This window comes from Podarcis tiliguerta (assembly GCF_965153285.1).
Source record: "Podarcis tiliguerta genome assembly, chromosome: 13".
NCBI classification, from domain to species: Eukaryota; Metazoa; Chordata; class Lepidosauria; order Squamata; family Lacertidae; genus Podarcis; species Podarcis tiliguerta.
The window spans coordinates 41,209,998-41,498,355 of record NC_139546.1 but is presented as its reverse complement, the minus strand read 5'-3'; the positions used below and the strand labels follow the sequence as shown (position 1 = coordinate 41,498,355).

General features: G+C 43.1%; 16 protein-coding genes across 29 annotated transcripts in view; 1 reads left to right on the top strand and 15 right to left on the bottom strand.

The window, feature by feature from the left end:
- Positions 1-29,791, bottom strand: part of SLC12A6 (solute carrier family 12 member 6) — a 46,104-nt gene extending 16,313 nt beyond the window's left edge. For 2 of the 9 annotated variants that reach the window (XM_083410070.1, XM_083410071.1), the window contains exons 1-2: positions 29,455-29,781; positions 27,458-28,637 (exon numbers count right to left, since the gene is read on the bottom strand). In XM_083410070.1, the coding sequence (XP_083266196.1) occupies positions 27,458-27,704 (247 nt within the window). In that variant the 5' untranslated portion in view covers positions 27,705-28,637; positions 29,455-29,781. Of the gene's footprint in view, positions 1-635; positions 681-8,694; positions 8,893-27,457; positions 28,638-29,454 lie in introns of those variants that run through there. The other 7 variants (XM_083410073.1, XM_083410074.1, XM_083410068.1 and 4 more) reach the window with 6 other exon arrangements.
- A 6,192-nt stretch (positions 29,792-35,983) lies between these two features.
- Positions 35,984-37,757, bottom strand: NOP10 (NOP10 ribonucleoprotein). Its single transcript, XM_083410904.1, has 2 exons — positions 37,597-37,757; positions 35,984-36,397 (listed from the first exon to the last, which is right to left on the bottom strand). Exons 1-2 carry the CDS (start codon positions 37,648-37,650, stop codon positions 36,257-36,259), a joined length of 195 nt encoding a protein of 64 aa, XP_083267030.1. The 5' UTR covers positions 37,651-37,757; the 3' UTR covers positions 35,984-36,256.
- Positions 36,296-50,958, top strand: NUTM1 (NUT midline carcinoma family member 1). Of its 6 annotated transcripts, XM_083410061.1 has the most exons (8): positions 36,296-36,430; positions 38,747-38,875; positions 40,751-40,945; positions 43,735-43,863; positions 43,967-44,106; positions 45,375-45,664; positions 47,386-47,502; positions 48,363-50,958. In XM_083410061.1, exons 3-8 carry the CDS (start codon positions 40,875-40,877, stop codon positions 50,691-50,693), a joined length of 3,078 nt encoding a protein of 1,025 aa, XP_083266187.1. In that variant the 5' UTR covers positions 36,296-36,430; positions 38,747-38,875; positions 40,751-40,874; the 3' UTR covers positions 50,694-50,958. The 6 variants fall into 6 exon arrangements, with proteins under 6 accessions (XP_083266187.1, XP_083266191.1, XP_083266188.1 ...); XM_083410065.1 differs by lacking the exons at positions 36,296-36,430; positions 38,747-38,875 and adding an exon at positions 39,807-40,123; XM_083410062.1 differs by lacking the exons at positions 36,296-36,430; positions 38,747-38,875 and adding an exon at positions 39,809-39,945.
- A 1,349-nt stretch (positions 50,959-52,307) lies between these two features.
- Positions 52,308-84,164, bottom strand: LPCAT4 (lysophosphatidylcholine acyltransferase 4). The gene is made up of 14 exons (XM_083410345.1): positions 83,709-84,164; positions 63,791-63,933; positions 63,455-63,675; positions 62,687-62,799; positions 62,528-62,588; positions 61,208-61,266; positions 60,716-60,750; positions 60,166-60,220; positions 59,418-59,500; positions 58,068-58,193; positions 56,100-56,241; positions 54,905-55,003; positions 53,858-54,014; positions 52,308-52,933 (listed from the first exon to the last, which is right to left on the bottom strand). Exons 1-14 carry the CDS (start codon positions 84,147-84,149, stop codon positions 52,776-52,778), a joined length of 1,893 nt encoding a protein of 630 aa, XP_083266471.1. The 5' UTR covers positions 84,150-84,164; the 3' UTR covers positions 52,308-52,775.
- An 18,816-nt stretch (positions 84,165-102,980) lies between these two features.
- Positions 102,981-112,654, bottom strand: LOC310663019 (olfactory receptor 4N2-like). The gene is made up of 3 exons (XM_083410535.1): positions 111,949-112,654; positions 108,207-108,368; positions 102,981-103,536 (listed from the first exon to the last, which is right to left on the bottom strand). Exons 1-3 carry the CDS (start codon positions 112,618-112,620, stop codon positions 103,096-103,098), a joined length of 1,275 nt encoding a protein of 424 aa, XP_083266661.1. The 5' UTR covers positions 112,621-112,654; the 3' UTR covers positions 102,981-103,095.
- A 7,640-nt stretch (positions 112,655-120,294) lies between these two features.
- Positions 120,295-121,296, bottom strand: LOC310662249 (olfactory receptor 4N5-like; the record flags this gene model as incomplete). Its single annotated transcript, XM_083409022.1, has 1 exon — positions 120,295-121,296. Exon 1 carries the CDS (start codon positions 121,237-121,239, stop codon positions 120,295-120,297), a length of 945 nt encoding a protein of 314 aa, XP_083265148.1. The 5' UTR covers positions 121,240-121,296.
- Positions 121,297-130,479: 9,183 nt separating this feature from the next.
- On the bottom strand, positions 130,480-131,992 carry LOC310663082 (olfactory receptor 4K3-like). The gene has a single exon (XM_083410699.1). The coding sequence runs from the start codon at positions 131,504-131,506 to the stop codon at positions 130,547-130,549; it is 960 nt and encodes a 319-aa protein (XP_083266825.1). The 5' UTR covers positions 131,507-131,992; the 3' UTR covers positions 130,480-130,546.
- Positions 131,993-138,879: 6,887 nt separating this feature from the next.
- LOC310662466 (olfactory receptor 4K14-like) lies at positions 138,880-139,744 on the bottom strand. The gene has a single exon (XM_083409399.1). The coding sequence runs from the start codon at positions 139,668-139,670 to the stop codon at positions 138,897-138,899; it is 774 nt and encodes a 257-aa protein (XP_083265525.1). The 5' UTR covers positions 139,671-139,744; the 3' UTR covers positions 138,880-138,896.
- Positions 139,745-145,456: 5,712 nt separating this feature from the next.
- LOC310662248 (olfactory receptor 4K14-like) lies at positions 145,457-146,413 on the bottom strand (the record flags this gene model as incomplete). The annotated part of the gene is made up of 1 exon (XM_083409021.1): positions 145,457-146,413. One exon carries the CDS (start codon positions 146,411-146,413, stop codon positions 145,457-145,459), a length of 957 nt encoding a protein of 318 aa, XP_083265147.1.
- Positions 146,414-151,733: 5,320 nt separating this feature from the next.
- On the bottom strand, positions 151,734-171,883 carry LOC310662247 (vomeronasal type-2 receptor 26-like; the record flags this gene model as incomplete). Its single annotated transcript, XM_083409020.1, has 9 exons — positions 151,734-152,635; positions 153,846-153,972; positions 155,461-155,688; positions 156,721-157,581; positions 157,932-158,223; positions 158,874-158,986; positions 169,303-169,551; positions 170,793-171,084; positions 171,666-171,883. The coding sequence occupies 9 exons, from the start codon at positions 171,881-171,883 to the stop codon at positions 151,734-151,736; spliced, it is 3,282 nt and encodes a 1,093-aa protein (XP_083265146.1).
- A 4,173-nt stretch (positions 171,884-176,056) lies between these two features.
- Positions 176,057-194,339, bottom strand: LOC310662246 (vomeronasal type-2 receptor 26-like; the record flags this gene model as incomplete). The annotated part of the gene is made up of 10 exons (XM_083409019.1): positions 176,057-176,955; positions 177,912-178,038; positions 180,023-180,250; positions 181,251-182,051; positions 182,695-182,986; positions 183,665-183,768; positions 191,022-191,162; positions 192,137-192,385; positions 193,366-193,657; positions 194,122-194,339. 10 exons carry the CDS (start codon positions 194,337-194,339, stop codon positions 176,057-176,059), a joined length of 3,351 nt encoding a protein of 1,116 aa, XP_083265145.1.
- A 3,885-nt stretch (positions 194,340-198,224) lies between these two features.
- LOC310662245 (vomeronasal type-2 receptor 26-like) lies at positions 198,225-216,015 on the bottom strand (the record flags this gene model as incomplete). The annotated part of the gene is made up of 7 exons (XM_083409018.1): positions 198,225-199,126; positions 200,571-200,697; positions 202,421-202,648; positions 203,566-203,814; positions 213,850-214,461; positions 214,832-215,009; positions 215,798-216,015. 7 exons carry the CDS (start codon positions 216,013-216,015, stop codon positions 198,225-198,227), a joined length of 2,514 nt encoding a protein of 837 aa, XP_083265144.1.
- A 4,105-nt stretch (positions 216,016-220,120) lies between these two features.
- LOC310662244 (vomeronasal type-2 receptor 26-like) lies at positions 220,121-221,020 on the bottom strand (the record flags this gene model as incomplete). Its single annotated transcript, XM_083409017.1, has 1 exon — positions 220,121-221,020. One exon carries the CDS (start codon positions 221,018-221,020, stop codon positions 220,121-220,123), a length of 900 nt encoding a protein of 299 aa, XP_083265143.1.
- A 20,813-nt stretch (positions 221,021-241,833) lies between these two features.
- LOC310662243 (vomeronasal type-2 receptor 26-like) lies at positions 241,834-248,901 on the bottom strand (the record flags this gene model as incomplete). The annotated part of the gene is made up of 7 exons (XM_083409016.1): positions 241,834-242,738; positions 243,970-244,096; positions 244,664-244,891; positions 246,567-247,367; positions 247,807-248,051; positions 248,459-248,565; positions 248,684-248,901. The coding sequence occupies 7 exons, from the start codon at positions 248,899-248,901 to the stop codon at positions 241,834-241,836; spliced, it is 2,631 nt and encodes an 876-aa protein (XP_083265142.1).
- A 3,355-nt stretch (positions 248,902-252,256) lies between these two features.
- Positions 252,257-269,777, bottom strand: LOC310662242 (vomeronasal type-2 receptor 26-like; the record flags this gene model as incomplete). The annotated part of the gene is made up of 10 exons (XM_083409015.1): positions 252,257-253,155; positions 254,623-254,749; positions 256,571-256,798; positions 257,790-258,590; positions 259,201-259,397; positions 260,723-260,842; positions 261,145-261,271; positions 267,303-268,103; positions 268,713-269,004; positions 269,560-269,777. The coding sequence occupies 10 exons, from the start codon at positions 269,775-269,777 to the stop codon at positions 252,257-252,259; spliced, it is 3,810 nt and encodes a 1,269-aa protein (XP_083265141.1).
- A 1,868-nt stretch (positions 269,778-271,645) lies between these two features.
- LOC310662241 (vomeronasal type-2 receptor 26-like) lies at positions 271,646-280,437 on the bottom strand (the record flags this gene model as incomplete). Its single annotated transcript, XM_083409014.1, has 5 exons — positions 280,148-280,437; positions 277,774-278,634; positions 275,118-275,345; positions 273,549-273,675; positions 271,646-272,547 (listed from the first exon to the last, which is right to left on the bottom strand). Exons 1-5 carry the CDS (start codon positions 280,289-280,291, stop codon positions 271,646-271,648), a joined length of 2,262 nt encoding a protein of 753 aa, XP_083265140.1. The 5' UTR covers positions 280,292-280,437.
- Positions 280,438-288,358: the final 7,921 nt, after the last annotated feature.

The window sequence follows — 288,358 nt, the reverse complement described above, 5'->3', positions numbered from 1 at the left end:
ACAGCCTACAAAAATTACCAGCAAGTCTGTACTTGCTAGCAATTTATGGCTTTTAAACAATAACTTCTGTGAAGTGCCCTATTCATCTGGATAATACTTGCCACAGGCAACCAGTAGAGTGGCTATCTACAGGTCTGCCCTAGAGCACACACACAGGGACATTTGTGCCTTCGACATAAGATGGTTACACACATATACAGTGGTGCCTCGCAAGACAAAATTAATTCGTTCTGCGAGTTTTTTCATCTTGTGATTTTTTTCGTCTTGCAAAGCACCACTGTGCATTGACGGTTTCCCATAGGAATGCATTGACGGTTTTTAAAAAAAGGCGCAAGACGTTTTCGTCTTGCGAAGCAAGCCCATAGGGAAATTCGTCTTGCGCAGCAACTCAAAAAACGAAAAACTCTTTCATCCTGCGAGTTTTTCGTCTTGCGAGGCATTCATCTTGCGAGGTACCACTGTACCATTTTCTTTATTAGTCATTCTTTCTCACACATGCATTCACACAGAGAACTTATTTTTCACCTGTCCCCTAGCAATGGGGCACATACACCTTTGTCTAACAATGGGCAACACTGGTAGACACAGGAGACATATATACTGCACACACACACAAGAGTCCTGTAATACTGTACCTAAGAGCTGATACTGTTCCCCTGTGACGGAAGTTTGACTCACATCTGAAAAATCAAACAGAAAACGGGAAAGAAAATGAATAGCAACATAAAGGGAGAATGAGGGAATAAAGTGATGGGCTAAAATTTCTCTCTCCCACTTCCCTAAGATTCAAAAATGGCTTTCTTCCCCCGCAATCACAATCAGCAACAAAAATGGTAAGGAGTAAAAAAATAATAGTCTTAAGCTGTGATTTCAAAACAAGAATAGCTGCAACGGGGTGGGGGGAGAAAATGCAGAATATTCATAAGCCTTTCAAGTAGCATAGAAAAGTATCTCCTTTCCCTCCCACACACCATTGAAAACACTCTGTAACTCAAAGGGGAGAGGAGGGTTTTTTCCCCACCGGGCTTTTTTCAGGCTTTATGGTAATGGACAACTGGGGAAAGGGAGTAATTTTTTGTGTTGAGAAGGGAAGCCAGCAAAATCAACAGGACAGAATCATATCAATATCTCCCCCTACCCTCTACCACTATTAAGATTATGTTGATTCAGTCTCTGTGAATGAGCTTTGTATCATGTGCATAGTGGTTGTCACTTGTGGTCACTAGCTAGCATCCCCTCCCCTCCCCAGGACAGAGTGGTTTTCTATAGCTTATGACTTGGCTGGCCTGCTGGAGTGATCAGATTGTAGGGGTGGGGAGTAGTGTGGCCGGAACTCTGGGGTCCTTCAATGTTGTGAAAATGGTGGTGGGAAAGATCAACAGCACTCTTATTACAGTTTAGACATGCAAGATGGGTGTTGACTTCTCCCCAATATCTTCTCCACCTCTGAATTTGATTACTGTTGACTGGGCTATGGGGGAATCTCTACCCACCCTCTTTTTTATTCAGATAAACATCATTCTATGTATGTTTGTCCTTACCTGACACAATAATTAATGCAGGAGACTAATTCCCCACTTTTGGTTTTATTTTCCAAAGTCTTCCCTTAAATTAAATAAACAAATAAAATAAAATAATAAATAAAATAAATTCCCTTTAGGGAATGCCACACTGTCTCCCTTCTTTATTGATCTGCCTGACTCTGTGACAAATTGAGACTCAAATTCTCTAGAGAGGTTTCTTGTAATAAAAATGCAAACACCCCAGACCCAGAAGGCAAAGATTTGGTAATATAAAGGTGTAGTGGTGTCAAACCCATTTAACAATGAATTTTTGAGGGGGGGAAATCACAACAACCTGATTTGCTTGAACCATTTCATTTTCCTACCTTAAAAACAGATTGTGATAACCAAGGGAAGGAGACTAGAGACAGCACAGTGCATTTTAGGGTAGGCATAGGGTTTCCATCTCCAAAAAGTATATGAAAAATCGGGAAGGGGTTAAACTTGACTTGAATCCTAAAGGAAGACCCAGCAATTCAATTTAGGGGATAGTTGCAGTGCTTTTGCATCAATCCATTCACGCCTTCTGTGTACTTGCAAACAGCAGCACAAAACCATTCATAAAGTAATTTGAAGGGACTCCCAACCTGCTCTCCCAAGGAGGACACAGGCCCACTCACTTTTGTAATTTTTAATGTTTCAATAAGTTTTGTTAATACAAGTGTGCTGCTGCAGCTTATATTGTTTATTATCTTGATATTTTATATTGCTTACTGTTTATGCATGTTTACACCTTATGCCTTGTGGGTGGGCCTGGTATTGGCAAAAAGGTGCAAAAATAATAACAAGGGAAGGTATGGTAGAAGCAACTATGTCAGGGAACTGCCATCAGTGCCAGAGGGAGAGAGCAAAATCCAGAGGGATTCCGGAGAGCGTCCCGGGATTGGGAGAGGCAGCCCATCTTCTGGGGAAGAGAATCAGCGTAGCACCAGTGGAGAAGGGGGGCAGATGGGGGAAGCGGCGAGGCGGTCCCATAACTCCTTGCCGGGGACCATCGGGGAGAGTAGAGGTCCTCCGCTGCCTACGCCCTCCTTGTGCAGAAGGCTTTCGCACAGAGAGAGTAGGAGAAGCATAGGCGTCAAAGAGCTTCTTTGCTGGAAGAAGTTTAAGAAACGCCCACTGACGGATTCTGCCAGCGATTGAGACAGCCACGGGTGAGTGGCTGTCCGGACAGAAAAGGTTCACTCAGGCAATCCAGCCAGGTGTTTGCACCGGCTTACGCACGAGCAACCCCTAGAACCATTACAAACTATTTATTTTTAAAAGAGGAGAAAGGGGTGGGGAGGCAGTTACATGTTTTCTTCAAAATGTAAAGACATGCACAAGGTCCACATGAATAGAGCTCCAAATGGTGCCTTTGTCTGGGGCAACATCATGCAGTGAGGAACAGGGGGGGTGCAAGGCCATGGGTCTAGCTGGAGGCCAGCAAATTCAGTGAAGTGCAACACACCTATCAAGGCCTGCAAAGTGAACATGTGGGAGATGCCAGAGTAGACAGCAGATCATTCAGAACAGACAGATGGAAGCAAAGTCTGTTGATGAGGGATCAAACACAAATGATGTGTTTCTGTTCAACAACCTATCTTTGCTCTTGTCAACCACCCCAGTCTTGGCAATTTCCCCAGTCCTGTTGGCACCATTCAACTTCCAGCAGCAAAAGCATCCTTTGTTTGTTGAGTCTGCACTCAGTGCCCTACACAGAAGGCATTGTTTCTGTTCATTGTCTGGATAAAGGGATTCAAACTGCCTGGGATAAATAGAGATTATATGGAGAATCCTGGGATTTGGACATTTCCGACCAGGAAGGATGTGTGTACATAGTCTAGGTCTGACTAGAAGTGCACTTCTGTTTTTTTCCACCTTGATAGCAGCACAATAATGAGCAAATCCTTTTGAGACTGTGGTGTTTTGGAGGGTCAGAAAAAGGGTTTGAGCTTAGGATTGTCATGCTGAGGCCATGCGATTGCATTACTCAGCCTGGGAGGTCTAATGTTAAGAGGCTTGTTTCTGCCCTTCATATTCCATTCCAAGGTTAACCTTAGCCCCTAAAATAGCTATCCATAGTAGTTTTTAACTTCCAGGTTTCAAAAAGCCCTGCCCTTCAATTCTGACTCATTTTACCAAGAGGTGAAAGACACCATTACAATGCTTTAAGGTGTGCCACAAAAAGGGAGTTTCTCAAAGCAAGCTTTTGTGTGGAATGACAACCTTAATCTGTGAAAAAGGCAAAAATTATGGATCCAAGGGCTGATAGTTATTCAGAACCACTACATCCATAATAAAAAAGTGATTTGAAGAGTACACATTTTCTCCCTCTTTGTGCACGTGGTGAAAGGAGGTCTTTATGATTCTTATTTTATTTAGAGGGACAGAACAATGTTATTTGCCCAAGGTCAAAGAGGTGCTCTCTCTGCCAGCTCAACATCAGTTTGACATAGAACACATTTTCAAAATCTCAGTGAAAAGGCAAAGGACATGGGCTCCCACAAATATAATAATTGTCAAGTTTGTGCATGTTCAAGATAGAGACGGGCTCTTGTGCAAATTCTGCCAAAAATCAATAGAAGCCCCAGTGAAGAGAGAACAGAAGAATATATCTTTCTTTCTGGACTTTTCCAAGGATGTGATTTAAGTGCGCTCTAAATTTGTTAACACAAATGGCCTTCCTAGAACAAAGAATGTGAAATACTACATTCAGTTCCCGGCAAAGTTTTGTATTTCATATTCAGGTCAAACTCACAAAGCTTTGAATTACTCCCTTAACTAACTAATAAGAGGATACACTGTTGAAGATATTGTTTTGCTAGTATGGGCATTCTGCCAGTAGATTGGGGTATAATCAGTCAGCAGTGAAAATCAGCAAGAGAACATTCTATATCAGGTATAGGCAAACTCGGCCCTCCAGATGTTTTGAGACTACAATTCCCATCATCCCTGACCACTGGTCCTGTTAGCTAAGGATGATGGGAGTTGTAGTCCCAAAACACCTGGAGGGCCGAATTTGCCTATGCCTGTTCTGTATCACCTGTTTATTGACTAGTGAAGCAGCAAAAGTCACCACCGCTTTTGAATAAAATATTAACAAGTCAGAGTCAAGCTGATAGCAAAGGAGGAGGAGCAAACTGAGCTCAGCCCACTCCAGAAGTCATTCTTTTTCTTTTTCCATTTGGATAATTTTTTCTGTTTTTATTTTCAAAACTAGTTAAATTGGATAATCTGTTTTTTGTTTTCGTTATGTAACACTAATGTGGTAGGGGATTTTTCTCTGTCTCTCCTTATTTTTGTTCTGTTTTTTTGTCTTCACTTTTTTATTCTTTCTTTTTTCCCTCTCCTTTCAACAACAATAATAATGAAATTGCTTGGTTATGGCTATTATTATGTATACAAAGCCACATTATATAGAGAGATGTGTGTGAGGTATTTGAGGTGTATGAATAGCAGGCCAAGTAGGAGGCCAAGCACCGCATTTTTCGCTCTATAAGACGCACCAGACCATAAGACGCACCTAGTTTTTGGAGGAAAACAAGAAAAAAAATATTCTGAATCCCAGAAGCCCGAACAGCAAGAGGGATCACTGCGCAGCGAAAGCAGTGATCCCTCTTGCTGTTCTGGCTTCTGGGATAGCTGCGCAGCCTGCATTCGCTCTGTAAGATGCACACACATTTCCCCTTACTTTTTAGGAAGGAAAAAGTGAATCTTATACAGCAAAAAATATGGTAGGCAGTGAAAACAGCACACCTAGGATGACTCTCTTGTGTCCGTTTAGCAGTTGCTACAACCTACTATGAGCTCTTGGAAGAAGCTGGAATATAAAGAAAAGTCTCTTCCCCAATGTGAAGGACTGCCCACCTGCACTTCCCTCCCTCCTGTGGGAATGCAGGATCAGGTCCTTGGTCAGCAGAGATTGCTGGTGGAGAACGGTTGGGAACTAAGCCAGATAGGGAACAGATGGGAAAGGTGCAGCTGTTGGCACGATGGTTCAGAGTTCCTACTAGCTGCAAAGGAAAGGTGGGGGCAGATAGGGCCTGACTGGAGTTTCAATTTGACCAGAAGCCCAGAAGGAAGAAGGGGCTGGGAAGGAACTCAAGGCGCTGGCAGGCTAGAGGGTGAAGGCATCAGATTATGCCCCGCTGATTCTTCAACAAGGAACTGCTAAAGGGCATTCACTGGGGGAACAGTGTGTGATGTAACACCCTGTCTCCAATAAAAAAAACAGTAAACTGAACAATCCCATGGTTGTAGCTATTTGTGCGTATGTAGAGAGGGACTGAGCACACAGACACCATGCCTTTTGATGAGTGAGGCAGCATCAGAAAGATGAATAGGGTGGGCACCAAGAGTTTATTTAACCTGGGTTGCCAGATCACAGTCAGCTCTCTCAGACAACCTAAATCAAATCATCTGGGCCATTGTGCAGCACAAGAACCTTACCCACTGTCAGTACCAAGGGCAAAAACACAAAAGCACATGCCATTTCCAGGCCTCTCAAACGCAGCAGCTGGTTTTGCAGACAGCAAAATGCACAGCCTTTAATTACCATGGTCATTGACAAAATTTGAATGATATTTTCATGAATAGGGCTGGTATCCAACTACAGTGGTACCTCGGGTTACATACACTTCAGGTTACAGACGCTTCAGGTTACGGACTCTGCTAACCCAGAAATAGTACCTCGGGTTAAGAACTTTGCTTCAGGATGGGAACAGAAATCGCACGGCTGCAGCGTGGCAGCAGCAGGAGGCCCCATTAGCTAAAGTGGTGCATCAGGTTAAGAACAGTTTCAAGTTAAGAACGGATCTCCGGAACCAATTAAGTACTTAACCTGAGGTACCACTGTATGTAGCTGGCAGATCAGTAGCACTGGTACCACCTCTCGTTCACATGTCACTTTCCAATTGCAACTGTGTATAATTTAAGTACAATACATTTGATCACACAGAGGAAATATGAACACACAAAGTAGGTTGCTGCCTATTGCCAATCCTGTAACTAAGAAATTCCTAACTGACAAATCTACTTGCCACTTTATTCCTTCCTAAGTAAGAAAAATGCCCAGGAGTCTATGTTCTTAATTTTCCATCTTCTGCAGCCTGGAGTCCTGCTTCATTCTAGGTTCAAATCCCTACTTTATTAGTATAAGAATCAATGGGTGGCATTAAGCAAGCCGTTTGTCCAAGTTTGTAAAATAATTATTATTTATTGAATTTATATACCGCCCTATACCCGCAGGTCTCAGGGTAATTCACAGGATAAAATCAGAATATAAAACCACAAAGTACATAATCAAAATAAAAACAAGAACAACCCAATAACCCCCAATAAATGGGAATAATATTGAGCTACCTTTTTGGGTGATAGGGAGAAAGAAGGATGAGACAGACCACTTTACAGACCAATGTTAACCATTTCTAGACCAACAGCAATATTATGTGATGAATAAATGCTTGTTGTATTATGAACATCATCACATCCACTTTGTGTAAGATTCCTTTCATTCTTTTATTCATCCATTTTATATACCACCTTTTCTCCCAAGGATCGCAAAGTGGTGAACATGGTTCTTTCCTTCCCATTTTATCCTCACAAAAAAACATGTGAGGAAGGTTAGGCTGAGAGACAGCCCAAGGTAAGCTTCATGGATGAGTGGAGATCGAACCTTAAGTCTCCAGGTCATTGTCCAACAGTTAGAAGTAAAAACCACAGCCAAAACCAGTGAAACTTTTACAAAGTGGTTTTAATCCACATAAAGTGGTTTTAATCCACAGAACAAATAAGAGACAAAGTTGTGAGAAAAAACTTGAGTTTAACACATCAAAGGTCTTGCTGGTGCTGAGAGAAGGATAACACTTTGAAGATAAACTATTCAGCCCAATTCCCATCCAGCCAAAACAAGGCCTTACTAATAATGGGATGGAGAAGATAATGGAAAAGAACAGATATACAACCATTCTTAAGATGGGACCAATAAGCCCTTTCTTTATTTCTCAAGACTCAAAGCAACAACAAAACATGTGGATCCTTATGTATCTAGAACAGTACCTTCTGCAGAGGGAGCTATCAGCAGGCTTGGCAGAACTCCAAGGTTTGCAGAAATAAATAAATAAAATGGGAATGGGGGGACACACCCAAAATGGCTTAACAATGACATGCTCAGTTGTCATAGAGTGCTAGCTGACTCTTGGAGGGGCAAGGATGGAAAACCACCAGTCAACAAGGGTAATAGAGCAGAGTATCTTGGCTGGAACTCTAAAGAGAAGCACTCCACAATGCAAATGTGTTGTTGCAATTCCTACTCATACAGTTAAACAGGAATCACAAGAAAATTGATACTGGAAAGCAGAAAGACAGTGCAGCATAGAAAAGAGTGTAAAGACAGCAAGGTGCCTGGCAAACTACTCTAAGAGAAAATGTTACACAGGTATCACCTGTTTGGAACGGATATTTGGCCACCAGCTACATGCAACATTTGTGAATGCTAGAATGAATGCAATCCTAAAGAGATAAAGAAGGTGATATCCTGAAACTTTGCTCAGAAGGTGAGATGCAGAGCTGCTTTAAGCGTTTATTATGGTACTAGAAAATGTTGTTGCTCAATTCAACGTTGCTCTGACGTCTAGATGATATTCCTAAGATTGCTTGGGAATCAGAACCTATAGTTTTCCGTTGTTCTAGACAGCTTTCCTATCCGAGAACTGAAAATAGCACCTAGGCGTCCTGGCTTTGTTACTGCTGCGTGGATCCCCATTTCCTTCCGAAAGTGGGACAGAGAGCTCAGACCTGGCGCCAAACCTCAACAGCCTCCTCTAACCATTTGATTATATTTCTGTTCCACATCAGTAATCAGCCCCCTGGCATTTAGTTATTATTTGACTAAAGGTCAAACCAGAGAATTCTAACAAAGAGTCTACCATTGGATAGAAGGTCAGGTGGGAGGAATGTGAATTAAAGCAACAGAGACAAAATTAGAGGAGTCACAAAGGCTGCCTACTAGCAGACAAGAAATGGAGAGTCTAGTAACATGGACTAAACATTACTTCTCCGTATCAAAGTTTCCCAAGTAAAAAGTTGGGGGGGGGGAGGAGAGAGAAGAGGGAGAAATCTCAACGAAAGAGATCCAAGCTAACTTGCTTACCTGACCCGGCAGTTTCATTAGGTTTCCAGATCTGCCCTGTGCTGGCTCTTTTCTGCATGCCTTCCTGCACTTCCCCCTCATCATCATCTTCTACCTTTGTCACGGTGAACTGAGGCATGTTCAATGCAAAACTTTCTTCCCAGGCCAGAAACGGAAGAACTGAAAGCGTTGGTAGATCAGGTGACAGGCAACCCCCGAGGAATGGGAGGGATAGGGTGTGTGCTGGTTTGTGTGCGTGTTAGAAAGACACACCTCCACCAGTATGTGAGTGGATGCATCCTGGTGTACGCATGCCAGAAAGCATATTTACCACATCGGTGCTAAGAGGATTATACCCTCCTCTACTGCTGCCTTCAGTTCAGTGAGACAGGAGACAGACAGATCCAGAGCATTGATTTGCAGCTACCTTTAAGCTAGGGCAATGAAGTAGCAGCCACACAGAAACATTTCCATTGTGGGCTGGGGAGGAAATACAACATGCCTGCAGGCGTGAGAGCTAGTTGGCAACTCTACAAACACCACACACAGGGTACTAGGTAAGGATGAAGCTGGGAGGAGCTGTAAAGGTCATGTAACAGAGGGCCAGGAACCAGCATGTACTTGAAGAATCCAACTATGAGTAAATATCAATTATAAAGCAAAGAATAGGAGTGACTGAGGTGTAGCCATACTAGTGGTGCCTGTGGGACAAGAAATGTACTCTACAAAACAAATTTAAGCACTTCAGCAAAGCAAGCCTACTCCCTACCAGAAGACTAATCTGGGCAAAATGCCTTCCCCCAAAGCCATAATGTGACTCACAGTGCATATGCCTGCATGACAATGGCAATTGAATGCAGAGGGGTCCCTAGCTGCTTTTAAATATTCCCAGAAGCATTGAGCAATTAGTACGGGGAGAAAATCCTCCCAGGTTATAGAAGAATTGTGGGCAGTAGAGAATCGGAGCTGGTGTTGTGATGTTCCTGGAACAGCATTTAGGTGGTTGAACCAAGAAATAAATATCTGGGAGTTATAAATCCTGAGTCTGTAACTGAAGAATCTGTAACCTGAAGCATCTGTACCCCGAGGTACCACTGTATTTCAAGATACAAGTTTTCAGCAATTTTTTAAAAAATATATTCTTCTTTTCTGACTCCACACAACCACCTAGCAGCCATATCTGTGATTCACAACCTGCTCTGTATAACTGATGTACATTTTAAGTCAACTGGGCAGAGACTGCAATACTTGTATATCTTTATATGGCCTTTAGCACTCTAAATCAGGAGTAGGCAACCTAAGGCTCGTGGATCCAGCCCAATCGCCTTCTCAATCCAGCCCACGGACGGTCCGGGAATCAGCATGTTTTTACATGAGCAGAATGTGTCCTTTTATTAAAAATGCATCTCTGGGTTATTTATAGGGCATTGGAATTAGTTCATATTTTTTTTCAAAATATAGTCCGGCCCACCACATGGTCTGAGGCACGGTAGACCGGCCCAAGGCTGAAAAAGTTTGTTGACCCCTGCTCTAAATACTCATTTAGTAAAAGTAGCCACACTCTAGTGGGCTAAAATAATTCAGGCAGGCAGCCAATCTAGAAAAGTCCAGTTGTTCCAGTTCTACTTTCAGAAATCCCGCCCAAGCTATTTATACCTTCAAGATGCTGAGATTAGGACCAATGCCATAATCAGCTTAAAAGACAGCTAAACTGGGAATGTGAGGCCAGTACTGCAAACACCCAACCCAGCACAAGCACTACACTTGGCAGGATCAGTGAGACTGGAAACATCTCCATCACTCATGGCTTTCAGAATGGATTTAGAGAGAAATATTTCAAATTGAAAGATGCCACCCAGTGAGTGGGGGTCAGAGTGGGGAGCAGAGCACTGTCTTTGCCAGATGTCATTGGTCAGAAGCGTGGCGTGGTCACTTCCTTTGAGGTGATAGGGGTGAACACAATGAACCAGGTTTATTTATTAATATTTCAAAAAAAAAACCTCAAAAAGGAAGAAAGAAACTCAAAGCAACATACTACAGCATATATATACACACCATGAAATCAAATTAATTAAATGAATTAAGACAACCATCAGAAAACACCAACATAGTGGCAACCCAAAATTTCCAAAAGCAACAAAAAGCAACTCGTAACTCCCAACCCTCAAAAAATAATTAAAAAAAAGAAACCCCAAAGTGAAGGCACAGAGAAAGTAGCTTTTTAGCTGAGGTCCTTCAAAAACACTCAGGTTTGAGCCAATGCCTAAAACCATAAAGTGTCAGGATTTGGCAAATCTCAACTGTGAGGGCTTTCCACAAGGTGGGTGTCACTAGCAATGTGTGCCCTACTTTTTGTTGCCATCTGCCAGGCCTTGGGGAGTTGAGGAATATAGAGAAGGGCCTCGGATTATTAAAGGAGCATGCAGGGAGGAACACATGGAGGGTGGTGGTCCTAAAGACTGAGTTAAGGACTGCAATGATGAGCTTCATAATTCATTCCAGTAACCAGTATGTTAGAATGCAATTATTCAGGGCAAAACCCTTGCTACAAATTACTCTTAAAATCTAGCTTTTGCTGTAAGAAATGTAGTCTGTATCTGAAAAGGGAAGCTCTGTTTCTGCCTCAAGAGGCAAAGGAGCCTCTATTATGGAATTCAAGCTCTAGTACAGAAGTGACAGTTGCAACAATGATTTTTGAACTTGAAATCCATAAGGAAGGCTCCATCTTTGCCTCTTGAAGCTGAAACCCAGCTTCCTTTCTCAGGTACAGGCTACAGTTTCCTGCTAATTCTACTGATTGCTGTCTCCTCCTCTGTAAATCTTTGCCATCCTGTCATCCCCCTATCACTTGTAAACTCCTTCTGGAAGTGTTAAGCCAGGAGATAATCAGCTAAAATGTTAATGAAAACTCCTCCTTCCTTCTTCCCTCAACTAGCCAAGATGTTTCAATGGCTTGAGGCAAAATATATGCTACTTGGCAGTGAGTCCTGGAAGATCTGCTTCCTTGTCTTGCAGGACTTTTCCCACCTGGCTTGGGTGGTTGGGGCCCTGACTGACTCCAGCTACAAAGCTGAGGCTGCAAAACAGTCTTCAGGGCTGGAGTATTGTTTAGGGTGTTTTAATGGTGCTGCTGTTATTGATATCATTTTTTGTATCTTTATCTTAGATCTTATGGTTTAGGTGGGAATTGTTTAATTTGGTTGTGTACTTTTTCATATTTTATTTATTGTTTATGCCTACTTTTGTTACATCAATAATTATGTGGTGTGTTTTTTCATGTTGCAAGCCACCTTGTACATGGTTCTAATAATGGAAAGGCGGCATACAAATAAAATGATGCATGTATGTATGTACTGTATGTACTTTCAACTAGTCAGCCAGCCAGCCAGCAGGCAGAAGATGTATTTTAGAAACCAATTCTCAAAAATTTGGCTGGCAGTATTTTTTAAAAAAACTTTGAATTCTATCATATGCAGCCATCAGGAAGACAGGATTTTATCCTGGCCTCCCATGTCCTAACCTGACAGTCTAAGAACACTATACCACACTGGCTCTCATGTGCTCACAGTCCATTTCATGTCTTTTCATTGGACTTCTCACCAGTGCCAAAGACTATTTCTCTACCCTTGCCTCAGCCGATTACTTTTTCTCTCTCCACTATTCCTATAAAGTCAAAAAGCTCACATTGCAAGCTGCTTTAACACCTTCAGAAGCCAACTCTTTGCCAGACCTTTTCCCTGTTCACTTGATAAATGAACTTTGTTCATTTATCAATATCACCAAATTGGATTATTTCCTTCCCCCCTTCCTTCCTTCATTCACACACACGTGCACACCTGTAGTTTTTTGTAGGGTGTCGTGCTCTTAAAGCAGCTTTTAGAATCATTACTCTTTATTGTTTTCTGCATATTCTCGTTTCAGAGAAAATTCTGGCTGGCTTTCTATCCATTTTCCTAAAAAAATTCCCTTCATTCCAGCTATGGTATGTATTTCTATGCAATGTTTTATTTATGCTAAATCTTTGAAACTAGCCTATTGTTGGTGGGTTGCTTATGAAAGCATGTGCCAATACTTTTTAATAGGTATCCTAATTCTCATAGAATCATAGAGTTGGAAGAGACCACAAGGGCCATCGAGTCCAACCCCCTGCCAAGCAGGAAACACCATCAGAGCACTCCTGACATATGGCTGTCAAGCCTCTGCTTAAAGACCTCCAAAGAAGGAGACTCCACCACACTCCTCGGCAGCAAATTCCACTGTCGAACAGCTCTTACTGTCAGGAAGTTCTTCCTAATGTTTAGGTGGAATCTTCTTTCTTGTAGTTTGGATCCATTGCTCCGTGTCCGCTTCTCTGGAGCAGCAGAAAACTACCTTTCTCCCTCCTCTATGTGACATCCTTTTATATATTTGAACATGGCTATCATATCACCCCTTAACCTCCTCTTCTCCAGGCTAAACATGCCCAGCTCCCTTAGCCATTCTTCATAAGGCATCGTTTCCAGGCCTTTGACCATTTTGGTTGCCCTCCTCTGGACATGTTCCAGTTTGTCAGTGTCCTTCTTGAACTGTGGTGCCCAGAACTGGACACAGTACTCCAGGTGAGGTCTGACCAGAGCAGAATACAGTGGCACTATTACCTCCCTTGATCTAGATGCTATACTCCTATTGATGCAGCCCAGAATTGCATTGGCTTTTTTAGCTGCCGCGTCACACTGTTGGCTCATGTCAAGTTTGTCGGCTCATGTCAACCAAGACTCCTAGATCCTTTTCACATGTACTGCTCTCAAGCCAGGTGTCACCCATCTTGTATTTGTGCCTCTCATTTTTTTTGCCCAAGTGCAATACTTTACATTTCTCCCTGTTAAAGTTCATCTTGTTTGTTTTGGCCCAGTTCTCTAATCTGTCAAGGTCATTTTGAAGTGTGATCCTGTCCTCTGGGATGTTAGCCACTCCTCCCAGTTTGCTGTCATCTGCAAATTTGATCAGGATGCCCTTGAGTCCATCATCCAAGTCGTTGATAAAGATGTTGAATAAGGCCGGGCCCAAGACAGAACCCTGTGGCACCCCACTAGTCACTCTTCTCTAGGATGAAGAGGAACCATTGATGAGCACCCTTTGGGTTTGGTCAGTCAGCCAGTTACAAATCCACTGAGTGGTAGCATAGTCAAGACCGCATTTTACCAGCTTCTTTACAAGAATATCATGGGGCACCTTGTCAAATGCCTTGCTGAAATCAAGGTAGGCTACATCCACTGCGTTCCCTTCATCTACCCGGCTTGTAATTCTGTCAAAAAATGAGATCAGGTTAGTCTGACATGACTTATTTTTCAGAAATCCATGCTGACTATTGGTGATCACAGCATTCCTTTCTAGGTGCTCACAGACTGTTTGCTTAATGATCTGCTCCAGAATCTTCCCTGGTATTGATGTCAGACTGACTGGGCGGTAATTATTTGGGTCCTCTCTTTTCCCCTTTTTGAAAATAGGGACAACATTTGCCCTCCTCCAGTCTGCCGGGACTTCGCCTGTTCTCCAGGAATTCTCAAAGATGACTGCCAGTGGTTCTGAGATCACATCTGCCAGTTCTTTTAATACTCTTCGATGCAGTTCATCTGGCCCTGGAGACTTGAATACATCTAAACTAGCCAAGTATTCTTGTACTATCTCCTTAGTTATTCTGGGCTGTGTTTCCTCTGCTGAATCATTTGCTCCAAATTCTTCAGGTCAGGCATTGTTTTCTTTATCGGAGAAGACTGAGGCAAAGAAGGCATTGAGGAGTTCAGCCCTTTCTGTGTCCCCTGTTTGCATTTCACCATCTTCACCTCTGAGTGACCCCACTGTTTCTTTGTTCTTCCTTTTGCTACAAACATACCCATAAAAGCCTTTTTTGTTGCTTTTAACCTCTCTAGCAAGCCTGAGTTCATTCTGTGCTTTAGCTTTTCTGACTTTGTGTCTACACGTGCTGGCTATTTGTTTGAATTCCTCTTTGGTGGTTTCCCGTCCTTTTCCATTTTTTGTACACATCCTTTTTTAATCCTAACTCAGTTAAAAGTTCTTTAGATAGCCACCCTGGCTTCTTTAGGCACCTTCCATGTTTCCGTCTCATTGGTATTGACTGAAGTTGTGCTTTTACTATCTCCCTCTTAACAAACTCCCAGCCATCATGAACTCCCTTTTCTTTTAGTATTACTGTCCATGGGATCTCACCCAGCACTTCCCTAAGTTTTATGAAGTCGGCTTTCTTAATGTCAAGAAATTGAGTCCTAGTATGCTTGGCTGCTCCTTTCCGCTGTATAGTAAACTTCAGAAGAGCATGATCACTCGCGCCTAATGATCCTTCCACTTCTACCCAACTAACCAGGTCATCAACACTGGTTAGGACCAGATCTAAAATAGTTTTTCCTCTTGTTGCTTCTCCCACTTTCTGGACAATCTAAAACGGCTGTTCCTCTAAAATGGCCAGATCTAAAATGGCTGTTCCTCTTGTTGCTTCTCCCACTTTCTCTTTTTAATATAATAAATTATTTGAATTTTATCTTTGTTGTCCTTTACTGCATTAACCCTCGGAAGCCAAATTCCAGAGCACAGCTAGGTTCAACGTCAAAAGGTCAGAAAACTAAGCGTTAAGGTTGCATGTGAGAACCGTAGACTTGCATGTACACTGCACGCTTCAAAACATCCTTGTCACATGCCAGACAGAATCTAGAATGCCTGCAAATAAGAATCCCCTCTGACGCTATGATGGTTACAATATCAGTGCCATGCATCTTCGACAGGTTTGAGTCCCACACATCCCCTCTTCTTATAAAAAGTAAGCACTTGTTGAAGATCAAAACAGAGCTCATCAGAACTGGAGGAAAATTTCATCCTCAGAAAGCATAAAGGAGTCAGAAGTCCAGCTTGGAGACTAGAGCCCAAAATATATCTCCAAAAGAATGTTCTTTATTCAGAACTCATAAAGTTCCTGTGATCCTTTGGCAAGTTATTCTAACCAACCATTTGCAAATCGCTACATATACCCTCTGATTATAATCTGGCTGTATCTTCTTTTGCTATTTCAGTGCTGGCTGTTCCAGTTATTCCTCCATTGATCTTTACTCCAGCTCTATAAGCATGTGGGTCCAAGCTAATGCCCTGAAGTGGAACGAAAGGAGACTGAGGTCAGCATGTCACATGCTGAGGGGAGCTATACTATACAGGTCTGAGTAAGTTCTGCCACTGTATGGAGTTCAATGACCCTCTTAACTCTCAGGTCTCAAGGAAGCAAGGGCCAGATCCTGCTCTTTATTAATTACAAATTAAATACAGAGTCACCATCATGTTTTATGTCATTACCTCCAATTGCTCAAGAACCATGAGTTCAGCAAAAATTAAAACAGTGAGCTTCAAAAATAACAAAATGTTCTGATGTGCTGTTCTGTTTTAAAACTCCTAATTATGGTTCTTGTTTACTGTTTTGTAAACATTTGTCTTTATTGCTGCATCTGTTGAAATTGAAGTCCCCTGTGGCACAAATATATTTCCACTGTGCAGCAGGAATGCTGGTCTGCAAGTTTCTCTCCCGTTGCCTTCTGTATTTATATCTGTGTAACCATAAATAGTGTAAACCTTTGAGAAGAGACTCTGAAATGTTTGCTCACAATTAGTTATTTTACAACCACTTCTCACTTCTGGTTATTATGTTTAATGTGTCTCGTTTAATGTTCTTGTAACATCAAAACTGTATCGGCAAATACTGAATGCACTGTCATAAATTAATAGCCTATATGTTGGTAATACAACAGGAACCTATTTATGGTGCAGGTGTTCATTCATGTTGGCAGTCCCAAGCACTGATCCCTAGTATTGCTCTACTGAACTTTGGATAGCTCTTTGTATGGTTTGTTGTTATTTTATTAACTTTATTTTGTAAACTGACTTGTTTTTACAATGAAAGGTAACTTATTTTAAATAAAATGCTTAAAATCTGGTCATGATGGTACTTTCCCACTTGCTAAGAACACTAACCTACCTGGCAATAACTACCGGTAAGTCTTGATGATAAAAAACTTGTTTAAAACATCTGTCCCAGATCTTTTTTCCCCATATCAAAAATATTTTCTTACAATCCTACACGTTTGCCTACCCAGAAGGAAGCCCCATTGAGTTCAGTGAGACTTACTCCCAGGTAAGTGTGTATAGGACAGTACCTTTAAAGAAGTAGATGTGCCAAGTTGTTCCACAACCTAGCATTGTCATCATTTTACTCCCACTAATGACCTGGCACAGTTAATATAGCAGATGGAAATATTCACATGTGCCAGCTCTCTTTCCTTAACATTTTGCTGCAATTTACTTGTTTTTACTCTAGATTTGTTGTTTTATATGGAAAAAAAATACTATATTCAGTATAATGGATTAAATAACATCTCTCTGTGCTACTTTTATTAACCTATTTAGAAAAGAAGAAATTTAAGAAAGATGTTCATTTTTTGCTATAGAAATACTTGGTATTTTTAAAATTGGACCATCTTCAGTCCAATTCTACACATTTCACTCAGTGGAAATTATTCTCAAGTATGTATAGAGGACTGTAGCCACAATCAGTTTTTTGCCTCAGTTTAGCAGAATATCAAACTATTTTTATCTTCTCTTGCATATCTTTCTTAATTACTATTTTCTTCATTTTCTTTTCTTCACCTGTGTATAGACTCAACAGCTCTGACACATCCCATCTCCTGACAACATTTAAAGTCCTGAAATGTAGCCATTAATTTTTCATTGATAATTTAGATATTGTATGTCATACACTCACCAGTGCGTAGAGCTATTTTCTATTATTTTCATTTATTAGATATGAATATAGCAGAACTTTAAAACCGGCATCTTCAAAAGGCTAAATACCAGCGATGAAAAAGGGTATTATTCTCTTAAGTTGAAAAGTTTTTGATAGTTGTTCATTTACCTCTATTCCTGTCAAATGTGCACTGTACAACAGACCTATCCAAACATGTTACCATTATAAAAATAGTTTATCAATTTGCAACATTTTATCAATACCTACTTTCTCCTTTGTCACAATTCTCCTTCGTTTCCCTGCTATTGGCACTCATATACATAAATACTGTATGAATGCCTCCCAAGTTACTTATCCACACACACAAAATTACTAAGCTTGTCTAAATCTCTCAGAGTCTACAATTGTTAGGATTAATTTTATTATTAAACCACAACCAGAGTTCTCCATTTGGTTTGGACTGCTACTGTTGATGAAAAATGTTGGAAAGCTAGAAAGGCTAGATTAATATGAGGAAAGACTAGAGCAGTGATTCCCAACTAGGGGCCATATGGCCTTCTGGGGACTCCTGGGATATACTAAGGGGGCCCCAGGTGAAACGTGTGTAAATGGGGGGCAAGAGGCTAGGAGGCCACAGAGGGAAGTGAGAAGTGAAGGGGGGAAATCCTGATTGGCTGGCTACCTGCTTGGCCAGTCACAAGTGGGTAAGGGGCTAGCCCACCAGGGCCTAGCACCCCTTTTTGCCATGTACATTTTCTTTGAGCAGTCCTGGTTTGTTTCCAGCGGGAGAGGGTGATCGCTGAGGCTCCCATTTTGATCAGTAGAGCCCATGATCCAGAACCCCCACGTCAGGCAACTGCGGTAGTGGGGTAGCAATGGGTAGGGCTGGACAAGCCAGAGCTGCTTCCTGCTGCCGCTAGTGCTGGGCCTGTTGGGCATTCTACCCCAGCACCTAGTGGATCAAGCACCTTTGGATGTTGCTGAGGGGCACAGGGCCCATCGGCATCGTTGGCCTGGCTCTGCAAGGCACAGGGGGAAATCCACCCCAGCGCCTAGCCAAACGGGGTCGTTTGGTGCTGCTGACTTGCATCTAGTAAATAATGAAGTGTCTAGTTAGAAGATAGCTGCATTGGGTTCAGTGGGTCTTACTCCCAGGTATGGATATGTGGGGCTATAGTGTTTTATCTAGGCAGCCTAGGCTCCTCCAGATGACAATATCTTTTTGCACCAGGTCAGTGAGGACCACTTGCTTTTAAAAATTCTCCCATATATACAGAACTCCCTGTGTGCCTTTTGGACTGTATCTGTACGTTTCCCCCTCTGTGTCAAGTAACTGGGGTCAAATAAGTGGTTTACTTTTTATAACATATGGAAAATGGATCTCCTTTGGGAGGTTCTGGGCTCTCCTTCCTTGGAGGTTTCTAAGCAGAGGTTGGATGGCCATCTGTCATGGATGCTTTAGCTGAGTTTCCTACATTGAAGGGGGTTGCACTAGAAAAATGACCCTTGGGGTCCCTTCCAGCTCCATGATTTTATGTTTTTCTGCTTCAACAATATTTCATTATGTTCCTAGAATTTTATGTAATTGTATTTTGTATAAATTATAAAATCATAAATAAAGCACGTTCTGTTTACAAACAAAACATTTAAATAGCTACCTTTCTACCAGTTGGACGTGGGGGGCAGGTTATGGGCATAGGCAGGATTTTTGTTGGGGGCAGAATCTCAGATTTGTATTGATTTGTACTTATTGGGGGTACAGGAAAGAAACAAGGTCGGAAGAGTGCCATGGTCAGACAAAGGTTGGGAAACACTGGACTAGAGCCTTTCTATAAGTTTTGGCCACAGAAGAGATTAAGCAGGATGAAACGCTAAAAAGAATAGATGCCCATTACAATTTCCTGAGTGTCTACTGAAGTCAGTCTTGTCTTTTGTCATTTTGCCTATTTACAGGAACACTCAAACATCAACATGTTAACAAAATGGACACATTCAAGAGTACCTGCTGTGTGCTGGGCAGTGAAATCAGTCTGTGACACAAACAAGGGGGGGGGAATTCACTCACTCTACTGAACCATGACACTTGCATGACTGCTTCTCCATATACATTTGCAACATTTCCACTTGATCCACATCAGCCAATGTATAGCCCTGCCACTAAAACTGCTGTACCAATCACAAGCTATCATGTTATTTGTTTCATTTGTAACAATTAGCTCAGAGTGTTGTTTATCAGAAGAACCCTGTAAATTAGGTTAGGCTAACAGTTACTTCCAAAGGATGTCAAGCGTCAGATTCACAGCCACTACATTGTTCATGTATTGTTTTGCATCCCCAGCCCATGCTATCCTAGAACTGCAGGTACATTTGTGATTCTAGTTAAGATAGTAGAATTTTAGGCATAGGGTCATTCTTCTGCTTGTAGAAAGCATTTGGATTTATAGCTGCCCATTTATTAATGATGAAACAACACTACTATTGTTCAGAATATTAAAAAGCTCTTTGTATTATCTATTTAGTTCTCCAAGAGTCTTTACAGAAAGCATCAGACTACTACAAAGGGCCCTGTATTTACTGCTGATTGCAACAGGTGAGCTTTTTGTTCTTACTAACCCACGGGAATCCTAATGGCTCAACAAACTAGCTTCCTAAAGTAAATGCACAGATGTCCACCAAATGTTTAAGTGTCCAGTTTCAGTTTTGTCCTTCCAACTTCCCACTCTGACTAAATCTGGCTAAATCCAGGAGCACAAAGACCAAAGGCAAAGCCAGGACAGAACGTACCAGTAATCTTGGTTCTTGGAGAAGTCCAGAGTAACTCATTTACTAATGACCTCCCTGAGCCTAAGTGCATCAGCTGCAGCACATCAGTTACATTAGAGCAGAGACATCAAATGTAAAGCCCTTTAGGTCTCCAAATGCATTCCAACCAATTCAGTAATTTGGGGGACCAAAAAACCACAAATGGAGCTGGTATACTTACAAGGAAATCCAATTAATTGATTTCAGCTTGCTATTCTGAGGCAAGCAAAACAGAAAGGCAAGATAGTAAGAAAAGGAGAAAGCTCAGGCATGGGGGGGGGAGGGGGTCAAATGTAGCCCTCTAGGTCTCCTTATCTGACTCTGAGCACTTTCCTCAGGCCATGCCTCCTCCCCAAACCACACCCCTCACAAGTTGTGCTTTGAGCACTCCTCAGGTGCTTTCGCCTAGCTGCAATGAACCCTTGAACTTGATAATGTATCTTGCTTGCCTGGATGGAGAGATGTGTGCATGTGTTTAGGTGTGGAAACTTCTGAATTTTGTGTGGCTGGAATGTGACCTACTATACAAAAGTCAACAATTGGTCTGCCTGCGTTTTATCCCTGTCTCCACCCACTACTACCTCTGGCCATATACACCATTGGTATGTGCCCCCCCCCCTAAAAAGGTTCTCCATGAGGGAATGTGGCACTTGGAATAAAAAGGATTTCCTGCCCCTAAGGTAGTATATTTTGACAGTGGATACCCTTCAAAGCATTAAGCCTATACTACAGTTCAAAGGCAGTATTATGAAATTTAAAAAGATTCAGCTGTGAAGATGAAAATAAGGGTCTACACAGCAGATTGTATGAGAAAAGGCTAAAAGGTACAGCTTAGGGAAGCAAAGTCTGTGTGTTGAGGAGGGGAGAAGGTATGCTGAATTCTCAAAACAAATATTTAATAAGTTCTCAGGGAAGGGATTCATTTTTCATTCAAAACATGTTGGGAAAAGACAAAAAGCCATAAAATATTCAAAGACAGATTTAAGTCTAATATTAAGAACAATTTCTTAACTATACCTGGATCCAAACACATGATACGCACATGCCAAAAAAGGTGAGGCACTGATCTTACTACTAGAGAGACAACCCTTAACTGAGCAGGTTCAAGTATAAAGAAAAGCAACCCTCCAAATTACACGTGTTTTCCCACCCACGCAATCCTCCCAGGAGCATCATCACTTCTTTGTATCCTATAGTTAGGAATCTTCAGCTGAGTGTGAGCTTTGTCCCTGCATACTCATCTTCTAGCTTCAAGAACAAGGATTTTGTAGATCCTTCTGCCTTAGGTATATAGGACATCCACATACAGTCTATTGGACTTGTTTCAATTCCATAATTTTGCAACTAGTTCTTTTGTGAAAATCTAGATGACATCTAATGATAGACAATGTATGGGAAAGTGAAATTATGCTGCAACTTGCATACATTTACTCAACAGCACCATATTCATATTTCACAAAAGGAATCCATTCATCTAAGAAGTGTAAGATAGGTAAGAGAGAGAATAAAACAAACATAAACTTCTAAGGACATATTCTCCAAGTTACTACAGGCTGATGGGCTAACCTTTCATGTGCTTTGAATACTTCTTTATCCACAGCGCACAGGGATGTGGCATTCCCCTCACAAGAGGCAGCACCAAAGGGGCATGTGAACTCTCTGATCTAATGGTAGGGATTGGGGGCTAAAGTGCACATCTAAGAAACAACAGCTTTCTCCACTCTGGGGTTCTGCTGAGCATATGAAATGAAACAGGCGTAGGCAGCAGCAGCCAAAGAGCTTCTTGTTACAGGATCAAAGTGGGGGAGAAAACAAAAATGGGGGAGGAAAGCAGATTGTTATCTGGCATAAACAAAGAACAGAAGAAGTACGGACACCAGATGCTATTGTCTGGGAAATCTGTGTGGACATGATTAGGTCATAGACAAAATGGCATTTAACATGTGAGCTAGGCAAATAAGCAGAATTCCAGCTTTCAGATTTAATAAAGAAAGTTAGCAGTTATCTGTTTGCACCTATCTGCCATGGAGACATATTACTGGAAATGGCACTCTCCATTCTTTCCCAAGATGTCCACTAAGATAAAATTAGTACTGCCTCTCTAGAAGCACAACGGGGTCCTCGGGGTATTCCAATATGACTTCCCTGAACACAAGCCATCTTGTGCAGAGAAAATGGGGAGTATTATGGACCGGAATACAAAAAATAGTGAGCAATGGTAGGCTAAGGTGTTTGCTCATGACAGAAAAATGCCCATAGAAATATCCAGTGCTGTACCTAAGTGCAAATTAAGAACAAAAGTAAACAAAGCAACCTTTACATACAAATTTAGAAACCTGCATCTGGAAACCTGGGGGTCTTTGTGTCCTGAAAACCAAGCTTTGCAATGTCTGTGTGTGCATGTGCACAGCTTCCCTACTTGAGTACATATGCTTATATAAGTTATTATATGTTAACCAAATTCTGCATATGTAAATGAGTCCCAAGAGTATATTTTGTGTGTGTGTGTGGAGCTGACAAATGTAAATTAAGATGTACTGGGGCGGGGGGGGGGGGGTAATACTCACCCAAGACTAAAGAATTTGTTTTCCCACCTACATAGAATATGACTTTCTTTTACACACATCCTTGACTTGAGGAGCCATCACCCTCATTGCCAGCCTCTACAAATCACAAATATTCTCACAACAAGGACACAGCAGCAGAGAGCAGTTTCCCATTTGAAAACGACAGCCGGTATCTCTGAGGAGATAAACCAGCCTAGGCGGCAGGGACATGGAGTCCCTGAAGCACTGGCTGGCTGGCTATACAACTAGATAGTCTGATACATGTGCATGTGGAGTTTGGGGGAGAGAAGGCTTTCTGGCTTCATTTACAACTTCAGAAGGGTTGGGTCTCCAATGATAGGGCATTTAACTAGAAGAGAAAAATGACAAAACAGCAGGCACTCTGTCCATTAGGGAAAAAATGCAAAGAGCAAAACATGTTTTTTGCAGGATGACCTACATTTACAGCGTGGGTCTGCATATAATGTCAACATGATCTGAAAGGAAGAGGGGGTAGGAGTATAAATGACTGCTGTAAACTGATGCCTAGGAAATCAAGTGTTTGGGTGGGGGAGGAAATAGTGATTGGCTGATGTAGTACCGGCAAATGATTCCTTAAACCTGAAGGGTTAGACTTTCTGAGACATTGACAATATGCAGGGGAGAAAATGTGGACATTAATGTTCAGCTAAGGTAGAAGCAAAAGCTGGTCCACCAACTTTCACTTGTTAACATGCCTCAAAACTGTTTACAGCCCTAACCTAAATGAATTTACCTGTGGAAAAAAATCCCAAAGATATTGCAATTATTCCAGGGCTGCAATAAACTGGAAAAGGTGCCCTCAGCGTTCTGACTGCAATAGAAGGTGAGGTACATGTTTTCTAATAAATAAACAAAACCTTAAATGCTACCTTGTCCAATGCTTCAAATATAAGTCAGGACCATTTACAGGTCATGTCAATGCCCCTGCAACCTATGACACAATGTTTTAACCCAATAAAGGAAGAAGAACAACGAGCAAAAGAGTATAAGAGCATCAGGCAACTGAAATGAGCAAGTAATGGGATTAAAATTCATTTAATTGTCCTTAAAACACACCTGCAGAAGCTGTGAGCCACCAAGCTGAACACAGCCCACCAGTTATGCATTGAGGGGGGTCATTAATCTCCTGTTTCTACTGCTAGGATTTCAGAAAGTGGGGAAGGAGATGCTGAGCATATGGCAGGCCACAATACACATCTAGTGAGCTGCATCCATCTTTGTTGGGTCACAAGCTGTGCAGGCCGAGCTTAGAGTCACAGCCTAAAACACCATCAGCTATGGAAGACCTACTAAAGCATCCACATGAACCTGCATACATGCACGTAGGTCCACAAACTAAGCTTCCAGACTAACAGTAATGCCCTAAAACCGAAGGAGAGGTGAAGCGAAAGCCCACATACTATTTTGATATTATGATGTAAGCCAACCCTTAGATTTGATGGGAATGAGCCCAATTGTTTCCAGAGGTTATTTTAGATCAATTGCTTTTTTGCAGGTAAGATGTAAAAAAGCAAACTACAAAACAAAGAATGATGCATAGAGATGAGGCATGGTATAGTGGCAGAAAAGGAGCGAAATTGGCATGCATATACAAAGAACAAATTACAGGTTGTATTAATTACAAGGGTTGCCCTGAAGTGCAAGTTTTTTCTTTCACAAGCATGGTGGAGCCATCAATCAGCCTAGGATAATGGTTCTCAATTACCCGAGGACCCCATTTTTCAAAACTCAAGCCATGGGCACCCTACTTTTGACAATGTTATCTATATGGTAGCAATCGACCCCTGGTTGGGTTATGTGGAGCACTGGCCTAGGACCATCTGGAGAGGCCTTAACCCACAGTGGTGGGCAAAGGGTAAAAGTAATTTATCTTCCCATATCAGGGCCCCAATCTGCTTGCATCTCCAATGGCTATTTGAGAAAGAAAAATCCTGCATTTAAGGTAAACTACATGACTAATGCAATGTATAATTTAGCCCTAACTGCTAAGAAACAGAAACTAAAACCTGAAAGCAGTGATGCTCCCCTTGGGGGGAATATTAGTTCTAATAATAGGCAAGGGTGTGACTAACCAAGTCAGGATGCTACTGTGGAGCCCAAAGTAAAAGTCCCATGGTTGAGACACTAATTCCCATATTTCCCTTCCCCTCAGAGACACATGATAAGATTAGGAACTGAAGGGATTCCAAGCCACATGACAGACTAGAATCCTCCTGAGCCTAGAAGTCATCAGCTCAAGAAGAGCCAATCTCACACCTATCTACAATGATTCTGGTAAAATATACTGTAGTTCATGAAATCTTTTGTTGTTGTTTAGTCGTGTCCAACTCTTCGTGACCCAATGGACTGGAGCACGGCAGGCACTCCTGTTTTCCACTGCCTCCCACAGTTTGGTCAAACTCATGTTGGTAGCTTCGAGAACACTGTCCAACCATCTCGTCCTGTTACAGTAAATCTGTTGTCTTTAAGGGGCCATAATAACACCCTTCATTGTTTTATATCTCTGTCTGTCCACTTTGTGTTAAAGGCACAAGAGCACAATCAGTAAAACAAAAACAAAGACGCCACCAGATATTAAATATTCTTTAGTATTGACTCCTGTGAGTTAATTTTATAACCATTGATCTTATTACCATGCGTCAGCAGAGTCACAGATTCCCTTGGTTTTTGCCTACAGAAGCCAGATGCAAGGTAGAGTGCGGGCTTTTTGCATATAAGACATGTACTGCATTCATTTCTGTAGAAAAGAAGGAAACAGCACAGAGGGTATTTGAATGGGAATTTGTTTTTGTTCTTTGAATAACAAGTACGGCACATCTATGGAAGAAGTGTGACTATGGTGTGGAAGGATAGCTATGGGAAATAGTTCTCCCTAAGAAAGTAATCCTACACACAATAAGCTGGTGTAAAGTTAAGGCAGGATAAATTATGTGTTAATTAGTGTTTGATTACATCACCCTTTTGTCAGCTTAATTTATGCTGGGTAGCCAGGTCATGTAACTGAGCTGAACAGGTTTAAGTTCCAGTCTAAGTGCCCCCTTACCTTCTAGTCCTACCCCAGAATGCCTCGGTTTTTTTAAGGCTTTTGCTGGCTTAAGATCCACTGGGCCTGGCTCGGCTGAACTGGGCCCTGGCTGAGCTGGGATGGGAGATATGCCGGTGTACGTTTGGCTAAGCCAAGGATGGGGAGCAATGTCAGCATAGCCCAGCTGTCCTGGGAACCTCCTGACTCCAACTAGAGATCCCCTGGATCCTAAATCCGCTCATTCCAGTAGATCTTGATATGATTGCTTCCTTAATCAAGAACATAGGTGCAACAAACTAGGACATTTAGCTGGGTAGCTAAATATGGATAAATAGAGAGGAATCAAATTTACAGAAGCTTTCCTACCAAACTGCCCCGAGGTCATTCTTGCTAATCACAGCTGAGCAAGCAAATTGATATTTACAGGTCTCCCTCCACCTATGGTATATTTTACTATATGTATATCATTTTCAAAAACTTTCCCATCCCAATTTACATCAACTGCAAACAACTTTATTATTTCACAATCCAGTGAAGCATTTCTTCATTCTCATCTTCAGTTTTTTGGGGGTTGAGGCCAAGATCATGCTACTGTCTCACAACCAACACAATCCAGAATAAGGTAGGGGTGTGTGTGTGTGTGTGTGTGTGTGTGGTGTGTAAATTAATAGAGTGTCCTATCAATGCCCTTTTATGTGCACGTATCTCAAAAACTAAAAAAAAAAAAAGTTTCTCTGAAATATCTGTCACAAGATTAGTAAATCTTACGGATCAGAATCTGGCTGACTCTATAAAGACTGTTGATAGTTCAATGTTGCTATTCATAAACTCCACAGTAGAAGATGTGACTAAGTCAGTGGTGATAGAGCAAAGACCAGTCTGACCTCAGACATATTCTGTCGTTTTAAAATGCATGAGACAAGGAAATCAACAAGATTAGGGGAACTGAAATTCTCCAGAGTCATTTCCCACGAGTCTTGCTCAGCAATTCCTGGCACAAAAAAACAACAACAACAAAACTGAAGAACAGATAATCTGAAAAGCTGGACAAATCAGAAGCACAGATACCCTCAGAAAGAAACTATGCCTGGGGGGGGGGGAATTACTTTGCATGTTCCCCATTTTAGAAAATAGGAAGCCAAGAGCTGTTCCCAGCAAGAGTGATGAGGAAATTTTGGTAGCGAACTATTCTGTCTGCAATACAGCCAGGCCCTTGACATAAAAGAAGGGGCCACATCAAGGTTATGTATTTTGGAGAGGTGAATAAAAAAAATCCACTCATGTCTGAAAACATCATCTGCTAGAAAGCAGTTGATTCAAAACGCATGCATGAATTGACAGACCCACAGGAATCCCCCTCCACCTTCAATCCCACCTTGCATAACCCAAATCACAGAAGATAGCCTTTTATATCTGCAGCACAGCCAAGATTTGAGCAGTCCTTTCTGGAACTTCTATGCTGTAAACTCTATTTAAGCTTTGTGCACCTCCATCAAGTCCCCAAGGCGGTAATAGGTAGCATTCTCTATTAACAAGGTTGTCTCTACCATTCAGATGTCCCCTCTCCCACCCAATATGCCAAAAACAACCTACCTTCAGCCGCATCTGTGCGGGGATTGGTAGTCTTGTCAGTGGCTGGCTCAGCTGCTTCAGTGGCCAGTGAACTGGTTGCTCTAGAGAAGTCACTGGCACCCTCGCTGCGGGTTGTTTCAGGGACACTTTCTCTGGAGCTGAAGCGGACGCGGGAGCTGGAGCGGGAGCTGAGGTCTGGGCTGGTATCTGACAGGCCTGGGATATCATCTATTTTAGTGGGAGTGACCATGAACCGGACAGAAGCCATCTTGATAGCAGGAATGGAAGGGGGGAAATAATTACTTCCTTGGTGACTTTAATCAAGAGTTGCCTGGAGTGCTAAGCAGGAAGAGGAAGAAGACCACTCAAAAGAGCATACACCAACAGGGTTACCAAGTGCTCTCTCAAGAGAAAGATTCATGTCTCACATTTATTCACAAATGGTCAGACACAACTTTGTATCTAGATATCAATGATTATCAGATGTATTTTCCACAAACAGAGCTGAAGACTTAGTGAAGATGCTACCTAAGATTTTGTCAAGACAACAATTTTCATGAGTGATTAGTCTGAAGATTCCCATTTATCAGGCAAGTAAGGCAGTTTCCTGTTCAGAGGGAGCCTATGGATCTAAAGGAACGGTGACTGTAATTTTGTCTACCAAAGGGTCGCACTGCAAAACTCCTGGCATTAACGTGAGTTGTAACAGACCGTCTCACAGATCCCGGTTAAGTTTTGTTTATGAGGCAAATATCTTTTGGCACAGCAAAATGCATAGAGGTAATTTCTTCCCGCCTGGGAAAATCTCAGTGCAAAGATCTGCAAAGCACACAAAAAGGCTAGAGGGTTCCTTGTGAAAGTTCAATAATAATCCACTTGTTTTCCAGTGTGACATGCAAGGAAAGAGGGTTTTCTTCATTCCTAATATCCCTTAGAATTCCGGCTTGGAAACAATTATTAAAGAACCTTCATATCTCAGTCCAAGGAGAAGAAATGTCCCAGTGCAAGAACTTTGAAAACAAAAACAAACAGAAAGTGCTGTTATGATGTTGTCCCTTGTAAAAGTAATGCACAATTACTTCACAGGCTTCTGGTGGCTTTTCAAAGGTCCTGGTATGAGAAGATAACCCCTGGATGGGGCCTAGTACAAGGGTTTGCAGCTCCCCAACAGCGTGAAAAAGATTATGTTTCTTAGGTGGTCCTGGAGAAACAGAGTGAATATAGATATAAGTCTAGTGTCTTACACAAAATTGAAACTGCAGGGATGAGTCATTTCCACACAGGGACCCCGTGGTGTGTATTGCACCAATCCCCCAAAGTTCCCACACTTGGGCACACACATGCTATCCCATAAGGGCTCAGGTTCAAGACAGCGAGAGCAAGACAGTTCCCGGAGACCCAAGTTTGGAAGCATGCATGTGCCACCCATTGTAACTCCATAGGCAAGAGGAAATGTCAATTTGGCAGGGCCCTCAAGAGCGCAAAGGGGTGCGCATCTCCTGACGGGGGGGAAGCGGGGGATGCTCTGCGAACCAACCGAAGATGCAAGCGCATCAGAGAAGGCACCCAAGGACTGCAAGCAAGAGGGTGGTGCAAGGCTGAGCAATGCCAAGGGCAGAGAGGCAAACTGTGCGAGTGGCAGCATGCAAAGACCTCTCCAGCTTGCGCCAGGTGTGCAGGGCAAGGGTAGGTGGGGCGAGGAAGCTCTCCCTCACCCTAGCAAGCAAGCCTGCCCCACATAAATTATTAGCCCCCCACCCCCAAAAAAGCTGAAGTGTGAGAGCCACTGTGAGAAGGTACAATAACTCTTGGAAAAGATGGGGAGGGAAAGGAGGTGCAGAAGAGGTGTGCGCTCCACACCTGCCCCGGTCACTGTGCAGAAATTGGGGAGGGGGTTGATGTTTAAACTGCGCGTGCGCAGCCCTGTCTCTTTCGCCACCGCCACCACTAGCCCCTGGGTCGATGGGAGCCCCCCGAGAAAGTAAGAAGCGGCAGTTAAGTGACCGTTAATTGTTTACCTCAGGCGCGCGCTCCGCTGCTGCTGCTGCTGCTCTCGGAACGTTCCGAAGGGTCCCTCGCGCGCGTGCGTGCGTGCGCTGCCACCTCGGCCGCCGCTGTTATGATCGCCGCTGCGGTGGCGCCGGCGGCAGCTTGCAGGCAGCTCTAGCTCCTGCCCGCGCGCGCAGCTCCACTGCCGCTATCTCAGATGCCGGCTCGGAGGAGGAGGCGGGCAGCGGGCGGGCGGGGGCGGGGAGGTGGGGTTGGCGAAGCGCGTAACTCTCCTCGCTTGTCCTCATCCTCCCCCGTGCCCCTCCTCCTCGTCCGTGCAGTTGATTCCCCGCGCGTGCGCAGGAGCGAGCAGCGGCTGCTGTTGCTGGGCTTTCATCTTTTCCTCAGAAGAACCGGGGGCGGGAGGGAGGCGGGGAGAGAAATAATAAAAATTATGATAAAAATAAATAAATATGTTTTTGTATGGCTGGCCCTGCGCAGTGTGGCTTCAGGGCAAGACTGCGCCTTTATACACACACACACACACACACAAACCCCAACACTATATATATATATATATATATATATATATATATATATACAGTATATATATACAGTGGTACCTAGGGTTACAGACGCTTCAGGTTACAGACTCCACTAACCCAGAAATAGTACCTCGGGTTAAGAACTTTGCTTCAGCATGAGAACAGACATTGTGCAGCAGAGGCGGGGCGGCAGCAGGAGGCCCCATTAGTTAAAGTGGTGCTTCAGGTTAAGAACAGTTTCAGGTTAAGAACGGACCTCCAGAACGAATTCAGTTCTTAACCTGAGGTACCACTGTATCTCCACATGTGAAATATAAGGCTTTTGGCACCTTTAGAGGCAAGTGGCGTATTTTATTTGTGCCATAAGCTTTCATGGACTGCTGCAGTTGTGTGAATTGAGGAAGTGGGCTGCACACCACAAAAGCTTTATGCTGTAAAATATTCTTTTTTGCTATCTGTTGTTAAGATGCCGCAAGGCACTTTCCAGTTTTCATTTAATTAATATTTATTGCACCTTCTTTTTCCTCTGCCAAGGATCTCCAGGCGGTGTACCTGGTTCTTCCCTCCCACCTCATGTAATCCCAAACAACCCTGAGAGGATAGATTGCTACTGCAAATACAGTTGATGGTTGGCTTGTTTTTTGCTTAGTACAGCTACCCACGCTAGAAAATGTAAAATATGAGCGCCAGTACCCATAAAACTGATAATCTGCATTGTCCTATTGCCTTGTCCGAAGTTTAACCATATCCAGTTGTTGACCTGTATAGGATTTCCTTGCGATATTGAAAGTATAAGTGGGGAGAGGGAGGGCAGTATTTCATAGGAGGGATATGAGAAGCTGGCAGGGGAGAAAATTAAGCATGGCCACCAACCTGGATGGCTTTAAAAGTGGTTTAGCCATCAAGGTTAGCTAGCAGTTAGGGATATGTTCTGCTTTCATTGCCAGAGGCAGTTTCCCTCTGAATGCCAGTTGATGGGAAAATAATAAAATATTAAAATAAATAATAATAATAATAAAATAATGGTGTGGTGTGCTTATATGTGCTCCACCAACACACACATGGGGACCAGGAACCCCTGCATGAAATGGTATTGGATATCAAAGTAAAAAGTTATTCTGAGCAGAATGACCACAACTTGTATAAAAAATGTATCTGGATTAGACACAGAGCAGGGCTTTTATTTCAGTGAATTAGCTCAAGCCCTGAAACCTCTTAAATAACAAACTGACTTTTTGAGTTATTTATTATGCTTATTTATACTACCTTTTCTCCAAGGAGCACAAAGCAGCACAGTTCTCCCCTCCATTTTATCCTCACAACTACTCTGTGAGCTGGGTTAAGCTGAGAGTGGTCCAAACTTCCTTTGTGGGCATTAAGACTGGCTGGGGATTTGAGCCTGGGTCCTGCCCAGTGGAGTCCTATGCTCCCCGAACCACTGCACCACATTGGCTCGGAGTATAACCCTAACTGGGTGTTAGGGGAAACACGGAGAGGGATTCTGCGTTTTGGACATGGTCACATGAGCCTAAGGAATATTCCTGACTACGGTGGTTCCCACCCTGCAGCAAAGTCAGTCATGTGCATTCTGCTTCTTGCACATCCCAAGCTCACGCTATGCATGCTTGAGGTCACAAAATTATTTCCATTTACACACCCTTGCCAGCAAAATGGCTGAATCAGCCTGAACAGCGCAAGAGAACTGTAAGGCTGGGGGCTGATCTGGAAATTGTTAACTCGCTATGCACAGCCTCCATTCAGCCCTTCTGCTTTTTGAGAACAAACAACAGAAGGCTTTCCATTTACAGCTTTTTGATTGGTTTCCCCTACTTCTGCTGTGGTTTCAGTGGCAGGATGTGAGCGAGCAAGAGGCATTTAAAAGAGCTGCCCTTGGGCCCTGACCAGCTGTAAACATCTCGGCTTTGAGACGGGAAATGGAGTGAGGCAACACAATGGCAGAGCATAAAATTCATAATGAGGGAGAAATCTTAATATTCCCCCTCTGAATTCCTGCTTATATGTTTGCTAACTAGGAGCAGAAAATGCATCTCAGCAGGAACATGTGGCTAACTGTCTCACCAAAGCACAGGGCCTAAGCCTAGGTGGTTTTCTTCCTGAGGCTTCGTAGCAAATGGTGTTGCCAATGTTAAAATGCATAAGAAAATCCCATAAGTACCCCTTCCCTTCCCACAAAAAAAATGCAGTAATAATAAACAATTTTCTGCCCTTTCACGATACCCCAAATTGGCAGCTGCCAGGACTTGCCCTACCAAAGCACCTTTGGTGTTCAACTATTTGGCAGCTTGTATAGGTCACTCCATTTTCTTAGGACAAAACCATCAAACCCTGACCAAAAGGGCTAGCATGGCTGAAAGGACGGTGATGAGAAAGGGACACTGTGTATTTGTATGTAAACCAGGAGTGGTTAATCTGTGCCCATATAGAGGATGGTAGACTGCAACTCCAGTCATTCCTGACTATTAGCTATGCTGGCTGGAGGTGAAGGAAAATGAGCCTAACATTTGGAGGACCACAGATTCCCCCAAGCTATGTCCAAGACACATAGCAAACAACGAGGGAGAGGAGCTCATCAAAATTACTCATAGAATATTTTTTCCAGCATCCCACTCTCAGGCAACATTACTTATTATTAAATTTACATCCCACCCTTCCTTCCAAAAGGAGCCCAGGGCAGCAAACATATCAGTCCAATGAAAACATCTAAAAATCATAGAGTTGGAAGGGAAGCCAAGAAATGCAGTGCAGGAAACCTCACCCAGGCTATATGGGTTGAATCACCAACCCATATAGCTGCATACTGGAAGAAGTCTACAGACTGCCACCAAGCTTATGCTGACAATTAATAAAATATCATTCGGCAAGGGTTAGTTGATATTTTTTTAAATTGTATGGTTTTATGTAAAGGATTGTTGTAAACTAGCCTGATCTTTTAGATGAACAGTATATGTAAATATTTTTATAAATCAATCTACTTAAAAGGCTTCTTCAAAGAGGAACCATAGAATCAGAGAGTTGGAAGGGGCCACAAGGATCATCTAGTCCTACTCCCTACAATGCAGGAATCTTTCACACAACACGGGTCTCGAACCTACAATCCTGCGATTAAGAAGTCTCATGCTCTACCAATTGAGCTATTCCTCAGGTACTCTTCTGTAATGCCAAATCGACAATAAGATGATGCCAGTTTAATATTTAACAGGAGGCAATTCCAAGGAGTAGGTTCCTCCATTAAAGGCCCTATTCCTACATGATATTGAATGAACCCCTGGATGCTATCTGCAGGAAGCTGTCTCCTGCAGAGTGCAGCGATCAGTTGGGTATGTAAGGTATAAGAATATTGTAAAGAGAAAAAAGGCTCCTTTTTTCATGTGGTGGTCCTGGAGGATTGCAAAAGCCTTATGGAAACGATCCATAATGAATGGGGGGGGGGGGATGTTGAAAATAATCTGTTAAAAAACCAGCAGCTTTTCTTCTCAGTATTCTTGAAGAGGTGCCAAAAGACCAGAAAAAAATCTATTTATGTATGCAACCATGACTGCCCAATGATATATGCCCAAAATTGGAAAGAGAAACTGGCCCCCCAAAAAGATGACTGGCAATTAAAATGGATGGAATACGCAAAGATGGCGAAACTTACTGGAAGATTGAGAGATATAGATGATACTTTTTGTAACAGAATGGGGGGGGGGATTTATTGAATATATGGATTTTTTTGTAAACAATTAAAAACATTAGCTGGATTAATATAAACACGAGCAGTAAGAAATTTAAAGGAATTATAAAGGATAAATTTGTAAAAAGGATATTTAGATATGCAGTAAGAAAATGACAGAAAAATAAAAATCCGCAGAAGGGGAGGAAGGGAAGTTGCAGAAATTTTTATGACACCTTGGTCTGAAGCTGTTTGGGCTTTGGATACCAGCACCATGAATTTAGCCTGGTTGCTAATAAGCAGCCAATTCTTGTTTAATTTACATCATTAGACTTCAGCTGGTGAATAAACACCCACTACTGTATCGTTGCCAGACTGAAGGTTGGTTACAGCAGCAGCCATAGAAATAGGTGGTAAAAAAATAAGAAATGGGTCCCAAAATGCATGATTGGATTAAAGGTGAGCGTGGGTCTGGAAAAGTTGCAGCCTGCTGTCTTAGGAACTAACCCAGTCATCACAATCACTATAGGCAAGCAGTTCTGAGACCTCCTGATTAAAATGATGCCATCTGAGACATCCTTGACCAGATGCTCTGACCCTAACAATTCCCTTTCTGCAAATGTTCCTTTCCTAAGACTTTTTTGTTCAGCAAGAATTCCTATCCTCCGATTAGAAGGCGGTGTCTAATGGTACACAGGGAGCTAGGAGACTGAATCTCCTTGCTGGATTCCCCACTGTGACTGATAAATGAAACACAATAGCTTACAGCCAGCCTGTAACCCAATGTTGCCTAGCAGCTATGTAAGTGACCTGCCAGGTGATTCATAACCTATTTGCAATCCCAGGCAGACAGCAAACTGGGCCTAGGCCCTTGACAAGACATAGGTTGTGGAGCGCTATTAGGCCCAGTTATGTTGCCAGCCATGCAAACCACTCAGTAAAGAGGCTAGTATTGTCAATCTGTAGGAATTGATGTTGTCTTTCTTTGTCAGGCAAATAAGCTTGTATTTGATCTTTCAAATTTGAGCTATCGCTCTCCTCTACAGAACACCAATGCTAATCAGTACTGGTTACATACTGCCTCCCAGAGGGAAGTGGAGAGCAACAACTTGCTTAAAAGCACGACCAAAAGAAAAGGAGACTAAGGAACAGAAGGCGTGAGAGAACACACACACAAAAACCCAGCCATCTTGTTCTGGGGTTGCGTGCTTCATTTCTTCTGACTTTATCTGTGGAGGCAAAAAAGTCTGTCATGCACACATCTAGTACATCCATCACCAACCTAACACCCTGAGGGTATTTTGGACTGCAACTCCCATCAGCCTCAGGTAGCACATTGGAGCTGCAGGCCCAAAACATCTGGATGGTGCCAGGTTGGCAAATATTGCCCTAATACAGGCATGTCCAAAGTCTGTTTTGGGGGCCTAATCTGATTTAATCCGGCCTCTGAGGCAGTATATGTCCTGGGGGAAAATCCTTTTAAAAAGCCCAGCAACTCCAATCCTAGAAAGCTCGAAAACTGTGGGGTAGTAAAATTGTAAAAAAAAACAACTTCAATCCTAAAAAAAGAGCTCAACAACTTTGGTCGGCCCACACAGGTTCACTTCATCATGTTCACTTCATCTGGCCCTCTTTGAAAAAAGTTTGGGCACCCCTGCTCTAATATCCTACACTGAACATCTGTGATGGATCTGAATTGTTTGTGAGGCAGTATCAGTTTGCTCCTTCTCCAAGCAAACTCAGCTAGTGAGTGCTGCCAGGATTGTAATCAAAACAATGTTAATGAGAAACAAGACAGAGCTATTGGCATGGTTCAAAGAACCCAGATGTCTGCAGAAGCACATTTTGTTTTAAACAAACTAAGGGGGGGGGGGGAAGATTCTCCAAACGAGTCCAATGAGTACAGTGGTACCTTGGGTTACAGATGCTTCAGGTTACAGACTCCGCTAACCCAGAAATAGTACCTCGGGTTAAGAACTTTGCTTCAGGATGAGAACAGAAATCGCGCGCTGGCGGTTTCAGGTTAAGAACAGACCTCCAGAACGAATTAAGTTCTTAACCTGAGGTACCACTGTACTGGCTATAGAAAGGAGATTGGAAAAGGGAAGAGAAAGAGGAGTGGAATGAGAGACCTTGAATATGAGCACTCCTCTTCGGACACTTGGAGCACTAGTTTCCCCACTTCTGATATATACAAGTGCTCCTTCCCTTTACAGATTAGAAGCCCTCTCTGCTTTGTGATCCACTACACAAAATGACCCCCCCCCCCATATCAGATGCTTTGCTAGAACCAAATCATTCCAGGTTTCCTACTCAGACAACACTACCAGCATTCTTACGTTAAAGGAATAAAATGAAATATTTCATTTGCTTTATTTCCAGAATCAAGGGGGCAAGCAGGTGCAACTGAAGGAATTCAAGCTCATTTGAAGATTGCAGGAGTTTCCTCGCACATCATTAGTGGCTCTCTAGAAGTCCGAGTGATAAAGTGGAATGAAGAAATGCAGATCTGGTGCTTTTGTTTTCTGTGTCGACATCTTCGAGGCTGCTTTGGAGCTGGAAGCTTGTCTCATCTCCATGGGCTGCAGAGGTCCCTACCAGATGACAAGCAGTTTACACAACGAGCCGAGGCTGCTGGGTCATCAAGACTCCAAAGCGTTTCTTGATGGTGATCCTGTGTCGGGAATATTTGTCATCTGGAGAAAAGCGAGCAGGATGGGCTGAACACGTTGGCTGGCCAGTGGGATCCGCCTTCTGCAAAGCAGGGAAGAGAAGGCACAGCAATTTGTGAGCATACAAGTCTTGGTTTTAAATGTGTGTGTGTGTGTGTGTATATATATATATATATATGTGTGTGTGTGTGTGTGTGTGTATGTACAGTGGTACCTCGGGTTACATACGCTTCAGGTTACACACTCTGCTAACCCTGAAATAATGCTTCAGGTTAAGAACTTTGCTTCAGGATAAGAACAGAAATCGGGCTCCAGCGGTGCGGCAGCAGCAGGAGGCCCCATTAGCTAAAGTGGTGCTTCAGGTTAAGAACAGTTTCAGGTTAAGTATGGACCTCCGGAACGAATTAAGTACTTAACCTGAGGTACCACTGTATATGTATGTGTGTGAACATTGTCAGTTGACATTAAGAAGAACAACAACAATATCCCACCAATCTTGGCTTAAATGTGTATGTTAATATTGGCAGTCTATATGTGAGCAACTACAATCCTAGAAAAACCAAACCAGCCCTAAAAGCTACACATTCCATCTTAAAATCACTTTTATTTTCTTCATATCCAACCTTTCTTCCAAGGTACTGAAAAGGACATACATGCTTCTCTTCCCAATCTGAGCCTTGCAACACTCCTAGAGTGCCTTTCATGAAATCAAAACAAGGCATTCCTACCCACGTGCTTATATTCTAAGAAACAAACAAGTTAATAAAAATACAATTTTTCATGATCGCGAGAACTCCCCCATGTCTCTTTTCTTAAGATTTCAACAGACCACTTAGACCTGTACTGTACAATCTTTTTCCTCCTACACTCCTCCCCAATCCATTCACGAGACCAAAACCAAGTATTTAATTAACTTAAGGGGGGGGGGGATATACACAAACGAAAGCCATGCAATTACCACAATGTTAAATTATGATCTGGGTATCAAAGTAGCATGCAGATTTTGCACAGATAATTCCACATTTAAACAAATGACGATCTTTAAAAGAAACAATAGGGAAAGAAGATTAATTGCAACCAGATATGGGCTAACGCTAGGGCAACCCAGCCATATAGGTGGGGTATAAATAATCAAATTATTAGTGCATTAGTATTAGATGGAGCATAACAAGAATTGATATGCATAGCATCTGGATTTGGGGGGCATCAGGAAGAAGAAAGAGACTAATAATTTGGGGGGGGGGGCGGAGAGACAAAACGCCATTAAAGTAAAATCCTTACCTTGAGAGTGTAGACCCTATTTCCTTGTTCATCGAGGTAGTACTGCAGAAACATTGCTGCGGGTTATGAAAGCGTTAGTACTATACCTGCAGACGGATTAAAAGAGCTTCTTCCTCCCGATATACACGCGCGTCCATACAACCCACGTGCGCATTAGCCCCACCCACTTCCTCTCCAGCAGGATGCCTTAATCTGCCAATGAAGGAGCTCGTAAAGAAACCGGGCATTCTGGGAGTTGTAGTCTTTCGGCTTCAGAATTCCCGATTCTCATACAGTACAGTACTCCGCTCCAGGAGTCATTGTTGGTTAAATGCATTGTGGGAATTGTAGTCTATCTGCTCTAGCCACACACACTAGACTCAAATCTAGAATTACCGGTATATTGTACAGTTGGAAGGGACTCCCGGGGTCATCTAGTCCAACCCCCAGCAATGCAGGAATCTCAGTGGAAGCAACCATGGCAGATGGCCATCTAACCTCTGTTTAAAAACCTCCAAGGAAGGAGAGCCCACATCCTCTCGAGGAAGACCGCTGCACTGTGAAACAACTCATACTGTCATAAAGTTTTCTCCTAAGGTTGAGTTGGAGGTTCCTTCCTTGTCATTTGAATCCATTGGTTCCAGTCCTACCCTCCAGAGCAGGAGAAAACAAGCTTGCTCCATCTTCCATGTGCCAGCCCTTTAGATATTTGAAGATAGGTATCCTTTCTCCACTCAGTCTCCTCTTTTCCAGGCTAAACGTACCCAGAGTTCCCTATTGAAAGTCTGCATCTTTCTCTACTGAAAGCACCTCTACAAATAATGTGTTGACCTGTACCTCTGCAAAAGGGGGTGGGCAGGTGGGTACACGTGCCTGGTGGATAGGGGTGGGGCAGGTACCCAGAGGGCCCTGCCAGAGGCCTGCCGGACTTACCACTGTCATGCCAAAAAAGCTCTGTGTCTCCCAGCTGACTGGGGACTCCTGCCCAGGGCCTCAGACAAGCTCTGCATGGACTTCTTCAGGCTCAGGGCCACATTACTTTGTGGGCAGCCTTCCAGGAGGCATATGCCATCAGTGGTCAGGGCACGAGTCAAAAGTGCAGAATAGTAAATGTAAGGTTTGCAAATTTAAAGTAGCTTTATTTTTGTACCCTGTTCTATCCTCCCTCCAGGTATCGTCAGAGTTCAAGGACACATACCTGCCAGGTGAAAAAACAAAGAGGGTGTTAAGCGAGGACAGGTGTGGCCTACTGAGACAAGGAGCGCCTTGGGAGCATTCATCCTGATCGGTTTGCAAGGAGGTTAGATCACGTTGCTTCAAGCAATTGCTGTTCCCAACCTTTCCTCTGCATTTCCCTGTCATGACAAACAAACACCTCGAAGGGCCCAAAGGCAAGCTGAGTAGCCTGATTCTAAGTGGTCAAGAGGCAGGCACAGGATCCCAGCAGGAGAGGGCAAAGGAGGAGTTTCTGAAGTGCTGGGATCTTAGGGCCCATGTTGGGCAACAGATTCTTGCATTACAGGGGGTTGGACTAGATGACCCTTGTGGTCACTTTCAACTCTACGTTTCTTTGATTCAAACCAGATGTTAAGCATGGGGTATAAGCGGGAGCCCATGGATGGCCAAACAAAGTTTTACATGCAGAGGAGAGGACAAGAGATAGGCCTAGTTGTGGGAATGGCTGTATGTCACTGGGGTTCTAATAAGCCTCAGAGCCAAGCCATATAGAATAGTTAAACCAAAGAATTAAGAGGGAAGATAAAACAGGAGGCGATAATTTAAGAAGGCCTATCAAGCTCTCATTTGGGGATTTCGAGCCTGGTGGCATCTGTTTGCTGGTGATACCTGCCGGGGCTTCTCTTTTACATCTTAGTCAGGTGTGGCTGTGCCAGGTGTGGCTGTGCAATTCTTGCATCGTTGCCTGGATGCAGTTCAGGGTAAATAACCTGAAACTGAATCCCAGCAAAATGGAAGTCCTATGGGCAGGTAGTTCACATGTCTGGGAATGGGAAAGATCTTCCAGAACTGGACAAGGTTGCACTCCTTCAAAAGGAGAAGGTGTAGTCTGGCAGTACTCTTTCATCCATCTTTATTGCTGGAGGCACAAGAGGTCACAGTGTCTAGGAGGGCCTCCAGGCCTAGATAAGGATAGCCTAGACAAGGAAAGCCTTGTCATTGTGACTCATGTGTTGGTAATGTCAAGGCTGGACTGTGGTAACATGCTCTGTGTAAGGCTGCCCTGAAGGCTAATTCAGAAGTGCAGGATGCAGCATCTAGGTTGAAGAATGGGGCATCCTATAACACCGACTTTACTCCAGTCTTAAAGCAGCTGCACTGGCCAATAATAATATGCTGCTGAGCAGGTTTAAGGTTTAGCATTGACTTAAGAAAATCCTCCCAAATGTTGGACCAGGCTGTTTGTCCACATTAGCCTACCCGATCACGAAGCTCATTAGGGGAGGGCCTCCTGGTTGTGCCGTAAACTGCAGAGATTTTTACTGAGGAAACTACGAAGACAGCCTTTTCAGTTGTGACACCCTCTCTATGGGTCAATTCAAAGGGTTTGCTCTGGTTTGCAGAATAAAGCAGAAAACACACACACACACACACACACTGCCCAGGTGAAACTTCTGTCAAATCATCAGACCCCAGAGAGAATTCTTCTGGTCTCTTCCAACTCCCCAGTTCTATGATTCTCAGATTCTCAGTACCTTCTCAAAACTTTTCTTTCCCAAAGTTCCACAGGGGAAGCCATGGCAGTTAAACAGTTTCAAACTGGTCAAGATTTGTTGCTTGTTGCCCTCAAGTGGCATAACCCTGTGCTTGCATCTGCTGCCCGATGTCAGAGCAGACACAAAACAAGTCAACAGGCACCTCACAAACAACTACTGTATTGCTATTTTAATTTGGGCTGGATTTGGGCAGGTAGCACCTCTTGCATCATTTCTGGGGACGTGGGTTGGGAGAGGTGTGTATCTTTGGTGTGGACCAATGCTGGTCAGATTCCCCCTGTCACTTCTTCATTTTCAAATGTCTATAGACAGAGGTAGGATGAGCAATTGATAATCAGGAAAAATCATGCCCAATCTTTGCAGCAACAGCAACAACAACAACAACATTTTTATTTATAATAATAGGCTGGGTTGGAGAAGTCACCTGTTTGTTATCTCTGCAGATCCTGCTGTTGTTAAAGACCCAGGAGCGGGAGCCAATAGAAAGGTTGACAGCCCACGTTGGAGGTAATGCTGAGATCGAGTGGAACACCTGCTCCTTGTGGAATCCATTAACAGCCCTTGCACATGAGGATACTCAGGAAACAGTATGAAGATGAAATCAGACGTAGCATGCAGAATAGAGATCAGGCCTGCAGGTTAGAACTTTAACTTCCTCCCCCTTATTGGAACCCCCAAGGTGTCTAGGTTCTGGAATTGTTATCCTTCAACCTTCGCACCTAGAGTTGAGTCAACAATGATGGATCTTCTTGGAAACCAAATGGCATCATTGTGAACTTCCCAGAAGGACCTGTATCCAATTCGTTTCCGTCAACGATCCCACAACAGGACTTTACGGAGCAAACACAGACAGGGCCCCAGTTCCTTTGAACAGCTCTCTTTGATCCATATTCCTTCTCCCATAGGGCCATGGCCTCTCAGGCCCACACCCCGGGCCCTGCCCCACCTTCCTGCCCACCCAGTGCCCCCTCACTGCTCCTGCCCGCCTTCCCTGGGACGGCTCTCCTCGTGACCTCAGCCGATGCCCCGGGGAGCAAGCTGATCATCAAGTTAAAAAGAGAAGGCCCCATGATGGGGGGCGCCGAGGAAATACCCCGGACCCAGACTTTCTTTCTGACAGGGATGCCACTGGGCTGGGCCACCCAGCGTCGGGATGGGCCAGCAGGCCCCGGTATCCGCACAGTGTTGCTGGCGAAAGCTGGCGAGGAGCCAGGTGGTAGGAAACAGAGAGTGCCAGAGGCCATGCCATCTGCCCGAGCGCCCCCTCCTAGTGATGCCTCCTTTGCCTGTACCTCCAAGGGGGTTTATGAGAATTATCGGCGCTGGCAACGCTACAAGGCCTTGGCCAGGCGCCATTTCCCTGCCACGCCTGATGCCGAAGCTCTCGCCTGTTTTTTCATGTGAGGGTCTTGGTGGCAAGGATCATTTGGTTTGGGAGACAAGGGTGACCTAGAGTGGGGATAGTAAGCAGATAACAAACTGTGAGGATTGGCAGGGGGACTGGTCAGCCTTGGGTTGCTATTGATTGTGACAGCAAAAGCATTGGTACTGAGATGTGGGATCCCACTGTTTTCTAAAGGCACTGAATCCAACAAACACAGAATGGTTGAAGTTAGAGGGAAGGCCTTGAGTCATGAGCAAAATGAGTTTGGTGGCAGAACTCTCCATGCAAAATAAGGATTTGGGAGTTCTGAATGTTTCACTTTATGAACCCTGAAGCCCTGGTTGAAAACTGAACACTAATCCTAACTTTGCCAACCCAAGACCTCATGGCAATTCCCATTTTATACCCTGGGGAAATTGTTGAAGTGCGGTATCAACTCACACAGCCATCATCTTAAGGGCTAGTCTTTCCTGTTTATCAGCAGAATCAAGAAGGAACCCCCCACCTGACCACACTGCACTTGAATATGCAATTGAAAAACACATTTCAATTAGAGTAGTCATGCATTCCAGGACCTGCAACCTGAAGTGGTACAATTAAAACCAGGGAGTGGGGTGAGGTAGCTTTAGCACTTAATTCTGCTCATTTCATAAGCTGAAAAGTATTGACAAATTGCAATCAGAGGTTGCTATAACTGCTCAAAGTTCTTCCGTTGCAGAAAGGGTGCTTTCCAAAGTATTCAAACCCATGTACCAGTGTAACAACAACAACAACACTCCTTGGCACCTATTTGAAGGTTGTCTCCTTGTCTTCTTTTAACCACTAGGCTATACTGCCTATAAGGGATGCAGGTGGCACTGTGGGTTAAACCACAGAGCCTAGCACTTGCTGATCAGAAGGTCGGTGGTTCGAATCCCAGCGACAGGGTGAACTCCCGTTGCTCGGTCCCTGCTCCTGCCAGCCTAGCAGTTCGAAAGCACGTTAAAGTGCAAGTAGATAAATAGGTACCGCTCCGGCGGGAAGGTAAACGGTGTTTCCGTGCGCTGCTCTGGTTCACCAGAAGCGGCTTAGTCATGCTGGCCACATGACCCACAAGCTGTATGCCGGCTCCCTCAGCCAATAAAGCGAGATGAGCGCTGCAACCCCAGAGTCAGCCACGACTGGACCTAATGGTCAGGGGTCCCTTTACCTTTTTTATACTGCCTATACTGTCAAGTGAGGTTAAGGAGCTAAATTGGGGTTAGAAAAGGCTCCATAAATGTCATGATGGTCAAAGTTGTGGGTGGTTGTGGGGGTGAATGGCTATGACCTACACCCAAATGTGTAAGCACATTTAAAGCACATGGCTTCTCCCAAAGGAACTAGGGAACTGTAGCTTGTTAAGGGTGTGGGGAATTGTAGTACTGTGAGGGTTAAGCTACAGTTACCAGGATTCTTTGGAGAAAGTCATTGCTTGTTGGGAAGCAAAAGATATGGTAAATAAAAAGAAGAATTCCCTGGATGCCTAGATCCAAGTTTGGAGAAATTTAAAACCACATAAGTGTGGAAATATAGGTTGCTTTAAAATATCCCCTTCTAAGTTGCTTCCAACATCCCCCTCTATCATAGAAAGAGACCACGTGTATGGTAAGTTTTAAAAAGTTTACTTATTCAAAGGTCAGATTCATGTGCTTTCCCATACAGCAGTAAGAAAACACAGGCTGTCAAACTTAGTTTCCAAAGTGGTGAATGATTCTAATTTATTTGCATAGAAACACAAAGATGGCTTGCTTGAGCCATGCGATCTGAGCTTGATAACCCTTCCCCAAGGTGAGGGGGGGTGTGACCTACCTAAGCTTGACAGCACATCTTACTCTATGGTCTTAACCCCTTCATGAATTAGACTTAAGCATGCTGGTTATATGAGGACAGTTATGCCACAGCCATATGTGTTAAATGTGCTTTAGATTTTTGGTGTGGGTGTGACCATAGAGGCAAGGATTGCTGTTCACATTTTAGAAGCTTTGCTCTCACTGATGTGACATCATCGTCCTGCCCCTGCAGCCCCGTCCTCCGCTCACTGGCACGCCTGCGTCCCGACATGACCCTGGAAGATGGGGTTCCCCGTGCCGTGCAAGAATGGGAGCACAGCAGCAACTTTGAGCGCATGATCTTCTATGAAATGGCAGAAAAGTAAGAGTTCCCTACCCACATATGGGCTTACGGGCGGCTGGCGGGTGAAGAGGTTCCCTTCATTTTGACTTCGCCCTCCCTCCTCTGCCCTTCCCTTTCTCAGGTTCATGGAGTTCGAAGCAGAAGAGGAACAACAGATCCAGAAGATGAAGCTCTTGGCCAGTTGCTCTCAGTTCCAGGCCCCAGCTCCCAAACCCAACAAGCCACCTCCATCCCCTGCCCCTGAGTCTGGGCAGCAGCAAGGTAGTGTCTTCCTCCCACAATCCTCTGCATTTTGAGCAAAACCCTTACCCATCTAGACCAACTATTGACCAACAGGGGTGGCTCCTAGGAACTAGTAGGGCAGAAGGCAGAGAATTCAATGGTAGGTGGAGGCAGAACCAAAGACGGCAGAGCCAACCAATTCTAGTGTCTTCCTCCCCACTTCCTCCTCCCTACAAGGGGCAACTCTGGGGCTAAGGAGAAGGAAGATGGCAGCTTGGGCCACCCGCTAGATTGATTGTAAGTCAGAAGGCAGGCAGGTGAGGGCTGGCTGAAGGCAGACAGAGGTTGGTGGGGCAGTGCCCTGTTTTGACCTAATGGATCAGCATCCAAGGCCAATAGGAAGAGGACCTGATGGGGAACTGGAATGCAAATGGCTAATGAGCTCCTTTTCTTTCCTCCCAATAATAATAATAAATTTAATTAGTTATAGCCCGCCCATCTGGCTGAGTTTCCCCAGCCACTCTATATTGCTTCCCTGTCTGGCAAGTTTTCACCCCAGGCATCCGGTACGCCTTTGATCATAAAACCCCACATGGAATTGACTTCCTGGTTCATTTTACACACCATCTCCATGTGCTAATTCTTCCCTATGCCCAGGAGACTGTGTGGTGCTTATTTTAAAATCGCAACTCTGAGCCATATTCTGCTGCAAGAAAACCTGACTTTATGCAGATTTCAATACATTTTATTTGCATACATATATATATGCAGATTTAAATACATTTAACTCTGTTTGCTGTGCAATTGATTCCGGTTCCCTTAGTTATGGGATGGAGCTATGCAGCAGCCCTGAGCTCACTTAAATCCTTGCTTATGCTCCTCTCCCCATGAGCCTTGTCTTCTGAGACACCGTCTGGCGTATTTTTGAGCACTTCCTCTTAGCAAGAAGATACCGAGAGCAGGGGTCACCAACCATTTTAGGCCTGTAAGGATATGCTGGGGGGTACCATCCCCTCTCACTATTCCAGGCCTAGGCAGAGATCAGCTGCTGCAGGCCCTCTTGGCAGAGTGCTAGCTGTTCTCCCAGTTGCCAACCCAAAGGCAAAAAAGGGTGGGTGGGGAAAGCAGGGCCTGATGGCAGCCCACCTCCTCCCAAAAGCAGAGTAAACCTGTACCCATCAGGAATGGCTACACTCCTTTTGAACTACTGTGATAGGTCAGCAATGAGTGGCACACGCCATTCAAGTTCACCTAGCCCAGTGTACTCATGTAGGATTGACTTCACGATCTCCATGCTTCCCCCAAAGTCTACATCCCCAAGAAGTCAGCTTCCAAGAGCCGCCAGCCTCGGCGTCGCCAGCGGCGTCCGCCCAGCACTTCCACCCCAGGAGCGCCCAGGGAGATCCCTGCCGAGGCGGTGCACCAGTATGCTGAGATCATGGAAGGCCTGGACACGAGTTGGGAGGAGGAAGAGGACGAGAAGAAAGAACAAGGGGTGTGCAGCAACCCCCAAGAGCAGGAAGAGGGGGCCTTCCCAGATCCTGCCCTGCTGCAGTATATCGATCAGTTATGTGATGATGAAGAATTTGTATGTAAGGTAAACAGCAGTGGCGTTTGCTTCATGGGAACGGAGCAAATGTAAATCTTGCAACTCTTCTCTCAGCCCCTCTCCAGGCTGTTGGTTTTTTTGCATGTATACTCTGCAACAAGTCACTAATACAATAATAGTGCATTAATGGCAGGTTGATACAGGACCGCCCACACATCATTCTGATTTATTAGTTGTTCTGCAATCCTTCCCCAGTGTTACTGCATTACTGCTGTCTAGAGGGGCACCACTTGCACTGTAGCGGAACGAAAGGACAACAAACAAACCGGAATATTTGTAGAATGAAAAAGTTACAGGATTTCAGGAGGGCCATGCATTGATAAAGGAGTATGTCCACCCAGAAACCCTTTAAAGTACAAACAACATTGATAGCGGAATCATGTGTGATGGCCTTGATACCATCATGGGCACACATTATCATGAATGCACCATAAGAAAGGACGCCTGGAGGGGGCCATAATACGATCATCATCATCAGGGTAAATCCTACTAGATGATAAAAAGGTGGCAGCCAAACACACAACAAACACATGGTTAGCATCCAGCACCAACTTTGACTTTTGTGTCTTGTAGCTATAACAGCACAAGCCCAGCTTTAATGCACTACTGAGTGTTGCTAAGCAATTATCCAATGGAGCTGTGTATTTTACTCCTCCCTTTATTACTAATCTCTATCATAAACAGATATTTATAGTCCTCCTCCAGCCTGCTGCCCTCTAGAGATTCTTGGACTGCAGCTTCTATCATCTCCAACCATTGGCCATGCTGTCGGAGGCTGATGGACGTTGGAGTCCTACACATCTAGAGGGCACCATGCTAGGGAAGGCAAGTCTCAATCCACACCTGTGCCTTGGACCACAGCATTCCATATGCTGAGTTTGTCTTTCTTATCCATTCATCAATCCACTTCCTTTCCCTGCTTCATGTCTCCACCACCTGAACCTGACCTTAGCTCCATTAACCCTTCCCCTCTTAGAATTCAGCGGTCTCTACCCACCATTTTGGTCTTACCCATCCATGGCAACGTTGGAAACTCCTCTGCTGACAAAGCCTCACTTCCCCAAAGCCTGCATCTTACCCCTCTCTCTGCTGAGTGATGGCAAAAGCCCATGGGGTCCCGGGCACACATACAGGGTCTGTGTCCCTGTGGAGAATAGAAGACACAGTGGAGGCTGTTGTGCCTAAAGAAATATGATTTATTCACCTATTTACACTTCCAGTCTGTGTGGAGGGAGTTCATATCTTACTGCATACACATTTCCATAGGCAGCAGCGCAAGGAACCTTCAGGGAACCTCTCTCCAAGATCGATCTCAGCCCCTTTCTCCCCTTTTTCTTCCTATAAAACCCTTTTTCCCCCCTCCAGAGTTACCCTGGCAGCTTCCCCAATCCCTCTGTTCACACCTGGAGGGAAGAGGTTTATGGCCCTTTAGCCATATCTCATCTCACAAGATTGGTTTGCATAAGCCAGCCCAGGAATTCCCTGCAGTTTATTTTTTAATCCATTTCTCAATGAATCAAAATCCTAGCATTTCTTCATTCCTAGGTTTTAGGGGGATCTCTCCCCTAACCCAGATCTTTAACAGTATTTTTAAACAAATGAGTTATTACATTATCTCTTGGGTGAGGATTGGGCATGCAGACTTTTGCTCCTTTTCAGCCAGGCTCAATACTACAAGCCATGACGCTTCCCCTTCCTCTCCCCAACAGGTTGAAGCTGTCATTCATCCACAGTTTATGGCTGACTTGCTGTCTCCAGAGAAAAGCCAGGATCCTCTAGATCTGATGGAGGAATTGGCGGAGGAGCTAAACTTAACACCCAACCAGGTAACGCATGGAATTAGAATGGGGTGGGAATCGGGACACGTGGGGAGTTTCAAGGCTGCAGCTTGGGCCTGCTCATGTGGCCAGTTCGGACCACGGCAGCCGTGGTTATGTCAGCTTCGCCACTGTGCCTTCTAGCCACAGCAGCCTGTGGTTTGGAAGTCTTGCACAGAGAGGTGTGTGAAGCATGTGGAAAAGACAAAGAAGCCTCGTTTCCTGTTTCCATTTGAAAGCCGCTGTTTGGTCAGAACGGCCATGGTGCAAATTGGAGGACTATCTCCTCCCCTTCACCACTGTCAAGACTGTCCCAACCATTTCGTGTTGGTTACTACCCATACAACTGGAAACTGACCATAACACTGAATGGGGACATAGCATATTTTCCATCCATGGAATCCTATTTTTGCCACATCAGTGCCCATAAAGTGACATTGGCAGTGGCCTTTGAAAGGCCAGACCAGAACTCATTCCCTCCAAAATAGGCACATCCTATCTCATGATGATGATGATGGTACTGTGCTCATCTGACTGGCCCAGCCACTTTGGGTGGCTTTCAACATATTTAAAACATAATTAAATATTTAAAAACTTCCCTATAAAGGGAATATGTCTTCTAATGGCCTTCAATGAAAATAGGGACATCGTAAGGAAAAGTGGGACCTTCTGGGGTCAAATCAGAAACCAGGATGGCTTCTGTAAATCCGGGACTGTCCCTGGAAAATAGGGACACTTGGAGGGTCCAAACCTGCACATGGCTGTGGAGGCACAAAATTATCCCACTACGGGGCTGAGCTGAGAGGCAGTGCTGGCAAGACTTTCCCCATAGCTACTCTGAATTGATCCTTTTTCCTTTCTGTCTACAGCTGACAGAGAAGAGACTCCTGGCGCTGTCGGAAGAAGAAAGGGAGCCCTCTGTCTACCCTACATCCCATTCTGACTCCACCCCCTCGCAGTCTGAGGAAGAGGACGAGGTCAGTGGTAATGGAAAAGGAGAAGATGCATCATGCCATGCCCTGAAGAGGCCTTTGACCAGCAAAGTCATTAGAAGCAACCAGCCAGAATTGCCTATGCCAGCCACCAGTTCCCCACTGGCACATCATTCGCAGCAACGAGGCTTTCCACCAAAAGCGGAGAGTTCTTCTCACAAATGTGGCATCCAGGACTCTCAGGAAGCAAACCTACTACTCTCCCTGAAGAGCACAGTTGAAGAGGAAACCCAGAACTCACTGGGACGAGGCCAGGTTCAAAGTCATGGAAGCTCTTCTCATAGCCAGTGGGCCACACTGGAAGCTACTCCTGGTATAACAGGAAACGCCAACATTACTGGGAACTTAACATCCAAAGGGGACAACAAAGCCAAGCAAGGTATTGCAAGGCCCCATGCCTTAGAACATTCAAAGCAAGATGGCGGCCAAGAAGGAAAGGTCAAGCAGCATGCTACAGGGCAAGGCAGCCTTGCTGTCAAAGGACAGTTCCATAATGGGATGGAGCTGGTTTGGAATAATCTAGAACCACCCCACAACAAATGTGAAAAACAAGATGGTATCCAACGAGGGGAGGTCAAATGTCTAAAGAAGGCTCATGCTATCTGGAAAATACAGGAAGATGATCCAAAAGGGACCGACCATGATCGTCAAGGCCTAAACAAAATGTTATTAGAAGATCGCATAGCAGCAGAAAGGACTTTGAATGGGCATGGGGGACAAAATGTTGACTCTGCAGAAAAGGCCAGAGGTCAACTCCAAGTTCAAAGTAATAGGGGGCCGAAGGAAATCTCCAGTAGAAGAGAACTTGACTGTCAAGGTAATGAGATGACATCTCACCCAGATAACCAGATAAAACAGGAACTCCTGCAGGCTGAACGTGAAAAGCAAAATGGCTGTCAAGGAGAAGTAGCCAAAGATCAACTCCAGTCCCAAGGCATTTATAGAGGGGCAAAACCTACCTCTAATGTAACTGTAACTCAGTTTGGAGGCATCAAGCCATGTGGAAAAAGCTCAGCAGTGCAAGACAGTCTAGCATTGAGCCCCTCTGGACATGGGAATCATCTCAATGGCCAAGAAGCACAGGTCAAATCTCAGAAGAAGCCAGAGGCTAACTGGAAGCAAATGGCAACGACATCAGTAAAGGACAATGGCTTGGTCAAAAGTGTACAGTTGCCTGCAGATAATATATCATTAGAGAAACAACCAATTTCCAGTAGACAAGATGGCCAACAGTCCATTGACTCACCTGTGTTGGAAACAGATGGAGGAACTAAAAAGTCACATGTTGAACCCAGCCAGGGAAACAGACAGAAGTTGACTTTATCCAATTCTAGTCGGATAGGGTTGCTTGAAGAGCAGCCCACAGGCACAGATTCTGAGCATGTGCCATATTTCACCCTCTCAGTACTGGAGCCTCAATCTCCAAGTATCCAGAAGTGCGCTGAGATATTCCAGAAGTCTCAGTGGCCACTCACAGATCAGTGCAAAGTCACGCCTTGGGTGGAAAACCTTCCAGATGACAAGCAGAACCCAGAGTCCACGCCAAACCCTTCAAGCTACGTTGCCACAGTGGAAGCTGATGGAGGCAGTTGCAGTCCAGCTGGAGCTCACACTCCTGTGGCTGCCAGTTCTGGGAAAGGGGGAGCAGCGTTTCCACTACCACAAGGTGGAGGAAGCAGTGGAGGCAGCCATGGAAATGATGAGCCCAGTCAGAGATCTGAGTCTAGCGATCTGCTCCCTTCTAAAGCCCACAGGGGGCTCATCAGTTCAGAGAGTAACGCAAAGAACCCGAGTAAGGGGGAAGGGGGAGATTTGCTTGAGAGAGTCGCCGTGGCAAAAGACCTGCTTCCAGAACTCCCCGGAAGAAGCGTGGAAGACATCCTTAAATATGGCGCTAAAGAAGACGACGAAGAGGAGGATGAGGAGCTATCTAGCTTCTCCTCCTTGCTTGCCTCTAAGCTCAGCCTCTCCCCTCACAGTGCCCTTGCACCTCTCGCAAGGGAACAAGGGGACACCCTGTCCTCCTCACCCACGGATGCTGGGAAGCAAGGTGCTAAGACAAGGCATTCCACGAGGGCGCAGGTGCCCCAGAATTCCACCACCCCACCAAACAGGAGCCCAGAAGCCAACACAGCCACCCAGCACAGTCACAAGAGAAAGAACAATGGCTCAGGTACACGGAGGAGCAAGCGCCTTCGCAACCAGTAGCAGTGCTCCTTTCTTTCAATGGAGGCTAACTCTAGCAAACCCTGGGAAAGTCTCTTAAAGTCCCCATTTTGGCAGCTGCCACCAGTGCTGAGATTTCAGAGCCCCGCCATTACTCACAATAGTACGGGTAACAGGGAAAAAGACCGCCGAAATACCTTGACCGAGTCACGATCTGCCTAGATACGCTTCCCATGGGACTTGACAGAGACCCCCTCCCTGCATTTGTTCCAATTTCTTAGCAAATTAAAAGAGATATTGAATCCAACTTGCTTGGCTGCAAGCCTGGCTCTGAAAGCTCCACCTTAGAGACTGCTAGCTTGCCTAATATTGAACTCATGTTATCCTGTGCCGATCTGTTTTGGAATTGAAAAAGAAGGGAGTGCTTGTTTCTGCATACCTGTGGAAACATATACATTTGATTTAAAAATAAAATTAAATAGGGTTTGTGTGTGTAATAAAACAGAAGAGCAACCCCAGCCTGAGACAAGCCTGCACTCAGTGGTTTCCAAGCCTATAAAATTTTGAAATGGTCACTTTGGTTAAAAACAACAGGGATAGGGATTTGCCTTCTTCAGCTGATAGCATCCTGGAGGCGAGCATTAAGGTTGAGAAGAGAGGAGACATGAGCTTTTAAAAATCCCCCTATTTGAGCTACACAGGCAGGCTTCAGGAAGCAAAGGGAAGAAAACATGATACTTCTGCCCTTTCTCACTGTCCTGAACCTCCTGGCTATATGACAGGTTCAGGGCTGGCAGCCAGTCCCAAATCTAACCCCCTTCCCTGTCTCTGAATAATGCTACAATGCTCCAGTTTCAGGCTGGACAGAGCCCTGGATAGAATCACTCTTGTTAAGAGGCTGGCGACACAGCACAACCTTTTGCTCTCATCTTACAGCCGAGTTGAATGCAACCTTGGCACGTAATGTGCATATCTTACTTGAGTTCAATGGAGGCTGGTGGCCACTGAGGCTGGTAGGGCAGAAGGTAAGGAGACCCACAGGAGGTGGAACCAAACCCATTGACAGGGCAGAGCCGTCTAATTCTAATCTTGTCCCCATCCTCCCTATTGATTTCTACAGAGGCAATACCGAGATTACAGCAGTAGCAGGGAGCGGGGTGAGATGCCACTGCTTACTAATGCTGCTTACTGGGAAGTAAAGGAGGGCAGAAGGTTGGGGAGGTTGACGTGGTGCAAACGTGCCAGCAGGAGCCCAAGATTGGTTCTGCCAGCGTGTCTGCGCAGCGCTGTGGTTGCTAGTGCTGCTGTGCTGCCCTTCCTCCTCCTAGCATGCAGTAGCGATGCGACCAACCAGAGATCAGGTGAGCAGTGATGGTGTCCCATTATGCCAGCCACTGGACAATGGTTGAGGCAGTGATTGGCAGTGCCTCCCCCTGGATTGGTTGTAAGTAAGAAGGTAGGCAGGTGGGGGATGGCTGAAAGCAGAGAGAGAGAGTTCTGGGTCGGTGTTCCACTTGCCCACATGGAGCAACTTCCAATGTTTGAACTAAAAACTTTAAAACCTTCGACTAAAAACCTTGAAACTCAAGGTCTTCTGCAGCCACAGCCCAAACTCCTTCCCCCAGTCTTAGCAAACAAACAAAATCAGGAACCACCTTTGTTTTAAAACTTAATACATATATCTTTTTTTTATTATAGAGATATAGATATTTATTTTATATATAAAATAGCACTTTTTATATTTTACAAAACAGAAAATAAAACGAAAAGCAACAGTATCTCACCCTTCCGTCCTTCCCTTCCCGTTGACAAACGAACAAAACAGAATATCAACAACGTAAGATAAAATGATATAATTAAAACATAACAAAAATAAAACTTTTAAAATAAACGGAGAGAAGCCCCAATCCCCAAAGAACTTGCGGCTGTGATTCCCCGGTTACGGTTGCCCTGAGATGGGGGTGTCTCCGCCCCCCTTTGCCTAACCACCGTGGCGGCAGAGAGCGAGCAAGCGAGCAGGAGGGGCGGGGTTTGCGTGGCCAAGGATGTGGCATGGCTGTGTGTGTTTGTGTCTGTGTGTGTGTTTCGTTGTATACACATGGCTAAAGAGTTTTCAGGGGGTTTTCAGTCTGCCTTGCTCTTGGGAGGGGAGGCAGGAACGCCATTAGCATAGGTGGGCGGGAGGCCAGGCTTGGACAGAGTGCACGCCACGGGGGGGCGCAGGTACGTGCTGAAGAGGCGGGCGTAGTCAGGGTGGCGGAGAGAGAAGTCTTGGAACTCATCTGGGTAAGAGAGAAAAAGGAAAGCAGGGTGAATATTTTACTTCATTGATTAGCTTTATGTACCACCCTTCATCTAAAGATCTCGGGGCAGTTCACAACATAAAAAAACCACAAGATAAAAAGCACAAATAAGGAATATCAGTGTAAAAGTGGTCTATGGGTAGCCCTAGGAGAATCCCCTGGCCTCAGAAGTTGCGTCAGTATGGACCAGGCGCTGACACCCTTTTGGGACCCATGGGTCCATTTGCAAACCTAAGAAACTCTTGTGGGCTCGCCTGACAAACATTGCAGCTATTCTGCCAGCTACAGCAGAATGCATCTTTCACAACAAATTTCAGCAGGGAGGGAGGAGATGACTCTGTGGGTGCCAGCGACAGACGCCATGTTGGACACCCCGGGGTTGACACTTCTTCCTGCAACTTTTATCCACCTCCTGACTTTTTGCCCCTTACCATAGCTGTCCCCAAACCTCTTCCATAATCATTCCCATAACCCTCAATCTCAACATTTCCAGAGGGGCTTCCTCGTCATTTTCCCTAGCTGAGCTGACCAAAATCAACACATCACACTTCTCATTTCATTTCTACCCAATCGGCAACCTCTTTCCTTCCTGAATGTATATTTAATGCATATGGCTTCCCCCAAAGACTCCTGGCAACTGTTGTTCACCCACTCAGAGAGCTGCAATTCCAAGCACCCTTAACAAACAAACCACAGTTCCCAGAATTCTTTAGGGGAAGCCATATGCTTAAAATATACGGTGTGGATGAGACCCTGGTCTGTACCCACTTCCTAGAAGTCTTCAAAACCCAACGCCCTTCTTCCTCAAAACTTGGTGTTAACGAGCCCTTCATGTACTTGACATACGAGACCCGTCACACCTCCCCTGTACCTTCCATGCCCCGCTTTTATGAGGGATCTCACCGAGGGTCAGTCCATCTTGGCTGTGGTCCCCACAAAGTCGACTATAGAGTTCGGCCCCATCTGCACCTGGTGTGCCCAGCAGGAGGCGCAAAATGGCGCAGAATCCATCTTGGCAAAGCCGACTGTTCTCTGCCTCACCGTCTGTCTCCGTGAAGAGCTGGCGTTGTAGAAAGGGGTGTGTGTGTCAGGAACAGAGATATGAACTCTGAATGCAACATTGCATATAATGCTCTCTTTCCCGCCACAGCAGAGACTCCTCCCCTTTAAACCTTTGGTTTGGTCCACTTTGCCCCAATCCCCGCCCCTTTCGTTCTATAGCCCACCCAGACCGACGCAGAGACACGCAGCCATGTCTTCCATCGCTCGGATTAAAGGTAAAGGTACCCCTAACCATTAGGTCCAGTTGTGGATGACTGGGGTTGCGGCGCTCATCTCGCTCTATAGGCCGAGGGAGCCGGAGTTTATCCGCAGACAGCTTCCGGGTCATGTGACCAGCATGACTAAGCTGCTTCTGGTGAAACCGGAGCAGCACACAGAAATGCCATTTACCTTCCCGCTGGAGTGGTACCTATTTATCTACTTGCACTTGACGTGCTTTTGAACTGCTAGGTTGGCAGAAGCTGGGACTGAACAGGAGCTCACCCTGTCATGGGGATTTGAACCGCGGACCTTCTGATCCGCAAGACCACAGCAGCACGCAGCCATGTCTTCCATTGCTTGGATTAACCCCTTTCTAAACTCACAATCCCCCTTGTGCTTCACGTGGACAGAAGTCCTGTAGGGACCACCCTAGAACTCCCCTCCCTGGATGCTTCTCCCCAACCAAGATGCTGAGATGCATTTCCCCCCACCACTAGGAGAAAAATGGCTGGGGGAGTGGAATGCAGGGGGGAAGCAGCAAGCCAGAAGGGCTAGGCATCACCCCATACCCTCTAGCCAGCGCTGTCCAACTCATTGTTTAGATGTTTAGCAGAGAATTGGGTTTCTCTGTCTCCATTGAATCACTAGCTTGACTTTCTCTCCATCAAACTCAACCACCGCGGTTACCTTAAAAGCACGAAACGTCAGTTCCTGTGGGTTGTGCTCTCCTTCCAATGCCTCCAGGGCCAGGGCCACTTCCCGGGAGTCCATGTTGCCATCGGCATCCTGGGAAGAGATGCAAGGAGAGAACTGATTGTGTTGCACACCGAACCAGATGTTCTCCTGGCTCAATTTTAACCTCAAAAAGTAGTGACGCATTGGGCAGGGGGCTGGATTACCTTAAAATCACCTTTTTTGGGAAGCTGTTCACAGCCATAGCTCACCCATGTTTCACTGTTATTTCCCCCATTCTGTTTCCCATCAGATTTTGGCTATGTGCAGGCAAAACGGAGGGCAAGTTAGGCCTACATAGCTAAGACAATGGCGGCTTTTCCCATGCAGATCACAATGGCCAATCTTAGCCAATCGGGGAGCACATTAACAGTGATTTAGAATTTTTGCAGCCATTTTCACAAAGCATCTCCCCTTGTTTCAGGATATTCATTGAATACCACATCTTTCCATGTCCTTTCTATTTTGGAAAGGCAGTGTGGTGCGGTGATTAGAGCGTCGGACTAGGACTAGGACCTGGGAGGCCAGGGTTCAAATCCCCACTTGGGCATGAAGCTGACGCTGGGGCAGTCATGGCCTCTCAGCCTAACCTACCTCACAGGGCTGTTGTAGGGATTGGATAAGGAGGCGGAGAGCCACTTTGATCTCCATGGAGAAATAGTGTTGGGGGGGCGGGGCGGAAATGCAATGAATAAAATGCATCATTATTATTTATTAAATTTCGATGCTGCCCTTCATCCAAAGATCACAGGCTGGTTTACAATATTAAAAAAAAACGGAAAAAAGACCATAGTAACAAACAAAAAACAATAACCCCAGCACGTTTACAGCGGTACCTCGGGTTACATACGCTTCAGGTTATATACGCTTCAGGTTACAGACTCTGCTAACCCAGAAATAGTATCTCGGGTTAAGAACTTTGCTTCAGGATAAGAACAGAAATCGTGAGGGAGGCCCCATTAGCTAAAGTGGTACCTCAGGTTAAGAATGGAACTCCAGAACGAATTAAGTTCTTAACCAGAGGTACCACTGTACTTGCTACATTTGCATACTGCCGTTCTGCCAAAACCCTCAAGGATGTTTTGCGTTTAAAATACTGGCTTACGATTGCACAAGCCGCTTCTGTGCTTTCCCTCCTGCTCCCACTTACCTGTTGGAAATAGGTGCAGAGCCCTTCAACATCCTCAGGGCAGGCCAGCCCCAGCCAATGAGCCAGCTCCTTCGGCCCTAGCTGCCCTGATGCACCAGCAGGCAAGGAATCCAGCTGGCTCTTGACTCCCCCTGTTGGGCACCTGCAGGAAGGGGGGGAACCAATAAGGAAAGCAAGGTTTTCACATTTACCGTAACAAGTACAGTCACACCTCATGTTACATGAGGCCCGGACTTAGTCAACATCTTTATCAACGACTTGGATGATGGACTCAAGGGCATCCTGATCAAATTTGCAGATGACACCAAACTGGGAGGGGTGGCTAACACCCCCGAGGACAGGATCACACTTCAAAACGACCTTGACAGATTAGAGAACTGGGCCAAAACAAACAAGATGAATTTTAACATGTAAAGTATTGCACTTGGGCAAAAAAAATGAGAGGCACAAATACAAGATGGGTGACACCTGGCTTGAGAGCAGTACATGTGAAAAGGATCTAGGAGTCTTGGTTGACCACAAACTTGACATGAGCCAACAGTGTGACGCGGCAGCTAAAAAAGCCAATGCAATTCTGGGCTGCATCAATAGGAGTATAGCATCTAGATCAAGGGAAGTAATAGTGCCACTGTATTCTGCTCTGGTCAGACCTCACCTGGAGTACCGTGTCCAGTTCTGGGCACAACAGTTCAAGAAGGACACTGACAAACTGGAACGTGTCCAGAGGAGGGCAACCAAAATGGTCAAAGGCCTGGAAACGATGCCTTATGAGGAACGGCTAAGGGAGCTGGGCATGTTTAGCCTGGAGAAGAGGAGGTTAAGGGGTGATATGATAGCCATGTTCAAATATATAAAAGGATGTCACATAGAGGAGGGAGAAAGGTTGTTTTCTGCTGCTCCAGAGAAGCGGACACAGAGCAATGGATCCAAACTACAAGAAAGAAGATTCCACCTCAACATTAGGAAGAACTTCCTGACAGTAAGAGCTGTTCGACAGTGGAATTTGCTGCCAAGGAGTGTGGTGGAGTCTCCTTCTTTGGAGGTCTTTAAGCAGAGGCTTGACAACCATATGTCAGGAGTGCTCTGATGGTGTTTCCTGCTTGGCAGGGTATGGACTCGATGGCCCTTGTGGTCTCTTCCAACTCTATGATTCTATGATTCTATACATTTGCTTCAGGTTGAGTGTTTTCAGGTTGCCATAGGGTTACTTCCGGGTTTTGCCGCTTGTGCATGCGCAGATGCTCAAAATGACGTCACGCGCATGTGCAGAAGTGGCAAATCGCGACCCGCGCAGGCGCAGATTGCATTCCTTTCAGGTTGCAAACGGGCCTCTGGAACGGATCCCGTTTGCAACCAGAGGTACCACTGTACCCTTCTTTTGGATTTCCCCACATGCTTCACTCTGCCATGGATGATGAGGGGGCATGTCTGCCCGTCGCGAGAGGAGACTGAAGGGAAACGTAGCTGCCATCAGAAAATGGCAACGTGGCATCCTGGGCACCACCGCTGCTTCGACCATCATGCTGTGGCTGGCCCTGATGTGGGACCCTCTCATGCACTCTTGAACTAGTGGCTTTCTCCTGCCAGTGACGCACGCCCCTTGCTCTGCGGCAGAACATCTGCTTTGCACATAGAAGGTTCTGGGTTCAATTCCCAGCATCTGCAGACAGGGCTGGGAGAGACTGGGGAGCTCTGCCAGTCAGTGTGAACAACACTGAGGTAGATGGACCAAGAGTCTGATATGAGGCATCTTCCTTTGCTTCCTGTGTGTTCCCAGCACCCCCCCCCCCCGTTCCTTTTTTTTTTTTTAGAGAGAACAGACTCATCTAGACCAGTGTTGTTTGGCTCACAGTGGCTTCCCGGGATCTCAAGCCAAGATCTCTCTCAGCCCCTACTTCCTGATCCTTCTAACTAGGGATGCTTGGAGTTGAACCTGCAACCTTCCTGCACACAAATGCGGCCTCTCACCTGGCCTTCCGAAGCGCTTTGCCCAACTCCCAGATGCGTGGTTCCAGGGCCACTCTCAAGCGCCCCACGACGGTGACTGGAAGGTTGCCCACAAACTCGCAATCTGTAGCTGGGATTCCCAGGGCTCTGGCCAAACAAAAGGGAGAAGGGGCAAGAAGCAAAGGAGAAGAGAGGGGGGGAAAGGTCTAAGTAGCAAATTGAGGCCTCGCCTGATAAGAGGAGGGGTTTCCCATCAGCTTGCGTCGAGGGCCAATGCTGCAGTCACACTTCCTGCCCACAAACATCCTGATCGTCTCCCCCAGACATTAACCACCAGGGACTTGAACCAGCTGCCTAGGGGTGATGGGGTTTTTCCTGCTAGCAGAAAAGCCTCTCTCTTTCTCTTTATTTTACTTGCTACTTCTTCTTGTTCTGACTACAGCTACCACATTCCCCATTTCCCTCAGGTTTAAATGCTCACAGTCCCTGCGGCTGCTTCTGAAACCTTTCAGGCAGCAGAAATTTTCACACTGTGAAAAAGTGGAATGGAGGACTTTTGATCGTGTTTGTGCAACCTGTGGGGCTGTAGTGGGGGGGGGGAGTACCCTTGATTTGGGGCCTGGGTCCAGCTTTTTCGCCTCATCTCTTCCACACAGCCACTGCCTCTCCTCCCCATTTCTGGGCCTCTTTGGTCGTATCTGTGCCATACACAGAAAGCACATCGCTTCCCCTCAAAGATTCCTGGCAACTGTAATTCCAAAGATTTCTGGGAACTGTTAAGGGTGCTGTGAATTGTTGAAGGGTCACTGTCAGGGAACTGCCATCAGTGCCGGAGGGAGAGAGCAAAATCCAGAGGGATTCCGGAGAGCGTCCCGGGATTGGGAGAGGCAGCCCATCTTCTGGGGAAGAGAATCAGCGTAGCACCAGTGGAGAAGGGGGGCAGATGGGGGAAGCGGCAAGGCGGTCCCATGACTCCTTGCCGGAGACCAGCGGGGAGAGTAGAGGTCCTCCGCTGCCTACGCCCTCCTTGCGCAGAAGGCTTTCGCGCAGAGAGAGTAGGAGAAGACTAGGCGTCAAAGAGCTTCTTTGCTGGAAGAAGTTTAAGAAACGCCCACTGACGGATTCTGCCAGCGATTGAGACAGCCATGGGTGAGTGGCTGTCCGGACAGAAAAGGTTCACTCAGGCAATCCAGCCAGGTGTTTGCACCGGCTTACGCACGAGCAACCCCTAGAACCATTACAGTCACCTTCACTTCCCAGAATTCTTTGAGGGGGAAGCAAGGACTTTAACCAGAATTCCGCCCCATGCCCAGCCTACCAAAGTCCCTCACTCCCCCAAACTACTAAGACCCGTTCCCTCTCCATACTTACTTGGCCATCACTTTCTGCACATTGTTAGCGTACAGTGTGGGGTTCACAGCCTCCTCAGCGCTGGGCTGATAAACTGGGAGGAACTGAAAATGACAGGAAGAATTATGAGTGCGATCAGGGAGAGATGGCTTGCTGTGGGTCTGATATGCGATTAAGAGTTGTGATGGTCCACGAAACCTTCTAGGAAGGAAAAAAACCACAGCTTTCCCCCTACTTTCTTTCCCCACTCTGCTAGGACTTCCCACCCCCATTTTCCAGTAGGAGAGAAATTTCAGGGAGCCTTTACTTAGGAGTGAGCTCCACTAAAAAGTGGGCCTTGTCTCTGAGTAAACATCCTTACAATTGCTCTGTACGTTGCATGCCATCCCCGCTGCTAAATAGTAGTAAAATGAGTTCACCTTTGGCAAATGAGTATTGCATCTATTTCAATTCCCCTCAAAAGTTCCACCCTGTTTTCCCTAGAAAAAAACAGCAGCAAAACATTTCTCCCTCTCTATGGCTTCAAATTTCCCAGAAATTCCCATAATTGCGTATGATAAAAGAGTTATACCATGCTAGTGGTGGGGATGAGGGGTGTTGAAAAACTACTCCCTTCAAAAAGTGGAGTGGGTAGCTAACTGAATCTGAATTTATGGATTTTGACTCTGAATCCTAAAGAGTTTGGGCAATCTGGGACTTAGGAAGCATGGCACAGTAGGGGGCACTGTGTTGCAAAAAAAAAGAGAAGGGAAAAGAGACATTTCCTTACCTCTACTTCCACTGTTGTGCAGGGCTGAGATGCTGTTAACCAGATGACTTTTAACCTGAAAGGACAAAAGTGGAAGGTGACCCTTGGCTACAAACCAAGCCCCCACTGGCCTGCAGAACAAGCATACTCCACCCCACACATCAGTGCACACAATGTTCCAGTATTTTAATATTTTTCTGGAAGCTGCCCAGAGTGGCTGGGGAAGCCCAGCCAGATGGGTGGGGTATACCATATTTTTCGCTCTATAAGATGCACAAGACCACAAGACGCACCTAGTTTTTGGAGGAGAAAAACAAGAAAAAAAAAAATTCTGAATCTCAGAAGCCAGAACAACAAGAGGGATCGCTGCACAGTGAAAACAGCAATCCCTCTTGCTGTTCTGGCTTCTGGGATAGCTGCACAGCCTGCATTCACTCCATAAGACGCACACACATTTCCCCTTACTTTTTAGGAGGGAAAAAGTGAGTCTTATAGAGCAAAAAATACGGTAAATAACAAATTATTATTATATTATTATTCCAGATTTGATGCCCCCATGTCAATTACTCACACTCCAGGTCCTCTCCATGCCCATGTCGTCGAATCCTATAAAGAAAAGAAGCACTTTTAAAATAATATTTAGGAAGGTTTGTCATGGCATCGAATTCAGGTGCACAGCTGTACGCATGTGCAGAGGAACTGAAATACAATCTCTTCAGCTGCCTCACCATCAGTACCTTTAGGAACATCAGAAATGGAACGATGCAAAGCCAAAACATGGGGTCTATATAACTTAGCACCAACTGATAGTGGTTCTCCAAGGTTTCAGACGGGGAATATTTCCTAGCCCTACCTGAAGATGTCAGTGATGGAAGCTGTTTGATGTTTGATCATCTTGTTAATATTCTGTTGGGAGCCACCCAGAGTGGCTGGGGAAACCCAGCCAGATGGGCAGAGTATGTATGTATACATATATACATACATACATACATACATACTATCATTATTCCTCAAGTCAATCAGATGTTCTACCCGCCCTTTCCTAATGTTCTTATAGACTCACCAGAGAGTTTGGGTATCGAATGAGGACTGGCTGGATGGGGACACCAGATATGAAGGCACCTGAGGATGAAGAACACACACCCTCAAGACTTGCTCTTGTGTCCTTCGTTTCATTCTTTTCATGTCACTTTTAATCTGTGTACCGCCTTTCTGTATTGCTATACACAAGGCGGTTTTGCAAGCTGAAGAAACAGCAAAATAGATAGCAAAGGCCACACACCTAATAGCAATCTGACCCAATGCTGGAAAAATATCTATAATAAAAACAACTTAAAAATAAACAACTTAAAATAAAGCAATATTAAATAATCCATTGGAATATAATAGTAAAGAGAAAACTTAAATGTCTACAAATTAAATTATTATTTACACTTAACACGTAAATGTCTGCAAATTAAATTATTATTTACACTTACACAGTTTACATTTAAGATTACAGTCGTACCTTGGATTTCAAATGCCTTGGCTCCCGAACAAATTGGCTCCCAAACAATTGAAACCCAGAAGTGAGTGTTCCAGTTTTCAAACGATTTTCGGAAGCTGAACATCTGGCGCAGATTCCACAGCTTTTGATTGGCTGCAGGATCTTCCTGCAGCCTTTTCAGAAGCTGCGCTTTGGTTTCCAAACGTTTTGGAAGACGAACTTCCAAGGTACGACTGTACAATAAAGAATTGCTAAACTGCCAAGAAAACTCCATGGACAAAAACCATGAGCTTGACGAAACTGTGGGAGGCAGTGGAAGACAGGAGTGCTCTGGTCCATGGGGTCACGAAGAGTCGGACACGACTAAACAACTAAACAACAACAAACAACAGTGGTACCTCGGGTTACATACGCTTCAGGTTACAGACTCCGCTAACCCAGAAATAGTACCTTGGGTTAAGAACTTTGCTTCAGGATGAGAACAGAAATCGTGCTCCGGCGATGTGGCAGCAGCAGAAGGCCCCATTAGCTAAAGTGGTGCTTCAGGTTAAGAACAGTTTCAGGTTAAGAACGGACCTCTGGAATGAATTAAGTACTTAACCCGAGGTACCACTGTATAATCAATGAAAATAACAGCAAGTCATCCTATGGTTGGCTGAAGGTAAACCCAGGCTGTGCCCCCATTTTTGCTGGATTGTCTGCCCAGTGTGAATGAGAGGAGCATAGCTGTCAACGTTTCCCTTTTAAAAAGGGAAATTCCCTTATTCTGAATAGGATTCCTCGCAAGAAAAGGGAAAAGTTGACAGCTATGGAGAGTAGAGTTCCTACCTCAGCTAAAATGCCCTGCACCCACTTCTGTTCACAGGCTCATCCGCTCAACTCCCCACAGCCTCTTACCTGGTTTAAATTTCAGTAAGGCTTTCTTGTTTGAGCAGGTTCCCTCTGGGAAAAAAAGTACCTGCAAACAAGAGAAGGGGAAATAAAGTGGATTATCTTACTCAGGGACCCAAACTGGTAACTCAGGAATGCAAACTGCAGCTCCTGTAAAAACCTTACTTGCGGCCATTTCCCCTGGGAAGTTGCCCGTTTCTTCACTTCCTCCACTACCTTCTTGCGAGAAGCCGGATCATGACGCGAGACCAGGATGGCCTGGTTAAACCTCAGCAGGGCTGGTGGGGGTGGAAGAGAAAGAGAAACGGGATTCAGAAGAGCAGGGTGGACTTAGGGGCATCCCTGGGTCATCGCCAGACACCTCAATCCTGGTAATGGGCCTAAGGAAGCTTTCTCTAAATCTGAAATCGCTGTGGCGATCTGAATGAGTGCTTCATATGAAGAGCCCAGCTGGATCAGACCAAAGGCCCGTCTAGCAGAGCTGCCCAGCTTCCCCAGAAGTCTTGTTTTATTTTAATCAACTTATTTAAGATCTCTGGTCCACCTTTAGCCACTAGGTCCCAGGGGAGGTCATGGTGACACAGTCATATATTTATTCTTTAAAAGCAAAACAATATATTAAAATTACACACACAATAAAACAAACTTGTTCCAACCTGAACAGTATAGATTCAACAAAAGAAGCACATCCCAGTACAGTGGTACCTTGGTTCCTGAACGAATGTCCAATGCGGCGTCCGATTGAGTGCAGGAAGCTCCTGCAGCCAATCAGAAGCCGCGTCTTGATTTCTGAACGGACTCCCAGAACATATTAAGTTTGACAACCAAGGTACCACTGTAAATACTTTACTGTCGAAGTAATCTTCAAGTTAGAAGGCTGCCCCATTCCCTTCCCTCCCCACGGCCCTGGTCTGTTGTGCTGGAGTCACTCACCTCCAATGACGGGCACGTGGAGATTCTCGGTGCGAGAGACCACCTTAGGGAGGTCGCAGGGCAGCAGGATGATGGGGTCAAAGAAGGTTGAGTGAGGGGCGGCCACCAGGATGGGAGCTTCCAGGCGCGAAGCCCTTTGACCCCGGACCCGTATCCTCATGAAGCCCAGCAAGAAGAACATCAGGCGGCTCAGGAAGTAGACAGAACCGTGAGAAACTGTGCTGAAAAGGGGGGAGAAATGGGGAGGCGGGAAACAAAAGGAAGGGGCATTAGGAGAGCCAAGCACAGCAGGGTCCAAAGGGCCAGGCAACCCACGGAGCGGGGCCCACTACTTACTTTCTCCAACCGGAGAAGGGCTCCTGGAGGGTCTCCTCCGGCAATCCCACCACCTGCAGCAGCGCAAAGGGCCAGATGAGGAACAGGACCACGAAGGCCAGAGCGACACGGATTGGGGCCAGCACAGCTCCTAGCACATAGAACTGCAAAGAGACAAAGTCAGAGGGAGGCACGTCATAAGAAGGCAGCCCAGGTCAAGTCCCTTGTGCCGGGCTGTTTTTAGGAGAATGTAAGAAAATCGTAAGACTGTAGGGAGCACCAAGAGGTCCTAAAGACCAGTCTTAGGTCAACCTCTCTCCCTGCATGAGGAACCCGCCGCAGGGATAGCCATCACCTTAAGTCTGGGGCATAGATAGGGTGGGCGTGGGGGTGTAATATTAATATGCTTATTAAAATCTCCAGATCTAAAATTGTAAAAATTGAATAATTATGGTGGGGGGGCTTTGCTCTGTTGCTTGTTGATTACATACATAAAAAGGATGATAATACACAACATTGTGAAATACACTTGAAAAAGTAAACAAAACAAAAAAAGGAATTAGAAACTGCAAAACCCTCTGGGATGCAGAGGGTGCTAAAAGCAAACTCAAAAAGACTTCTGAATTTATTTTACTCAAGAATTTCAATGCCACATTTTGAAACAAGGCATTTCCCCAAATGGGCTCTCAGTTATTATTATTATTTTTATTTAGAATCATTTCCACACCGCTTAATATTTTAAAAATCTGTTTAAATACAACATAAAACAAGACAATTGTATAGTAACACTGAGATACCAAAAAGGAAAAAGGAAAGCAGCATTATAACAACAGGAATTCAATAACAACAGGGTCAAATCTTGTGGGTCCAGGGAAAGCCTGGGCAAAAAGATACAGTGGTACCTCTAGTTGCGGACTTAATCCATTTTGGGGTGCCGTTTGCACCCCGAAAAGTCTGCAACTAGAGTGCCTCTTTTGTGCATGTGCATGGCACGATCGAGCGCTTTTGCGCATGTGCAAAGCGCGCAGATCACTTCTGCGCATGCATGAAGTACACAGATCGCTTTTGCGCATGCATGTGTGGCGAACCTGGAAGTAAACACTTCTGGGTTTGCGGCATTCATAAGCTGAAAGTCCGTAACAAGAGCAGAACGCAACTAGAGGTACCACTGTACATCTTTACAAGACGGCTGAAGTAGGGTAACTGGTGGATGCTGTTTAGCCTGGAAAAAGCTGAACCATGAGCCCAGGATCAGTTGACATTCAAAGCCAAACCATGGCTTAGATCAGTGCAGTGGAGGGAGAAACAAATTGGCTGCAATCTCCTCTCCAGGAACCTGCTAGCTCACACTAAACTATGGTTCGGCTTTGCATTACACACAACTTGGGTCTTACAAGTGGCTGACCAAGCTAGCTGATACCAGAAGAGCTCACAGCCAAGGGGCAGGCAGGCAGGTTCAAACCGGTGCCAGTGTTGGTGGGCAGCTGCCGGGGCACTTGGCTCCTAGCAGCCACCCAAGGGTGCTGGGTGCTGCCGCTAGCCCAGCTCAGGCATCTGACCTCTCATTAACAAAACCATCCTTGTTTCACTTTGCGAGCCCTCTGCGCTCAACGTGCCATAGGAAATTATTTCTAATAATATCTCATGCTCCGACTTGCAGGCAGGCTGTGCGGTTGGCATCGAGTTAGGCTAATCACGTGTACTCTGCAGGGACCACCAGCCCCGATTTGCACGGATTACAGCCCCGGCAAAACGGTGGCATCTGCCAGGGCACATGTTAGATTTATTCAGTGTCCTGATGGTGAGCCATACTGCCAGCCCGGCTTTTTTCATCTGTCCCTTTGGAACCCGGTAATGACTGGATTTCAATCCTTCCTCCTCTTTGGCCTGATTCCGTGCTTGCTGACAAAAGGACAATCCGCAGAGCCTCATGAAAACTGTCTGTCTGAGCGAGCGATTCCACATTTTGCAAATAGAGAAGATGAATTCTGAAATCCGGTCTTAGTTATTCAATTTAAGAAGAGTTTCCAGGATATTTGCTTAGCATAAAAATGTATTCTGCATCTGCTTTCTCAACCTGCCCTCCCGCTACCAGTTTGTGAGATACGTGCTCAGCCACACACTCCGAAGTGTTTCTCTGAAGTCTTAAGGTCTGGAGACTTACTTCTGTTTAACAAAATAGCAACAAAACGTGAAGCAGAGATTCTCAAGATGTTGAATTTGCTATGCACAACAACAAATTCCACACTTCCGGGGCACAATCATGGAACTAATGATTTGTGTGTTGGTGGTGTGTGTGTGTGTGAGAGAGAGAGAGAGAGAGAGAGAGAGAGAGAGAGAGAGAGAGGGTCTGTAGAGTCCCTAGTGATTGTTGTAATGCTATAAAATAACACTGCAAAACTGGGTTCAGAATTTCTGCAATAACTCCAGACTTCAGTGCAGGGTGGAATGTTTAGCTAATTAATTGGCTAGATGAAAACTCCATGAAAACCCTTTCAATTAACTCTGATAAAAGCATTCTTGATTAAAAGGGCAGCACATTTTTATATAATTGTTTCTAATAAAAGAACTTTAAAAATCTGTAGGTGGCAGGCTCCATCACTGAAAAGGCAACCCCCCGCCCCTGAAAACACCCTATTTCACATAAGATGGCATGCATCTTCTAAGATAGCTCCCACTGTGACAAATACGTATATCCTTTATTAACAAAGCGGGGAGAAACAAAATGCTTATTCCATTAATATGTTTATGTAAACAAACTTAACTGATTTAGCATGCAGTCCTATATGTGTTTACTTTGAAGTATATTTGATTGTGCCTTATAGGTCTTAAATCCTGTGATCCTCTGCAAACTTACTAGGAAGTGAACCCCCATGTGGAGCTTACTTTTGAGGAGGAAACATAGGCTCACTCTAGAATTTACTGGTAAAGCAACCATCCCATGCACATTTATTTGAACCCAATAGGACTTGGTGCTTTTAAAGTAGATGTATTCTGCAACATGTCATTGACACAACAGTATAACCTACAACTATCCTGGGCAAACCAAAACATACTGTTTTTTCACGCGACAGCACGGCGGCCAATTTAGGAGCTGTGCTCTCGCGCAATTTCGGGATGCAATCTCACCCCCCAGAAGTGATTTTCCAGGACTGCAATCTTGTGCAGCACCCCAAACTGTGTGTTTTGGGGCACTGTGCCCAGAAAAAGTGCTTTTATCAAGGCCTCAATGTCACACAAGAGTGCTGCCCCGGAAGATAGCATCCCGGTTTTTCTGTGTGCCGCGTTGGACGATATGCAATAGTAGTGAATTAGGGGTGGATTTATACAGTGTTCCCTGTTGTTTCTTGTTCTGCAATCCTTCCTCAACCTCAATGCACTATTGCTGCCTAGAGGATCACTCCTGCGGTGCTATTGCGCATTTAAAGCGGCACCAAAAAATAAACTGGAGCACTTGTGGTATGAAAAGTTACAGGGATTCAGCAGGGAGTTATGGGGACATGCATTGACTAGAAGCAAAGCGTCACGTCCTCCCTGAAACCTCTGCAGGACCAAATGCTATTGAAAGCAGGGTCACGTCTAGCCACTCTGATACTATCATGAGCACAAATAATCATGAATGCAGAACGGAAAGAATGTCTGGAGGGAGCTCTTGCTTCTGGAATGCATTGCTGACAACCATAATAATAATAAATAAAATATACATATACAGTGGTACCTCAGGTTACATATGCTTCAGGTTACATACGCTTCAGGTTACATACGCTTCAGGTTACAGACTCCGCTAACCCAGAAATAGTGCTTCAGGTTAAGAACTTTGCTTCAGGGTGAGAACAAAAATTGTGTTCCAGCGGCGCGGCGGCAGCAGGAGGCCCCATTAGCTAAACTGGTGCTTCAGGTTAAGAACAGTTTCAGGTTACAAATTAAGTACTTAACCTGAGGTACCACTGTAGTTTTAGCTCATGGGTCGGCAAACTAAGGCCTGGGGGCCAGATCCAGCCCAATTGCCTTCTCAATCCGGCCTGCGGACGGTCTGGGAATCAGCATGTTTTTACATGAGTAGAATGTGTTTTTATTTAAAATGCATCCCTAGGTTATTTGTGGGTCATAGGAATTCATTCATTTTTTTCCCCAAAATATAGTCCGGCCCCCCACAAGGTCTGAGGGACAGTGGACAGGCCCCCTGCTGAAAAAGTTTGCTGATCCTTGTTTTAGTTCCATGCACTTATACAGAGACACTCTTTGTTTTCATGGCAGTTGTCCCTTGTTCCCTGCAAACATGTGGCTGGAAGGCGGAACAATCAACCAGGAAAGGAGCATTGTATTTTTCTGCATTGCACTTAAGATGGGTATGTCATTATCTTAGGCAACCTGTGCTTTCCAGGGATCCAAGACAAGACATATACTTACAAGGCAAAGCCAAAGTAGCATCCAGATTCCCTGCCCCACAGAGACTAAATTAGCTTGCTTTTCTCCATACAAACCCCACTCAATACAGACACAGAGCATGAACTGAGTGACCAGGCACGCAAGACAGTTTTGGTGGAAATGCACCCAAGCCCCACAACAGCCAAATGGTATAAAGTTTGTGAAGAATGGAACGGAAAGGAAGAGGGCGAAAGGAAGAGGCTGGGTGTTGCTTAAAAACAAGAACCTTTCCGTTCGAGTCTGTCTCTCCTGATAGGTCTACTGACAAAGACACCATTGCAAACTGCACGAAGGGTGTCGCGTCGAGCTATGGCCCTGAGGCTGCAATTCTCCGCACCACTAACCTGAGGGTAAGCATGCCCTGAACGCAGAGGGATCCAGCCCTCGCTCAGCACGTGCAGCAGAGCAGGATGATACAATGGACTGCAGCACTGAAACTGCAGCTGACAGGTCACATTTTTTTTATGCTTCCCTGCGCTGCTCACAGACTCCCCTATAAGCAGAAAACCCACACAGGACAGAGCTAGTGTTTTTCTCTCTTCAGCTTGCAGGGAATTGTTGCTGGGGGAGGGGAGGATGTTTAAACTCAGTTCTCCACCTGAAAGCCAAAGTGGTACATTGTTGTTTAGTCGTGTCCGACTCTTCGTGACCCCATGGACCAGAGCACACCAGGCGCTTCTGTCTTCCACTGCCTCCTGGTACAGTTCACTCTATAACCTTGAGACTTTGCCACAGAGCTTTCCAAACTTTTCGTGTTGGTGACACACTTTTTAGACACGCATCATTTCGCAATACATTTCGGGTAAAGTACTTAATTCGTTCCGGAGGTCCGTTCTTAACCTGAAACTGTTCTTAACCTGAAGCACCACTTTAGCTAATGGGGCCTCCCGCTGCTGCCACACCGCCAGCATGCGATTTCTGTTCTTATCCTGAAGCAAAGTTCTTAACCTGAAGCACTATTTCTGGGTTACCGGAGTCTGTAACCTGAAGCGTATGTAACCTGAAGTGTTTGTAACCTGAGGTACCACTGTACAGTGGTACCTTGGATTACAGACGCTTCAGGTTACAGACTCCACTAACCCAGAAATAGTGCCTCGGGTTAAGAACTTTGCTTCATGATGAGAACAGAAATCGTGCAGCAGCGGCAGCGGGAGGAGTTGGGAGTTATGGTTATGGAGTTGGGAGTACATAACTCTTTGAGTGGGGGGAGCAAGTTGGCAAGGACTACTTTATTCAATTCTCTTTTAAAAAATCAACCAGTTGCAAAGATTACAGTAACCTCTTTATAAGATAAACATAAAGGACCCCGGACGGCTAAGTGCAGTCAAAGGCGACTATGGGTTTGAGGTGCTCATCTTGCTTTCAGGCCGAAGGAGCTGGCGTTTATCCACAGACAGCTTTTTGGGTCATGTGGCCAGCATGCTTCTGGCACAACGGGACACCGTGATGGAAACCAGAGCGCACGGAAACGCCGTTTACCTTCCCGCCACAGCGGTACCTATTTATCTACTTGCACTGGCGTTCTTTTGAACTGCTAGGTTGACAGAATCTGAGACAGAGCAATGGGAGCTCACTCTGTCAAGGGGATTCGAACGGCCAACCTTCTGATTGGCAAGCCCAAGAGGCTCTGTGGTTTAGACCACAGCGCCACCCGTGTCCCTTTTAACCTCCTTATAACGGGACCTTGGGAAGGGTTTGGAACGGAACACAAAATAGCTTCCCTGTGGAGTCTATATTGTTTTAGAATTGCCTTTTCCTTTCCCTATGACGATAATCAGCGAGAGGGTGGAGAAACCCCAAAATTAAAATAAATAAATAAAGGAGCAGCCTTAAATTGTGAGTCTGCAAATTAAAATGAGCCATCCATTAACTAGCATAGGCTGGCCAGCCCACTATTAAAAGAATCAGGCTAATATTGTGTGATCACACCGGCGGCTGTTCTCACAAACCAGCCGCAGGAGGAAACAACCCTACCCCGTGTCCCAGTGGCCGTTGCTCTGGAATTCCTGGCTTGCAGAGAAGCTGGTCCCACTCTGGACTCCCCTCTCGGGCCTCTCTGGACATAAATACCCCCCAAAGAACTTGCGCTGCACTGACCGCTAGTAACCTTTCCCCTGGGAAGTGCCTGCGTTGTTTACGGGAAGGAGGGAAGGAGCCTGCAAGGGCTGAAGGATGGGAAGGGGAAATGAGGGGAAGCTTCAAGGGGGCAACGGGAAGGCATGCGGGAGAAGCAGGCATGGAATGGTACCAGGGCTGCAGGACAGTGGCCAGATCTGCAGCAATAAATCTGGCAGGAGACAGGTGTGTTTGTGTGTAAGAGGAGGCGCTCGGTAAAATCTACAGCGTGTGTTCAATGGAAGAGCAATCTTCAGAAAGGAGCAGGTGGCAAATAAGCATTCAGCAAGGCAGAAGCAGCACGGGTGGAGGATAAATAAAGACATGCTTTTCCAAATGTCAGACAACACGCAGAAATCGTTATTTAATAAAAGGAGAGGAACCCTTAACAGCCCCCCTCCTAAGGGTTTTACTTTGAGAGTATGAAAAAGAAAGGAATTGCCGTTCTCAGTGGAGCCGTGCTTCTGTATGCGTCCTGAGTGAGGCCCCCTGAATGGGTAGAGATGAGCCCAGGGCAGTGACTCATACAGGGTTGCAGCAGCCAGACTCTTCCATGAATGGGCTTTTCTGGGGCCACTGCTACATTGGGTTTGACCAAGTGACCTAGTCACACCTAGTGCAAATGCAGACAAAAATAAAAGGAATAAATCGTTAAGAGATACAGTGGGCAGCCTCCTTTGTGGAAGAGGTCACAAGGGTGTTAAATTATAATCCCTGACTGCTTTTGACTAAAGGGGGTGTATTGTTTTGTTGTTTTTGTTTTAACTATTTACTTGTGTTTTAACTTTGTATTTTTACCCTGTGAACCACCCTGAGATCTTGTGGTGAAGGGCAGTATTTAAATCTAATAAATTATTATTATTATTATTATTATTATTATTATTATTATTATTATTTCAATGGTCCTAATCTAAGAATGGCTAAGACTGGACCCAAGCCCGAGTTATACAATACAAACTGTCCACAAGAGCTCAATCTCTAAATCAGGACAGGAGTGAGGAACTTTTTTCATCCTGAGGGCCACATATCAGTGGTGGGTGGAGCCAAGGGCCAAAGGGGCATGACCAGGGGTACGTAGCGCAATGGATGTGACTCTTAGCCTGTGTACCAGGGATGAGAAACGTGGCACCCTACAGACATTGTTGGACTACATCTCCTAGCATCCCAGACCCTTGGCTATGCTGGCTAGAGGCTGATGGGAGTCCAGCAACCTCGAGAGCAGGATTTCCCAAACTTGGGTCTTGCTGGACCACAACTCCTATCATCCCTAAGTATAGCAGGGCCAGTAGTCAGGGATGATGGGAGCTGTAGTCCAGAAAAACAGCTGGAGACTCAAGTTTAGGAAATACTGATCTAAAGGCTCACAGGTTCTCTATCTTCGCTTTGTGCAACGGATGACATTCCAGGCAAACAAATGTCTTTCCTCTCTCTTCTAAACAGACCCGTCCCTATCCTCCCATCCAGAAAAGCAAGAAGAGTTACTTAAAGTTCAAGGACACATTTCAGTCAGGCCAAAGCACTTGGGGAGGATATGGAGGAGGACCAGTGGGGGGGGGGCATGGTCTGGGAGCATCCTGAGCGCCTGATAAATAGCATTCAGTCTCTGAGCCTGAGAACCCCCACCCTAAATGCTTGCTATGGAACCCCTGAACACTGCAAAGGATTCTAAAGCAGTGGTCTCCAAACTTGCCCCCTCACACCCCATCTAAAAATTGTGGAGTGTCTACGCAGACCATTATTTCTTTTTTCTTTTTGCCTGTTGTAGCAAATCATAACGTGCTGTGCTAGATGCTGTATGATTTCCAATTGTGTTTTTTATTGTCTTTTATAGATCACATTTTATTGAATTCCACAGAATTCGGATTTCAATGCAACAAAATAAATAAAAGAAGCAATCAAAAATCAGTATGTATATTAAATGCAATGGGTGCGCTCTCTCTCCTGCCTTCAGCCACGAACCCACAGACACTTCTCAGACCACCTGAAGAAAGCTTGCGGAACACGGTTTGGAAGCGCCTGTTCCAATGTGCCCCACTCTTTCATAGTCCCATATATGGAAAGAAAAGCATCAGGAATGACCTTGCTTTGAGCTGGATTTCTAAACCGGAGGTCTCCAAACAGCCTGAAAACGTTGACAAGCACAGCTTCTCTCCGGTGGTAAATAAGGTCTCATTTCATGCCTTCCGGCAATGCACAGATCCCAAAGAAGGGTGTTTTTTTTAAAGGCAGCAGTAAACTGTGAATGTGGGTAGGGACAATGACTCAGGGATCTCATTTCTGTTTGGATTGCAGGGAGGTCAAGAAGGGGAGAGAGAATAGGATGTGAGTCAAGCAGGTTTAAGCTACTACATTCCTTTGTTTTGAAGTGGTTTTCTTCCCGCTCCACCCCACATGTGCAAGGCAGGAATGGGAAACAAGAAGAGAACTGGGCATTTTTTCTCTCCTTCATAATGCTAGAATGAGCATTCAGCATTGCCTTCCATGGCAGGCCTGCTGAACTTCCAGCATCTACTGAAAACTTTTTGAGAAATCCCACTCATTCATTCAACTTATTAGTTGCTTGTAACCCGAAGGCAACTATGAAGATAAAGCAAAAAAAGAAAAAAGACATACAGTACATAATATCTTTGGGGGGAAAGGGGGGAGTCATATAACACATTAATGTTTCATATAACATAAAATCAATTTAGGACGCAGGTGGCACTGTGGGTTAAACCACTGAGCCTTGGGCTTGCCGATCAAAAGGTTGCCGGTTCGAATCCCTGTGATGGGGTGAGCTCCTGTTGCTCGGTCCCAGCTCCTGCCAACCTAGCAGTTTGAAAGCACGTCAAAGTGCAAGTAGATAAATAGGTACCACTCCAGTGGGAAGGTAAACGGTGTTTCCGTGCGCTGTTCTAGTTTTGCCAGAAGCAGCTTAGTCATGCTGGCCACATGACCTGGAAAAACTGTCTACTGACAAATGCCGGCTACCTCAGCCTTTAAAGCGAGATGAGCGCCACAACCCCAAAGTCGTTCATGCCTGGTCTTAATTGTCAGGGGTCCCTTTATCTTTTAACATCAATTTAAAATGAAAACTCTATACTCAAATAATAAACAAAGCAATAATCACACCCATCAATTAAGAAATAAACAAAAGCAAACGGAACCTCAACACACAACCCCCCAGTCCAGTGGGCATGCTAAACCAAATTCTGATTTTATAGATTTGACAGGTTTTTATTTGCATTGTATGGCACTCCCTGTATGCTGCTAAGAGATGGCTGTGTTTAAGCCGTATATAAATTGTCTAAATAAACCAACCAATCAGGAACCATCCAATGAAACTCACTAGCAGGAGCTTTGAGACATATTTCCTAACACATCACAGAGTTCATAGATGGAACTCACTGCCACAAGATGAGAGAAGCAAGCAATGGCAAAACCTCCCTCAAACCTTAGCAAGAGTCCAGGCAGCTAGGTAGTAAACAGGTAGGAGCAGTTGCATTTCAGTCCATGGGCCAAGGGCAGATGCGTAGTCAAAGCCACGCATGCACCAAGATCGAAGGTAATGTTCTAATACCAGAGACTATGAGTCCCTTTGGACTGTTACTATTTTGTGGGAGGGATTCAAGCACAAACCGAAAATTTAGGTCAATGTAATGAAAGTGGGTTAAAGGGCCCTGTCACCTTAGCGCAACAAATTCACTTTTTGAAAAAATGAACCAGACTCTGTGGTGTTTGGAAAGAGAACACGAAATTCATGGAAAAGTGTGGGGTCCATGAATGACGAAAGGGAAAAGTGCCCCACAAGGACAACCCAGAACCAGTGTTCACTGTTGTATAACCGCCCCGCAAACTAATCAGTAAAGACGGAATATAATCTAACCTTCACATCAACTTTGTGTGAGCAAACCGGGAGGAATGCTCACCTGGGCAAGCTGTAAACATGCATTCACAGCCCAATCCTATGCACGTCTGCTGAGATGCAAGACCGATGGGACTTATTCCAGGTAAGTGAAAATAAGAATCACAACCTAAACCCCAGTTCCCCATTTTGGACATAAGAGGAAACTGTAGTTTAAGGCAAGGAGGATCAGAATGCTGCCACAGAGAAGGTGCTCAACAATGGCTTAGCAAACCATGAAATGCATGTCGAAATCAGGCCACTGGGCCAAAGGGTGCGATAAAGAGTCATGGGGGGAAATGGCTTGGGTCCTAAGAGACATTAAGTGAAATAAGTTTCCCCTCCCTTCTAGCTCAATATAGGGCTGGGCCCTCCTGAACAATGCAGGAGGGGTATGGAATGGGGATTGCTGCTCGGGGAGAAATCGTTCCAAAATCAGGCTTGGGTGGTAAAATAAGTTAAGGACGTTCAAGAAAGGAAAATTTCCCGCCTCCTCGGATCCTTCCCCGCCACATAGATCCTGATCCCCATCCCACCCAATTCATTTTTTAAAAATATTTTTAAAATTAGTTTGACATAAAAGTTGTGCACAACAAACATAACTATTTCAAAAAAAAAATTAAAGGGTTCTTTTGAACCGTCAGATCTCTTTCCTTTCCTCCATGGGTTCCATTTCTAAATTTTATTCCTGCATCTTTTACTTTAATCTACCGTAGATTCCGGTGTATTAGGCGACTGGGCATATAAGACGACCCCCAACTGGGGGGAAGAACTTCCTGACAGTAAGAGCTGTTCGACAGTGGCATTTGCTGCCAAGGAGTGTGGTGGAGTCTCCTTCTTTGGAGGTCTTTAAGCAGAGGCTTGACAACCATATGTCAGGAGTGCTCTGATGGTGTTTCCTGCTTGGCAGGGGGTTGGACTCGATGGCCCTTGTGGTCTCTTCCAACTCTATGATTCTATGATTCTAACTTTTGCTGTTCAATTTTAGAGTTTTAGAGTTATAGAGTTTGAGTGTCGCCAGGGGCAGAACCCACACCCCTCCGCTGCCTCTGCCATCGCAGCAGCAGCAGCCCGAGGTGAGGCGTTTGGCGGGCGGGCGAGTGAGCGCTGCGCTCGGAAGGACTTTCCACGTCGCCTTCTGTGGGGAGGGAGGAGGAGCGATGGCAGAAGGGGCGCCTCTGCTCACCGGCTCCCTCTCCTCCTTCCCAACACGTATACCTGGCGTATAAGACAACCCCCGAGTTTTGGGGTGATTTTCCAGGGATAAAAAATCGTCTTGTACACCAGAACATACGGTATCTATTATATGATCATAGTATCCAAAATTCGTGTTACTTAAAAGTGTCATGTGTTCCTGTCAATGATTTCAGCTGTTTACAGTGGTCTCTCAAACAAATTAAAAAGTTAGTCCAGCCTTTTAAGAATACTTGGTCTTCCTGGTTTCTGATCTTTCCCCCCACCCCACTCAATTCAGGAGCTCCCCAGACCCTCCAGAATGGCTTTTCAGGGCTGCAGGAATAATAGACTTAGAATTGCAGAGTTGGAAGGGACCCCAAGGATCAGCTAGTCATCTAGTCCCGCAGTGCAGGGATCTCAGCTAAAGGATCCATGACAAATGGCCATACAACCCCTGCTTAAAAGCCTCCAGGGAAGGGGAGTCCACAACCTCCCGAGGGAGACAGTTCCACTGTCGAACAGCTCTTACTGTCAGAAAGAAGGTGTACAGTAAAAGAAATATTCCTCCCTGGACTTCCTTAACTAACCATCCACACCATTTAAGGCGCATTTATAGCACATCAACAGTCAGTGGCGTAGCGTGGGGGGTGCAGTGGGGGCCGGCCGCACCGGGCACAACATCTGGGGGGGGGTGCGCGCTGGCACTCGCAGCTCTCTGCCCCTACCTGGCTCACTCACTCTCTCTCACTGCAGTGCTGGCTGTGCGAATCCGATCCGAGCCGCCGGGTCGCCACCCACTGTGGAGGCGGGTGCAGTGCGGTGCGGAGAGAGAGCGAGGGACTATCTGGGGGAGGGACAGTGCAGCAGGGGGGGCGCAAATTACTTGCCTTGCCCCGGGTTAGGGGGCGCAAATTACTTGCCTTGCCCCGGGTGCTGACAACCCACGCTACGCCACTGTCAACAGTCACAGCTTCTTTCAAGCAATCCTGGGAACTATAGTTTGCACCCACAAAGCACGGTGCCACTAACAAACTACTGTTCCCAGAGTTCATTGGTGGGAAGCCATGTGCTTTAAATACACAGTGTGGGTGTGAGACACTCTCCAGGCTTGAGATCAAGCACTCTAAATATGGCAGGAACTGATCACATAGGGCTTTGTTATCATGGACTTGATACTGGGGACTCACAAATCACTGCACCTTCCGGCACTGGGAGATATTTCCTGCCCGGGCAGAACTTGCATGCTCCCTAACCCTTCAACCAGAATCCTGCAATTTGCTCAGTTCTCAAATTGTGAATATTTACTCTCTGTAAGCAAACAAGGACGTTTCCTTTATGTCTTCTGAACGCATAAAACAAGCAGCTCTCCCCTTGATTCGGGGCCCTTTGTCTCAAAACAGACAAAAGCTTCAGGGAGTTGTTTCTTTTTATGGTTTAGCTACTCTGGATTTCGGTTTGCATAGCAGGAGCGTGACTCAATATGGGAGAAATGAAAGAGGAAGTCTGCTCTCTGTCAGTGCACCTTCTCCTTGCAATTTCACCTGCATATTTACTGTAACTGTCAACGGGCTTTAGGGATTAGATTAACCAATCAATATGGCATATTTTTAAAAATAAAAATAAGAATATATATATGGATTACTGTTGGAAAACTTGATTTAAACCGGCTTCTCCCTCATTTAGTGATTTGAATCATAATCTAAATCGCCGATTTAATTCAGTCCCCGCCCTGCTACCCTTCAGTGCTGAACAGCATCCACAGGAAGGCCTGACAGACTGAGGATTTAGAACGAAGCAGGACCTTCCAGGTCACACAATAAATGGCTCCCAGGCAGATCGGCATCCCAGCAGCTGTTCATTTTGGAAATTAAATCAAAACTCCCAGGATGAAGCAGGCGAGAAGTGAAGGCCAGAAGGAGAGAGACTGGCTGGATCAGGCCCGATGATCCAGTGCAGCGCCCTCTTCCAACAGTGGGGTGGATCCACATCTCATCATATTTAGTGTCAACCTGCTGAAATTAAATGAAGCTTTCTTTCAATCACTTGTGTATCTAGCTCAGTACTGTCTACACTGGCTGGTAGCAGCTGCCCAGGATTTTAGAAAGGGCTCTCCCCCACCCAGGGATGCCACAGACCAAATCTGGGAACATAGAAATACAAAACAGATTCTCCGCCACTGAGCCACGGTCCTCGTTACGCCATGGTACTGCACCTATAGTTGGCAAAGGCAGCTGATTTCAATGGGTCTACTCTGAACACAACTAAATCTGGATCCAACCCAGTGACTCCCAGTTCGGACATGGAATGCAATGGTTCCCTTCCTGTTTTTTTGTCTCCCCTGGAATAGGTATTCGGAGGTAGACTGCTTTCGGACACAAAGTCTCCATTTAGTCATCCTGGCTAGCAGCTTTTGGTTGACCAACCCTCCTCAACAAATTTGCATCCTCCCCTTTTGAGACGGATCCAGAACAGCAAGGAGTTCCACAAAAACAATTCAGGTGTTGTGCAAGGTGTCTGTCCCAATTCTGCTGCCCATTATCTTTATTGGGTGACTCTTAGTTCTAGTATTTTGAAAGGGGAAGGGAAAAACCATAGGACCATGCGACCTGCATGAATCTGCTGTCTGCTGCTAGCTGCTGATGGGCAGTGCCCAGGCTTCTCCTGCTCTCACTTCCTTAAGGATCTTTAATCCAGACTTGGACCAGATTGCTCTTCATGCTGAAGCCACTTGCAAAGAGAGCAGCCTCCCCAGAACCTGTTGCCCTCCAGGTATTGATCGACTGCAGCTCCTACCATCCCTGCTCACTGGCCACTTTAGCTGGGGCTGATGGGAGCTGGGAACCCCACAACATCCGGAAGCTGCTAGCTGGGGAAGGCTGAGCTAGAGGAAGGCCCTCTGAAAACCAGGCCACTCTATCTCTCTTAGAAATCTTCACATTGCCACTTCCCTTCACCTGAGTCATTTTTTTCTAATGCAAAAGCCCCAATGCTTTACCCTTTCTGTATGGAATGATGTGCTCGCTCTCCGTCTCTCTCTCTTTCTGTCCATCTCTCTCTCCCCCCAGCTTTGATAATTTCTGTCCCCCTGTTCCAGCAGTGTTCCAAATGTGGCTGGCCTGTATAAACGCATTACAATACCGCCTGTTTTATTTTCAGATCTTTCTCTAATAATCCCCAAGCAGGGAATTTGCCCTTTTCACTGTTGCGTTCATTGCCTGATCTCCATGACCTCAAGATCACTTTCCTAGAGAGTTGCTCAGACCCCACCAATGTGCAATTATGAAGTTGGGACGGTGGTTTCCTGCCCCATAGGCACTAATGGGGGTCTGATCTGGTTGAGATTAGCCATGAAAGACAGTGTGCATTCCTTATGCACCTGCCATTTCAGTTATACAGTGGTACCTCAGGTTACATACGCTTCAGGTTACATACGCTTCAGGTTACACTCCACTAACCCAGAAATAGTGCTTCAGGTTAAGAACTTTGCTTCAGGATGAGAACTGAAATCGTGCTCCGGCGGCACAGCTAAAGTGGTGCTTCAGGTTAAGAACAGTTTCAGGTTAAGAACAGACCTCCAGAACGAATTAAGTACTTAACTTGAGGTACCACTGTATTTTCATTGCGGGGGGAGGAGAGAGAATTTTGGACTCTATATTCCATCAAATTCCACCTCAAAAATTCCACTTTTTCCATTAAGCTTTTCTCACAACCTCCTAATCCTCATACCCGATTGTAATTTAAGCCAAATAACTGGGAACTGAAATAATGGCACATTGTCCCTCCATTTCCTGTCCCTTCTGCTGTTTTCTGTCTGCCGCACCTCAGACCAGTCTTCCCCAACTTGCCCCCACTCAAAATGTTTGGGACTACAATTCCCATCAGACTCTGAACAGCATGTCTAATGGTCAAGGTTGGTGGGTGTTGCAGTCCAAAAACAGTAGTTTTCAGCATTTTTCACAATGAGAGCCAGTGTGGTGTAGTGGTTAAGAGTGGTAGACTCGTAATCTGGGGAACCGGGTTCGCATCTCCGCTCCTCCACATGCAGCTGCTGGGTAACCTTGGGCTAGTCACACTTTGAAGTCTCTCAGCCCCACTCACCTCACAGAGTGTTTGTTGTTGGGGAGGAAGGGAAAGGAGAATGTTAGCCGCTTTGAGACTCCTTCGGGTAGTGATAAAGTGGGATATCAAATCCAAACTCTCTCTCTCTCTCTCTCTCTCTCTCTAGCCAAAGATCCTGAATTAACCCAAACATGCATTTGGGAACCAAATTCTCCTTTTTTGATGCTCACCTTAGACCAGGCCTTGAGTTGACCCCAGTAGTGGGTCCCAACCAGTGTTAGAAATTCAAATATATAATCTAGGTGCCAAATGGCTCCTTAAACCAGGATTACGGTCGCCAACATGGATTGCCTGGTTGCCATTTTTGTGCCAGACGGCTCAAAGGTTGTATTTTTCAATACGACTTTTTGGTTCCTGAAATTCATTCTGATGGTGCATATAAAATATAACGGATAGACTTCTACAGGATGCGTTGCTAGTGTGCGGAAACAGCCAAGACCCAAGGATCCCCAGGCATGCACCTCTAGATGGTGGAGACGTCAGAAGACATCCTGGCACCTGGACCATCCCTCACTTGGTCTCAAGTGGCTGATAGCCAAGGTGCAAAATGCACCTGTCGAATTTCGAACGCTGGTCCCAACACGACAGCTGAAGACCAATGGTCCAAAACATCTGGCTAGAGATGGCTGTTCTGCATTGCTGGCCTTAGGGCAGGGATCTGCCTTCCTACCTCTTTGCAAACTTTGTAAACACATAGAAGAGAGGTGCATTAGAATGACGCAGGAAACATGATTACACTGAGTCAAGGCATTGGTCCATCAAACTCCACTCAGCCTACACTGACTGGCAGTGGCTCTTTGGTTTCAGACTGGGAGTCCCCCTCCCCACCCCCATCTAACCTGAAGATGCCAAAGGCTGACCCTGTTGCCTTCTGCATGTAACCATATTCTCTGCCACTGGGCTACCAGCTCTTCCTACAGCAGGGGTAGGCAAACTAACGCCTGGGGGGCTGGATCCGGCCCAATCGCCTTCTCAATCCAGCCCGCGGATGGTCCAGGAATCAGCGTGCTTTTACATGAGTAGAATGTGTGTTTTTATTTCAAATGCACCTTTGGGTTATTTGTGGGGCCTGCTTGCTGTTTTTACATGAGTAGAATGTGTGCTTTTATTTAAAATGTATCTCTGGGTTATTTGTGGGGCATAGGAATTCGTTCTCTCCCTCCCCCCTTCAAAATATAGTCCGTCCCCCCACAAGGTCTGAGGCACAGTGGACTGGCCCCCTGCTGAAAAAGTTTGCTGACCCCTGTCCTGCAGCAAGGCTCTCTTTTCCTTCTGCACCCCCAGCCCTTAAACTGGGTGGGGGAACCTCGTTTCAACGTGAAGGACCAATGCCACTGGGTGGGCAGGCAGGGGCAGAAGCAAAAGTGAGTGGGGACGACAAGTGTAAATATTACTGCCCTTCCTTAGGCAGATTTCTACAAACATACACTTCTCGAAGCTACCAGCATGAGTTTGACCAAACTGTGGGAGGCAGTGGAAGTGCCTGCCATGCTCTGGTCCATGGGGTCACAAAGAGTCGGACACGACTAAACGACTAAATAACAGCAAACCCTTCTCTTATCTCCCATCCAGACAACCAAGTGGCCTTAACAGAGATCAATGACTTGTTCTGCCCTGACATAGACCCTCAGGGTGTGAAGCTGGGGCCACAGATCTCTCAAGGGCCACATCCGACTCCCAGGGGCCTCAGATTCCCCTCCCCTGCCTTAAGCTGGGATAGCTCCGTCAGTAGAGCATGAGGCTTTTAACCTCATGGCCGTGGGTTTGATCCCCATGCCGGGTAGAAGATTCCTGCATTGCAGGGGGTTGGACTAAATATCTCCTGGGGGGCCCTTCCAACTACAGTTCTAAGCTACAGCGAAATAAATGCAAGTGTGTGTGTTTGTTTATGTATGTTTGATGGTTTATATATAGATATGTGTGTGTGTGTTTATACATATAATTTGGGAATCGTGTCTCTGCACTCTCAGCGCTATGGGAACTGAAAAATTCAGTTTAAATCTGTCCAGCTGACAAGCACAAATGGGAATATTTAGCACCAGGCGGCAGGCGGGTAGTGGGGGGAGGAGAGGAGGAGGAGGAGGACTCAGCAATAGAATAATAAGAGTTATTGCAGGGCAGGATGGCAGGTGGAGCTTGCATACTGGGGAGTGGGCATACGACCCACCCACCGTGGGGAGGGGAGAAGGGGCAGGGGGGTTTCATGCCAAGGCTAAGAAGAATGAAGGCCAGCAAGGCTGGATGTGAGGAAGAGGGGCACCTGCCCTCGCCCTCCAAACAGTCCCTGTTGTTGCCAAGGAGAGTCTTAACAACTGCGAGAGCTAATACAGAGTCACGGAAGCAGAACTAGGAAGACAGCAAACGGCAAGGGCTGCTTGTGGTGGGGGTGGAAGAAGAGATCAGTTGCTGCTGCCTTCGCTCTGTGGTATTGCTTTTTTTGGGCCACACTGCCGGTGTAATCCAACCACCGGGCTTCTCTCTCTCTCTCTCTGTCTCTCTCCCCCCCCCCCGCGCGCTATGGGGGTGCACCAAGATCCAAGCCCGGTGCAGCAACCCCTGGAAAGACGCACAGCACTCCTGCTTCAATAGGCCTCTCAGTCATTCTCCACTGCCTCCCTTTTTTCTCCTCCGCACCCCCCTTCAACAATGCCGCATGGCTAAAGCAAAAAAAGGGGGAAGCAGCAGAGAGTCATCACTTTGACTTTAATTCTCCCCCATCTCCTTTCTCCAAAAGCCAAGAGGGAACCCCCCCCCAAAAAAAGTGACCCTCATAAGGAGGCATCATGCACTTGCTCTATATAGAAATCCTCTATTCTACCACTTTTTGTCCCCAGTGGTTTGGGGGAGGATCTTTTCTGCATGTGTAAAACTTGCCCTGCTTGTTTGGGGAGGGGGGCAGACCCTACAGCAACCTTGTCGCTCGCTAAGGACTGCATAATCACCCACAATGCACTGCAGCGGCCCCCACAAAGCCCTTGCCCTTTCCTGACCCTATAAAGCACTCCCGAATCTGCCGCTGCCTCTCTGAAACAAACGGCGCCTGTCCAACAGCTTAGAGGCTCTGCAGAGATCCTGCTGGAGAGGAATCCCTAGGATCTTCTGGACCCCCTTGGCACTTCTTCTGGACCTATTCCAGTCCCATAAACCCGATATGGCCCTCTTATACGGGACCCCCCTTCCATGCTGTCTCGCCCTGCTAAAACTCCAGTCCCTCGAGGAATCCCATCCATCATCATGACAGGCCTACAGTAGCCCCCTTTAAAAACACACACACACAAACACTCCGGCAATCTATGGGTCCCAGCGTCACACACAGCTCAAAGTAAACTCGTGCTGGAACCCCCAAAACTGCAAAAATCTGGGAGGCAAACCTTGCACACACACACGCCGACACATCCACCCACCCAGAAATGCCTTGTCCTCTGCACAAAAACCCTTTTATACAACTGGTCATCACCTTTAAAGCCCTATAGTACCCCCCCTCATCATGCCCCCCCCTCCCCGCTCCACTAAGGGCATCCCAACTCCAGAAGACCTATATAAGGCAACCCGCAGCTTGGCAAAACTCTCTTTCATTTCTAAGGGCACACCATAGCAACAGAATCAGCCCCCCCCCAAAAGATAAGTCAAGCTCCATAAAATAAAATGCTACCTGGGGATGGGGGAGGGAAGACTCCCTGCGAGACCCATCAAGAAATCGCACCAGCCCCCATATGCGCTGCAGTTCCTACAGGACAGCCCACGGAGGCACGAACAGATCGCCCGCAGTCTTAAACAACAACCCTGCCAAGACCACTGAAACTCCACCAAAACGCCCCCTCCAGGGGTCTCCTCAGATGGCCCACGGGCCCCCCCTCCAAGCGCCCTTCACTTCCAGGAGACCCACAGCCGAGCAAGGCCACTTCAGAAAAAAGCCCCACATCTTCGACCCACGGAGCGCTGCCCCCACCCGTAGGGGAAAACACAGCAACCCCGTCCCCCTACAGGGGACCGTTCTTTCCTAGACGACGCCACCCCCGGCACCCCACATTTCCAGAGACAACCGACCGATCACCGCGGCCCCATATATTCCGCCCCCCCCCCCGACGTCCAGCAACATCTCCCCGCTGTTCCCTTCCCCCGGGCGCGCCCTTGCGCTCCGCCCGCCCCGTCGGAAAAACGCGCGTTGGGTGCGGGGAGCCTCCCTCGCTCGTCGCCGCCGCCGCCGCCGCAGCTCACCTTGACTTTCTGCAGGCGGGTCAACTGCAGCTCGTGGACGAAGGGGTTGGGGGCGGCGGCGGCGGCGGCAGCCTCTTCCTCCTCCGGGGCTGCCCGGCTCGAGGCCCCCTCCTCCATGGCCGTACCCCCCTTCCAGGCTGCCCTTCTTCCAGCCTGGGAGCTGTCCCCGCGGCCGGAGCCCGGGGCCCTGGGCAGGGAGGAAAGGATGGGGGGAAAGGATGGAGGGATGGATGGATGGGACAGGCGGGCGGCTGGACGGACGCCCTGGCACCGGACCACGGCAGGAGGGAGCCAGGATGCGAGGCGAGCGGGAAGGCGGGGCCACGGCGCGGTCGTCACGGCGACACCGCCGCTGGGGGACGGACTTTCGCTTTGGAGGGGCCGGATGGAGAAGGGAGGGAGAGAGGGAGAGAGGGAGAGAGAGGGCCCAAGCTCCAGCATCTCTCCATCTCTCCATCATCAGACCCTCCCTCCCTCTTTCTCTCTCTCTCGCACCTGCATCTTCCCACCAGCAAGAAAAGATGGGTTTTAAGCAAGGGAGAAGCACCCGTCGATTGGCTCCTTCTCAGAGGCGTCTGAGCAGTGCAGCGGTGCTCACTTGTATAACATATTGGGGGGCGGCAAGGTAAGCCCCACCCCGCATAATCGACCACAAGACGCAGCACACGCACACTATTTGAATGGCAGTGCCCATCAACTTTGGGGCGGCCCCCTCAAATGTTTTATTGGGGAGGAGGGAGGCGAAGGGACTTCGTCCCCTAAGAGTTGGGCTCCTACGGAGCAGTGTGTCCCTGTAATCCCCACCCCCGCAACGATAAACCTCAGATTCCCCCCCCACACACACACAGAGAAGACTAAAGTTGTAGCATTTGCAGAACCTCAAAAACTGAGGCAGAATGCACACGCGCTATTATGTATCTAGATCAAACTGATTTTATGTAACAAACCAATACAGATCCCCAGCCCTCAAATAGACCCATAATATGTACAGCCAGTGCCGGGTTTACGTATAAGCTAAATAAGCTATAGCTTAGGGCCCCACTCTCTTTGGGGCCCCCAAAAAATTTAAAGGAAAAAGAAAACTTTGATAAAATACATATCTTGCTATGTGCAAATGGCTTTCGATACCTATTCGGTCTTAAATTACCATACAGCATATATTCAACACACAAAAAACAACAGTGACAATTTGTGGTTGACAAAGGACAGCTGGGCATATATAAAGGACCCCATTACCTTCATAGCTTAGGGCCTCATCAAACCTAAATCCGGCCCTTTGTACAGCCACTATTTTTCCTCAATTTGTGTGTATGTGAGAAAGTAGCCTGCTTCCCCTCACTTTAATGTCTTGCATTGCCCCCCCCCCACGGAAAAATCATGCAGACCCCCCTGCACCTCCTCTCTCTGCCCCCCCTCTTTTCGTTGCACGACTATTTCCCTCCTACTTTCTTCTTTCTGCTTTGGGAGGTGTAATCCTTTGTATATATTTGGGAGAGATCATGTTTCGGAAGGCTGCTCAGTGCCCATTGCGAGTTCTGTGTCACCGAAGCTCATTACTATGCCTCTTACAAGTAATGAGGCCGGTTTTTTAATTGCAGCTGTCTGCTGATCTTTGCCACAGCCTTGCAAGGTAGGAACGAGCAGAGGCGCTTGTTGCTTTCGCCAGGAAGGGCGGGGAAACGAGGTTAACGTTGTTATGCACAGAGCAGCATCAACATGTATAATAGGGTTCTTCAGTCTATAAAAGACGCAAACAGCCTGCAGGCCTCAATTACCGTACATAAGGGCATAGGAGTGGACTGCTGGATTGGGTCAATGGCTCTTCTAGCTGGGGCTGTTGGGAACTGGAATCTGGCAATGACTTTAGGGCTATAGGTTCCCCCGCCCCTATGTTATATCATTATTTGCAGAGAGTGAGAGAACAGGTCCCTGCCCGCAAGGGGCTTACAATCTAGGCAGTGACACAAGGGAGATAGCAAAATAACAGGAGGGCAATGGGTGAGAATGGGGGTGCTTCTGAACTGACTGTGTATGTGTTAATATTACAAACACACCATTTAAATATTGCAATTGTTTGCTGGCATCAGATGTTTCCTTTTTTAATTTCCTTTTTAAAAAATTTACTGGTCCCGCCCCCCCAAAGGGTAATGTGGGTGGGGGGTTGTAGTTTTGTTGCTATGTTGTCATATGGACTCTGGAGGCGGGGAAAGCACCTTGTGTGTGACTGCAACACCCACCCCACACTAAGCACCTGTGAGGAAGCAAACTCTGTGACTGACTGGCGGTTGTCCCAAAAGCTTTACGGGTGCTGAACAATAGTTCCTCCACCTTCCCAAAAATTTCACTGATAGCCCCAATTATAAACCCTATTTTACAGGTGAGGTATCTCAGTCTGAGGCAGTTTGATGAGATTCAATGTTGGGTGTTTAATAATAATAATAATAATAATAGTAGTAGTAGTAGTAGTAGTAGTAGTAGTAGTAGTAATATATTATTATTTATACCCCAGCCACTCTGGGCGGCTTCCAACAAAATATTAAAATACTATAGTCTGTTAAACATTAAAAGCTTCCCAAACAGGGCTGCCTTCAGATGTCCTCTAAAAGTCTGGTACAGTAGTTGTTTTTCTCTTTGACATCTGATGGGAGGGTGTTCCACAGGGCGGGTGTCACTACCAAGAAGGCCCTCTGCCTGGTTCCCTGTAACTTGTCTTCTCTCAGTGAGGGAACTGCCAGAAGGCCTTCGGCACTGGACCTCAGTGTCCAGGCAGAGTGATGGGGGTTGAGATGCTCCTTCAGGTATACTGGGCCGATACTGTTTAAAATTACATAAAGTAGATTTTGTGTGTGTCTTGAACAAATCTGGGTTTTATTCCGAGCAGCTGTTTTAGGACTTGGTCTTGAGTGTAATGAAGGTGCTTGCTTGCCTTTCCTGCCGAAATAGCAAGTAGCAATCAAGTAAACAATAACACAATTAAAATATCTGGGAACAATCCCACTACTTACGGAAGTAGACTGTATTCTATGCAGATTTTAGATAATATTAAAATATTCTGGAACCAGTCATTACTGGAACCAGTCATCCTGCACTTTTACATAGTGCCAGCAAGTGGCAACTTGCATTACAAGCTGCACCTGTTGGACTTGAGTCCTATACACAGCTAAGAAATTTGATGAAACCCTGATCTCTTTTGCCTTGAGGTGCTGTATGGGCAGCGGGAAGGTAAATGGTGTTCAGCACATGCTCATGCAAATCATCACTCATGTGCCTTGGTTGAATGTCCCAGCGTTCAAACAGGTTTCTTGGAAAAGACCTAATGATCTTTGCTCCTGAATTACATCCTGCTTTTCGTTCACACCCTTCGTCCAACCTAAAAGTCTGGTGGTTTGTTCCTCATTCCACCTGCTTCTCTCCTTCCTGCATGTCTGATGATCTGAACCTTTAATAGTTGTGCAGAAGAGGGAAGATTCAACAGGTGTAGCTTGGCATGCAAATTAAACCTGAAATTCCTTCTTCTACACAGGCCATCCCCTTTGTCACTGTTAAGAAAGAGATAAAGAGATAAAAGTGTAATATGAAAACTTCAGTAAGTTAAAAGTGATGTTGTGTAATTGTTCTATTACTATTCGTTGCTGTTGTTTAGTCGTGTCCAAGTCTTCGTGACCCCATGGACCAGAGCACGCCAGGCACTCCTGTCTTCCACTGCCTCCCGCAGTTTGGTCAAACTCATGCTGGTAGCTTCGAGAACACTGTCCAACCATCTCGTCCTCTGTCGTCCCCTTCTCCTTGTGCCCTCCATCTTTCCCAGCATCAGGGTCTTTTCCAGGGAGTCTTCTCTTCTCATGAGGTGGCCAAAGTATTGGAGCCTCAGCTTCACGATCTGTCCATATTGTTAAAATTGATTAATTGTAATGAATGGATTTTGCAATTACTGTGGTTTTTCCCTTTGTTATTGCTGAATTCTAAATAAAGTGTATATATATATATAAAAAGACAAAGGTGCAGTGTGTGCTTGTGTGTGCACGGATGCTCAGGAGAACTTCTCACACCTCCTTCCTTTCCCAGCTGCTGCACAACAACCCTGTAGTGTAGGCAGTTGAGTCTTCTCTCCTGTAGTTGCTGCTACTACCCACTTCTTATTTTTCACCCACAGCTAAGGTCGCCATATTTCAAAAAGTGAAAATCCTGTAACAAAAGATTTTGCAAAATCTCCCCCCCCATGGAAGTTTTAAACCAAATTGCCAAAAATAAATACTTCCGATATAGGCTGCTATACACCCAGGGTTTCCGGGACATTTCCCCCCTGCTTTTCTAAAATTCTGCCCAGGTGCCATTTTTGCCAGACGAATCCCAGCCATATCCAGGAAATTATGGACATATGGCAGCCCTACTCACAGCCCCAGAAGCACAGGGGGCAAAATGGAGATGTATGATTAATTAATGGCTAAATCCTAAGATGCTGGACCTGTGATCCTCATGCCTATAGCCAATCCTTTGCAGTCTACACAGAGTGTAATGCCAGGCTCTCCAGCCCTCTCCTTCTCCCTGAGAAGGGGGCAAATTCTTGGCTTAACTAACCCTGGTGGCCTGGGGAAGGTGAAGGATCTGAAGCTGGTTTTCAATACCAGTACAGTCCTACTTAGGTTCTCAAATGCCTTGTGACTCGAACGTTTTGGCTCCCGAATGCTGCATACTGGAAGTGAGTGTTCCGGTTTGTGAACGTTTTTTGGAAGCCGAACACCTGACATGGCTTCCGGTTGAGTTCAGGAAGCTCCTGTAGCCAATCGGAAGCCGTGCCTTGATTTTCGAACGTTTTCGGAAGTCAAACCGACTTCTGGAACGGATTCCTTCTGAAAACCAAGGTACGACTGTACTTAGCCCGGGGGATGACTTGTCTAGCAGCTTAAATGAAATGTCTCTGAGCATGCACAAAGTGAATTTCGGCCAGTATTAAGTCCCCACAGCCTTCTTTACTCACCCAGGGATTAGATTTTCAGGGTAAAGGGGTGTGATTTCCCAAAATGACCCCAAATATTCTCCATCTCTCTCCTTTTGAAAATGTGGCTACTAGTCACAATGGCCAGCCTGTTGCTGAATACCAGTCACCAGGAATCACAGGTGAGGAGAGTGCTGCTGTGCTCAGGTCCCGCTTCCCATAGGCATCTAGTTGGCCACTGTGAGAACATGATGCTGGACTAGATGGGGCTTGGGCCTGATCCAGCAGGCCTCACATGCAGACTCTGCTGCATATGTAGATCACATCTTCCATATGACAACCTGAGAAATATATTGTCTCAGGCACGAGGCCATAAGGCACCATAATAATGCATTGCTCCTGCAGATCTGAGAGCATAGTACAATCAATGAAACAGTAAAAAGGGGCTGCTGAGGGAACGGTCTGAGGGGATGTGATGCTGCTGATGCGTTAACACTTAGAGGATCCACAGGCTGGTAAGTACCAGAGGCTGATGGGAAACCACTTTGAGGTTCCGGGAGGAAGCACTAATAAATAAGTCTTTAAAAAGCAAAGCAAAACAGCCAGGAACAAGGGCCAAAGGAAAATGCAATGCAGTTCAGCCTAAGCCAGAGGTTTTCAACCTTTTTGAGTCCATGGCTCTGTTGACCAACTACATGATTTCTGTGGTTCCCCTGTGGGGAAGCTTGCATTGAGCCTCAGGAGCCCAGTTATGTCACCCCTTGCCAGCAGAACCGGCAGCCCCTCACCCCTTTCCCAACATTTCTTTGATGAAAATAGGGATGTCCCATTCCATGATGATAATTTTGCTATTTATACCCCACACATCTTATTGGGTTGCCCCAGCAGTGGCGTAGCGTGGGTTGTCAGCACCCGGGACAAGGCAAGTAATTTGCGCCCCCTAACCCGGGGCAAGGCAAGTAATTTGTGCCCCCCCCCGCTGCACTGTCCCTCCCCCAGATAGTCCCTCGTTCTCTCTCCGCACCGCACTGCATGCCTGGCACCCTCCCCTCCACAGTGGGCGGCGACCTGGTGGCTCGGATCAGATTCGCACAGCCAGCACTGCAGTGAGAGAGAGTGAGTGAGCCAGGTAGGGGCAGAGAGCTGCGAGTGCGAGCGCCCCCCCCCAGATGTTGCGCCCGGTGCGCCCGGCCCCCCCTGCACCACCCACGCTACGCCACTGTGCCCCAGCCACTCTGGGCATCTTCCAACATATCTAAAAAAACAGTAAACATAAAACATAAAATCCCCTTCCCTATACAATGGTACCTTGGGTTACAGACGCTTCAGGTTACAGACTCCGCTAACCCAGAAATAGTACCTCGGGTTAAGAACTTTGCTTCAGGATGAGAACAGAAATCGCGCGGCAGTAGCAGCGGGAGGCCCCATTAGCTAAAGTGGTACCTCAGGTTAAGAACAGTTTCAGGTTAAGAACGGAGCTCCAGAATGAATTAAGTTCTTAACCCAAGGTACCACTGTACATGATTGCCTTCAGATGGCTCGGGGTTTGGATAACTCCCTACCTTCCAACATTTCTCCAATGAAAATACGGACATCCTAAGGAAAAGTGGGACATTCCGGGATCAAATCAGAAACCTGAACAGCTTCTTTAAATCAGGGATGTCCCTAGAAAATAGGGACACTTGGAGGGTCTGCAACACCCTCCCTTGTTACTGTTACTTCTTCTGTCATAGCGAGCTCAGGTGGTGAGCGACGACTGAAATACATGGCACCAAACCACGGTTCACACAGTAACTGTTGCTCCCTCTGTCATAGCAAACTCAGGTGGCGAGTGCCGATCGAATTGGAGTGTTCTCTGGAATGAGAGATTGATTGCTGAGGAATTGTAACTCTGTGAGGGGAATAGAGGACTTCCTAACAACTCTCAGCACCCTCAGCAAAGTATAGCTCCCAGGATTCTTTGGGGGAAGAAGCCACGGCCGATTAAAGTGGGTTGATGCTGCTTTAAATGTGCAGTGCAGATGGGGCCTAAGGTCCCATTTGTCTTTCATATCACCTGCTACCAGATTATGGGGTGTTCAGGTCTCAGACACTTGAGATCGAACCCTGGAATTTAATTATTTCATAAAATTTATACACTGCAAAAACAAACAAACCTCAAAACAGTAAAAATCAAGAAAAACGTACTACCCTATTTTAAAACGTACAAAAATTAAAATACAAAAGAAAGGATTAAAATTGCCCCAGCTTCCTAAGCATCTGTGTAGGCTTGTTTAAACAGGAATGCTTTTAGCAGGTGCTGAAATGACTTAGGCAGAGGATTAGAGGGGAAGTTCATCAGGCCTGCAGGTGCCACCAAACTGGGGTGGAATAATAGTAGTAGTAGTAATGATAATGATCATCATCATCATCATCATAGGAAAATGACTGTAGGTCAGTGACAGAGCCCATGCTTTGCCAGGTTCTTTACCTGGACTGTTTCCAGGTAGGGCTGAGAAATAGTACTTCCTGCCTGAAACCCTGGAGATCAGTCATTATGCATCCAGCATACTCATACTCAGAACAGGCCCATTAAAATAAATGGACATGAATAACTCAGGCTCATTAATTGTCATGTAAACACCCCTGTTAGATATGCTCCTGGGTTTCCATGACAGAAATAGGATTTGCGATGACCCAGACAGCGTGAGGAGCATAGCTGTCAACTTTTCCCTTTTCTTGCGAGGAATCCTATTCGGAATAAGGGAATTTCCCTTTAAAAAAGGGAAATGTTGACAGCTAAGACGAGGAGCTGGGACAAGCGTAAAACACACAAACACCCCCCCCCCCGAATTTCAGCAGAGATAAATATGAATTTCTGCATTTAGGCAGGAAGACCTGGAGGCACAGAGTACAGGACTGGTGAAATCTGACTTGGCAGCCTTGCACGTGAACAGGACCTGAGGAGTTTTAGCCGGCCACAAGCTCAAGCAACGTGACTCAGCTGTGTGATGCATTTGCAAAAAAAGAGAGGCCAGTGCAGTTCTAGGATGCATCAGCGGAAGTATTGGGCCCACAAGAAGTAATGGGGCTGACCAATCCTGCTTTGGTCAGACCTCTCACTGCGTCAAGATGTGGGCACCGTCATTTAAAGAGGATGTTAGCAAACTGGAACGTGTTCAGAAATGGCAAAGGAACTTAAGTGTTAAATTGTGAGTTGGGTATGTTCAGTCGGATGAAGAGATGAATTAGTGCAGCGTTGTTCAACTCTGGGTCCCCAGATGCCGTTGAACCACAAATCCCATCACCCCAAACAGCTTTGCCCAATGGTCATGGAGAATGGGAGTTGTTGTAGTCCAACAACATTTATGACTAGAGGTTGGGGAAACACTGATTTAGAAACAATTTGATAACCGCCTTCAAATAGTTGAAGGGCTGCCAGATATATGATGGAGGAAAAGTGTTTTCTGTGGCTCTGCAGAAGCATAATAATAATAATAATAATAATAATAATAATAATAATAATATTTATATGCCACCCATCTGACAGGGTTTTCCCAGCCACTCTGGGCAGCAGGAGGTGGTACCAACTTGAATAAAATACTGTGGGGGCCCAAGGTAAGCCCCACCCCACATAAATGATCACATGACACAGTGCACACACACCATTTGAATCAACTTTTGGGGGCCTGGCCCCCTCAACTATTTTATTTGGGGGTCAAAGCCCCCACAGCCCCTAGGAGTTGGCTCCTATGCTGGGCAGCTTCCAACAATTATGATGCCACAGTTAAATATCAAACATTAAAAATGTCCCGATACAGGGCTGCCTTCCAGTGTCTTCTAAAAGTCAGATAGTTGTTTATTTCCTTGACATCTGATGGGAGGGCGTTCCACAGGGCGGGTGCCACTACCGAGAAGGCCTTTTGCCTGGTTTCCCTGTAACCTCACAATGAGGGAACCACCAGAAGGCCCCTGGAGCTGGATCTCAGTGTCTGGGCTGGACAATGGGGGTGGAGTTCAAATTTCAATAAGGGAGGTTTCAATTAAACCTAAGAAAGAGCTTCCAGAAGATTCCTAGAGGAAGCAGCCGTACTCCGAGTCAGACCAGCTTGGTATTGTCAACACCACCCACACCAAACTTTGAAAGCACATTGAGTGCACTTTTAAAGCACATAGACCCCCCCACCACCTAAATACTCCTGGGAATTATAGTATGTTAAAGGTGCTGGGAACTGTAGCTCCAGCAGTAATCCCTAGGACTCTTTTTGTGGGGGGAGTGATGTGCTTTCAATGTATAGTATGGATGCTGTCCAATAATGAGACAGCAGCTACAGATCATGGAGGCTGGAGCAGCAGATGTCCTGCATTGGGGGGTGGGCTGGACTAGAGGACCTTTGAGGTTGCGTCCCGTGCTATGATCCTGTGAAAGCATCTCTTCTTCTTCTTCTTTCTTTGGCGATCACTCGTAGCCGAGTAAGATTGTCTTCCATAAACACGGTTTTAACAATGAGTCCGTAAGTGACTGTGGAGGCCAATTCTGGATCCACACGTCCTTCCACAGTGGGGACATCAGTTTCCCGGTGGGAGTTGATCATAGTGTGGATTTGCCAAGCGTGCCTTCCTCTTAGCACGTTTCTCAAGTTCACCTGTCTTCCCAAGTGATGTGTAAAAATTTTCGGAGACACCGCTGAGGGAATCTTTCGAGGAGCTGGAGATGGCGTTTATAAGTGGTCCATGTTTCACAAGCATACAATAAGGTTGATAGTACAATAGTCTTGTAAACAAGCATTTTGGTTTCCCTGTGAATGTCCCAGTCCTCAAACATGCTGCACTTCAATCAGGAGAAAGCTGCACTCGCAGAGCTCAGGTGATGCTGGATTTCAACATCAGTGACGGCCCTTGTGGAAAGATAACTGCCCAGGTAGGAGAAGTGATCAACATTTTCCAACGTTACACCACTGAGTTGGATTTGTGGTGCTTCAGAGGGGTTATTTTGTACTTGTTGGTGCAGCACTTTGGTTTTTTGGATGTTGAGCGATAGGCCAAGCTACTAGTGTGATATCGTGACTTTGCAAAGCTTTTAACTGCGTATGCCACAGTGCCCATGATACCTCGCCGGAATGGTCTTCCACAGCCTTCGTCATCTTGGTGGCTGCCAAATGTTGAGGCTGGATTCCCCCCAGAAACATAATAAAAAAACTGTGCTGTGTGGTAAATGGCAGAGAAGCCAGGAATCCCTGCCTGCCTCATTCCTCACTGAAGCCACATTCCTTGCCTAGTCACAGGGTTCAGTATCATAAATAAAAGCTCCTTCCCTCAACTCAGCTTCTACAATACTCTGTCCCCAGAGGCTCGAGGGACATAAGCGTGTCCTATTTCTTTTTTTTAAGAGCAATGTACGGCACGTGCAACACACCACCCCACAGACATAAATTGCCGGTAATTTAAAAACTAGTGTCCAACTAATCGCCTCGATCTGTCAGATGTCTTCCCTCAAACAGGAAAAGCAGCTTTCTAAACGAATGCTGTACAGAGAACCTCAAAACGTAAGGGGGAAATTCTGACAACGTGGAGCACTTAGCATAAAAGCAAGGGCTCTCTGTGTATGCTCAGAGGGTCTGTTTGTTATTGGGGTTCTTGACAGGTTCCAAGCCTACGTTTTGGGCTTGGAAACAAGCACCAAGGGAGGAGGAATGGCAGGGCAGGAAAATGACTCCACAGTTGGACTTTGGCTCCTACTGACCAGCCCGACCAGTTTTTCCTGCTGGGTGATATCCAGGACTAAGGTGGCAGTCATCCATATCTTCAACCCTTCACGTCAGCTGGTTTATCCCAGTAAGATTCACTGTGGTGGATAAATAGATTGCCAGTGGGGAAACTGAGGTAATTGGCTTGAATTGCGCAACCTGAATCGCACTTGAATATGGCGACAGTCTGGAAGCACCTTTGGACTCAGGCTGACATCTTCCCCTCAGCTATAGTCCTAGGCTGGTTACTCGCCCCACACCCAAACCTACCTCTCAGGGTTGTTGTGAAGACGGAATGCGAATGGAGGAAACCCTAATCTCTTTGGAGGAAGGTCTGGATAAAATAAAGTAAGCAAATACAGTGGGTCCGTACTTAACCTGAAACTGTTCTTAACCTGAAGCACCACTTTAGCTAATGGGGCCTCCTGCTGCTGCCGCGCCGATGGAGCACGATTTCTGTTCTCATCCTGAAGCAAAGTTCTTAACCTGAAACACTATTTCTGGGTTAGCGGAGTCTGTAACCTGAAGTGTATGTAACCTGAAGCGTATGTAACCTGAGGTACCACTGTAGATAAGGATGGGGGTGGGCACTGGTGTCTGGGTTCCCTCATACTAAACAAAAACGAAAACACTTGGATGGATAAGGATTCTTTAGTTGTGATTCCTGCACTGCAGCGGGTTGGGCTAGATGACCTCTGGGGAACCCCTTCCAATTATATGATTTCATGACTTGTGAATTAACAAACTACAGTTCCCAGCATTCTTAGCTGGGGTGTGTGCGCTTTAACTGCATAGTGTGCTATGCAGCCTCTCTCTCTGGAAGGCGTCTGAGAGTGTAACCAGCCACAAGAGAAGATGTCAGCAGTGTCATATTTATTCCTGGCTCTGGGCCTCAGAAGAATCCCGGGCCTGGCTGGGAGAAATCCAGTCTCCTGGTTTTCCTCTCCACCTGTCCTTCTTTGACCCCCACCGGATCTATCTTTGGCTTTGCTGGGTTCTCTGATAAACAGAGTGCTGGGGCTCGGGACTGCTTGCAGCCCAGGGCTGAGGTGAGCACGATCACCCCAGAGGCTTGGGTTACAGCCGAGGGAATCACCTTGGGTGCCCTCGGGCAGAGGCTGTAGTCAGGGAAACCTGGAAGAATACCTGTTCTGTGCATTTGGCACGAATCTATCTATGTCTTTCAAGGCCCAGGCAGTTCTGACAGCCACCCAGAAATGTTTTGGGTGCTTTGAGTTGTGGAAGTTGCCCCATAGACGTGAGTGGCAGACAGCCCCACCAACCTCAGCCACCAGCCCCTGTTGGCCCGCCTTCTTCCTTACAACCAATCAGGAGGTGGCTCTGCCCGCCATTGGTATGGGCTGCATCTACATACTTCTGGTCTCCCTACCAGTCCTAACAGGCACCACCAACCACAAGTGGCTTTGAGGAAAGGGTGTGGTCTTCCAATTATTATTAACCATTATAACAAAGTTGTCCCTCCATGCTCAGAAGCAGTGTACCGCAGAATGTTAGTTGCTGAGGACACATGAGTTTTCTGAAGACACCTGCCTGGGGACTACTGGAAATAGCATGGAAGACTTGAGGGGCCTCTGGACTGAGCCAGCAAACTGAGTCTTGTTCCACAAATTTATGGTTTCACCAGGAATGAAATTGCCAGGGGTTGGAGTAGATGACCATTTGGGTCCTTTCCAATGCTACAATTCTATGATTTTACACAGTGCTTTTTTCTGGGGGGTACACAGAGGTACACATACCCCTAAACATTTTGTGAATCTTTGTACTTTTGTCCATTTACAGTATTTATTTTCCCCAATATGAACTATAAATGGTGATTTTCTTGAGTCAAAATGAGAGTACCATATATGTGTGTGTGTATGTGTGTGTATATATATATATATATGTGTGTGTGTGTGTGTGTGTGTGTATGTATATATATATCTGCCTCACCCACATACATATATGTAAAATATATGTATATGTAAAATCAGTGCTTATACACACACACACACACACACACACACGTATGTATGTGTGTGTGTGTGTGTGTGTGTGTATATATATATATATATATTAAAGCACTGATTTTACATATATTTATGTGGGTGAGGCAGATGATGCATTTCAATGCAGCAATAATGCAATAATGCAGATCTTTCTAATATCTTCAGCAATTGCACTCACGTCTGTCCCCATATACTCCTGCTGTTTAGGAGTTCTAGAATCATAGCATCATAGAATTGTAGAGCTGGAAGGACCCCGAGGGTCATCTAGTCCAACCACCTGCAATGCAGGAATCTTAACTGAAGCGTCCATGACAAATGGCCATCCAACCTCTGCTTAAAAACCTCCAAGGAAGGAGAGTCCACAACCTCCTGAGGGAGTCTGCTCCACTGTCAAACAGCTCTTACTGTCAGAAAGTTCTTCTTGATGTTGAGTCGGAATCACCTTTCTTGGAACTTGAAGCCATTGGCTCAGGTCCTACCCATTGGAGGAGGAGGAAAAAAGCTTGCTCTATCTTCCAGGTGACAGCCTTGCAGATATTTGTCATTGGCATGCAACTCTTGAAAATCTTAGGCGGCTTGCGAAAATGATTTTTTTTCTCCCAGGAGAGGTGAACTCTTGCTGGGAACACCAGAATTCAATACAGGGGCTCATAATGCCAGTCAGTTTTGGAGAGGTGTTGTAATGATGGCTTAGAATGAAGTGCAGCACATCTCAAGCACACCAAAGCTTCTGTTGTCTCTTCCAACAGCCTATTTTCACAAAATTGCATTACAGTGCTACCTCGGGTTAAGAATTTAATTCGTTCTGGAGGTCCATTTTTAACTTGAAACTGTTCTTAACCTGAGGTACCACTTTAGCTAATGGGGCCTCCCACTGCTTCTGCACGATTTCTGTTCTCATCCTGAAGCAAAGTTCTTAACCCGCGGTACTATTTCTGGGTTAGCGGAGTCTGTAACCTGAAGCGTCTGTAACCCGAGGTACCACTGTATATATGTTGGGAAATGGTTTGCCCATTTTGTCTCAAGATATTGTCACTAAACTTGGCACAAGAGTCCCTCAGGTTCCACCATTTTGAAACAGGGTGTCAGACTGAAACAATACTCTGCCTGTTTTCTGGCCTAGGTCCAGCTGCCTCTTGAGATCTTGCCGCCAACTTTGGCATGACAGTCCTTCGGTTGGAGTTCTCCATCGGCGTTTGGACACTGCGTGTTATTTTGATTTAAGATGTCAGGGGGAAAATACATAACTTTGGCGTGACTTTGCCCCCTTTTTGGCCACTTCTCGAGATATCATTGACATCGGTTCCCAACATTGGGATGGGGGTCTTCATTGATGTTTGGAAGACAGGCGACATTTTGAATCAAGATGGCAGACCAAAATGTGACTCTGGTGTGATGTCGCCCAGTTTTTGGTTATGCACAAATTACACTATCCATTAAAAAAAAATATCCATGATAATTGGGCAGTGCCAGGCACTCCTCACTAACTTACATATAGATAAATCACAATGTTAGTGTCTGAATAAAATAAACATGCATGTAAATGCATAAATGGGGAGGGGTAGCTCATAAGCCTAGCCAAGGGGGGGCAGTTGCCCCCCATGAAGTAGAACAATAGAAATACAGTAGTACCTCGGGTTACATACGCTTCAGGTTATATACGCTTCAGGTTACAGACTCTGCTAACCCAGAAATAGTACCTCGGGTTAAGAACTTTGCTTCAGGATGAGAAGAGAAACCGTGCTCCGGTGGCGTGGCAGCTGCAGGAGGCCCATTAGCTAAAGTGGTGCTTCAGGTTAAGAACAGTTTCAGGTTAAGTACGGACCTCCGGAACGAATTAAGTACTTAACCCGAGGTACCACTGTACTTAACTAACTGACCAATCATTTCGGTTATGCCACCCTAACAAAAGTCCGGCCCCTCTCCAACAAAAATCCTGGCTACTCCTATGGTGGAGCTGTGTGTGTGTGTTTGTGAACCAGGAAAGTTTTCTGAACATTCAGCATGCAATGTTAATGTCCAAAAGTCTGGGTTTTGCTGCCCTCTGGTGTCCATAATATGCCATTGCTGCTTACATCTCTCCCCCCTCTTCCTTCGCTACTGTTGCTGTTGTTACCATAATGGTTGCTAATGTATCTTTTTATACCAACTGTGAATCGATCCCTGCACCTTTGAAATATTGCAGGGATCAAGAGCAATTTGTGTCGAGACTGTTTTGAATCTTTTCTGCTGGCTTCCGTTTTGCTTCAAAGCAGAAATTTGGCAATGTCAAATTCGATAAATTCCTGTTTCACAACCTCCTTATCCCAAGCAACAGCACCACCTCTCCATTTCTTTTCTTTTTCTTTTCCTGCTAAGGTTTCTGCTCAGAAATCGACAGAACATGAGTCCCAGTAGAGCAAGTGGACTTGAAGAAAGTTTCTGTCTGTCTTTATTTAATAGTCCTTAGGACTGGATTGTTAAAAAAATATATGTTGATTTTTCACAAAAAAACTTTACAGATTTCAGTATGGACCATAAATTGCTTTATCCATTGACTTCCTGTCCCCCCTTCCATGGTTTCCATATTTACCCTTAAATGCTGTATATTTCACATGTAATATGCAATACATCAATGTTAACCTATTGATCTTTACAATTAACTCTGTTAATATTCCAAGTCCTACTCATGTTTTCATCTCGTTATAGTAAAAAGTCTCAATTACAAGTCTTTAGTCCTCAAGGAACTTTTCAACATTTTGGTCTCTAATCTTTGCTGTTAATCCTGCCAGTTCTGCATACTCCATTGTTTTCAAAAGCCAATCTTCCTTTGTTGGAACCTCTTCTTCTTTCCAACATTTTGAACCAGAGGTGAGGAACTTGAGGCATGAGTATTGAATATGGCCCTCCAGCCCCCTCCATCCGGCCCTCAGAACTCTCCCCAGGCCAAACGCCTCACTGCTCTCCCCAACTTTGCACCCTGAATGTTTCTCCCTAGCTGTTATGTGTCCTTGGACTCCCAAAAATGCTTTTTGCCTGATTGGAAGGAAGATTGGGACGGCTGCTTGCTCCATTAAGGTCAGGCAAATCTATCAATTTCAGTTTCTCATTTTTCCATCGTAGGTTCATTTCTTCTCATTTCCACATCAGTTTGCCAAGGTTTTTTGTTTTTTTTTAAACATCTCCTCATGAAAATGTACCAAGCATCTAGGTGGAAATTTCCCCCTGAAAATACCGATTTTTAAATTCAATTTTCTCAAACATATATACACTTTCTTCATGATCTAATGCATTTTGGTATGCTATTTTCACCCACACAGGCATCTTTAAGCACACCCTAATGCATGGGTAGGCAAACTAAGGGTCCGGATCTAGCCCAATTGCCTTCTAAATCTGGCCCATGGATGGTCCGGGAATCAGAATGTGCATGTAGAATGAATGCGTCCTTTTATTTAAAATGTATCTCTGGGTTATTTGTGGGGCATAGGAATTCGTTCATTTCCCCCCTTCCAAAATATAGTCCGTCCCCCCACAAGGTCTGAGGGACAGTGGACCAGCCCCCTGCTGAAAAAAGTTTGCTGACCTCTGCCCTAATATATACATTTCTGAGCTCATCAGAAGTGTCCTGCAAAATTGGGAGAAGTGGGTGCCTTTCTTTCCTTTCAAATGTTTCGCTTTGCGTATCGCTTTGGCAACTGTGGATTAGATAGGCCTGCTTTTAAATGCTAACTGAACCTCAGGCCTCTCCCATTCCTAGTCCCCATTGTCAGCTGCTCTCTAGCTGGTAATTTGCCCCTGCCCCTGACTGCAGGGCTCTGGCCTTTATACCTGAGCTCCAGCCCCTACCTGCAGCATGATGCTTGTTATTCCTCCAAAAAGATGCTGGCAGCAACAAAGGGGAAATACTAGGGACTGGCAGTTATGTCCTGCCCTCTTTCCCAAACTCCCTGGTGCTATGGGAGCTCCTCCTGTCTGCTATCTCCCTACTCCACTCCCTGGGATGTGTTTTGCATCATGTCATTGATGCAATAATATTGCACAAGTGATAGAAGCCTGTCCTTCCACAACAATTCTGCTTTATTAGTTGTTCTGTGATGCTTCTACAGTGTAACCACTGGAGGGCACTGTTGTTCTACAGCACAATGGAACTGGGACAAGAACACCCCTTCCCAATATTATATTTGTTTCATAAAATCCACAGATGGCTTGATTGTACATAAAACCCCTCAAAGCGGTTTAGAAAGAGAATAAAACAATAGAAATATCAGTAAAAGCAACCCTTTAAAGCTTTCAAAAGACAAAATCAGCAGTAAATGAAAAATGGATTAAAACATACTACATGTCTGGGTAAAGGTAAAGGGGCCCCTGACCATTAGGTCCAGTCGTGGCCGACTCTGGGGTTGCTGCGCTCATCTCGCTTTCCTGGCCGAGGGAGCCGGCGTACAGCTTCCGGTTCATGTGGCCAGCATGACTAAGCCACTTCTGGCGAACCAGAGCAGCGCACGGAAACGCTGTTTACCTTCCCACCAGAGTGGTACCTATTTATCTATTTGTACTTTGACGTGCTTTCGAACTGCTAGGTTGGCAGGAGCAAGGACCGAGCAACGGGAGCTCACCCCGTCACGGGGATTCGAACCGCCGACCTTCCGATCATCAAGTCCTAGGCTATGTGGTTTAACCCACAGCGCCACCCGCATCCCTACATGTCTGGGTAGGCTTGTGCAAACAACAGTGTTTTTAACAAGGGCTGAACAGAGTACAGTGAAGGCACCTGCTTGATGTCAACAGGCAGGGAGTTCTACAGTGTAGGTGGTGCCACACTGAAAGATTGATTTCTTACGAATGCAGAACGGGTATTAAGGGGTACCTGTAGAAGTGCCAGTTCTGCAGATCAGTGTGTGTGTGGGGGAAATCCTCATGAAAATTCACCAGCATTTTGGTGCTAATTTCTCCTAATAAACGCACTTCCGTATGTAGTTTTGACTAAAGAACACATTTTTTGCAAGCAAAGTTTCCTAACATAATGAATTTTTGTGTGTCGTTTTCACTAGTGTATTCATCAGCAGGCATTCTTTACCTCAGTGTATGCATTTTTGAAAACCTTGGTCTGTCAGAGAACTGCATTGCGAAAGTTCAGAGAAGTGTGAATTTCGAAGGATGGCTGTGTTTCGGTTACCATATTGCTTCTGAAGGTGTAAATCTGGTAGATTCACTTTTATTTATATTTTTCATAAAGTTTTATTTGGTTTTACAAGTTCATTCACACAAATAAAATTCTTGCAAATTTTAAAATTAGAACAAGATTCTTCCGAATCTTAGGACTTCTCTCCTCCTCTCCGTGGGTTCTTCAAATACCTTTGCCAAGTGCATATGATAAACTCATCCAAATTACAGTCCTCCATTATATCCGAAGTCTTTGTGACATTGCAAGAGTTATTTAAAGCCTGTCAAATAGTTCCAGTGTTTACAGTTTTCTTTTAGATACAGTTTATATTTGTCCCATTCTCTACTGCAGTTTTGATCTTCCCAATTTCTGATTTTCCCAGTCAGTCTTGCCCTCTTTGCATAGTCTAGTATTTTCATCTGCCAGTCCGCTTTCGTAGGTATCACTTTTCCAACTCTGGGCAAGCAGCATCCTTGCAGCTGTACATAAACAGTCTTTTCAATTCCTTCGGTCTCTCTGCACCTACAATTCCTAACAAAACGGCTTCTGGGGTTTTTTTTAACAAAAGTTATTCTAAACATTTTTAAAAGTTCATTATATATCATTTCCCAGAATTCCTTTATTGTTTTACAATTCCACCACATATGATAGAAGGTGCCCTGGAAGGTTCACTTTTAAATTTATACCCCGCCCCGACCTGGCCACAGTGATCCATGCGACGGTCATCTCCAGGCTTGATTACTGTAATTCGCTCTACGCAGGGCTGCCCTTGAAGCTGTCCCAGAAACTCCAGCGGGTACAGAATGCTGCAGCGAGGCTCCTCACGGGGTCTCTGCCATGGGAGCATATTCACCCAGTGCTTTTCAAGCTGCACTGGCAATGTCACCCAGTGCTTTTCAAGCTGCACTGGCTCCCGGTGGAGTACAGGGTCAGATTTAAGGTGCTGCTTTTGACCTTTAAAGCCCTTCACGGCCTAGGACCCTCGTACCTACGGGATCGCCTCTCCTGGTATGCCCCACGGAGAGCCTCAAGGTCCATAAATAACAACACTCTAGTGGTCCCAGGCCCTAAGGAAGTTAGATTGGCTTCAACCAGAGCCAGGGCCTTTTCAACTCTGGCTCCAGCCTGGTGGAACGCTCTGTCTCATGAGACCAGGGCCCTGCAGGATCTGATTTCTTTCCGCAGGGCCTGTAAGACAGAGTTGTTCCGCCTGGCCTTTGGCTTGGAGCCAATTTGATTCCCTCCCTCCCTCTCTTTCTTTTTCTTTTCCTTCTCCTCCTACGATGAGGCTACATTTTAATATTTTAATGTTCCATTATTTTAATGTTGTATTTTATTTTTGTTTTTAAGTTGTAATCATTCATCTTGTTTTTATTATTGCTTGTAAGCCGCTCTGAGCCCGGCCTTGGCTGGGGAGGGCGGGGTATAAATAAAAAATTATTATTATTATTATTATTATAAATGTGAACTGAATTGAGTTCCTTCCCCATCCCTACATGCACATGACTGGCCCTGACAATGCAGTGAAAAACAGAGAGTTAATACAGGCGACGGATCATGCTCTGCTCCTGCGGTGTCACTTCCCACCCCAGACCTTGGTTTTGGTGACCATCTTCCATATGGCAACCTTGATTTCGTTGTTCCTCAGGGTGTAGATCATGGGGTTCATTAAGGGGAAGACCACAGTGTGGAAGATGGCGACCAACTTGTCGAGAGCGAAGGCCTGGAAGGGGCGGCAGTACATGTAGATTGCGGGAGCGAACATGATGAAGACGATGATGATGTGGGTGACGCAGGTGGAGGCTGTCTTGCCCTTCCCTTTGGTGGAGCTGGACCTCACCTTGGACAGAAGGGCCCCATAGGAGATGAGGAGGAGAATGAAACAGATCAAAGTGGCCAAGCCGCTGTTGAAGAACATGACAAACTCCAGGTTGTAAGTGTCGGTGCAGGCCAGCTTGATGATCTGGTTGATGTCGCAGAAGAAGTTGTCCAGCTTGTTTGGGCCGCAGAAGGGGAGCTGGATGATGGGAATGAACTGGATCAGGGAATGCATTAAGCCAAGGAGCCACACGGTTGCAACCAGTCCCCAGCAGACAGCTTTGCTCACCACGTTGCCATAACGCAAAGGGTGGCAGATGGCCACGTACCGGTCAAAGGCCATGCCAATGAGGAGGAGGAATTCAGCTGCCCCCAGCCAGTGGAGGAAGAAGATCTGGGACATGCAGCCCCAATATGAGATGGCTTTCCGCTGCGAGTACAGGTCAGACAACATCTTGGGCGGGGTGACTGAGCAGTAGCAGAGGTCTAGGAAGGCCAGGTTGCCCAGGAAGAAGAACATGGGGGAGCTGAGGCGGGGGTTGCTCAAGATGGTCACGATGATGAGGATGTTCACAGGCAAGATGAGGGTGTCAAAGAAGAGGAAGAGGACAAAGAGAAAGAGCTGGACCTCTCTTCTCTGAGAGAGACCCAGCAGCACAAACTCCTTCACCGTCGTGGTGCGGTTGCCCCGCTCCATCCTCTTGGGGTTGCCTCCAGCAACAAACACTCACACACATCCTCACACTGGAAGGACTGCAAGCTCTACACGAATCGGAAAACACCAACATGAAACAGCTTCTAAAACCTGGATCCGCTAGAGAGGACAAGGTGCAGACTTGAGGGATTTACTGTATTTTTTGCTCCATAAGACGCACATTTTTCCTCTTAAAAACTAAGGGGAAATGTCTGTGCATCTTATGGAGTGAATGTGTGGTCCCTGGGGCTGGGGGGGGGGACCCGGACTTCCCTCGCCAGCCCCACAAGCTCCTTAGCAGCTCTGGGGTAGCCCGCGAAGCCTCCGCAGGGCAAAGGGGAGCCTTCATCCCGCTGCCCTGCGGAGGCTTCACGCGGCTCTCCCTGTCTTTTGCGGGAGGTGAGGGACAGAGCGCACGGCTCTGTCCCTTCCCCCACCTCCCTCAAAAGACAGGGATAGCCGTGCTCCCTTTAAAGAGCATGTGGCTCTTGCGGGAGGTGGGGGAAGTGACAGAGCAAGGCTCTCTCACTCCCCCCACTTCCCGCAAAAGTCCCCAAGAGCTGCACTCCCTTTCAAGAGCCGCGCGGAGCGTGTGTGTGGCTCTTGGGTGCTTCTCCCTCCTTGGGGAAAAGCCTGCAAGCGCCGTGCACACGCTCCACACGGCTCTTGAAAGGGAGCGCTGAGCAGAGCCTGGGATGCATACAGGCTCTGCTCAGCGCTCCCTTTAAATAATACTTTTTTTCTTGAATTCCCCCTCTGAAAACTAGGCGTGCCTTATGGTCAGGTGCACCTTATGGAGCGAAAAATACGGTACTTTGAATTTAACTAAAACAGGGGTGGAAAGCCTCAGGTTTGGGACCTGAATGTGGCCCCAAGGCCTCACTATCTGGCCCTTGGAATTCTCTGCTGGCCGACTGGTCTTGAAACAGTAGACCAGCCTCCCCCAAACTGGTGGTCTCCAGAAGTTCTTGGACAACAGCTTCCATTTCCCCTCACAGTTGGCCACACTGACTGGGAATAATGGGAGTTAGAGTCCAGTGACACATTGAGCAGTTATGGCTGGTCCATCAGGCTGAATGGGGCATTGACCTACCAACCTTAGTCTGCTTTCAGCCAACCCTCACCTGCTTTCTTTCTTACTTACAACCAACTAAGTAGATGGACTTGACTGTCAGCTTCTTCCTCTTCAGTTTCAGGACCCATCATTTAAAGCAGTATTATACCACTTAAGTATATATTTAAAGCAACATCAAACCACTTTAAACAGCCATGACTCCCCCATCCCAATATCCTGAGAACTGTGGTTTGTTAAAGGAGCTGAGAATTTATCCCCTTTCCCTTCACACAGCTACAGTACAATTTCAGAGTGGTTTAACAATCAATCCCTCTTCCCAGACACCTAGCGCTTCTCCTCCTTTCAGCTAAGAACAAGCGTATAGCCTGCCAGGTTTGTTTGACCACAGACAACAGTGGGACAAAAAAAGAGTCATAGATTTGTTAATGGAATCTATTGTAAGATTGGAGGGCTTGGCAGGAGAGGTTCAACGGGCTCGATGGACTGCTTAAAGTTGGTCAAACATAGGATCATAGAACTGTAGAGTTGGAAGAGACACCAAGGGCATAGCTTTCAACGTTTCCCTTTTTTAAAGGGAAATTCCCTTATTCCGAATAGGATTCCTTGCAAGAAAAGGGAAAAGTTGACAGCTATGCACCAAGGGTCATCCTGGCAGTACAGGAATCTTGTCCACAGTTGCTACTGAAGCATGTTGGTCAGGCATATCCATTTGTGATGTAAACTGCAGGCAATGTATTAATGTGGGAACTAAATCGTTAAGCAATTGTATCTCAATGCAGTATGATTTTTTTTGGGGGGGGGGAGTGTTCTGAAAAGAACAAGCAGAGAAAGGAGAAGACACTGTGCCCAGCTCAAGATGGAGGTGGATATGTGTTTGCGAATGAAACGAGCAGAACAAAGTTCATTTGTATGAGAAAGAAAGGCATAGAGAGCTGAGCTTGGGTTCTGAAAGCATCTCAGGGGCTTGGCTGTCGCTTTAGAGATCTGATGTGGGAGCCGTGTGAAAAGTACTTAGGTTCTATGGGCAACTTGTACATCTGCAAATATTTACCAAATGCCCACAAACCTGCACTAACCTCCTTCCAAAGGGAAACAAACCCAGGTTAAGTGCAGCACCCTGAGAACATTTCGCCACCCAGAGATATAGGGGTGAGTGTAACAATATGCTTTCCATGCAGAAAGTCCCCGAATTCAATCCCCAGCATATTTAAGGAATGTAAAGTAGTAAGTGGTGTGAAGGACCTCTTGTTGGAAGCCAAGAGTCACTGCCTACCAGAACAGACATTACTAGGCCAGATGGATAAATGCTCTCACTATAAGACAGCTTCATTTATTCCTATTCGAATGAGCTCCAACTACTGAGCTACAGCATGCGCAGTAGAGCATTGCAGGAGCAAAGTGCTGACAACCTCCATTTGCAAGAGTTGCAATTGAAATAACAGAATCATAGAATTGGAAGAGACCCCAAGGATCATCCAATCTGATCCCCTGCCATGCAGGAATATGCAGCTGTCCCACACAGGGATCGAACTAGCAACCTTGGCATTATCAGCAGTTTGCTCAAACCAACGGAGCTGTCTGGGCATATAGCGCAACCTTCCTATGTCTGATGTACCTCCTAGCAAAGAGAGGAGATTGTTTTGCCCTCTGTTCATTGTGTGATGGATGAACATAAGATGAGTCCTGCTGGATCAGGGAAGGGGTACATCTAGCCCAGCATCCTGTTCTCATAGTGATGCCTAAGGGAAGACCTGAGCACAGCAACACACACACCCCTTCTGTGGTTTCCAGCAACTGGTATTCAGTCTCCAACAGTGGAAATAGAACACAGCCATCAGGGTTAGGAGTCACTGATAGCCTTATCCTCCCATAGATGTATGTATGTATGTATGTATGTATGTATAGAGGGACGCGGGTGGCGCTGTGGGTTAAAGCCTCAGTGCCTAGGGCTTGCCGATCGAAAGGTCGGCGGTTTGAACCCCCGTGGCGGGGTGCGCTCCCGTCGTTCGGTCCCAGCGCCTGCCAACCTAGCAGTTCGAAAGCACCTTCGGGTGCAAGTAGATAAATAGGGACCGCTTACCAGCGGGAAGGTAAACAGCGTTCCGTGTGTTGCGCTGGCTCGCCAGATGCAGCTTGTCACGCTGGCCACGTGACCCGGAAGTGTCTGCGGACAGCGCTGGCCCCTGGCCTCTTAAGTGAGATGGGCGCACAACCCTAGAGTCTGGCAAGACTGGCCCGAACGGGCAGGGGTACCTTTACCTTTTATAGATAGATAGATAGATAGATAGATAGATGATAGATAAATAGCTTATGACCTTCTCATGGGCATCTGGGAAAAGAAAAGAAGCCAGGGCTTTTGCATCTTTAACAGTTGCCTAGGTGAGGGAATTTTAGCAGGTATAGCTGGAATGAGAAGCTGGAATTCTCATTACCGACGAAAGAATGGCAAATTAAATTAATGGACTATGCAGAATTAGACAAATTAACAGGAAGGATTTGAAACCTGGGGGACAAGAGATTCTTAGAAGACTGGAGTAAATATTTGAACTATTTGAAAAGCAATTGTAATGAGCAGATTACGCTAGTAGGACTACAAGAAGTTCTGTAAGAAGGATTATATGAAATATTGCAAGGAAGACTATGAAGATAATTATTAGTTAATGGCAATTAAAAGTAATAGAGAAATTAAGAAATGCGGAAAATCTTCAAAGGTTGTTGACGGAAGTCTAAAATATTGTATAAGATAAGAAATTATGTTAAAGGACTGTTGGAAATGATATGTTAAAAAATTAATAAAAGTGTGTGTGTGTGTGTGTGTGTGTGTATATACACGAAGCTGAAATTCTCTGTTCTATGACCTATTAGAGGAGCAGGGGCCCCATCCTGAATTTTCACTCAGTTTCCTGAACCAGACCTAGACTTGCTTTCCACAAGGCTGCTGTGTCATAGTCTTGGCCCTCTCAAAATACCTTAAAGCTCAAACAAGGTTCAAATAAGACACAGGTAGACACTGGAGGCATGGTTGGTTAGCAGAATAGGATGTGAAGAGAGAGAGAATCAATGGAGGAAAGGCAGAAGAGGAGCGTCAGGAATGACTTACCATGCAGGATCTTGGTGCGACAAGAGATGCCCTTAGTTGGCCACAGGTCTTCACACCTCCCAAAACTAAATCAGCTCCTGCCCCATGAGAATCCCTTGAATGGGAGAACGGATCTGCTCCATGTTTAGACCTGGAAGGAAGCCCAACTTGGAGTTCAGGGAGCTTGTTAAAAAGAAAAAGAAAAAAGATTGTGGCTGGTTTTGCAAGTGATGGCAGCATCCCCCAGGATGGGAAGGTGGGAGATGAATCAAGAATGAATCCAGATTGGAATGAGACTTCAGTTCCACAGTAGTGTACAATGTTATAGGATTGGAGGGTCAGTCTGGGTGACATTTGTGGTTCCCTTTCAGTCTTATAATCATGTAGCTGTGAGGTTTAGAAGCTAGTGAAAGGACACATTGAATTAGGGCACGTGTTACAGCATTAATGATCATGCCAATCTGCCTGGTTGCTAAGCAATAGCTCCACCCATCTCACTCTTGTACAAAAGTTGAATTCATATTTATTCCTTTGCCCACTTTTGCTTCTGGCTCTGCCCACCACTAGTGTGTGGCCCCCAGAAGGTTGCACAGAAGCTAATGTGGCCCTCAGCCTGAGAAAGATTGTCCACCTAGCCTTATGCTTTGGCAAACCCACTTCTTCAAACTCCATCACTATTTACTTTCTTTCATTTCATACCCCAAAATCTGTGTTTGCCCATCAGCTTCCACATGGCTTGTTTGATCTCCATGTTCCTCAGTGTGTAGATCATGGGATTCATTAGGGGGAAGACTACAGTGTGGAAAATGGCCACCACCTTGTCGAAGGGATAGTCCTGGAAGGGACAGCAGTAGAGGTAGATGATGAACATGATGAAGATGAAGATGATGCGGTGATGCAGATGTAGGCAGCTTTGCTCTTCTCTTGGTCAGATCCTATCCTCACCTTGACCAGAGGGCTCCATAGGAGATGAGGAGAAGGATAAAAGTTGGCCAGACCACTGTTGAAGAACATGATGAACTCCAGGATGTGGGAACCTGTGCAGGCCAACCTGACAATCTGGTTAATGTCACAGAAGAAGTTGTCTAGCTCATTGGGGCCACAAAGGGGGAGTGGCATGATAAGGATAATTTGGATGACGGAGTGCACAAATACTAGACACCATGATGCTAGGGCCAAAATGCAGTAGACTGCTCTGGTGACTAGACTGGTGTAGTGCAGCAGGTGACAACAGGCCACATAGCAGCCAATGGCCAGGGCAATGATAAGGAAGAACTCGGACCCACCAAGAAAATGGAGGAAGAAGATCTGGGCCATGAAATCCTTGTAGGAGATCGTCTTGTGGTAGGAGAAGAAATCAGCAAGCATCCTGTGTAAAACTCTGGAGAGCCACAGCCAATCAGTGTGGAAAATATTGAACTAGATCAGGCACCCCCAAACTCAGTCCTCCAGATGTTTTGGGACTACAACTCCCATCATCCCTAGCTAATAGGACCAGTGGTCAGGGATGATGGGAATTGTTGTCCCACAATATCTGGAGGGCCGAGTTTGGGGATGCCTGAACTAGATGAACCAATGACTCAGTAGAACCTCATTGATAAAACAGTAAACTGAGGGTTGTCACTCCTTTTAGGACCCATGGGCACATCTGGAGTTCTGGTCAACTGGTATAATTTACATTACTTTCACAGTTATATGTTGCACTGCTGCATGGTCTGCCAGCCACTTGGAACTGTGCGTAGCCAGAAGTCCCTGTGCACTAAATATTTATTACATGAAGTAATCAATGTCTGTATTCTGATTTCTTTTTAAAAGCTCATTCTGCTTTGAAGGCTTTGGAGTGGGCAACAACACTTAAAACTGAGCTGAACAAGACAGAAAAAAATTTAAAGCATTATTTTTAATGTCAAAATACTGTAATATGAACCTCAAATTTTAATTTACACCATACTAGGATAGCTCAGCTGGTTAGAGCGTGGCACCAGTAATGTCAAGGTTGCAGGTTCGACCCCCATGTGGGACAGCTGTGTATTCCTGCATCGCAGGGGGTTGGACTAGATGATCCTCAGGGTCCCTTCCAACTCCATGACTGTGCTTTAAATGCTAGCTATGAAGGACCAACCTGACCAAGAAAGGCTTTGGGTGTTTCAAAAACAAAATGATCTTGCTCGAACATTTGGTGAGTTTCCAGTGGCAGAGAGTTTCCTGGTTTTGGAGAGGTCACTGGAACACCATTGTGTGGACATGGGGTAGTAGCCAACATTAAACATACTCAGAGTAAACCTATTGAATATAAATGGCATATCTAACTTTGGGTCCATTAATTCCAATGGGTCCACTCTGATAATGAAGTCATAGGAAGCTACTCTATAGTTGTGTGTTTGAATGAGAGTGAAGATCCTAGATGACCTGTTTATTGAGTATTTGTCCTGATTGGCTATCACAACGTTTATGTGGAAGTCAGACCATGTCTGACCTTTATGAAGCTTCTCCTTTGATTTGTTTGTGGGGAGGTTATGAAGGCAATGAGCATCCATCCTGAATTCATTCTGATGTTTGTGCCTTTCCATTTATCATTCATTTATCACACTTTTCAGTGCGTTTCCCTAAATGCAAAAACCTGTTGTCCCCCTCCCCCCAGTGGTGGATTTGTTGCATTAAAGGTAAAGGTACCCCTGCCCGTACGGGCCAGTTGTGTCCGACTCTAGGGTTGTGCACCCATCTCACTTAAGAGGCCGGGGGCCAGCGCTGTCCGAAGACACTTCCGGGTCACGTGGCCAGCGTGACGAAGCTGCTCTGGCGAGCCAGCACCAGCACAGCACACGGAAATGCCGTTTACCTTCCCGCCAGTAAGCGGTCCCTATTTATCTACTTGCACTTAAGGGTGCTTTCGAACTGCTAGGTGGGCAGGAGCTGGGACCGAAAGACGGGAGCTCACCCCGCCGCGGGGATTCGAACCGCTGAACATACGTTCGGCAAGCCCTAGGCACTGAGGTTTTACCCACAGTGCCACCCACATCTCCCTTTGTTGCATTAGATCCCACCATTAAACCAATCCACTTTAATGGAGAAAATCCAAATTCCTGACTTGAATTCCCTCCCACCAAACACTGACAGTCTGAAGGTGACCTCAGCCCCTGGTTTCTCAGTTCAAGAGCCTCCAGTACAAGAGCAAATGATAGCAAAGACACTCAACTGATGCTCTGTCAGTGACATCAGGTCTCAGCAGCTATGTTCTCATCCTAAGCTTCTCAATATCAGTTGCTGGATTTGGGGGCTGAAGAAGAGCAGATGGAAGGTGCTGCTCTCTTGACCAAACAGAGGTAAAAGCCTAATCTCTTAGAGCAGAGATGGAAAGCTTTCAGCCTTCCAGATGCTGTCATACTAACATCCCATCAGCCATGACAATTGGACATGCTGTTGAGGTTAATGGGAAGTGGAGTCCAACAACATCTGGAGTGTCACAGGTTTCTGATACCTGTCCTAGAATTTATATGAGTCCTGGTCAAACCAGAGGGCCATTTCTGCTTAACAGTCTCCTTATGGCATGCTTAATCTCCTTGTTCCTCAGCGTGTAGATGATGGGGTTCATCAAGGGGAAGACCATAGTGTGGAAAACAGCCACCACCTTGTCAAAAGAAAACTCCTGGAAAGGGTGACCGTAGATGTAAACGGCGGGACCAAACATGACAATGACAATGATGATGTGGGTGATGCATGTGGAAGTAGCTTTGTTCTTCCCTTCGACAGAACCCATTCTCACCTTGAACAGCAGGATCACATAGGAGATGAGGAGGAGGATGAAACCAATGAAGGTGGAGACACCACTGTTGACAAACATGAAGAACTCCAGGGCATAGGTGTCTGCGCAAGCCAACTTGACGACCTGAGTGATGTCACAGAAGAAGTTGTCCAGTTCATTGGGGCCACAGAAAGGGAGTGGGACAATGAGGAGAACTTGGATGATGGAGTGGACAAAACCTAAGCACCAGGATCCTACCACCATGGCACTGCAGACTGGCCTGCTTACTATGGTGGCATAATGCAATGGGTGGCAAATGGCCACATAGCGGTCAATGGCCATGGCAATGAGAAGGAAGACCTCTGACCCTCCCAGCAAGTGGAGGAAGAAGATCTGGGCCATGCAAGCCTTGTAGGAGATGGCCTTGCGGCTGGAGAAGAAATCGGCAAGCATCTTGGGAGGGGTGACAGAGCAGTAGCAGATGTCCAGAAATGCCAGGTTGGCCAAGAAGAAGTACATGGGGGACCCCAATCGGGTGTCGCTGCGGATGGTCATGATGATGAGGATGTTTCCTGGCAGGATCAAACAGTAGAAGAGAAAGAAGAGGAAGAACAGGAAGAGCTGGGCCCCTCGTGCCTGGGAGAGACCCAGCAGAACGAACTCTTTCACCATGGAATGATTCCCTTGCAGCATCTTTCCAGAAGCCTATAACGTTAGGGCATAGAGACAGCGGACAGAGAAAATACTTTCTTCCTTCTTTCCTGACACTAGAACTTGTGGAACTCCAAGTTACAAAGCAATGGGGGCGAGGAGGCAATTTGCTGTGGAGAAGGGATGGGTGGGAGCTTTGCCCCTCATAACTTGTTGCTTACATTCCTACTTCCCTTCTTCACAACAATTTCCTGCCAAAGCAGGGTTCCGGAGTCATATCTGCAGCATTGTGGGGAAAGATTGGGCATGGCAGAATGGTAGGGTGGGCATGGGGCAATCAGGTTGCAGCTTTTCTCTGCAAAACACCCCTCATGCTAACAGAATCTGCTCAGGGAACGATCGGTTCTATTAATTATGAAATGACAGCCTGAGCATCCCTCTGTATGCACCACATTCTGTGCTAAACAAGTCATTTACAAAGCCAGTGCTGATCTTATGACATGTAAGAACATAAGAAGAGCTCTGCTACATGAGGCCAATGGAACATCTGGTCCAACAGCATCTTGTTTGCACAGGGGCCAGCCAGATGTAGCAACTCTCCCTACTTCTGATCCCCATCAACTTGTAGTTGGAGGCATCTGACCATCATGGCTTGTAGCCACTGCTAGCCTTATCCTCCATGAATTAAGCTATTTGTCATCTAAAGCTGTCCAAGTTGGGGACCACCGCTTTATCTTGTGGGAGCAAATGTTAGGCTATGAGCCGTGTAAAGAAGCAGTTTGCATTGTCCATCCAATATCTCCCAATGTTTCACTTCCTTGGATGGTCCTGGGTTCTAAAACTGGGAGAATTGGGAAGGGAACAAAGTAAAAGCTTTTCATAAAGAACAGATTTTAAACAGGCATGCTTCTTGGTTCAAGACACTGAAGAAATTTGATCCATTTTGCGTTTAAAGGTGAACCTCCCTAATCAGCATTCTCCAAAACAACATGAGATCTGAAATATAGCCACTTTGTGAAATTTGCACTTTTCCAAATTTTGCAGTGCTGCTCGCCAGCCAAGCGATGTGTACAAAAATGCACATGCTAGGTTAAACTGTGTAGAAAATGCATCTTTTAGGGCCTATCCATTCCTCTGCATTTTCCCAGGCACAGTCCATGCTTTAAAGCTCTGCGTTCAGGCACTCTTTTCTTTTGCTCCGAAGATTTCCCTGTGAAAATCCCTTCTTTAACGCTGAATTGGAGCAAATGGCAATCTACAGAAAATCTGAATTGCATTTGTTGCACTTCAGCTTTAAAGAGTGGGTTTTCATAGGGAAAGTTCTGTGGTGAAAAAAGGAGTGCCCAGATGTGGAGCTTTAAAGTGTGGACCTGGAAAGTGCAGGGCAAAAGGTAAGAGTGAATAAGCCCTTAGTGAAAACTATGTACAGCTGTGGTTCCCAGTTGTGGTTCCAGGGACCCCTGGGGGGTCTGTGGCCTCATCCCTTGTCTCCCCTCAGCTAAATACAGTGGTACCTCAGTTGTCAAACATAATCTGTTCCGGAAGACCGTTTGACTTCTGAAACGTTCGACAAGCGAGGGCGGTCGACAATTCCCATTGAGAAAATTGAGAAAAATGCCCTGGAAGCTGTTCGGCTTCTGAGGAGCATTCGAAAACAGAAGCATTTACCTCCTGGTTGTCAGCATTTGAAAGCTGAATCGTCCGGCTTCTGAAGCATTTGGCAACCGAGGTACCACCGTATTTGGCATTTTTGCATGGTAACAGCCCAAATTTTATGGTATGTTGTAGCACTGTGCGATTTTTCAATATATTGGCCGGTTTTGAATGAGACTGCCATAACGGTTTTGATCCAGCAACATGCAGCAATATTTAGCTCCTCAAGCGAGGGAGACCAGGGCAGCTGATTGCGAGGTGCTGCCTTCCCCTCACACTGACCCAGAAGAAGACAGCTGATTGCCCTCACTTCAAGGCACCGTGGCACTCCCTTCCCCTGGCACAGAGGTGGAGCAGCTTTTCTCAGCCAGCAGGAAAGCAGCAGCAGCCACAGTGGGCATGAATCTATGCTGGCTGCCCCACTGATGGCAGCTTGAAACACCCTCCATCCCAAACCATGTGATGGAGTTGACTCTGCTTCCTCTTCTCCCTCCCTCCATCCAGTCTCTGCGGCTGCTCCTTCTCTCACCCCCACACCTGATCTCCAATTTCTGACATTGTGATATATCGGAATATTGCGATGTTTAGCTGCTGATATATCACAATGTTGGAAACCAGATATCGCTCAGCTCTAGTCTGTTTTTTTGGTATACCCAAGATCCTTTGCTTATTCGGGGCTGCCCCACATTTTGTTCAAAAAATTGCTTTACAGAGGTAACTACCATAGATTTATCAAAAATTTCAAAAGTAGGGGGTCCGTGGCTTGGCTTTTGAAAAACAGGGGGTCCTCAGTAATTAACTAATGGTGAACCACTGATGTACAGAAATGCACTCTAATAGGGGAAATTGCTTTGCAAATATCTGTATATGAGGCAATGTTTCATAGCAACAGGTGCATATTAGGAGAAAGTCACATTAAAATGCTGAAGAATTTCCCAGATTGAAGCAAATGAATAAATCACAGACCTATGTAGAAAAGTGGAGAACACAGCTCAAGTTTAGAAAAATGAGAAATGGAAAGACACGGAAACTGATAGAGTCATCCATCGATATTCTGGTGGACTTTGGCAGGAATCGTTAAAAGAACAACAACAGCCACAAAATATGAAGAGGGAATGTGGGTAGGTTGGAAGACAGACTTCCTCACTTACCATTCAGTGCCTTGATGGGAAAAGAGAGACCTCAGTCAGTGACAGCTCTCCATACTTGAGAAACCCCTATATGGGAGAATAGACCTTCTCAATGGCTAGCCCTGGAGGGAAGCCCAGATCAGAACTCAGGGACCTTGTTAAAAGAAACAAGCAAACAAATTTGTGGCTGTCTTTGCAAGAGATGGCAGCACCCCCTTGGGAAGGGAGATAGGAAAATAAATCAAGATTACAATTAGGTTTTTCTCTTCCCATGGTATGACGTTTCGCTCACCTCCTTGAGTCAGCTCTTATGGGAATAGTCATACAAGGCTGTCGAAGCTGCTCATGAATGAGGTGCTATCTGAACACTAGTTTTGACCACCCCTGTGTCCTGAATTAAGTGTTCCTATGGAAATAGCCAAAAATCTCAAAGTTAGTACCAATTAGGCCCCCCTTGACCATCTTTGTTATTGTGTGTTCATAGTGATTTGTGCCCATGATGCAATTGGGTCGATCATACATGACTCTGCTTTCAATGCTATCAGTGCTTGCAAACATTTTGGGGCTAACATACTGCTTTGTTTCTGTAGAGTATTCCTTTCTTGTATTACTAGAGTGTGGCCTTCCTGTGTTCCTTTCCTGTGTTGCCTTCCTGTTGAATTCTTAGAGATCCTGCGTAGGTGGTACTTCTGTACATCGCCTTCCAAACAACCCTGGCACGGATAGCTCCGAGTCTCTAAGTGATGTCATGACCTTCCTATCTAACTATATACATCCCCTGTTTATCACCGCAGACTAGAAGAATGTTAAGTGCACTCTATGTAATCTCTGAGTACCACCCTATCAATCATAGATTACTATGTTCCTGTACTCTCTCTATCTAGTGATGTGTAATGTCTTCATGTAACCCTCGTATGTGTATGTAATATTGTAATACTTATACGCACCCCACGTGTAACCAATCAGCACCAAGCACATATGCAGCAATTAGGGTAATATACAATAAAAGGGACTCTCCGAGACTGGGTCGAGGAGATGCCTCCCACATGAACACCCACAACCCGTCTGTTGTTTGTTTCAACCCAAAGGTTTCCATTCAGTGCATATCCTGAAACTGCCATGCTGAAATCCTGTAACTTCTTGCACCACAAATGTTCTGCACATGAATAAATAGCTTAGAATGACAGAACTGTAGAGTTGGAAGGAATCCTGAGGATCATCTTGTCCAATATGCAGCTGGCCTGTACAGGGATTAAACCTGCAATCTTGGCATTATCAGTATCACACTCTAACCAACTCAGCTTTTTCCTCAGCTTAAAATTATAGTGGTCCCCCTCAGGGCTGTCTTAAGCATATGCGGCGCAGGGATGCAAAGATCCACCTGGTGCCTCCCCCAGTTGCTCAGTCCCAGGCACGCAGGAGGGCGGAGCCGGCCAGCCGCCTCAGCGTCTTGCTGGCTGGTCCCCCCTGAACTGGCGGTGCAGAGCCACCCACAGCAGAAGAGCCCACCACGGCGCTCCGACCAATAGGCGGGCTCTTCCCTGGACTCAACTCTCGGGCCCCGCACTCTCAGCCTGGAGCCCCTAAGAGCCCGGCACCTGGGTGCCCTGGACCCCTAGCACCTATGGGTAAGACGGCCCTGTCCCCCCCTCCCTTGCTGCACTATAGCCCCTCTGAACAGCAGTAATGTGGTAGCAATGGAGAAGCATCACAGAGCAGCTAGTGAAGCAGAATAAGTCAACCAATGCATTGTTATAGTGTCAAGAATATGTTGCAGAATGCACCTGCAATAAAACACCAATCTAGAAGGTCCCCTAGCATTTGTGATAGCAACTGGGTTGAATCAGTCAATCAGCTGATAGTCACACTAGGATTTTCATCTGAATTTTGTTAAGGAGGTTTAAAGAAAAAGCTTTGGGCTCAGTGAAGCAGCATTTGTTTATTTTATTTGCTTAGCAAGAATTATACACCACTTCATCGAAAATTTAAAAAAATCACAAATTCCTATGTAGCTTACATACAATGATATAAAATATTCCTTAAAAACAGCAATAGAAATGGATTTCAAAAAGCAGTAGGCCTGGTAAAATTATCAAAACATATATGGTGTTGTAATTAATAATTGCAACAGTTTGGAGATGATCCGTCTGGCTTTCTGAGAGACTGTTCAAATCAGTACAAATCATTGCAAACTGATTTGAGGCAACCTGATCTTCTCTCTAGTGATTTGTAATTTGCTTCAACTAGATCCAGACAGAGCACAAATCACCCCAAATTGGCCAAATCAGGATTTGGCTGAATCTGGTGCACTGCCCTAGTGGTGTGTGTGTGTGTGTGTGTGTGCATGCATGCCGTGGAATTGTGTGGGCAAATGAAATACAGATTGTGTATTTGAAACAAAGACTGTTACAAACTTAAATGTATGTGAAATCATGAAGAGTGACCACCCACAAAGTAGTATTGATACCAACCCCCAAATCCTGGCATTGGTAGCTAATTAATACCTATAGTGGGAGATTTCAATACATATATAACTACACCCATTATCTCGATTCAGGCCGTTGAACTAATGGACACCTGCCCCACCCAATGCATATCATATAAACAAGGCAACATAACTGTTCATGCATCTGATAGACTCTAGTCTGCAAAGGTTTATGCTATCATGATTAGAGAATAGAGAACCAAGAAAAGAGAGAATATAGAATCATAGAATCATAGAGTTGGAAGAGACCACAAGGGCCATCGAGTCCAACCCCCTGCCAAGCAGGAAACACCATCAGAGCACTCCTGACATATGGTTGTCAAGCCTCTGCTTAAAGACCTCCAAAGAAGGAGACTCCACCACACTCCTTGGCAGCAAATTCCACTGTCGAACAGCTCTTACTGTCAGGAAGTTCTTCCTAATGTTTAGGTGGAATCTTCTTTCTTGTAGTTTGGATCCATTGCTCCGTGTCCGCTTCTCTGGAGCAGCAGAAAACAACCTTTCTCCCTACAAATCCCTACATACAAATCCCTGAACTAGATATTATAGCCAATGACACAGACCTTTGATTTCTTCATCATTTTCTTCTTATTAGGTGTTCCCTATTGTTCAGCTCAGTTCAGCAGAAAACAACCTTTCTCCCTCCTCTATGTGACATCCTTTTATATATTTGAACATGGCTGTCATATCACCCCTTAACCTCCTCTTCTCCAGGCTATATATAGAGAACATAGAGACTATAACCACTTTGAGAATGAACAAATTAAAATACAGAGAACAGGGATAGACATATACTAATATCAAACTTAGGTGCTGAGCTATGTTGGCTTAATACTTTTCCTAATAAAGGTGGAGAGTAGAGCTAGCAGCAGTATCAGTCCCTGCTGCTTTTTCCTTGAATTTCCAGGGAAACGGGCTCAGGAAAACACTCTCCCTTCCCCTAATACTTTGGTGGCTGGCTACCTTCCAAAAAGGCTTTGTCGGAAATGTGCGCTTGAGATCCCAGATCCCCTCTGCCTTGCTTTTTCCTCATTAACTGTATGTGACTGAAGGTCATTTCTCCCTCCTTCATCACCCTGGTCAGCACACACAAAAGCAGACTGGGAAAAATAAATAAATACTACCACCCCATTAGAAGAAACCTCAGTTTCCAGCACTGACAAATGTTTGCCTGCTTGTCAGCACCTGTCATGGTGCCAAGCACAGAATGAAGTGACCATACACAGTGCATTTTATCTTCTGCAGAGGGAACCCAAAACCCTTCCCCAAACCTCTGGCCGACACACATAGATCATACTGAAAAAGTGGGAGACGTTTCATCAATTCCCTCCCCACCTGCACCCCAACCCCCATCTTTGGTTGCCACTAGATGTTTGGTAAGGATTAACCCTGTTCATCTCAGTTATGTGGGACTGATAAAACCTAAAGCATAAGGATTGCACAGGACTATTTTGTAAGGAAAAGAGGATGAAGAATAAGTGTGAATCTTTCCTTTGCAAAGCGGTCTGTGCTGTAGGGATGGGGGAGAAATTCAATTTGCATTGGATTTGAATGCAAAGCTAGCCTAATCCATGTTTTCCAAAATAATATGCAAACCAAAACACAGCTCAGTTTTGAAATTCACACTTTTTGAGGACTGTTCTTCAAAATAGCTGCCCCTATGCTTAAGGATTTATAAGGCAAAAGCCACACAATAATGAGCTACTGGTGTGAATGTTCCCTTATTAAGCCAGTGTGCTGTACTGGTTAGAGTATCAGACCAGGACCTGGCAGACTAGGGTTCAAATCCCCAATCAGCCATGAAGCACACAGCCTCTCAGCCTAACCTACCTCTCAGGGTCGTTGTGAGGATAACACAAGGAAGGGGAGAGCCACATGTGCAACACTGAGCTCCTTGGAGGAGAGGTAAGATACAAATTCAATTAAAAAATAAATAAACCACCACCACCAGTCATGGTGCTATTTCAAGTCTTTGATGTCCACAGTTCAAGTATCTCCAATTTAAGGATAGGACTTTGTAAGCAGCAGTAGCTGGTGCTCACTGGAACTGGTAGGACAGAAGGCAGGGAGGCTAAGGGTAAGTTGACTCAGAGGCAATGATTGGCTGAGGCAGAGCCAACTAATTCTAGTTTTTCTCCCATCCTCATCCTTGTTGTGATCTACAAGGGCAGCACTGAGACTAAGGAGGATGTAGCTTCTAGGAAGGGTCAGTCCCTGTAGGCAAGTGAGCAAGTGGGGGCTGGCTGACAGCAGACTGAGGTTGGCCTCCACTGTTGATAAGTCTTCTCCCTGAGAACCTGTCATGGCTATGCTGGGGCTGTTGGTGGCCAAGCTGAATCCCAAATGAGTTTGTGATGCTCAAGTCAGTTGCTTGAGTCGGGGAACAGAACCATTGCTCTGTGCACCTGGCAAGAGCACAAGGCCAGGCTCCCAGAATCCTCCTGGAATTTATACTGAACCTGGCCAATCCACAGGCCAACGTTTGCCCAACAACCTCCACATGGCATGCTTGATTTCCTTGTTCCTCAGTGTGTAGATCATGGGGTTCAGCAAGGGAAAGACCGTGCTGTGGAAAATAGCAACCAGCTTGTCCAGAGGGGAGTCCTGGAATGGGCGGCAGTACATGAAGATGGCAGGGCCAAACATGACAACCACGATGATGATGTGGGTGATGCAGGTGGATGCAGCTTTGCTCTTCCCTTCAGTGGAGCCCATCCTCACCTTGAAGAGCAGGACCACGTAGGAGATGATGAGGAGGGTGAAACTGATGAGAGCTGAAAGGCCACTGTTGATGAACATAAAGAACTCCAAATCATAGGTGTTGGTGCAAGCCAATTTGACAATCTGGGTGATGTCGCAGAAGAAATTGTCCAGCTTGTTGGGGCCACAGAAGGGGAGTGGGATGATGAGAGCTACCTGGATGATGGAGTGAACAAACCCTAAGCACCAGAATACCACTACCATGGCCCCACAGATCGGAATGCTCACCAGGCTGGCATAATGCAAAGGGTGGCAAATGGCCACATAGCGGTCAATGGCCATGCCGAGGAGGAGGAAGACCTCGGTTCCCCCCAGCCAGTGGAGAAAGAAGAGCTGGGCCATGCAGCCCCTGTAGGAGATTGTATTGCTGTTGTAGAAGAAGTCAGAGAGCATCTTGGGAGGGGTGACGGAACAGTAGCAGATATCCAGGAATGCCAGGTTGGCCAAGAAGAAATACATGGGTGAGCTCAGTCGTGGGTCACTCTGGATAGTCACAATGATAAGGATATTTCCAGGCAGGATCAGAGAGTAGAATAGAAGGAAGAGGAAGAAGAGGAAGAGCTGTGCCTCTCGTGCCTGTGAGAGTCCCAGCAGCACAAACTCTGTCACCATGGACTGGTTCCCATGTTCCATACTGCAGCTTCCACCTGCTGCAACCAAGAGTTGGGATGGGGGAATACAAGGAGTAAATATGAGCAACATCAGAGTGAATCTTGCCATTTTTAAAAGGCACTCATTATCCACTTTCTTGGTTTTTTAAAAACAAAAAACAGGGGAAAGGTCAGTGGCACTCCAGTACATTTCCGAACACAATTTGAAGTGCTTGTGGTGACCTTTAGAGCCCTAAATGGTCTTGGCCCTGTATACCTGAAGGAGTGTCTCCCCCCCCCTTTGTTCAGCCCGGACACTGAGGTCCACTTCCAAGGGCTTTCTGGTGGTTCCCTCACTGAGAGAAGTAAAGTTACAGGGAACCAGGCAGAGGGCCTTCTTGGCAGTGGCACCCTCCAACAGATGACAAGGAGATAAAGCACTACACAACTTTCTGAAGACATTGGAAGGCAGCCCTGTATAGGAAAGTTTTTAATGTTTGATGCTTTGCTGTGTTTTTATTATGTTGGAAGCTGCCCAGAGTGGCAGCTTAAGTTTTTCGAAACACTATGACTTTCGGCCAACCATTTCTCTGGTTGGTGGTTCAGAATGGTCAGCTGATTATCTCTGTGGGAAATATACCAAAATGCATTATATTGGGGGAAATTCCTTAAAAAATGTGTATGTTTTTCAAAACTACATGCAAAAAATGTGTTTATTAGGAGAAATTTGCACTGAAAAGCTGACAAATTTTCATGAGGATTTTTTTTTTATGTGTGAAATGCTGTGGAAATATGGAGAACAGAATTTGTAATTGGAAAAATGAGAAACCAAAATTAACAGATTCCTCCATATCTACGGATGAAATACTAAGCAGTTTGGTTGAAGAGGGGGGAAATGTATAGTGTGTGAGGTTTCTTTTTTCTTTAGCAGTGTTGAAGAAACAGGGATAAAGACAGAGAAAGGGAGTGTGGGTTAGGAGTTTAGGAATAGCTTGCTAAAGTGTGGTGCGAATTTAGTGATGGGCTGCCCTAGCCGCTATCTGAATGCCTGATGCAGTCTGAGCTGCCCTCATGGTTCTGTGCACTTGTATGCACTGTGTTCTGCTTGTCTCTTTGTATGTAAAACATGAGAAGGTTACTATATGAGTGGACTGTTAGTATTTTAAGGGATGGATTCAAGTGCATACTGGAAGTTTAGGTCTGTGCAGTTGAAGTGGAATAAAGGGCTCTGTTGCCCTTGTACAACAAATCCATTTCGAACAACAGACTTTTTGCAATTTGGAAAGTGAAATGGAAACGCATGAAAAGTGTGGGATGAACAAATAATTAAGGCAGGACACCCCACAAGCAAATCAGAATGAATACTCAATCAAGACCGGATGTAGTCTAACCTCTGCATAAGCTTTGTACAAACCAATCAGGGTGAATGTTCAATAAACTGAATTTCAGACAAGCAAGTCTTTTTTTGGAATTGATTCCTTATTTATTTTATACATTTCTAAGACTTTGAATATACATCACGCATATTCCAAAACAAAACTAAACAAGACCCCTCTTTTCTCAGGACTTCCCAGTCCACCCCCCATGGCATTCTAATCAAACTTTATTTTGCTGCATATCCTTTTCTTCCATCCTATTTTATTCTATAGGTAAAGGTAAAGGGACCCCTGGCAGTTAAGTCCAGTCACAAACGACTCTGGGGTTGTGGTGCTCATCTCGCTTTACAGACCAAGGGAGCAGGCGTTTGTCTGCTTTCGCAGGCAGTTTTTCTGAGTTATGTGGCCAGCATGACTAAGCCACTTCTGGCAAAACCAGAGCAGCGCATGGAAATGCCATTTACCTTCCCGCTGGGTGGTACCTATTTATCTAATTGCATTTTGACATGCTTTCGAACTGCTAGGTTGGCAGGAGCTGGGACTGAACAATGGGAGCTCACCCTGTCACGGGGTTCGAACTGCCAACCTTCCGATTGGCAAGTCCAAGCGGTACAGTGGTTTAAACCACAGCACCACCCGTGTCCCATTTTATCCTATAAATAGCCTTCATTGTTGGTCACTGCCGCTCTTACTGTTATTCCTACTCGTAAGTTAATTTAAATATTATATCTTTTAAATATTCTCCCAAGTATTTCCACTCATCCTTTATCAGAGTTTCATCTTTATTTCTTATTTTCACTGTCATGTATGCTAGCTCTGCGTATTCTATCAAATTATTTTGCCATTGTTCTTTGGTCGGGATGTCAAGCAAATCTTTTGATAGAGATGCACTAAAACTCCTCAGCTGTCAGCCTTTAAGGAAGCAAGGAGGCTGTATCAAAGCATTAATTTACACTAAACCATTAGGTCAAAGCAGTTTTTTGTGCTATTCATTTCTAGAATAGATCATATTCTTTCTGCCTTGCCTTCTTCTTCCATGTTTAAGATGTGTCCACCTTTTACACCATTGCAGCAGGAAACCAGGATCTTCACAGCAAACATGATACTTACTAGAGTTGAGTAGAGGAATACTCCCATCCTCCCTCCCCATTGTTATTGCTTAGGTCTGTTTTGCACACTCCAAACAAATGACACTTCCAAAATGTCAGCATTTTGACAAACACAAAACAGAACTTTAAGTTTGCACAACTAAAGTTGACTTAAGGGCTCTGTCATCCTAGCGCAACAAATCCAGTTTAAAAAAAGAATTGGACAGAGGAGGGCAACCAATATGGTCAAAGGCCTGGAAACGATGCCTTATGAGGAACGGCTAAGGGAGCTGGGCATGTTTAGCCTGGAGAAGAGGAGGTTAAGGGGTGATATGATAGCCATGTTCAAATATATAAAAGGATGTCACATAGAGGAGGGAGAAAGGTTGTTTTCTGCTGCTCCAGAGAAGCGGACACGGAGCAATGGATCCAAACTACAAGAAAGAAGATTCCACCTAAACATTAGGAAGAACTTCCTGACAGTAAGAGCTGTTCGACAGTGGAATTTGCTGCCAAGGAGTGTGGTGGAGTCTCCTTCTTTGGAGGTCTTTAAGCAGAGGCTTGACAACCATATGTCAGGAGTGCTCTGAGGGTGTTTCCTGCTTGGCAGGGGGTTGTACTCGATGGCCCTTGTGGTCTCTTCCAACTCTATGATTCTATGATTCTATGATTCTATGATTCTATGTTTGCAGTTTGGAAAGTGGTGTGGAATTGCATTCAAAAGTATGGGGTGAACAAATGGTTAATATGAAGATGCATGAAAGCCCCACAATAAAATTAAGGCAAATGAAGTTAGATTGCTTGTGGTTATATAACTGCCCCACAACAAATCAGAAAAAATGCTCAATCTAACTTCTGCATAAGCTTTGTGCAAGCAAATCAAGATGAATGAGGAATCTGGAGGAGCCCAAATACTCAAGAGATTGGAGCAAACACACAGTTGGGAACAGGTTTGACAGCAAACACATACAGTTGGGAACAGGTTTGGTGTTCTGGAATAATGGGTGTTGTTCACAGACAAAGGGATTTCTGAGATTAAAAATATTACCAAAGCCAAGAACTAGCCAAGAACACTTACCTGGTTCCCATTGATAAAGGGAGAATGGGAGGCATTAGGAAAAGTAGAAAGGAAGTGGAGAACGAAGGTTTCTTGAAAGCAACGTAGCATCCACATTCTTCGGTGGGATAGGGAAGGTATCCCCCCCCCGCCCCGTTCTCAGGTCTGTATCACTGCTCACATCTTTATCTTCTCTGAGCCCAGGAGGTATGTTGCTCACTGAAGGAAGAACAGGACTTGTTCTCATGATGGCCCTGGAGGTGAGCCCAGCTCTATACCTTGGGGACCTTGTTAAAAACTAGAAATCAGCTTGAGAAATTGCATCTGCGCCTCCTATGCCCTTCTTTTATCCCAAGGGAGGGAAAAACTGAGCAGGGAAACAAATGAGGCCAAGGGCAGTGCTGGATTTTGGGCGGTGTAGGTAGTCCCCCTGCACAGGGTGGTGAGCCAAGAGGGTGCATTACAAAAACAACAACTTCTGTTTTTGTCAGCCTATTGGGTAGATCCACAAAAAAGCAACTCTACCGAAAGGAATTATTATTGTGAAAATAAGAAATATTTAGAGGGGGCGCCAAATTTTGTCATTGCTCAGGGCACCATTGTCAGGAGCACATGCAGGAGCCAGGCCCTGTGACCAGTAGGACTTTGCAGGACTGGGGCCTTCCTAAGTTTGTTCTGAAGAGGCAAGGAGTGGCCGCACAGGTGAGGCCAATTGGTATCTCACAGCACCTGGTGGCAAGAGCTGGGAAGGGATATAAGGTCAGCATTTCCCTTTGGCTCTTTGCCACAGCAACACGTTTCCTGCCTTGCTGCGTTTTGCTCCTTGACTCCTTGCTTCTTGATCCTTGGACCCCTGACTTTGTGACTCCTTGCTTTCTGATCCACGGACTCTTAGCTTCCTGGCTTCTGGACTCCCGTTCCTGCTCCCACCCTGCCATCTTGCCCCCGGCCCTGACTTCTCCAGCTGGGACTTAGATCGCCCGTGAACCAGACTGTGACAACCATCGTATCAAAGTCCATTCCTGCCAAGGGCTTCCAAATTTACCAGTGTGACTTTGCTCTAAGTTAGGAAACTCTTAGATTAGGCTATAGGCGAGCTGACTTCTGTCTTGTTTGGTCTGCTGTTCTTTCATTTGCTTGTTGTTGTTGTTTAGTCGTTTAGTCGTGTCCGACTCTTCGTGACCCCATGGACCAGAGCACGCCAGGCCCTCCTGTCTTCCACTGCCTCCCGCAGTTTGGTCAAACTCATGCTGGTAGCTTCGAAGACACTATCCAACCATCTCATCCTCTGTCGTCCCCTTCTCCTTGTGCCCTCCATCTTTCCCAACATCAGGGTCTTTTCCAGGGAGTCTTCTCTTCTCATGAGGTGGCCAAAGTATTGGAGCCTCAGCTTCACGATCTGTCCTTCCAGTGAGCACTCAGGGCTGATTTCCTTCAGAATGGAGAGGTTTGATCTTCTTGCAGTCCATGGGACTCTCAAGAGTCTCCTCCAGCACCATAATTCAAAAGCATCAATTCTTCAGTGATCAGCCTTCTTCATGGTCCAGCTCTCACTTCCATACATCACTACTGGGAAAACCATAGCTTTTACTATACGGACCTTTGTTGGCAAGGTGATGTCTCTATTTTTTAAGATGCTGTCTAGGTTGGTCATTGCTTTCCTCCCAAGAAGCAGGTGTCTCTTAATTTCGTGGCTGCTGTCACTTGCTTAGGAGCTGACAATAACAGGCAGTTGGCATTCTGTGGCTGATGGCATGTTCAGTCCTCATTGGGTTATCCCCCCCCCTTTAAAGAACAAAAGGAGTAAGTGCCCGCTGAATGAGCCCAAAGCTTCCTGCTCTCACAGTGGCCAACCAGATGCCTGTGATTATTGCACCGGACCTGGGTGCAATAGCCTTCTTCCAACTTGCTGTTTCCATTAACTGGTCAGAGGCATGCTTCCTCCATCTGTGGAGGTAGAACATACTAGTTAGGGTTAGTAGCCACTGATAGCCTTAACCTCCATGAATTTGTATAATCCTCTTTTAAAGTCATCCAGGTTGATAACCATCTTGTGGGAGTGAATTTGATGGCCTATCCACAAGAAATCACCATAGCTATTTTATTCAAAGCATCATGCTCACAAACTTAGCACAAATGTCACATTAATGATCCATCCTACAAGGCAGTTGCAGAAACAACTAAGATAACGTTTGTGAGCTTCATGCAAAGGAATGTCCAAAAATAAATGAGACTAAATGGCCACTAGGAGGCATTGATGCTTCGTAAATGGCCAGATTGGAATACACCAAAGCCGGTCTGAAGGCTTTGAATATGCTGCTGTTTTTTCAAGATTTCACTTCCATTTAGGTAGGCTAGAGCAGGGGTCAGCAACCTTTTTCAGCCACGGGCCAGTCCACTGTCCCTCAGACCATGTGGTGGGCCAGAGGATACTTTGGGGGGGGGGAAATGAATGAATTTCTATGCCCCACAAATAACCCAGAGACACATTTTAAATAAAAGCACACATTCTACTCATGTAAAAACGCGCTGATTCCCAGACCGTCTGTGGGCCAGATTGAGAAGGCGATTGGGCCAGATCTGGCCCACGGGCCTCAGGTTGCCTACCCCTGGGTTAGTCGCTGTGAAGGAGTGAAAGTTTTGACTGGCTGTTAAGTGCTGTGCCGGGCATTAAACACAGATGTGTGGAAGGTGACCTAAGGCCGGCACAGGGAACCTGTAGCTCTCCAGATTCTGTTGGACTTCAATCCTCATCAGTCCCAGGCAGCATGTCCAATGGTCAAAGATGATGGGAGTTGTGGTCTAGCTATATTTGGAGGGTCACAGGTTCCTTGCTCTTGCCTGAAGGGGAGCAATTCTTAAAGGGCATTTCCTTTCAAATAGTGAGTGGAGAATATTTTGACAAAGGAGAAAACAAGAGAGGGTTTATTATGGAAGGGTGCTGGTATTTGTTACATAATAATAATAATCATAATAATCATAATCATCATCATCATCATCATAATTTATTATTTATACCCCGCCCATCTGGCTGGGTTTCCCCAGCCACTCTGGGCGGCTTCCAACTGAATATTAAAAACAGTACAGCATCAGACATTAAAAACTTCCCTAAAGAGGGCTGCCTTCAGTTGTCTTTTAAAAGTAAAATAGTTGTTTATTGCCTTGACATCTGGTGGGAGGGCGTTCCACAGGGCAGGCGCTACTACCGAGAAGGCCCTCTGTCTGGTTCCCTGTAACCTCACTTCTCGCAATGAGGGAACTGCCAGAAGGCCCTGGTGCTGGATCTCAGTGTCTGGGCTGAACGATGGGGGTGGAGATGCTCCTTCAGGTATACAGGACCAAGGCTGTTCAGGGCTTTAAAGGTCAGCACCAACACTTCGAATTGTGCTCGGAAATGTTCTGCCCACTCTCTGGAAACCAGTTGGATCCATTAGGTGGTGGGGGCAGACCATCTGAATTGGTCCCACCTCCCTGCAGAGGGGAAGGGACGCGGAGAAGTCCAGTTGCACAAGGAAGCGATCTGACCATGGCACTTCTTTTGTTTCGCTTTTAGTTAATGTCAGATCACCAACATCCGTAGAGGTAAACACCAAGTCTAAGGCATGTCCGCGGCTATGAGTTGGGCCAAACTTATTCAGGGACAGCCCCATGGAGGCCATGCTTTCCACGAAGTCCCGAGCGGCCCCTTGTAAGGTTGTGTCGGCACGGATGCTAAAATCCCTCAGGACAACCAAGCTAGGTGTCTCCAGGAGCATATCCGCCACGACCTGAAGCAGCTCAGGCAGGGACTCCTTGGTGCAGCGGGGAGGTCGGTACACCAAAAGGAATCCTGTACTGCCCCTATTGCCCAACTTCCAGAACATGCACTCAGAGAACTGGGTCTTCCCAATAGGACACCTGGTGCAGACTAATGACTTCCTAAAAATCACTGCAACGCCCCCTCCCCGCCCACATGACCTGGGTTGCTGGGTTGCTGTGCGTAAGAGAAACCTGGTGGGCAAGCAGTGGCAAGGACAGGCCCATCTGCTTCATCCGACCAGGCCTCTGTCACATATGCCAGGTCAAATCCTCCATCCACAATCAGGTCGTGGATGGCAGTGGTTTTATTCATCATTGACCTGGCATTGCACAGCAACACTTTCAGGTCATGTGGGTTTCCCTTGCTGATTCCAGTATCCTTCCGGTCAGGACCAGACCTGGAGGCAGGGATAGTCCTCAAATAACGACTAAACCTGCCTCCTCAGTAATGACATGGTCTGGTCTTAGCGTAACTCCTCCTCCTGCCCATGATCACTGAGATTGGGTGTCCCAATACATTCCCTCCGTGAAACCTGCCCCAGCCAATCTATCGGCTGAGGCCCACTCCCAGGCAGCTCTGACCCGTCCCCTTAAAAGGCAAAATACAAACTATAAAATAACTTAACAGAATAATAAAAATAGGAGCAAAGCAAGAAACAATAGTGCTAAAATTAAACTACTCCCCACCCTTAAAGCATTAAAAATGCTTTAAAAATAAAGAAAAACCTAATGGACCAATCAAAACCTTCTGGCCCTTTGTTTTGTTACACCCCTCCTATTTTTTTGGTAAACAATAAAATAAAAAATATTTCAAAAAAAGAGAGATTGTACTGCCACACATTCCTTATTTCATTTTAAGAATCTATGATAAAAAGTTCCCTGTCTTCACAAAGAATAGGCTCTCTGTGTCCAGGTAGAATTTTCTTTTAAAAATATACTCCTACAGACACAAAAGAAAATACTGGTGAATTTTCCCTTGGGAATGCTGTCAAAGTGCATGTTCACCCATGAAAACAGAGTTTGTGTACAGCTAGGGCTGTCTGCTAAAAAGATTGTGGGCTTTCTGTTGTGACAGCATGTTATATCTTCTAGGAGTAAAGCAACAGCACTTGCAATAAGTAACCTGAACCACTGAAATGCCCAAGGAATAAACCAATGGTTTCTATAAAATTTCAAACCACTTTTGTTGTTTGGGCAGAAAGGTAGTGTATAAATGCAATGCAATGCAATGCAGTCAAGGAATAATATATTTATTAAAACTGCCTATTTCAAAACAGCTGATGTGCTTGGCAGACTGAAAGACTGAGATGGCCTAAATATAAAAAGACATTGTCCTGAAGGCCATATTCATCCTTTGCCAACTGACCAGGGGCTATGGTCACTTCAGTATGGAGCCAGTATGGTGTAGTGGTTAAGTCTTGTTATCTGGGGAACCGGGTTTGCGTCTCCGCTCCTCCACATGCAGCTGCTGGGTGACCTTGGGCCAGTGACACTTCTTTGAAGTCTCTCAGCCCCACTCACCTCACAGAGTGTTTGTTGTGGGGGAGGAAGGAAAAGGAGAATGTTAGCCGCTTTGAGACTCCTTAAAGGGAGTGAAAGGCGGGATATCAAATCCAAACTCCTCCTCCCCTTCTTCTTCTTCTTCTTCTTCTTCTTCTTCAACTCTCTCCCTCTCCACAGCCATGCAGCTTCCCTGCCGATGGTCAAACTGATAAGCAAGGAGGGGGTGATTTGTATCACCGTTAGGGCACAGGGCTGTTCAGAGAGGTTGACGGAAGTAAATGCTAATTTTATAAGTCCATGTGTATTTTTCACTTGTGGTAGTAAGTTCGCTTGTTCAGCAGTGTGCTGTGTAAAGAAGTGCTTCCTTTTCAGCCCCATTGGATGAGCCCTGGTTCTGGAATTAGGAGAGAAGGATGAAAACTTATCCCTGTCCACTTTACCCAACCTTGTGTGCATAAATAACTGTAAATAAAATAAAAGTTTGCTGCTTTTTTGTGTCAGCCGTCACAGGGGGCCTCTGCAAGCTGCCTAACGGCAGGCCTGGCCTTGAGTGGAAACCTGCCCAGAAAGCCTTGACAAAAGACTTCCCAATGCAGCCTTCATCTCTTTGTTCTTCAAAGCATAGATAGCTGGGTTCAGCAAGGGGGTGATGGAAGTGTAGAAGACAGAGAGTACCTTATCAATCATGAACAGGGTGTACGGACGCAAGTAAATAAACATAATAGGTCCAAAGTACATGGTGACCACGATGAGGTGAGAGGTGCATGTGGAGGCAGCCTTGGTGGTCCCTTCAGAGGGACCCCGGGAGCAGACTGTGTAGAGAATGAATCCATACGAGAGAAGCAGGCCAATGAAACACACCAGTGACAAAATGCCACTGTTGGTGACCATCATGACCTCCAGGGGGTAGGTGTCAGTGCAGGCCAACTTGATGACCAAGGGGAGGTCACAATAGAAGCTGTCCACCTGATTGGGTCCACAAAAAGGCACATTAATGATGAAAGCCAATTGCACAGTAGCATGGAGGAGTCCACCAGCCCAGGAGGCAAGGAGAAGTGCCATGCAATGGCGTCGGTTCATGAGTGAGGCATAGCGGAGAGGATGGGAGATGGCCACATACCGGTCATAGGCCATAACAATCAGAAGGAGCATCTCAATGCCTCCAAAGAAGTGGAGGCAGAAGATTTGTGTCATGCAGCCATGGAAGGAGATGACATGGTGCTGGGCAAGGTAATCAAAGAGAGATCTTGGAGTGGCAAAGGAGCTCAGGCAGAGGTCCAGGAAAGCCAAATGAGCCAGCAGAAAGAACATGGGTGAGTCTGAAAGACGGTGATCCCTGAAAATTGCGAAGATTATGAGAGTGTTGCTGAAGAGAGTACTCATGTAGAGGAGGAGGAAGAAGACAAATAAGATGAGTTGGAATTCCCAGGTTTCAGAGAGGCCCAGTAGGACAAACTCGGTTATCATGGTCTGGTTTGACCACACCATTCCCTCCTTGTGTATCACTGTGAAAATTGGGCAGAAAGGAGAGAGTAATGAGATACTTGCTTCACAGTTTTAGGTGAAATCAGCAAAGGGTGTGTCTTGTGTGTTATTCTTCTCAGCTGGGTGCTGAGACTCCAGTCTGAGTGGTTCCTACATTATTGCAGGACTTATAGTGATTCAGACTGTTCCCCGATCTAACTTACTATTGTTTGTATGAGGAACCAGGGATGGAGAATATGTGGCTTTTCAGGTGTTGTGGAACTCCAACTTCCTTTCTCTTTGACCACTGACAAGGCTGGCTGTGGATGAGTCCTACCAACATCTGAAGGGTCATAGGTTTCCTGTCTTTGATTTATTTATATGTTGCTGCCTTACGTTGAGTCATAGTTGGAGCAATGAATAAATCATACATGCCACAAAAAAGAAAGGCTGACTATCCAAGGTGCAGTTTGCTCAAGTCCATCAGTTGTGTGTCAAAGAAACCATCAGGTTTAGGCACTGGACAAGTGAGAAATTGCTTAGAAATGGACACCATATTGAGAGACTTGCAATCATACTCCCTCATGTTTTGAATAAAAGAAGGGGATTAAAAATGTTTACATCCCTACACAAACGAAAAAAGATCAGGGGCAAATGGGGCATAACTTTAAGCTAATTGTATATTAGAACAGAGAACTGATTGCTATAAAAATGTGCAAGTTGCTTATAGATCTCAAGAGAGGCTGGATATTAACCTACCCATGGAAAGAATGAGAAGGCACTCTGGACCATGTCTTGGAACATTATTAGACTCAAAAAAGAAGTATGTCAAGTCAATGCTTGAGAAATAGAGAAAGAATGTTGCAGAGAATAGATGAACAAATAAAACTAGTGCAGGTTCCGAAAGGAGGTGAATTGCAAAGGTTAAACATAAACAACCAAACTGAAATAGAGAGATAGTAATAGGAGTCATGGGAATGAAGTAACTTCCCAACAGATTTTTTTTTTTTATTTCTTTCTCCCATGCCCACTGACTTTCCTTTTATTCCTTTTCATTTTTTCCCCTTTTGAGGTCTTTTCTTTATTTCCCCCCTCTTTATATTTAAATTTATATACTACCGTTATTCAAAGATCTCAGGGCGGTTGAACTGCACAGACTTCACCTCATCTTTTGTATGCCAATAACAGAATGAATTGAATTCCTGCCCCTGTAAATACCAAAGGGTGAAATTCCCATAATAAAATGTGTGGGGATGCAAGTTCATTGAGAAAGGAGAAAGTCAATTTTATATTTCTTCAGAAAACTAGTGTAGGTTTTTTTTTGGTCTTTTAGAAAGATCAGAAGCTGCCATGTATTGGGTCAGATAGTGTCCATTTAGCTTAGTACTTGTCTACATTGACAGACAGAGACTTTTCAGGGATTCAGACATGAGAAAATTCACAACTCTACTTGGAGATTCTGGGGATCAAACCCGGAACCTTCTGAGTAAAGATCAGATGCTTCATCACTGAGCCAGGCCCCTTCCCATCTTATCAATTCCTCTAAAATATACTGTCCTTCTTCCTAAAGTTTTGTCCGCACACCAACTATACATTTTCCTAAGAAACAGACCATTTTCCAAAAGGCAATATAACCCTATGGGGTGCCTGGAGCACAGAAAGGCCATTGGAACTCTTCAGAGCTCCTGAAGAGCCAGTGTGGTGTAGTGGTTAAGAGTGGTAGTCTCGTAATCTGGGGAACCGGGTTCACGTCTCCGCTCCTCCACATGCAGCTGCTGGGTGACCTTGGGCCAGTCACACTTCTTTGAAGTCTCTCAGCCTCACTCACCTCACAGAGTGTTTGTTGTGGGGGAGGAAGGGAAAGGAGAATGTTAGCCGCTTTGAGACTCCTTAAAGGGAGTGAAAGGCGGGATATCAAATCCAAACTCTTCTTCTTCTGAAGGAGGAGATTGAACAAGATTCTAGGGGGATGTTAGCCTCTGGAGGAGACCATGAAGAAGAAAGCAGGAGCTGTGCCCTAACAATGCATCTTTTATTTAGCACCACCACCACCACTACTGGGTCAGGTGAAAGAAAGTGGATTTCAGCACCATGAGAAGCAGATCTGACAGACGTTGAATGTACCCCTTTGTCTACCTTCATTACTAAACTGCATCCACTCCTATTGTGCTGTTTAAAGACTGGCCTTAAAATTGTACACCCAACTGAGGTTTAACTTTTGCTTCCTCCTCCCTTTTCACATCTATCCTTGACCTTGGTTCCACCTTCCCTTTCTAATAAGGTATATTTCAATAAATGTGGGGTGGTGAGTTTGAACCCAGATCTTTTCCCTCCTCACAGTTGTTTGAACCACAGTTGTTCCCTGCACATAAAAGGTTGTTGGAAATGAAAGTAGAGTTGCCACAGTTATCTATTCTTGGTGACACTCTGACGGATCTAATTTTGTAGACGTTCATAGAAGAGAAGAGAAGAAAATGTTGCTCTGTGGAGTGTCTTTGTGTCCTAGCTACCCAGCTACCCATCTCTCCCCTCCATTCTCCCCCTCCCAGTTTTCCATCTCCCCACTGCCACCACACAATCCCAGAAAAGGATGTTAGAACTCTTGTGACCACTGGGCATGTTCAGTCTCACTGGGCTGTTTTGAGGTGGATTTTGTTTCCCCCCTTAAAGAAGACAGGGAACCCTCCTGGATCAGGTCAATGGCTCATCTAATCCAGTGTACTACTCTCACAGTGCCCAAACAGACTCTTTTGGGAAACCCACAAACCAGACCTGCGCAGAAAAGCATTCTCTCCCCTCCTGCATTTTCCTGCAGCTGAAAGAGTACTCAGTCATAAGTTGCATTCACATGTCAGTTTATTCCATTTCTCTGACATTTCTCTAACTGTTCATTTCCACATTATATTTGAGCTTTCACGTGACATAAAAGCTACTTCCAGAACTATAGTTGAACATAGCAAAACTTTGGTGCTAATTTCGGTGCTGTTTGCTGCCAAAAAAAAAAAAAAATCCTTTGCAAATAATATGGAAATGAGGGTTAAACATCTGCTATACCCTTCTATAGTTCTGGATGTGGTTTTTACATTCATAGAATCATAGAGTTGGAAGAGACCACAAGGGCCATCGAGTCCAACCCCCTGCCAAGCAGGAAACACCATCAGAGCACTCCTGACATATGGTTGTCAAGCCTCTGCTTAAAGACCTCCAAAGAAGGAGACTCCACCACACTCCTTGGCAGCAAATTCCACTGTTGAACAGCTCTTACTGTCAGGAAGTTCTTCCTATTGTTTAGGTGGAACCTTCTTTCTTGTAGTTTGGATCCATTGCTCCGTGTCCGCTTCTCTGGAGCAGCAGAAAACAACCTTTCTCTCTCCTCTATGTGACATCCTTTTATATATTTGAACATGGCTATCATATCACCCCTTAACCTCCTCTTCTCCAGGCTAAACATGCCCAGCTCCCTTAGCCGTTCCTCATAAGGCATCGTTTCCAGGCCTTTGACCATTTTGGTTGCCCTCCTCTGGACACGTTCCAGTTTGTCAGTGCCCTTCTTGAACTGTGGTGCCCAGAACTGGACACAGTACTCCAGGTGAGGTCTGACCAGAGCAGAATACAGTGGCACTATTGTATACACATTGTATAATGGAATGTGAAAATTAACAGTCGGGGAAACACTGGGGAAATAGAATGAACTGCTATGTGTATAATAGCCAGTGTCTGACCTGGAAAGGTAGTTCTGAGTTCTCATGTCCTTATATTCTCCCTTAGAAAGGAAACCACTTCCCTAACCTCAGTATTCCAACAGTATGCTGGGATGAATCCATTCCAGATCAGGCTGTGGTAAGCTGAGTGTTCTGTCTTCTGACAGCAGTCAAACAGATGCCTATGAGAAACCCAGGAACAGAACTTGAAAGCAGCAACAGCCATCTTCCACTGTTCTCCAGCATTGAGACACATGCCACCTTCGATACTGGAGGTATTATAGTTTCCAGTGTTCTGGATGGAGAACCACATCCTAACAATGATGACCAGTCTCTATGCTGCCTCTATGCCCATAAACAATCTAGCCACCAATAGGAGGCATGTGGAGCGCTAGAGACAGAGAGGGGGAGAAAGCAGATCAGCAGATAGAAACTGCTGGACAGCTCCTTGGAGGAGTCTGCAATATGTCATCTTCCGCAGAATTTTGCACCTGCGTTTTGGAAAAATCTAAAACACCCTCATCTATTTTTTCACCCACCTGCAAATCCCAGCAGATATTTCTTGAGGTTTTCAGCAGCAATTTCTTCTACTCAGGATCAGCATCAGTTTGGAGCTGATTGATCCGGTTCCATCTGCTGCCTATGAGTGCTATGCACATGAGACATCTCTGCTGATGAGCTATCTGCTCCAAAGGCTGACCAGCAAGTCAAGAGCAAATAGAGCGTGTGTTTGTGTGTGATTAATTGCTCATTCTTTTTGAAAGGGGACTGCATTAATTGGTGCCTTATCTGCTCTTTCTGCTCTTGGGGAGCCAGAGAAAAAAGTAATTATTTGTCACTAAGGAACATGCTACACAGCAGTCCACAAGGGTGCACTGTGTGTTGGTTTGACTTCTGGTTTGGTTTCCTGGGTAGATGGCAAGGGATCAAAAAAGGTGGTAAGAAACAAGGGTTTGATTCCCCCACAAGTTTTCCAAATGTGTGATCTCACCACCTCCAGCAATTGAATAATATCCCACTGTACCTATCAGGAAGGAAGGAGGGAAGGAAGGACATGTTATTAAGTGGATGACAAGATTAGCAAGTTAATTTGTGGCTATACTATTTCCCAAGTGCTCAGGCAGTCCACCACCAATATTACATGTGCCTTTAGGAATGTGTGTGCATACATCATACACCCATGAACCCCAAAACACACACACGTGAGAGGTGGATATGTTGTGGGAGTCAAACACATGATGCCTTGAATGTGTGCCTAAACAATTCCAAGCCAAGAAATTCACAACACAGAGAATTTCAAAAGCAAACTTTTATTACACTGTGGTCTTGGAAAAAAGAGATCTCAGTTGTTACAATCTAATCAGTGCAATGCAGTACAGTCGCAGGTTTCTTTTAATCCTAGTACCCTAATACATTCATACTCCTAAATCTAAAGAAATAACTGTCATTTAAAAGGACAAAACAAAATGATTGAGCATAACCCTTAGTTATAGAAACCCCAAGAAATTAGAATAGAATCCAGTGGCCTGTATTGGACTTACAGAGGTATAAGTAAAGAAAAGTCAATTTTGGATTTCCCCACCCATCCTTCTAAGAGTGGAGAAAAGTCCACTAGGTTGAAATCTCCCTTTAGTATGGGCTTCAAGACTGTTTCAAGTCTGTTTCAATGTGTATTGAAACAATTAATTTCTTGTTAGTAGCATCTTGGTTTGTACCTATATCTGACCATATATTTACTTGGACTCTAAATTAAGACTAATTCAATATTAACCCCACTGCACCATAAGTTGATTTGGGTCTGTATCCTGGCTGGCTTTCTTCTGGATCTTCCCAGGTTGGGGGGCAAGGGTGGAATTTTGCACAGCCCTAGAATTTGTGCAATTTCTTGCCTCAGGTACCAAAATAACTCGAACAGTCACTGGTACCCAAAGCTCTGTACAGACTGGGGCCTGGATACCTGAATGATAATCTTATTCCTTCTGTACCAACTGGTCGTTGCAGGCAGGGGGGACCTGTGGCCCTTGGAGATAGAATAGTCTATCTATGAAGAGTCTCTTGTCTGTGCAGACATTTTTATTTAGACAAAGCTACACAGATGTATAGAAAGTTTGTATGAGTTGTAATTTGTTTTAGTCTATTCCATAGGTAGGCAAACTAAGGCCCGGGGGCTGGATCCGGCCCAATCTCTGTCTCAATCTGCTCTGCGGATGGTCAGGGAATCAGCATGTTTTTACATGGGTAGAATGTGTCCTTTTATTTAAAATGCATCTCTGGGTTATTTGTGGGGCATAGGAATTTGTTCATTTCCCCCCTTCCAAAATATAGTCCAGTCCCCCACAAGGTCTGAGGGACAGTGGGCCGGCCCCCTGCTGAAAACGTTTGCTGACCCCTGGACTCTATTGTGGTTTAAACCTTCTGTTTGTTTTAAATTATGGTTGTAAAAGTTTTATTGGAGATTTATCATTTTTTGTAAAATGGATTTAGACAATCAGTTTCCTGGAACTGGCCTATGACCACTCAGTCAAAAACCTTGCCCTGGAAGGGGAGATTAGCAACTGGCCAGTAGATTTTCTGAATCCAATGAGGGTTTCTTGAAGAGTGGTATTACTACTGCCTCTTCAAGCAGGCAGGGACCATCCCCTCTCAAAAGGAGGCATTCGTTATCTCCCTGGCTCAGCCACCTATCCCCTCCTTGCTAGTTTTTATCATCCATGTAGAGCAAGGATCCAGAATACAAGTGGTCGTCCTGACTGATCCAAGCATCTTGTCCACTTCCACAGCCTTACTAACTAAAACTCATCCAAAACAACAGGACTATACAGTGCTCTGGACACTACATGAGATTCATTTGCTATAACAGCAGAGTGAAGATCCCAGTGGATACAAAATAAATCACTGCATATCACACTTATATTCTAAAAAGCTATCTGTGGCAGAGCATTCAGCTGAGAACAGGAAAGTTTAATTCTGTTACGTGCTGCTTACCTTCTGGAAGGTGCTTGCATAGGAACATCCTGAAACCAGCTGGAATGAATGCCGAGTGTTCTGATTCACCATGGCATTCTACACAGGGAACACACCCCTGCAGCTTACCCACCTATATATAACCTTAACCCTCACAACTCCTGATGACTTGTGGTGGTCCAACCCAATACAGGGCAATCTGAGACGATCTCATCCAGATACAGCCTAAACCCAGATTGGCCCAGTCTGGTTCAGCCTTCAGTCAAATCCAGGGCAAAGCCCTAACAGAGATGTCTACTGTACCCTTACGCATCACTAGCCATCTAGTCCAACATCCTGATTTTACAGTGGCCAGCCATGTCTAGGAGAAACCTACAAACACAACATGAGCTGAACAGCATTTTCCCACTCATGTTCCCCAAGTAATTGGTATTCTAGGGCATATGGCCTCTGATACTGGTAGTAGCATAGCCATCAGGAGTAGTAGCCATTGATATACTTAACCTCCATTAACTTGTCTAAACAAGACCTCCAAGTTGATGGCCCTCACTTGTGCTAGCAAATTGTGTTGTTCAGGTGTGTGTTGTCTATAAAAAAGAATGTCCTTTTCAGCTCCACTGGATGAAGAGGAGAACCACCTCTCATCCACTTTCTGAACACTGTGTACAAAATGCTAGAGATGTAGTAAATTAAATAACAATGTTCTGCTCTTTTGTGACACAGAGAGGAGCACCTCATGCTACCTAACATCAGGGCTGGCCCTGAGAGGAAACCTGCCTAGAAAACCTTGAGAGCAGACGTCCAATGGCAGCCTTTATCTTCTTGTTCTTCAAAGCATAGATAGCTGGGTTCAGCAAGGGGGTGATGGAGGTATAGAAGACAGAGAGCATTTTATCAATCATGAACTGGGTGGATGGACGTAAGTGAATGAACATAATGGGCCCAAAGTACATAGTGACCACAATGAGGTGAGCTGTACATGTGGAGGTAGCCTTGGTGGTTCTTTCAGAAGAGGACCGGGATCGGATTGTGTAGAAAATGAATCCATACGAGAGAAGCAGGCCAATAAAACACACCAGTGACAAAATGCCACTGTTGGTGACCATCATGACCTCCAGGGGGTAGGTGTCAGTGCAGGCCAACTTGATGACCAAGGGGAGGTCACAGAAGAAGCTGTCCACTCGATTGGGTCCACAAAAAGGCACATTAATGATGAAACCCAGTTGCACAGTAGCATGGAGGAACCCACCAGCCCATGAGGCAAGGATAAATGCCATGCAATGGTGTCGGTTCATGAGTGAGGCATAACGGAGAGGATGGGAGATGGCCACATACCGGTCATAGGCCATGACTATCAGCAAAAGCATCTCACTGCCTCCAAAGAAATGGATGAAGATTTGTGCCATGCAGCCATCAAAGGAGATGGCTTGGTGTTGAGCAATGTAATCAAAGAGAGATTTTGGGATGGCAAAGGAGGACAGGCAGAGGTCCAGGAAAGCCAGTTGACCCAGCAGAAAGAACATGGGTGAATCTGAAAGGTGGTGATCCCTGAAAATTGCTGAGGAAATAAGAATGTTGCTGAAGAGAGTAGCCACATAAAGGACAAGGAAGAGGATAAATATGAAAAGTTGGGCTTCCCATGTTTCATAGAGGCCCAGTAGAACAAATTCAGTCACCATTGTCTGGTTTTCCCACATCATTCCCTTCTTGCATATCACTGTGTAGACTGGGAAGGGAGAAAGGAGACAGTAATGAGATACTTCCATCATAGCCTTATGTTAAATCAGGAAAGGGTGTATCCGTGTGTTAGCTGCTGTTATTCTTGGCTGGGGTCTGAGTGCTCATGCACACTTCCATTTCCCCTGCCGTTTTACCTGGGAAAACCCGTATTTTAGCACTGAACCGTGACAAACAGCGATAGGGTTTTCTGTGGATTGCTATTTGTTGCAATTTGGTGCTAAAGAGTGGGTTTTCTGGAGGATAGCAGCAGGCAAAGGCAAAACCACTTAGACAAATGCCTAAAAAGCATGGGAGAAGCAGAAAAACACTTGGAAGTGGTCTACACACACACACGTACATTGAATCAGAACATTGGTCCATTTAGCTCAGTCTAGTCTACACTGCCTGGCAGGGGCTGTTCAGATCTTTAGGCACATGAACATTCACAAACCTATCTGGGACCTTTTCAATGTAAAGCTATGCTCTACCAATGATTTATTACCCTTCTCCATCTTTTCAGTTTCCCTAAAATATACTGACCTTTTGCCCAATGTTTTGTACATTCATGCACCTCCAACTCAGCAATGACCCACCACTTTCCAAAATGCAACGTAACCCTGGGTAATGTCTGGAGTATAAGTTTTTGGGACTCTTCAGAGCTTCTATAGAAGAGATTGGGGGAGATTCTCAGGAGCGTTACCATCCACGATGACTGCGGAGAAGAAAGCCTGAGCTGCCTAGTGCTCTCACACAGCTCTTGACTTAGTGGCAGCTCCACCACTAGGGTGGGTGTGACAGAGACCGCATGTCAGGATTCTGGTTTCAGACCTGAGATGCTTTGAATGTACCCCTTTGGTCATCTTCATAATTGAACTTTATCTGCTCTTATTGTGTTGTTCAAAGGTTTACCTTTAAAAACCATCCAATCACTGACTCCTGAAATACTTTCATCTGCCCTGAATGAACTTCATTGGTGTTTTCTGAAAGATGATGATGATGATGATTATTATTTTGGTATTTCTCAGGGTTCCTGTTTTGGCTACAGTTCTGTTGGTGCTAAGATCACTATTAGACAACACTGCAGAACTTACAACTATGACGGTGTGCTGTGCAAAGTGAAAAGAACTGGTTAGACAGCTCTGGGGTAGCCTGTGAGATTGATTGCTTCTTTGTATTATGAAAACCAGTAAGAATAAATTATAGACACACACAAAGACACACAGATCTCTCAGTAACTTCTACCCATGATAACATGTTCAGAGGCAGAAGAAAAAATTCAACAGAATTATTAACAGGCCAGATACATTATCATGTCCTGTTTTGTGACTCCTATCCAAAGAAGCACCTTTTGGGGCACTGTCAGAAGACAGATTGCTCAGATAAATGGCCAGAGGATGTACTCTCATGGCAGCTTATTCCATCGCCAATAGAACAATTTTAGTGCTAATTTCCATGTTATTTGCTGCCAGAAAAAAATCAGTTGCAAACTATGGAATTGAGGACTGAACCCACACTATATTTGTCATTTGAAAAGTGTATTTTCCATCATGTGAAAGCTCCAATGTAATGTGAAATTTAATAATGATAAGGAAAACACAAGGAAAATAGAATAAATTGATACGTGTATACAAGCCACAGCCTGATCTGGAATGATACCTGATTTCCCAGTTTCCTACAATCTGCCTTAGCAAAGGACTCCACTTCCCTAACCTCAGTATTCCAACAGCGTGCTGGGACTGAACCATTCTAGAGCAGGCTTTGACTATCTAGCACAATATTCTGTCTTCTGGAAGTGGTCAATCAGATACCTAGAAGAAACCCACAGAGCATGGATACAGTAGTCCTCTCCCGCTGCTTTGCCCTGGTATTCAGAGGTATTCCACCTATGGTACTGGTGGTTTTGAATGGACAGTTACATCCTAATAATACTGACCATTCCCCATGCTACCCCTGTATCCATCTGTAATCCAGCCACCAAAAGGCATGTAACTCACTGGAGTAAGAGAGAGAAAAAGAGAACACCAGCAGATGGAAACTGCTGAGGAGCTCTTGGAGGAGCTGTAGTATGCCATTCTTCCCAGAGTTTCACACTTGCATTTTTGAAAAAAAAATTTTTTAAAAAGTTTTTATTGTTAAAATAATTCAGCATTAATACACACATATTGTGAATATACAAACATGCAAACATACATTTCATACAATCCTTAAAAATATTCAGACATACATTCAGTCCCACAGATAATTCTTTTTCCCATCACCATCCACCACCCCTCACCCCACCTTTGCGTTAGACTTCCAATCTACTCAATTGCAATTTCTTTCCACTTCTATTACTTTCTTTCACACACCTTTAACCTAATTTCATGCTTCTTTTTCTATTACACATTGTTATCCATCTTATTTAGTTGCAAAACCATATTGAAAAATCAGAACTCCTAATAGAATAAACAAGTCCCGTTTTAAATACTGAAATACTAAATAAGCATTTTTGAAAAATCTAATACACTCTCAACTGTTTCTTCACCCACCTGCCAATCCCAGCAGATATCCACTGAGGTTTTCTGCAGCAACTTCTGTTCAGTTCAGTATCAGCATGGAGCTGCTTGATCCAGTTTTTTCTGCTGCCTGTGAGTGGTATGGGGATAAGATCCCTGTGTGGATGATATCTCTGCTTAAAAGGCAGGATGGACAAGCAAATCAGGTGTAAATAGTGTGTGTGTTTGTTGGTAATTGTAATTAATTGCTTATTTTCTTCTGATGGGGGCTGCATTTGCTGCTGCCTTATCTGCTTCTCTGCAGCTAATTAGAAAAGTAATACTTTTCAGGTAAGTGTTACACAGCTGATCTCAAGGGTACATTATGTGCTAAGTTTGAGTTCTAATTTGGTTTCCTGGGTACATTGCAAGGGATCAAAAAAGATGGGGAGAAACTGTGGGATGATTTTCTCTCCTTTTTCCGAATGTGTGAGCTCACCACCTCCATCAATTAAATGATATCCAACTATACCAATCAGAAGGAAGGAAGGGTGTGCAAGATATGAAGGGGATAATAAGATTAGCAAGAACATTTTGGGTTATTCCATTTACCAGGTGTCCATTTAGGAACATAAGTGCACACATGGCTTATCTGTGAACCCCAAATCAGTATAATACTGCTGATTCTTGGACAAAGGTGTTGCAAAGACAACAGAGATAATGTACATGAGCAATATGTGGAGGAACATATTTTAGTAAATTTACTTACTGAAATAAATGGGACTGAATGGCCACTAGGAGGAAGAGGAGGAGGAGGAAGAAGAAGAAGAAGAAGAGGAGGAGTTTGGATTTGATATCCCGCTTTATCATTACCCGAAGGAGTCTCAAAGCGGCTAACATTCTCCTTTCTCTTCCTCCCCCATAACAAACACTCTGTGAGGAGAGTGGGGCTGAGAGACTTCAAAGAAGTGTGACTAGCCCAAGGTCACCCAGCAGGTAGGCTGGCATTGATGCTTTCTGAACAGCGTCATGGGAATATACTGAGGTCATGTGGATATGTCGCTTCAATGTCTTCCAGATTTCAGTTCCATATGTTTTTGTACTTCAATTCCTATCAGCCTTGGCTGGCTTGACCAATGGTCAGGCATGATGGGAGCTGTGGTCCAGCAACATTTAGAGGGCCACAGTGCCCTGCTCTTGTTGTCTGAAGGTGAGCAAATCTTTCCTCCTGAGTAATGGGTGGAGAATATTATGACAAGATGAGAGAGGTACATTGTGGAAGAGGGGGATGAAAGCTGCTTCATTAACAGTGAGTGCTTTGAAAATAAAGAAAAACCATGTGGATCCATAAAACGTATTCTTGAACTTTCTTTTCCACACACCCACCCCTCCTCCTTCCTCCACCCCCACTCTCTCTAGAGGGGCTTTCAATTAAGCACTGACCAAACACATAATGTAAGCAAACAATAACTATAAATTAACAGTTTGTGTTGGCAGCATGGAAGAAAGCTAAAATGGATATCCTTGGAAAGGAGTCAATTCACATGTCGATAGGATCCAACTCCTAGGAGCCAAGGTCCCTTTGTCCCTTTCAAAAGTAAAGGATTTGAGGGGGGCGCCCCTCCCCCCAGTTGATGGACATTTAATTTGTATTGATTAGATTCAAATTGTGTGCTCACACCGTGTCTTGTGATCAATTATGTGGGGTGGGGCTTACCTGCCTCCCAATATTTTATTCAAGCTGTCACCCTTGCACATGTCTATTAAATACGCCGTATATTTTGAAAAGCCATAGGCACTAGCTGGCTTGCTTTTTCTTTATTAAGGAAGGTTATAAAGCTCCACTAGTTTTCAGCAAAAGAGTCTGTTTTCCTCTACTCATTGCCAGGTGTAGTGGCTGAGTTAGCTTTTTCATTAAGGCTACATCCCATACTTTCTTGTCCCAGTAATCCAAAGTAAGCCATTTTGAGTCTTTCCAAGGTTGGATTATTAATTAACATTCTAACTACCATGAGAAGAAAACACAAATACATCTTGGTTTGTTACTATAGCTGACCATAGTGTGTGTGTGTGTGTAAACTAATTCAATATACACACCCCTTCACCCAATTTGATCAGAGTCTGGATCTTTGATGTGTTTTTCCTGGGTTGACACAGGTTGGTGTAATGAAAGTGCAAGCCCTTGAATTTTTGCAATTTTCCACTTCAGGTACCCAAATGGTTTGACCTGCTGTTGGTGCCCAAAGCTCCGTACAGCCTGGGACATGGATGCCCCAAAAATTCTCTCATCCCTTCTGTACCCAACCGGTCGCTGCAAGTACGGGGAACAGTGCCCTTTGTGATAGAAAATTCCACTACTGCTCTTGAATAAAGGGAACATGTCATTATAGCATAATACACACATATTTTAAAAAAAATAAAAATCTGCAGCAGCGCAATCCGTGTTTAATTTATTTAAAATATTTTTTATTTCATTGTTAAAAAAAGGAGATGCTGCTATGCCTTTTCCCACCCACAACTGAGCAGGAGGGTGAAACAGTCCTTTGAAATATTCCCACCCTCCACCCCACCCATCACAACTCTAGATGACTCTTGGGGGCCCAGCCCAGCATGGGCCCATCCAGTGCTGTCTGAATCCAACTTGGCCCAATGCCATTTTGGCCCAGTTTCATTGAGCCTTCAGCTAAATCCAGGACAAATCTAGTCAGAATTGTACAGTTGGAAGAGACCTCGATAGCTCTCAGTTTCCCTTCCCTAGCAGTCATGAGAACAGCCATGCCGGATGAGATCAACAGCACTCTTGTTCCCCAAGCCACTGCGGGTTTACTGCTTCTGATACTAGCCATCAAACATGAATTTGTTTAATCTGCTAAAGATGTTGAAGATGGTGCCATCCCTTGTGGTAGGAAATTTCATTGTTCAGCTGTGTCCATCTCTAAATAAATAGTTCCTTCTCAGCTCCACTGGATGAGCCTGGGTTTTAGGACTAGGAAAGTAGAAAATCTCCCTATCCACTTTCTCTGTACCTCATATAAACATAAGAGAACAATAAATCAAATAACCAATGATTTGTTGCCTTTTGTGACCTGCTGCTGGATGCGGCTGACTCAGGCTGCCTAATGGTGGGAACGGCCCTGTGCAGAAACCTGCCCAGAAAGCCTGGCCAATAGGCTTCCAATGGCCGCTTTCATCTCCTTGTTCTTCAAAGCATAGATAGCTGGGTTCAGCAAGGGGGTGACACAGGTGTAGAAGACGCAGAGAACTTTATCAATCATGAACCGGGCAGATGGACGCAGGTAAATGAACAAACAGGGCCCAAAGTACATGGTGACCACAATGAGGTGAGAGGTGCATGTGGAGGCAGCCTTGGTGGTCCCTTCAGAGGGACCCCGGGAGCGGATTGTGTAGAGGATGAATCCGTACGAGATGAGCAGGCCAACAAAGGACACCAGTGATAAAATGCCACTGTTGGTGACCATCATGACCTCCAGGGGGTTGGTGTCAATGCAAGCCAACTTGATGACCAAAGGGAGGTCACAGAAGAAACTGTCCACCTGATTGGGCCCACAGAAAGGCACATTAATGATGAAACACAGTTGCACAGTGCCATGGAGGAGCCCACCAGCCCAGGAGGCAAGCACAAGCCCAATGCAATGATGCCGGCTCATGAGTGAAATATAATGGAGAGGATGACAGATGGCTATGTAGCGGTCATAGGCCATGGCCACCAATAGGAGCATCTCGCTGCCTGTAAAGACATGGACAAAGAAGATTTGTGCCATGCAGCCACCAAAGGAGATGACATGGCATTTGGCAACATAATCAAAGAGGGATCTTGGGATGGCAAAGGAGGATAGGCAGAGGTCCTGGAAAGCCAGCTGACCTAGCAGAAAGAACATGGGTGAATCTGAAAGGCGCTGATCCCTGAAAATTGCTGAGAATATGAGGATGTTGCTGAAGAGTGTACCAATGTAGAGAAGGAGGAAGACAACAAATAAGATGAGCTGGACTTGCCATGTTTCAGAGAGGCCCAGTAGGGCAAACTCGGTCACCACTGTCTGGTTTGCCGACATCATTCCCTTCGTGCATATCTCTGTAAAAATAGGAAAGGGAGAAAGGCAAGGGTAATGAGATGATTCCATCAAAGATTTAGGTAAAATCAGCAAATGATGTATCTGTTTGTCAGCTGCTATTATTCTTTCTTTTTTTAAAATAATTTTTAAATCAAATCAATCAAATCAAATCAACCAATCAAATCAAATCAAATCAAATCACATCATATAAATTCCGAATTACAAAGCCAAATTTTAAATTTTTTGTTGGGAGGACCCATATTTCAATTTCCGAAGGGGATTCCAATCATCTTCTTGCCGCTGCATTAATATCCACAAATCTGTCCAAATAATGTTCATAATTCTAACCAGTCCTCTCTTGCTGTTCTCACATCTCATGTTCGTATATTTTTCTTTTTTACTTTATGATCTCTTCTGATAATCTTCTTAAGCAGGTAAACACCAGTTGTAATCCTGTGTGAATTTTCCGTTCTTCCAATCATCATTTCTAGAAACAAACATTTTGGGGGGACTTATCGAGGTTCTACTGAGGATGCTGGCTCTTCCCTCTTGTTTCTCAGCCCTGTTTTGGTTGCAGCCCATTTGGTGCCAATATCAGTATTACTGTAGATGGCACTTTAGATGTAACACCCATGATTTTCTATTGTGCAAAGTGAAAGGAACCAGCTGGACATCTCATGGGTAGCCTGTGAAATTTGATGCCCTAGCACGTTGTGATACTTAGTAAGAATAAATTACAGAAATAATGTGTGAACACACAAAGATATCTCAATGCCTCCTGTGCATGATAGTGTGTTCAGAAGCAGAGGAAATAACTGACAGAATTATGAACAGTCAGATGACACTATCATGCCCTATTTTGAGATTCCCTTCCAAAGATCATCTGGCAGTGTCTGAAGACAGAGCGCTCAGCTAGATGGCCCAGGCTGCATCCACACATTGTTTATGTAACTGTTAATTTCCACACTATATTTCATCTTTCACACAACAACTTCTGTGCTGACTATAGTGGAATATAACGTAGCTTTAGTGCTAATTTCCATGTTATTTGCTGCCAGAAAAATCATTTGCAAATATTATGGAAATGGGGCTAAACTTGCACTGTTTTCCTCCTTAGCACTGTTTTCCTCCTTAGTTCTTAAAAGAGCCAATGTAATTTGAAAATGGATGGTCAGGAAATAGTGGGGAAATGGAATGAACTGTAATGTGTATATGAGACACAGTCTGATCTGGAGGGGTAGTTCTGACTGCTCAACTTCTTATATCCTCCCTTAGAAAGGAACACCCCTTCCCTAACCTCCGTATTCTAACAACATGCTGGGATGGATTCATTCCAGATCAGGCTGCGGTAATCTAGCTGAGTGTTCTGTCTTCTGACCGATGCCCATGAGAAACCCACAAAAAGAATTCGAGAGCAGCAGCCACCTTCCACTTTTGTTCTCCAGCATAGAGAGGCATGCCAGCTCTGATCCTGGAGGTACTATACATAGTCTCCACTTGCTTCGGATGGAGAATTACAATGATGACCAGTCTCTATGCTACCTCTATGTCCAGAAGCAATCTAGCCACCAGAAGGCATGTGGAGCGCTGGAGATAGAGAAGGGGAGAGAGCAGATCAGCAGATAGAAACTGCTGGACAGCTCCTTGGAGACGTCTGCAAAATTTCATTCATCCCAGAGCCTTGACCTGCCCTTTGGAAAAATCTAATACACCCTCAACTATTTTTTTCACTCACCTGCAAACCCCAGCAGATATTTCTTAAGGTTTTCTGCAGCAACCTCTGTTCAGCTCAGCGTCAGTTTGGAGCTGTTTGGTTGAGTTCCATCCGCTGGCTGTGTGTGTTGCGAGGATGAGATCTACCTAAAAAGCAGGATGATCAGTAAATCAAGAGTAAATAGATAGAGAGAGAGTGGAAGTAATTAATTGCTCATTTCCCCTCCAATGGGGATTGCATTTGCTGGTGCCTTATCTGGTCCCGGGGAGCTAGTTTAAAAAGTAAAACTTTGTGAAGCAAGTGTTACAGAGCTGTCCTCAAGGGTACATTCTGTGTTAGTTTGACTTCTAATTTGGTTTCCTGGGTAAATGACACAGGATCAAGAAAGATGGGGAAAACTGGAGTGTGATTTTACTACTTCAATCAATGGAATATTATCCAGATTAGGGCTTGGCTATATCTGATTTTCAACATCACAATATATCACCAGCTAAATGTCATGATACCTTGATATACCACAATACATATCTGTGGTGATAGAGGGTGTGCCATGCTTTGGTGCAGCAGCAGAGGGCCTTGCCTCACCTCCCCATGGCAGCAGGGGGCCCCACTGTACCTCCCCATGGCAGCAGAGGTGCGCTGTGCTTCCCTGCAGCAGTCAAGAGCCTTGATGAGGTTCCCTGCAGTGGTGGAAGGTCTTAAAATGTAATGAAGATTTAATAAAAATATTAAATAAATTTCCATATATTATATTTAATATATTTTCAACTAATTTAAGAGTAGTGATTTACTAGTCAAGCTGCATCTGTTTCCCCACTCAGAGGTCTAAGTAGAATCTGTGCATGCATAAGCACCACTGAGTTCAACTAAACTTACTTCCCTGGGAGTAAGCCCTACTGAATTCAGTAGGGCTTGCTTGGGAGTAGACATACTTTTGCTTTCACTGCTTCCTGAAAAACACCCTCCCCATCATTCTCACAGAATACACAACCTCCCAATTCAGCATAAGGCCACCAGCTAAATCTCCTTCCTTCCATCCCCACCCCCAGAAGTCCCCCCCAGCCCACATCCTACCAATCTTTCCTTTTTTATCAAATGGAGGGAGGGCAAGCAAGCAAGCAAGCAAAAAGATAGTTTCCAATCAATCAATCAATCAATCAATCAATACCCTTCCTTTTTACTATGAAGGAAAGCTATTTAGGGGGCACCAACAACATAAACACCCCAGGAAATAAAAATACAAACCCTTCCCTCTCTTTTTTTCACCGGTGAGGGAAGAAATAAATGCTTTCCACTTCTTTGTTCACTTTGCCTCTTTAATTGTCTAGCTGTGTGTGTGTGTGGGGGGGGTCATTTCCTGGATTGTTAGCAGCATTCATTTATACTCCTTAATCTGAAGAGATAAGAGTTTCTTCAAAGTGGAAAAGAAAGTGGTGAAACATAACCTAAGGTTACCAGACGTCCCCGTTTCCCGGGGACAGTCCCTGGATTCGCAAATCAGCCCCCATACAAAATCCATTGAAGTTGAAAAGTGTCCCTGGATTCATTGAAAAAAATCTGGTAACCTTAACATAACCCTTAGTTACGGAAGCCCCTATGGTGTGAACCACTCCTGGGAAACTCCACAGGATCACTAGAGGGGGGCCCTCTTCCTGCCCATTGCCACCAAGGGTCCAGTCCAATGCCCCTTCTCAGTGCTATTTTTCTATAAAAAGAGATGCCAAAACTCTGCATGAACACCTCCCTTGTTCTCTTATAATGGCAATGGCGCCCACACGAAAGCTTCCTGAACTGAGTTCTGGTGAGTTCTGGCTAAAAAAAATTGCCAAGCCTCTTCTGTCATTTACATGGGTATCCTGGCAACTTGCAACCAAACCAACCATATTAGCAACCAAGACATGAGGCCATTATGAGTGCCTGCCATCCTAAGTCTTTGCTGGTTGCAATTATATGTGTAGGCGGGGAGCATTTTACGTGCTCCTGATGGACCCATGACTGATGATGAACGCATCAATTTGTGGCCCAGGAAGGGGCTGGAACAGAGGCGGAACAGGCTTACGTGAGACCACTTATTTGTGTAATGACTCGCAACACAAACTCCACACAAACGGAGAGTTGCTGGCACTCCATCCGGCCTGTACACATTTTTTATTTCACAGCTAAAAAATGGAGATGCTACAACTTCTTCCTCCACCACCAACAACTGAGAGATGGAGGGTTTAATTTTGCTAGGTGCTTCTATCAAACACAAAAGTTTGAGAATCCCAATAACACAGAATCATTTATCTGGGCTCTGACTACAGAGAGGCAAGCAACCTGAAGATTCAAACAAGCAACGGCAAGAATGTTTTGAAGCCACTTGGCACTGGAAAAAAAAAAATTACCCCAAAATATCCCAATCTCCTCTCCTTCCTCGTGAAATTCTTCAGGTTAAATTTTTGTTTCTACTCTTTTGATGTTTATTTGCATTTGGAGCATATTGCCAAAAAGCAGATATCATTATTGGACTAAAAACCAGTGAAATCCAGCCAAACCCAAAGGGTTGGGACCTGAAATAACTACATTTTGAGTGTTTGGCATATTTCTTTCCCTTTAAATTAGTTCGTAATTTATTTGGCTCTTTCCCTTTTTTCTCCCCTTCCTTCCTCATTAAGTTTTTCTTAATGTCATATTTAATGAATGCAACCTTTCCCTCAATTTAAAGTGACGTCTTGAGTCCTCCTTGGTGTGGCTGTGATGGCAAAACATTTTTACTCAGATTAATTGTCAGAATTAAAGATTTGAAGAAAGCAAGGGGGGGGGGGAGACAGAGCATGTCCTTCATAAACCTTTTAGTCCTCAGTGCTTATATTTTGTGACTGTTTTTATGTCCAGTTTTTAAAGGATTTCTACAGACCTATCCTATGAAATTTCCACTAGAGTGGGGCAGGATGTACATTAACACAGCCAAATGCAGAAAAATAAGATGGGATTAGAAAGGGTGAAATTGTTTATCTGTAGTGTGAAAAAGTTGTGAGAAACAACATCAGAGCAGAATAGTACAGTGCCGAGGCCTAAGAATAAGAGATACAGAGTTGAAACTGAGCAGAGGAAAAGATGCAGTAGATCTGGGATTGGTGAATATGGGGGACTCAGTATGTTGAAACAGGGCAAGTAGTGGAGATTTTCGAAGACAAGAGTGCCTGGCGTGCTCTGGTCCATGGGGTCACGAAGAGTTGGACACGACTGAACGACTAAACAACAACAGTGGAGATTTTCAGGCAATAGTAATGAGAAATGGGCACCTGCACAGCCTATGTGATCTGGGGTGCAATTTTGGGCCCTGGATTGGGCCAGCTGAGGGGTAAACAGCCATGCCCTATATGCATCCTCAGAGCAAACTGGGGGCAGGACTAATATTTAAATGTTGTTTTAAAAATGCTGATAAAGCTTGGAGGCAGGCAAGGAAAGGAGATAACCATCTCCTTCCCACATTCCGACTGATAGCAGAGGATGGTTAAATCCAGTTGGTTGGTAGCCTACAGAGGATTCTGGGTGCTTCTTTTCATGTATACATACAAATTGCTCTTCTAGATATTATAACCAGTGACACAGAATTTGATTTCTTTAGCATTTTCTTCTTATTAGGTGATCCCTATTGTTCAGCTCAGGCTTCAGCAAAATAATGTAACATTTTGGACAAAAGATGCAACCCAACAACCCACCACTGGAGGCTAAGATAGAGAAGATCTCCACAGCCACCATGTATTTCCCCTTTGTGCTCATGTAGGAAGAAACAAAGGATAACCAAACACTGCAAAAAACCAGCATGCTGAAAGTGATGAACTTGGCTTCGTTGAAACTGTCAGGTAATTTCCGGGCAAGGAAAGCCACAGTGAAACTGACCAAAGCTAGGAAGCCCATGTAGCCCAAGACACAGTAAAAGAAGGTCACCGTCCCCTCATTGCACTCCAGTACAATTTCTTCAGCCACTGACTTCATGTCAAGATTAGGGAATGGAGGAGAGATCACCAGCCACAGAGTGCAGATGAGTGCTTGGATAAGGGAGCAAGAGAGGACAATAGAGTTTGCCAGTCCCTTTCCCACCCACTTCCTCATCCTGGATCCTGGTTTTGTGGCCATGAAAGCCAGAACCACAGTGATGGTTTTTGCCAGCACACAAGAAACAGCCACTGAGAAGATGATGCCAAAAGCAGTTTGTCGGAGGAGACACATCACTTTGTCAGGATATCCGATGAATAGTATTGCGGAAAGGAAGCAAAGCAAGAGGGAGATGAGCAGAGCGTAGGTGAGGTCCCGGTTGTTGGCTTTCACAATGGGAGTGTCCCTGTGCTTCACAAATATTTCTAATACCAGTGCTGTAATGAAAGCAAAGGAAAGAGCAGAGCAGGCTAAGCTGAGGCCCAGAGGTTCTTCAAAGGACAAGAAAGTTGCATGCTTGGGGATACATATAGTCTTATTTGTGTTTGGATACTTTTCATCTTCACATTCATAGCAGTCATTCATATCTGAGGAAAAAAAACATAGTTCTTAATCCCAAAAATATGAGCAACATGCCACTACTTGAAAATACATAATTAAAATGATTTAAAAAGTGTACAAGGAGTTTCAAACAATAAAGACTAAAATGATGGAACCATGCCCTTCTCACCTATCCTATGTAGAATACTGACTGAGGCAAAATGCAAGAGGGAGGACCACAAAGACCCTTCCTGATCTACAATCAGAAGCCAACTCAGATTTTCCTGTCACTGTTCTGGTTGCTCACACCTATTTATTCCTTCATTAATGAGTGATTGTGTAATTGAGACTTTGTAAATTTCTTCATTAGATAACCTAATCAACACCTTTCAACTGTTTTCTGGTTTTAAGTATTTCACACTTCTCCAAACATTACCGCACAATTCTCTGAAGTTTAAGGGCATCAAAATACATGTTTCAATACGTTACCAGAAAGAAAATGCACATTCAAACATTATTAGTAAGGAAAAATATATATGCCTAAACAGATTTTGATAGAAAATGTAGGATTAAGTATGAAATAAATCAAACAAATTATGGGCAAAATTATGTGAAAGTAACAATGTCTTGAAATAGATTCAGCCATCTCTAGCCAAAGTGTTAAAACAGATTTCAAAAACTGCTGTAGAAGAAGATATCACATTTATGGAGAAATACTATGGCAAGAGGATGGAGTAAAACAAGCCTGGAATAAATTAAGACGGCATAAACTGCACCAGATCCAAAATCCATTCTAAAGCAGGGATGCCGTTGGTTGAGCCAGCCAAAGGCTATCGGAGAGAAAACAAGCTTTTAAAATAGTATTGGGGTTACACCACCCTTTTCACCCCCTCCACCCCATTACACCCCTGTGACACTCCCCTTTCAAGGTTTCTATCAATTTAAGAAGCATTGGACTCAGCTCAGCCTGGATGAAGGAGATACGTTGGCATATTTGCAGCTGTTATAGAAACCTCCTGGCTCATCTGTAAATGTCCAACCTGGTGGATCTTGCTATAGGATTCTTCCTTAATAACAGCATTCAACACCCACAATCACAAATTATGACATACACACTTTCATTAGGTCCCTCTTCAGCTAAATTTATCAATATTTGATAAGTTGTAAAAAGGAACTTTGGTGATTGCATTTTTTTATATATATTCATGTTTTCAATTAAAGGCAACAAGCAATATCTATATGCATTCAATTTCTTACCCTCCTGGTCTGAAATCTTCCCTTCTGGACATGGGATGCAATCGTAGCAGCAAAATGCTTCCCCCTCCTTCACCTTCCTGCAAAAACCAGGGCGGCAGCTCTCAGTACATACAGACTTAGGCTGTGTCTAATACACAAATAAAAGACAGATATATAAATATAAGAACTGGACTCAAAGAAAAGCTAAAAGGGGAAGTTAAGCTATTCCTTAAAAGGAATTTGCAAAAGAACAACAACATTCATTTCAGAAATTCACTTACTAGCCTGTTTCAATTCCATTTTGAAACATTTCCTGACATCTCCCATTGACTCATAGTGGAAACGCCAATAAATTATTGGTTTTTTTGCAGTTTATACAGTAAAGTTTTTAATATGCTCTATAGTAAGGATCCCGTCTTCCACAGTGACATTAACGGGTTGTGGTGGTGTCCCTTAATGCAAATTAAGCTTCAGAGTTATACACCTGCTATTCTAAATCCTTGAAACACAGCATGCATAATCTACCTTGTGAGATGTACAAATGTGTCAAAACTTTATAGTAATTTTGTAAAAGGAGCCACAGTTTAGAAAGTGCTGAAAATTGAAACATGGACACTTTTTTGGCTGAAATACAGTGGTACCTCGGGTTAAGAACTGAATTCGTTCTGGAGGTCCGTTCTTAACCTGAAACTGTTCTTAACCTGAAGCACCACTTTAGCTAATGGGGCCTCCTGCTGCCGCTGCGCCGCTGTTGCATGATTTCTGTTCTCATCCTGAAGCAAAGTTCTTAACCCAAGGTACTATTTCTGGGTTAGGTAAAGGTAAAGGTACCCCTGCCCATACGGGCCAGTCTTGACAGACTCTAGGGTTGTGCGCTCATCTCACTCTATAGGCCGGGAGCCAGCGCTGTCCGCAGACACTTCCGGGTCACATGGGCAGCATGACGAAGCTGCTCCGGCAAACCAGCACCAGAGCAGCACACGGAAACGCTGTTTACCTTCCCGCTATAAAGCGGTACCTATTTATCTACTTGCACTTAAGGGTGCTTTCGAACTGCTAGGTGGGCAGGAGCTGGGACTGAACGACGGGAGCTCACCCCGCTGTGGGGATTTGAACCGCTGACCATGCGATCGGCAAGTCCTAGGCGCTGAGGTTTTACCCACAGCACCACCCGCGTCCCACAATTACTGGGTTAGCGGAGCCTGTAACCTGAAGCGCCTGTAACCTGAAGTGTCTGTAACCCGAGGTACCCCTGTATTTATAACTGCAAGCCACAAGACTTAACTAGCCAGTCAAAGCCATTACCTTGACAAAGGAACTATTTCAACAATCTTCCCTTCACCCCTCAAGGATACAGGATCCCAGGATTGCAAGGGGAACCAGGGTTTCATCCAGAATGATTCTCCGAGCTCAAAACAATATATTCAGTATCACCAAAATCTATCTTCAAGTTTTCAGTCCTTATATTCACTTTCAGTTAAACAAGAACCAGTATACAGGCTATGAATTCAGCTTATAACATTAATTCTATATCTATAATACAATTTTATGAAGACTGAAAAATGTACAATGAAAATCTTTTTGTATGTTATGTTCAAGTCTTCAAAGTCACAAATGGCTGATGTTCACATCCTACCTGGTTAAACCAATGGTGCCATTTTATGGCTCCCTCATTGATGGTCAACGCTTGCTGTGGAGGAGCCAGGGAATCCACCCCTCCTACCTTCACTCTCTGAAAGGATTGGTTGGAGGAAACAATCCAATTGGTAATATCAAATCCAGCTAGTATCTCCCCATTCTTGTCCAAGGAAATCTTATCCCCAGCGCTGTTGTTAAATGAGATACGCCTCAGAAAATGATGGAACTGGATTGAAAGAGAAAGAGAAAGTATAGAAAAGGCAAAGGACAATCAGCAAAGTTCAGCAAAGGACAATCATGATGTTCACTTTCATGGCAGGTTTCCAAATATACTCCTTGAAGGAAAGCAGTTTTCTTTTTATATTTTTATTTATATATATAGAAAGATTTTGGAAGTTCATTTTGAATTACAGATTCTTAACATCTTAACATCTCCCGCAGCAAATGCCCACACAGCCATAAAAACTTTATTAACAGAAAGTGGGTGCTCTGTTTGTTTTGTTATCTAAAATATATCATTTTCTCTATATGCAATGCTATGTGATATATTACTCCTTTTATGCACCAACTTCAGAGGTAAATGGGGAATCGGCCCCATGCTCGTATAAAGGTTGGTGTAAATCATAGCTGTCAACGTTTCCCTTTTTTAAAGGGAAATTCCCTTATTCTGAACACGATTCCTCGCAAGAAAAGGGAAAAGGTGACAGCTATGCTGTAAATAGTTGAAGAAACAGGTTGAGGAAGGAATGGTGATGAAAGCAACGTCTAGAGTTTGGCTATATCATGCTTGGATAGAATTCATTTTCTTTTGTTCTCTTTCAGTATTGCTACTTTAAGTTCAAGCAGCATAAAAGAAAAAATTTAAAAGATTTAAAACAATTAAAATTAGCAGTAAAATGAAAAGAGATTAAAATCCATCAAGACCCATGTCTCTGGGTAGACTTGCCTAAACAAAAAAGTTTTAAGCAGGTGCCTAAATGAATACAGTGAAGTTGTCTGTCTGATGTCAATAGGCAGGGAAGTCTAGAAGCTCTATTTGCATTTCAAGAGACATAAAGCAACTATCTCATGGCCAAAGGGCAGTGAATTGAGGAAGTGGCTTTGGGCAGCTGGGGAAGATTTCAAGGGCATTGCTGCACCCACATTGGTGACTCCTGCAGTGGTTACATAGCAAAGTGACAATTACCAAAGTGATAGATAGAAAAGGCAAACAGAACATGTTTTGAACCTCTTTCAGGAAGGGTGTGCAGCCCATTACCTGCCACAGGGGTTGTTTGTCAAACTTCATTCCTCCATTGATCATTACTGGTCTGTGTTTGACTTGGGGTGTAGACATGGCATGTAAAGCATGGGCCACAGCATAGATAGCATTGTAGATGTTGTAGCTGTGGCTGGTCATGCTCATTTCAAAGAAAGGACCAGGAAGATTCTCCAGCTTCTCTTGCCCAGTGCAAATATCTCCCTTCACACTGCCAACCACTCGATTTGGAAATACACAGCCAAATGCCTGTTGCCAGAAGTCCAAGATGAAGCCATCTCCTTTTGGGTTGGAAGGGGTTTTGCTCTGGACAAATTGATGAAATCCTGGTGGGTCATTTGAGTGAGTTGTGAATGAGAGAACCCCATGGAGTATTTCTGTATCCCAAGTCTGTTGATAGACAAAAGAAGTGAGCTCTACCTGGGCTGTCATGATCCACACTTTACCTTTTGGCTTATTTGAACTTTGTTCCAGTTCTGATAGGTAAGGATACCATCTAAAAAAGGCCACAGCATATGATTCTCCATAAAACAAGACTACATTGGCTTTGCTATCATTTATTTTGTCATGTATTTTTGCCCCGAGTTTAAACATATCATTAATTTCAGTGACATAAGTAAATTTGTGACTTCTTTCTATGAAGGCAAAACAAATGCCATTCTGGGAATAAAGTGGGACCACAGTTTGCACAAATCTTTCTGCATTCTCATCATAGAAAGTCAGGATCCCAATCCAAATCCACTTAAAATGCAGAAGCAAAGACAGGATTCCCTTATACTCCTGGGTTTCCTTGGGCGTCATCTGGTAGAAGAAAAGGCCTGGAGTTTTATCATTCATCACTGGAGCAGGGCCATATATGAGCTAAATGTATTTGTGAGAGTAGGAGAAAGAGACAGAAGCAACAGTAATATATTAGACTTGTGTATTATGAGCACCACTGGGGCAATTATAAATTGGGCCTTCCAATCCTCACCATTTCACCTGTGCATGCTATTTTTGCTAAGCCAAGCGACACTTACCTGCCAGTTAGCTGTCATCATATATCAGGGACATCTGAATCAATAACTTATGTGTTATCAAGACTTTATTTCTTAGCTTGGATCTGCCATTAGCATGGCCTACCTGATTATGTGAAATGTGCACTTTGGTTTATCCAAATCTATCTGGATGTGTTAAATTCCCATAACTTGACAGAGAGATACATATCTCACCTGTGGAACCTTATAGATATCCAAGATTGTTGCCACATGAAGGGAAATTTGGGAGTCCAGTCCCCCAATGATGGCTATCAAGTTTTTCTTGATGTCACAGATGTAGTTGGGGACAAATGTTTCCAGTGTGGATATGAGTAACATTGTGGCATAAAAGGTCCATTTGGCATTGAAATAGCTGTCATAGATGCGGAAGCCTAAAGTGACATTGGGTAAGAGCTGAGGGTTTTTGTTGATCTCCTTCACTGCAAATTGCAAGGCCAGGATGTGCTGGTAATTCTTTGGCACCACTCTAAAAAGATATTTTCATTTTCTATCAGAAGGGCATGTAACACTTTGTAAATTTATCATAACTAAGTTCTACGTCATCCTGATTAGTATTCTTTATTATTTCCTTCATTTTTTTTGCAGGGCAGGAAACTCTTGAACAGATATCACTACAAGTGATCCTACTCCTTGCCTACAATGGCAGAAAGGAGATGTAGGGGACAATTCTATGGGAGGGGAGTGCAGACTTTAAAATGTCCCTGATCTATATTTTTAATTCTGGTTTCATAATCTGTATAGAAGTCCTTCCCTTATTTCATTCTCTCGAGGCCCTGAAGCAAAACTGATGCAATTATTTCCACAACAATATTACATGTCTTCATATCATACCTGAATGTTTAATTCAGTGGGGGAAAATAGTGGAGAGCCTCCTGACCACATTTCTCATACCACACATTTCCTTCCATCCAAACAGTAGTTCTGCTTCTAGGACAATGGTGGAGAACTGTGGCCCACCTGATGTTGTTGTACTACTATGTACATTATTATTGATGGAACTGATAGAGTCCAACAACCACTGCAGGACCACAGTTTAACTATCACTCCTCTAAAACTGATCTCTCCAGGGTCCAAAGAAGGAATCAAAATACAGAAGAGAAATTATCCAGTTCTTACTTTAGCTCTTCAAGCAATGTTGGTAGGGGTTTTTGGGTGAAGGCTATTGAACTGGAGATGATGATGCTGTGAGAGGCTATGCCACCAATGATGAGATCTCCTTCCTGATGATACTGATGAAGTGGAGTGTGAGGATCATGGATGTGGCATTTAACAATGAGAGGTTTGCATATAGCATTAGGAAATAGAATCAGCAGCAAGACCAATAATCCCACCATCCTTGGTACAATTTTTCCCTATACACTAAGATGCCCCTATGAGTATGACAGCTTTTGTGACTGAAGTAGTCTGACCTAATTGGCCTTTTAGTCTGCTTATATGTCTGAAATGCAGACTGTGAAAACTGGAAAGAAAAAGGTGATGACACTGATGGATCCTTGCTGGTTTCTGATTCCCAAGTCTAGCTATGATGACTGGAGGTGATATATTTTTTTATCAGGTTTCTCCAACCTTGTATCCTTCAGATGTTTTTGACTACAATTCACAGCATTCAAAGCTGGCTAAAGGTGATGGGGTTGTAATCCCAAACAGTCCAAGGGCACCAAGCTTTTAAAGTCTCCATTATAGTACCTTTCACAGACTTTCTCATTAGCTTCAAAAGTGTACTGTGCAAATCCATGAGCTGCTTTGATCAGCGGGAACATTAATTACAGTTCTTTTCATAATTAAAGGGAAGATAGTCACTTGTGTGTCTTTCTTAACAGAAGTTTTCATTTCCTCTTAGTTGCATGTCGTTTTGCCTAACAATAATAAAGAAGAAGGAAGAAATGCTGGAAATACAATCCTTTGGTCCCAAGAGAGGGAGGAAAGGGACATGTTTATCATAGCACTGGCCTCTTGAAATTATGACCACAACTTTATTGAATTCAGGTGTAGGAACCTTGGCCTGGGCCTTGGAAGTTTCCCCTCTCATACCCAACAGGGGCTGAGGACGTGCAGAGCTGTCAGGTTGTGGGAGGGGACTGTAAAGCATTAACTAACGCAGCATGCCCTCCCACTTCACTAAAGCTGGGAGTTTGACCTATATACCACTGCTCTAGGGCCAGTGACTCCCACCATCAACCCTTTAATGGGCCCTGCAAATGCCGCTGCATGAGGGTGCATCAATATGCTGCCCCCGACTCACAGATAGACTATAGAATACCAACCAAGGCCTAAAACCGCCACCCGAGACCCCAACTGGGGTCTCCCCACCAAGATACCTACAGCTGAACACCCTCTCCTACCAAGAAGGACTAGACCCTGCCACTCACCAATCCCTGAGGCCCTGGCACACATTGCTCAAACAAAGTCTGTTGCAATGGGGGGTCAAATGTACTATATCCACCAAAAAACAGCTCAGAATTGCCACTTGAATGAAGACACCGCCAATTTGGTGCCTCGTGTCATGCATCGCCCTTTAATTATTTGCACTGTAAAACTTATACGAAGTTTAGTGGCCCCTCTCCAGCACTGGTGCGGGAGGAGTTCAAACCATAGGATGGTCATTGCCAAGCATAGGGCATACGCTATCTAGGTCCACCTTCGCAGATCTGCGCAGCATGGGCACCAGCGCATCCCAACACTTGCATCGTTGCCCCATCCAATGTATGTGGACCTTGGGGTGGATGTCAAGCTTAGGTCCCCACATATGCGAGGCAACGAGGATCGTGGCCCAGTGAGAGATGCTATGCCCCACAACCCAGACTTCTATGCAGGGCACACCTGCAACAAAAATCAAAGGGCAAGGCGTCTGGTGTCTGTGCTGCCTTGGGTGCCAGTTCGTGGAACCGCTCCATCACCGCTTTATTGTCCACCAGAAACAAACCCTGGAATTTCTGGAATGGTTTTCCCAGATGCGAAGTGCAACGGCTTTTGATGGGGTGGTGGTGTTTTTTTTTCTAGAAACAGGCAAACGGGAACACGAAAGCGGCAGTCTTTGTGAAATCCTGCCTCCCTGTTGGGATAAGCTTCCCACAGGGACAGCATGGCGGCAAGAGAAACAGGGGAGGGGGCTAGGGAGGAAAAGGGGGTTATTTCTGCATGGCGCCTCTTGAGTGTTGGGCTCCTGCCTTCGACACTCCTTGGGCCACTTCTGGATCCTTCAGTCCATTTTTGCCTCCTGTGGTGTGAAAGCTGCGAAAAGAGGGCCTTGCCCGAGAACATTTAGTCTGGGGATGCGAGCCACTGCAGTGCTCACACAATGGGAAAACGGCACCTGTCCCGTGTACAGGAACTGTTGTTAAACTCCCAACACTCCACACGAGGCACTATCCTATTAATTAAGAGACAGCAACCAGCAACCTACGTATGTGCAATAAGTTAGCAGCAAGAATTGCACCCCCAAAGCCAAATGTATAAACAGTAGGCCAAGGGTGGAAGGGAAGGGACTGCCCTGGCGCTGGGAGGAGACCCCAGTGAGCCCTCCGAATAAAAAACAACAACACACCCTCACAAGCAGTGCCAGTTGTAGAAGGCCTAAGCAGGCTGCCAAGCAGCCCAGAAGTAGGCCGTGTGGCCCCAATTTGTACCTGATACTGGGGGGAAATGGCTGTAGCCACAGGAGGCCTAAGAAGGCCTGAAGCCAGAGGCGGGGGGGGGGGGGGCAGAAGGCTGCCCTGTGGCTCAGTAAAAGGCTGCACCGTGCCTGTAGGTCCGATCCTGCCGCCGGATGAAGGGCTGTTTTAAGATATATGGTTTATTTACACATATACTGTATACTACCTGAGCCTACGATGGAGGGGTTCACAGCATTAACACCCCTAAAAAGCCTATTTTTTCTCTTAGCTTTAGTTTTGGATTAAAAAAAGACATCAAACATTGCTCTCTGACACTTTCTCCAGCTTGCTGATTTATTTCTAGGTCACATATCTGCAAACTAAACCCAGGCTTTGTCCTTCCAACCAACTGAAGGAAGGGCCCAACCATTTCCTGTCTCGCACAGAGCGCCCTTTCCTTTGTTCTCCTAATGGCCCATCACGAAGGCAATCACCTCTACACAGGAAGGTAGCCTGGCTTATATTTTAACACTTGCTGGATACAGGAATTAGAAGGAATTCACATGCAGCCTTCCCCTTTATTTAATTTCCTTCCTATTAACAGACCTCTATTATTATGTACTGAAGTTCTCACCCTGGGCCAGCAGGGGGATACTGTAGATAGTTATGCAAATGAAGGATCGAAAGTGACGTTCAGTGATTGGATAGTTTGTATGCAAATGAAGGATCGAAAGTGACGTTCAGTGATTGCATAGTTTTAGAAAGTTGCTAGAGTTACGTTGTTCTGGAGCTCTATATAAGCAGCCTGACTGAGCTCTTCAGTTCAGTTCTGTTCCAGCTTACAAATAAAGAGCTGCTTTGGAAGAATTGCTGTGTCATCTGATATGTTCACCCACAACTTAACACCTATCATTCAATTCAGGCCTCCACATCATAATGTAGTCCAGATGTACCAATATGGAATGGAGGGAAGGAGGGAGGGAGAGGATACATACTTAATAGCAGTAAGATTTTTGGCTATGCTATTATTTTGATGCCCAGGGAGTGTAAGTTGATTCATGTACACATAATTTACCCATGGATCTCTAAAAACATGTATGAGAGGCGGATCTCTTTTGTGAGTCAAACATATGGGGTCCTGAAAATGTGCCTAAACAGTTTTTAACCCAGAAAATCACAACACAGACAATTTCAAAAGCAAACTTTTATTAAACATTGGGTGCTGGAAAATGAGGTTTCAGCCACTACATTATGATCAATGCAATATAGTACTTTTATTAGTGAATTTTAATTCTAATATTCAAATTCATTCATACTCCTTAATCTGAAGAGACAAGAGTTGTTTCAAAGTGGAAAAGAAAGTGGTGAAACATAACCCTTAGTTACAGAAGCCCCCATGTTGTGAACCATTCCTGGGGAATCCCACAGGATCACTAGGAGGGGGCCCCTCTTCCTGCCCATTGCCACCAAGGATCCAGCCCAAAGCTCCTTCTCAGTACTCTTCATGAACGCCTGTTTTGTTCTCTTAAAACAGCAATGGCAGCCACCTGAGAGGTGCCAGAACTGAGTTTCGGTGAGTTCTGGCTGGAAAAAAAAGCTCAGCCTCTTCTTTCACTTGCGTTAGTATCCTGCCAACTTACCACCAAATCTAGCACATCAGCAACCAACCCACAAGGCCTTTATGAGTGGCTGCCTTAATTGGTTGCAATTAAGTATACAGGCGGCGAGCATTTTGTTTGTGCCTGATGGACCTGTGACTACCAATACACGCATCATTTTTGGCCCTGAAAGGGTGTGGAACAGGGGCAGAACAGGTTTACGTGAGACTACTGATTCATGTAATGACCCGGAAAACATACTCCACACAAACGGATAATTGCTGGTATTCCATCTCACCTGTACACATTTATTATTTCACCACTAAAAATGCAACAACACAGAAGCATTTATCCAGGATCTGACTACAGAGAGGCAGGCAACCTGAAAATTCAAACAAAAGCTTCCCATTCCCCCCCCCCTTCTTCGTGCAATTCTCCAGTTTTATCTTTTGTTTCTTCTCTTTTTATTATTATTTGCTTTTTGAACATATTGTGAAGACGCAGTTGCATGTTCAGACCCAGAGACCTCCCCCCTAAATAAACACACAATTGACTCAAATTTTACTTTTGTTTTTTTGCAGAATTTAGGCCACAGCTTTATTGATTACAGAAAAGTGAGTGGTTGCATAGGCTCTGGTTCGACTAGCTCCCTGCACCCTTGCAGAGCTTCATCATAGGTCAGCCAAGGGTGAACACCTGAGGTAGGTGAAAAGCCCAGGAACAGACTCTGTTCACTCCCCAGATGCTCCCCTGGACTCAGGCACAGGCACAACACCCTCTCCGGGGTTGACCAAACCAAGTTGAGTCCCTGGATTCCTTTAAAGGAATACCCTTCACATAGGGATGGCGATCACCTGAACCAGTGCCTATCTGCAACCTTACAAGTTGGGATGATTTGCTGCGTGGCAAGCGAAACCCAAATGGCAAGAGCCAATCAGCCAAGTGGGGGAAATTCCTGCCGTGCCCCTGTCCCAACGACAAACGACACACAACGGCATAGCAAGGTCACTCGCAAAATGTCCTAAAGCAGGGAGAGGTGGGCGGGTGTTCCAATGAACGAGCTGAAAGAGAAAGCTCTGGGTCACGTGCATAGGTGTATATAGGTCCCTTGGGCCATTTAAACTGCACCCAGTTGGCCAGATTAAACCCAGCAATGAGGGACCTACCAATTGGGTGTTGCGGCTGTGAAATATACCCACCCACAACCAGGAGGTCGGTCTCCAGGTCTCACTGCACCTTTTTTAGGGAGCACATGATATATCATTATTGGACTAAAAACCATTGAAATCCAGCCAAACCCAGTGGAATCAGAAATAACTACATTTTGGGTGTTTGGCATATTTATTTCCCTTTAAATTAGTTGGCAATTTATTTCGCTCTTTCCCTTTCTTTAATATGGTCATGGAAATTGTCTATCTCTGCTGCTAAGGGCAGATTGTTATAATAATTTTTCCATAATGTTATATTTAATGAATATAAGCTCCCCCACCATCTTAAAGTGGTGTGTTGAGTCTTCCTTGGTGTTTGTGTGATGGCAAAACATTTTTACCTATCCTAAGAAATCTCCCCTGGAGTGGAGCAGGATGAACATTAACACAGCCACATGCAGAAAAATAAAATGGGATTAGACAGGGTAAGATCATCAATCTCCAGTGGGGAAAAGTTGCGGGAAAGAGCATCAGGGCAGAATTGTACAGTGCTGAGGCCTAAGAATGACAAATGCAGACTTCACAGTGAGCAGAGGAAAAGATACAGTGGATCTGGAATAGCTGAATATGGAAGATTGAGGAGGTTTCTGGGTGCTTCTTTTCAAGGATACATACAAATCCTTGAACTAGATATTATAGCCAATGACACAGACCTTTGATTTCTTCATCATTTTCTTCTTATTAGGTGTTCCCTATTGTTCAGCTCAGGCTTCAGCAAAATAATGTAACATTTTGGACAAAAGATGCAACCCAACAACCCACCACTGGAGGCTAAGATAGAGAAGATCTCCACAGCCACCATGTATTTCCCCTTTGTGCTCATGTAGGAAGGGACAAAGGATAACCAAACACTACAAAAAACCAGCATGCTGAAAGTGATGAACTTGGCTTCGTTGAAACTGTCAGGTAATTTCCGGGCAAGGAAGGCCACAGTGAAACTGACCAAAGCTAGGAAGCCCATGTAGCCCAAGACACAGTAAAAGAAGGTCACCGTCCCCTCATTGCACTCCAGTACAATTTCTTCAGCCACTGACTTCATGTCAAGATTAGGGAATGGAGGAGAGATCACCAGCCACAGAGTGCAGATGAGTGCTTGGATTAGGGAGCAGGAAAGGACAATAGAGTTTGCCAGTCCTTTCCCCACCCACTTCCTCATTCTGGATCCTGGTTTTGTGGCCATGAAAGCCAGAACCACAGTGATGGTTTTTGCCAGCACACAAGAAACAGCCACTGAGAAGATGATGCCAAAAGCAGTTTGTCGGAGGAGACACGTCACCTTGTCAGGATATCCGATGAACAGTAATGCAGAAAGGAAGCAAAGCAAGAGGGAGATGAGCAGAGCGTAGGTGAGGTCCCGGTTGTTGGCTTTCACAACAGGAGTGTCCCTGTGCTTCACAAATATTTCCAGTACCAGTGCTGTAATGAAAGCAAAGGAAAGAGCAGAACAGGCTAAGCTGAGGCCCAGAGGTTCTTCAAAGGACAAGAAAGTTGCATGCTTGGGAATACATATAGTCTTATTTGTGTTTGGATACTTTTCATCTTCACATTCATAGCAGTCATTCATGTCTGAGAAAAAAAAACATGGTTCTTAATCCCAAAAATATGAGCAACACACTACTACTTGGAAATACATAATTAAAATGTTTTAAAAAGTGTACAAGGAGTTTTAAACAATAAAGTCTAAAATGATGGAACCATGCCCTTCTCACCTATCTGATGTAGAATACTGACTGAGGCAAAATGCAAGAGGGAGGACCACAAAGACCCTTCCTGATCTCCAGCTAGAAGCCAACTCAAATTTTCCTGTCACTGTTCTGGTTGCTCACACTTACTTATTCCTTCATTAAGGAGTGATTGTGTAATTGAGACTTTGTAAATTTCTACATTGGGACGCGGGTGGCGCTGTGGGTTAAAGCCTCAGTGCCTAGGGCTTGCCGATCGAAAGGTCGGCGGTTCGAATCCCCGCGGCGGGGTGCGCTCCCGCTGTTTGGTCCCAGCGCCTGCCAACCTAGCAGTTCAAAAGCACTCTCGGGTGCAAGTAGATAAATAGGGACCGCTTACTAGCGGGAAGGTAAACGGCGTTTCCGTGTGTGGCTCTGGCTCGCCAGAGCAGCGATGTCACACTGGCCATGTGACCCGGAAGTGTCTTCGGACAGCGCTGGCCCCTGGCCTCTTGAGTGAGATGGGCGCACAACCCTAGAGTCTGTCAAGACTGGCCCGTACGGGCAGGGGTACCTTTACCTTTACCTAAATTTCTACATTAGATGACCTAATCAACAACTTTCAACTGTTTTCTGGATTTAAGTATTTCACACTTCTCCAAACATTACCACACAATTTTCTGAAGTTTAAGGGCATCAAAATACATGTTTCAATATGTAACCAGAAAGAAAATGCACACTCAAATATTATTTGTAAGGAAAAATACATATGCCTAAACACATTTTGATAGAAAATGGAGGATTAAGTATGAAATAAATCAAACAAATTATGGGCAAAATTATGTGAAAGTAACAAGGACTAGAAATATTCAGCCATCTCTAGCCAAAGTGTTAAAACAGATTTCAAGGACTGCTTTAGAAGAAGATATCACATTTATGGAGAAATACTATGGCAAGGGCACGCTGGTGGCACTGGGGTTAAACCACAGAGCCTAGGACTTGCCGATCAGAAGGTTGGCGGTTTGAATCCCTGTGACGGGGTGAGCTTCCGTTGCTCGGTCCCTGCTCCTGCCAACCTAGCAGTTCGAAAGCATGTCAAAGCACAAGTAGATAAATAAGTACCACTCCAGCAGGAAGGTAAACTGTGTTTCCTTGCACTGCTCTGGTTCACCAGAAGCAGCTTAGTCATGCTGGCCACATGACCTGGAAGCTGTACCCCGGCCAATAAAGGAAGATGAGCGCCACAACCCCAGTCGGCCATGAGTCAGGGGTCCCTTTACCTTTATTATTTTACTATGGCAAGAGAATGGCGTAAAGCAAGCCTGGAATAAATTAAGACGGCATAAACTGCACCAGATCCAAAATCCATTCTAAAGCAGGGATGCCGTTGGTTGAGCCAGCCAAAGGCTATCGGAGAGAAAACAAGCTTTTAAAATAGTATTGGGGTTACACCACCCTTTTCACCCCCTCCACCCCATTACACCCCTGTGACACTCCCCTTTCAAGGTTTCTATCAATTTAAGAAGCATTGGACTCAGCTCAGCCTGGATGAAGGAGATACGTTGGCATATTTGCAGCTGTTATAGAAACCTCCTGGCTCATCTGAAAATGTCCAACCTGGTGGATCTTGCTATAGGATTCTTCCTTAATAACAGCATTCAACATCGACAATCACAAATTATCACACACACACTTTCATCAGGTCCCTCTTCAGCTAAATTTATCAATATTTGATAAGTTGCAAAAAAGGAACTTTGGTGATTGAATTTTTATTTATATGCATGTTTTTGATTAAAGGTAACAAGCTATATCTATATACAGTAAATTTCTTACCCTCCTGGTCTGAAATCTTCCCTTCTGGACATGGGATGCAATCATAGCAGCAAAATGCTTCCCCCTCCTTCAGCTTCCTGCAAAAACCAGGGCGGCAACTCTCAGTACATACAGACTTAGGCTGTGTCTAAAACACAAATGAAAGAGAGAGATGTATAAAATAAGTAGACTCAAAGAAAAGCTAAAAGCGGAAGTTAAGCTCTTCCTTAAAAGGAATTTGCAAAAGAACAAAAACATTCATTTCAGAAATTCACTTACTAGTCTGTTTCAATTCCATTTTGAAACATTTCCTGACATTTCCCATTGACTCATAGTGGAAACTCCAATAAATTGTTTTTTTGCAGTTACTGTTGTATACAATAAAGTTTTTAATATCCTTTATAGTAAGGGTCCTTTCTTCCACAGTGACATTAAGGGGTTGTGGTGGTGTCCCTTAATGCAAATTAAGCTTCAGAGTTATACACCTACTATTCTAAATCCTTGAAACATGGCATGCATAATCTGCCTTGTAAGATGTACAAATGTGTCAAAACTTTATAGTAATTTTGTAAAAGGATCCACAGTTTAGAAAGTGCTGAAAATTGAAACATGGACACTTTTTTGATTGAAATATTTAGACCTGCAAGCCACAGGTCTTAACTAGCCAGTCAAAGCCATTACCTTGACAAAGGAACTATTTCAGCAAGCTTCCCTTTATCTGTTCTTCCCTCAAGGATACAGGATCCCAGGATTGCAAAGGGAACCAGGGTTTCATCCGGAGTGATTCTCCAAGCTCAAAACAATATATTCAATATCATCAAAATCTATCTTCAAGTTTTCAATCATTATATTCACTTTCAGTGAAACAAGAACCAGTACACAGGCTGTGCATAGCTTGTGCCATCTATAATCCAATTTTTTAAAGACTGAAAAATGTACAAGGAAATTATCTTTGTACGTTATGTTAAAGTGTTTTCATTCACAAATGGCTAATTGTAACATCCTACCTGGTTAAACCAATTGTGCCATTTTATGGCTCCCTCATTGATGGTCAAAGCTTGCTGTGGAGGAGCCAGGGAATCCACCCCTCCTACCTTCACTCTCTGAAAGGACTGGTTGGAGGAAACAATCCAATTGGTAATATCAAATCCAGCTAGTATCTCCCCATTCTGGTCCAAGGAAATCTTATCTCCAGCACTGTTGTTAAATTAGATACCCCTCAGAAAATGATGGAGCTAGATAGAAAAAGGAAGAGAAAGTATAGAAAAGGCTTCAATTCAGCAAGAGACAATCATGATGTTCACATGTCTCTGGGTAGACTTGCCTAAACAAAAACGTTTTAAGCAGGTGCCTAAATGAATAAAGTTAAGGTGTCTGTCTGATGTCAATAGGCAGGGAAATCTAGTAGGCTGAATTTGAACCTAGAAATGCAAGTTCCCATTTGCCACTATGTTCATTTCAAGAGACATAAAGCAACTACCTCATGGCCAAAGGGCAGTGAATTGAGGAAGTGGTTTGGGAGGCACCTGGAGAAGATTTCAAGGGCATTGCTACACCCACATTGGTGACTCCTGCTGTGGTTGCATAGCAAAGTGAAAATTACCAAAGTGATACATAGAAAAGGAAACAGAACATGTTTGAACCTCTTTCAGGAAGGGTGTTCAGCCCATTACCTGCCACAGATGTTGATTCTGAAACTTCATTCCTTCCCTGATCATTACTGGTCTGTGTTTGCCTTGGGATGTAGACATGGCATGTAAAGCATGGGCCACAGCATAGACAGCATTGTAGATGTTGTAGCTGTGGCTGGTCATGCTCATTTCAAAGAAAGGACCAGGAAGATTCTCCAGCTTCTCTTGCCCAGTGCAAATATCCCCCTTCACACTGCCAACCACTCGATTTGGAAATACACAGCCAAATGCCTGTTGCCAGAAGTCCAAAATGAAGCCATCTCCTTTTGGGTTGGAAGGGGTTTTGCTCTGGACAAATTGATGAAATCTTGGTGGGTCATTTGAGTGAGTTGTGAATGAGAGAACCCCATGGAGTATTTCTGTATCCCAAGTCCGTTGAAAGACAAAAGAAGTGAGCTCCATCTGGGCTGTCATAATCCACACTTTACCTTTTGGTGTATTTGAACTTTGTTCCAGTTCTGATAGGTAAGGCAACCATCTAAAATGTGCCAGAGCATTTGATTCTCCATAAGCCAACACTACATTGGCTTTGCTATCATTTATTTTGTCATGTATTTTTGCCCCCAGTTTAAACATATCATTCATTTCAGTGACATAAGTAGTTTTGTGACTTCTTTCTATGAATGCAAAACAGATGCCACTCTGGGAAAAAAGTGGAACCACAGTTTGCACAAATCTTTCTGCATTCTCATCATGGAAAGTAAGGATCCCAATCCATATCCACCGGAAATGCAGAAGCAAAGACAAGATCCCCTTATACTGGTGGTCTTCCTTGGGCACCATCTGGTAGAAGAAAAGGCCTGGGGTTTTATCATTCATCACTGGAGCAGGGCCATATATGAGCTAAATATAGTTGTGGTAGGAGGAGAAAGAGACAGAAGCAAGAATAACTTTTTTATATTAGATTTGTTTATTACAAGCACCACTGGGGCAATTTCCAATTGGTCCTTCTAATCCTCGCAATTTGGGTTGCCCATGCTATTTTTTAAGCCAAGCGATACTCATCTGCCAATCAGCTGTTATCATTTATCAGACATTGGCTAGGCCAAAAGGGATGTCTGAAGCAGTAATATATGTGCTATCAAGACATTGTTTTTTTAGCTTGGATCTGCCATTAGCATGGCCCACCTGATTATTTGAAATGTGTGTGTTTATTTATCAAAATATATCTAGAAGAAGAAGAAGCAGAGTTTGAATTTGATATCCCGCCTTTCACTCCCTTTAAGGAGTCTCAAAGCGGCTAACATTCTCCTTTCCCTTCCTCCCCCACAACAAACACTCTGTGAGGTGAGTGGAGCTGAGAGACTTCAACGAAGTGTGACTAGCCCAAGGTCACCCAGCAGCTGCATGTGGAGGAGCGGAGACGCGAACCCGGTTCCCCAGATTACGAGTCTACCACTCTTAACCACTACACAACACTGGCTCTAGATGTGTTAAATTCTCATAACTTGACAGAGAGAGATATATATTACCTGTGGAACCTTATAGATATCCAAGATTGTTGCCACATGAAGGGAAGTTTGGGAGTCCAGTCCCCCAATGATGGCTATCAAGTTTTTCTTGATGTCACAGATGTAGTTGGGAACAAATGTTTCCAGTGTGGATATGAGCAACATTGTGGCATGAGAGGTCCATTTGGCATTGAAATAGCTGTCATAGATGCGGAAGCCTAAAGTGACATTGGGTAAGAGCTGAGGGTTTTCGTTGATCTCCTTCACTGCAAATTGCAAGGCCAGGATGTGCTGGTAATTCTTAGGCACCACTCTGAAAAGAGAGTTTCATTTTCCATCAGAAGGGCATGTAACACTTTGTAAATTTATCACAACACGGTTCTACATCATCCTCATTAGTATTATAGTTTACTGCATTTTTTAAACTTTTTATTTAAGGGGAAGAAATTCCCTTTAAAATGTCCCTGATACATATTTTTTGATGCTGGCTTCATCATCTGTGTAGAAGTACTACCCTTATTTCATTGCCTTGGAGCCCTGAAGCAAAAGTGATGCTGTTATTTTCACAACAATATTACATGTCTTCATATCATACCTGAATGTTTAAATCAGTGGGGGAAGTGGCATTTTCTTCAAATTCATGGAGATCCTCCTGATCACATTTCTTCCACATCACAACTGTTTTGACCCAAACAGTAGTTCTGCCTCTAGGTCAAGGTGGAGCTCTGTGGCCCCTTAATGTTGTTGTACTACTATGTCCATTAGTATTGATGGAACTGATGGAGTCCAACAACCACTGCAGGACCAAAGTTTAGCCACTCTTCCTCTAAAACTGATTGCTCCAGTGTCGAAAGAATGAATCAAAATGCAGAAGAGAAATTATTTAGTTCTTACTCTATCTCTTCAAGCAATGTTGGTGGTGGTTTTTCAGTGAAGTCTATTGCAATGGAGATGATGCTGCTGTGAGAGGCTATGCCACCAATGATGAGGTCTCCTTCCTGGTGATACTGATGAAGTGGAGTGTGTGGATCATGGATGTGGCATTTAAAAATGGGAGATTTGCATATTTCATGAGGAAGTAGAATCAGCAGCAAGATCAACAATGCCACCATCATTGGTACAATTTTTCCATATAAACAAAAATCTCCCTAGTAATTTTACTTCTTTTGAGATGGAAGTAATTTCATCCAATTGGCCTTTTATCCTGCTCATATGTCTGAAATCTGGAAAAAAATAAAGTACTGATTGCACTGATTTAACCTTGCTGATGGTTTCTGATTCCTAAGTCTAGCCGTGATCGCTGGACCTTATATATTTTTATCAGGTTTCTCCAACCTTGTATCTTTTAGATGTTTTCGACTACAATTCACATCATTCAAAGCTGCCTGCCTGTGATGAAATTGTGATCCAAAACAGTTCAAGAGCACCAGGCTTAAAGGCTCAATTATTGTACTCTTCATAGACTTCCTCATTTGCTTGGATAGTGTACTGTGCAAGTTCATGAGGTGGTTAGACAAGGGGGAACTTTAATTATAGTTCTTTTGATAATTAATGGGAAGATAGTCACTTGTGTATGTTTGTTAACAGAAGTTTTCGTTTTCTCTTGGCTGCAACCCTTTGGTCTCAAAAGAGGGATGAAATTAACATGTTTGATCATAGCACTGGCCTCTTGAAATTCTTACCTGGAAGGAAGAAAACTAATGAGCGGGGGGAGCCTTCCATTACTTACATTATGTTCAATGTTCACATGAAAGGAAAAAAATTGCATTAGTTGGTTTCCTTGTCTTGCCCACGGATGGGAGAAATGCACCACATTTTATGCTGGGGAAGCTAAAATGAGGCATGGGCAATATCTTTGCCAACACGGAAAGACATTTCTAATTCGTTGGCAGTGCTCAATATAACCTTTTGTTATTATGGCATCTCACTTTCCTTATCTCATTTTCTCACATCTTTCCATGCCAAAATTTAAACAGTTGTGCCAGGACTACATTATTATTTTTCCCTTTTATTTTCTTTGTGCTTAACAAATGGAAGTATAATATAATATAATATTATAATATAATATAATATAATATAATATAATATAATATAATAATATAATATAATATAATAATATAATAATTACAATACAATACAATACAATACAATACAATACAATACAATACAATACAATATAATGGCTGACATACTTATTCAATCTCTAAGTGGTGTGGGATTCCTAGGTCTTCATATGCTCAGCCAGGCTTTGTGTTTCCTTTTGGAATGAGGCACAGCAGAGACTGTGGCGTTTTTAGGATATGTGGTTTATTTGCACATATATACAACCTGAGCCAACAATGGAGGAGTTCACAGCATTAACACCCCTTAAAGGTCTAGTTTTTCTTATAGTTTAGCCTTGGATTCAAACAGACATCAAACATTGCTCAGTGCGTCTTTCTCTTGCTTGCTGCTTTATTTCTAGGTCACATCACTCCAAACTCTCAACTCTAAACCCGGGCTTTGTCTTTCCAACCAGTTGAGGGAGGGGCCCCAACCATTTCCTCTCCCACATAGAGGCCCCTTTCCTTTGTTCTCCTAATGGCCCATCATCCAGGCAGTCACCTCAACACAGGAAGGTAGCCTGGCTTATATTTTAACACTTGCTGAATCCAGGGGTTAGAAGCATCTGACATGCAGCCTGCTTTCCCCTTGTTCCAGCCCAAATTCATAACTGCATATAAAGTGATATAATACTAAAACCCAAAATACACAACAGCAAAAATGAGAAATAGAAGAATATGAGTTGTCCATGTACGATGAGTGATTTTATATCATTAGAAAGAGTAATGTTTGAAGGTAGCAGATTCTTGTATAGGAATTTAATTTCATTAGATATATTACAATGTGACCCCAACACTCTCCAAGAGGGATCCTACTTTCATGCATGAAGGTATCTCCAACTCACTTGGGATGTCTTTTCCTAATGGGCTCCCAGATCTTTCTCTGTCTCTCATTGATAACTGCTGCTCAGTTCCTTTTCCTGCTCTTCCAGCTTCATCAGCACATTTGATCAGCAAGTTTGGTCTCATACAATGACACCACCCTCTAAATTTTTCATTTAGACAATGTGACAGTGTGATGGATGTACAAAAATTACTGGGCTATAAACCGTAGTAAAGAGATACTCTTGTGCATTCTTCAAGACTTCCATCTAATTAAGAAATCCCTATTGTTCCATTCAGGTTTGAAAAAAATAATGTATTCCAGATATACCAATATGGAAGGGAGGGAGGGAGGGAGGGAGGGAGGGAGGGGGAGGATTCTCAGTTAATATCAAGAAGATTTCTGGCTATGCTATTATCCAGATGCTCAGGAAGCTTTGGGAGATGCATGTACATATAATTGACCATGAACCTCTAAAAATATATACGTATGTGAGGTGGATCTGTTTTGTGCGTCAGACCTATGCTGCCCTGAAAATGTGCCTAAACAGTTCTAACCCCTAGAAATTCAAAACACAGACAATCTAAGAAGCAAACTTTTATTACAGTTGGGTGTGGGGAAATGAGGTTTTAGCCACTATGTTATAATAAATGGAATGCAATACTTTCATGGGTGCATTTTAATCCTAATATTCTAATACATTCATACTCCTTAATATGAAGAGATAAGAGTTCTTTCAAAGTGGAAAAGAAAGTGGTGAAACATAACCCTTAGTTACAGAGGCTCCTATGATGTGAACCACTCCTGGGGAACCCCAGGGGATCACTAGGAGGGAGCCCCTCTTCCTGCCCATTGCCACCAAGGATCCAGCCCAATGCACCTTCTCAGTGCTAATTTTCTATAAACAGAATTGCCGGTGCTCAGCATGAATGCCTCCCATGTTCTCTTATAATGGGAATTGTGCCCACCCGAGAGGTGCTGAAACTGAGTTCTGATGAGTTTTGCCTGATAAAAAGCCCACCCTCTTCTTTCACTTGTGTTAGGATCTTGCCAACTTACCACCAAGCCTAGCACATCAGGAACCAACCTACAAGGCCTTTATATGTCCCTCCCAGACCAAGTCATTGCCAGTTGCAATTACATGTACAGGGGTGAGCATTTTGCATGTTCCTGATGGACCTGTGACTGCCGATACATGCATCATTTTTGGCCCTGAAAGGATGTGGAACAGGGGCAGAACAAGCTTAGGTTAGTCCACTGATTAATGTAATGACCCAGAAAACAACCTCCACACAAATGGAGAATTGCTGGTACTCCATCTGACCTGTACACATTTATTATTTCACCTTTAAACAACGTTTGAAAATGCAGCAACACGGAAGCATTTATCCAGGCTCTGGCTACAGAAAGGCAAGCAACCTGAAGATTCAAACAAACAACAGCAAGAATGTTTTGAAGCCAGCTGGGATGGGGGGGGGGGGGAAACAACCCCAAAAAGCTTCCCATTCTCCCCCCTTCTTCATGCATTTCTCCAGCTTTATCTTTTGTTTCTTCTCTTTTTATTATTATTTGCTTTTTGAACATATTGCGAAGAAGCAGATATTATTGGACTAAAAACCAGTGAAATCCAGCCAAACTCAAAGTGGAATCTGAAATAACTACATTTTGGGTGTTTGGTATATTTATTTCCCTTTAAATTAGCTGGTTATTTATTTTGCTCTTTCCCTTTCTTTAATAGGGTCATGGAAATTGTCTACCTCTCCTGCTAAGGGCAGATGGTTATAATACATTTTCCTAAATGATATATTTAATGAATATAAGCTTTCCCCCCAACTTAAAGTGGTGTCTTGAGTCTTCCTTGGTGTTTGTGTGATGGCAAAATATTTTTAACCAGAATAACTGTCAGATTTACAGTTTTGAAGGAAGAAAGGGGAAAGAAAAAAGATAGGGCAGGTCCTTCATAAACCTTTTAGTACTCAGTGCTTATATTTTGTGACTGTTTCTATGTTCAGTTTTTAAAGGATTTCTACAGACCTTTCCTAAGAAATCTCCCCTGGAGTGGAGCAGGATGAACATTAACACAGCCACATGCAGAAAAATAAAATGGGATTAGACAGGGTAAGATCATCAATCTCTAGTGGGGAAAAGTTGCGGGAAAGAGCATCAGAGCAGAATAGTACAGTGCTGAGGCCTAAGAATGACAAATGCAGACTTCACAGCGAGCAGAGGAAAAGATACAGTGGATCTGGAATAGCTGAATATGGGAGATTGAGGAGGTTTCTGGGTGCTTCTTTTCAAGGATACGTACAAATCCCTGAACTAGATATTATAGCCAATGACACAGACCTTTGATTTCTTCATCATTTTCTTCTTATTAGGTGTTCCCTATTGTTCAGCTCAGGCTTCAGCAAAATAATGTAACATTTTGGGGAAAAAATGCAGCCCAACAAGCCAGCACTGGAGGCTAAGATAGAGAAGATCTCCACAGCCACCATGTATTTCCCCTTTGTGCTCATGTAGGAAGGGACAAAGGATAACCAAACACTGCAAAAGACCAACATGCTGAAAGTGATGAACTTGGCTTCGTTGAAACTGTCAGGTAATTTCCGGGCAAGGAAAGCCACAGTGAAACTGACCATAGCTAGGAAGCCCATGTAGCCCAAGACACAGTAAAAGAAGGTCACCGTCCCCTCATTGCACTCCAGTACAATTTCTTCAACCACTGACTTCATATCAACATTAGGGAATGGAGGAGAGATCACCAGCCATACAGTGCAGATGAGTGCTTGGAGAAGGGAGCAGGAAAGGACAATAGAGTTCGCCAGTCCTTTCCCCACCCACTTCCTCATCCGGGATCCTGGTTTTGTGGCCATGAAAGCCAAAACCACAGTGATGGTTTTTGCCAACACACAAGAAACAGCCACTGAGAAGATGATGCCAAAAGCAGTTTGTCGGAGGAGACATGTCACCTTGTCAGGATATCCGATGAACAGTAATGCAGAAAGGAAGCAAAGCAAGAGGGAGGTGAGCAGAGCGTAAGTGAGGTCCCGGTTGTTGGCTTTTACAACGGGAGTGTCCCTGTGCTTCACAAATATTTCCAATACCAGTGCCGTAATGAAAGCAAAGGAAAGAGCAGAAGAGGCTAAGCTGAGGCCCAGAGGTTCTTCAAAGGACAAGAATGTTGTATGTTTAGGAATACATATAGTCTTATTTTTGCTTGGATACTTTTCATCTTCACATTCATAGCAGTCATTCATGTCTGGTGAAGGAAAAACATGGTTCTTAATCCCAAAAATATGACCAATATGCGTTTATTCTTCTACTTTTTTTTCATTTCAACATTTGGACCATTTTTTTAAACAATTAAAGTATAATCTTTTGAATACATTATTAAAATGATTTAAAAAGGGATTTTAAAAGGGTCCAAGGCTTACACCAGTTTAAGAAGCATCACGTTCACCTCCGCCTGCTTTGTTTATTATATCATATCAAGCAGATATGATGGCCTATTTCCAGCTCTTATAGAAACCTCCTGGCTCATCTGAAAATCCACTTTATCCTAATCCTGTTCAATGTGGTGGATCTTGCTATAGGATTCTTCCTTAATAACAACATTCAACATCCACAATCACAAATTCTCTCTCTCTCTCTCTCTCTCCCCCCCTCTCTCTCACACACACTTTCATTATGTCCCTCTTCAGCAAGGTTTCTCAATATTTCCTGAACTGTCAAAGGAATCTTGGTGAATGCATGATTTCATATGCATGTTCTCGATTAGAGGCTGTTGAGAGCAGTGAAGGGTTAATCTGCTGTGCCTCGGAGCTGAGGGGAAGGGCTTACCAGCCAGGATGTGACGTGCTGGAACGCAGTGTGTGTTCAGTGGGAACCGAAAGCAGTTAGTTGAACTGCGCAGCTCCGGCGAAAGGAGCAGAGAAAATGCAGTTGCATTCAGATGGGTTCTGATCTTTGTAAATATGTTTTTGGAGCAATAAAGAACTTTAAGGAACAGAAGCTGACGCCTCGGAATTCTTCCCTTATCACACGCACGCTGCGTAATTCTGCTGATGATTTTACGACCTACAGAGGCCCGTGCGGAGGGAGTGTGCTGGACGCCATAAACCAATAAATCAATCCGAAGAGATTTATTGGAAAAAGGTCGAATTTAATTACACAACAGAGGCAACAGGCTTTAAATATATACAATAAATTTCTTACCCTTCTGATCTGAAATCTTCCCTTCTGGACATGGGATGCAATCGTAGCAGCAAAATGCTTCCCCCTCCTTTACTTTCCTGTAAAAACCAGGGCGGCAGCTCTCAGTGCATACAGAGTCAGGCTTTGTCTAATACACAAATGAAAGAGAGAGATGTATTTAAAAAGTGGACTCAAAGTCCACTCAAATTTGAGCTCTTCATTAAAAGGAACTTGCAAAAGAACAACAGCGATTCACCTAATAGGTTGTTTCCATTCCATTATGACTCATTTTCTGACATTTCCCATTGACTCAATGTGCAAACTCTAATAAATTGTTATTTTTGCCGTTACTGTTGTGGATAGTAATATTTTTAATATCCTGTATGGTCAGGGCTCGGACTAGGTATGCACACCTCTTTCTGTCAGAGTGACATTAAGGGGTTGTGGTGGTGTCCCTTAATGCAAATTAAGCCTCAAAGTTATACACCTGCTATTTTAAAACCTTGAAGCACGCCTTGTGAGGTCATTTATAAAAGGATCCACAGTTTAGAAAGTGCTGAACATTGACATATGGATCCTTTTTAAAAACTGAAATATTTATACATGCCAGCCATAGATAGGTTTCTTTCTAATTTTGGTGAAAACCACTGATGCACTTTAATCATGCTTGTCAAGAATGACACACTTTCAATTGTTGACAAACATCAGAGTGGTTAAAACATGATTAATATTTCACTGTTTAAATAATTTTTATTTATGAATTTTGAAAAATTAAAAATTAACATGTTTAATGTTTTCCTTGCCCATTAAAGCAAAATCTGTTTTAAAAAATATTTTGTTTAAAGTTCAGCCCGTGTGGTTTGATCCAATGTGTTTTTGTGTAATCTGCATTATATCATCCAACATCAGCCAGTGTGGTGTAGTGGTTAAGAGCGGTAGTCTTGTAATCTGGGGAACCGGGTTCGAGTCTCCACTCCTCCACATGCAGCTGCTGGGTGACCTTGGGCCAGTCACCCTTCTCTGAAGTCTCTCAGCCCCACTCACCTCACAGAGTGTTTGTTGTGGGGGAGGAAGGGAAAGGAGAATGTTAGCCGCTTTGAGACTCCTTCGGGCAGTGATAAAGCGGGATGTCAAATCCAAACTCCTCCCCCTCCTCCTCCTCCTCCTCCTCCTCTTCTTCTTCTTCTTCTTCTTCTTCCTTGCCTTGGGCCTTTTAGCAAAGCCATAATAGAGAGCCACTGCTTTATATCCAGCAGGTGATGGCAGTTAAATCTCCACTGAGCTATTCATTTGTGGGTTTAATATCCTCATCTAAGGTGGAGCATTCAGATGTCCTGGAGTATGATTCTTAGTGACTGTCAGGGTGTACCAAGGTACAGAGGGGGTAAGGACTTCCTTGTTGATGACATTGTACAGAATATTTTAAACACTGAAGACCTTACTTTGCTCTTTAGTTCTGTCTAGGAATATAACAGCCAGAGGCTATAGGGATTAGGCTTTTGTTATGGGGCTTATGTAAAATTTGATGTCATTTCATGTTTCTTCCTTGTCAAAGTATTCTCATAAATTTGGGATAGAGGCACAGATGTGTGGCAGCCCAAGTATTCCAGATACTATCTAGGTTGGCCCATTGAGTGTAATTTCAATTTACATTGTTATATGCCACACCAGTCTCCAAGTAGTGAGAAAATCTGTGGTGGTTTACTCAGGAGTTTGATTTTCTTTTAATGATTGCCGGAGACCACAGTCTTGAGTATATATGACTTTATTTAAACATTTAAACATATGGCTATATTTAAAATAGTTCAGCAAGCTCCCCTTTCTGTGTTCTCCCCTCAATGATGCAGAATCCCATGACTGGAAGGGGAACCAGGGTTTCATCCAGACTGATATTGCAAACTTTTAACAGTAAATTCAATACCATTAAAATCTATTTAGAATTCATTTCTTCAAGTTGTCAATTTATATATTCACTTTCAGTGAAACAAGAACCACTATACAGGCTGTGCATTCAGCTTATAACATTAATTCAAAGCTATGCTACCTTTAATCCATTTTTAAAAGGCAGAACATCGCGCAATGAAAATATGTTTGAATGTTATGTACACAAATGGCTGATGTTCGCATCCTACCTGGTTAAACCAATGGTGCCATTTTATGGCTCCCTCATTGATGGTCAAAGCTTGCTGTGGAGGAGCCAGGGAATCCACCCCTCCTACCTTCACTCTCTTAAAGGACTGGTTGGAGGAAACAATCCAATTGGTAATATCAAATCCAGCTAGTATCTCCCCATTCTGGTCGAAGGAAATCTTATCCCCAGCACTGTTGTTAAATGAGATACCCCTCAGAAAATGGTGGAGCTGGATTGAAAAAGAAAGAGAAAGTATAGAAAAGGTTTCAATTCAGCAAAAGATGATCATGATGTTCACTTTCGTGTCAGGATTCCAAATATAAACCTTGAAGGAAAGCAGTTTTCTTTTCACATTTTTTAAATGTGTGTGTGTGTGATTTAGGGACGTGGGTGGCACTGTGGGTTAAACTACAGAGCCTAGGGCTTGCCTATCAGAAGTTCGGCGGTTCAAGTCCCCACGACGGGGTGAGCTCCCGTTGCTCGGTCCCTGCTCCTGCCAACCTAGCAGTTCGAAAGCACGTCAGTGCAAGTAGATAAATAGGTACCTCTCCAGGTTATATCACTTTGCTCTCTATAGACTCTATATGCTTTGGTATGTGATATATTATTCCTTTTATATGCCAACTTCAGAGGTAAATGGGGAATCAGCCTCATGCTGATCTAAGAGGTTGATATGAATATTTGAAGCAACAGGTTGAAGAAGGAATGGTGATAAAGGGAAAGTCTAGAATTTGGCTAAATCATGCTTGGATAGAATTCATTCCTTTTGTTCTCTTTCAGTATTTCTGCTTTAAGTTCCAACAGTTTAAAAGAAGACATTTAAAAGGTTTAAAATTAGAAGTAAAATGCAAGGAGATTAAAATACGAGAACACTCACGTGCCTTGTGTAAACAAAAATATTTTAAGCAGGTGCCTAAATGAATACAGTGAAGGTGTCTGTCTGATGTCAATAGGCAGGGATGTCTAGTAGGTTGAAATTGAAGCTAGAAAAGCAAATGGAGAACCCATTTGGCTCTATTTGCATTTCGAGAGACATAAAGCAACTATCTCATGGCCAAAGGGCAGTGAATTGAAGAAGTGGTTTGGCAGCACATGGGGAAAATTTCAAGAGCATTGCCGCACCCACATTGGTGCCCCAAGCTGTGGTTGCATAGGGAAAATGACAGTTAGCAATTGTATAAAACCAAAGGCTTTTGAACATCTTTGAGGAAGGGTGTTCAGCCCATTACCTGCCACAGCGGTTGTTTGTCAAACTTCATTCCTCCATTGATCATTACTTGTCTGTGTTTGCCTCGGGATGAAGACATGGCATGTAAAGCATGGGCCACAGCATAGACAGCATTGTAGATGTTGTAGCTGTGGCTGGTCATGCTCATTTCAAAGAAAGGACCAGGAAGATTCTCCAGCTTCTCTTGCCCTGTGCAAATATCCCCTGTCACACTGCCAACAATTTGATTTGGAAATACACAGCCAAATGCCTGTTGCCAGAAGTCAAAAATGAAGCCATCTCCTTTTGGGCTGGAAGGGGTTTTGCTCTGGACAAACTGACGAAATCCTGGTGGATCATTAGAGTGAGTTGAGAATGAGAGAACCCCATGGAGTATTTCTGTATCCCAAGTCCGTTGATAAACAAAAGAAGTGAGCTCTACCTGGGCTGTCATAATCCACACTTTACCTTTTGGCTTATTTGAACTTTGTTCCAGTTCTGATAGGTAAGGCAACCATCTAAAAAATGCCAGAGCATATGATTCTCCATAAGCCAATACTACATTGGCTTTGCTATCATTTATTTTGTCATGTATTTTTGCCCCCAGTTTAAACATATCATTAATTTCAGTGACATAAGTAAATTTGTGACTTCTATCTATGAAGGCGAAACAGATGCCACTCTGGGAAAATAGTGGAACCACAGTTTGCACAAATCTTTCTGCATTCTCATCATAGAAAGTAAGGATCCCAATCCATATCCACGTGAAATGCAGAAGCAAAGACAGGATTCCCTTATACTGATGGGCTTCCTTGGGCGCCATCTGGTAGAAGAAAAGGCCTGGGGTTTTATCATTCATCACTGGAGCAGGGCCATATATGAGGTAACGTAGTTGTGGTAGGAGGAGAAAGAGACAGAGGCAACAATAACTTTTAAATATTAGCTTTGTGTATTATGAGCAACTTTGGGGCAATTTCCATTTGGACCTTCCAATCCTTGCCATTTGGCCTGTGCATGCTATTTTTGCTAAGTCAAGTGATTCTTACGTGCCAATCAGCTGTTATCATATACAGTGGTACCTCGGGTTAAGAACTTAATCGTTCTTGAGGTCCGTTGTTAACCTGAAACTGTTCTTAACCTGAGGTACCACTTTAGCCAATGGGGCCTCCCGCTGCCACCGCCGCACAATTTCTGTACTCATCCTGAAGCAAAGTTCTTATCCCGAGCTACTATTTCTGGGTTAGCAGTGTCTGTAACCTGAAGCGTCTGCAACTCGAGGTCCCACTGTATCAGGAACTGGCTAGGCCAAAAGGTACGCCAGAAGCAATAACTTATGTGCTTACCATACTTCATTTCTTAGTTTGGATCTGCCATTAGCAGATTATTTGAAATGTGCACATTTTATTATCCAAATCTATCTGAATATGCCTAGTTTCCATGACACGTCAGAGATATATCTATCTCACCTGTGGAACCTTATAGATATCCAAGATTGTTGCCACATGAAGAGAAGTTTGGGAGTCTAGTCCCCCAATGATGGCTATCAAGTTTTTCTTGATGTCACAGATGTAGTTGGGGACAAATGTTTCCAGTGTGGATATGAGCAACATTGTGGCATGAGAGGTCCATTTGGCATTGAAATAGCTGTCATAGATGTGGAAGCCTAAAGTGACATTGGGTAAGAGCTGAGGGTTTTCGTTGATCTCCTTCACTGCAAATTGCAAGGCCAGGATGTGCTGGTAATTCTTTGGCACCACACTAAAAGAGTTTCATTTTCCATCAGAAGGGCATGTAACACTTTCTAAATTTATCATAACTCTGTTCTTCATCATCCTCATTAGTATTATTTATTACTGTGTTCATTTAATTATTACTTCTTTTTTTGCAGGGGAGGAAACTCTTGAACATGAATCACTGCAAATGATCCTCCTCCTTGTCTACAAGGTTGAAAAGGGAAGAAGGGGGAAATTCTATGGGAGGGGAGCACAGACTTTAAAATGTCCCCGATGTACATTTTTAATGCTGGCTTCATAATCTGTGTAGAAATCCTGTACTTATTTCACTCTCATGGGCCCTGAAGCAGTACTGATGCAGATATTTCCACAACAATGTTACATGTCTTCATATGGTACCTAAATATTTAATTCAATGGGGAAAGTGGCAACATTTCTTTCAAACTAGAGGAGACCCTCCTGACCACATTTCTTCCACCTCACATCTCCTTCGACCCAAACAGTAGTTCTGCCTCTAGGACAAGGGTGGAGAACTGTGGCCCTCCAGATGCTGTTGTCCAACAATTTCCATTATTATTGATGGAACTGATGGAGTCCAACAACCACTGCAGGGCCACAGTTTAGTCACACTTCCTCTAAAACTGATCACTCCAGTGTGCAAAGAAGGAATTAAAGTGCAGAAATGAAATTACCCAGGTCTTACTTTAGCTCTTCATGCAATGTTGGTAGGGGTTTTTCGGTGAAGGCTATTGAAATGGAGATGATGATGCTATGAGAGGCTATGCCACCAATGATGAGGTCTCCTTCCTGATGATATTGATGAAGTGGAATGTATGGATCATGGACATGACATTTAACAATGGGAGATTTGCTAATTGCATGAGGAAGTAGAATCAGCAGCAAGAAGAACAATGCCACCATCTTTGGAACAATTTTTCCATGCACACTAAAATTCCTCCAGCACTGTTACAGCTTTTGAAACTGAAGCAGTTTAACTTGTTGGCCTTTTAGTCTGATGATAGGTATGAAATCCTGACTATGAAAACTGGGGGGGGGGGGGGGGAGATAGAGATGGTGCTGATGGATCCTTGCTTGTTTCTGATTCCCACATCTAGCTGTGATTACTGGGGGTAATCTCTCTCTCTCTCTCTCTCTCTCTCTCTCTCTCTCTCTCTGCCTTCTCCAACCTAGTATCCCTCAGATGTTTTGGACTACAGTTCACAGCATTTAAAACAGGTGATGGGGTTGTGATCCAGAATAGTCCAAGGGCACCAGTCTTTTAAAGGCTAAATTATAGTACCTTTCACAGACTTTTTCATTTGTTTTGATAGTGTACTGTGCAAGTCCAGGAAATGATTTGACAAGTAAGAACATTAATGATAGTTCTTTTGATAATTGATGGGAAGATAGTCACTTGTGTTTCTTTTTTAAAAAAACAACGCCACTTCATGAGATTTTGATTTACAATGATAAACAATCAGAAAAAAACCCCACTGGAAATAAAACCTTTTGGTCTCATAGGGATGAAATGAACATGTTTGATCATAGCACTAGCTAAGAACAATGGCATTAGTTGGTGTCCTTGTCTTGTCCATTGCCACCAAGGATGCAATCCTTGTCTTGCTAATGGATGGGGGGAAAGCACCAGCTCTTTTGCTGGAGAAACTAAAATGAGGCATGGGAAATGTCTCTGCCAACATGGAAACGCATTTCTAATTTGTTGGCAGGGCTCAATATTATCTCTTGTTATTCTTGCATCTCCCTTTCCTTATCTCATTTTGTCACTACTTTCTTCTCCAAAATGTAAAAAGTTGTGCCAGAAATAGGTTATTATATTTCCCCTTCCCTTTCTTTGTGCTCTACAAATGGGAATATAATTTAAGGGCAGACATACTTATTCTTGCACTTCACCCCAATCTCTAAGTGGTTTGTGCTTCAGGTGCTCACCCACACTTTGTGTATCCTTTGGAATGAGGCACAGCAGAGATTCTGGCGTTTTTAGAATATATGGTTTATTTACGCATATAGATATATATATATGAATGAGATCTAAGCCTATGATGGAGGGGTTCACAGCATTAACACCCCTAAAGGGTCTCATTTTTCTCTTAGCTGTACCCTTGGATTAAAAAAGACATCAAACATTGCTCTATGACTCTTTCTGATTTATTTCTAGGTCACATTACTGCAAACTCCCAACTCTAAACCTGGGCTTGGTCTTTCCAACCAATTGAGGGAGGGGCCCCAACCATTTCCTGTCTCACATAGAGCCCCTTTTCCTTTGTTCTCCTAATGGCCCATCACCCAGGCAATCACCTCAACACAGGAAGGTAGCCTGGCTTATATTTTAACACTTGCTCAATCCTGGGGTTAGAAGGTTCTGACATACAGCCTACTTCTCCTATCCAAGCCCAAATTCATAACAGTATATAAAATGATATAATGTTAAAAGCTAAATTGCAAGTCAGCAAGAAGAAGAAGTAGCAGAATATAGGTTATTCCTGTACGATGAATGATTTTATACCTTTAGAAAGAGTAATATTTGAAGGTAGCAGATCCCTGTATAAGAATTTTGTTTCATTAGATGTTTCATAATGTGATTCCAAAGATTTCCAAAAGGGATTCTGCTACCATGCATGAAGGTGTAAATCTGGAGTTCATTTGAGTCTCCTGACCTTCTACATCAAATAGATGCACCGGAATTCTCTTTCCCTATCTCTAACTTACTTGAGGTGTCTCTTCCTAATTGGTTCCCCAGATCTTTCTCTGTTTCTCATTGATAACTTTGTGCTCAATTCCTTGTCATGCTGTTCCAGCTTGATCAGCAAATTTGATCAGCTAGTTTGGTCTTATACAATGAACCCACCCTTTCCTCATCTCAACAATGTGACAATGTGATGGATGGACACAAATTCCCAGCCTGTACACTGAAGAAAACAAATACTCTTTTTGCTTTTTTTCAAGTCCTCCTTCTAATTAATAGATCCCTCTCATTCAGTTCTGGTCTCAACAAAATAATGTAGTCCAAATGTACCAAAATGGAAGTGGGGGGAGGAGATTTCTGGCCATTCTATTTTCCATATATGCAGGAAGTGTTGGGAGTTGAATGTACACATAATCTACCCCTGAACCTCTAAAAACATGCACATATGAAAAGTGGATCTGTTTTGTGAGTTAAGACACATGCTGCCCTGAAAATGTGCCTAAACAGTTCTAAACCCAGAAATTCACAACACAGACAATTTCAAAAGCCAACTTTTATTACACTTGGGTGCCGGGAAATGAGGTTCCAGCCCCTATTTTATAATCAATGCAATGCAATACTTTCATGCGTGCATTTTAATTCTAATATTCTAATTCATTCCTACTCCTTAATCTCAGTATGAACCACTTCTGGGGAACCCCATGGGGTCATTAGGAGGGCCCCCTCTTCTTGTCCATTGCCACCAAGGATGCAGCCAGCCCAGTGCTCCTTCTCAGTGCTATATTTTTTAGAAACTCAACATGAATGCCTTCCTTGTTTTCTTATAATGGCAATGGCACCCATGTGAGAGGTGCCAGAATTGAGTTTTGGTGAGTTCTGTCTGAAGAAAAGCCCAGCCTCTTCTCTCACTGTGGTAAGTTGGTATCATTCTCTTTTGTGGTATGTTGATATCCTGCCAACTTACCACCAAGCCTAGGACATCAGCAACCAACCCACGAGGCCTGCATGTCGGTCTAAGTTATTATCAGTTGCAATTACATGTACAGGCGGTGACCATTTTGCATGCACCCAATGGATGTGTGACTGCTGATGCACATGCCTTTTTTGGCCCCAGAAGGGGGTGGAACAGGTTTATGTGAGACAGCTGATTCGTGTAATGACAGCCTCCACACAAACGGAGAGTTGCTGGGCTGTACACATTTTTTATTTCACAGCTAAAAAAATGGAGATACTGCATCTTCTTTCTCCACCACCAACTGAGAGCAGGAGGATTTAATTATGCCAGGTGCTTCTATCAAACACACAAGTTTGAAAATCCCAGCAGCACAGAAGCATTCATCCAGGCTCTGACTACAGAGAAGCAAGCAACCTGAAGATTCAAACAAGAAACACTAAGAATGTTTTAAAGCCAGCTGGCATTGGGCGGCGGGGGCGGGGGGGGGGGCAACCCCAAAAGGCTTCCCATTCTCGCCTCCTTGCTTGTGCAATTCTCCAGCTGTATCTTTTGTTTTGCTTTTTTAATTTTTTTTTACGTTTGGAGCATATTGTCAAGAAGCAGATATAATTGTTGGGCTAAAAACCAGTGATATCCTGCCAACCCAAAATGATTGGAATCTTAAATAACTACATTTTGGGTGCTTGGCATATTTCTCTCCCTTTAAATTAGTTGGTAATTTATTTAGCTCTTTCCCTTTCTTTAATGTGGTCGTGGTAATTGTCTATCTCTGCTGCTAAGGGCAAATGGCTATAACAAGTTGCCCCATAAGTTATATTTAATGTATATAAACATTTTCCCCAACTTAAAGTGGTGTCATGAGTCTTCCTTGGTGCGGGTGTGATGGCAAAGCAATGTTACTCAGATTAACTGTCAGATTTACAGTTTTGAAGAAAGCAGGTGGGGAAAAAGATATGCGTTGAAACAGTGCAAGTAGTGGAGATTTTCAGGTAATAGACATCTGCACAGACTACCTGATCTGGGGGTGCAATCTGGGGCCCTGAATTGGGCTGGCTGAGGGAAACAACTGCCCTGCCTTGCATCAATTTGGGCGTATTTAACTGATGTTTTAAAAATTCTAATTAAAGTTGGGAGCAGGCAGGGAAAGGAGAGACGCCATCTCCTTCCCACTTTCCAGCTGACAGCAGAGAAGGGTTAAATCCTGTGGGGTGGACAGTTGATTTCTTCAGAATTTTCTTCTTATTAGATGCTCCTTATTGTTCAGCTCAGGCCTCAGCAAAATAATGTAACATTTTGGGCAAAAGATGCAACCCAACAACCCACCACTGGAGGCTAAGATAGAGAAGATCTCCACAGCCACCATGTATTTCCCCTTTGTGCTCATGTAGGAAGGAACAAAGGATAACCAAACACTGCAAAAGACCAACATGCTGAAAGTGATGAACTTGGCTTCGTTGAAACTGTCAGGTAATTTCCGGGCAAGGAAAGCCACTGTGAAACTGAGCAAAGCTAGGAAGCCCATGTAGCCCAAGACACAGTAAAAGAAGGTCACCGTCCCCTCATTGCACTCCAGTACAATTTCTTCAGCCACTGACTTCATGTCAGCATTAGGGAATGGAGGAGAGATCACCAGCCATACAGTGCAGATGAGTGCTTGGATAAAGGAGCAGGAGAGGACAATAGAGTTTGCCAGTCCTTTCCCCACCCACTTCCTCATTCTGGATCCTGGTTTTGTGGCCATGAAAGCCAGAACCACAGTGATGGTTTTTGCCAACACACAAGAAACAGCCACTGAGAAGATGATGCCAAAAGCAGTTTGTCGGAGGAGACACGTCACCTTGTCAGGATATCCGATGAATAGTATTGCGGAGAGGAAGCAAAGCAAGAGGGAGATGAGCAGAGCGTAGGTGAGGTCCCGGTTGTTGGCTTTCACAACAGGAGTGTCCCTGTGCTTCAAAAATATTTCCAGTACCAGTGCTGTAATGAAAGCAAAGGAAAGAGCAGAAGAGGCTAAGCTGAGGCCCAGAGGTTCTTCAAAGGACAAGAAAGTCACATGCTTGGGAAGACATATAGTCTTATTTTTATTCGGATACTTTTCATCTTCACATTCATAGCAGTCGTTCATGTCTGAGAAAGAAAAACATGGTTCTTAATCCCAAAAATATGACCAGCATGCAACTACTCTTCCTCTATTTTTTTCATTTCAACATTTGGACCAGTTTTTTTAAAAAAATGAAGTATGTTAATTTGAATATATAATAAAAGTGATTTAAAAAGCATACAAGGAGTTCCAAACGATAGATACTTAAAATGATGGAACCATGCCCCTTTATCCTATCTGATGTAGAATATTGATGGAGGCAAAATGCAAAAAGGAGCGCCAAAAAGACCCTTCCTGATCTGCAGCCAGAAGCCAACTCAGATTTACCTGTCACTGATCTAGTTGCTCACACTTACTTACTCCTTCATTAAGTAGTGATTGTGTAATTCAGACTTTGCAAATTTCTACATTAGATGACCAAATCAACACCTTTCAACTGTTTTGTGGATTTAAGTATTTCACACGTCTCCAAACCTTCTGCCGCTATTCCCCAAAGTTTAAGGGCATCAAAATGCATGTTTAAATATGTTACCAGAAAACAAGTGCACATTGAAATATTATTTGTATGGAAAAAAATATTTGTCTAAACACATTTTAAGAGAAAATGCAGGGTTAAGTATGTAATAAATCAAACAAATTATGGGTAAACATATGTGAAAGTAACAAGGATTCAGCCAACTGTATCCAAAGTGTCAAAACAGATTTCAAGGACTGTTGTAGAAGAGGATTTCAGAAATAAGGGCAAATAGTATGCCAAGGTGATGGTGTAATTAAATCCAGGAGTAAATTAAGACAGCCTAAAGTGCACCAGATGCAAAATCCATTCAGGATCAGGGCTGCCGCTGCTTGAGCTGGCTAAAGAGTGTCAGAGAGTAAACAAGCTTTTTAAATAGGGTTACACCACCCTTTTCTTTAGCTTAATTTAGGCTGGACTTCCAGATCATGTGACCAAGCAGAATAGCCTTCATGCATTGTATTCTAAGGACACCCCCCACCCTGGTCTCAACCCTATATGATATTTCCAGCTGTTACAGAATGCTCATTCTGGCTCATCTGAAAATGCACTTTATACTAATCCTGTTCACCCTGGTGGATCTTGCTATAGGATTCTTCCTTAATAATAGCATTCAACATCACAAATTATCACACACATACTTTCATTAGGTCCCTGTTCTGCTGGATTTCTAAATATTTCATAAGCTGTAAAAAGGAACCTTGGTGATTGCATAATTTTATATGCATGTTCTCGATTAGAGGCAAAAAGGTATAAATATATACAGTAAATTTCTTACCCTCCTGGTCTGAAATCTTCCCTTCTGGACACGGGATGCAATCATAGCAGCAAAATGCTTCCCCCTCCTTCACTTTCCTGCAAAAACCAGGGCGGCAGCTCTCAGTACATACAGAATTAGGCTGTGTCTAAAACACAAATGAAAGAGAGAGATGTATAAAATAAGTGGACTCAAAGAAAAGCTAACAAGGGAAGTTGAGCTCTTACCTCTTTTACTGAAATATTTATACCTGCAGGCCATAGTTCTATCTAGCAATATAACAACCAGAGGTTATAGGGATTAGACTTTTTTTATGGGACTTATGTAAAAGTCAATGTCACATCATTTTTCTTCCTTGTCAAAGCATAGTCATAAATTTGGGATACAGGCACAGATGTGTGGGGGCCCAAATATTTCAAGTACTATCTTTGGGTGTAATTTGTATTTATATTGTTATATGCCACACCAGTCTCCGAGAAGTGAGAAAATATGGGGTGGTTTTCCCAGGAGTTTGATTTTCTTTTAAGGAAGGCCAGTGGAGAGCACAGTCTTTAGTATACATGGCTTTTATTAAACATTTAAATAAATAGCTTTATTGTTCTGCAAGCTTCCCTTTATGTGTTCTCCTCTCACTGATGCAAGATCCCAGGATTGGACAGGGAACCAGGGTTTCATCCAGACTGATCCTCCAAACTCATAACAATACATTCAGTACCATCAAAATCTATTTAGAATTCCCTTCTTCAAGTTGTCAATTTATACATTCACTATCAGTGAAACAAGAACCAGTATACAGGCTGTGCATTCAGCTTATAACATTAATTCATAGCTTGTGCTATCTTTCATCCAATTTTATGAAGACTGACCAATGTACAATGAAAATATTTTTGTATGTTATGTTCAAGTCTTCAAAGTCACAAATGGCTAATGGTAATATCCTACCTGGTTAAACCAATGGTGCCATTTTATGGCTCCCTCATTGATGGTCAACACTTGATGTGGAGGAGCCAGGGAATCCACCCCTCCTACCTTCACTCTCTGAAAGGATTGGTTAGAGGAAAGAATCCAATTGGTAATATCAAATCCAGCTAGTATCTCCCCATTCTGGTCCAAGGAAATCTTATCCCCAGCGCTGTTGTTAAATGTGAAACCCCTCAGAAAACGATGGAGCTGGATAGAAAGAGAAAGTATAGAAAAGGCTTCAATTCAGCAAAGGACCATGAAGATTTTTACTATCATGGCACGTTTCCCAATATCCACCTTGGAGGAAAGCAGTTTTCTTTTCATATTTTTATTTTTATATATATAAGATGTAAGCAAAGCTTTATTCACATTTTGAAGTTCATTTCAAATTAAAGATTTTAAGATCTCCAGAAGCAAATGCACACAGTCATAAAAACTTTATTAACAAAAAGTAGGAGATCTGTTCATTTTGTTGTCTAAAATATGTAACCTTGCTCTCTATAGACTCTATATGCTATGCTATGTGATATATTATTCCATGTATATGCCAATTTCAGAGGTAAATGGGGAATCAGCCCCATGCTCATCAAAGAGGTTGGTATGAATAGTTGAAGCAACAGGTTGAAGAAGGAATAGTGATAAAGGCAAAATCTACAAGTTGGCTATATCATGCTTGGATAGAATTCATTTCTTTTTGTTCTCTTTCAGTATTTCTACCTTAAGTTCAAACAGTTTAAAAGAAGAAATCTAAAACATTTAAATAGCAGTAAAATGAAAGGAGATTAAAGTACATCAATACCCATTTGTCTAGGTAGGCATGCCGGAAAAAAACCATGTTTTAAGCAGGTGCCTAAATGAATACAGTGAAGGTGTCTGTCTGATGTCAATAGGCAGGGAAGTCCAGTAGGCTGAACTTGAACCTAGAGAAGCAGGTGGATGAGTTCCCATTGGGCTTTATATGCATTTCAAGAGAGATAAAGCAACCATCTCATGCCCAAAGGCATGAATAGAGGAAGTGGTTTGGGGGCAGCTGGGGAAGATTTCAAGAGCATTGCTGCACCCACATTGTTGACCCCTGCTGTGGTTGCATAGGGATAATGACAGTTAACCAAATGGACAGATAGAAAAGGCAAACAGAACAGGTTTTGAACCTCTTTGAGGAAGGGTGTGCAGTCCAGTACCTGCCACAGCCGTTTTTTGTGAAACTTCATTCCTCCCCTGATCATTACTGGTCTGTGTTTGCCTCGGGATGTAGACATGGCATGTAAAGCATGGGCCACAGCATAGACAGCATTGTAGATGTTGTAGCTGTGGCTGGTCATGCTCATTTCAAAGAAAAGACCAGGAAGATTCTCCAGCTTCTCTTGCCCAGTGCAAACATCCCCCTTCACACTGCTAATCACTCGATTTGGAAATACACAGCCAAATGCCTGTTGCCAGAAGTCCAAAATGAAGCCATCACCGTTTGGGTTGGAAGGAGTTTTGCTCTGGACAAATTGATGAAATCCTGGTGGATCATTCGAGTGAGTTGTGAATGAGAGAACCCCATGGAGTATTTCTGTATCCCAAGTCCTTTGATAGACAAAAGAAGTGAGCTCCACCTGGGCTGTCATAATCCACACTTTACCTTTTGGTGTATTTGAACTTTGTTCCAGTTCTGATAGGTAAGGCAACCATCTAAAAAATGCCAGAGCATAAGATTCTCCATAAAACAAGACTACATTGGCTTTGCTATCATTTATTTTGTCATGTATTTTTGCCCCCAGTTTAAACATATCGTTAATTTCAGTGACATAAGTAAGTTTGTGACTTCTTTCTATGAAGGCAAAACAGATGCCACTCTGAGAAAAAAGTGGAACCACAGTTTGTACAAATCTTTCTGCATTCTCATCATAGAAAGTAAAAATCCCAATCCATATCCACCTGAAATGCAGAAGCAAAGACAGGATCCCCTTATACTGGTGGTCTTCCTTGGGCACCATCTGATAGAAGAAAAGGCCTGGGGTTTTATCATTCATCACTGGAGCAGGGCCATATATGAGCTAAACGTAGTTGTGGTAGGGGGAGAAAGAGACAGAGGCAACAATAACTTTTAAATATTAGCTTTGTGTATTATGAGCAACTTTGGAGCAATTTCCATTTGGGCCTTCCAGTCCTTGCCATTTGGACTGCCCATGATATTTCTGCTTAGCCAAGTGACAATCACCTGCCAGTCAGCTGTTATCATATATCAGGCATTGGCTAGACCTGAAGGGACATCTTAAGTAATAACTTATGTGCTAAAAATACTTTATTTCTTAGCTTGGATCTACCATTAGAAGTGCCCATCTCATTATTTGAAATGTGCACATTTATTAATCCAAATCTACCTGGATATTCCCATAACTTGACAGATATATATATATCTCACCTGTGGAACCTTATAGATATCCAAGATTGTTGCCACATGAAGGGAAGTTTGGGAGTCCAGTCCCCCAATGATGGCTATCAAGTTGTTCTTGATGTCACAGATGTAGTTGGGGACAAATGTTTCCAGTGTGGATATGAGCAACATTGTGGCATGAGAGGTCCATTTGGCATTGAAATAGCTGTCATAGATGCGGAAGCCTAAAGTAACATTGGGTAAGAGCTGAGGGTTTTCGTTGATCTCCTTCACTGCAAATTGCAAGGCCAGAATGTGCTGGTAATTCTTAGGCACCACACTAAAGAGAGAGTTTTACAACTCAGTTGAACCTCATTCTCATTAGAATTATTTATTACTGCAATTATTTAACTTTTTTTTTTACAGGGGAGGAAACTCTTGAGCAGATATCACCACAAGGAATCCTCCTACTTGCTCATAAGGGATGTAGGGAAAAATTATATGGGAGGGGAGCACAGACTTTAAAATATCCCTGATATACCGGTACATTTTACACTTCTCCCACATCACATCTCTTTTCACCCAAACAGTAATTCTGCCTCCAGGACAAGGGTGGAGAACTGTGGCCCTCCAGATGTTGCTCTACTACAATGTCTATTATTATTGCTGGACATTACTGGCTGGAACTGATGGAGTCCAACAACCAGTGCAAGCCCACAGTTTAGTCACCCTTCCTCTAAATCTCATCACTCCAGTGTCGAAATAAGCAATCAAAATGCAGAAATGAAATTATCCAGTTCTTACTTTAGCTCTTCCAGCAATGTTGGTGGGGTTTTTTCGGTGAAGGCTATTGAAATGGAGATGATGATGCTGTGAGAGGCTATGCCACCAATGATGAGGTCTCCTTCCCAGTGATACCGATGAAGTGGATTGTATGGATCATGGACATGGCATTTAACAATGGTAGGTTTGCATATTGCATGAGGAAGTAGAATCAGCAGCAAGACCATTAATGCCACCATCCTTGGTACAATTTCCCACTATAAACTAAGATCCCCCTAGTACTGTTACAGCTTATGAGACTGAAGTAGTCTGCCCATATATCTGAAATCCAGAATGTGAAAACTGGGGGCGGTGGGGGGGGGGGGGATAGTGATGACACTGATGGATCTTTGCTGGTTTCTGATTCCCACCTCTAGCTGTGATTTCTGGAGGTAATATATTTTTATTAGCCTCCTCCAACACTTTATCCCTCACATGTTTTGGGCTACGATTCACCGCATTCTAAGCTGGCTGCAGGTGCTGGGCTTGTAATCCCAAACAGTCCAAGGGCACCAGTTTTTAAAGGCTCAATTATAGTACCGTTCACAGACTTTCTCATAAGCTTTGATAGTGTACTGTGCAATACCATGAGGTGCTTTGACAAGTGGGAACTTTAATTACAGTTCTTTTGATAATTAATGGGAAGATAGTCACTTGTGTGTCTTCCTTAACAGAAGCTTTTATTTCCTCTTAGCTGCATGAGATTTTGACTTACAATGATAAACAACAAGAAAAAAACACTGGAAATCATAGCACCAGCTTATTGAAATTCTGACATGGAAAGAAGAAACCTAGGGAGAGGAGGAGCTTTCAATTACTTACATTGCATTCAAAGTTCACATGAATGAACAACAATTGCATTAGTTGGTCTCCATGTCTTGCCAACAGATGGCACCAGCTTTTATGCAGGAGAAACTAAAATCAGACATGGGTAATGTCTCTGCCAGCACGAAATGACATTTCTAGTTCATTGGCAGTGCTCAATATTACCTCTTTTTATTCTTGTGTCTCTTTTTTCTTAACTCATTTTGTCACTATTTTCTTTGCCAAAATGTAAAAAGTTGTGCCAGAAATAGGTTATTATATTTTCCCTTCCCTTTCTTTGTGCTTACAAATGGGAATATAATTTAAGGACAGATATATTTATTCTTGTACTCCACCCCAGTCACTAAGTGGTGTTAGATTCCCAGGTCTTCAGGCGCTCAGCCAGGCTTTGTGTTTCATTTTGGAATGAGGCACAGCAGAGACTGTCACGTTTTTAGTATATATGGTTTATTTACACATACAGTGGTACCTCGGGTTACAGATGCTTCAGGTTACAGATGCTTCAGGTTACAGACTCCGCTAACCCAGAAATAGTACCTCGGGTTAAGAACTTTGCTTCAGGATGAGAACAGAAATCACGTGGCGGCGCAGCGGCAGCGGGAGGCCCCATTAGCTAAAGTGGTGCTTCAGGTTAAGAACAGTTTCAGGTTAAGAACGGACCTCCAGAACGAATTAAGTTTTAACCCAAGGTACCACTGTATATACGATCTGAGCCTACGATGGAGGGATTCACAGCATTAGCACCCCTTAAACGTCAAGTTTTTCTCTTACTTGGAGCCTTTCCATTCAAACAGACATAAAACATTGCTCTTGGACTCTTTCTCCAGTTTGTTGCTTTATTTCTAGGTCACATCAGTTCAAACTCTCAACTATAAACCCAGGCTTTGGCCTTCCAACCATTTTGTATCTCATATAGAGCCCCCTTTCCTTTATTCTCCTAATGGCCCATCACCCAGGCAATCACGTCAACCCAGGAAGGTAGCCTGGCTTTCTTTTTTTTTGGGGGGGGGGGTTAAAATATTTTTTATTAATTTTCAGTTACAAAAATCCAGTATATGCCACATTATATCAATACAAAGTTACACTGCACATTTCACATTAACATAAAAAAAACCAAAAAGAAAATATTTTTCCCCCTCCCCCTAAATCCCCAGACTTCCCTCCACCCCCTCTTCTGTTTCTTTAAATAAACGAAATCATCTTACATTCCAGATCCCTTTACCCAATTTCTACTAAACAATTAAACTTATGATATACTGCACAGATATTTTAAACATTCAAACCACTTTATATATTACACATCTATGCTTACAGACTATTTCCCCTTTTAAAATGATACTTATTGTTCCTTTTTGCAAGTGTTTAATCCATGTCTGCTGATATCCCAATTTATTTACAACTGCTAGCACCTAATAAATAAATAAATAAATAACCCCAGACTGTTACCCATTCTTTTTTCTTACTTTGGCATATTTAAATCTCTTCTGGAAGGGGCTTCCTATTAGGGCAATTCCCAATTTCAGCCCTTCTTCTTTCCAAGTTTTTCTCTGTCTCCACAGTTGTGATTTCACCAAAATTTCTCTAGCTATTTCCGGCCTGTAGTCATATTTAAGGCTCCTTAAGAAGCTGCTACCAATTAGGGCCCAATTGGAAAATTGGAAAATTTCAGCTCCTCTTGTCTTGACACTGGTGATTTTACCAATACTTCCTCAAATGCTTTCTGTGTATACTGCCCCTCAAATCCCCCTACTCTTTCCTTTCGGGTTTTCTTCATAACCATTAGGCTTTCCCCCTTTACAAACTTTTCCTCCTGTCTTTGCCCAAGAGTCTCCCCTGAGTTTATTCTTCTTGTTTCTGGTTCTTCCACTGTGTTATTATATTGATCCGATCTGGTAGTGATGGTCTCTGATATCTTAGCCATACTTTCCATAAATTCTCTTTTCCATTGATACAAAAATGCCATAGTCTCAGTGTCTGAGCTCATCTCTGCCCCCCGACCTTCCATTGTTTCCAGAACAGCCAGTTTCCCCTTTCACTTCTGATTAGGTCCAAGGACATTCAGTACAGTTTCCCAGTAAATACTGGGGAGATCCAGTATTTTTCCATGGAAAGCGTATTAAAACCACTTGTCCACTTTCCAAAATGTCTCAGAGGGGTACAAAGTCAGGATACTTGCAAACTGCTCCTTAAAGTCTTAATTGAGTTTGTTGAGTCAATTACAAACTTCTTTGATTCCCTCCAGCTTGGCTTATATTTTAACACATTCTGGATCCGGGGATTAGAAGGATCTGATATGCAGCCTACTTCCCTCTGTTCTACCCCAAATTCGTAACAGTATACAAAATATTAAAAGCTAAAATACACAACAGCAAGAATAGGAACTAGCCCAGGCTCCTCTGTCATTTTGTTGGTATCCTGCCAACTTATGGTAATTGTCTTTCTCTGCTGCTAAGGGCAAATGGTTATGTTTTAACCAATGTTATATTTAATGAATATAACCTTTCCTCCAATTTAAATTGGTGTTTTGAGTCTTCCTTGGTGAGGGTGTGACGGCAAAACATTTTTACCCAGACTAACGGTCAGATTTACAGTTTTGAAGAAAGCAAGGGGGAGGGGGTAAAGGAGAGGCAGAGCAGGTCCTTCATAAACTTTATAGCATTTAGTGTTTATATTTTGTGACTGTTTTTATGTTCAGTTTTAAAGGATTTCTACAGACTAATCCTACGAAATCTCCCACTGGAATGATGCAGGGACATACATTAACACAGCTACACACAGAAAAATAAAACGGGATTAGACAGTGTAAAACTGTTCATCTCTGGTGCGAATTAGTTGCGGGGAAGAGCATGAGAGTAGAATAGTACAGTGACGAGGCCTAAGAACAACAAATGCAGAGTTCACAGTGAGCAGAGGAAAATATAAAGTAGATCTGGACTTGCTGGAGACTCAGTGCTTTGAAACAGTTCAGGTAGTGGAGATTTTCAGGCAATATATATGCTCAGTGGGGATCTGCACAGCCTACCTTATCTGCGGGTGAAATCTGGGGCCCTGGATTGCGCTAGCTGAGGGACAACTGCCTTTCCTTTGCATCCATCCTGAGAGCAATTTGGCAGCAGGGCTAATATTTAATTGGTGTTTTAAAAATTTGGGTTAAATCCTATGGGGTGGTAGCCTGAAAAGGATTCTGGGTGCTTCTTTTCAGGGATACATACAAATTGCTCTTTTAGATATTATAACCAGTGACATATATTTTGATTTCTTTAGCATTTTCTTCTTATTAGATGCTCCCTATTGTTCAGCTCAGGCCTCAGCAAAATAATGTAACATTTTGGGCAAAAGATGCAACCCAACAAGCCAGCACTGGAGGCTAAGATAGAGAAGATCTCCACAGCCACCATGTATTTCCCCTTTGTGCTCATGGAGGAAGGAACAAAGGACAACCAAACACTGCAAAAGACCAACATGCTGAAAGTGATGAACTTGGCTTCATTGAAACTGTCAGGTAATTTCCGGGCAAGGAAAGCCACAGTGAAACTGACCATAGCTAGGAAGCCCATGTAGCCCAAGACACAGTAAAAGAAGTTCACCGTCCCCTCATTGCACTCCAGTACAATTTCTTCAGCCACTGATTTCATGTCAGCATTAGGGAATGGAGGAGAGATCACCAGCCATGCAGTGCAGATGAGTGCTTGGATAAAGGAGCAGGTAAGGACAATGGAGTTTGCCAGTCCCTTCCCCACCCACTTCCTCATTCTGGATCCTGGTTTTGTGGCCATGAAAGCCAGAACCACAGTGATGGTTTTTGCCAGCACACAAGAAACAGCCACTGAGAAGATGATGCCAAAAGCAGTTTGTCGAAGGAGACACGTCACCTTGTCAGGATATCCGATGAACAGTAATGAGGAAAGGAAGCAAAGCAAGAGGGAGATGAGCAGAGCGTAGGTGAGGTCCCGGTTGTTGGCTTTCACAACGGGAGTGTCCCTGTGCTTCACAAACATTTCCAATACCAGTGCCGTAATGAAAGCAAAGAAAAGAGCAGAACAGGCTAAGGTGAGGCCCAGAGGTTCTTCAAAGGACAAGAAAGTTGCACGTTTGGGAAAACATATAGTCTTATTTTTATTCGGATACTTTTCATCTTCACATTCATAGCAGTCGTTCATGTCTGAGAAAGAAAAGCATGGTTCTTAATCTGAAAAATATGACCAACATGCCACTACTTGTAAATACATAATTAAGATGATTTAAAAAGCATACAAGGAGTTTTGAACAATGGAGATTGAAAATGTTGGAACCATGCCCTTCTCGCCTATTGGATGTAAAACACTGTTTGAGGCAAAATGCAAGGCCACAGAGACACTTCCTGTTCTCTGGCTAGAAGCCAACTCAAATTAACCTGTCACTGTTCTGGTTGCTCACATTTACTTACTCCTTTATTAAGGGGTGATTGTGTTATTCAGTCTTTGTAAATTTCTACATTAGATGACCTAATCAATACCTTTCAACTGTTTTCTACATTTTGGTTTTTCAGACATTATGACACAATTCTCTGAAGTTTAAGGGAATCTAAATACATAGTTACCAGAAAGTAAATGCACATTCAAATATTACTTGTGTTATCTATATCTATCTATCTATCTATCTATCTATCTATCTATCTATCTATCTATCTATCATCTATCATCTATCTATCTATCTATCATCTATCTATCTATCTATCTATCTATCTATCTATCTATCTATCATCTATCTATCTATCTATCTATCTATCATCTATCTATCATCTATATCTATCTATCATCTATCATATTTCTATCTAAAAATATTTTGAGAAAAAATGCAGGATTAAGTTTATAATAAATCAAATGAATTATGGGCTAAAATTTGTGAAAGTAACAAGGATTAGAAACAGATTCTGCCATCTCTAGCCAAAGTATCAAAACAGATTTCAAGGACTGCTGTAGAAGAAGACACCACAATTAGGGAGCAATACTCTGCCAAGATGATGGTGCAATTGAAGCCAAGCATAAATTAAGCTGGCATAAAGTACACCAGATCCAAAATGCATTCTGAAGCAGGGATGCCACTGGTTGAGCTAGCTAAAGTCTGTAGGAGAGAAAACAAGCTTTTAAAAATAGGGTTACACCACCCTTTTCATTGACTTAATTTAGATGGGGTTTCCAGATCATGTGACCAAGCTGAATGGGCTTCATGTATCCTAAGTACACCCCCCCTCCCGTTTCACCCCTGTAATATTCCCCTTTCAATGCTTACACCAGTTTAAGAAGCATATCACTCAGCTCAGCCTGCATAAGGGAGGTAGAATCACATATTTCCAGCTGTTACAGAAACCACCTGGCTCATCTGAAAGTCCACTTTACACTATCCCCTTCAACCTCATTGATCTTGCTATAGGATTCTTTCTTATTAATAGCATTGAACATCCACCATCACAAATTATCCCCCCCACACATACTTTCGTTAGGTCCCTCTTCAGCTAGATTTCTCGATTTCTAAACTGTAAAAAGGAACCTTGGTGAATGTATGACTTTCAAAGCATGTTCTTGATTAAGGCAACAAGGTATAAATATATGCAGTAAATTTCTTACCCTCTTTGTCTGAAATCTTCCCTTCTGGACATGGGATGCAATTGTAGCAGCAAAATGCTTTCCCCTCCTTCACCTTCCTACAAAAACCAGGGTGGCAGCTCTCACTACATACAGAGTCAGGCTGTGTCTATTACACAAATAATATATATATATAATAAATGGACTCAAAGAAAAACTAAAAAGAAGAGGTGAAGCTCTTTCTTAAAACAGATTCACAGAAGAACAACAACATTCATTTCAGCAATTCATTTAACAGGTTGTTTCCGTTCCATTTGGACTCATTTTCTGACATTTCCCATTGAATTACTGAAATAAATGAACTTTTCCACAATTTTCCGAGTTTCACCTCTGTACCTCTGAGGCTTACTTTGCATTAAGCAACACCACCACAACCCCTTAATGTCACTGTGGCAGAAAGAAGTGTTCATACCTAATCGGTATGAACTTTTCCACAATATTCTAATTTTCCGAGTTTCACCTGTACACTTGCTATTCTAAAATCTTGAATCATGGCCTGCATAATCTGCCTTCTTGAGTCTACAATGTGTCAAAACTTTATATGATTTTTGTAAAAGGAGCCACAGTTTAGAAAGTGCTGAAAATTGGCATATGTACCCTTTTTTACTGAAATATTTATACCTGCAAGCCATAGGTCTGTTTTCTAATTTTGGTGAAAATCACTGATGCCATTTATTCAGGCTTCTCAAGAATGAGACACTTTCATTGGCTGACAAAGGTAAGAGTGGTTGAAACATGACTAATGCTTTACTTTTTAAAATAATTTTTATTTGTGAATTCTGAAAAAGGAACAATTCAACTGCATGATTAAAGAATATGGGAGCTAGAAGCAACCTTTTATTGTTTATCTTAATAGAATTCTATTTTTAAAAATATCTTGCTAATTAAACAAAATATTCTGTTTCAACCCTCAGCCCATGTGGTTTGATCCAATGTGTTTTTGTGCAATCTGCATTATATAATCCTACATCCTTGCCTTGGGTCTTTTAGCAAAGCCACAATAGAGAGCCACTGCTCTAGATCCAGTAAGTGATGGTAGTTAACGCTCCACTGAGCTATTCAACTGTGGGCTTAATATCAGTATCAAAGGGGGGAGCAATCAGATGCCATGGAAAATGATTCTTAGTAACTGCGAGGGGGTTACCAAGGTACAGAAATGGGTAAGGACTTCCTTGATGATATTGTACAGAATATTTTAAACACCAAAGACCTTGCTTTGTTCTTTAGTTCTGTCTAGGAATATAACAACCAAAGGTTATAGGGATTAGGTTTCTGTTATGTGGCTTATGTAAAAGTTAATATCACAAGTATTTCAGGTGCTATCTAGGTTGGCCCATTGGGTGCAAATTCAGATTGTATTGTTATATGCCACACCTGTCTTCAGAAGTGAGAAAATCTGTGGTGGTTTACCCAGGGGTTTGATTTCCTTTTAATGAAGGTTAGTGAAGACCACAGAGTCTTTAGTATATATGGCTTTATTTAAACTAGTTCAGCAAGCTTCCCTTTGTGTGTTCTCCCTTCACTGATGAAGGTTCCAAGGATCGGAAGGGAAACCTGGGTTTCATCCAGACTGATCATGCAAACACATAACAATATATTCAACATCATCAAAATCTTTTTAGAATTCACTTCTTCAAGGTGTCATTCAATATATTTATTTCAGTGTAACAGGAAATGAGTAAGGAGGCTGTGCATTTAGCTTATAACATTAATTCAAAGCTTGTGCCAACTATAATCCAATTTTATAGAGACTGAACAATGTACAATGAAATTATCTTTGTATGTTATGTTAAAGTGTTCGCATTAACAAATGGGTGATGTTCGCATCCTACCTGGTTAAACCAATGGTGCCATTTTATGGCTCCCTCATTGATGGTCAAGGCTTGCTGTGGAGGAGCCAGGGAATCCACCCCTCCAACCTTCACTCTCTTAAAGGATTGGTTGGAGGAAACAATCCAATTGATAATATCAAATCCAGCTAGTATCTCCCCATTCTGGTCCAAGGAAATCTTATCCCCAGCGCTGTTGTTAAATGAGATACCCCTCAGAAAATGGTGGAGCTGCATAGAAAGAATAGACAAGGCTTCAATTCAGCAAGAGACAATCATGATGTTCACTTTCATGTCAGGTTTCCAAATATCCACTGTGGAGGAAAGCAGCTTTCTTTTCCTCTTTCTATTTTAAGCCAAGCTTTTCTCACATTTGGAAGTTCATTTCAAATAACTAATTTTTAAGATCTCCAACAACAATTGCCCACACAGCCACAAAAACTTTATTAACAGAAAGTGGATGATCTATAGACACTATATGCTATGCTATGCTATATGATATATTATACCTTTGATACTCCAACTTTAGAGGTCAATGGGGAATCAGCCCCATGCTCATCTAAGAGGTTGGTATGAATAGTTGAAGCAACAGGTTGAAGAAGGAATGGTGATAAAAGCAAAGTATGGAAGATGGCTATGTCATGCTTGGATAGAATTCATTTTCTTTTGTTCTCTTTCATTATTTCTACCTTAAATTCAATTAGCTTAAAAGAAGAAATTTAAAAGATTTAAAATAATAAAAATTAGTGGTAAAATGAAAAGATTAAATAATGTAAAAACCCAGTAACTGGTCAGGTTTGCCTAAGGAAAAATGTTTGAAGCAGGTGCCTAAATGAATACAGTGAAGGTGTCTGTCTAATGTCAATAGGCAGGGCAATCCAGTAGGCTGAATATGAACCTAGAAAAGCATGTGGAGAAGTTCCCATTTGTCACTATGTGCATTTCAAGAGAGATAAAGCAACTATATCATGGCCAAAGGGCAGTGAATTGAAGAATTACCTTTCGGGGCACCTGGGGAAGATTTCAAGACCATTGCTGCACCCACATTGCTGACCCCTGCTGTGGTTCCATAGGAAAAGTGACTATTACCAAATGTATTAAATCAAAGGCTTTTGAAACCCTTTCATCAATTGTTTTTAGCCAATTACCTGATACAGATATTGATTCTGAAACTTCATTCCTCCCCTGATCATTACTGGTCTGTGTTTGCCTCGGGATGTAGACATGGCATGTAAAGCATGGGCCACAGCATAGACAGCATTGTAGATGTTGTAGCTGTGGCTGGTCATGCTCATTTCAAAGAAAGGACCAGGAAGATTCTCCAGCTTCTCTTGTCCTGTGCAAATATCTCCTGTCACACTGCCAACCACTCGATTTGGAAATACACAGCCAAATGCCTGTTGCCAGAAGTCCAAAATGAAGCCATCTCCTTTTGGGCTGCAAGGCTTTTTGCTCTCAACAAATTGATGAAATCCTGGTGGATCATTTGAGTGTGTTGTGAATGAGAGAACCCCATGGAGTATTTCTGTATCCCATGTCCGTTGAAAGACAAAAGAATTGAGCTCCACCTGGGCTGTCATGATCCACACTTTACCTTTTGGTTTATTTGAACTTTGTTCCAGTTCTGATAAGTAAGGCAACCATCTAAAACGTGCCAGAGTATATGATGGTCCATAAACCAAAACTACATTGGCTTTGCTATCATTTATTTTGTCATGTATTTTTGCACCTATTTTCAACATATTGTAAATTTCTGTAATATAAGTAAATTTGTGATTTCTTTCGATGAAGGCAAAACAAATGCCACTTTGGGAAAAAAGTGGAACCACAGTTTGCACAAATCTTTCTGCATTCTCATCATAGAAAGTAAAAATCCCAATCCATATCCACTTGAAATGCAGAAGCAAAGACAGGATCCCCTTATACTGGTGGTCTTCCTTGGGCACCATCTGGTAGAAGAAAAGGCCTGGGGTTTTATCATTCATCACTGGAGCAGGGCCATATATGAGCTAAACATAGTTGTGGTAGGAGGAGAAAGAGACAGAAGCAACAATAACTTTTAAATATTAGATTTATGTATTACTGGCAACATTGGAACAATTTCCAATTGGGCCTTCCATACCCTCGCTATTTGGGCTGCCCATGCTATTTTTGTTTAACCAAGCAACACTCACCTGCCACTCAGCTGTTATCATATATCAGGCATTGGCTAGGCCCAAAGGGACATCTGAAGCAATAACTTCAGATAACTTATCAATACTTTATTTGTTGCTTGGATCCGTCATTAGCATGGCTGACCTCATTATTTGAAATGTGCACATTTTATTATACAAATCTATCAGGATGTGCCTAGTTTCCATCCCATGTCAGAAAGATACATATCTCACCTGTGGAACCTTATAGATATCCAAGATTGTTGCCACTTGAAGAGAGGTTTGGGAGTCCAGTCCCCCAATGATGGCTATCAAGTTTTTCTTGAAATCACAGATGTAGTTGGGGACAAATGTTTCCAGTGTGGATATGAGTAACATTGTGGCATGAGAGGTCCATTTGGCATTGAAATAGCTGTCATAGATGCGGAAGCCTAAAGTAACATTGGGTAAGAGCTGAGGGTTTTCATTGATCTCCTTCACTGCAAATTCTAAAGCCAGGATGTGCTGGTAATTCTTAGGCACCACTCTAAAAAGAAAGTTTCATTTTCTATCGCAAGACCATGTAACACTTTCTAAATTTATCACAACTAATTTCTGCATCTTCCTTCTTAGTATTATTTATTACTGCCATTATGTAAGTTTTTTTGCATGTGAGGAAACTCTTGAACAGTTATCTCTACAAGTGATCCTCCTCCTTGCCTACAATGGTAGAAAAGGGATGTTGGGGGAAATTCTATGGGAGGGATCACAGATTTTAAAATGTCCCTGATGTACATTTTTAATGCTGGCTTCATAATCTGTGTAGAAGTTCTTCCCTTATTTCATTATCTTGGGGCCCTGAGGCAAAATTGATGCAGTTATTTCCACAACAATATTACATGTCTTCATATGATATCTGAATGTTTAATTCAGTGGGGAAGGTGGAAACATTTTTTTAAAAAAACTAGTGGAGATCCTCCTGACCACATTTCTCCTACATCACATCTCTTTCGACCCAAACAGTAGTTTTGCCTCTAGGTCAAGGGTGGAGAACAGTGGACCTCCAGATGTTGTTGTACTACTATGTCCATTATTATTGATAGAACTAATGGAGTGCAACAGGCACAGTTTAGCCACTCTTCTTCTAAAACTAATCGCTCCATTGTCCAAAGAAGGAATCAAAATGCAGAAGAGAAATTATCCAGGTCTTACTGTAGCTCTTCCCGCAATGTTGGTGGGGGTTTTTCGGTGAAGGCTATTGAAGTAGAGAGGATGATGCTGTGAGAGGCTATGCCACCAATGATGAGGTCTCCTTCCCAGTGATACTGATGAAGTGGAGTGTGTGGATCATGGATATGGCATTTAACAATGGGAGGTTTGCATATTGCATTAGGAAGTACAATCAGCAAGAAGATCAATAATGCCATCATCCTAGGTTTTTCCCCCTATGCACTAAGATAGCCCTAATACTCTTACAGCTTTTGAGACTGAAGTAACCTGACCTAGTTGTCCTTTTAGTCTGCTCATATTTCTGAAACCCAGAGTGTGAAAACAGGGGTAGGGGTGGGGAATAGTGATGACACTGGTGGATCCTTGCTGATTTCTGATTCCTAAGTCCAGCTGTGATTGCTGGAGATAATATATTTTTATCAGTTTCTTCAACCTTATATCCTTCAGATATTTTGAACTATGTTTCACAGCATTCAAAGCAGGCTGCAGGTGTTGGGGTTGTGATCCAAAACAGTCCAAGGGCACCAGACTTTGAAAGATCCAATTATGGTACTTTTCACAGATTTTCTCATTAGCTTCAAAGTGTACTATTTAAGTCCATCAGGTGGTTTGACAAGAGGGAACATTAATTATAGTTCTTTTGATAATCAAAGGGAAGATAGTCATTTGTGTGTCTTTCTTTACAGAACTTTTTATTTCCTCTTTGCTGCATAATATTTTGAACAAGAAGGAAAAAATTCTGGAAACACAACCCAACAGAAGGAGGAAATGAAAATGTTTGATCATAGCACTGGCCTCTTGAAATTCTGACCTGGAAAGAAGAAACCTATGGAGTGGGGGGGCCTTACACTACTTACATTGCATTCAAAGTTCACAGAAAGAAGAGCAATCACATTAGTTGGTCAACTTGTCTTGCCAATAGGTGGGAGAAAAGCACCAGCTTTTATGCTGGAGTAATGAAAATGAGGCATGAGTAATGTCTTCGACAACACAGAAATAAATTTCTTTTCTCTTTAAAAAATGTTTTATTGAACAAGCAGAGTCTTAAAATACATGCAATACCAGCGAACAAACATAGAAATCATTGAGAGTATACAAAGAACAAAAAGAAATCAAAAAAGAAAAAGAGAGGGAGAAGGAAAGGGAAAAAGGGGGGGAGAGAGAAAAGAAATAAAAGAAAGAGGAATAAAAGTGTGAACAGAGTAAAAAGCATAGAAATATCTCATATTTTAATCAGCAGAGAAAAGAAACTTCCGACTATACCCATTGTACCAATTTTCAAATAAACTATTACTTACACAGTTACACAACGTTGTTTTTCATTAACTTAATTTAACTTTATCTAACATGTACTTTGTATTACAAGGCTCATTCAATATCTGCCAGAAAACTTTTACTATTGCAGTACCCTTTGAGATATTCCTTAATTATTAACCAATCCTTATTTACTTCTTGTATTCCTCATTGTATTGTATTGTATTGTATTGTATTGTATTGTATTGTATTGTATTGTATTTCCTCTTACTGACCCAGCTCTCCTTGGTAACTGTAAGTACTCTATCTTTCAATCTTTGGCAGGGTTCAACATTTCCTCTTGCTATTCTTGTGCCTCCCTTTCTATTTCCCCTTTCATCACTTTCCCCCTTTATTCCTTGACAAAATTTAAACAAAATGATTGGAATCTCAAATAACTACTTATTGAGTGTTTTGGCATATTTCTTTCACGCTGAATGAGCTGGTAATTTATTTGGTTCTTTCCCTTTCTTGAATGTGGTCATGGTAATTGTCTATCTCTGCTAAGGACAAATTGTTATAATAAGTTTTTCCTAACGTTATATTTAATGAATATTACTTTCCCCCCAACTTAAAGTGGTGTCTTGAGTCTTCCTTGGTGTTGGAGTGACGGTAAAATATTTTTACCCAGATTATTGTCAGATTTACAGTTTTGAAGACAGCAAGGGGGGGGGGGAGAGCAGGTCCTTCATAAACTTATAGAACTCAATGTTTATATTTTGTGACTGTTTTTATATGCAGTTTTTAAAGAATTTCCGCAGACTTATCCTAAAAATCTTTACAGGGATGGGGCAGCACCACTGGAATGGTGCAGGATTGTCATGAGTGATGCAGCATCCAGGGAAGCTGAATCAAAGGCAGCTGAAGAAAGCAGGCAGGAAGAGACAGAGTTAATTGCCAGGCAGGATGGATTGAGGAGAGTGACAACTCCCCCACCCTTAGGAATGTGACCTGATAAGAATAGGCTGGAGAGCAGTCAGAAATATGTTAGCAATCTAGAGATGTGAAGAGAGAAGGAAGCAGTGTAGTAGGCAGAGAAGAGACAAAGGGAAGTCCCTCACATTGGGAGGGAGAGGCTGGAGGTGCCCCTCCCAGTCTGAGGGATTGATGAATAGCGGAGGCTCCAAGATAGGAAGCAATTTAAGAGGCACCCGAAATGAAATTTCAGCTGTTTTTGGAACCAGAAGAAGGATTCCTCAGAAGGATCATTGTAGTTCAAGATGGCAGCAGCTCCGTTAGAAGTGCTTGGAGCTATGTGTTTGCTTTGGCAATAAAACTTTCTTTTAATAAACTGAGCTCGTGTGTTATCAAGACACCCTGACAGGGATGTACATTAATAGAGCAACATGCAGAAAAATTAGATGGAATTAGACAGCATAAAAACGTTCATCTCTACTGTGTGAAAGTTGTGGGAAAGAGCCTCAGGGCACAATAGTACAGTTGCCGAGGCCTAAGAACAACAAATGCAGAGTTCATGGTGAGCAGAGGAAAATATACAGTAGATCTGGACTTGCTGAATATGGGGGACACAGTGTATTGAAAGAGTGCAAGTAGTGGAGATTTGCAGGTAATAGGCATCTGCACAGCCTACCTGATCTGGGGGTGAAATCTAGGGCCCTGGATTGGGCAGGCCAAGGGAACAACTGCCCTGTCCTGCATACATCCCCACAGCAATTTGGGGGCAGGGCTAATATTTAATTATTGTTTTAAAAGCCATCTCCTTCCCACTTTCTGACTGAAAACAGAGGAGGGTTAAATCCTGTGGAGTGGTAGCCTGAAGAGGAATCTAGGTGCTTCTCTTCAGGGATACATACAAATCCTTGAACAAATTATTATAGTCAATGATACAGACAGTTGATTTCTTCAGAATTTTCTTCTTATTAGATGCTCCCTATTGTTCAGCTCAGGCATCAGCAAAATAATGTAACATTTTGGGGAAAAGATGCAACCCAACAAGCCAGCACTGGAGGCTAAGATAGAGAAGATCTCTACAGCCACCATGTATTTCCCCTTTGTGCTCATGTAGGTAGGAACAAAGGATAACCAAACACTGCAAAAGACCAACATGCTGAAAGTGATGAACTTGGCTTCGTTGAAACTGTCAGGTAATTTCCGGGCAAGGAAAGCCACAGTGAAACTGACCAAAGCTAGGAAGCCCATGTAGCCCAAGACACAGTAAAAGAAAGTCACCGTCCCCTCATTGCACTCCAGTACAATTTCTTCAGCCACTGACTTCATGTCAAGATTAGGGAATGGAGGAGAGATCACCAGCCACAGAGTGCAGATGAGTGCTTGGATAAGGGAGCAGGAAAGGACAATAGAATTAGCCAGTCCCTTCCCCACCCACTTCCTCATCCGGGATCCTGGTTTTGTGGCCATGAAAGCCAGAACCACAGTGATGGTTTTTGCCAGCACACAAGAAACAGCCACTGAGAAGATGATGCCAAAAGCAGTTTGTCGGAGGAGACACGTCACCTTGTCAGGATATCCAATGAACAGTAATGCAGAAAGGAAGCAAAGCAAGAGGGAGATGAGCAGAGCGTAGGTGAGGTCCCGGTTGTTGGCTTTCACAACGGGAGTGTCCCTGTGTTTCGCAAATATTTCAAATACTAGTGCTGTAATGAAAGCAAAGGAAAGAGCAGAAGTTGCTAAGCTGAGGCCCAGAGGTTCTTCAAAGGACAAGAATGTTGTATGCTTAGGAATACATATAGTCTTATTTTTGCTTGGATAGTTTTCATCTTCACATTCGTAGCAGTCATTCACGTCTGAGAAAGAAAAGCATGGTTCTTAATCTGAAAAATATGAGCAACATGCCACTGCTTGTAAATACATAATTAAAATGATTAAAAAAGGATACAAGGAGTTCTGAACAATGGAAATTGAAAATGATGGAACCTTGTCCTTTTCACATATCGGATGTAAAATACTGATTGAGGCAAAATGCAAGGCCACAGAGACACTTCCTGTTCTCTGGCTAGAAGCCAACTCAAATTAACCTGTCACAGATCTAGTTGCTAACACGTACTTACTCCCTTATTAAGGAGTACAGTGGTACCTCTGGTTGCGAATGGGATCCGTTCCACAGGCCCGTTTGCAACATGAAAGGAGCGCAACCTGCAGCAGCGCATCTGCACACGCACGGGTCGGTAGAAGCACACACTTCTGCGCATGCATGAGTGGCGAATTTGGAAGTAACCCTGAACATAACATGAAGCAGACGTAACCAGAGGTACCACTGTATTTGTGTAATTCAGTCTTTGCAAATTTCAACATATGGAAACTTAATCAACACCTTTCAATTAGTTCCTGGATTTAAGTATTTCACACTTCTCCATACATTATGGCACAATTTTCTGAAGTATAAGGGCATAAAAATACATGTTTAAATATGTTACCAGAAAATAAACACAGATTCAAATATTTGTAAGAAAAAATATATATTCCTAAAGACATTTTGAGAGAAAATGCAGGAATAAGTATATAATTAAACAAATTAATTATGGGCAAAAATATGTGAAAGTAACAAAAACTAGAAACAGATTCAGCCATCTGTAGCCAAAGTGTCAAAACTGATTTCAAGGTCTGCTGTAGAGGAAGATATCACATTTAGGTAGCCATACTATGCCAAGATGATGACAAAATGCAAGCCGGGCATAAATTATGATGGCATAAAGTACAGCAGATCTAAAATCCATTCTGAAGCAGGGATGCCACTGGTTGAGCAGCTCAAAGGCTATCAGAGGGAAAACAAGCTTTTAAAATAGTGTTGGGGTTGCACCACCCTTTTCATTAGCTTAATTTAGGCTGGGTTTCCAGGTATTGTGACCAAGCTGAATAACTTTCATGCATTGTATTCTAACCCCACCCTGGTCTCAACCCTGATATAATGGCATATTTCCAGCTGCTACAGAAACCCCCTGGCTCACCTGAAAATCTACTTTATACTAATCCTGTTCAAGCTGGTGGATCTTGCTATAGGATTCTTCCTTATAACAGCATTCAACATCCACAATCACTAATAATAATGATAATGATAATGATAATGATAATAATAATTTATTTATATTTCTCCCATTTGGCTGGGTTCTCAGAATTGTAGTGTGAACCAGAGTTTCACCCAGATTGATCCTCCAAACTCATAACAATATATTCAGTATCATCAAAATTTATTTAGGATTCTCTTCTTCAATTTGTCATTTAACATATTCACTTTGAGTGTAACTGGAACCAATTACTAATTCTCTCTCTCTCTCTCTCTCTCTCTCTCTCTCTCTCTCTCACACACACACACACACACACACACACAAACTTTCATTATGTCCCTCTTCTGCAAGATTTCTCAATATTTCATGAACTGTCAAATGGAACCCTGGTGAATGCATGATTTCATATGCATGTTCTCAATTAGAGGCAACAAGCTATAAATAAAGACAGTAAATTTCTTACCCTCTTTGTCTGAAATCTTCCCTTCTGGACATGGGATGCAATCGTAGCAGCAAAATGCTTCCCCCTCCTTCACCTTCCTGCAAAAACCAGGGCGGCAGCTTTCAGTACATACAGAGGTAGGCTGTGTCTAATACACAAATGAAAGAGATATATAAAATAAGTGGACTGAAAGAAAAGCTAAAAGTGGCAATTAAGCTCCTCCTTAAATGGATTTGCAAAAGAACAACAGCATTCATTTCAGGAATTCATTTAATAGCTTGTTTCAATTCTATTTGGACTCATTTTCTGACATTTCCCAGTGACTCAATGTGCAAACTCCAATAAATTGTGGTTGTTTTTTGCAGTTACTGTTGTGTTTAGTGATGATTTTAGTGTCCTCTATAATCAGGGCTCTGACTCTGTATGCAAACCTCTTTCTGCCAAAGTGACATTAAAGGGTTGTGGTGGTTTCCCTACTGCAAATTAAGCCTCAAAGTTATATACCTGCTATACTAAAACCTTGAAACATGGCATGCATAATCTGCCTTGGGAGGTGTACAAATGTGTCAAAACTTTATACCAATTTTGTAAAAGGTGCCACAGTTTAGAAAGTGCTGAAAATTGACACATGGACCCTTTTAAAACTGAAATATTTATGCCTGCAATGCATAGGTCTTAACTAGCCAGTCAAAGCCATTACCTTGACATAGGAACTAGTTCAGCAAAATTCCCTTTATTTATTCTCCCCTCACTGGGGCAGGACCCCAGAATTGTAATGTGAACCAGGGTTTCATCCAGACTGATCCTCCAAACACATAACAATATATTCAATATCAAAATCTATTTAGGAGTTACTTCTTCAAGTTGTCAGTTAACATATTCACTTTGAGTGTAACTGGAACCAGTATAGAGACTGTGCATTTAGCTTATAACATTGATTCATAGGTTGTGCTATCTTTAATCCAATTTTATAAGGCTGAAGAATGTACAGTGAAATTATGTCTGCATATATCTTTGTACCTTATGTTAAAGTCTTCAAAATCACGAATGGCTGGTGGTTGCATCCTACCTGGTTAAACCAATGGTGCCATTTTATGGCTCCCTCATTGATGGTCAAGGCTTGCTGTGGAGGAGCCAGGGAATCCACCCCTCCTACCTTCACTCTCTGAAAGGATTGGTTGGAGAAAAGGATCCAATTGGTAATATCAAATCCAGCCAATATCTCCCCATTCTGGTCCAAGGAAATCTTATCCCCAGCACTGTTGTTAAATGAGATACCCCTTAGAAAATGATGGAGCTAGATAGAAAGAGAAAGTATAGAAAAGGCTTCAATTCAGCAAGAGAAAAACATGATGTTCACTTTCATGGCATGCTTGGAGGAAAGCAGTTTTCTTTTCATCCTTTATATATATATATAAGATTTAAGCCAAGAATTTATCACATTTGGAAGTTCATTTCAAATTACAGATTGTTAAGATCTTCCGCAGGAAATGCACACACAGCCATGAAAAACTGGGTGCTCTCTTCATTTTGTTGTCTAAAATATATCACTTTGCTCTCTATCGACTTTATATGCTATGCTATGCTATGCGATATATTATTCCTTTGATACTCCAACTTCAGAGGTAAATGGGAAATCAGCCCCATGCTCATCTAAGAGGTTGGTATGAATAGTTGAAGGAAACTTTTAAAATAATTAAAACTCGCAAGAAATGAAAGAATGAAAGAATAAAATACGTCAACACCCATTTGACTGTGTAGGCTTTCCCAAACAATTAGGTTTTAAGCAGGTGTGTAAATGAATATAGTGATGGTGTGAATAGGAAGGGAAGTCCAGTAGGCTGAATTTGAACATAGAAAAGCATGTGGAGAAGTTCCCATTTGTCACTATGTGCATTTCAAGAGAGATAAAGCAACTATCTCATGGCCAAAGGGCAGTGAATTGAGGAAGTGGCTTTGGGGGAAGCTGCGGAAGATTTCAAGAGCATTGCTGCACCCAAATTGCTGACCCCTGCTGTGGTTGCATAGAAAAAGTGACTATTACCAAAGGGATAAAATGAAAGGCTTTTGAACCTCTTTGAGGAAGGGTGTGCAGCTCAGTACCTGCCACAGCGGTTTTTTGTGAAACTTCATTCCTCCCCTGATCATTACTGGTCTGTGTTTGCCTCGGGATGTAGACATGGCATGTAAAGCATGGGCCACAGCATAGACAGCATTGTAGATGTTGTAGCTGTGGCTGGTCATGCTCATTTCAAAGAAAGGACCAGGAAGATTCTCCAGCTTCTCTTGCCCAGTGCAAATATCTCCCCTCACACTGCCAACAAATCGATTTGGAAATACACAGCCAAATGCCTTTTGCCAGAAATCCAAAATGAAGCCATCTCCTTTTGGACTCGAAGGCTTTTTGCTCTCGACAAATTGATGAAATCCTGGTGGATCATTAGAGTGAGTTGAGAATGAGAGAACCCCATGGAGTATTTCTGTATCCCAAGTCCGTTGAAAGACAAAAGAAGTGAGCTCCATCTGGGCTGTCATGATCCACACTTTACCTTTTGGGGTATTTGAACTTTGTTCCAGTTCTGATAGGTAAGGCAACCACCTAAAAAGTGCCAGAGCATATGATTCTCCATAAGCCAACACCACATTGGCTTTGCTATCATTTATTTTGTCATTTATTTTTGCCCCCAGTTTAAACATATTGTTAATTTCTGTGACATAAGTAAATTTGTGGCTTCTTTCTATGAAGGCAAAACAGATGCCATTCTCCGAAAAAAAGGGAACCACAGTTTGCACAAATCTTTCTGCATTCTCATCATAGAAAGTAAGGATTCCAATCCATATCCACCGGAAATGCAGTAGCAAAGATAGGATCCCCTTATACTGGTGGAATTCCTTGGGCGTCATCTGGTAGAAGAGAAGGCCTGGGGTTTTATCATTCATCACTGGAGCAGGGCCGTATATGAGCTAAACATAGTGCGGTAGGAGGAGAAAGAGACAGAAGCAACAATAACTTTTAGATATTCGATTTGTGTATTATGAGCCTCACTGGGGCGATTTCCACTTGGGGATTCCATTCCTTTATTTTTGGCTGCACATGCTATTTTGTTAAGACAAACTACACTCAGATGCCAATCAGTTCTTATCTTATCAGGAAATGACAAGGCCAAAAGGGATATCTGAAGCAAAAACATATGTGCTACCTAGACTTTATTTCTTAGCTCGAATCTCTCATTAGCATGGCCCACCTGATTATATGAAATCTGCTCATTTATTTATCCAAATCTATCTGGATGTGTATATCTCCCATGACATGTCAGCGATATCTCTCTCTCACCTGTGGAACCTTATAAATATCCAAGATTGTTGCCACATGAAGGGATGTTTGGGAGTCCAGTCCCCCAATGATGGCTATCAAGTTGTTCTTGATGTCACAGATGTAATTGGGGACAAATGTTTCCAGTGTGGATATGAGCAACATTGTGGCATGAGAGGTCCATTTGGCATTGAAATAGCTGTCATAGATGCGGAAGCCTAAAGTGACATTGGGTAAGAGCTGAGGGTTTTCATTGATCTCCTTCACTGCAAACTGCAAGGCCAGGATGTGCTGGTAGTTCTTAGGTACCACACTAAAAAGAGAGTTTCATTTTCTATCAGAAGGGCTTGTAACACTTTGTAAATTTACCACAGCTTAGTTCTACGTCATCCTCATTAGTAGTATTTATTACTGTAATTATTTAAGGTTTTTTTATTTTTGCAGGGGAGGAAGCTCTTGAACATGAATCACTACAAGTGATCCTCTGCCTTGCCTACAGTGGTAGAAAAGGAATATAGGGGGAAATTCTATGGGAGGGGATCACAGATTTTAAAATGTCCCTGATGTACATTTTAAATGCTGGCTTTATCATCTGTGTAGAAGTTCTGTCCTTATTTCTTTCTCTCGGGGCCCTGAAGTAAAAGTGATGTAGTTATTTCCACAATAATATTACATGTCTTCATATGATACCTGAATGTTTAATTTAGTGTGGAAAGTGGAAACAATTTCTAGTGGAGATCCTCCAGACTACATTTCTCCCACAGCACATATATTTCGACCTAAATAGTAGTTCTGCCTCTAGGACAAGGGTGGAGAACTGTGCCCCTCCAGATGTTGCTGTCCAACAATGTCCATTGTTATTAATGCAACTGATGGAGTCGAGCAACCACTGCACACCCACAGTTTATCCACCCTTCCTCTAAAATTAATCTCTGCAGTATGCAAAGAAGGAATCAAAATGTAGAAGTGAAACTATCCAGTTCTTACTTTAGTTCTTCCAGCAATGTTGGTGGGGGGTTTTCAGTGAAGGCTATTGCAATGGAGATGATGATGCTGTGAGAGGCTATGCCACCAAGGATGAGGTCCCCTTCCTGGTGATACTGATGAAGTGGAGCATATGGATCATGGATGTGGCATTTAACAATGGGAGGTTTGCATATTGCATGAGGAAGTAGAATCAGCAGCAAGACGAATAATGCCACCATCCTTGGTACAATTTCTCCCTACACACTAAGATGCCCCTACAACTATTACAGCTTTTGTGACTGAAGTAGTCTGAATTGATTGACCTTTTAGTTGCTCATATGTCTGAAATCTATACTGTGAAAACTGATGAAAAAAATAGTTATGATACTGATGGATCCTTGAAGGTTTCTGATTGCTAAGCCTAGCTGTGATTGCTGAAGGTAGTATATTTTTGTAAGGCTTCTTCAGATGTTTTGCACCATAAGTCACAACAATCAAACCTGGCTGCAGGTGATGGGGTTTTAAACCAAAACAGTTCAAAGGCACCAGACTTTGAAAAGCTCAGTTATAATACCTTTCACAGTCTTTATCATTAGCTTGGATAGTGTACTTTGCAAGTCTATGAGGTGCTTTGACACAAGGGAACATTAATTATAGTTCTTTGGATAATTAAAGACAGACACTTGTGTGTTTTTCTGAACAGAAGTTTTCATTTCCTCTTAGCTGCATATGCTTTTGGCTTACAGTAGTAAACAAGATGGAAAAAATACTGAAAATACAACCCTTTGGTCTGAAGAGAGGGAGGAAATGAATATGTCTGATGATAGCACTGACCTCTTAAAATTCTGACCTGGAAAGTTATAATATTAATAAATGTTATAAATGTTACAATATTTTATAACCTGAGCCTACGGTGGAGGTGTTCACAGCATGAATACCCTTAAAGGTCTAGTTTTTCTCATAGCTGTAGCCTTGTATTCAAACAGAAATCAAACATTTCTGTCTTAAAATAAAATAAAAGCTGCTGCTTTCTAGGTCACATCACTGCAAACTCTCAACTCTAAACCCAGGCTTTGTCCTTCCACCCAAATGATGGATGGGCTCCAACCATTTCCTCTCCCACATAGAGCCCCCTTTCCTTTGTTCTCCCAATGGCCCATCATCCAGGCAGTCACCTCAACACAGGAAGGTAGCCTGGCTTATATTTTAACACTTGCTGAATCCAGGGGTTAGAAGGATCTGACATGCAGCCTACTTTCCCCTGTCCCAGCCCAAATTCATAAGTGTATGTAAAATGATGTAATATTGAATGGTAAAATATACAACAAAAACATGAAATAGCAGACTATGAGCTGTTTATGTACAATGAATGATTGTATGCCATTAGAATAAATAATATTTGAAGGTAGCAGATCCCTGTATAAGAATTTTGTTTCATTAAATGTATCACAATGTGACCCCAAAGCTCTCCAAGAGGGATCCTACTACCATGCATGAAGGAGTAAATGTGGAGTTCATTGGAGTCTCCTGACATTCTGATCTACAGTGAAGGATGTGCTGGATGCCTCTTTCCTTGTCTCCAACTCACTTGAGGTTTCTCATTCTTATTGGTTCAAAAGATCTGCCTCTCCTTCTCACTGATAACCTAGTGCTCAATTCCTATCCCTATTGTTCAGTTCAGTTGTTAACAAAATAATGTGGCACCAAGGATGCAGCCCAGTGCTCCTTTTCAGTGCTATTTTTCAAGAAAAAGAGGTGGCAGAGCTCTGCATGAATACCTCAACCTGAGAGGTGGCAGAACTGAGGTCTGGCTGAAGAAAAGCCCAGACGCTTCTGTCAATGTGATAAGTTGGTATTGGTCTCTTCTGTGGTTATTTGGTACACTGTCAACTTACTACCAAACCTAGAACATCAGCAATCAGCCCACCAGGCCTTTATGAGTCCCTCCCACCCAAGTCATTGCCGGTTGGAATTAAGTGTACAGGCAACAAGCATGTTGCGTGTGCCTGATGGACATTTGACTGCCATGCTCGCATCATTTTGGCCCTGAAAGGCCCTGAGAGGCGGAACAGGCTTACGTGAGACTACTGATTCATGTAAAGGTAAAGGTAAAGGTACCCCTGCCCGTACGGGCCAGTCGTGACCGACTCTGGGGTTGCGTGCCCATCTCACTTAAGAGGCCGGGAGCCAGCGCTGTCCGGAGACACTTCCGGGTCACGTGGCCAGTGTGACAAAGCTGCTCTGGCAAGCCAGCACCAGCGCAGCACACGGAAACACCATTTACCTTCCCGCTATAAAGCGGTACCTATTTATCTATTTGCACTTAGGGGTGCTTTCGAACTGCTAGGTGGGCAGGAGCTGGGACCGAACGGCGGGAGCTCACCCCACCGCGGGGATTCGAACCGCCAACCATACGACCGGCAAGTCCTAGGCGCTGAGGTTTTACCCACAGCGCCACCCGCATCCCACTGATTCATGTAATGACCCGGAAAACAACCTCCACACAAATGGAGAATTGCTGGTACTCCATCTGACCTGTACACATTTATAATTTCACCGCTAAAAAATGTTTGAAAATGCAACAACACAGAAGCATTCATCCAGGCTCTGACTACAGAGAGGCAAGCAACCTGAAGATTAAAACAAGAATGAAGCCATCTGGCATTGTGGTGGTGGTGAGGCAACCCTAAAAAGCTTCCCATTCTCCCTTCCTTCCTTGTGCAATTCTCCAGCTATATCATTTGTTTCTTCTCTTTTTATTTTTATTTTCTTTTTGAGCAAGGTGCCAAGACGTAGAGATCATTATTGGACTAAAAAACAGAGGAATCCAGCCAACCCAAAATGATTGGAATCTCAAATAACTACGTATTGAGTGTTTGACATATTTATTTCCCTTTAAATTAGCTGGGAATTTATTTAGCCCTTTCCCTTTCTTTGATGTGGTCATGGTAATAGTTTATCTCGGCTGCTAAGGGCAAATTGTTAGAATAAGCTTTCCTTAATGTTGTATTTAATGAATACAGTGGAACCTCGGGTTGGGAACGTGATCCGTGTGGGAGGCACAATTGCAACGCACAGCGTTTGCAACCCACAGCGCTGCGTCTGCACACGCGGGTCACGATTCAGCGCTTCTACACATGCGCAAAGCGTGATTTAGTATTTCTGCGCATGCGTGAGTGCTGAAATCCAGAAGTAACCCGACACCTCTGGGTTCGGCGCGGTGCACAACCTGAAGTTCCATAAGCTGAAGCATCTGTAACCCGAGATACCACTGTATAACCTTTCCCCCAACTAAAAGCGGTGTCCTGAGTCGTCCATGATGTGGATGTGATGGCAAGTTTTTTTTTATCCAGATTATCTTTCAGATTTAAAGAATTGAAGGAAGAGGGGGGGATAGAACATGTCCTTTATAAACCTTTTAGTACTCAGTGCTTATATTGTGTGACTGTTTTTATGTTCGGTAGTGGCGCCTTCCCTGTGGAACACCCTCCCACCAGATGTCAAAGAGAACAACAACTACCAGGCTTTTAGAAGATATCTGAAGGCAGCCCTGTTTAGGGAAGCTTTTAATGTTTGATGTATTATAGTATTTTAATATTCTTTTGGAAGCCGCCCAGAGTGGCTGGGGAAGCCCAGCCAGATGGGCGGGGTATAAATAAAAAATTATTATTATTGTTGTTATTATTATTATTATTATTATTATTATTCAGTTTTTAAAGGATTTCCATTAGACAGGGTAAAAATTTTCATAACTGCTCCTGAAAAGTTGTGGGAAAGAGTATGAGGGCAGAAGAGTACAGTGCCGACGTATAAGAATAACAAATACAGACTTCACAGTGAGCAGAGGAAAAGATACAGTGGTGCCCCGCAAGACGAATGCCTCGCAAGATGGAAAACCCGCAAGACGAAAGGGTTTTCCGTTTGCAGAGGTGCTTCCCAAGACGAATTTCCCTATGGGCTTGCTTCGCAAGACAAAAATTGACAAAAAAATTTGAATTTTTTTTCCGCTCCAAAACCCCTTTTTCTGAAGCGCTAAGCTGCTAAAAGCATTTTAGCAGCAAAACCACTAATCCCTTAAGCCTTAAAAAGCCGTTTTTAGCCCTTAAACTGCCAATAGCGCTAATAGCGCTAATCCGCCAATGGGCTTGCTTCGCAAGACGAAAAAACCGCAAGACGAAAAGACTCGCGGAATGGATTCTTTTCGTCTTGCGAGGCACCACTGTACAGTGCATCTGGAAAAGGTGAATATGGGAGATTCAGGAGGTTTCTGGGTGCTTCTTTTCAGGGATACATAGAAATGGCATTACAAGATATTATGGACAATGACACAGACATTTGATTTCTTCAGCAATTTCTTCTTATTAGTTGATCCCTATTGTTCAGCTCAGGCCTCAGCAAAAGAATGTAACATTTTGGGGAAAATATGCAACCCAACAGGCCGGCACTGGAGGCTAAGATAGAGAAGATCTCCACAGCCACCATGTATTTCCCCTTTGTGCTCATGTAGGTAGGAACAAAGGATAACCAAACACTGCAAAAGACCAACATGCTGAAAGTGATGAACTTGGCTTCATTGAAACTGTCAGGTAATTTCCGAGCAAGGAAGGCCAAAGTGAAACTGACAATAGCTAGGAAGCCCATGTAGCCCAAGACACAGTAAAAGAAGGTCACAGTCCCCTCATTGCACTCCAGTACAATTTCTTCAGCCACTGACTTCATGTCAAAATTAGGGAATGGAGGAGAGATCACCAGCCATACAGTGCAGATGAGTGCTTGGATAAGGGAGCAGGAGAGGACAATAGAGTTTGCCAGTCCCTTCCCCACCCACTTCCTCATCCGGGATCCTGGTTTTGTGGCCATGAAAGCCAGAACCACAGTGATGGTTTTTGCCAGCACACAAGAAACAGCCACTGAGAAGATGATGCCAAAAGCAGTTTGTCGGAGGAGACACGTCACCTTGTCAGGATATCCGATGAACAGTAATGCAGAAAGGAAGCAAAGCAAGAGGGAGATGAGCAGAGCGTAGGTGAGGTCCCGGTTGTTGGCTTTCACAATGGGAGTGTCCCTGTGCTTCACAAATATTTTAAGTACCAATGCCGTAATGAAAGCAAAGAAAAGAGCAGAACAGGCTAAGCTGAGGCCCAGAGGTTCTTCAAAGGACAAGAAAGTTGCACGTTTGGGAATACATATAGTCTTATGTTTGTTTGGATACTTTTCATCTTCACATTCATAGCAGTCATTCATGTCTGAGAAAGAAAAACATGGTTCTTAAATCCATAAAAATGACCAACATGCCACTCTGCCTTCCTCTATTGTTTGTTTCTTTCAATATTTTGAAACGGTTTTTAAAAATTAAGGTTTGATCTTGTGAATACAAAAGCATATAAGGAGTTCAAAACAATTAATATTGAAAATGATGAAACCATGTTGAATACTGATGATGTTAAAATTCAAGGGTGGGGCACAGATACACGTCCTGATCTACATACAGAAGCCAACTCAATTTTTCCTGTCACTGTTTTTGTTGCTCCCACTTACTTACTCCTTCATTGTGTAATTCAGTTTTTGCAGATTTCAACATTCGATGACCTTTCAACATCTTTCAACTGCTTTCTGGATTTAAGTATTTCACACTTCTCCATACATTACGGCACAATTCTCTGAAGTTTCAGGGCATCAAAATAAATGATTAAATATGTTACCAGAAAGTTAGTGTACGTTGAAATATTGTTTGTAAGGGAAAAATAAATGTCTAAGCACATTTCAAGAGAAAATGCAGGAATTAAGTGTATAATAAATCAACCGAATAGTGGGCAAAGCGTGTTCTCATTAAAGGAGAGCACGTGTTGCGGATGGGGCCGAGCAAAGCACCCCATGGTTGCCAGGCAGGATAGATTGAAGGGGCTTGGATCGGATTGGTGGTTGGTGTTACTGGGGTAAATTTGATGTTGCCAATTTAGGGGTGGGAACAGAGGTTATTTAAACAAGGCTCACAGCATGTTCCTTTCTCTTTCGCTGTGGGCACCGGATCACCCGCCCGCCCTCCCTTGATTGGGCTTGTGCTTTGACCTTGCTATGCCTGTCATGGGGTCGTCCGCCTTGGTGCGGGGGCCTGGTAGGAATTTTTCCTTTTGGCTGATTAGTATGTGCCAGTTGGTTTTTGCCTACTGTGTAGCAAATCGTCACAACTTGTAAGGTTGGCGGTTAGGCATTGGTTTTAATTGGTTGGTGGAGGGGTATGGATTGGCTGTGCCTGCCCCTCCAATGCTGCTGCTGCACGGGAATTCCATTAAAGGAATTCAGGGGCTTACCATCCTCTCGTCCAAACTCCTGGAATCGGGTGCGGGCCGTGTAAGCTCCTGGGAGCATGCGGGGAGAAGCTGAGGGTCTGTGTCGCAGCTTCAGTTATCCCTGATCTTGTTCCTCCACAGTGGCTCTCGCTGGAATCCGGGAGTCAGTGCTGTCCCTCAAGGCGGGGGGGGGGGGGGACAGCTAGTCATAACCAATGCCTAAGCAACCACTCACAATTTGTATTTTAATAAAGTTGTGGCCAAAATTATGCCAAAAACCTTAAACAAAAATTATGTGTGATGTGTGAGTTATTGGGGTAGGGGTGTTTTGGGGACCTCAGCACGCAAAAGTATGTGAAAGTAAAAGGGATTCTGCCATCTCTAGTCAAAGTGTCAAAACAGCTTTCAAGGACAGCTGTAGAAGATGATTTCATAAATAAGGACAAATACTATGCCAAGATGATTGTGAAATGCAATCCTGGCATAAATTAAGACAGCATAAAGTGTACCAGATGCAAAATGCATTCAGGATCAGGGCTGCCACTGCTTGAGCTACCCAAAACTTGTCAGATAGAAAACAAACTTTTAAAATAGTGTTGGGGTTACACCACCCTTTTCATTAGCTTAATTTAGGTTGGGTTTCCAAATCATGTGACCATCCTGAATAGCCTTCATGTGTTGTATGCTAAGTATATCCCCCACCCTGGTCTCAACCCTATATGATATTTCCAGCTGTTACAGAATGCTCATTATGGCTCATCTGAAAATCAACTTTATACTAATCCTGTTCAAGCTGCTGGAGTTTGCTACAGGATTCTTCCTTAATAATAACATTCAACATCACAAATTATCACACACATACTTTCATTAGGTCCCTCTTCTACTAGATTTCTAAATATTTCATAAGCTGTAAAAAGGAACCTTGGTGATTGCATAATTTTATATGCATGTTCTCGATTAGAGGCAACAAGGTATAAATATAGACAGTAAATTTCTTACCCTCCTGGTCTGAAATCTTCCCTTCTGGACATGGGATGCAATCGTAGCAGCAAAATGCTTCCCCCTCCTTCACTTTCCTGCAAAAACCAGGGCGGCAACTCACAGTACATACAGACTTAGGCTGTGTCTAATACACAAATGAAAGAGAGAGATGTATAAAATAAGTGGTCTCAAAGAAAAGCTAAAAGGGGAAATGAAGCTCTTCCTTAAAAGGGATTTGCAAAAGATCAACAACATTCATTTCTGCAATTCACTTAATAGGTTGTTTCAGTTCCAAATTGGGCACATTTTCTGACATTTCCCATTGACACAATGTGCAAAGGCAAATAAATCGTTGTTTTTTGCAGTTACTGTTGTGGATAGTAATGTTTTTAACATCCTCTTTAGTCAGGGCTCTGACTATGTATGCACACCTTTCTACCACAGTGACATTAAAGGGTTGTGGTGGTGTCACTTAATGCAAAGTTGACATCAGATAGAGTTATACACCTGCTATTCTAAAATCTTGAATTGTGGGATGCATAATCTGCCTTGTGAGGTCTACAAATGTGTCAAAAATTCATATGAATTTTTTAAAAGGAGCCACCGTTTAGAAAGTGTTGAAAATTGACATATGAACCCCCCGTTTTTACTGAAATGTTTATTTTACTGTAATATTTATACCTGCAAGCCATAGGCTTGCTTTCTAATTTTGGTGAAAACCACTGATGCAATTTATTCAGGCTTCTCAAAAATGACATGCTTTCATTGGCTTGGCAAAGGTCAGAGTGGTTCAAAGATGACTAATGTTTTAATTTTTTATTATTTTTATTTGAAAAAGTAACAGTTCAGCTACATGATTAATTTTTTCCTTGCCCATTAAAGAATATGGGAGCTAGAAGCAACCATCTATTTTTTAAAATATCTTTTTAATTAAACAAAATATTTTGTTTAAAATTCAACCGATGTGGTCTGATCAAAAAGTGTTTTTGCGCAATGTGTATTACAGCACCCCACATTCTTGCCTTGGGTCTTTTAGCAAAGCCACAATAGAGAGCCATTGCTCTCTATACAGTAGATGGTGGCATCTAATTCTCCACTCAGCTATTCATTTGTGGGCTTAATATCAGTATCGAAGGAAGGGCATTCAGATGCCCCGGAGAATGATTCATAGTGACAGCCAAGGGGTACTGAGGTACAGAGAGGTGTAAGGACTTTCTTGTTGATGATATTGAACAGACTATATTAAAAACCAATGGTTGGCCCATTGGGTGCAATTTGTATTAATATTGTTATATGCAACACCAGTCTCCGAGCAGTGAGAGAATCAGGACTTAGATTTCCTTTTAAGCAAGATCAGTGGAGACCACAGAGTCTTGAGCATATATGGCTTTATTTAAACATTTAAACACATGGCTTTATTTCAACTAGTTCTGCAAGCTAGTTTATGTGTTCTCCTCTCACTGATGCAGGATCCCAGAAACGGAATGGGAACCAGGATTGATCCTCCAAACTCATAACAATATATTCAATAGAATATGTAGAATAGAATTCAATAGAATTCACTTCTTTAAGTTGTCAATTAATACATTCATTTTCAGTGTTAAAGGAACCAGTATAGAGGCTGTGCATTCAGCTTATAGCATTAATACATAGCTTGTTCTATCTTTAATCTTTACTCCAAGCCAATTTTATAAAGGCTGAAGAATGTATAATGAAATTATCTTTGTATGTTATGTTAAAGTGTTTAAAGTCACAATTGGCTGATGTTCATATCCTACCTGGTTAAATGAATTGTGCCATTTTATGGCTCCCTCATTGATGGTCAACGCTTGATGTGGAGGAGCAAGAGAATCCACCCCTCCTACCTTCACTCTCTGAAAGGACTGGTTGGAGGAAACAATCCAATTGGTAATATCAAATCCAGCCAATATCTCCCCATTCTGGTCCAAGGAAATCTTATCCCCAGCGCTGTTGTTAAATGAGATACCCCTCAGAAAATGATGGAGCTAGATAGAAAAAGGAAGAGAAAGTATAGAAAGGCTTCAATTCAGCAAGGGACAATCATGATGTTCACTTTTTATGGCAGGTTTCCAAATATCCATCTTGGCGGAAAGCAGATTTCTTTTCACATATAGCCAGGCATTTCTCACATTTGGAAGTTCATTTCAAATTACAGATTTTTAAGATCTCCTGCAGCAAATGCACACACAGCCATAAATAATTTATTAGTGCAAAGTGGGTGCTCTGTTCATTTTGTTGTCTAAAATACACCACATTGCTCTCTATAGACACTATATGCTATGCTACGTGGTATATTGTTCTTTTTATACACCAACTTCAGAGGTAAATGGGAAAACAATCCCATGCTCATCTAAGAGGTTACTATTAATAGTTGAAGAAACAGGTTAAAGAAGTAATGGTGATAAAGGCAAAGTCTAGAAGTTGGTTATATCATGCTTGGATGGAATTCATTTTCTTTTGTTCTCTTTCAGTATTTCTACTTTAAGTTGAAACCATTTAAAAGAAGAAATTTAAAATATTTAAAATAATAAAAATCACAATAAATCCAGTTTCAACCAATAACAACAACAACAACAACAACAATAAGCAGTATAATGCAAGAAGATTAAAATAAGGCAACACCCATGTGACTTGCCTAAACAAAGATTTTTTAAGCAGGTGCCTAAATGAATACAGTGAAGGTTTCTGTCTGATGTAAATAGACAGCGAAGTCCAGTGGGCTGAAAGTGAAGCTAGAAAAGCATGTGAAGAAGTTCCCATTTGGCTCTATGTGCATCTCATGGCCAAAAGGCAGTGAATTGGGGAAGTGGTTTTGAGGGCATCTGGGGAAGATTTCAAGACCATTGCACCCAGATTGCTGACCCTTGCTGTGGTTGCATAGGGAAAATGACAGTTAACCAAATGGACAGATATAAAAGGCAAACAGAACATGATTTGAACCTCTTTGAGGAAGGGTGTGCAGTCCAGTACCTGCCACAGCAGTTTTTTGGGAAACTTCATTCCTCCCCTGATCATTACTGGTCTGTGTTTGCCTTGCGATGTAGACATGGCATGTAAAGCATGGGCCACGGCATAGACAGCATTGTAGATGTTGTAGCTGTGGCTGGTCATGCTCATTTCAAAGAAAGGACCAGGAAGATTCTCCAGCTTCTCTTGCCCAGTGCAAATATCTCCCTTCACACTGCCAACAAATCGATTTGGAAATACACAGCCAAATGCCTGTTGCCAGAAGTCCAAAATGAAGCCATCTCCTTTTGGGCTGGAAGCCTTTTTGCTCTTGACAAATTGACAAAATCCTGGTGGATCATTAGAGTGAGTTGTGAATGAGAGAACCCCATGGAGTATTTCTGTATCCCAAGTCCGTTGATAGACAAAAGAAGTGAGCTCCACCTGGGCTGTCATAATCCACACTTTACCTTTGGGCTTATTTGAACTTTGTTCAAGTTCTGATAGGTAAGGAAACCACCTAAAATATGCCCCAGAATTTGATTCTCCATAAAACAACACCACATTGGCTTTGCTATCATTTATTTTGTCATGTATTTTTGCCCCCAGTTTAAACATATCGTTAATTTCTGTGACATATGTAGATTTGTGACTTCTTTCTATGAAGGCAAAACAGATGCCATTCTGGGAAAAAAGAGGAACCACAGTTTGCACAAATCTTTCTGAATTCTCATCATGGAAAGTAAGGATCCCAATCCATATCCACCGGAAATGCAGAAGCAAAGACAGGATCCCCTTATACTGGTGGTCTTCCTTGGGCACCATCTGGTAGAAGAAAAGGCCTGGGGTTTTATCATTCATCACTGGAGCAGGGCCATATATGAGCTAAACGTAGTTGTGATAGTAGGAGAAAGAGACAGAAGCAGAAATAGCTTTTTTATATTAGACTTGTGTATTAAGAGCACTGTTGGGGCATTTTCCAATTGGGCCTTCTAATCCTTGCTTGCTTAGCCCTTTTTGCTAAGCCAAGTGATACTCACCTGCCAATGAGCTGTTATCATTTATCAGGAACTTGATAGGCCAAAAGGGATGTCTGAAGCAATAATATATTTGCTATCAGTACTTGATTTCTTAACTTGGATCTGCCATTAGCATGGCCCACCAGATTATTTGAAATGTGCGCGTTCATTTATCAGAATATATCTAGATGTGTTAAATTCCCGTAAGTTGACAAAGAGATGCATATCTCACCTGTGGAACCTTATAGATATCCAAGATTGTTGCCACATGAAGGGAAGTTTGGGGGTCCAGTCCCCCAATGATGGCTATTAAGTTTTTCTTGATGTCACAGATGTAGTTGGGGACAAATGTTTCCAGTGTGGATATGAGCAACATTGTGGCATGAGAGGTCCATTTGGCATTGAAATAACTGTCATAGATGTGGAAACCTAAGGTGACATTGGGTAAGAGCTGAGGGTTTTTGTTGATCTCTTTCACTGCAAATTGCAAGGCCAGGATGTTCTGGTAATTCTTAGTCACCACTCTAAAAAGAGAGTTTCATTTTCCATCAGAAAAGCATGTAACACCTTGTAAATTTATCACAACACGGTTCTACATCATCCTCATTAGTATTATATTTTACAGCATTTATTTAACGTTTTTTTAAAGGGGAAGAAATTGCCTTTAAAATGTCCCTGATACACATTTTTAATGCTGGCTTCATCATCTGTGTAGAAGTCCTACTCTTATTTCATTGTCTTGGAGCCCTGATGCAAAAGTGATGCCGTTATTTACAGAACAATATTACATGTCTTCATATGATACATGAATGTTTAAATCAGTGGGGGAAGTGGCAACATTTTCTTCAAATTTCTGAAGATCCTCCTGATCACATTTGTCTTACAACATATCTCCTTTGACCCAAATAGTATTTCTGCCTCTAGGTCAAGGACAGAGAACTGTGGCCCTCCAGATGTTGTTGTACTACTATGTCCATTATTATTGATGAAACTGATGGAGTCCAACAACCACTGCAGGGCCAAAGTTTACTTCAGTACCCAAAGAAGGAATCAGAATACAGAAAAGAAATTATTCGGTTCTTACTCTATCTCTTCAAGCAATGTTGGTGGGGGGTTTTCAGTGAATGCTATTGAACTGGAGGCGATGATGCTGTGAGAGGCTATGCCACCAATGATGAGGTCTCCTTCCTGATGATACTGATGAAGTGGAGTGTATGGATCATGGACGTGGCATTTAACAATGGGAGGATTGCATATTGCATGAGGCAGTAGAACCAGCAGCAAGAGGAACAATGCCACCATCCTTGTTTCAATTTTTCAATATAAACAAAAAAACCCCTAGTAATATTACTTCTTTTGAGATGGAAGTAATTTGACCCAATTGTCCTTTTAGCCTGCTCATATGTCTGAAATCTAGACAGTGAAAACTGGAAAAAATAAAATATTGATAGCGCTGATGGATCCTTGCTGATGGTTTCTGATTCCTAAGTCTAGCTATGATTGCTGGAGGTAATATGTTTTTGTAAGGCTTCTTCAGAGGTTTTGCACCACAATTCCCAACATTCAAAGCTGGCTGCAGCTGATGATGTTGTGATTCAGAACAGTCCAATGGCACCAGAATTTGAAAGCCTCAGTTATGATAGCTTCCACAGACCTTCTCATTAGCTTTGATAGTGTACTTGTCAAGTCCATGAGGTGCTTTGACACAAGGGAACATTAATTATAGTTCTCTGTATAATTAAAGGGAGGATAGTCACTTGTGTGTCTTTCTTTACAGAAGTTTTTATTTCCTCTTTGCTGCATAATATTTTGAACAAGAAGGAAAGAATCATGGAAACACAACCCAACAGAAGGAGGAAATGAAAATGTTTGATCATAGCACTGGCCTCTTGAAATTCTGACCTGGAAAGGAGAAACCTATGGAGTGGGGGGCCTTACACTACTTACATTGCATTCAAAGTTCACAGAAAGAAGAGCAATCACATTAGTTGGTCAACTTGTCTTGCCAAGAGATGGGAGAAAAGCACCAGCTTTTATGCTGGAGTAATGAAAATGAGGCATGGCTAATGTCTTCGCCAACACATAAATAAATTTATTTTCTCTTTTAAGAATGTTTTATTGAACAAGCAGAGTCTTAAAATACATGCAATACCAGTGAACAAACATGGAAATCATTGAGAGTATACAAAGAACAAAAAGAAATCAAAAACGAAAAAGAGAGGAAGAGGGGAAAAAGGGGGGAGATAAAAGAAAGAGGAATAAAAGTGTGAACAGAGTAAAAAGCATAGTAATATCTCATATTTCAGTCAGCAAAGAAAAGAAACTTCTGACTATACCCATTGTACTAATTTTCAAATAAACTATTATTTACACAGTTACACAATGTTGTTTTTCATTAACTTAATTTAACTTTATCTAACATGTCTCTTTGAGTGAGATGGGCGCACAACCGTAGAGTCTGTCAAGACTGGCCCGTACGGGCAGGGGTACCTTTACCTTTACCTTAAGCACGGTGAGACGTGAATAAAAGAGAAAAAAAGAGATAGAGAAAATTTCTTCATGTTTTAGGTTATATAACTCTTCAATCCAATCATAGAACGGAGCAACATGTTTATTTTTTCCAATTTATCAGTATCAGTATTTTTTCTGTGGTAAAGGCATGGAGAGTCCACTCATATTATTCCACACACTTGGTATATAATTCAAGAGGATATTTTGCTCTGTAAATGTAAAGTTGTTTCACACAGTTCTGTTGATAGTTTCAGTTTCCTTCTGCCAAAAACCTTTCAATATGCCATTCTTCCAGTGTGGGTAGTTCTTGCGTCTTCCAATACTGCGCAATGAGTATTCTTGCTGCTGTTGTGGCGTACATAAAAAAAGTCCTATCCTTCGCCTGAACCTGTTGATTAACCATGCCCAGGAGAAAGGCTTCTGGGTTCTTTCGAAATGTGTATTTAAGCACTTTTTTCAATTCATTATAAATCATCTCCCAGAAGGACTTAATCCTTGGGCACGTCCACCAAAGGTGAAAGAAAGTGCCTTCAGATTCTTTACATTTCCAACATTTGTTATCAGGCATATGATAAATTTTTGCTAGCTTGACTGGTGTCATGTACCATCTGTAAATCATTTTCATTATATTCTCTCTTAAGGCATTACATGCCGTAAACCTTATTCCAGTGGTCCATAACCGTTCCCAGTCAGCAAACATTATATTATGACCAACATCTTGTGCCCACTTAATCATTGCTGATTTCACTTCCTCATCCTGTGTATTCTATTTCAGCAGCAAGTTATACATTCTTGACAATATTTTTGTTTTGGGTTCTAACAGTTCTGTTTCCAATTTTGATTTTTCCACCTGGAAGCCAATTTTTCTATCCATTTTAAATGCCTCCATTATTTGATAATAGTGGAGCCAATCTCAGACTTTGCTTTTAATTTATCAAAACTCTGTAGTTTCAATTTGTCTCCGTCTTGTTCTAAAATTTCTCAATACTTTGGCCAGTTGGCCTCCATATTGAGTTTCTTTAAAGCTTTCGCTTCCATTGGAGACAACCACCTTGGAGTTTTGTTTTCCAAAAGATCCTTGTATCTAATCCACACATTAAACAATGCTTTCCTAACAATGTGAATTTTGAACATTCTATGCACTTTAACCTTGTCGTACCATAAGTATGCATGCCAGCCAAACGCATTGTTAAAACCTTCTAAATCCAGTACATCTGTATTTTCAAGAAGTAGCCATTCTTTCAATCAGCAGAAAGTTGCTGCTTCATAATAAAGTTTTAAGTCCGGCAGGGCAAAGCCCCCTCTTTCCTTTGCATCTGTTAGTATTTTAAATTTTATTCTTTGCTTTTTGCCCTGCCAGACAAATCTAGATATGTCTTTCTGCCACTTCTTGAAACAGTCTGTTTTGTCAATAATCTGCAGTGTCTGGAATAAACATAACATTCTTGGCAATACATTCATCTTTATCACAGCAATACGTCCTAAAGTGATAGAAAGGAATATTCCAAAGCAGCCCAATTTGGACAGTTGTTTTCAGTTAGGGGTCTCCAGAACTGTGTATTATGTTCAGCTTAAGAAAATTTTCTTCCTATTAGGTGCTCCCTATTGTTCAGCTCAGGCCTCAGCAAAATAATGTAACATTTTGGGGAAAAGATGCAACCCAACAACCCACCACTGGAGGCTAAGATAGAGAAGATCTCCACAGCCACCATGTATTTCCCCTTTGTGCTCATGTAGGTAGGAACAAAGGATAACCAAACACTGCAAAAGACCAACATGCTGAAAGTGATGAACTTGGCTTCGTTGAAACTGTCAGGTAATTTCCGAGCAAGGAAAGCCACTGTGAAACTGAGCAAAGCTAGGAGGCCCATGTAGCCCAAGACACAGTAAAAGAAGGTCACCGTCCCCTCATTGCACTCCAGTACAATTTCTTCAGCCACTGACTTCATGTCAGCATTAGGGAATGGAGGAGAGATCACTAGCCATGCAGTGCAGATGAGTGCTTGGATAAGGGAGCAGGAGAGGACAATAGAGTTTGCCAGTCCCTTCCCCACCCACCTCTTCATCCTGGATCCTGGTTTTGTGGCCATGAAAGCCAGAACGACAGTGATGGTTTTTGCCAGCACACAAGAAACAGCCACTGAGAAGATGATGCCAAAAGCAGCTTGTCGAAGGAGACACGTCACCTTGTCAGGATATCCAATGAACAGTAATGCAGAAAGGAAGCAAAGCAAGAGGGAAATGAGCAGAGCGTAGGTGAGGTCCCGGTTGTTGGCTTTCACAACGGGAGTGTCCCTGTGTTTTACAAATATTTTCAATACGAGTGCTGTAATGAAAGCAAAGGAAAGAGCAGAAGAGGCTAAGCTGAGGCCCAGAGGTTCTTCAAAGGACAAGAAGGCTGTACGCTTGGGAATACATACAGTCTTATGTTTGTTTGGATACTTTTCATCTTCACATTCATAGCAGTCATTCATGTCTGAGAAAGAAAAACATGTTTCTTAATACCAAAAATATGAGCAGCATCCCACTGCTTGTAAATACATAATTAAAATGATTTAAAAAGTGTACAAGGAGTTTTAAAAGATATAGACTAAAATGATGGAACTATGTCCTTCTCACCTATCCAGTGTAGAATACCGACTGAGGCCAAATGCAAGAGGGAGGGCCACAGAGACCCTCCCTGATCTACAATCAGAACCCAACTCAGTTTTTCCCGTCATTGTTCTAGTTCCTCACACTTACTTATTCTTTAATTAAGTAGTGATTGTGTACTTGAGACTTTGCAAATTTTTACATCAAGACCTTTCAACTGTTTCCTGTATTTCAATATTTCACAGTTCTCCAAACATTACGGCATGATTCTCTGAAGTTTAAGGGCATCAAAATACATGTTTAAATATTTTACCCAGAAGTAAATGCATATTCATATATTATTTTAAGGCAAAATATATCATTTGTAAGCCTGGATTAGGGACATATGATGGCAAACTTCCAGCTTTTTACAGTACCCTCCTGGCTCGTTATACTAATCCTGGTGGATTTTTCTGCATTCTTCCTTATTAACAGCATTCAACATCCACAATCACAAATTATCACACACACACACACACACACTTTCATTAGTCCCTCTTCAGCAAGATTTCTCAATATTTCATGAACTGTCAACTGGAATATTGGTGAATGCATCATTTCATACGCATGTTCTCGAATAGAGGCAACAAGTTATAAATATAGACAGTAAATTACTTACCTTCCTGGTCTGAAATCTTCCCTTCTGGACATGGGATGCAATCGTAGCAGCAAAATGCTTCTCCCTCCTTCATCTTCCTGCAAAAACCAGGGCGGCAGCTCTCAGTACATACAGAGTCAGGCTGTGTCTAGAACACAAATGAGAGAAAGAGAGAGATGTATAAAATAAGTGGACTCAAAGAAAAGCTAAAAAGGGAAGTTAAGCTCTTCCTTAAAAGGGATTTGCAAGAGAACATTATTTTCAGAAATTCACTTACTAGTCTGTTTCAATTCCATTTTGACTCATTTCCTGTCATTTATGAGTGACTCGATGTGCAAACTCCAATAAATTGTTGTTTTTTGCAGTTACTATTGTAGACAGTAAAGTTTTTAATATTATCATCTATAGTCAAGGTTCTTTCTGCCACTGTGACATTAAGGGGTTGTGGTTGTGTCAATGCAAATTAAGCTCCAGAGTTATACAGCTGCTATTGCAAAACCTTGAAACATGGCATTCATAATCTGCAATATACAGTGAAAATGTCTGGCTGATGGTTGCATCCTACCTGGTTAAACCAATGGTGCCATTTGATGGCTCCCTCATTGATGGTCAACGCTTGATGTGGAGGAGCCAGGGAATCCACCCCTCCTACCTTCACCCTCTCAAAGGATTGGTTTGAGGAAAGAATCCAATTGGTAATATCAATTCCAGCTAGTATCTCCCCATTCTGGTCAAAGGAAATTTTATCCCCAGCGCTGTTGTTAAATGAGATACCCCTCAGAAAATGATGGAGCTATATAGAAAAAGAAAGAGAAAGTAGAGAAAAGGCTTCAATTTAGCAGGACACAATCATGATGTTTACTTTTATGTCAGGTTTCCAAATATTCACCTTGGAGGAAAGCAGTTTTCTTTTCATCTTTCTTTTTTTATATACAGTATATAAGATTTAAGCCAGGACGCGGGTGGTGCTGTGGTCTAAATCACTGAGCCTATTGGACTTGCCAATCAGAAGGTCAGCGATTCAAATCCCCGTGACGGGGTGAGCTCCCATTTTTCGGTCCCAGCTCCTGCTCACCTAGAAGTTTGAAAGCACATCAAAATGCAAGCAGATATATAGGTACCACTCTGGTGGGAAGGTAAACGGCATTTCCGTGCACTGCTCTGGTTTGCCAGAAGCAGCTTAGTCATGCTGGTCACATGACCTGGAAGTTGTCTGTGGACAGACACCGGCTACTTCAGTAAAGCGAGATGAGCGTGCAACCCCAGAGTTGCCTGTGACTGGACCTAACGGTCAGGGGTACTTTTACGTTTAAGATTTAAGACAAGCATTTCTCACATTTGGAAGTTCATTTTAAATTAAATTAAGATCTGCAGCAAATGCACACACAGCCATAAAAAGCTTTAGAAAGTTAGAAAGCTCTTTATTGACTCTATATCTATGCTATGTGATATATCATTCCTTTGATACTCCAACGTTAGAGGTAAATGAGGAATCAGCCCCATGCTGATCTAAGAGGTTGGTATGAATAGTTGAAGCAACAGGTTGAAGAAGGAATGGTGATAAAAGCAAAATCTAGAAGTTGGTTATATCATGCTTGGATAGAATTCATTCCCTTTTTTCTCTTTCTGTATTTCTCCTTTAAGTTCAAACAGTTTAAAAGAAGAAATTTAAAACTTTTAAAATAATAAAAATTAGCAGTAAAATGAAAGATTAAATAATATCAACACACACGTGACTGTCAGATTTGCCTAAACAAATACAGGTGCCTAAATGAATACAATGAAGGTGTTTGTCTAATGTCACTAGACAGGGAAGTCTAGTAGGCTGCATATGAACCTAGAAAAGCATGTGGAGATGTTCCCATTTGTCACTATGTGCATTTCAAGAGAGATAAAGCAACTATCACATGGCCAAAGGGCAGTGAATTGAGGGAGTGGCTTTGGGGGAACCTGGGGAAGATTTCAAGAGCATTAGTGACCCCTGCTGTGGTTGCATAGGAAAAGTGACAGCAAAGGAATAGATTGATAGAAAAAGGCAAAGAGAATAATAATAATAATAATAATAATAATAATTTATTACTTATACCCCGCCCATCTGCCTGGGCCTCCCCAGCCACTCTGGGCGGCTTCCATAGAAACAAAAAATACAGTAAAATGTCACACGTTAAAAACTTCCCTGAGATGTCTTCTGAATGTCAGGTAGTTGTTTATCGCTTTGACATCTGCTGAAAGGGCGTTCCACAGGGTGGGCGCCACTACAGAGAAGGCCCTCTCCCTGGTTCCCTGTAGCTTTGCTTCTCGCAATAAGGGAACCGCCAGAAGGCCCTCGGCGCTGGACCTCAGCGTCCGGGCAGAACGATGGGGGGTGGAGACGCTCCTTCAGGTATACTGGACCGAGGCCGTTTAGGGCTTTAAAGGTCAGCACCAACACTTTGAATTGTGCTCGGAAACATACTGGGAGCCAATGTAGGTCTTTCAAGACCGGTGTTATATGGACATGTTTTGAACCTCTTTCAGGAAGGGTGTGCAGCCCATTACCTGCCACAGCGGCTGAATCTGAAACTTCATTCCTCCACTGATCATTACTGGTCTGTGTTTGCCTCGGGATGTAGACATGGCATGTAAAGCATGGGCCACAGCATGGACAGCATTGTAGATGTTGTAGCTGTGGCTGGTCATGCTCATTTCAAAGAAAAGACCAGGAAGATTCTCCAGCTTCTCTTGCCCAGTGCAAATATCCCCCTTCACACTGCCAACAACTTGATTTCGAAATACACAGCCAAATGCCTGTTGCCAGAAGTCCAGAATAAAGCCATCTCCTTTTGGGCTGGAAGGGTTTTTGCTCTGGACAAATTGACGAAATCCTGGGGGATCATTTGAGTGAGTTGTGAATGAGAGAACCCCATGGAGTATTTCTGTATCCCATGTCCGTTGATAGACAAAAGAAGTGAGCTCCACCTGGGCTGTCATAATCCACACTTTACCTTTTTGTTTATTTGAACTTTGTTCCAGTTCTGATAGGTAAGGAAACCACCTAAAATATGCCCCAGAATTTGATTCTCCATAAAACAACACCACATTGGCTTTGCTATCATTTATTTTGTCATGTATTTTTGCACCCAGTTTAAACAAACTGCTAATTTCGGTGACATAAGTAGGTTTGTGACTTCTTTCTATGAAGGCGAAGCAGATGCCACTCTGGGAAAATAGTGGAACCACAGTTTGCACAAATCTTTCTGCATTCTCATCATAGAAAGTAAGGATCCCAATCCATATCCACCGGAAATGCAGAAGCAAAGACAGGATCCCCTTATACTGGTGGACTTCCTTGGGCACCATCTGGTAGAAGAAAAGGCCTGGGGTTTTATCATTCATCACTGGAGCAGGGCCATATATCAGCTAAACGTAGTTGTGGTAGGAGGAGAAAGAGACAGAAGCAGCAATTTTATATATATATTAGAAGTGTGTATTATAAACATCACTGTTTGGGCCTTCCAATCCTCACCAGTTGTGGTGCCCATGCTATTTTTGTTTAGCCAAGTGACAGTCACCTGCCAATCAGCTGTTATCATATATCATATATCAGGCATCGGCTAGGCCCAGAGGGACACCTGAAACAATAATTTATGTGCTATCTAGAGTTTATTTCTTACCTTGGATCTGCCATTATCATGGCCAACCTGATTATTTGAAATGTGCACATTTTATTATCCAAATCTATCTGGATGTGCCTAGTTTCCATGACATGTCAGAGAGATACATATCTCACCTGTGGAACCTTATAGATATCCAAGATTGTTGCCACATGAAGGGAAGTTTGAGAGTCCAGTCCCCCAATGATGGCTATCAAGTTTTTCTTGATGTCACAGATATAGTTGGGGACAAATGTTTCCAGTGTGGATAAGAGTAACATTGTGGCATAAAAGGTCCATTTCACATTGAAATAGGTGTCATAGATACGGAAGCCGAAAGTGACATTGGGTAAGAGCTGAGGGTTTCCGTTGATCTCCTTCACTGCAAATTGCAAGGCTAGTATATGCTGGTAGTTCTTAGGTACCACACTAAAAAGAGATTTTCATTTTTTATCAGAAGGGCATGTAACACTTTGTAAATTTACCACAGCTCAGTTCTACATCATCCTCATTAGTATTATTTATTACTGCAATTATTTAAGGTTTTTTTTTGCAGAGGAGGAAACTCTTGAACAGGTATCACTACAAGTGATCCTCCACTTTGCCTAAAATGGTAGAAAAGGGATGTAGGGGAAAATTCTATGGGAGCGGAGTGCAGACTTTAAAATGTCCCCAATACACATCTTTAATGCTGGTTTCATAATCTGTGTCCTTTTCTCATTCTCTTGGGGCCCTGAAGCAAAAGTGATGCAGTTATCTACAGAACAATATTACATGTCTTCATATTATACCTGAATGTTTAATTCAGTGGGGGAACTGGCAAAAATTTCTTTAAACTAGTGGAGATCCTCCTGACCACATTTCTCCCACATCATATCTCCTTTGATCCAAACAGTAGTTCTGCCTCTAGGACAAGGGTGGAGAACTGTGGCCTCCAGATGTTGTTGTCCAACAATATCCATTATAATTGATGGACATTCTTGGCTGGATCTCATGGAGTCAAACAACCACTGCACGGCCACAGTTGATCCACCCCTCCTCTAAAATTAATCTCCACAGTGTCCAAAGAAGGAAACAAAACGTAGAAGTAAAATTATCAAGGTCTTACTATAGCTCTTCAAGCAATGTTGGTGGGGGTTTTTCAGTGAAGGCTATTGAACTGGAGAGGATGATGCTGTGAGAGGCTATGCCACCAACGATGAGGTCTTCTTCCTGATGATACTGATGAAGTGGAGTGTATGGATCATGGACATGGCATTTAACAATGGGAGGTTTGCATATTGCACGAGGAAGTAAAGTCAGCAACAAGACCAATAATGCCACCATCTTTGGCACAATCTTTCCCTACAAATTAAGATCCCCCTTGTTATTTTACAGCATTGGAGACTGAAGTAGACTGACCTGATTGGCCTATTAGTCTGCTCATATGTCTGAAATCCATACTGTGAAAACTGGTGAAAAAAATAGTGATGACACTGATGGATCCTTGCTGGTTTCTGATTCCTAAGTCTAGCAGTGATTGCTGGAGGTAATATATTTTTGTAAGGCTTCCTTACACAATTCAAAATATTCAAAGCTGGCTGCAGGTGATGGGGTTGTGATCCAGTACAGTCCAATGGCACCAGACTTTGAAAGGCTCAGTTATAATACCTTTCAGAGACTTTCTTATTAGCTTGGATAGTATACTTTGCAATTCCATGATGTGCTTTGACACAAGGGAACCTTAATTATAGTTCTTTGTATAATTAAAGGTCACTTGTGTGTTTTTCTGAACAGAAGTTTTCATTTCCTCTTAGCTGCATATGGTTTTTCCTTACAGTAATAAACAAGATGCAAAAAAAATAATACTGAAAAGACAACCCTTTGGTCTCAAGAGAGGGAGGAAATGAATATGTTTGATGATAGCACTGGCCTCTTGAAAGTTCTGACCTGGAAAGTTATAATATTAATAAATTTTATAAATGTTACAATATTATACGACCTGAGCCTACGATGGAGGTGTTCACAGCATAAATGCCCTCAAAAGATCTAGTTTTTCTCATAGCTGTAGCCTTTGGATTCAAACAGACTTCCAACTTTTCTGTTTTATAATAAAAGAAAAGAAAAGAAAAGAAAAGAAAAGTCACATCATTGCAAACTCTCAACTCTAAACCCAGGCTTTGTCCTTCCACCCAAATGATCGATGGGCTCCAACCATTTCTTCTCCCACATAGAGCCCCCTTTCATTTATTCTCCCAATGGCCCATCATCCAGGCAGTCACCTCAACACAGGAAGGTAGCCTGGCTTATATTTTAACACTTTCTGGATCCAGGGATTAGAAGGATCTGACATGCAGCCTCCTTCCCCCCGTTCCAGCCCAAATTCATAACCGTATATAAAATACACAACAGCAAGAACAAAAATGGCAGAATATGAGCTGTTCAAGTATAATAAATGATTTTATATCATTAGAAAGAGTAATATTTGAAGGTAGCAGATCCCTGTATTGTAATTTTATTTCATTAGATGTCTCATAATGTGACCCCAAAGCTCTCCAACAGGGATCCTACTGCCCTGCATGAAGGTTTCAATGTGGAGTTCCTTGGAGTCTCCTGACCTTCTGCATCAATAGTAATAGATGCTCTGGACTACTCTTTCACTATCTCCAACTCACTTTGAGTATCTCTTTCTAATTGGCTCTCCAGATCTTTCTTTGTTTCTCATTGATAACCTCGTGTTCAGTTCCTTGTCTTGCTGTTCCAGCTTCATCAGCAAATTTGATCCATGAGTTTGGTATTATAAAATGACCCCCCGCCCTCAGATTCCTCATTTAGACAATGTGGCAATGTCATGGATGGCCAATACAATATAGGAAAGCAAAACTCATGCATTCTTCAAGACATCCTTCTAATTAATCGATCCATATTGGTCACTTCATGTCTCAACCAAATAATGTAGTAGAGATGTACCAATATGGAAGGGAGGGAGGGAGAGGATACTCAGTTAATAACAAGAAGAATTCTGGCTTTGCTTATTCCTGGTGCCCAGGAGGTGTTGGGAGATGCATGTACATGTAATCTACCTATGAGCCTCTATAAACATGCACGTATGAGAGGTGGCTCTGTTTTGCGAGTCAAACACATGGTGCCCTTAAAATGATCCTAAACAGTTCTAAACTCAGAAATTCACAACACAGAGAATTTGAAAAGCAACCTTTTATTACAGTAGGGTGGTGGGTAATGAGGTTTCAGCCACTATGTTATAATATTGCAATGTAATGGGTATATTTAAATTCTAATATTCTTATTCATTCATACTCCATAATCTCAAGAGATAAGAGTTCATTCAAAGGGGAAAAGAAAGTGGTGAAACATAACCCCTAGTTACGGAAGTTTTTTACCCAGATTATCTGTCAGATTTAGAGTTTTGAAGAATGCAAGTGGGGAAAAAGATAGAGCAGGTCCTTCGTAAACCTTATAGTACTCAGTGTGTTATCTTTTGTGACTCTTTTTTTGTACAGTTTTTAAAAGATTTCTACAAATTTATCCTAAAAAATCTCTACTAGAATGGGGCTGGATATACATTAACACAGCCACATGCAGAAAAGTAAAATGGAATTAGACATGGTTAAATTGTAACATCTTTAGTGTGGAATAGTTGCGGGGAAGACTATCAGGGCAGAATAGTACAGTGCCAAGGCCTAAGAACAACAAACACAGAGTTCACAGTGAGCAGGTACAGTAGATCTGGAATTGCTGAAGATCGTGCAATCCATATGTTGAAAGAGGGCAAGTAGTGGAGATTTGCAGGTAATAGGCATCTGCACGGCCAACCTGATCTGGGTGTGAAATCTGTGGCCCTGGATTGGGCTGGCGAAGGGAACAATGGCCTTGCACTGAATCCATCCACAGAGCAATTTGGGGACAGGGCTAATATTTAATTGGTGTTTTAAAAATTCTGATTAAAGTTGGAAGCAGGCAGGTAAAGGAGACACACCATCTCCTTCCCACTTTGACTGACAGCAGAGGAGGGTTTAAACCTGTGCAGTGTTAGCCTGAAGAGGATTCTGGGTGCTTCTTTTCAGAGATTCATACAAATCTCTGAACTAAATATTATAGCCAATGACACATACTTCTGATTTCTTCAGCATTTTCTTCTTGGTTATTCTCCCCCCCCCCAAACATATTTATTTAAAGTTCAAAAACTACATAATTATATGTGCACTAAACATGGTGAGATTTAAATAAAAGACAGAGAAAAAGAAAAAGAAAATTTCTTCAAGTTTTAGCATATATAAGTCGTCAATCCCATCACAGAACTGAGCCACCCTTTTATTTTTCCAGTTTATCAGTCTTTTTTCTGTGGTGAGAGCATGGAGAGTCCAGTCGTATTATTCCATGCACTTTGTATATAATTAAAGAGGATATTTTGCTCTGTAAATGTAAAGTTGTTCTGTACAGTTCTGTTGATAGTTTCAGTTTCCTGCTGCCAAAAATCTTTCAATATAGGATTATCCCTATTGCATCTCCAACAGTTAGATACCTTAGATAGCCCTTTTAAAAGCAAAAAACATGGGATCCAGTATATTCTAAATATTATTTCTTGTTGTATGAGCCTTAGTTTAAGGTCCAGAGACACCCTTATTATAGCATTAAAAACAGTGTCCAACTGTGTGGTCAAAGCTGGGGTATATCAAATTAGTCTGCTAGTAACAAAAAATTATATATGTCAAGGGCCACCTTTTTTGTTGCATAAGAATCAATCAAGTACTTCAATATCTCTGGGGTCTCTGAGGCTGTAAAAGCTGCTTTTTTGTAGATGGCGGTTAGCAAATGTTTTATCTGGAGATATTTCCATTGACCATTTGTAGGGAATCTGTATTTGTCTCTTAAAATGGAATATGTATAAAATTCCTCCTCTTCATTTATTAGCTGGTCTAACGTTAATATACCCAAATTGATCCACCTCCTCCATCCAACCATTTCTTTCCCGATTATTAAAGATGGGTTTCCCCACAAAGTCATTTTGTTGAGGAAGAAAGGGTAAAATTTATATTTTTGGGACATGTGGTGCCATTTCGTTAGCGTTAAAGTTATTGTTTCAATAGCATATTGAGTATTGATGTATTTAGACTCAAGTCCTGCCCATCTTTCTAGAGGTGCTAGAAATGAATATTCCAGAGGAGCCCAATTTGGACAGTTGTTTTCAGTTATGGGTCTCCAGAATTGTGTACCTGACAGTAAGTATGTTTGGTGGTACAATCCTAAGATTCGGATTCCAAATCCTCCTCATTTTATCCATATTTGCATTTTTTGCATAGATATTCTTGGAAACTGAAGAGCTTCAAAGGCATTTTCTAAACAAAGATGTGATTTTCAGAAAGAATTGGTTCAATATGTGAATTGAAATTTTCTTTGGATATAAACTAGTCTATGTATTATGTTCAGTTTAAGAAAATTTTCTTCTTATTAGGTGCTCCCTATTGTTCAGCTCAGGCCTCAGCAAAATAACGTAACATTTTGGGCAAAAGATGCAACCCAACAAGCCAGCACTGGAGGCTAAGATAGAGAAGATCTCCACAGCCACCATGTATTTCCCCTTTGTGCTCATGTAGGAAGGAACAAAGGATAACCAAACACTGCAAAAGACCAACATGCTGAAAGTAATGAACTTGGCTTCGTTGAAACTGTCAGGTAATTTCCGGGCAAGGAAGGCCACAGTGAAACTGACAATAGCTAGGAAGCCCATGTAGCCCAAGACACAGTAAAAGAAGGTCACCATCCCCTCATTGCACTCCAGTACAATTTCTTCAGCCACTGACTTCATGTCAGCATTAGGGAATGGAGGAGAGATCAACAGCCATACAGTGCAGATGAGTGCTTGGATAAGGGAGCAGGAAAGGACAATAGAATTTGCCAGTCCCTTCCCCACCCATTTCCTCATCCTGGATCCTGGTTTTGTGGCCATGAAAGCCAGAACGACAGTGATGGTTTTTGCCAGCACACAAGAAACAGCCACTGAGAAGATGATGCCAAAAGCAGCTTGTCGAAGCAGACACGTCACCTTGTCAGGATATCCAATGAATAGTATTGCGGAAAGGAAGCAAAGCAAGAGGGAGATGAGCAGAGCGTAGGTGAGGTCCCGGTTGTTGGCTTTCACAATGGGAGTGTCCCTGTGCTTCACAAATATTTCTAGTACCAATGCTGTAATGAAAGCAAAGGAAAGAGCAGAAGTGGCTAAGCTGAGGCCCAGAGGTTCTCCAAAGGACAAGAAAGTTGCACATTTGGGAAGACATATAGTCTTATGTTTGCTTGGATACTTTTCATCTTCACATTCATAGCAGTCATTCATGTCTGAGAAAGAAAAACATGGTTCTTCAATCTAAAAAATGACGAACATGCCACTCAGCCTTCCTCTATTGTTAGTTTCTTTCAATATTTTGAACTGGTTTTTAAAAAATAAAGTTTGATCTTGTGAATACAAAAGCATATAAGGAGTTCAAAACAATTAATATTGAAAATGATGAAACCATGTTCAATACTGATGGTGTTAAAATTCAAGGGTGGGGCACAGATACACTTCCTGATCTACATACAGAAGCCAACTCAAATTTTCCTGTCACTGTTTTTGTTGCTCCCACTTACTCCTTCATTAAGGAGTGATTGTGTAATTCAGTTTTTGCAGCTTTCAACATTCGATGACCTTTCATCAGCTTTCAACTGTTTTCTGGATTTAAGTATTTCACACTTCTCCAAACATTACAGCACAATTCTCTGAAGTTTCAGGACAGCAAAATAAATGATTAAATATGTTACCAGAGAATATGTGGACATTGAAATATTGTTTGTAAGGGAAAAATAAATATCTAAGCACATTTCAAGAGAAAATGCAGGATTAAGTATATAATAAATCAACCGAATAATGGGCAAAAGTATGTGATAGTAAAAGGGATACGGCCATCTCTAGTCAAAGTGTCAAAACAGCTTTCAAGGACTGCTGTAGAAGATGATTTCTCAAATAATGACAAATACTATGCCAAGATGATGGTGAAATGCAATCCTGGCATAAATTAAGACAGCATAAAGTGTACCAGATGCAAAATGCATTCAGGATCAGGGCTGCCACTGCTTGAGCTACCCAAAACTTGTCAGATAGAAAACAAACTTTTAAAATAGTGTTGGGGTTACACCACCCTTTTCATTAGCTTAATTTAGGTTGGGTTTCCAAATCATGTGACCATGCTGAATAGCCTTCATGTGTTGTATGCTAAGTATATCCCCCACCCTGGTCTCAACCCTATATGATATTTCCAGCTGTTACAGAATGCTCATTCTGGCTCATCTGAAAATCCACTTTATACTAATCCTTTTCACCTTGGTGGAGCTTGCTATAGGATTCTTCCTTAATAATAGCATTCTACATCACAAATTATCACACACACATATACTCTCATTAGGTCCCTCTTCTGCTAGATTTCTAAATATTTCATAAGCTGTAAAAAGGAATCTTGGTGATTGCATAATTTCATATGCATGTTCTCGATTAGAGGGAAAAAGCTATAAATATATGCAGTAAATTTCTTACCCTCCTGGTCTGAAATCTTCCCTTCTGGACATGGGATGCAATCGTAGCAGCAAAATGCTTCCCCCTCCTTCACTTTCCTGCAAAAACCAGGGCGGCAGCTCTCAGTACATACAGACTTAGGCTGTGTCTAATACACAAAAGAAAAAGAGAGATGTATAAAATAAGTGGTCTCAAAGAAAAGCTAAAAGGGGAAATGAAGCTCTTCCTTAAAAGGGATTTGCAAAAGATAAACAACATTCATTTCTGCAATTCACTTAATAGGTTGTTTCAATTCCAAATTGGACACATTTTCTGACATTTCCCATTGACACAATGGCTTTATTTATACTAGTTCTGCAAGCTTCCCTTTATGTGTTCTCCTCTCACTGATGCAGGATCCCAGGATCGGAATGGGAACCAGGCTTGAATTCAGACTGATCCTCCAAACTCATAACAATATATTCAATAGAATATGTAGAATAGAATTCAATAGAATTCACTTCTTTAAGTTGTCAATTAATACATTCATTTCCAGTGTTAAAGGAACCAGTATAGAGGCTGTGCATTCAGCTTATAACATTAATACATAGCTTGTTCTATCTTTAATCTTTACTCCAATCCAATTTTATAAAGGCTGAAGAATGTATAATGAAATTATCTTTGTATGTTATGTTAAAGTGTTTAAAATCACAATTGGCTGATGTTCACATCCTACCTGGTTAAACCAATGGTGCCATTTTATGGCTCCCTCATTGATGGTCAACGCTTGCTGTGGAGGATCCAGGGAATCCACCCCTCCAACCTTCACTCTCTGAAAGGATTGGTTGGAGGAAAGAATCCAATTGGTAATATCAAATCCAGCCAATATCTCCCCATTCTGGTCCAAGGAAATCTTATCCCCAGCGCTGTTGTTAAATGAGATACCCCTCAGAAAATGATGGAGCTGGATAGAAAGAGAAAGTATAGAAAAGGCTTCAATTTAGCAAGAGATAACTATGATGTTCCCTTTTTTGTGGCAGGTTTCCAAATATCCATCTTGGCGGAAAGCAGATTTCTTTTCATATATAGCCAGGTATTTCTCACATTTGGAAGTTCATTTCAAATTACAGATTTTAAGATCTCCTGCAGCAAATGCACACATAGCCATAAATAATTTATTAGTGGAAAGTGGGTGCTCTGTTCATTTTGTTGTCTAAAATACATTACATTGCTCTCTATAGCTATGCTACGTGATATATTATTCCTTTTATAACCAACTTCAGAGGTAAATGGGAAAACAATCCCATGCTCATCTAAGTGTCGGTTTGCAAGCCCCCTCCTCAAAGGCTGGTCCCTCTCACTGTCCTCGGAGCTTGCTTACCGGTAACCTCCTCTGGCTGATATCCAGACAGACCAGGGAGATTTTGATAGGCAACATTTTCCCAAGCATGGGTAAAATGCACAACCCTCCTGCTTCCGCAGGGGAAAGAAAATAAGTCAGAAATCTATTTACATGATGTTTATTTCTGACATTACAGCACTAGAGAAAAACACGTCCTTTCAGTTCAGTTCTTCTAGCACGTCTGACAAACTTTCTGAACATGTGCAGTCGGAAGGTTTCAAATTACACACTTCACAAAGACTTATCCAGCCTGTGAACGTCCTGGGAAATTCTTCTTTCCCACAGATAGGCACATCATGTGATGTCAACAATCTGGCTGTCTGCAGCTGTGATGTTTCCATATACTGACACTAAGAGGTTACTATTAATATATATAGCCAGGTATTTCTCACATTTGGAAGTTCATTTCAAATTACAGATCTCCTGCAGCAAATGCACACACACTAATAATTAGTGCAAAGTGGGTGCTCTGTTCATTTTGTTGTCTAAAATACATCACATTGCTCTCTATAGACACTATATGCTATGCTACGTGATATATTATTCCTTTTATACACCAACTTCAGAGGTAAATGGGAAAACAAACCCATGCTCATCTAAGAGGTTACTATTAATAGTTGAAGAAACAGGTTAAAGAAGCAATGGTGATAAAGGCAAAGTCTAGAAGTTGGCTATATCATGCTTGGATGGAATTCATTTTCTTTTGTTCTCTTTCAGTATTTCTACTTTAAGTTGAAACCATTTAAAAGAAGAAATTTAAAATATTTAAAATAATAAAAATCACAATAAATCCAGTTCGAACCAATAATAATAATAATAATAATAATAATAATAACAACAACAACAACAATAAGCAGTATAATGCAAGAAGATTAAAATAAGGCAACACCCATGTGACTTGCCTAAACAAAGATTTTTTAAGCAGGTGCCTAAATGAATACAGTGAAGGTTTCTGTCTGATGTAAATAGACAGCGAAGTCCAGTGGGCTGAAAGTGAAGCTAGAAAAGCATGTGAAGAAGTTCCCATTTGGCTCTATGTGCATCTCATGGCCAAAAGGCAGTGAATTGGGGAAGTGGTTTTGAGGGCATCTGGGGAAGATTTCAAGACCATTGCACCCAGAATGCTGACCCCTGCTGTGGTTGCATAGGGAAAATGACAGTTAACCAAATGGACAGATATAAAAGGCTAACAGAACATGTTTTGCACCTCTTTGAGGAAGGGTGTGCAGTCCAGTACCTGCCACAACGGTTTTTTGTGAAATTTCACTCCTCCCCTGATCATTACTGGTCTGTGTTTGCCTCGGGATGTAGACATGGCATGTAAAGCATGGGCCACAGCATAGACAGCATTGTAGATGTTGTAGCTGTGGCTGGTCATGCTCATTTCAAAGAAAGGACCAGGAAGATTCTCCAGCTTCTCTTGCCCAGTGCAAATATCCCCCTTCACACTGCCAACCACTCGATTTGGAAATACACAGCCAAATGCCTGTTGCCAGAAGTCCGAAATGAAGCCATCTCCTTTTGGGTTGGAAGGGGTTTTGCTCTTGACAAATTTACAAAATCCTGGTGGATCATTAGAGTGGGTTGTGAATGAGAGAACCCCATGGAGTCTCTCTGTATCCCATGTCCGTTGATAGACAAAAGAAGTGAGCTCCACCTGGGCTGTCATGATCCACACTTTACCTTTTGGGGTATTTGAACTTTGTTCCAGTTCTGATAGGTAAGGCAACCATCTAAAAAATGCCAGAGCATATGATTCTCCATAAAACAAGACTACATTGGCTTTGCTATCATTTATTCTGTCATTTATTTTTGCCCCCAGTTTAAACATATCATTAATTTCAGTGACATATGTAGATTTGTGACTTCTTTCTATGAAGGCAAAGCAAATGCCACTCTGGGAAAATAGTGGAACCACAGTTTGCACAAATCTTTCTGCATTCTCATCATAGAAAGTAAAGATTCCAATCCATATCCACCGGAAATGCAGAAGCAAAGACAGGATCCCCTTATACTGGTGGTCTTCCTTGGGCACCATCTGGTAGAAGAAAAGGCCTGGGGTTTTATCAGTCATCACTGGAGCAGGGCCGTATATCAGCTAAATGTAGTTGTGGTAGGAGGAGAAAGAGACAGAAGCAACAATAACTTTTTTATATTAGATTTGTGTATTAAGAGCACTGTTGGGGCATTTTCCAATTGGGCTTCTAATCCTTGCCCTTTGGGTTGCCCATGCTTAGCCCTTTTTGCTAAGCCAAGTGATACTCACCTGCCAATGAGCTGTTATCATTTATCAGGAACTGGCTAGGCCAAAAGGGATGTCTGAAGCAATAATATATGCGCTATCAGTACTTGATTTCTTAACTTGGATCTGCCATTAGCATGGCCCACCAGATTATTTGAAATGTGTCCATTCTTTTATCAGAATATATCTAGATGTGTTAAATTCCCGCAAGTTGACAAAGAGATGCATATCTCACCTGTGGAACCTTATAGATATCCAAGATTGTTGCCACATGAAGGGAAGTTTGGGAGTCGAGTCCTCCAATGATGGCTATCAGGTTTTTCTTGGTGTCACAGATGTAGTTGGGGACAAATGTTTCCAGTGTGGATATGAGTAACATTGTGGCATGAGAGGTCCATTTGGCATTGAAATAGCTGTCATAGATGCGGAAGCCTAAAGTGACATTGGGTAAGAGCTGAGGGTTTTCATTGATCTCCTTCACTGCAAATTGCAAGGCCAGGATGTGCTGGTAATTCTTAGTCACCACTCTAAAAAGAGAGTTTCATTTTCCATCAGAAGAGCATGTAACACCTTGTAAATTTATCACAACATGGTTCTACATCATCCTCATTAGTATTATATTTTACAGCATTTATTTAACTTTTTTTAAAGGGGAAGAAATTGCCTTTAAAATGTCCCTGATACACATTTTTAATGCTGGCTTCATCATCTGTGTAGAAGTCCTACTCTTATTTCATTGTCTTGGAGCCCTGATGCAAAAGTGATGCAGTTATTTACAGAACAATATTACATGTCTTCATATGATACCTGAATGTTTAAATCAGTGGGGGAAGTGGCAACATTTTCTTCAAATTTGTGGAAATTCCTCCTGATCACATTTCTCTTACAACCTATCTCCTTCGACCCAAACATTAGTTCTGCTTCTAGGTCAAGGACGGAGAACCGTAGCTCTCCAGATGTTGTTATACTACTATGTTCATTATTATTGATGGAACTGATGGAGTCCAACAACCACTGCAGGGTCAAAGTTTAGCCACCCCTCCTCTAAAACTGATCACTCCAGTGCCCAAAGAAGGAATCAGAATACAGAAGAGAAATTATTCAGTTCTTACTCTATCTCTTCAAGCAATGTTGGTGGGGGTTTTTCAGTGAATGCTATTGAACTGGAGACGATGATGCTGTGAGAGGCTATGCCACCAATGATGAGGTCTCCTTCCTGATGATACTGATGAAGTGGAGTGTATGGATCATGGACGTGGCATTTAACAATGGGAGGATTGCATATTGCATGAGGCAGTAGAATCAGAAGCAAGAGGAACAATGCCACCATTCTTGGTACAATTGCTCCGTATAATCAAAAATACCCCTTTTAATATTACTTCTTTTGAGATGGAATTAATTTGACCCAATTGTCCTTTTAGCCTGCTCATATGTCTGAAATCTAGACTGTGAAAACTGGAAAAAATAAAATATTGATAGCGCTGATGGATCCTTGCTGATGGTTTCTGATTCCTAAGTCTAGCCGTGATTGCTGGAGGTAATATATTTTTATCAGCCTCCTCTAACCTTGTATCCCTCAGATGTTTTGGGCTACAGTTCACAGCATTCAAAGCTGGCTACAGGTGATGAGGTTGTGATCCAGAAAAGTCCAAGGGCACCAGACTTTGAAAGGCTCAATTACAGTACTTCTCACAGACTTTCTCATTAACTTTGATAGTGTACTGTGCAAGTCCATGAGGTGGTTTGATAAATGGAAACTTTAATTATAGTGCTTTTGATAATTGAAGGATAGTCACTTGTGTGTCTTTCTTTATGGACTTTTTTATTTCCACTTAGCTGCATAAGATTTTGAAGAAGAAGAAAAAATATTGGAAATGTAAGCCTTTGGTCTCAAGAGAGGGAGGAAATGAACGTGTTTGATCATAACACTGGCCTCTTGAAATTCTGTCTTCTCCAACATGGAACAAATTTATAATTTGTTGGCAGTGCTCAATTTTACTTCTTGTTATTCTTGTATCTCCGTTCCTTCTTTCCTTTTGTCACTTTTTTCCTTGCCAAAATTTAAACAGTTGTGCCACAAATATATTATTATTTCCCCCTTTCCCTTTCTTTGTGCTTTACAAATAGGAATATAATTTAAGGGCAGACATACTGATTTTTGCCCAACACCCCAATCTCTAAGTGGTGGTAGATTCCTGGGTCTTCAGGTGCTCAGCCAGGATTTGTGTTTCCTTTTGGAATGAGGCACAGCAGAGAGTTTGGCATTTTTAGGATATATGGTTTATTTATACATTATATACATCCTGAACCTATGATGGGTGGTGGTGGTTCACAGCATTAACACCCCTAAAGTCTTTATTCCCCCCCCTCTTAACTGTAGCCTTGGATTCAAACATACATTGCTCTCTGACCCTTTCTCCTGCTTGCTGCTTTATTTCTAGGTCACATCAGTGCAAACTTTCAACTCTAAACCCAGGCTTTTTCCTTTCAACCTATTCAGGGTCCCAACCATTTCCTGTCTCACATAGAGCCCCCTTTCCTTTATTCTACTAATGGCCCATCAGCCTGGCAATCACCTCAACACAGGAAGGTAGCCTGGCTTATATTTTAACACTTGCTGGTTCCTGGGGTAAGAAGGATCTGACATGCAGCCTACTTCTCCCTGTCCCAGTCCAAATTCATAACAGTATATAAAATGATATAATATTAAAATCTAAATTGCAAGTCAGCAAGAAGAAGAAATAGCAGAATATGGGTAATTCATGTACGATGAATGATTTTATACCATTAGAAAGAGTAATATTTGAAGGTAGCAGATCCCTGTATAGGAATTTTGTTTCATTAAATGTATCATAATGTAGCCCCAAAGCTCTCCAAGAGAGATCCTACTACCATGCATGGAGGTGTAAATTTGGAGTTCATTGGAATCCCCTGACCTTCTGTATCAAACAGTGATGAATATTCTGGACTTCTCTTTCCCTATTGCTAACTCACTTCCTAATTGGTTCCCCAGATCTTTCTCTGTTTCTCATTGATAACTTTGTGCTCAATTCCTTGTCAAGCTGTTCCAGCTTGATGAGCAAATTTGATCAACGAGTGTGGTCTTATACAATGACCACCCCCCCATTCCTCATCTTGACAATGTGATAATGTGTTGGATGGACACAAATTCCCAGCTTGTACACTGAAGCAAAGAAATACTCTTGTGCTTTTTTCAAGGCCTCCTTCTAATTAATAGATCCCTCAGTTCTGGTCTCAACAAAATTATGTTGTCAGATGTACCAATATAGGAGGCGGGAGGGGGGGGAGTTCTGGCTATGCTATTATGCAGATACCCAGGAAGTGCTGGGAGATGCATACACACATAATTTACCCATGAACCTCTAAAAACATGCATGTATGAGAGGTGGATCTGTTTTGAGAGTCAAACTCATGGTGCCCTGAAAATGTGCCTAAACAGTTCTAAACCCAGAAATTCACAACACAGACATTTCAAGAGCAAACCTTTATTACAGATGGGTTCGGGGAAATGAGATTTCAGGCACTATGTTATAATCAATGCAATACAATACTTACATGGGTGCATTTTAATTCTAATATTCTAATTCATTCATACTTCTTAATCTGAAGAGATAAAAGTTCCTTCAACGTGGAAAAGAAAGTGGTGAAACATAACCCTTAGTTACGGAAGCCCCTATGGTGTGAACCACTCCTGGGGAACCCCACAGGATCACTAGGAGGGGGCCCCCTCTTCCTGCCCATTGCCACCAAGGATCCATCTGAATGACCCTTCTCAGTGCTATTTTTCTAGAAAAAGAATTGCCAAAACTCTGCATGAACGCCTCCCTTGTTCTCTTATAATGGCAATGGCGCCCACCTGAGAGGTGCCAGAACTGAGTTCCAGTGAGCTCTGGCTGAAATAAAGCCCGACCTCTTATGTCACTTATGTTGATATCCTGTCAACTTACCAGCAAACCATGCATATCAGCAACCAACCCACGAGGCCTTCATGAGTGCCTGCCAGCCAAAGTCATTGCTGGTTGCAATTACGTGTACAGGTGGTAACCATATTGTGTGTTCCACTACAATGGGGCACGGTGTACATTAACACAGGTACATGCAGAAAGATCAGATGGGATTAGGCAGTGTAAAATTGTGCATCCCTACTGCTGAATAGTTGTGGGACAGAGCCTAAGGGCAGAATAATATCCTGCCATGACCTAATGATAACAAATGCAGAGTTCATAGTCAGCAGAGGAAAATTCAGGTCTGGAATTGCTGAATACGGGGGCATCAGTGCAGTGAAAGAGGGCAAGTAGTGGAGATATGTAGGCAATAGTAGTGCTCAGTGGGCATCTGCACACCCTACTTGATCTGGGGGTGAAATCTAGGGTCCTGGATTGGGCAGACCGAGGGAACAACTGCCCTGCCCTGTATTCATCCTTAGAGCAATTTGGGGGGCAGGCCTAATATTTAATTGGTATTTTAAAAATTCTGATTAAAGTTGGGAGTGGACAGGGAAAGGAGACACCCCATCTCCTTCCCACTTTTTGACTGACAGCGGAGGAAGGTTAAGTCCTGTGGAGTGGTTGCCTGAAGAGGATTCTGGGTGCTTCTTTTAAGGGATGCATACAAATCCCTGAACTAAATATTATATCCAGTGACACAGACCCTTGATTTCTTCATCATTTTCTTCTTATTAGGTGTTCCCTATTGTTCAGCTGAGGCCTCAGCAAAATAATGTAACATTTTGGGGAAAAGATGCAACCCAACAAGCCAGCACTGGAGGCTAAGATAGAGAAGATCTCCACAGCCACCATGTATTTCCCCTTTGTGCTCATGTAGGTAGGAACAAAGGATAACCAAACACTACAAAAGACCAGCATGCTGAAAGTGATGAACTTGGCTTCGTTGAAACTATCAGGTAATTTCCGGGCAAGGAAGGCCACAGTAAAACTGACCAAAGCTAGGAAGCCCATGTAGCCCAAGACACAGTAAAAGAAGGTCGCAGTCCCCTCATTGCACTCCAGTACAATTTCTTCAGCTACTGACTTCATGTCAGCATTAGGGAATGGAGGAGAGATCACCAGCCACAGAGTGCAGATGAGTGCTTGGAGTAGGGAGCAGGAAAGGACAATAGAGTTTGCCAGTCCTTTCCCCACCCACTTCCTCATCCTGGATCCTGGTTTTGTGGCCGTGAAAGCCAGAACCACAGTGATGGTTTTTGCCAACACACAAGAAACAGCCACTGAGAAGATGATGCCAAAAGCAGTTTGTCGGAGGAGACATGTCACCTTGTACGGATATCCAATGAACAGTAATGCAGAAAGGAAGCAAAGCAAGAGGGAGATGAGTAGAGAGTAGGTGAGGTCCCGGTTGTTGGCTTTCACAACGGGAGTGTCCCTGTGCTTCACAAATATTTTCAATACGAGTGCTGTAATGAAAGCAAAGGAAAGAGCAGAACAGGCTAAGCTGAGGCCCAGAGGTTCTTCAAAGGACAAGAACGTTGCCTGCTTGGGAATACATATAGTCTTATGTTTGTTTGGATACTTTTCATCTTCACATTCATAGCAGTCATTCATGTCTGTGAAAGAAAAACATGGTCCTTAATCCCAAAAATATGAGCAGCATCCCACTGCCTGTAAATACATAATTAAAATGTTTTTAAAAGTGAACAAGGAGTTTCAAACAATAAAAACTAAAATGATGGAACCGTTCCCTTCTCACCTATCCGATGTATAATACTGATTCAGGCAAAATGCAAGAGGTAGGACCACAAAGACCCTTCCTGATCTCCGGCTAGAAGCCAACTCAAATATTCCTATCACTGTTCAAGTTGCTCACATGTAGTTACTCCTTCATTAAGGAGTGATTGTGAAACTGAGACTTTGCAAATTTCTACATTTGAAGATTTAATCAACATCTTTCAACTCTTCTCTGGATTTATGTATTTCAAACTTCTCCAAACATTACAGCACAATTCTCTGAAGTTTAAGGGCATCAAAATACATGTTTAATTATGTTACCAAAAAGTAAATGCACATTCAAATATTATTTGTGAAGAAAAATGTATATGCCTACACACATTTTGATAGAAAATGCATGATTAAGTATGTAATCAATCAAACAAATCATGGGCAAAAAATTGTGAAAGTAACAGGGATTGAGTCAACTCTAGCCAAAGTGTCAAAACAGATTTCAAGATCTGCTGTAGAAGAACGTATCACATTTAGGGAGAAATTCCATGCCAAGAATATGACATAATGCAAGCCCGGCAGAAATTAAGTTGGCATAAAGCAGGGGTAGGCAAACTAAGGCCCAATCGCCTTCTCAATCCGGCCCGTGGATGGTCCGGGAATCACTGTGTTTTTACATGAGTAGAATGTGTTCTTTTATTTAAAATGCATCTCTGTGTTATTTGTGGGAATAGGAATTCATTCATTCATATTTTTTCAAAATATAGTCTATCCCCCCACATGGTCTGAGGGACAGTGGACCGGCCCATGGCTGAAAAAGGTTGCTGACCCCTGGAATAAAGTAGACCAGATCCGAAATCCATTCAGGAGTATGGCTGCTGCTGGTTTAGTGAGCCAAAGCTTGTGTGAGAGAAAACAAGCATTTACAATAGTGTTTTACTGGCTTAATTTATGCTGGGTTTCTAGGTCAAGTGACCAAGCTGAATGGGCTTCATGCATTGTATCCTAAGTACACCCCCTCCCCCGGTTTCAACCCCCGTAATACTCCCCTTTCAAGGCTGACACCAGTTTAAGAAGCATAACACTCAGCCCAGCCTGCATGAGGGAGATATAATGACAAATTTCCAGCTGTTACAGAAACCTCCTGGCTCATCTGAAAATCCACTTTATACTTATCCTGTTCAACCTGGTGGATCTTGCTATAGGATTCTTACTTAATAATAGCATTCAACATCTACAATCACAAATTATCACACACACTTTCCTTAGGTCTCTTTCAGCAAGATTTTTCAATATTTCATGAACTGTCAAAAGGAATCTTGATGAATGCATGTTATATATACTAAATTTCTTACCCTCCTGGTCAGAAATCTTCCCTTCTGGACATGGGATGCAATCGTAGCAGCAAAATGCTTCCCCCTCCTTCACTTTCCTGCAAAAACCAGGGCGGCAGCTCTCAGTACATATAGACTTCGGCTGTGTCTATTACACAAATGAAAGAGAGAGATGTATAAAATAAATGGACTCAAAGAAAAGCTGAAAGGGGAAATGAAGCTCTTTCTTAAAAGGGATTTGCAAAGGAACAACAACATTCATTTCAGGAATTCATTTAATAGGGCTTTTCAATTCCATTTTGACTCATTTTCTGGCATTTTCCATTGACTCAATGTGCAAACTCCAATAAATTGGTGGGTTGTTTTTTTTTTTGCAGTTACCTTTGTGGATAGTAATGTTTTTAATAACCTCTATAGTCAGGACTCTTTCTGCCAAAGTGGCATTAAAGGGTTGTGGTGGTGTCGCTTAATGCAAATTAAGCCTCAGAGTTATACACCTGTTATTCCAAACCTTGAAACATGGCATGCATAATCTGACTTGTGAGGTCTACAAATGTAAAGCCTCAGTGTTATACACTCGCTATTGCGTGACCAGGCAGCCACAGCCCCAGCCCCCAGGGATCATAAGGAAGGAATAAATACTCTGACAACGTTATATGGAATTAAAATTAGGCCACAACTTTATTAAACTTCCAAATGTAGGAAGACCTTAGCTTAGACCTTGGGCATGTATCCCTCCCAGCCCCCCAGCCTGGGGAACTGGGGCACATCAGGGTAAATGGGATATGGGGGTGCACTGCAAGATGTAAGTGTAGCAGGCAGCCAAGCCCATATCCCCACACGCAGGGTAGTTCACTGACGACCTTTCAATGTATGGCCGATGACACCCATATATAAAACCCCTTTAAGAGGGGGACCCTGGAATTGCCACTGCAGGGGTGTGACTCACCACTTCCGCCCCCCGCCCCGCCATATAGGGAAGAAAAGACTAAAGGATTCCACCCAAGGCCATAACCTCCAAAGTTGTGACTAATTGCTACGGGGAAGACGAAACCTGCCAATGCAGGGAAATTTATTCCCGGTCCTTCAACAGCAACCAGACATAGACTGCATCAGCACCCACTAAACAGGAAGAAAAAGTTAACCAGCAAACAATAAAACATTAAACTAAGGGAGGGTTGCGTGGGTGAAGCTCCTGAGCCGACTGCCTGGATACTGTCGGCTCCACCCCCTTATTTATATAGGACTGGCCCCACCTCCCGGCAATGAAACTTGACCACTGAGGCTGGGCATGAACCTCTAAAAATGAACACTGAGAGGCAGGCCAGTCCCTGTTTGCCAGTAAATTCCCTGGGAACTGTACCACCTCATGTGATCCCGCAAAAGGCACCCACAATGTAACGTGTGAGTGCTCATTCTAAAACCTTGAAACATGGCATGCATAATCTGACTTGTGAGGTGTACAAATGTGTCAAAACTTTAAACCAATTTTGTAAAAAGAGCCACAGTGGCGAAAGTGCCGAAAATTGACATAAGGACCTTTTGAAACTGAAATACTGTATTTATATCTGCGATCTATAGGTCTTAACTAGGCAGTCAAAGACATTACCTTGACAAAGGAACTAGTCCAGCAAACTTCCCTTTATGTATTCTCCCCACACTGATGCAGGAGCCCAGAATTGTAATGTGAACCAGGGTTTCATCCAGACTGATCCTCCAAACGCATAACAATATATTTGATATCATCAAAATCTATTTAGTATTCACTTCTTCAAGTTGTCAGTTAACATATTTACTTTCAGTGTAACTGGAACCAGTATAGAGACTGTACATTTAGCTTATAACATTAATTCATAGCTTGTTTTAACTTTAATCCAATGTTATAAAAGTTGAGCAATGTACAATGAAATTACCTTTTATATTAAGTTAAAGTGTTCAGTGTTACAAAGGGCTGATGCTCGCATCCTACCTGGTTAAACCAATGGTGCCATTTTATGGCTCCCTCATTGATGGTCAAGGCTTGCTGTGGAGGAGCCAGGGAATCCACCCCTCCTACCTTCACTCTCTGAAAGGACTGGTTGGAGGAAACGATCCAATTGGTAATATCAAATCCAGCCAATATCTCCCCATTCTGGTCCAGGGAAATCTTATCCCCAGCGCTGTTGTTAAATGAGATACCCTTCAGAAAATGATGGAGCTTGATAGAAAAAGAAAGAGAAAGTATCGATAAGGCTTCAATTCAGCAAGAGAAAAACATGATGTTCACTTTCATGTCATGTTTCCAAATATCCACCTTGGAGGAAAGCAGTTTTCATCTATATATATATAGATGGCTATATTATATTATATTATATTATATTATATTATATTATATTAGCCAAGAATTTATCACATTTGGAAGTTCATTTCAAATACAGATTTTTATGATCTCTGGCAGCAAATGCACACACAGTGATTTATTAACAGGAAAGTGGGTGCTCTGTTCATTTAGTTGTCTAAAATATATCACTTTGCTCTCTATAGACTTTATATGCTGTGCTATGTGATATATTACACCTTTGATGCTCCTGATTTCAATGGGAAATCAGCCCCAGGCTCATCTGAGAGGATGGTATGAATAGTTGAAGAAACGGGTTGAAGAAGGAATAGGGGTAAAGGCAAAATCTAGAAGTTGGCTATATCATACTTGGATGGAATTCATTTTCTTTTGTTCTCTTTCAGTATTTCTACTTTACGTTCCAACAGTTTAAAAGAAGAGATTTAAAAGATTTAAAATTAGAAGTAAAGTGCAAGGAATGTGAATGTAAAATATGTGCCTTGCCTAAACAAAAATATTTTAAGGAGGTGCCTAAATGAATACAGTGAAGGTGTCTGACTGATGTCAATAGGCAGGGACCTCTAGTAGGCTGAATCTTAAGCTAGAAAAGCATGTGGAGAAGTTCCCATTTGGCTTTAAATGCATTTCAAGAGAGATAAAGCATCCATGTGCATCTCATGGCCAAAGGGCAGTGAATAGAGGAAGTGGTTTTGAGGGCATCTGGAGAAGTTTTCAAGACCATTGCTGCACCCACATTGCTGACCCCTGCTGTGGTTGCATAGGAATAATGACAGTTAATCAAATGGACAGATAGAAAAGGCAAACAGAACAGGTTTTGAACCTCTTTGAGGAAGGGTGTGCAGCCCAGTACCTGCCACTGTGGCTGATTCTGAAGCTTCATTCCTCCCCTGATCATTACTGGTCTGAGTTTGCCTCGGGATGTAGACATGGCATGTAAAGCATGGGCCACAACATAGACAGCATTGTAGATGTTGTAGCTGTGGCTGGTCATGCTCATTTCAAAGAAAGGACCAGGAAGATTCTCCAGCTTCTCTTGCCCTGTGCAAATATCTCCCTTCACATTGCCAACAATTTGATTTGGAAATACACAGCCAAATGCCTGTTGCCAGAAGTCCAAAATGAAGCCATCTCCTTTCGGGTGGGAAGGGGTTTTGATCTTGACAAACTGACGAAATCCTGGTGGATCATTTGAGTGAGTTGTGAATGAGAGAACCCCATGGAGTATTTCTGTATCCCATGTCCGTTGATAGACAAAAGAAGTGAGCTCCATCTGGGCTGTCATAATCCACACTTTACCTTTTGGCTTATTTGAACTTTGTTCCAGTTCTGATAGGTAAGGCAACCACCTAAAATATGCCAGAGCATATGATTCTCCATAAGCCAACACTACATTGGCTTTGCTATCATTTATTCTATCATGAATTTTTGCCCCCAGTTTAAACATATCATTCATTTCTGTGAGATAAGTAAGTTTGTCACTTCTTTCTATAAAGGCAAAACAGATGCCATTCTTTGAAAAAAATGGGACCACAGTTTGCACAAATCTTTCTGCATTCTCATCATAGAAAGTAAGGATCCCAATCCATATCCACCGGAAATGCAGAAGCAAAGACAGGATCCCCTTATACTGGTGGTCTTCCTTGGGCACCATCTGATAGAAGAAAAGGCCTGGGGTTTTATCATTCATCACTGGAGCTGGGCCATATATGAGCTAAATGTAGTTGTGATAGTAGGAGAAAGAGACAGAAGCAGAAATAGCTTTTATTTTTTAGATTTATGTATTGAGAGCAACATTGGGGCAAGTTCACACTGGGCCTTGTAATCCTCGCCATTTGGCCTGTGCATGCTATTTTTGCTATGCCAAGTGACACTCACCTGCCTATCAGCTGTTATCATATAGCAGTCAATGGCTAGGCCAAAGGGAACGTCTGAAGCAAAACAATACATGCTATCAAGACTTTATCTCTTAGCTTGGATAACCATGGATAAGCATGGTTATTTGAAACGTGCACATTAAATATCCAGTGCTTTTTTTAAAAGAAAAGTTTGTGGGTACTGTCATTTTGACTCAGGAAAATCACCATTTTAAAGTACAAATCGAGAACAATAAATACAGTAAATGGACAAAAGTACAAATATTCACAAAATATTTAGGGGTATGAGTACCCCTGCATTCACCCAGAAAAAAAAGAACTGTATATATCCAAATTTATCTTGATGTGCAAAGTTGCCATAAGTTGACGGAGGTATATATATATTACCTGTGGAACCTTATAGATATCCAAGATTGTTGCCACATGAAGGGAAATTTGGGAGTCCAGTCCCCCAATGATGGCTTTCAAGTTTTTCTTGATGTCACAGATGTAGTTGGGGACAAATGTTTCCAGTATGGATATGAGTAACATTGTGGCATAAGAGGTCCATTTGGCATTGAAATAGCTGTCATAGATGCGGAAGCCTAAAGTGACATTGGGTAAGAGCTGAGGGTTTTCATTGATCTCCTTCACTGCAAATTGCAAGGCCAGGATGTGCTGGTAGTTCTTAGGTACCACACTAAAAGAGAATTTCATTTTCTATCAGAAGAGTATGTAACACTTTGTAAAGTTATCATTTCTCAGTTCTACATCATCCTCATTAGTATTATTCATTACTGCAATTATTTAACTATTTTCTCAGTTGAGGAAACTATTGAACAGGTATCACTACAAGTCATCCTCCTTGCCTAGAATTGTAGAAAAGGGATGGACGTGAAATTCTATGGGTGTGGAATGCAGACTTCAAAATGTTCCTGGTCTACATTTTTAAGGCAGGCTTCATAATCTGTGTAGAAGTCGTGCCCTTATTTCATTGTCTTGGGACCTGGAAGCAAAAATTTCCACAACAATATTACATGTCTTCATATGATACCTGAATGTTTGATTTAGTGGGGAAAGTGGTACTACAATGCCTATTATTATGGATTGACACTGTTGATGGGAACTGATGGAGTCCAGAGCCACAGTTTAGCTACCGTTCTCCTATAAATAATGGCTCCGGTGTCCAAAGAAGGAATCAGAATACAGAAGAGAAATTGTTCTTACTTTAGCCCTTCAAACAATGTTGGTAGGGGTTTTTCAGCGAAGGGTACTGAACTGGAGACGATGATGTTTTGAGAGGCTATGCCACCAATGATGAGGTCTCCTTCCTGATGATACTGATGAAGTGGAGTATATGGATCATGGACATGGCATTTAAGAATTTGAGGTTTGCATATTACATGAGGAGGTAGAAACAGAAGTAAGACCAATAATGCCACCATCTTTAGTACAATTTCCCCCTAGTACTATCACAGCTTTTGAGAGTGAAGTAGTCTCATCTAATTGTCCTTTTAGTCTGCTCTCATGTCAGAAATCCAGACTGAAAACTGGAGAGAGAAAAGTGATGACACTGATGGATCCTTGCTGGTTTCTGATTCCTAAGTCTAGCTGTGATTGGTGGAGGTAATATATTTTTATCAGACTTCTCCAACCTTGTATTCTTCAGATGTTTTGGACTACAATTCACAGCATTCAAAGCTGGCTAAAGGTGATGGGGTTGTGATGCCAAAAGCAGTTTGTCGAAGGAGACACGTCACCTTGTCAGGATATCCAATGAATAGTATTGCGGAGAGGAAGCAAAGCAAGAGGGAGATGAGCAGAGCGTAGGTGAGGTCCCGGTTGTTGGCTTTCACAATGGGAGTGTCCCTGTGCTTCAAAAATATTTCCAATACCAGTGCCGTAATGAAAGCAAAGAAAAGAGTAGTACAGGCTAAGCTGAGGCCCAGAGGTTCTTCAAAGGACAAGAAAGTTGCACGTTTGGGAATACATATAGTCTTATTTGTGTTTGGATACTTTGCTGCTTCACATTCATAGCAGTCATTCATGTCTGAGAAAGAAAAACATGGTTCTTAATCCCAAAAATATGACCAGCATGCAACTACTCTTCCTCTAATCAACTTTATACTAATCCTGTTCAAGCTGCTGGAGTTTGCTACAGGATTCTTCCTTAATAATAACGTTCAACATCACAAATTATCACACACAAACATACTTTCATTAGGTCCCTCTTCTACTAGATTTCTAAATATTTCATAAGCTGTAAAAAGGAACCTTGGTGATTGCATAATTTTATATGCATGTTCTCGATTAGAGGCAACAAGGTATAAATAGAGACAGTAAATTTCTTACCCTCCTGGTCTGAAATCTTCCCTTCTGGACATGGGATGCAATCGTAGCAGCAAAATGCTCCCCCCTCCTTCACTTTCCTGCAAAAACCAGGGCGGCAACTCTCAGTACATATAGAGTTAGGCTGTGTCTAATACACAAATGAAAGAGAGAAATGTATAAAATAAGTGGACTGAAAGAAAAGCTAAAAGGGGAAATGAAGCTCTTCCTTAAAAGGGATTTGCAAAAGATCAACAACATTCATTTCTGCAATTCACTTAATAGGTTGTTTCAGTTCCAAATTGGGCACATTTTCTGACATTTCCCATTGACACAATGTGCAAAGGCAAATAAATCGTTGTTTTTTGCAGTTACTGTTGTGGATAGTAATGTTTTTAACATCCTCTTTAGTCAGGGCTCTGACTATGTATGCACACCTTTCTGCCACAGTGACATTAAAGGGTTGTGGTGGTGTCACTTAATGCAAAGTTGACATCAGATAGAGTTATACACCTGCTATTCTAAAATCTTGAATTGTGGGATGCATAATCTGCCTTGTGAGGTCTACAAATGTGTCAAAAGTTCATACGAATTTTTAAAAATGTGCAACAGTTTAGTGTTGAAAATTGACATATGGACCCCCCCTTTTTTTACTGAAATGTTTATTTTACTGTAATATTTATACCTGCAAGCCATAGGTTTGCTTTCTAATTTTGGTGAAAACCACTGGTGCAATTTATTCAGGCTTCTCGAAAATGACATGCTTTCATTGGCTTGGCAAAGGTCAGAGTGGTTCAAACATGACTAATGTTTTAATTTTTTATTATTTTTATTTGTGAATTCTGAAAAAGGAACAGTTCAGCTATGTGGTTAATGTTTTACTTGCCCATTAAAGAATATGGGAGCTAGAAGCAACCATCTATTTTTTAAAAGACCTTTTTAATTAAACGAAATATTTTGTTTAAAATTCAATCCATGTGGTCTGATCAAAAGTGTTTTTGTGCAATGTGTATTATAGCATCCCACATTCTTGCCTTGGGTCTTTTAGCAAAGCCACAATAGAGAGCCATTGCTCTCTATCCAGGAGATGGTGGCATCTAATTCTCCACTCAGCTTAATATCAGTATCGAAGGAGGAGCATTCACATGCCCCGGAGAATGATTCATAGTGACAGCCAAGGGGTACTGAGGTACAGAGAGGTGTAAGGACTTCCTTGTTGATGATATTGAACAGAATATATTAAAAACCAATGAATTTACATTGTTCTTTTGTTCTGTCTAGGAATATAACAACCAGAAGTTATAGGGATTAGGTTTTGGTTACGGGGGTTATGTAAAAGCTGATGTCACATCTTGTTTCTTCCTTCTCTCAGCATTGTTATAAATTTAGGCACAGATGTGTGGCAGCCCAATTATTTGAGATACTATCTAGGTTGGCCCATTGGGTGCAATTTGTATTTATATTGTTATACGCAACACCAGTCTCCGAGCAGTGAGAGAATCAGGACTTAGATTTCCTTTTAGGTAAGCTCAGTGGAGACCACAGAGTCTTGAGCATATATGGCTTTGTTTAAACATTCAAGCATATGGGTTTATTTATACTAGTTCTGCAAGCTTCCCTTTATGTGTTCTCCTCTCACTGATGCAGGATCCCAGGATCGGAATGGGAACGAGGATTGAATCCAGACTGATCCTCCAAACTCATAACAATATGTTGTTGTTTAGTCGTTCAGTCGTGTCCGACTCTTCGTGACCCCATGGACCAGAGCACACCAGGCACTCCTGTCTTCCACTGCCACCCGCAGTTTGGTCAGGTTCATGTTTGTAGCTTCGAGAACACTGTCTAACCATCTCATCCTCTGTCGTCCCCTTCTCCTGGTGCCCTCCATCTTTCCCAGCATCAAGGTCTTTTCCAAGGAATCTTCTCTTCTCATGAGGTGGCCAAAGTATTGGAGCCTCAGCTTCACGATCTGTCCTTCCAGTGAGCACTCGGGGTAATTTCCTTCAGAATGGATGCGTTTGATCTTCTTGCAGTCCATGGGACTCTCAAGAGTCTCCTCCAGCACCATAATTCAAAAGCGTCAATTCTTCGGCGATCAGCCTTCTTTATGGTCCAGCTCTCACTTCCATACATCACTACTGGGAAAACCATAGCTTTTACTATACGGACCTTTGTTGGCAAGGTGATGTCTCTACTTTTTAAAATGCTGTCTAGGTTTGTCATTGCTTTCCTCCCAAGAAGCAGGCGTCTCTTAATTTCGTGGCTGCTGTCACCATCTGCAGTGATCATGGAGCCCAAGAAAGTAAAATCTCTCACTGCCTCCATTTCCTCCCCTTCTATTTGCCAGGAGGTGATGGGACCAGTGGCCATGATCTTCGTTTTTTTGATGTTGAGCTTCAGACCATATTTTGCGCTCTCCTCTTTCACCCTCAATAAAAGGTTTTTTAATTCCTCCTCACTTTCTGCCATCAAGGTTGTGTCATCTGCATATCTGAGGTTGTTGATATTTCTTCCAGCAATCTTAATTCCGGCTAGGGATTCATCCAGCCCAGCCTTTCGCATGATGAATTCTGCATATAAGTTAAATAAGCAGGGGGACAAAATACAGCCTTGTCATACTCCTTTCCCAATTTTGAACCAATCAGTTGTTCCATATTCAGTTCTAACTGTAGCTTCTTGTCCCACATAGAGATTTCTATGTGACAGATGAGGTGATCAGGCACTCCCATTTCTTTAAGAACTTGCCGTAGTTTGCTGTGATCGACACAGTCAAAGGCTTTTGCATAGTCAATGAAGCATCCATCGCATGTTTGCAATTTGGTCTCTGGTTCCTCTGCCTCTTCTAAATCCAGCTTGCACTTCTGGGAGTTCTCGGTCCACATACTGCTTGAGCCTTCCTTGAAGAATTTTAAGCATAACCTTGCTAGCATGTGAAATGAGTGCAATTGTGCGGTAGTTGGAGCATTCTTTAGCACTGCCCTTCTTTGGGATTGGGATGTAGACTGACCTTCTCCAATCCTCTGGCCACTGCTGAGTTTTCCAAACTTGCTGGCATATTGAGTGCAGAACCTTAACAGCATCATCTTTTAAAATTTTAAATAGTTCAGCTGGAATATCATCACTTCCACTGGCCAAGTTATTTGCAATGCTTTCTAAGGCCCATTTGACTTCACTCTCCAGGATGTCTGGCTCAAGGTCAGCAACCACACTGCCTGGGGTGTACGAGCCATCCATATCTTTCTGGTATAATTCCTCTGTGTATTCTTGCCACCTCTTCTTGATGTCTTCTGCTTCTGTTAGGTCCTTACCACTTTTGTCCTTTATTATGGTAATCTTTGAACGAAATGTTCCTTTCATATCTCCAATTTTCTTGAACAGATCTCTGGTTCTTCCCATTCTGTTGTTTTCCTCTATTTCTTTGCATTGCTCATTTAGGAAGGCCTTCTTGTCTCTCCTTGCTATTTTTTTGGAATTCTGCATTCAATTTCCTGTATCTTTCTCTATCTCCCTCACATTTTGCTTGCCTTCTCTCCCCTGCTATTTGTAAGGCCTCATTGGACAGCCACTTTGCTTTCTTGCATTTCCTTTTCATTGGGATGGTTTTCGTTGCTGCCTCCTGTATAATGTTTCGAGCCTCCATCCATAGTTCTTCAGGTACTCTGTCCAGTAAATCTAAATCCTTAAACCTGTTCCTCACTTCCACTGTGTATTCATAAGGGATTTGGTTTAGATTGTATCTTACCGGCCCAGTGGTTTTTCCTACTTTCTTCAGTTTAAGCTTGAATTTTGCTATAAGAAGCTGATGATCTGAGCCACAGTCAGCTCCAGGTCTTGTTTTTGCTGACTGTATAGAGCTTCTCCATCTTTGGCTGCAGAGAATGTAATCAATCTGATTTCGATGCTGCCCATCTGGTGATGTCCATGTGTAGAGTCATCTCTTGTGTTGTTGGAAAGGAGTGTTTGTGATGACCAGCTTGTTCTCTTGACAGAACTCCATTAGCCTTTGCCCTGCTTCGTTTTGAATTCCAAGACCAAATTTGCCAGTTGTTCCTTTTATCTCTTGATTCCCTACTTTAGCATTCCAATCCCCTATAATGAGAAGAACATCCTTCTTTGGTGTCACTTCTATAAGGTGTTGTAAGTCTTCATAGAATTGGTCAATTTCAGATTCTTCAGCACCAGTAGTTGGTGCATAAACTTGGATTATTGTTATGTTAAAAGGTCTGCCTTGGATTCGTATCGAGATCATTCTATCATTTTTGAGATTGCATCCCAGTACAGCTTTCGCCACTCTTTTGTTGACTATGAGGGCCACTCCATTTCTTTTGCGGGTTTCTTGCCCACAGTAGTAGTAGTAGTAGTAGTAGTAGTAGATGGTCATCCGAACTGAATTCACCCATTCCCGTCCATTTTAGTTCACTGATGCCCAGGATGTCAATATTTATTCTTGCCATCTCATTTTTGACCACATCCAACTTACCAAGGTTCATGGTTCTTACATTCCAGGTTCCTATGCAATATTTTTCTTTACAGCATTGGACTTTCCTTTCGCTTCCAGGCATATCCGCAACTGAGCGTCCTTTCGGCTTTGGCCCAGCCGCTTCATCAGCTCTGGATCTACTTGTACTTGTCGTCCGCTCTTCCCCAGTAGCATGTTGGACGCCTTCCGACCTGAGGGGCTCATCTTCCAGCGTCATATCTTTTATATGCCTGTTGTCTTTGTCCATGGAGTTTTCTTGGCAGGGATACTGGAGTGGCTTGCCGGTTCCTGCTCCAGGTGGATCACATTTGGTCCAAACTCTCCACTATGACCTGTTCATCTTGGGTGCCCTGCTCGGCATAGTTCATAGCTTCTCTGAGTTCTTCAAGCCCCTTAGCCACGGCAAGGCAGTGATCCATGAAGGGGCATAACAATATATTCAATAGAATTCAATAGAATTCACTTCTTTAAGTTGTCAATTAATACATTCATTCCCAGTGTTAAAGGAACCAGTATAGAGGCTGTGCATTCAGCTTATAACATTTATACATAGCTTGTTCTATCTTTAATCTTTACTCCAATCCAATTTTATAAAGGCTGAAGAATGTATAATGAAATTATCTTTGTATGTTATGTTAAAGTGTTTAAAGTCACAATTGGCTGATGTTCACATCCTACCTGGTTAAACCAATGGTGCCATTTTATGGCTCCCTCATTGATGGTCAACGCTTGCTGTGGAGGAGCCAGGGAATCCACCCCTCCTACCTTCACGCTCTGAAAGGATTGGTTGGATTTTCATATATAGCCAGGTTTTTCTCATATTTGGAAGTTCATTTCAAATTACAGATTTTTAAGATCTCCTGCAGCAAATGCACACATAGCCATAAATAATTTATTAGTGGAAAGTGGGTGCTCTGTTCATTTTGTTGTCTAAAATACATCACATTGCTCTCTATAGACACTATATGCTATGCTACGTGATATATTATTCCTTTTATACACCAACTTCAGAAGTAAATGGGAAAACAATCCCATGCTCATCTAAGAGGTTACTATTAATAGTTGAAGAAACAGGTTAAAGAAGCAATGGTGATAAACGCAAAGTCTAGAAGTTGGCTATATCATGCTTCGATGGAATTCATTTTCTTTTGTTCTCTTTCAGTATTTCTACTTTAAGTTGAAACCATTTAAAATTTAAAAATTTTTAAAATTTAAAATATTTAAAATAATAAAAATTACAATAAATCCAGTTTTTGAACCAATAATAATAATAATAATAATAATAATAATAATAATAATAATAATAAAAAAATTAGCTGTAGAATGCAAGGAGATTAAAATACGTCAACACCCATTTGACTTGCCTAAACAAAAATGTTTTAAGCAGGTGCCTAAATGAATACAGTGAAGGTTTCTGTCTGATGTTAATAGGCAGCGAAGTCCAGTGGGCTGAAAGTGAAGCTAGAAAAGCATGTGAAGAAGTTCCCATTTGGCTCTATGTGCATCTCATGGCCAAAGGGCAGTGAATAGAGGAAGTGGTTTTGAGGGCATCTGGAGAAGATTTCAAGACCATTGCTGCACCCACATTGCTGACCCCTGCTGTGGTTGCATAGGGATAATGACAGTTAACCAAATGGACAGATAGAAAAGGCAAACAGAACAGGTTTTGAACCTCTTTGAGGAAGGGTGTGCAGCCCAGTACCTGCCACAGTGGCTGATTCTGAAACTTCATTCCTCCCCTGATCATTACTGGTCTGAGTTTGCCTCGGAATGTAGACATGGCATGTAAAGCATGGGCCACAGCATAGACAGCATTGTGGATGTTGTAGCTGTGGCTGGTCATGCTCATTTCAAAGAAAGGACCAGGAAGATTCTCCAGCTTCTCTTGCCCAGTGCAAATATCCCCCTTCACACTGCCAACAACTTGATTTGGAAATACACAGCCAAATGCCTGTTGCCAGAAGTCCAGAATGAAGCCATCTCCTTTCGGGTGGGAAGGGGTTTTGATCTTGACAAACTGACGAAATCCTGGTGGATCATTAGAGTGAGTTGAGAATGAGAGAACCCCATGGAGTATTTCTGTATCCCATGTCCGTTGATAGACAAAAGAAGTGAGCTCCACCTGGGCTGTCATAATCCACACTTTACCTTTTGGCTTATTTGAACTTTGTTCCAGTTCAGATAGGTAAGGCAACCATCTAAAATATGCCAGAGCATATGATTCTCCATAAGCCAACACTACATTGGCTTTGCTATCATTTATTCTGTCATTTATTTTTGCCCCCAGTTTAAACATATCGTTAATTTCCGTGAGATAAGTAAGTTTGTCACTTCTTTCTATGAAGGCAAAACAGATGCCATTCTTCGAAAAAAATGGAACCACAGTTTGCAGAAATCTTTCTGCATTCTCATCATAGAATGTTAGGATCCCAATCCATATCCACCGGAAATACAGAAGCAAAGACAGGATCCCCTTATACTGGTGGTCTTCCTTGGGCACCATCTGGTAGAAGAAAAGGCCTGGGGTTTTATCAGTCATCACTGGAGCAGGGCCATATATGAGCTAAACGTAGTTGTGATAGTAGGAGAAAGAGACAGAAGCAGAAATAGCTTTTATTTTTTAGATTTATGTATTGGGAGCAACATTGGGGCAACTTCACACTGGGCCTTGTAATCCTCGCCATTTGGCCTGTGCATGCTATTTTTGCTAAGCCAAGTGACACTCACCTGCCTATCAGCTGTTATCATATAGCAGTCAATGGCTAGGCCAAAGGGAACGTCTGAAGCAAAACAATACATGCTATCAAGACTTTATCACTTAGCTTGGATAACCATGGAAAAGCATGGTTATTTGAAATGTGCACATTAAATATCCAGTGCTTTTTTTAAAAGAAAAGTTTATGGGTACTGTCATTTTGACTCAGGAAAATCACCATTTTAAAGTTCAAATCGAGAACAATAAATACAGTAAATGGACAAAAGTACAAATATTCACAAAATATTTAGGGGTATGAGTACCCTTGCATCCACCCAGAAAAAAAGAACTGTATATATCCAAATTCATCTTGATGTGTTAAATTCCCGTAAGTTGACAAAGAGATGCATATCTCACCTGTGGAACCTTATAGATATCCAAGATTGTTGCCACATGAAGGGAAGTTTGGGAGTCGAGTCCTCCAATGATGGCTATCAAGTTTTTCTTGATGTCACAGATGTAGTTGGGGACAAATGTTTCCAGTGTGGATATGAGTAACATTGTGGCATAAGAGGTCCATTTGGCATTGAAATAGCTGTCATAGATGCGGAAGCCTAAAGTGACATTGGGTAAGAGCTGAGGGTTTTCATTGATCTCCTTCACTGCAAATTGCAAGGCCAGGATGTGTTGGTAATTCTTTGGCACTGCACTAAAAAAAGAGTTTCATCTTCCATCAGAAGGGCATGTAACTCTTTGTAAATTTATCACAACTCAGTTCTACACTATCCTCATTAGCACTGCTTTCTTTCTTGGGAGACGCAGGGGTACACATACCCCCAAAACATTTTGTGAATCTAAGTTTGGTCTCATTGAGGGGCAGTATTTCAATATAAGTAGGAAAATGAGGGTACAACTAAACTTTTTTTTTTTTTAAGGAAAAAACATTGCTCATTTGTATTTTTTAGGACTGCAGTTATTTAAATTATCTTGAACAGGTATCACTACAAGTGATCCTCCTCCTTGCCTACAAAGGCAGAAAAGGCAGATTGGGGGAAATTCTATCGTAAGGGAGCACAGACTTTAAAATATTCCTGATATAAATTGTTAACGCTTCTATTATTATCAATGGACATTGTTGGCTGCAACTGTTGGAGTCAAACAACCACTTCAGGACCACCGTTTAGCCACCCCACCTCTTAAACTGATATGCTTCATTGTCCAAAGAAGGAATAAAAATGCAAAAGAGAAATTATCCAGGTCTTACTTTAGCTCTTCAAGCAATGTTGGTGGGGGGTTTTCAGTGAAGGGTATTGAAATGGAGATGATGATGCTGTGAGAGGCGATGCCACCAATGATGAGGTCTCCTTCCGCATGATACTGATGAAGTGGAGTGTGTGGATCATGGACATGGCATTTAACAATGGGAGATTTGCATATTGCATGAGGAAGTAGAATCAGCAGCAAGACCAATAATGCAACCATCCTTGGTACTATTTTCCCCTATGCACTAAAATGCCCTTAGTACTATTACAGCTTATGAGACTGAAGTAGTTTGACCTAGTTGACCTTTTAGTCTGCTCATATATCTGAAATCCAGACTGTGAAAACTGTGGGTGGGAATAGTGATGACACTGATGGATCCTTGCTTCTTTATGATTCTTAGGTCTAGCTGTGATTGCTGGAGGTGATATATTTTTATCAGGCTTCTCCAACCTTATATCCTTAGACTGCAATTCACAGCATTCAAAGCTGACTGCATTTGATGGGTTTGTGATCCAATACAGTCCAAGGGCACCAGGCTTTGAAAGGCTCAATTATAGTACCTTTCACAGACTTCCTCATTAGCTTTGATAGTGTACTGAGCAAGTCCATGAGTTGGTTAGACAAGTGGGAACTTTAATTACAGTTATTTTGATAATTAAAGGGAATTGTTCATCTTTCCTAACAGAAGTTTTCATATCCTCTTAGCTGCATAAGATTTTGGCTTACAATAATAAACAAGAAGGAAAAAATACTGGAAATACAACCCTTTGGTCTCAAGAGAGGGAGGAAAGGAACATGTTTGACTGTAGCACTGACCTCTGGAAATTCTGACCTGGAAAGAAGAAACCTAGGGAGAGCGGAGTTTTCCCCTAATTACATTCCTTTCAAAGTTCACATGAATGAACAACAATTGCATAAGTTGGTCTCCATGTCTTGCCAATGGATGGGAGAAAAGCATCACATTTTATGCTGGAGAAACTAAAATGAGGCATGGGTAATGTCTCCACCAACAGGGAAAGACATTTGCAACTCGTCGGCAGTGCTCAATATTACCTCTTGTTATTCCTGTGTCTCACTTTCCTTATCTCATCTTGTCACATCTTTCCTTGCCAAAATTTAAACAGTTGTGCCAGAAATACGTTTTTATTTTTCCCTTTCCCTTACTTTGTGCTTTACAAATGGGAATATAATTTAAGGGCAGGCAAACTTATTCTTGCACTCCACCCCAATCTCTAAGTGGTGTGAAATTGCTGGGGCTTCAGGCCCTGATCCAAACTTTGTCTTTTTTGTTGTTGTTTGTAATTATGCACAGCAGAGACTGTGACTTTTTAAGACACATGTTTTATTTATTTATTTATTTATACATACATACGACCTGAGCCTATGATGGAGGGGTTCACAGCATTAACATCCCTAAAGGTGTAGCCTTGGATTTAAACAGACATCAAACACTGCTGTTTTAAGACAAAGTAAAATAAAGCTTACTGCAATCTCAACTCAGAATTAGGCTTATAACCCAGGAGTTACAAGAAATTCACATGCAGCCTACATCTCCCCATCCCAGCCTGAATTCATAATAATATATAGATTGATATAATATTAAGAGCTAAAATACGCAATAGCAGAATATGAGCTGCTCATGTATGATGAATGATTTTATATCATTAGTAATATTTGAAGGTAGCAAATCCCTGTATAAGTATGTTATTTCATTAGATGTATTATAAATGTGACCCCAACACTCTCCTATTTCCATGCATGAAGGCGTAAATGTGGAGTTCATTGGAGTCTCCTGACATTCTGCATCAAACAGTGATAGATGCGCTGGACTCCTGTTTCCCTATTTCCAACTCACTTGAGGTGTCTCATTATAACAGGCTCGTCAGATCCTTAGTTTTTCATTAATAATCCCTGCTCAGTTCCTTTTCTTGCTGTTCCAGCTTGATCAGCACATTTGACCAGTGGGTTTGGTTTCATACAATGACCGCCCCTCCCCAGATTCCTCATTTAGACAATGTGACAATGCAATGGTTGGACACAAATTCCCGGCCTATACAATATAGAAAATAGATACTCGCATGCATTCTTCAAGACTTCCTTCTAATTAAGAGATCCCTATTGTTCAGTTCAGGTCTCAGCAAAATAATGTAACATTTTGGGCAAAAGATGCAACCCAACAAGCCAGCACTGGAGGCTAAGATAGAGAAGATCTCCACAGCCACCATGTATTTCCCCTTTGTGCTCATGTAGGTAGGAACAAAGGATAACCAAACACTGCAAAAGACCAACATGCTGAAAGTGATGAACTTGGCTTCGTTGAAACTGTCAGGTAATTTCCGAGCAAGGAAAGACACAGTGAAACTGACAATAGCTAGGAAGCCCATGTAGCCCAAGACACAGTAAAAGAAGGTCACCGTCCCCTCATTGCACTCCAGTACAATTTCTTCAGCCACTGATTTCATGTCAGCATTAGGGAATGGAGGAGAGATCACCAGCCACAGAGTGCAGATGAGTGCTTGGAGTAGGGAGCAGGAAAGGACAATAGAGTTTGCCAGTCCTTTCCCCACCCACTTCCTCATCCTGGATCCTGGTTTTGTGGCCATGAAAGCCAGAACCACAGTGATGGTTTTTGCCAACACACAAGAAACAGCCACTGAGAAGATGATGCCAAAAGCAGTTTGTCGGAGGAGACATGTCACCTTGTACGGATACCCAATGAACAGTAATGCAGAAAGGAAGCAAAGCAAGAGGGAGATGAGCAGAGCATAGGTTAGGTCCCGGTTGTTGGCTTTCACAATAGGAGTGTCCCTGTGCTTCACAAATATTTCCAGTACCAATGCTGTAATGAAAGCAAAGGAAAGAGCAGAAGAGGCTAAGCTGAGTCCCAGAGGTTCTTCAAAGGACAAGAAAGTTCTGTCTTTGGGAATACATAAATTCTGATTTTTGTTTGGATATTTTTCAACTTCACACTCATAACAGTCATTCATGTCTGAGAAATAAAATATGTTGTATTAACCTCAATGTATTAATCTCACCAACACACTAACTCTTGTTTCCTTCTTTCTTTTTTTCTTATTAAATTTTATAAACAAATAATAAAAAACCGTTTCATGACTACGTAATTAGGATATTTTTCGGGGGGACATCAGGAGACGAAAAATGTAAAGATGGTAAATGATGGAGCTCATATTGCTCAGACAGCCAATCAGCAGCAGGAAATGTAGCAGGGTTGGAAACCCTTCCTGATCGACTTCACATAAATCAGGAACTAGCCAGGTTTTTCCAGTCGATATTCTGTAGCTTAATGTTTTAAAATCTACATCTAAATATGTTTCATGGGGAAAATGTACATTTGAATAGGACTTTGATGAGCAATGATACAGCTAAATGCATATTGAGAGAATATGCAGATTTACATTTTTAAAACAGGATTTATTTTTTAAAATAATGCAAGTTAATGAAATAAAACTGTGTGCAAAAATATGTTAGGTTAACCATTAAGTCCATTGCTACCCAAATCTTTCTACCTTGCTTCAAAAACTGAGAAAAGAAAGCTTAGTGAATATATGTTTTTTTGTCAAAGATGATTCTGGCCTCCAGCCAGTTTTACAGGTTTAATTAGTTCCATTTTTCTATTTACACACAGAGCTCTCAGAGCACGTCCGGCTCATTCGGATTAGTTGCAGCAACTGGCTGCTGCTTTTGTTTTCTCCAGCATAACCACTTCCGGAGCCCTCCCCTTTTCCTTCCTCTGTTACGTGAAGGGCTAAGCCCTGGAAATTGCTCCCCCCCTCTCTGATTCATTGCTTCCTGACAACCCTTCGTTCTCCCCCTCCTCTGAAGAGGTACAACTACTTACGATCGGAGGCTTATCTCTGTATTTCCCCATCATTTCCCCCTTCTCAGCCCCCAATTCCCTGACAGGTTTTATACATATGTTGCTCTCAGTTTCAGGGAACCAGATATAAATCTGTACCATATATTTCTTACCCTCCTCGCCTGAAATCTTCCCTTTTGGACAAGGTGTGCAGTCATAGCAGCAAAATGGCTCTCCTTGTTTCACTTTCTTGCTAGAACCACGAAGGCAACTATCGGTACATACAGAGTTAGGCTGTGTCTAATTTGAAGTGAAAGAGGAAAATATATATAATTCTCAGAATAATACAGAATAATAAAGGAAGAACAAAACTGAGTGCTCTTAGTAGGTTTTGTGTTTTACTACATTTAAAAAAACCCCTCAGATTACCTGTTTCTTAAGCATTCTTTCTGATTTGCTTATATGGTGATTGTCTTCCCTTTATTCAGTTAGTCCACTTTCCCATGCATTTGTCCATCCCTTTCCCAAGAACTAAAAGTTAATTTTGTATAAGTGGGTTTGTTCTTCTAGGCTGATAGGGACAATCTAATAGTGCAAACCTGAAATTACTGGTATATGCTTGAATCAGTATCACAAAATCGGTAAAGGTAAAAAGGTAAAGGACCCCTGGACAGTTAAGTCCAGTCAATGGCGACTATGGGGTTTGTCCACAGACAGCTTTCAGAGTCATGTGGCCAGCATGACAAACTGCTTCTGGTGCAACAGAACACCGTGACAGAAACCAAAGTGCACAGAAATGCCATTTACCTTCCTGCCTCAGCAGTATCTATTTATCTACTAGCACTGGCATACTTTTGAACTGCTAGGTTGGCAGAAGCTGGGACAGAACAATGGGAGCTTACCCCATCATGGGAATTTGAAGCGCTGACCTTCTAATCGGTAAGCCCAAGAGGCTCAGTAGTTTAGATCACAGTGCCACTTGCAAATATTGAAAGTCTGAAGGCACCCCAAATCTCTGTTGAGGAGTTGTGGGTGACTTCATGCAGTTAATGTTCTAGTTCTATCTAGAGATATATCAGTAAGAGGTAATAGGACTTATTGTGGTTATTATAGTGCTCATGAAGTTTTTTACCTACAAGAAACACAGATATGTGGCAGGCCAAATATTTCATGCATCATCTAGTCTGGCTTACTGGGTGGAATTTGAATGTACCTGTATTTTGTGCTCTATAAGATGCACCAGACCACAAGATGCACCTAGTTTTTGGAGGAGGAAAACAAGAAAAAAAAATATTCTGAATCTCAGAAGCCAGAACAGCAAGAGGGATCGCTGTGCAGTGAAAGCAGCAATCCCTCTTGCTGTTCTGGCTTCTGTGATAGCTGCGCAGCCTGCATTCACTCCATAAGATGCACACACATTTCCCCTTACTTTTTAGGAAGGAAAAAATGAGTCTTATAGAGCAAAAAATACAGTATATGTGAGAGTGATTATTGTGGATTATTGCGATCTTATCCATTTAGAATTCATTTCACAATGTCATTTAATATATTCATAGTCAATATAACAGGAACCACTATAAAAAGTTGTAGGGATAGCATCTAACAATAATTTATGTGATGTGCTATTTTCTGTCCTAACTGTGATTTTAATAAGGGCTGTACGATGCTCACCATAATTAACTTCATATGTTATACACATTCAAAATTGGAATCTTCACAAATAGCTCGCAGTTACATCCTACCTGGTTAAACCAGTTATGCCATGTTATGGCATCCTTGTTGATAGTGAAAGCTTGGTCTGGAGGAGCCTGGGGGTCCATCTTCCCAACTTTCACTCTTTTAAAGGATTGGTTTGAAAAAACAATCCAGTTGTTGACATCAAATCCAGCTACTATCTCCCCAGTCTGGTCAAAGGAAACCGTGTCCCCAGCACTATTGTTAAACGAGATACCCCTCAGAAAATGGTGGAGCTATATTGAAAAGAAAATGGCAAGAATTTAATCAAGGCTGAAATTCAGGAAGGGATAATGAGGTCTTGCATCTTTCAGGTTGAACTCTTTAAGTATCCATTCTGGATGGAAGCAATTTTCTTCTCATCTTTTGAAGTTTATTTTCAATTACATATTTTCAAGAATTGTGGCAGTCTGTTTCAGAAATTAACAGGCAAGCATAAACATTGGAAAGTTAATGAAAGTGATGGCTCTGTGGATTTCATGGTGTGGGTGTGTGTGTAGTGGGTTTCTGTATCATTCCTTCTATATGCCAAGTTCAGAGATAAATTTGATTCTGTCTGTAACCAAAACAACATCACCCACATGTAAGAGGTAGGTATGAACAGGCTTGGGGGAACTTCAAAGTTTACAGAGGTACAAAGTAAGGCTTTGGGGAAAGAAACCCTGAGGAGGGCACAAGCCTCCAAACATCCTAATGAGGACTGAGAGCATTTAGGAGCCTCAGAATGCTGAGAGACTCTCTGTTAGGGAGGAGTACAGAGAAGGTACACACACAAAGAGGACAATGTTATACTGGATCTGCAAGGAATAACACATTTCAAACTTTTCTTAGAATTCCAAGGAGTAGGTATGCAGGAGAAAAACAATTTTGTCTGCATTTTAATACTCAGTTCAGACTTTTGGAACAAATATGCAGTGCAGTTCTCAAATCAAACAATGTGTATAGAAGTGCATATATTAGGGGGAAGTGTCCATAACATATATATATCTGTGAAAGGAACTTATATTATATATATGGTAGGCTGCTTGGGAAAAAATTGCTTATTTGTCAAAGCTGTTTTTAAAAAACGCATAAAGATTTTGCAATATATATATATAGAGAGAGAGAGAGAGAGAGAGTTAATAATTACAATTCTATACATACTTATCTAATACATGGGTATTATTATTATCCAAATACATATATGTTTATTTTTAACCTACTATATTTTGTACAAATATGTTCCAAATATCATTATATTTGTCCATGCCTTTGCCTTTAAGTAATCTGTTGTAAATGTAGTCATATCTTCAATCCATTGGTTAAAAAGAGCCAGACATTTATCTTGCCACTGCATCAGTGTCAGTAAGGACACAAAGAATCTATTTATGTTGCCCAGTTGTCAAATTCCATATGAAGAATATGTAATTCAAAAGAACATTTTCCTCTGAAAATTTTAAATTTTCCTTCACAGTCATATTTATATAATCCACTACTTTCTGCCATTGTAAAAACATTGGCAGGACATTGTAAAAACATGTGCTTTAAAGAAGAATTATCCTTAGTACATCTCCAACAACATGAAGTCTTAGATAAACATTTTAAAAATGTAGTGGAGTCCAATAAATTCTAAATATTATTTTCTGTTGTACAGGCAGTTCCCTCTTTGTGTGTGGAGTGTGCTCTGGATCATTTTGTGTGTCAGCAGAGCACACATAAGTCCTAGTCTTCCACTGTTTCCCTGCTCCACCCCATTCCTCTTCCTGTTCCGCCCTTTTTCAGGTCCAAAATGACCTGCAAGTCAGAGTTCATGTGCCAACTGAATGCACACAAAATGGTCGCTGCCTGTGTAAATCATGCTGTAAGGTCTATTGACACCTTTGACATAGAAGTTTCCTTATCAGTCAGTTGATCCAAAGTCTATATGCGTTACTGCTTGATCTCTCCCACAAACACAAGACGACTCTGGCTGTTAATTGTTTCAGATTTATTGCTAAACAACAAACTAAGACAGAGCTCTTCCACTCATCATTCTTCCCAGAAGATGGAGTTGCCTGGACTGAGCTACTCCCCCTTCCCCAGCACAGAAGCCCCCACCTTCTCTTCCCGTATCTTTCATGCATCTCTGCCACTTTTGAAATCCTACGAGATTTGGCAGAGCATATTTCCTGCATTCCAACCTCTTGCCCACTATCGTAGTTCTCACACATCTGTCTGTCCCTTTGGTCAGAGCTCAGATTACAGCTGCTCTCCCCCCTCCTCTCTGCTTCTTCTGTTAACTGTCCTCTCCCTGTGCCTGCTTCTTCTCCTCCTGTCAGCATCTAAGCTTCGCTGACAATATGTATGCTTCCATCCAATTTTTCCTTATCATCATTTTTTTAAGTTAGGTTGCTTCACAAAGTCAATTTAACAAGGGAAAATAAGTCAATTCTATTTTTCTTAGATATTATATTCCATTTCTTTCTGACACAACTGTTTCCAGAGACTCCCAAGCTCTAACATATTTTGATCCTAATATTGTCCATCCAGCCCAAGTTGCTATTATATTTATATTCTAAAATTGCCCTGATCAGAAAATTAATACCAATTGTGGGCTTCTGGTATTTATTCAATTTCCAAAGGCTCCTTCTTCAGTGGTACACAGTGAAGAGGCAAACAGTTAAATGGAGATGTTTGGCTCATTACCTGCCACAAATGTTGATGCTGAAGCTTCAGTCCTCCACTGGTTACCATTGGTCTATGTTTGACTCGGGATTTAGACATGGCATGCAAAGCTTGAGCCACAACATAGGCAGCATTGTAGATGTTGTAGCTGTGGCTGGTCATGCTCATTTCAAAGAAAGGACCAGGAAGGTTCTCCAGCTTCTCTTCCCCGGTGCAGTTATCTCCCTCCACATTGCCAGCAATGTGATTTCTGAATACGCAACCAAATGCATGCTGCCAGAACTCCACAATAAAGCCATCTCCTTTTGGGCTGGAAGGATTTTTGCTATCAACAAATTGGTGAAATCCTGGGGGATCATTAGAATGAGTTGTGAATGAGAGAGCCCCATGGAGTATTTCGGTATCCCAAGTCCTTTGATAGGGAAATGAAGTGAGCTCCATCTGGGCAGTCATAATCCACACCTTACCCTTTGGCTGACTAGGCATTTGTTCTCCTTCTGATAGGTATGGCAACCATCTGAAAAATGTCATAGCATACGATTCCCCATGGACGACAACTGCATTGGCTTTGCTATTCATTATATTATCATGAATTTTTGCCCCCTTGTTAAACAAATCATTAAATTCTGAGACAAAACTGATTTTCTGAGTTCTCTCTGTGAAGGCAAAACAGATACCCCACTGGGAGAAAAGCGGAACCACAGTTTGTATAAATCTATCTCCATATTCATCATTGAAGGTAAGGGTCCCAATCCATGTCCACCTGAAATGCAGAAGGAAGTAGAGAATCCCCTGATATTGAAGGTCTTCCTTGGGGACCATCTGGTAGAATGAAAATCCTGGGGTTTTATCATTCCTCAGTGGTGCAGAGCCATATACGAACTAAAGAGAAATGTGGGGATGGAAGAAAGTGGCATACACAATAGCCATTTAAATGGACCAGTTTTAACTACTTAGTGCACTTGAAACATGTTATATCAACAGTCCTTACAACAATGCTATGATGTATATAACTGCTAGGTTTGCATGGAATGGACAGAGGGAACAATGACATTTTTTAAGAACTTCTAATAGAGTCATTGTTTAGGAGAGAACTGCAACCACACAGGACACCATTTGGCTCAAAATGCCCCATCTTTAGAGCCTTAACTATAAGAAGATAATGCATATATATATCTTGCAGCAGAGGCAAAAGTTATCAGAAGATGAGAAGTTCCCTGAATTCTCTCATATTTTATCCAAATCCTACAACTGTTTAATTGTTGTTGGAATGACAGAGGTTATTCTTCAGGGGTAGGCAGCAATTTTCTATAGCTCCACCACATTCAAAATGCCTCAAATGAAGTTCTTTGTTTCGCTGTTGTGCCTACCAGTGTGGTGTAGTGGTTAAGAGCGGTAGTCTCGTAATCTGGGGAACCGGGTTTGCGTCTCCGCTCCTCCACATGCAGCTTCTGCGTGACCTTGGGCTAGTCACACTTCTTTGAAGTCTCTCAGCCCCACTCACCTCACAGAGTGTTTGTTGTGGGGGAGGAAGGGAAAGGAGAATGTTAGCCACTTTGAGACTCCTTAAAGGGAGTGAAAGGTGGGATATCAAATCAAAACTCTTCTTCTACCATTTCTCCCTCACCCTCCATGTTTACATGTGTTCAGGTGAAAGTATTGTTAACCCCCCCCCCCATGTTTGCGTGGTGTGAGATTCGAAGGGTCCACGTGATTACCTGGGGTTTGTGTTTGCTTTTGGAATGTAGTGGACACTGTGAGGTTTTATATGGTTTATATATGCTTATATACAATCTGAGCCTATGATGAAGGGGTCTATAGCACTACACTCCAAGAGGGTCTCCTGCTTTTCCCATAGGTGCAGCAGTCTTGGATCCAAAACAGCAAGCAGCCATGCTCTCTGACTACTTTCTGCAGCGTGTCACAGCTTTGTTAGGTCACAACACTACCAATCACAATACCAAAAAATACCACTGGCCTTTTATCTTAGGGAGCGGCTTCATTCAATTTTGCTGACAGACACAGAATCCCCTGATGGCCCATCTGCCTGCCTTTGTTAGGTTAATGACTCAGCTATTATCAGATGACTACCTCATGCGGAAGATGGCCTGTGTTATTTCCAACACTTACTGGATCCAGGGAGTTAAGAGTTTGCTTAATTTCTAACCCTTTACTGAATTCAGAGATTTAAGGGAGTCTAGACACTACCACCCCAAACTCATAACAGTATGAAGTGAGGCAGACCACACATTACGTGTTCATTAATGAATTATTTCTGAGACTGAGATATGTCCCTCTGGTTACTTGGAATGTACACATTTGTTTCTCAAAACTACATAATTCAACATTGATATGGTAAATTTCCATACAGGACAGAGAGTGAGAAATATCCTACCTGTGGAACCTTATAGATATCCAAGACTGTTGCCACTTGAAGAGAAGTCTGGATGTCCAGTCCCCCAATGATGGCTAAAAGGTTTTTCTTGATGTCACAGATATAGTTAGGGACAAATGTTTCCAGTGTGGATATGAGTAACATTGTGGCATGAGAGGTCCATTTGGCATTGAAATAGCTGTCATAGATGCGGAAACCTAAAGTGACATTGGGTAAGAGCTGAGGGTTTTCGTTGATCTCCTTCGCTGCAAATTCCAAAGCCAGGATGTGCTGGTAATTCTTAGGCACCGCACTAGAAAGAAAGTTGCATTTTGTATCAGAAGGATATGTCCCACTACCTAAATCTTTCACAACTATGTTCTATATCATCCTCTTCATTATAGTATTTATATAAGAATATATGCTTAAGGCAATCCTTATTGTCAACACAAAGATTAGATAGGTGAAAAACAGACACATCTTATACTTTCTTGGTAAGGTAGTTATTTACAGTTGGTTTTACTAAAAGAAGCTATATGATTTGAAATCCTTGGGAGATGCTATTTAACACAGAGAGACATATAAATTTATATGCATAAAATTATTATTCCACACTATAAATTACCAATATACCACAATTACCACTATAAATTACCAATAAAAAGACTCTTAAAAGATTAATGATTAATGAAGACATTATTTATTTAACAAAGTTGTAGAAGATAATGAAATCAGAGGAATGGCATGACAGAGGGTCCCAAGATAAGGTACAATATGGAGAAAGAGGACAGACCTATTTCTCCCAGTCTTGTAATACCACATCAAGCGTCAAGCCAATGGAACTGAAAAGTGGAACATTCAGGGGGGGTAGGAATGTTGTACTACATCATAAGGCTCACATTATAACTATGTGTCATGGGATAAACTTAGTTTATATTAGACAAACCCATGAAGGATAAGGGCATTTTTGAGTACTAGACGCAATGGACAAGGCTCTTTGTGATGGACCAGCCCTTCAAATATCTGCTTGGAATTTCCTCAAATTCCAATCTGAGTCCTCTTATGTGCTCTATTTTTAAAACCAATGGGGAAAAACCAAGGAGGTTCTAGCAGGGGAGCGCAGCTATCGTATACCCTTGACCGAAGAACGGTACACTCCTTCTATCTGGGATGGTCGTCCTCTTCCACCGAGCGCGCAGCTTCGGGAGGGACGCACATGGAGCGGTGAGGGAGGAAGGGGACACCCGCCTAGCCAGCCAGATCAGCCGAATCAACCCTGGCGATCAATGGGGTGACAGATGTCGCAGCCAGATCGCCCTCACATCCTGAGATTATTAATTTACCTAGGGTTTTAATAGGTCACAAGATTTTAACTATATTTGTAATGTACTCCTGTTGGTGTTTGTCCTTTGATGCTATGGCCTGTTGGCTATGCAAATAAAGTTTTATTCATTCATTCATTCAACCAAGGAGACAACCAATCCAATTTGAGGGGTCTGGAAAATTATTTGCAGATGGCAGCACAACTTTGCAGGTATTGCTACAAGTGATCATCCCACTTATTTACCATGGTATAAAAGAAAAGAAGGAATCAAAATGCAATATGAAAATATTAAGTCCTTACTTAAGGTCTTCAGGTAATATTGGTGGGGGTTCTTGGGTGAAGGCTATTGAATTGTAGTTGAGGATGCCATAAGATGCAATAGCCCCAATGATGAGATTACCTTCCTGGTGATACAGGTGCGATGGAGTGTGTGGATTGTGGATATGGCATTTAGCAATGTGAGTCTTGCATACTACACAAGGAAGCAGCATCAATTTCAAGACCAGTAACACCACCATCTTGACCATTGCCATCACACCAAAATCCCCCTATTTCTAACCATAGCAGTATCATTAGAGCCTCTAAGAAAAAAAACTGCCAGAACAAATATGCCATTTAGTCTGCCAATATGTGTGAATCCCAGAGTTATTATTATTTTTTAATCCTGATCATACTAGTGAATCCTTGCTGGCTTTTAGTCCCTAACACCAGTTGTTATTGCATATTTATACCAGCCTTCTCATAACACTCTCCAGATGTTTTGTACTTTAATTTCCACCATCCCTTATTGACTAGCGATACATCTGGGTGTCAGAAGTCAGAAACAAACGTGAGTCAAGCAATAAAGAACAGTGTCAGAGAAATTAACTCTTAATTCAAAGAAACAAAAAGAAGCACAGGCCTAGTGATCACTGCAACTCTTCCCAGCAGGTCTTGCCCCAATGTGGCAGGGACCAAAGAAGAAGAAGAAGAGTTTGGATTTGATATCCCGCTTAATCACTACCCGAAGGAGTCTCAAAGCGGCTAATATTCTCCTTTCCCTTCCTCCCACGCAACAAACACTCTGTGAGGTGAGTGGGACTGAGAGACTTCAGAGAAGTGTGAGTAGCCCAAGGTCACCCAGCAGCTGCATGTGGAGGAGTGGAGACGCGAACCCAGTTCACCAGATTACGAGTCTACTGCTCTTAACCACTACACCACACAAAGGTTCCTGCCTTCCCACAACTGCCCAAATCCCCTCCTCTCCAGGGTTTCTTTCCCTGAGTCTGGACTGCTCTTTGCCTCAGCCTCTTCCAGCTCACAAAACCCTGTTACCTCTTCAGCTTCTGACACCTCCTCCCCTGCCCCACCACCAATTCCCTGGCCCCAAGCCTTCTTCCCTTGAGCGATTCTCAGCTAGTGCCTCCCACTGCTCCTCTGCATCTAGCCAGTCCCTGGCAATGGGGAACTCTCATTTATACTATCATTGACAGACTGTCTCATTAGATTTGGTAGGGTCTAATGCAAGTTCTTAGGGAGTGAGGAGTGTGATAAGTGGAAGTTACTGTCTTTTTGATAATTACAGGAGAGATAATAATCAGCTGAAATCTGGCAATTCTCTGTGGAATTGCAAAACTAAGCTAAACTAAATTAAACTTTAACAGAAGTTTCCATTTCCACTTACAGGGGCACCAGCTCCTGGGAGCTGAGCCCTTCCACTCCCATTTTTGGGGGCTGCTCCCCCAATGTCCAAAAAGCATGGAGGTGAAGCAGTGGCCAGCTCCTGCTCTTCCTGCTGCTGCTGTGGAGGGGAAGAAGGGTCAAAGCAGTCTCCCACCAGTGGCAGCTACAGAAGGAAGAGGAGGAGATGCTGGCCATTGAAGCTCTGTATGCACAATGTTGGCTCCATTAATTGCCCTTGCAAGCTGGTGCCTCTGTCCGATTACTTGGATGAGAGCTCGGCATTTGGGCTTACAACTATGAAAAACAAAGAAAAGATACTAGACATTTCCATTGAACCATTTCCCTTCATTTGGGGCCAGTCTAATTTGAATATTTTCAGTTCTGGGAACTCAACTTGCTTTTGTTAACTTTCTGAACTGGTCAATTGATTTTGCACATATAACTTTTTTGGGGGGGAGACACTTGATTCTACTCATAGCAGCTGAAATAATTTCTACATGCTCTTTCTTAGGGCAGAATACCCACAGGAAGAATATTATATTTTCAGACATCCCATAATGCATTTGGCCCAGGAAATACAGGGAGCAGGATATGGTGAACATTGTGACTTGTGCTGCATGCCTTTTTTCCTGCAGAAAAAGAAGAAAAAAACACCTCTGCAATCTTACAAATTGATCAAAAGTAAGCAAAGGCAAAGCTCTGCCTTGGCTGATGATTTGGGGCTGGATGAATGGCAGGTGAAAACCAATATTGATTCCCAAGGGCAGTGGGTTAATTCACAGCTGTCCAGAAGCTTCAGCCCAATTGCATCATTGTAATCTATGAGATAACTTTCAGAAAACAGACTTTAAAAGGGGACTTTCCAAGGAAGGCTGCAGATACTGAGCTAATGATATATTTTTAAACTTTTTTATTTAATGAAATGTATACACTGCTTAATTGTAACAAAATCTCTACTATAAGTGGTTTACAAAAAATATTAAAATTATGAATAAAAACACTTAAAGACAAGTAGTTAAAGACTTTGAAAAATAATTAAAATAAGCTGTAAAGCATCAACATCTCCATGTCTGCATGGGCTTGCCAAAACAAAAGGTTTCTATGCAAGTGCTGACAATCAAACAGTGAAGGCACCTGCCTGATGTCAGTAGGCCGCGAGTTCCAGAATATAGCTGCTGCCACACTAAAGGGACTATTTCTCAAAAGCACAGAATGGGTATTGTGTAGCATCTGCAACAGTGTCAGGCAAGGATTTCAAACTGGTTGCATTAATCAACTGCCACTTCCTTTATTCTCCTTTGCCTTCCCTGGATGTTCATGTCAAAGGGATTTCTGAATATTCGATTTCCAAATGTCAATGTGGATTCATGGTTCTAAATCAAATCAGGGACAAACCGATTCTGTCTGAGAGAGGGGTGAATCACCAAATCAGGCTCCAAATTGAATGGTGGAGGCGGAGGGAACTGGGTTCTCTCAGGAGGAGTGCTCGCCTTAAGGCCAGGAGAGGTGGGTCACTTGTGGGCCAGGACCGACCCTGGCCTCAGAGGAGATAAAGGCCAGTCAGCCCAGCCCCAGGTTGCGGGAGCAACTTCGTTGGAAACCTGCTTCTGCCAGCACCCAGACCTGTTCTTCTGGAGTTCCCGACCACGCCCGGCTTCTTGCTTCGGACCCCGCTTCGCCCTTTTGTGGACTGTCTCCAGACCCTTGACCCAGGACCGGACTCTGACCACGCCTCACGGTAACCTCCCCCTGGGACCAGCACATTACCACATGTACTTATCCCAGGTCAGACAGGAAGACCAGCAAACCCTTTGAGCTGGTTCATGCAGATTTGTGTGGTCCCATGCAGGTAGCTTCTTTAAGTGGATCAAAGTACATTCTTCTGATCATTGATGATTTTTTGAAGAACACGTGGCTGTTTACAATTTGACACAAGAGTGAAGCAGCTGCACTGATTAGGGATTGGATCACAGCAGTAGAGCTGCATTTTTCCACTAGGGTTGTTTCATTTCAGAGTGATCATGGAGCGGAATTCACCTGTTCTGCGCTGCAGAATTTCTTCCGACAGAAGGGAATCAGCCACAGGCTAACAGCACCACACGGTCCCCAACAGAATGGTGTTGCAGAGCATAAAAAAAGAACGCTGCAGGAAGCCGCTAATGCCATGCTTTATGACTCTGGTCTCCCACAGCGTTTTTGGGTGGAGAGGTATAAAACAGTGTGCTTCATACAGAATAGAGTGTACAATTCAAGTGTAGGGTACATGCCTTATTTTCTGCTGCACGGTAAGACGCCCAAGGTGGATTTCTTTTGTGTGTTTGACTGTGAGGCTTAGGTCCTCATCCCAAAGACCAATCACAGAAAGGGTGAACCAATGTCCAAGAAGATGATCTTTGTAGGCTATGAGCCGGGTTCCAAGGTGTGGCGTTTTGCATATCCCAGTGGCAATCAGTCTCGGCTGCTTATTAGCGGAAGTGCTGAGTTCTGTGAGCAAAATGGGTGGAAACGCATGCATGGGAACCCAGATGTTCTTTCAGAGCAGTTTGACTCAGATGAGGAAGAAGAGGAGGAGGAAGCTGAATCTGTTGCTGGGGAGCAGAGTCCGCAGCCACAGAGTTCAGAACAGGAGTCCCCAAGGGAGAGGCTCAGAACCCCTCCAAAGGGAAGTCCCAAGACCCGTCCACAGTTCTGTCAAGTTTGAGCCGTCCTCGCCTACAGGTCCAGTTGTGAGACACAAAAGGCGCAGCAGGTCAGAGGGGGAGGTCTCTGACACAGGGGATGGCTTGGCTGGCCCCAGTGAGTCGGGGGGGGCAGAGTTTGCGCTGAGGAGATCAGCGAGGTCAACCAAGGGGAAGCCACCTGACAGGTATGAAGCCACTAGAGTGTGGGTTGGCGTGGCTAGGTGTGAACCTGAATCCTTTGAGGATGTTCAGAAGTTGCCTCAGGAAGAAGCTAGCAAATGGCATGAGGCGATGCAGAAGGAGATGAACTCAATGGAGTCTCTAGGTGTGTTCTCCCTCACACATTTGTCGGCTGGCAAACAGGCTGTTTGCTGCAGAAGGGTTTATCGCCCTAAACCCACAGAGTCAGGAGAACCAGAGTACAAGGCAAGAGGTTTCATGCAGAGGAAAGGAGTCCAATTCACGGAAGTGTTGGCTTTTCGCAATATAGTAGCGCAGAGAGCTTGCTGGGGAGAGCTTGCATTAAAAAGAAGGGACTCAAAAATAACTTAAACAAGGTTTAATAAGAAAAACAAAAACTCCTTAAACACTAAATACATCTACAAACAAACACGACCCAACCACCAACCCATCCCCCAGGGTGAAATGGCAGAGCTAGGTGCTGCTCTTTATATACTGTGGCCAATTCCCAACACAGCTTAATCAGTGCAACTCAGCAGCACCTGCTATGCCTCACAGCTGCAAGGCTGGATCTCATTAGTTTACTCTGGCCCTTGCTCTGGCCCCTTAAAGGTATACACATTGGGTGAAACAATGATGAACCTTTAGATTTAAAGAAACAGTTCAACAGGAAGTGTATTCTCCGACTTCCAGAAGTGAAACTTTGCACATGCTCTTAGCTGTTGCTGCACAAAGAGGTTGGAAGGTGAACCATTTTGATGTGGATGTCGCCGACTTGAACTCAGAATGAATACTTGAAAATCAATAAATACTTGAAAATTCCATGGCCTGCAATATTACAGTTTCACAGATCCCATTATGCTGAAAGCTGTGAGACAAGTTTTATCACTGAGAATTAAGGCTAGATACAGATTTGCTTACATGCATATTTTGACAAGAATTGCTCTGAGTCTTCATGTCAACACATGCTACAAGAGAATAATGTATGTGGAAATGTATAATTGTTTACTTCAAAGCAAATAAGTCAATTTTACAAATGTATTTTCAACTGTGGGAATTTGGACTCTAGAAAAAATTATAAAAGGCAGCAGCTGAACTTATATTTATCTGTAAACACAGATAAAAACACAAAATACAGCAGATTATAGGTTTTTCATTTCTTTAATTTTTCTTCCTTATTAGCTGTTCTCTATTGTTCAGCTCAGGCCTCAGAATGATTATATAACATTTGGGGAAGAAGATGCAACCCAGCAACCCACCACCAGAGGCTAAGATGGAGAAGATCTCTACAGCTACCATGTATTTTCCCTTGGTGCTCAGGTAGGAGGGAATAAAGGACAGCCAAACACTGCAAAAGACCAACATGCTGAAAGTGATAAACTTGGCTTCGTTGAAACTGTCCGGTAACTTCCTGGCAAGGAAAAGAGAGCAGCAGGCTAAACTGATGCCCAAAGGTTCTTCATATGACAAGAAGCTTATATCCTTGGGTAGACAGGCATCACGGTTCCGGCTTGGATAGTCTTTGTCTGGGCATTTATTACAGTCATTCATATCTGGAAAAAATAAGGATATGGTCCTTAGCTCCTTTAACGCCAGCTTGCTGAAATGCTGAAATATATTAGGTCACAGATTTCAGTTTGCTGAAATGTTTACTTTCTGTCTGAGAAGAAAAGAGCTCTGTTTAAATCCAAGTACATGTTTAGTACAGTCTTATGCAATGCAATGTGGTATTGTTGCAATCTAAGCTATCTCTGTGTCATGGATATGCCACTAAAGCACATGAGACCGTGAGGGGAAAAGTACAGTGGTACCTTGGGTTACATACGCTTCAGGTTAAATATGCTTCAGGTTACAGACTCCGCTAACGCAGAAATAATACCTTGGGTTTAGAACTTTGCTTCAGGATGAGAACAGAAATCGTGCGGCGGTGCAGCGGCAGCACGAGGCCCCATTAGCTAAAGTGGTGCTTCAGGTTAAGAACAGTTTCAGGATAATAACGGATCTCCGGAATGAATTAAATATGTAACCAGAGGTACCACTGTAGTCCAAAATGTTTAATTCTGCGCAGAAGGTTCAACTGGGAAAAATTAACCTAACTAACCTAAAACAACTAAACGTCGTACAAAGAGTTCGAAACAGTTTTATACATTTGGCACAAATTCCACACATTCCATTAAATTTAAATTTCCTATCCAATTGAACCGCTTTGTTTCCCTCACCCCATTTCCTCTTAAGGCACTTTGTTGTCTCCTTATGATTGGTCCAAATTACAAACAGTGTGAGCATGCATACTGACTCCCAGTTGAAACAAAGGAGCTTCCTCGTGGTCTGCTAAAATTTTATGGCAGGATTAGTTTCCACGTCAGTATTTTATTTCACTCTAGT

Excerpts from the sequence above, each read along its gene's own strand:
- NOP10 (XM_083410904.1), bottom strand. The coding sequence starts at position 37,650 with ATGTTTCTGCAGTACTACCTCGATGAACAAGGAAATAGGGTCTACACT. Across the intron at positions 36,398-37,596 it reads ATAGGGTCTACACTCTCAAG|AAGGCGGATCCCACTGGCCA; the intron begins GTAAGGATTTTA and ends CCTGCTTTGCAG.
- NUTM1 (XM_083410060.1), top strand. The coding sequence starts at position 41,217 with ATGGCCTCTCAGGCCCACACCCCGGGCCCTGCCCCACCTTCCTGCCCA. Across the intron at positions 43,864-43,966 it reads TTCTATGAAATGGCAGAAAA|GTTCATGGAGTTCGAAGCAG; the intron begins GTAAGAGTTCCC and ends TCCCTTTCTCAG. Across the intron at positions 45,665-47,385 it reads ATGAAGAATTTGTATGTAAG|GTTGAAGCTGTCATTCATCC; the intron begins GTAAACAGCAGT and ends TCTCCCCAACAG.
- LPCAT4 (XM_083410345.1), bottom strand. The coding sequence starts at position 84,149 with ATGCTGGAGCTTGGGCCCTCTCTCTCCCTCTCTCCCTCTCTCCCTCCC. Across the intron at positions 55,004-56,099 it reads TCTGCACCTATTTCCAACAG|GATGCCGATGGCAACATGGA; the intron begins GTAAGTGGGAGC and ends ATCTCTTCCCAG. Across the intron at positions 52,934-53,857 it reads CCAAGATGGACTGACCCTCG|ATGAGTTCCAAGACTTCTCT; the intron begins GTGAGATCCCTC and ends TCTCTTACCCAG.
- LOC310663019 (XM_083410535.1), bottom strand. The coding sequence starts at position 112,620 with ATGCTGCAAGGGAATCATTCCATGGTGAAAGAGTTCGTTCTGCTGGGT. Across the intron at positions 108,369-111,948 it reads ATGTGATCCTGCTGTTCAAG|CTCCCTGAACTCCAAGTTGG; the intron begins GTGAGAATGGGT and ends CTTTTTAACAAG. Across the intron at positions 103,537-108,206 it reads TCGCACCAAGATCCTGCATG|CTCCCCTTCTGCGGCCCAAA; the intron begins GTAAGTCATTCC and ends CCCATCATCCAG.
- LOC310663082 (XM_083410699.1), bottom strand. The coding sequence starts at position 131,506 with ATGGTGTGGTCAAACCAGACCATGATAACCGAGTTTGTCCTACTGGGC.
- LOC310662466 (XM_083409399.1), bottom strand. The coding sequence starts at position 139,670 with ATGTTCTTTCTGCTGGGTCAACTGGCTTTCCTGGACCTCTGCCTGTCC.